This window comes from Erythranthe guttata, chromosome 14, assembly GCF_056151865.1.
Source record: "Erythranthe guttata isolate IM_541 chromosome 14, IM_541, whole genome shotgun sequence".
NCBI classification, from domain to species: Eukaryota; Viridiplantae; Streptophyta; class Magnoliopsida; order Lamiales; family Phrymaceae; genus Erythranthe; species Erythranthe guttata.
The window spans coordinates 13,638,950-13,899,761 of record NC_142546.1 but is presented as its reverse complement, the minus strand read 5'-3'; the positions used below and the strand labels follow the sequence as shown (position 1 = coordinate 13,899,761).

Below are 260,812 nucleotides of genomic sequence, written 5' to 3'. Positions count from 1 at the left end.
AATGCCTCGTGGACTAATTTATTCACCTCGTCTTTAGTCATCCAATACTCATTCAGCCGGTACACCACCTTTATTTTGAGGCCGGATTCGGTGTTATGATATTCTAGTGCCCCGAATCTCTCGGAGTCCATGATTTGATCCTCACCGTCCGTTTTCTTGACGACGAAGTTAGTTCTGATCTCGAAGAGATAGGTTTTGCTTTGGGTGAACATTTCGAATTCGTACAACGAAAGCAAGTCATCTTCGATCGAGAAACGATAATAATATTCGTATCCTACTCTACCTGTAGCCATTTTTATTTTATTTTTTTCTCATAAACTCTATACAGTAGAATTATTTTAATTTATAGCATAAAAAATAGATATATATTTGAATAAGCTAATAAATATACATTTAATTTTATAGATATTAATATCTTTAGTAGTAATCAATTAATTCGTCATAAAACTTAAAACAAAAATATCACAAAATCTATAGAATTAAAGGTGAATATACTTTGTCACGTGTATATATATATATATATATATCACCTGCGCGTCACGCGCTGGTCGTCAACCTTTTTTTTTAGTTTTATTTCCAAATCAGTTTTATTTACTACCTTCAAAATCATCAAAATAAAGCCACATATATCAAAAAATAGCAGCAAAATTAGATTAAACATCCATAACGAATAAGTAGAATGAAATAAAACTACATTGAGTGTGTATTTTGCAGCTCCCGTACAATTCTGAGATTTCTATCTGTAATTAGATTCCCAATCTCCAATTTTCAAATCTCAAACAAGAAACAACGGCAACAAACACTATACTCTAGAAAATCAAAACCATAAATAAAGAGTAAATCTTAGAAATAGAAGAACGTACGCATCTCCTCCGGTGTGGAGACTCCACTCGAAGCCCTAGTCGCCAAACCTCCGCCCGCGCCGCCTTCTACCATCGCCCCATAGTCGGACCACCACCAAACACTCCGATCAGATCATGTAGAGAGGGGAAAAAAAAGAGAAAGAGATGAGAGTGGGAAGAGATGAAAAGAGAAAAAAAAAAAAAACGGTGTAAAACATAATTAGGATTTTGAAAGAGTGAGTATATTGGACAATTAAGCACTATGACAAACTACATTTAGCATTGATAGACCTGCATTTATCATTATTATATATTTTTTAATATAAAAATATAAATGTTTTATTTATTATTAGTTTTTATATATATCCTCTTTCGTATATTTTTATATTTTTATATATTTTATATTTTTTTTAATTTTTAATTTTTTTAATTTCTTAATTTTTTAATTTTTAATTTTTTTAATTTTTAATTTTTTTTCAAATTTTTGATAAATTTACTGTATCGAAATTGACTATACATGACAATAGTATATTATAGTCATGTGTAGTTATATGTAGTCATATACTGTCTTTTAACCCAAAATTATGGTAAACCATTGATTATATATATATATATATATATATATATATATATATATATATATATATATATATATATATATATATATATATATATATATATATATATATATATATATATATATATATATATATATATACTTACAGCAACAAATAAATTCACAGTTTGAATCTTGTATTATAAATCAATTAATACCCAACAAAAAAAAAACACAATCATCAAGATCACTATACATCAGAAAAACCGCATAACTTTATATAAGTATATATTACTATATTGAACTATACATGACTATAGTCAACTATAGTTATATGTCGTTATTTATACGACTAAATTTGACTGAAATCCCACTTTTCAACACGAGTACAACTTATTTTGAACGACGAACACAAAGTCCACTCCGCAAAAACTTACTACATAGTAATTCAAACACCAAGACCTACGAAAAGAAAAATAGTTAAACAAACAATGATTTTTTCTTCAAATTTGAATCTACATACACTATCACTGTTGGGGCTAAATACCTAACACGCAAGTGCACGTATCGCAAACAAGTAGTAAAAGTGGACTCGTAAGAGTCGGATGTCGATCCCACAGGGAATACTCAAATTATCTAATCCTAAGTACCAAATTCTAACAATTATGATTTTTATCCAGCCTACGCAAAGTTGTCAGATTTAATCAACTAAATAATTAAACTAATTATGAAAGCAAATAAACATGAGAAAATATCAATAAAAACGGACCTAGGATTTTATCTTCCCCTATGCAAGAATTGCTCACCCAAAACCCCTCAATTATGAAATATATGATTCATGATTATTAACCCGAGACACTAATTTACTCATAACCCGCTGTCGTGTGTATTACGAGTCTATTATTCATAAACAGTTCACTATATGTCTATGCAAACAAATTATGAATAAAGCATTAACTAACAAGTCTCGTAAATGGCTACCTAAGGTGATATCTGTATGCCTACGACACCACATGCAATTGACACACTCATCCGGTGAAAACTACTCGAAGGTTCTTATACTTACCGTCTAATTATCAAAATAGCTCTGTCGAGTCAATCCCAATAATCACAGATAAATCACATAAATTGATCAAGTTCATGCACTAACAATCATAACAAGTATAAAAAATAATCATAAAATCATAATTGCGTAATCTCAAGAAAACGGGTTCACCATCCCCACATAGCGTTCCAACAATATCCTACATTAAAAGCTTAGCTACTCGTAATTCTTATGATAAACAAAATAGAATAAATAAAATAAATAAGAAAAACTATGCTTGAGTCTTCGTTGATCTTCGTTCTTCGCGTTTTGGGTGTAAAATTTCGTGCTTATGGTGTAGAGACTTGTTGCTTTTATAGGCTTTTCTTGATAAGGAAGTAGTGGAAACCTAATAGGAATCAACTTCCGCCACTTTCCCCCATCAGGATTTGTTTGTCTATTTGTGCCATGTTGGAGTCCGAATTTTGGAATGTTATGTAAATAAGAATTGTAGCCCTTGAAATTATCTTTCCAATGCCGTCACAATCACATAATTCGGAGATCGTATGAGAGAGATATGCTCGAAATGGTGGACACTGTCAAAGTTGTGGCGAGATTCCTTTTTCGAATTTGATTTGTTTCATTATTTGCAACTTTTTCCTTTCTTTTTGATATTTTTTCCTTCATGGACACCTAATTCTCGGTTTTCACCTATAAAACACAAAATCAATCAATTAAAGCACAAATATAATTAAATCTAAACAAAAGATCCACGTAAAGTAAACGTATTGAGTGTAATATCTACACTCAACAATCACCTACTGACATACATACACATCACGAGCATATACTCCTCACATAACTCATACATGACTACATGTTAGTACATAGCTTATACATAACTATATATTACTTCACGTGACTATATATGACTACATGTATATGACCACATGTGACTATATATGACTACATGTATATGACCACATGTGATTATATATGACTACATGTATAGGACCACATTTGACTATATATATAACTATGTGACCACAAGTGAATATATATATATATATATATATATATATATATATATATATATATATATATATATATATATATAATATAATATATATATATATGCGCACTTCACTCAAAGCTCCATAATTTATTCAAGAACATTCAAGACTGTATAATACGAGGATTTAAGAGCAAACAATGTCGAGAAAACGAGCAAATTGCAGCATGTTTATTGTTAAACGAAAAACCAAAATTCTACGAGGCAGCATATACATTATTATACTCAAATTATATGAACACGATTTAAAATTAAAAAAAGAAAACAAAAAAAAAAACAAAAAAAAAAAAAACAAAAAAACAAAAAGAATGCATATATATTGATTTAGGGAATGACAAAACATTTTGTACAGTATGAAATCTGCAAACTCCAGAAACAATTTGCATATCTACCCTCAAACTAAAAATTATTCAAACATTTAGTCCCTGTACACACATCAATGAAATAAAACAAAACAGAAACCCTCAATAATCCCTCACAATTCGTACACACACACTGACACACACTCATACGCACGCACCTTCACTCGCCTCTGTACTATTCCTTCCCCCAAGTAATTGGTAATTAAAATCACCCCCACACAGAGTGCTACAAAGTGTATGTGTGAGAGAGAGAGAGAGTCTGAAGAAAGAGATGAAGCTAGATTACTACTATATCAATTTCAATTAATGACTCACAAATTAAAATAATTCAAAGCTTCAGGTATCAACTTTTGTGATGTGTAAACACGCAGGCAACAGACAATTATCCATAGCTTGAGATTCGAAATTCAAAGACAGAGAAAACAAAAGCAGCTAAAACAATTAACAAAAATTTCACACAGATTACACAAAATAATACAAACAAAACACAAAAAAATCATGAAGGGGGTTAGCTTTTCGACGGCGTTGCGGCTGCGTAGCGGATGGTGGAGAATTTGGCTTGCGCTTTTTCTTTCTCTTCATTGTCGGAGCAGATATGGCGCGAGAGAGTAAGGCTCCGTTCGACAGGCTTAAGCTCTGAATCAATAAGAGTTATATCTTAATGCTGAATGCTGAACAATTAAGTTTATTTGACAACTAAATATCAATAATTACTGAATAATATTATTTTCTTATTGTAAACGTGTGTAATGGTGAAATTATATGTATTAATTAAATTTGAGCAGTATATATAAATAAATTTAAAATCTAGAATTTGGAATATTTCATATAGAAAAAATATATTATGACAAATAATAAAATTGTAGATAAGAATTAAAAGTCCATATTATATATATACAAGTACTATCATATCAAATATAATGGTGATAGGAGGAACAACAAATATAATAATATTAATAACTAAAATACACTGTCTGCTCATTTAATTGCTTCATATGATATTATTTTTTGTTAAAATAATAATTTATTATTGGCTTGCACAATTGATGTTGGAGAGATATGAGATAGCTGTTGAGGGCTTTTTTTTTTTCTTTTCCCAAAATTCATTCAGATTCACATCTTATCGAATAAGCGGATGATTATTGGCTGAGCCAATAAGTGGCAAAATATTCAGTTCAGAGATTTAACCCAAACACATTGAATGAGATCATGCTTACCGATCGGAAATTGTTCATTCAGAGGCCATTCAGTGGTCATCAAACAGGATGAAGAGAGAGGGAGAAACGGCGGTGATTGAAACGTGTGTAAAGAGAAAGATTAGGGCATATATTAGATTTAAAACTAAAAGGGTAAAACGGGTACTTCAAGTTGTCCAGGGGTCTCACTAATTAAGATCAAAATTTGGGTTTTTAACTAGGGCTGAAAAATTTATTGAACCTCCTCGTATATATTTTCAAAACTAGGGGTTATCACTCATTTCCCCATAAATAAATAACAAAAGTGAAATAAAATAAATAGGAAAAAATAAAAAAATAAAATGTCTTTTTAAGGCTTCGATAAAGACTGCCTTACCCTTACTTGTCATAAAAATTACTTTTACCCGAATAGTAAAAAGAATTGACAATCAGTATTTCTTTTCCTTATCTTTTTCTTCTTGTTCAATATAAATGGAACCATGATCAGGAAGTCAATTTAAATTAAGAATGTTACTCTAGCTATTGAGAAATCAAATTTAGTATGGAATTTTAACAATTATTTTATAAGTGACCAAGTATCTGACTAATTAACTAATTAATTTGTATTTTTAAAATATTATATTGTGGAGTTCATAAAACTCAATCTAATCTTTTCGAGTAATACAACCTATGTAGCACGAACATGGAACATCGATACGGAGAAACGGAAAACAGGGAAATTTAGTTATCAAACATGTTTGTAATATTTCATAAATTGCAAAATGGCCCATAAGGTGTCCGAAAAACATATATACATGACAAAAGATAGAAACATATATTATATATATATATATACATGTGACGAAATAGCTAGAAATTAAAATATACACAATACCAACTTTTGAAAATAAAATTTATTCCGAAAGTCCCATGGCAGAAGTCTGCTTTCGAGTTATTGGCTTGAAAATAGGGCCGTCGTATAGTTGACAATCGAGCGCAGCAATTTTCTCTCTAGTCCAACCGTAGACGATAGTACCCCTATTCTGAATGAGTTCATAAACCGCCTCTGCGAAATTCTGATACTCCCTTACGTCCACGTCATCATCATCAATCAACCTTTTGAGCGCTTTCCGAAGAATCTCTCCCTCTTTCATCCGACCGGATACAAGAGCTGCGCAATTCCTCTCCGTCTGAATTATACCGCGAAAGTGCTCAAGATTACGCGGGGAATTGCGCTCTTTTATTGTGGATTTCATTATAGGTGACAAGACCCTATTGAAATCGTTACAAACACACGATGCTCTCCCTTTTCCTTCGAGTGACACCTTTTTGAATATCCTCAATTTCAACTTGTCGGGTATTGGCCATGTTGGATTCGCCATTGTGTGTGTGTGTGTGTGTTATTTGATCGATTTTCAATTAGCATAGCTTCTTTTATAACTATTGTTTGAACTTTACGTGTAACGATCGAGTTTGAAATTTGGACATTGCCCTGAATTGATATTTTTGTAAGTGTTGATTTGGGTAGTTATTTCCACACTTCACCAAAGTGCATGCAATAGTTTTCTTTATATAACACATTTTTCATTTTTTTCGGGTAAAATCGAGGAAGGTACGTCGTGCTCGCGAAGTCTATATATATATATATATATATATATATATATATATATATATATATATATATATATATATATATATATATATATATATATATATATATATATATATATATATATATATATATTTGAACTTTCGTAAGCATAAGCCAAGGCTGAAAAACAAGTTTAATTTTCTACAAAACTATACTATATATACCTAAACTTGAATTGAATTTGGACAATACCATATTTATACAGTACAACTAGCTAGGTACATTGCATTTTTATGTTATGTATATAATATTAGTGCAATTTAAGTTTCTATTAGTATAGATATTTTGACTTATGTCGGAAAGCAATTTAAGCATAAGTTTGAATTTATACATAGAACTTGAAATTGTAGAGTAACTGTTGTCCGGTGTCCCTTTTCTTTGGTTCCTTCGATCCTACACCCGGTGATAAATACTGGGTGGATCTTCTGCTGCCACGTGTTCCTTTTTTTTATTTTTCTAAAACCCCTAAAGGTAAACCCTAGCGGGAAATTTATTATAAAATACAAAAAAGAGACACGTGGCAGCAGAAGACCCACCCGGTGTTTATCACTGGGTGTAGGGTCGAACAAATCCTTTTCTTTTGTTCTCTTTTCTCTTAATGTTCTTAGAATATGGTTAGTAGCCACTGTAATTGATATAGATAAAAAATAAAGAGAGATACTTTCAACATCCGACTTTAGCTCAGTTGGTAGAGCGGAGGACTGTAGTATGATACTGAAATCCTTAGGTCGCTGGTTCGAATCCGGCAAGTCGGATTTCTTTTTTTTTTTTAAATTTTATTTTTTATTTCGTGATGGGCCTAAGTCCAAAACTGAAGGCCCAAGTCTTAACTAACCCAAAGAAATGCCTAAGTTTGGAAAATGTCCAATTCATATTTTTATTGTTGTTAGAGGTGGAAATCGAAATTAGTACTTGTAGAAGTGGAAAACTTATTCCAATTCCATTAAAAAAGATAATCGAAATCAAGATTTCAGAAATTCGAATGAAAAACTTGTTCTAAAATCGGAAAATTCAGAATCTAATATGTATTCCTATTCCATTCAAAAGAAGAAAAAAAAACCCCGTAAACCGGAACTTCCGAATTCGGAATAAAACTAGTGTTCTAGTCCGAAAACGGAAATTCTTTTCTAATTTCAACCTCCCAAAATCAAATTAATCATGACTAAATATACATTCATATTTGTTAGCATCTCACTTGAGCTTTGACGGATTTTGGCCGGCATCAAGATTCGGTGCCTTAACGAGTAACGAGCGGTATCCGTAAACCAATTTCGAAGATAAATTTAGGTCAAAATAAAATATTCTTGACCACATCACTGCACAAATATTACATACAAAAAGAGCACCTATACATCTGTAAACACAAAAGAATAACCTTCCTATTTACATACATATATATATATATATACACACACACACATATATATGTATGGACTATTTTACAAAGTTTCTTGATTGTGAGGTGAATGAATGTATATACAGAGCAAAGAATCATATGCATAAATAATATTCATGTTCGACGAGTCAACTCTGAGTTGGAAAAGGGCTTTCGTATTTCATTTCCTGCAATTCCGGAAATCGAAATATCAAACCTTAATTGCACGAAATTAACATTTAAACAAAAAAAAAAAAAACCAAGCAAAACCTGATCGCAGATGGGGCAAGTGTCGCTTCTTTCCATCCACTCGAGTATGCACGAAAGGTGAAAGTGATGGTTACACTTGGTTGTGATCTTAGGATTCTCCGAATCATACTCTAAATATTGAAAAACCAAATAATTTAAATAAACCGATTTTTATTTTTATTTTTTATTTTTAAATCACTAATATATGAAATTCGTTCACCTTCGAGACAAGTGGGACAAACATCCTCTTCATCTGTTACTGAAACAGTTAACGAATTCGATTTCATAAGTTCGAATAGCTGCACCTTCTTCGGGCTATCCAATTTAGTGGATGGTGCATGCTCTTCTGAAACCGGTGGGTACTAAAGAACACGAATTAATATTAAAATAAATTGCGCAAAAAAAAAAACTTCGACTTACTCAATAATAAATATTATATAATTACATAAACAATTGAAGAAAAAAAAGAGAAACTACTAACATAATAGTACACTGGTGTTTGGGGAAGCGGCAGATTTTCGGAAGAAGAACAACAACCTCCCATTTTCGCCAAGTCTTAATTTTACGAAGTCACGTTTCTGCATTCCGAAATAAAACTAGTGTTGGAAAATCACAAGCATTGAAAAAAATTTATGCAAAATCAAACAAGGAAAAAATCGAGAACTTGTATAGAAAAGAAGCTGCACTTACACAAAAAGACTACACGTCAAAGCTATTGAGTAGATAATTAATCTGAGATAATTGTAAAAAAAAATAGGGTAAATTACGACCACTCTGAAGTAAGGTCAAATTATGAAAATAATCCCTCATGTTTGGATAATTACAGCCACCCCTCAACTATAAATCTTCTTACAAGTCCATCCATACGGTGTCCAATTTAGTGGAATCTTCTAGATTATGCGAATTTTTCTCAAGTTTGTACCCGTTTTACTCCATTCGAACACCACATTTTGAAACAAGATGATCATATAAGATGTGTTTTTGGGTTTGTAAATATCAGATTGTGTTGCATCACAAACAGCATTTTTGCACAAGAAATATTCCACGGAATCTAGAAGATTCTGTTGAATTTGACTATTGCAGAAGGGGGCTAGAATTTCACTACTCAGACATAAAAAGAAAAAAAAACATTGCAGAAGAAACTTAGGCTGAATTACATAACTCTGCAAGTATTAACCAAGCACAAAACGACAAAAGATAAACAAAGAAAGCACAAACAGAAATATAATTAATATAATTCAAAATTTGCTTAACCACAATCTTGCAACAGAGTACAGAAATCAAAAAGTTGAATTAAGAAGAACAGAAGCATATATACATAAATAAATATGTGCAAATTAATAAGAAAACTTTTTTACCTGAGATTCCAAGCTTAACTAGGGCATATGATATGAGTGGAAGAAGTTAGAAGGGCTGATTCTTGAAATTTGTGCAAGTAAAGGGGCTTCTGGGCAAAAAAAAATCAGAGGTTCCTGAGTGGAAAAGAGGGCCTTGAGATTCTGTAGAAAGTCAAGAATGAGAAGAATCAGATTGGCACGCAAAGAACGATGAACTTCAAAATAGTATTTAATTATAATTAATAAATGAAAATATCTATATAATTAAAATTAATAAAAGAAAATATTTGTATAATTATGATTAATAAAAGAAAATATTTATATTAAAAAATTAAATAATTGAATAATGGCTTCGCCCGGGCTCGAACCGGAGACCTTCAGTGTGTTAGACTGACGTGATAACCAACTACACCACGAAACCTTTGTGATAGTCTGATACGTTGTTTATTTATAGATTTTACATCTATTCGCAGATTGGTCCAACTCGTAGTTCACTTCTGTTTAATTTTAATTTGACAGATTGTATTATTATTATTTTTTTTTCCGCCCCGAAAATAAAATCTTACTATAGTACTAACATTTTACATATTGTATGATGGACAATTTTAGTGTTAATAATTATATTTTGAAAGAAATTCTAAATTATTTTGACATTTATTTTTGTTACGCCTATATATATGAAATCACATCGACATTGCAATGGAACTCGAAACGTGGTCTCTACGACCGTTACGGAAAATCCGTTTATGATAATAAACTTGACAAGGTACTTTATGGAAAAAAAAAACACTAAACACGTTCACAAAAAGCCATAAATCTGCTTATTTTATATACATAGCCAATTGATCAAGTGAAAATGCACAAATTAAACAACTTCAAAGTACATAATTTATTTATTTTACTTCTTTTGCATCAATGTAATCAAATCACCAAGTGAAGCTAATGGATTCATAATGCAGATTATCTGCCAGCTCAGCTGAGCATATAGCTGCCACGTCACGCCTCATCGTCTTCGGTCCGCTTACAAGTACTCCAACGCTCCTTTCTTCGATCCCCGAAAGAATTCCTACACCAAAATCCCAATTCAAAATTTCTTCATATCACAAATTAAATAACAAAAATAAAAAAAAAAATTTAAATTACTCACTCTTGAGATCAGGCCTTTGACCATATTGCACATTGACTGATTTAATAACCGATCGAATGGGAAGGCTTTCGAGTTCCACATCATCCGATATTTTAGCCGTCGAATATTCCTCCGCATTATCTTGAATTTGCTTGCTATCTTCATCGGCATTATTCTTTTTCTTGTTCCACAGAAACGCGCCGCTAGCTGCAACAACTATCGAGAAGCACACGAGGAACATGTTCATCGAAGCTTTCTTTGTGTACGAGTACCCCACTTTGCCTTTCTTATCGATCGGATAAACGACGTATTGCGTAAAAATTCCCAATAGCAAAAGGAAAATAACGAAAGACGAAGAAATTATTGCACCGAGCCATAGCCAACTGTTGGGGCCTAACGTGGGAGATATAGGTAAATCGGACGCGTTTGGCTTGAAAAATACGGTTCGAGTGGAACTTGATTTTTCTTTCGGTTGCCCTCTTTCTCTTGTCACGTAAGCCTCGATTTGTAGGTCAAAGTTATCGGGGTGGTTATTGTTATTATTTGAGGTGGAATTTGGGAGGATTAGGTCTAATATGGAGAGGTGCGTCGAGTTCTTGAATACACTAATGAGTGCGATTTTCGGGGTTTTGGATTTTAGGGTTGAGCTTACGAATATAAGTTCTTTGATTATCGAAATAAATGGGGTGATCCCACTTCCTCCACTAATCATCACCACCAAATCATGCCTAAAAAAAACGAAAAATAAAATAAAAAAGTGTCGCACCGTATGAAATATATTCGAAACTATAGTGTATATATGTTGAATATTATTTGATTTAAACGAACCTGAGAAAATTTGTTGAGGTGGGTCCGTATGGACCTTCGACCGATACTTGAAGATGATCGACGGATGGTGAGATGACGAGTTGGCGGAGATTCTTAGTCCAAATGCCTTCGCATTTGATTATAACACTTAGAATCTCGGGTTCTATGTTGTTGTTTGAAGTTATAGTGAAAGGATGCCACTGCAGCTTCGAAATGGCGGGAACATTTACGAAGATGGTGCTCGTTGGATTGTAATCTAGACCTGCCATATATGTAATGAAATTTTGTTATTAGTTCAAGTTACTATATATGGAGATTTTAGTTTCCTTTTGTGTAGTTAGTGTGTGTGTGTGTGTGTTTCGTTGGACGGATTGAATCGGGATTAGGTTATTCAAAATTTTAAAAATATGATCTATATTTTTTTTCGAAAGTAAAGAATTGATAAAGATTTTGATTGCAAAGTTGTAGAAATGTAAAATTCCATTTTAATTTCGGAAGGTTCGGGTTTTGGAAATTCTGAAATTTTCGAATTTTCGAAAATCATAATTTTTCGGTAGTATTTGAAATTATTTTTGGACATTGAAATTGAATATTAATAAATAAATAAATATAGTATTCATAATATAAAAGTATAATATAACATACATATTTTATAATATTAATATCATAAATATAATTTTTAGATCATAATTTACAGAATTAGTTTTAAAAACCGATTCATTGATTTTAAATAATAATTTTCAGAGTTACTTTTAAAAATCAAAACCCATCGAGCAAAAAAAAAGTTAGAAACTTAAATATAATTCTAATTTCAAAAATTAGAATTATAATTTGGAAATCTACGTACAAAAATCATTGTAATTCAAAAATTCCGTTCCGATTTCCACTCCTAATAACATATTATCAATGCAATTTTATCAATGTGTATATTAATTTGATTTGACAATAATGTGATACACAAAGATGTATATACGCACGTACCTCGAGTCTTGGAGAAGTTGAGCTGAATAGTGTCACACGGTAGAACTCGAGCAGAAAGTAAACGAACTCTCTGACGAGATTGCAAGAACCTCAAATATCGATCGATAACGAAGAGATAAAAACCGGGGAGCATAATGCACGCAAAACCAATGCCGACGTGCCATATGAAGAAGACGATGAAGAAAATGTAGAGATAGTGAGTATAGAGAAATAGCTCAAACATATTCCTTCTTATTGTAGGGTACGTTGTAACCCACATAGCCAATCCACATAGCAACGAGATTTCTCCGGCTATGTTCGATACATAATGGTCATACCATTTCAACGTCTGCGTTAAATCCGTAAAATTAAATAAGTAAATAATAATAATATAAATTTCGATATACATAGAACTAAAATAGTGTTCGATAAATTAGTTAAATTTGTAAATTATGTGTAATTAACTGATATTTAATTTTATTTTCCTAATAACTCGTGCGCCCGGTTGCCCGATTGGGTCGACCCGACCCGACCTATCGAAGAATTATTTTTGGTTAAATAATGATAAAGGTTATAGCCCATTTATAGAACGGCCCAAAGGAAATCGATACGGGTCAGGAGCCCAACAAGTTCCGTTTTTATCCAACTATTGGGGTGCAAATTGCTATAATCTATTTGAGCAAGGACTAAAAAGTAAATATAGTCACTAGTGTTGAAAGACAATAATGAAAGAAGATGACGCTAGGATTACGTCACCATGACATAAACTTTGTTTGAACAAATTACATTTTTTTTAATCAGAAAATCATTTTAAAGTTAATTTTACACATTTATATAATTCTTAGGGTAGCGTTTGGAACGATAATTCAAGAAAATCCCGAACCGGAAAATCCAATTTTTTCCATTCCAAGGATCAGAAAGCGACGGGTTTCCAAATTTCAATCTCATATACCGAGACTAACACAGTCATACATATTTTACATACATCTACACATAACATATAATTATACGTAAATTTACGATAATATGCAACCGATTGAGTACAAGACTTGTTTTCGGACTAAAGTCACACTCCACATAAGTATACAATTGTAGCATCGAAATAATTGTGGTTCACATATACAAAATATTTGAAAATATGTTGTTTATCAAACCAAATTGATTATTGACCACGTTCTTTATGGTCCCAATTAAAGTATGATGGGAAAAGGACTAATTGGCAATAACAAAAAGTTTTTGTCGAAATTGACAATCCCAAATAGCAAACAAAGGAGAAGACAATATTGGCAGGACTTTTGTGGGGTTCTCCACTAACTTGTAAAATATCATTAAAATTGTGAAATTTTTCAATGTCACATTTCACTTCCTAAACTAGTGGGGATTTAAAGAATATCGGTTGAATTTCAACTATAGATCTAATTAAATAATCAGCCAACAAATACACATACTTCATATGCATGTTGTACATCTGCAGTTCAAATCTACATAGTATAAATAAATTATAAACCTAATGGAGTGTCACATAAATTGTTTATAAACTAATATCACACAACTATATACATATAATTTATAATAATTTAAGAAAATCCATTAAAAATATGGATGGAATCAAAAAAATTAAAAATTGTCTTTTTCGATTTCTTTCCATTTTATTTTTTTCAGAACGGAATTGAAATTATTATTTCGCTTAAAATAATATTAAACTTTATTCGAAAGTGCTAGTTCCGACGCGCGGAACTACACCTCATACTCCATTTAAATCATTGAAACCAAAGCACAATGAACCAAAAGAATGATGGGACATAGGCACAAAGAACATGATGTATAGTGTTATTCATAATTGACTTAACTACTTGTCCTTCCCAAATAAATCAATAATATATACTTAGGTTAATTATGACATATGGTCCAATAATTAAAAAAAAAAAAAAACATATGAATTATAATTACCTGAGATAATCTGCTGGTTATGGTCCAATAAACCAGGTAGAGAAATCCATGAACAGTAAATAGTGCCATGGAAATATTACCAAGCCAAATATGGTATTTGATGCTTTTCTCTGAAGTTAACCCTATCATGGGTAAAATTGATGAACCTCTTGTTACTGGATAGAACAGAAATGTTAAGCACAAATTCCCTGTTACCCCTGCCACTAGTGCCACTCTATCCAACTTGCTTTGCCACCTGTACATGTTGAGAGAGAGAGAGAGAGAGAGCAAATAACAAAAAAATGGGGTAATTTTTTTTTTTCGCAACGAAGGAGCTGTAGTCTACTATCTCTACAAGAAATGATTTTTCGAGTGACAATAATTAGCCAAAAAATATTATCATTAATTCAAGATAAAAAATTGATTATAGTGACAATAAAAGGGATTAAGTGACAACAAACTGAGCTATTAATGATAGCATAGAACATATTGTCATTTGTTAGTGACATTTTTTTTAATTGTCGCAATTAAAGAGTATCACTAGTCATATTTTCATATGCATATAGGTGCAGGTGCAGTGTATAAACTTCAGCTCGTTGCAAATTAGATCGAGTTAGATCGAGCCATGACATATTTAATTTCAAGATAGTATCTAGTGGATTTTCTTGAAAATAAAAAAAAAAACAAAAAAAAAAAAAGAGAGAGAAGATATGTGTGTGTGTGTGTGTGTATAATGCTTACACTTTGTCATGTTTTGTGGAAGAGAGAAATGGGACTTGCTTCAACCAATGGCGCATGTAATCTGCAAAGTACCAAAGACAGAGAGCAATGAACAAGGTGAGTAGAGTTAGCTCCGTTACGGTGACGATTCCCAGCCCCTTAACAATCATCGGCTTCTTCAAGAACCTCGGATTTCTGTCGATTTTGCTGATGTCATAAAAACATGCATTGATTATTTAAAATATTATAGAAAATATGACAAATTGCACTTCACCCCCTATAAATTTCTCATTTTCGCACTTTCCCCCCCCCCCCCCAAAATAAAAAAAAATGGATATTATACCCTTCAAAATTTTATTTTGGTTGCACTTTGCCCCTGAACGCAATTTTTTGAGGGCATTGTGCAACAAAAAAAACATTTTAAAGGGGCAACATGCAAAAAATAGTGTTTTAAGGGACAACGTGCAACAAAAGTAACATTTAAAGGGACAATGTACAATAAAAATGTTCAATTGCGATGAATAATTCATGGGAGTTTTGCTATCGGGGCAATGTGCAACATGAATAATATTTTGAAGGGGGATTCACTTTAAAAAAAATTGAAGGTGTAAAGTGCGAAAATTAGAATTTTACAGGAGGTGATGTGCAATTTGCCCTAAAAAATAAATGGTGGGATTTATATAAGGACAAAATGCACTTCACCCCCTACGAATTTTCCCCTTTTTGCACTTTCCCCCCAAAAAAATCAAAAACTGGATAATTCCCCTTCAAAATATTATTTTGGTTGCACTTTGACCCATAAGCCAATTTTTGGAGGGCATTGTGCAACAAAAGTAACATTTTAAAGGGGCAACGGACAAAAAAATAGTGTTTTTAAGGGGCAACGTCTAACAAAAATAGCATTTAAAAGGACAAAATGACAATGTACAACAAAAATACTCAATTGCGATGAATAACCCATCGGAGTTTTGCAATCGGGGCAATGTACAACATAAATAATATTTTGAAGGCGGACATTCAAAATATTACAGGAGGTGATGTGCAATTAATAATATTTTGAGGGGGTAAAGTGTGAAAATTAGAATTTTACAGGGGTGATGTGCAATTAATATAATAGCAAGAAAAAATTAATTAAAAAATAAACCTTGGTGCTGTCACTCTTGCAGCTTTCATCTTCCCTAAATGCAGATATATACATCCAAGAACAGCAATGAACAATATGGGGAATGTGAAATTCAGCATTATTGGACCTGAAAATAATTAGTGCATAATTAATTAATATTTTATCACAAAAACAAAATAAATAAATTATTAATTAAAAAAAAGGGAATCTTGCCTTGAAATTCGAAGAAAGTTGAATTAGTGGCAGTGATGATATGGAGCAGCCATTTATTGTAATAAGTATCAGTAGGCATAATAATCCACATCATTATATTACCAAGAAAAACAATTAGTGCTAGCAGCAGAATTGCTCCTCTAATTGCAGATGAAGAAAAAGAAGCCATTGTTTCTCACTCTTGATCTCTCTCTCTCTCTACTTCTGCTATATATTTTTTTGAGTTTATTTTCTTTCTTATGTGAAATGGAAGGAAATTTATATAGAGTGAGCTCACAAGGTGATGTGTGTGTGTGTGTGTGTGTGATGGGCAAGTGGATATACATATATATTATATCCAACACATATTTACTTTCATTGCTTTCTTTATTGTTTTAGATTAAATTAGAGGGTAATTATATATTAAAATAAAAAAGGAATTTGATGCTAATCTTAATAAATAAGTAACAGTTGATCAGCTCTTCAAATAGCTTATCAAATCTTAAAATAACTGTTCAAATGTGAGAGTTTATCATCTATTTATTTGAATAAAAAGTCATGTTTAAATGAGCCAAAATGTTCAATTTGGTATACTAACTTTTCCATTGTCATTACATTCTCTTGGGAGTTGGTATAGATCCCCACTTAATGAACATGTGTCTCCAACATGCCACTGGCGTAACAAGGAAGCGGCAGGTGGGGGGCAGCCGCCCCTCCAAGATAAAAAAAAAATATCATTTTTTTTTAATTACTTTTTTGGCATAATATTTTTTAAATATGTGGTTTTGCCCCTCCAAAAACAAAATTGTTCTAATCTCTTGTGTAAATTTAGATATTTTGTTCTATTTGTTATGACAATATAAAATAACACAACTATTTTTTTTTTAATTTTTAATTAAAAATTATAAATATATACTAAATTTTAGCAACTTTTTGTGTATAACTCTATAAAAAATCCGGGGGCATTGCTCCGAATCCCCGAGAAATTTAACCTACCTATTGGTATTGCATCATGCTGATGTCTGCATGATTCACCATCCAAGCCTCCACTTTTCTTTTATTTAATTCCTTGTTATATATATATATATATATATATATATATATATATATATATATATATATATATATATATATATATATATATATATATATACTGTTACTTGGTGGGTGGAGCCCTGGAGGGAAATGGAAATAGTGGAATGAAGTTGATCATATATACATACACACACTTTTGTGAATATATAATTAATCATATGCTACCACTATGTAGCACTAACGTGGGTACAAAAATGATGATACGGGAAAACGGGAAATACGGGTACGGGGATACGGCATATCTCAAAAATGGGAATAAGGTTTTTTTGTATGGCCCGTTTTCTTTGTTCACCCTAGGCCTCAAGATACCCCGGCCCGGCCCGGCCCGGCCATGTATAGCATCTATAAGACCGTTAAACGAAATGCTTGAAAGTTGAAACTCATAATTTCACAACAAGGAAAACTCAGTGATTTATAATATTATTCATGTTTTATTTTTTATTTATTTTTATATTTTACAAAAGGAAGAGAGGTGTATTTCGTTTCTTTTACATTTGTAGATCCAACGCTGAAACAAACAAACAATACAAACACAAGTAAAGAAAAAGAAAAACAAAAACAAAAACAAACTCAACAGAACAAAGCCACTGAGTCCACATACATATATGTATATATATGTATGTATGTGTGTATAGATATACATATGAAATGATGACATCACCAACTGAAGCTGATTGACTCAAAATGCAGATTAGCGGCCAAGCCAGATGAACATATATTAGCAACTTCATGCCTCAACTTCTTCGGCCCGCAAACGAGAACCCCAACGCTCGACTCCTTTCGATCGAATAGAAACCCTACATTTCGAAAAAAAGAATTTAAGAATTTATTCGAAAACTAATAATACTAACAACAATATACTAGAATAACTCACTTTTAAGGTCCGGCCTTTCTCCGTAATGCAAGTTGATAGACTTTGAAATCGACTCGTGAGGTAAGCTCTCGAGTTCTCGATCCGCGTTATAGTACCAAGAATTCGGCGAGGCCGCGGGGGTGGCCCCCTCCATATTCTGAATTTGCGTGGTTTCTTTCGATTTCTCACTCTTGTTCCAAAGAAACGCGGAGGTCGATGTTATTCCTATGCAGATGCATAGGAATAGCATGTGTAGCACCGCTCTCGATGAAGAAGAATATTTCTTGTTCGTATTGTGATCGATCGGGAATATATAGTACCGCGTCAAGATTCCAATGAGAATTAGGTAGATGACGAAAGAGGACGAGATTATTGCACATAGCCAGAGCCAGCTGTTCGGGCCGAGAATCGGAGCCAATGGGGCGTCGGACGGGTTGGGTTTGAACCAAATGGTTCGGGTGGTTTTCTTTTCTTGGGTTGCGGGTTGTTTTTCTCGGGTTATGTAGGCCTCGATTTGTAGGTCTAGACGGGACAGCTCGGATGGAGTACCGGAGATTGGGAGGATCAGGTCTAGCATTGTTAGGTCGGTGGAGTTCTTGAATGCGGTGATGAGTAGAATATTGGGTGTGCTCGATTTCGTTGTTTCGCTCGTGTGGACGAGCTCGCGGATTATCGAGATGAAAGGCGTTACGCCACTACCTCCGCTCACCATTACCAAAAGGTCGTGCCTATATAGAAACAAAACATCATGTTAATTTTCGTTGATTCTGGTCCGAAATTTTTCGATTTTGGAACAATATTTTTCATTCTGAAAATCCGATTCCCCTTTTTTTTTTACGATTTTTTTTATCGAAATTGGAATATATTGGAGATTCCAATTTCCGATCCAATTTAATTTTCAAAAGTAATTTTGAAAACTCCGATTTTTTTGAATATGAATATTACACTTATATGAATATTGTTATGCATTTTGATATTTGAAGTGACTAAAAAGTTGGAATTTTCCGAATTCAGCCTTTTCATTACAGTTTTCGAAATCCCGATGTTTTTTTTAACAAAATTAAAATTAGTTTTTCACTTCGAAAAAAAATTAATTTTCTTCCGAAAATGTTGATTTCGATTCGATCTGTCCGATTTCACCCTTAAAACCGGCTAAGTGTACAATCGGGTAAAGTTTGTGTTTGAAATTAATGTGTATCTTGTACCTTAGAAAATCAGTGGAAGCGGGTCCGTAAGGCCCTTCGATGGAAACATCAAGGCGATCGACGGGGGAAGGCGAGGCGAGCAACTCCTGGAGCTTGTTAGTCCATTTTCCTTCTCCTTTAATAATCACACTTATTTTATCGGATTCCAAATTACTATTCGAGCTAATTGTGAACGGATGCCATTGCATCTTTGAAATGCTCGGTACATTCAAGAACATGATGCTTGTCGGAGTGTAACTCAACCCTAACAAAAACATAATACAGTAGAATCTCGATTAATTAATACTCGATAAATTGATAACCTCGCTTATATAAAAGTTTTTTCTAGTCACGACTCGGTAAAAACCTTCTAATTTATTAGTTCGATAATTTAATATTTCACTAAATTAATAGAATTTTGCTAGTTCTAACTGTATTAATTTATAGAGATTAATTAACTGTATATATGTTATATTTATATATATATACTACATATGTTATATGCTATATATATTACCTTTGGTCTTGGAGAAGTTGAGCTCAACGGTTTGACAAGGAAGAACCCTAGCGGACAATAAACGAACGCTTCGTCTCGACTGTAAGAATCTGAGGAACCTGTCGATGACAAAGAGGAAGAAACCGGGGAGCATGATGCTGGAGTAGCTAATCCCGACATGGAGCACGAAGAAGAAGACGAACACAATGTAGAGATGGTGAGTGTAGAAAAACAGCTCGAACATTTTTCTCCTTATTCTCGGAAATGTCGTCGCCCATAGGATTAAACCCGCTAGTAGCGATATTTCTCCGGCCACGTTCGATACTCCGGTGTTCTCCCATTTCAGCATCTAAATTTTTAGACATAGAGAAATTCGAATCAATTTTTCTTTTTAGATGTGTGGATTTTTATTTTATTTTATAAACGGAATTTCTGAATTCTGCCTAATTAATTTGGGTTTGAAACGATTTTTCTTCATTTCGGTTCCAATTTATTTTACAATTTCAATTTCCGCAAATATTTCTGATTTTTTTTAGCCAAAAAAATATATTTAGAATGTTGATATTATTATCTGATTATTTAAATATAATTTAAATGAAGTATATACAAAATTTATGAATAAAGTATTAAAAGAGGCATATGATATGTAAAAAATATATACTTTTAACATTTAATAACGTTGTGTTAGATAAATTAAATTTTACCAAAAAATAACATTTATAAAATTTGTTGACTTGATTATTGACTTATTGTGACATGCACACGATTAATAAAAATATAATCAAATAAAAAATTAGTAGAATCTCCAAAACACGAGGCCACTTTGGTAGTTGACTATATAAAGTGAACGTTTTTCAGCCGTACACGCGTCAAGCAAAGAAAAGTTGATGGCACCATTAAAAGTGCTCTTTCCTTTTTTTCCCCCCCAAACAGAAAAAAGCGTGCCACGTAATTGCTTGCATGAAGGAACAGCGACTTTACTAACAAACCCAAAACCGCACGACTTTCTGGTATTTTTCTTATATAATGTATGATCTATGATGACCCAAATAAATACGATATATTTTATTCTTTGAATATATTTATTTATAAAAATATAACTTAAAAATGTATAGTAACATTGTTTTTTTTTTTTGGTAAATTTAATAACTTAATAATTTTAATTATTATTTTACTAATCTAACATGAGGTGTGGCCAAGAATTGTAATAAAATTAGGGTAAATTACACTTACACCCCTGAGGTATGTTAAAATAACTTTAAGGTTATTGTAGTATTGGTAATTACAATCACCCTCCTAAAACATTGTTAGAAGCTCTAACGGAATAATGCACTGGATAACTTATTCAGTTAGTGTTCTAAAAGACTTTAGTTTCAGGCAGTGGTGGAGACAACATAGAGTTAGGGGGTCACATGACTCTCTTAACATTTCTTAAATCCTTATTATTTTATATAAAATTTATAAATTTTCTTTTATGGCAGCATTAACAGCCACGCGGGAAACAAATACAGTGCATATTGGTCCGCATAACATGAAATATTAGCTCCGGTAATTGTTTTGGGGGTGTGGATGTAATTACCAATACGATATGAGCCTTAAAGTAATATTAGTATACCTCAGGGGTGTGGGTGTAATTTTATCCTAAAATATGAAAATAAAATAAAATTACCTCTGATAATTCATGAGTGGAAGCCCAAAAGATGATGTAACAAATGCCATGTGAAGTGAAAAGGGCCATCACCATATGGCCCAGCCAAATGTGGTATTTAACACTCCCCTCAGAAGTCAGCCCGAAAAGCGGAAGCACTGACGAGCCACGTGTCACCGGGAAGAAAAGAAACGACAACGCTATGTTCCCGACAAGTCCTAGCCGGAGCGCCGCCGTGTCCAGCTTCGCTTCCCACACTTGTTCTCCACTTTTCGCGGCCGATTTCGGCGTGATTTTGGGGAAACTAATTCGCAAATAAGTGGCGAGGTTCCAAATAAGAAGTGCAACGAACATTAGGAAAAACGCAAGCTCGATTCGAGATACGATCCCTAGCCCTTTCGTGACGATTGGCCTTTTCCATGTAGCCGTACGATTATCACCATTTCCTCTGCTTATTTAAAAAAATTAAAATTAATTAATTAAATTAAATTATTAAAAATAGCTAAGCATAGTCTAATTTTATAGTGATTAATGAGATTGGGCACCGTTTGGTAATTAGGCTATCTTTAGATTTTTGTCCTAAATGGAGATACACACAACCCAAGGTTGCAATGAATAGAATTGGGAAAGTGAATACCAAATAAGTTGCACCTGCAAAACCAAACCAAACATAGGAGTAAATATATGAGTAAATGCTCTATTAAATTATAATTAATTTAATGAATTTTTGAGTCAACATGGTTTTTAATGTTTTATATTCTAATTATTTAGTGTCTATTTAAACTTTTTTTTGTTTTTTATTTAAATTAAAAAATATGTATTTATATTATGGAACTTAAGAAAAAAAAACATATATATATATATATATATATATATATATATATATATATATATATATATATATATATATATATATATATATATATATATATATATATAACATGACTAAAATGTCATTTTTATTTCTTTTGTTTGTTAGAATTAATGTTTGAGATAACGGTAAAATTCATTTTGCACCCCTGTACTATGTGAAAGGTATCATTTACCCCCCTAATGTATAGAAAACATCAAACACCCCCCTATTTTTAACGGTCAATGGTCAAATTTTTAACGGTGTTAAATTTTGAGTGCCCTGTTTTTATGTTTGATATAATTCCTAATTTTTTCTAGGCATATTTTTTGTTGATTATTGACGATTTCTAGCGTTCGTTCAAATTAGGGTTTTTTGTCGATTTTAGAATTTTATTTTATTTTTGGTTTTCTTTTTCGAGGATTTTTCCATTATAATATGAAAATGTTAAAAAAAATGATTGAATAAAGTGAAAAAAATAGGGCTGCAAAAGATGAAAAATCCGGTAAACATTTGTCAAAACGAAGCATCCTATATATAGAAATTTTTTGGGGTATTTTCGTTAATAAAAAAAAAAAAACCAACATTTCTTTGCAATAGTCGGTCAAAGGTTTTGACTAACGGAATTAGAAAAAAACTAACGGCAGGGGGGTGTTTGATGTTTTCTATACTTCAGGGGGGTAAATGATACATTTCGCATAGTACAGGGGTGCAAAATGAATTTTACCCTTGAGATAATGGTAATAATGAATAAAGAACTATTTATGCATCACCGAAATTATAAATTAAGTAACGAAAAAATATAATTTTTTTGTGAGGAAGAAAAAAATATAAATTATTTTCGAAATGACAGTATAAATTTAAAATGGATCGGAGGGAGTATATTTTATGTATCTACAAATTTAAACTATATGATTTTCATCGTATAATATGTAAGAAAATTTCATCTTCTTTTTTTTTTTTTTTTTTTTTTTTTATCTTATTTATGTAGTGAATGCTTTTCAGAAGATATTAATTTTTCAAGGGAGAAAAAGAGGTGTAAATAAATATAAATATTTAGTAATTACATTTTTTTTGTCGTATATTTAAAAATAAAATTTGAGTGCATATATATATATATATATATATATATATATATATATATATATATATATATATATATATATATATATATATATATATATATATATTATATATATATATATTATATATATATACCTTGGGTGGTTCCGAAAAAAGTGGAGGCTGTTTTTGCCCGGAGCACCGGCAACCAAGTCACTTTGTACGGATTTGTAGGCATCATCACCCACAAGAGAAGGTATCCGGCGAAGACCGCCAGCACGACCGCCATTATCGCCGCTCGGATTGTGTTTTTGCCGCCGCCAGCTGAAGGTGGTGAATTTTTTTGTGGATCCATACTTGTATACTCTCTCTCTCTCTCTCTCTCTCTCTCTCTCTCTCTCTCTCTCTCTTGTGTGGGAGAGAATATTGAAAATGTTTCTTAATTTTGTGAGAGAATGTTAAGGAATGTGATGTGTATATATAGTAGGGAAAATTGTGACATGCTTAATTTGTACACTAGCAAGAAACATGACTTGGAATTTATTTAATTATTTAGGATGACCAAAATAAATATTAAAAAAAGGAGAAAAAAAGAAATTAAAAGTTGACCTTTTCTCTAAGGTCAATTGTTTTGCCACATGAACTGAATAATCCCTTATTAGTTGCATGGTTCATGCAAATTAACCAATTTGTACGTCACGTAGAGGCTTAAATAGCACTTCTTGTTTCACTATTTTAGTAATTAATATAAATTTGTAAATTAAATTTACAAAATAATATGATATAAAGCATGATAGGTTCCTATTTTCAAATATTTGGGGAATACTATTTACTAGCATTAAGTTTGACTTTTTAAGGGTAATATTACTATTAGTAATAAATAAAAAATAAAAATTAAAGGATTTGTGCAGCCTTGTGTTTCTTTTAATCCAGGAATTGTTGTGTGCGTGTTCTATGTGTGTCTCCACGTGGTTGCCATACTTACAATATGCAGTATCATCGTATTCATATTTTTCTTTAAAAAAAAAAAGGAATTTAATGAAGGAAGATAGAAAGATAATAAATCACAAAAAGACAAAACAAAAAATATATTTCATTAATTTGATTTGTAGTGATTGTATAATCGAGTCGAGCTTAATGTATATATGATTGTTCGAGTTTGTTTGAGATGTTATCTTTGAACTTTTACAATTGTGTTTGAGTTTGGTTTGATAAGCAATTGAGTCGAGTTCGAATGAACTTTCATCGAACCAAACACGAATTGAATCTAGTTCGAGTAGTTTGTTTTTTTGCAAATATTTTATCATTTTGTAATTCGAGCCGAGATTCATAACTTATCGAAATAAAATATGTGTGTGTTGAAATATAAAATGTTATGTTAACAAAGCTAGCTAGTATGAGAATTTAATTTCATAAATAATAGGAGAATAGTTGATAAAGAAAACAATGATACTTTGCCTTACATATAAGAGTAAATTACAACCACCTCTCTGAAGTAAAGTATAATTACGAAAAAAATTCCGTCGTTTTGAGGAAATACATCCAGCATCCTGTAGTTTGTAAATTTCTTACATCCATCCTCTATAAAAGGGTATTAATGTAAGAAATCTATAAAATTGCAAGGAGATGAATGCAATTATAGAATGAGAGATTTTTTTGTAAATAGACCTTACCTTAGGGTGGTGATTGTAATTTAACCTACAAATAAATGAAAATATAAAATAGTTGAGGAATTGAGACAACACCACCACCACAAAAAGATAAATGACATGATTGGAGGAGAGTTCAAATAGTCAATTTTAGGCATATTGTACTCATGACCAAGTTTGACTCCCAAAGGTTTGTCCCATTGCCATACAAATTGAAATTAATGTACCATTTTTTGAGCACTCTATGTGGCAAAAACACAATTGGAATGTAATGTTGAAATATCAAAGTAGCATGCGTTTAGACGCATAATAAAAAATAATAAATGCAGTTTGAATATTATTTGGTGTAGATTTTATTTTTTTGTGTGTAGATGGCAATTTCAAAATAGATTTAATATATAATGTGAAGTTTTACTTGAGGTTGTTACTTAGTTTTAATAAGTTTTAACAATATAGACTTATATCTTAAGGTCTCATTTGATTGTCAAGATAAGTCATGATTAACTAAATAGTTGGACTTAATTTGATGTTTGATATCCCAATAAATTGTCGGGTTGACCCGCCAAGATTATATAATCATATCTTTTAATGGATTTTTTTTATTGGACGTTGCAAGCTCCAATAAAATAATTGAGTTTCATTAAATAATTTAATCTTATCTTAACTAATCTTATCTTGCCAATTAAACGGGCCACAAGGCCACTAAAAGAATCTAAAGTAATAGTTTTTTTTTTATAAGAAATCTAAAGTAACAGTTAAAGATTTGATATTTACATCCAAATATAACCTTGGTCTTATGTAGTTATTATTTGGGTAAATAGTTTACCCCCATCGAAGTTGGCTTATACTATGCTACACCGGGTAGATTTTTACTATTCATATACGCACAAACGCACACATACCCACATTGGTGTGTGTAGATCAACGGTAAAAAATAACCCGGTGTAACCTTCACCGGGTTTAGCATAGAAATAACCTTCGAAGTTTGAACTTTGTGCACATTACTTCTTTGTATTTTCAATATAGCACATGACCCTCTTGTATTTTAATATAAGCACATAACCTCTTTGTACTATCAAAAATTTTATCTTCCTAATGTGCATGATTATTTACCAAAGTGAAATATCATAGGGGATTTATGGGCTTATACTAAAAGTACAAGGGAGTCGTGTGCAAAAATTTCAAACTATAAGGAAAGTCATGTACTTATATTGAAAGTACAAGGGATCATATGCACAAAACTGAAACCACAGCGGAGTTAAGTGCTATTCACCCTTATTTGTTTTATTGATAAAAGAAAATTGCAGTTAATGTTCTAAATTTCAAATCAAATCAAAAAAAAAAATGTTATAAATTTGCTAAGCATGATTTTAGCCCAATTTAAAACGTGGGTTGTCAAATGGGCCAATAGCCCAAAACTATTCGGGCTATGCATTATTAGACTCAGTGGGCCCAATTTAGAAATCCGAGTTTGGTTATTCTTTTTTCGGGTAAATTTCCCTTACCCCTTTACTTTTACTAGACATTAAATTTATCCCCCTCTACTCTAGATTGCATCGATTTGCCCCTTATACTTGAAAAATTGTCTCATTGTGGTCCTCGCCGTTAGTTTTCAGGCCTTTGACCTTAGAACCGTTTGACCTAAGTCTAAAAATTACAAAAAAAACACTCATCCCAGTTTAAATAATTATTAAAAAAATAAAAAAATAATTGTGGCTGGTGTTGTGGACTATGTTTTCTCGTTGTCTTGAATTTTTTTATTTTTTTATTTTTATTTTTTTTTGTTTTTTTAATAATTATTTAAACTGGAGATGTGGTTTTTTGTAATTTCAGAGCTCTTAGATCAAACTGTTTTAAAATTAAATGTCTGACAACTAGCAGCGAGAGCCACATTAAGATAATTTTTCAAGTATATGGGCAAAATCGATGCAATCGAAAGTAGAATGAGATAAAGTTAAACCGAACCAAAGTACAAGGGGAGAAAGTGGAATTTATCTATTTTTTTATTATTATTCTTTTTATTGCGACTGACTTGATACGATTTACCCGACCCGTAAAAGCTATCCAATTTCACCCAAGTATAAATACTTTATTTAAACACTTGCCCTTCTGATATCCATTTTACTGAAGAACCCCTTCTCCCCCACCCCCCTCCATTTTTCTCAGTCATGGCGTTTCCGTACATGGAGGCAGTCGTTGGTATGTATATTACTCCGTATTTTTATGCTCTTCGTATACATCACTGCATAATTATTGTAGAACCGTATGCGTAATTAATATTTGTGTTTTTGTTCTTCCCGATTTTCTATTAATTGTGAACTGAATGAGTTGGTGGTTTCTGTATGTGTATCGCGATTCATTTGTTTGCGATTTAGCGATTGAACTTTGAATCCCTCGGAGTCGTATTTTTCGAGTTTCATTCGGTTGTTTGGTTTTCGGTGGTGGTTGTATACGGGACTGCGTGTTAGGGTTTCGTGCTTTCAATTTGAATGCCAGAGGATTTATTCATTGAATTGTTGTTTGTTGTATGCCTTTTCATCTGTGTATCTATGTATTTTGATGTTTCGCATGTGTGTATATGACTGTTGATGTACATGACATCTATGCATCGACATTTTTTTTGCGAGTGAATGAGTTGTTGGATTTTTTAATGTGATATATTATTCGAGATTTAGTGATTTCCCTTCTTATCGGAGTGTTTAAGTTTTTTAGTTCTTTTAGGTTTGTTGGGTGTGAACTCGAAATGGATGGTGGGGATTTTGTATGTATTGTATGCAATTGATATTAGCATCACTCGGTTCTATGACCTTTTGTTCAATCGATTAAATTTCCTGTAGTATAAAAAAATTGTCGATAGTAATTGGTATAAGTGTGCAAATACGAGACAGATTACGGCAGTGAGTTTGCCCATCACATTCAATACGATGTGGCGGTACTGTGGTCTGAGTTACATATATTAACTGAATGTTTGAATTGGTTTTGCTTCAAGAAAATGATGTTAATTTGTGATTTTTTGGGAAACTGTCCCACTTTTTTTATATTTCAGTAAATTCCTCCTAAATGACAGTGTAGCTGCCTTTGTAAATAGCAAATACACTGTCATATTTTGTCTCTTGGCTGCCCTTTTTATCGTTTCTAATTTGGCGTCCATATGATCCAGGTGTTATGATACTAGTGTATATTTTCGAGTGTTATCTTGATAAGCGGCAGCACGCTGCCCTGAAGTTGCCAACTCTTCCAAAACCATTGGTAGGAGTAATCAGTCAAGAAAAATTTGAAAAATCGCGTGCTTATAGTCTTGACAAAAGGTATGAGCAGTTATTCATTTTTCATGTGAAAACTTATGATACCGTTGCACATCTTTTTTCAACTAATCAGTTGTGCCTTGTTTGTTCGTCTTCTATTTCTTTCAGCAATTTCCATTTTGTGCACGAACTTGTAACCGTACTTATGGACTCTGTCATTTTGTACTTTGGGATATTGCCATGGTTTTGGAAGGTGAGTCCTTATATATGAATATTGAATCCTTGTTTATTTCTCTGCTACCTGCAGTTAGCTTATTTTTTTCTTTCTATTTTTGCAGAGATCTGGAGAATTTTTGGGTTCTGCTGGCTTTAATGCAGAAAATGAGATATTACACACACTTGCATTTTTAGCTGGCGTTATGTTTTGGTCACAGGTGCATATAGTTCCATGTAGTTTCATCGTATGATTAATAGACGATCATTGGAAAGAGTTGGTTTCAGTTTATTGATCTCCATAATCTTTCATTACATGTTCTATAACTTGTGTTTTCTCCACCTTAACATTTGTGGCAGTTGCATTATCTAGCATTTGTCTAACTATTTTATTTGAAACCCCTATGCAGATAACTGATTTGCCATTTTCCTTGTATTCCACTTTCGTCATTGAGGCTCGGCATGGATTCAACAAGGTATTTTATTTACTTTGAGTATTGATCAATTCTGCGCACACATCATATCAATTAGGTATTTCACTTTTCGTCAGACGTGTCTGTAATATTGTCTTTATTCATCTTACACTGTTGTTCATGAACTTTTCTTTCTTTCTACAGCAAACGGTATGGTTGTTCTTTAGGGACATGATCAAAGGAATTGCCTTAACTATAGTGATTGGTCCACCTATTTTAGCTGCTATAATCATTATAGTTCAGGTACTTTTATCTAAAGCATATACATGATAATTGTAAGGATTATAACAATAACTTATTGCTACATGTAATGTCTTGAATTTTTTTAGTCTGTGGCTGTTTCTATCTCTGTTTCTCTCCTCAGAACATTCCAGAAAGATAACCATGTAATGAACTGTATCTATCAACATTGATTAAGTATTTGAATGCAGAAAGGAGGTCCATACTTGGCCATATATCTCTGGGCGTTTATGCTTATCATCTCTCTTGTGATGATGACTATTTATCCAGTTCTGATTGCCCCACTTTTCAACAAATTCACTCCTGTAAGTAGTGGTTATGCTTCTAAGATAATATTATGTCATATTATTGCTCTCTCAATGTTCATACGCCAAATAGAATGTAAGTTGCTACTTTGACCCTTTCGTTTTTTCAAAATTTTGATAATTAAACAGCTTCCGGAGGGTGATCTTAGGTCCAAAATTGAGAATCTTGCTTCCTCTCTTAAATTTCCTTTAAAGAAGTTGTTTGTTGTTGATGGATCAACAAGATCGAGCCATAGCAATGTGAGTAGCTTTTGTTTTTTACTTCTTCTACTTGCTTTCTTTTCTGATATCAACTATATACATTTTGAAGTAAATTCTCCTCCAATCTTTACATAGCAATGATTGGGTAAAAACAAAAAATGGACCCGCCGGATGTTAATAGTTTGCTCGTAAATTGTTGAAATGTTGTGTCGTTTAGGTAGGAGTAGAAGTGGAATCTATGGTTATATTTTTAATGAAGGAACACTGAGGTTTTGTCATTTAATGGCTGGAGAGTGGACACAATAGTTGTTTAAATCACAGTTTGAGAGAAAATTGGAAAGCTATGCAAAACCGAGATTCGAGGTTGGGCTTGGAAGTTACGGATAGTGAGCTGAGATAATGCATTAGCCTTACTTTGAAGCGGGCAAAAGATCTTATGTTTTTAATCACTTGACGCATACCCTTTTGCACCCCACTCTCTTCATTGTGTACATTCACAAGGACTTATCTTATGTCAAAAATTTCTGCAGGCATACATGTATGGATTTTTTAAGAACAAAAGAATTGTCCTCTACGACACATTAATACAACAGGTATGGAAGTTTTATTTCAAGAAAAAGTTGTTTTTTGTTTCAATAAAATTTATATGTGCTTGATGTAAGTTCCATTAGAGATTAAGAGTTTATATGGTGACAATTTAGGGCTGTTTTAGAAATACGTTTACTAGCATGTTATATAGACTAGTATGTTAAGTCGTGAATTTTATCTTTGCCATTTTTTTGGGTTTATAGTGGGGCCATATTTGCAGTGATTCGTGTTATACTTGATTGTGCTGTTAACAAGAAAGGATGTGGTTATCACTAGTAGCATTGGTAAAAAAAGAAAGGTGTGTGTGATGTTCGAAAACATAGTTATCAATACCCTGCAGATCATGTTAATATAGTGAAGCAGATGTGATTTGTTTTAGTATATCTCTTGGAGTAGATGTACGAGTTCATCTCTTCTTCAAGGTCCTTTTTGGCAATCTTTTCTTGTGATGAAGCAGGTCAATGAGACCAGATTCGTGAAATGCTCATAGAGTTACTCCATTATTTAATGCAAGCTAGAATTCTGCATGGATATTTTATTTAAGTCTTTCTGTTTGTGGGTGTCAAGTGTCCTTTTTGCCTAAGTAAAACTCTTTTTTTTTTTTTTTTTTTTTTTCTATTTCTCTAATAAGCTATTTAAAAAATTCAATGTAGTGCAAAAACGAGGAAGAGGTCGTTGCTGTTATTGCCCATGAACTGGGTCACTGGAAGCTTAACCATACTATGTACTCCTTCATTGCTGTTCAGGTATATCCGCAGTTCTACATTAAGTGAATATTTAATGTGTTATACATGCCCAATCAGAACGATTATTCCTTGATAGTCATTTTTTGTCCATCGTTCTCTTGGATTAGGTTTTATTTTCTGATGTTTGAACGCCACATTTCTTTTCTGATGTTTGAACGCCACATGTTTGAACGCCACAAATGAACGCCACATTTTTTTTCTGATTTATTTTCTTCGAGACTTGATTATAAGAATTATCTTTAATGTTCCTTATGCTGCTATACAAGTTATTTGTTAAATTTGTACGGTACTTCGATTAAGTCATAAGTACAGCTCTCAAAGTTTAGCGAGTTTATGTAAAACTAATCATCTGGTGGTTTAATTGGCAATGCAGATTCTGACACTGTTGCAGTTTGGAGGGTACACTCTTGTTAGGAATTCTAAGGACCTATTCCAGAGTTTTGGATTTGATACACAGCCAGTCCTTATCGGACTTATCTTATTTCAGGTAATAAACTGAAAGCTTGTGGTTTGCCTTTGCACTTGTGACATCAAACTGTGGTAATAGATTTGTGAATAAATCAAGCAAGTGATTTGTTTTACCTATTCGATATGCATGTTAATTCTTTATTGGTATTGCAGCATACTGTGATGCCTCTCCAGCATCTAGTGAGCTTTTCCCTTAATCTTGCAAGCCGGGCATTTGAATTCCAGGTAGGCTTCTTATTTTTCGGTGTACAATCATCTAGTGTGAAACTCAAGTTTTTTGTAACGAACTAAACCCTTTTGTTTTTTCGATTCTGATATATTGTTTATTTCTCAAAGGCTGACGCTTTTGCCAAGAAGCTTGGATACGCTACACCTCTTAGAGCTGGTCTTATCAAACTGCAGGTAATTTACTTTGGTTTTCCTCGTGCATTTTTGTGAATTATTTCCGTATCTATCGCATTCATTTTGAATAATATTGAACAATCGTGGTCTCGAATCGTTTAGCTCATATATTAAAATTCTTGGTTTTTAACAGGAAGAGAATCTCTCAGCTATGAACACTGACCCGTGGTATTCTGCGTACCACTATTCGCATCCTCCCCTAGTCGAAAGACTAGCTGCTATTGACGAAGCTGATAAAAAAACTGACTAAGCAGAAAATATGAGTATAAAGCAATTGAACAGTTAGTTTTGATATACTTAAGCTCTGGGTGTTGGCTGCTTTATTTAATCATGAAATAATTATAATCGTGTTTACTTGCATGTAACAAAGTTGAGTTAGTAAGAGGAAACAGCAGAAATTCCAGGTTCGAACTTCCATCCTCTGTAGACTTGTAGCATATTCACCTCGTTTTTTTTCCGCTGTCGGAGTAGTTAGTATCTATGTTTATCATCATTTGACTGAAATATCTGTTTCTTGTTCATTTGTTTTTTGCTAGTGGTTAATATTTCTCATCAGTTTATTACATGCGACACGCAGATGTTGTAGGTCGTTCGATTTTTTCGTTTTCCTAAAGGAATTTGAGAAGTCAATAGTTAATAAAAATTGAAAAAAATAAAAAATAAAATAAGGATCATTAGAAACTATCTAGTGCTAGAGTTTGTCATGTTAGATGTTATAAATTTATGTATTGTAGGTAGGGTTGAGCAATTAAATTGTGCATTGATATTATTTTCATCATCTAATAGCTTTTAGACATCATTTTCTTACGTATTAAATGTTTTGCAAATACATTGTGTGCAAGTGTTAGCTTTCTTGAATCCATTTGTTTTATTTTGATGTATAAAAGTTCTTTCAAAGTTGCCACTTTCTTTTAGTCCACTATGCATTAATTAACCTTCTATACACCTATCACTATTGATAGGGATATTATCTAAGGTTATTTATTTATAATTTATACCATCAAAGAATATCTTCTGGTGTTTGAGATATTTCAGCTTTCTTCTGATACCATGACTATAATATATAAATTAGTGGGACAATCCCGTAAGGAATGGTCTAGTGGTTGTAATAAGTGAGTTTATGTCAATTGATCAAAGTTCGAACCCTAGAGTCAAGGGTTGTTAGACTGAGCTTGTCATATATGGTTAGCTTAGTGTGGTTTACGGCTCTCGTATGATTTGTCAACTATTATACGAGAGTATGAATTTACCCAGATTGCAACTATACAGTTGGTTGTATGTTGCTTGATTATAAAAACAAAAAAATCAGTGGGACAAATTGCAAATAGTTGGCCACGTTGTATCCTCAGTGTTGGATTAGATATAAGATATTGTGATTTTAATTCAATTGTTAGAATAACAAAAGCACATAATTTGGTAGTGCATGGAAAGTGCCTATTTATTTAATAGATAATGTTAAGTGGGCATTAGATTCTTGAGTAAGTGTTATTTGACCGTCATTAGTTCTAATCATGCTATGTATGTGCTCCACAACGTTGCAATTCAGTTTACATTCTGATGATTTAAACAAAATAATTTTTATATAGAGTGGATTTGAAATTAAGTAAAATTATTAAAAAAAATGGTTCAAATGAGAGAGTGATTTGAAATCCAATTTAAAATCATTTCATCCAATTGAGTTTGATGCATGTATTGTTATGTATTTATTATCCTTAAAGTATATAATTAAGCAACAAAGTAACAATGATTAGAATGTAAAAATGATTACTCTAATCAAGTTAGGACAAAAAGAAGAGAAAAAAGAAAGTTATAACTTATACTAAGGTACCTATTGCCTTTAATAATGATAATCATCAATCCCTTTCTAAGTATAACCTAGTTGAGGAACCAACCTAAAGCAAATGATCATTGCTTAAAAGTTGAATTTTCTTTTCAATTTCCAGGTAATAATATCCTCTATATTTTATTTTTATTTGCAATTTCAAAAAGAAAAATAAATAAATAAATATAATAATATACATAAACCGTATTTTTCACGCATTCGAATCTCCATCGTGAACTTCTTTAGATTGTGAGAATTAATATGAAACAAATTTCTTTTACGACAACAGTTAATTTGAAATGGATTGAGTAATCCCGAATATGTAGGTTTACACCGTGGATGGATTTATGAATGTCTATATAATCTCCATCAAACTTGTCGGGTTAGTGAGTGAGGGTCCTGATGGCGAATTGATTTCGCTTTTTTTTTTTTCTTTTTCGGGATGTTTATATAATAGAATTTGAATATCAAATAAATTAAATAATAAAAAGTGATATAACAAGGGTAGCTCAAACCGTGTGTAGATCATCATCCGACCGTTGAGAGTGGGACCAAAAACATGTACCAATTTAAAATTTATTGCAGACCATAGATTTCATCTGAACTTTGTTGGCTGAAAAATTAAATGAGGTTGTCTCACTCTCACAATGAAAAACAAGAGAAAAGCTTTAAAGATAGTTTGGTTCAGCATTTTGTTTTTGTTTTTAAGCTAAAATCAGCTTAATTATGCTGTATGCACTAATTAAGACCATTACCCATTACTGTTTAGTTCTTTCTATTTTTTTTGGCAAATTACGGCCACCCATGAGGGGTGATCAAATTACCAAAATCTTCTTTTTGTTTGGGTAATTACAATCATCCATCGTTTTAAATATTTTTACAGAAAATTTGTGTCATTCGGTTATAAATCGTATATTCAGTTCGGTAAACGGTATGAAATGTTGGCGCACCAAAATTTTGGTTCGATTTTACCGATTTAACATTCCTAAATTTACTTCTGGAGGGGTATTTTCGTAAGATAATACATAATTGAGGAGGGTGACTGTAATTATCTAAACATGCAGGGATTTTTCATAATTTAACCATAACCCAGAAGTGACCATAATTTAGGTATTTTTTATTTTCTCAAAGTAATTCTAACTTTTGCTTTTAAATAAACTTTTGGAAACGCGGCCTAATTTGTTCACTATGAAGAGGTTAAAATATGATTTGGTAAAGGAGATAATAATCAGAAAGCAGGGTTTAACATCGGGATTCACGTAACTAAAAACACCGGATTTTGAGAATATTTTTTTAATTTTTAAAATATATTAAAACGAGAAAAAGTAAAAGCAAAATATATTAATTAGCCAACTGGAGAAACTCTCTTTTCTTCTATACTCTGTTAAATTACACTCAATTCACTACAGATTCTCTCTCTCTCACACACACACACACACACTCGCCGGATAACTCATTTTCCGGCAGATTTTCCGTTCTGTTCATTTCTCTATTCTCTCGGCCGCTAAAGCTTACTCCGACCGATTATTATACACGACCGTGTGTATGAACACTCTGTTGTGCTTAATTTCATTTTCTGGTAACCCAGCAAATCCAGATTTGTGTGGTTCCATTTCGATTTCAATTTGCATGTTCGGTTTCTCAATTCCACCACCATTCACACAGTAAAACACGCACACACACACACACACACGCACACACAGTGGTTGATTTTCAATTTTGGATTGAAGATGTCAGTGTACGATGCGGCGTTTGTGGACACCGAGCTGTCGAAGAAGACCTCGATCTTCGGTCTCCATCTATGGGTGGTGATCGGTATAGTCCTCGGAGTCGTGATTGTGCTCATCCTCTTCTTCTTATCTCTCTGCGTCACCGCCTCCCGCCGCCGCAGCAGCAGCGGCAAGGGCAAGGGCAAACGCCGCCGTCAATCGTCGCTTTCCGGCGGTGCCGAGATTACCCCCGCCGTCTCCAAGGAAATCCAGGAGATCGTCCACGACAACACCTCCGCCGCCGCTCACCGCCCCATTGCACCGCAGGTTAGTACTACAACAAGATCTATTTGTCCTTTCCAACTGAGCTAATTTGTACCAAATTACTGTATTTAAAACCTCATTATGGTATAATTCCTAATTATCAGTCGATTATTTCACTATCTGACTGATCAATTTAAAATTCAACTGCAATTCGTTTGTTTTCAATTCAATTGAAATATTATGAAAAATGCAGGGTGTTAATTGTTCCTTCATATTTCTATTATTTGGATTGGTTACAACTTAATAAAATTGCTTAGAAAAAAATTACCATCTCCCCTTTTTTAGGGAGTACCTGAGATACAGATAGATATGGGCAAAGTGGAGCACAGAGTGGTGTTTTCCGATAGAGGAGCATCGAGCGGTGAGAGCAGAGCAACCAGTGGTGCTGACACTGCTTCGTTTGGAGGCAGTGGATCATTGCCTGAGGTGTCACATTTGGGATGGGGAAGATGGTATACATTGAGAGAGCTCGAAGCAGCCTCTAATGGATTGTCGGACGAGAATGTGATCGGTGAAGGTGGATATGGTATTGTGTATTACGGCGAGTTGGCTGATAATACCCGAATTGCCATCAAGAATTTGTTGAATAATAGGTAAGGGAAAATTCCTCTGTATTCGCTTTCGGATTTTTGAAAAAGATTTAAGGCTCATTTTGGATAAAGGAAAATGGTAAAACACCCAATTGTGGGAGTAGTTAAAGAAAATGATTTTCATGATTTTCCACATAATCAATTTCATCACCATTTCCCTTAGTAACCAAATATACTAGAGAAGTATAGATCATTTTTGAATTCTTTGTTTTTATTTTCTTTTGCATTTTTCATTTCCCTAATTTTAAAATCATCAACCAAACAGGGCCTAATTTTTCCAAAAGGTTTTATGTCGATGTTTTGTTATTTTTCAAGTAGTGTTGTATTTCCAGCCCCTTGAGATTTGTGTTTTTTTTTGTTTAATAATTATTTTGTCACCGCGAATACAAAATGACTCCCCCATTGTTTACGAGCATGTTTCTCGTACTGTTGTATTCCTAGTTTTCTATGGTTAAACGATGGAAAGATTTCTAAGCTCAACTGTGTAAGTGTATGTATCTATTCATAGCTAAGCGAATGCTTGATACTGATTATGCTTAATCATGATTAATTACCAGGGGTCAAGCTGAAAAAGAGTTCAAGGTGGAGGTGGAAGCAATTGGACGTGTTCGACACAAGAATCTTGTTAGGTTACTCGGATACTGCGTCGAAGGAGCTTACAGGTAGTGGTAACGATTTCATTTTTCGCTACATGGCTGTCAAAATACTTATATGCTTCTAAAGTTTCTTAATTGTATTTTTTTCATTCTCGTAATACATAGGATGCTCGTCTATGAATATGTGGACAACGGAAATTTGGACCAGTGGCTTCACGGAGATGTAGGAGAAGTCAGCCCTTTGACATGGGAGATTCGTATGAATATTATTATAGGAACTGCCAAGGGGTAATGGTGGTGACTGGTGACTCAAAAATTACTTCAATATTTCTCTACATAAATAATATTTTTTATAATATTCACTTCTTTTTAACTCTTCTTTGTTGCAGTTTGGCTTATCTACACGAGGGCCTAGAACCAAAGGTTGTTCACCGTGACATCAAGACCAGCAACATATTGCTCGATCGTCAGTGGCATCCTAAGTTGTCTGATTTTGGACTTGCTAAGCTTTTAAATTCGGATAATTCTTATGTCACCACTCGAGTGATGGGGACATTTGGGTTAGTTATTTTTTTTTTCCTCTTCCTAAAACATAATTCTTTTTTTATTAAAATATAATTCTTTCGTTCTTCGGCTAGATACGTTGCACCGGAATATGCTTGCACGGGTATGCTGAATGAGAAGAGCGATATTTATAGCTTTGGAATATTGATTATGGAGATTATTACAGGAAGATCTCCTGTCGATTACAGTCGGCCAAAGGGAGAGGTAAGTCTTAACTTTTAATCAATGATATTGCAATTGTTGTTGATCCCGAAATATTCAAAATATAAAGATTTTTTGCAGGTTAATTTAGTTGATTGGCTAAAGACGATGGTCGGAAATAGAAAATCGGAGGAAGTAATTGATCCTAAAATAACGGAAAAGCCCGCTTCAAAAGCACTAAAACGTCTTATCTTAGTAGCCCTTCGATGTGTTGATCCCGATGCCCAAAAGAGGCCCAAAATGGGGCATGTGATCCACATGCTCGAATCAGAGGACTTGCTATCTCGCGATGTATGCTCCCACAAATTGTTTTTCTTCTAAAATTCAAAAAATTAATCAATACATTTCTTTAATTATTAATTTCCCGTTACTAATTAAAAGGGTGCTCAAATTTTCAGGAACGAAGAGTGGGTCGAGAATCTTCGAGTTCACATACAGAGATGGCTAATAAACAAAGCAGTGAAGGTATATCTGATCTTTCTAATGGAGTGGATAGAAATAGGAACAACAATATGCCAACAACTAGATTGAGATAGTATTATCATTATTTGAATTTTTTTTAATAAATGATTCTTTTAATATGCTTTATTAATTATTTAATTATACCATTTCATTATCAACTTTTAGTTATATTTTATTTATTTATCACCATTGTTTTTTGTTTAGCAGCTGCCTTAAAGCATTATAATTCGTAAAGCGAGTCGTCTTTCTTTGCCTCCATACTATATTAGAAATTGCAGCGAAATACACGTTTCTTTGAATTTCAAGAAAGAATCGACGTCACACAATACACACGTTTATCGTACTCTAAAATCGTAGTTTTTCATTCTTGTCCAACTCTAGTTGGGCTGTTTGCAATATCTAAATTGGGATAAATTAATTAGGTAGCATCATATTCTGTTAAGAAATTTTGCATCACAAAACATGTTGTGACACAATGTTTTTTTTCTTTCTTTTTTTGTTTAATTAGCTAATTTGGTTAAGAAAGTATAATGTTTATTTGCATGTATCTAGTAATGTTGCATTCACATGTAATGTTTGTATTATGTTGGGGGCATGGTAGTAATTTCACAATCACTGCCAGGGAAATATTATTTTTTCGTATAGAGCACAACAAAATTAAATTCATAATTGGCGTGGTGGGAATGAAAATGAGCTGGCAAATTGATGTTTTTAGGCAAAGGTCCTATTTGCTTAATAGCTGGTGATGTATGTGTGTAAAATCAGCATTGTCTGAGATAGGGATGTAAATGAATCGAGCCGGAGAATGTAAATGAATCTAGTTTCATGTGTTACTATTCAAACGAGTCGAAATTTGAGTTTGATTATTATATTGGTCAAATTGAGTTTGAAAGAGTCGAAAACAAATCGAATCAAACTCGAGTATTTTTTTTTTATGCTTGTTAGAAAAACATATTTAAATTTCATCATTATGCTTAACTAACAACCTCAAATACTGCTGATCTTGTGATTGAGTGGTACATTGTTTTCATTTTTCTAGTGGAAGAAAATCTCCATTATCCATTATATTATATTTCTAGTGGTCGGTCTTTGGTTCAACCTCAATTCTAATAAGAAAATGTTATCTTAAATTTAAAAATAAAGGGTATATTACAACCTCCCTCCTAAGATATGGTTAAATTACGAAAAATCCTCTCTTGTTTAGATAATTGTATTTACCCCTCAAATTTGAATCTTCTTACACCTCCACACGTATAGTGTCAAATTCAACATAATCATCTAGATTTCGTGGAATGTGCTCTAGTTTGTACTCGTTTTGTGTAAAAATACAGTTTCTGATGCACCACAATTTGATATATACAAGCCAAAAAACACATATTATGATCATATTGTTTCAAAATGTGGAGCTCGAATGAGATAAAACGGGTACAAAAATGATAATATTTCATATAATCAAGAAGATTCCATCAAATTTTAAACCGCAAGTATGGACGTGTAAAAAAATTTATAATTAAGGAGGTTATTGTAATTACCAAAACATGAGGGAGATTTTCTTAATTTTACCACACCTCAGGAATGGTTGTAATTTACCAAAAAATAAATAAAAGAAAATAAAAGTCTAAAGGCTCCCTTTTTTTTTTCTTCCTAAGGGCATCCCCAATGGAGGCTCTATACTCCATTGGGCTCTAAATTATAGAACTTCTACAAAAAAATGCAACACCAACAGGAGTTCTAGTGGGTATGCAAATTTGGAGACTTTCACCAAATTCCTAAATGTTTTCCTAAATATGTGATTTCATTTGGAGACTCTCTATTTGCTAGGTCCCACGACTTTTTATTTCTTTTTCGTTTTTCCTTCTTAGTTTTTAAGGGGTGCTTATTTTATATTTATATAATTCGAAAAAAGATGTATTTATTATTTTCATTATATTTGAACATATATTTGTGTTAATAATTTGTCATTTCATTTGTTAGAATTATTTTTCTATAGAAATGTAGATAAAATAATTAATGGCAGGGATCAATTGTTGTATATATCTTTTTTCATTATATTTGGACATATATCATATCTTTTCAGATTTTTTTATTTATTTGATCAAAGTGTGTATTAAAAGTAATTATGATTGATGGAATATAAATTAATTATCTAAAACCTCACATATGAATAATATTTAGACCTTAATCACATTATTATATAAAAAAATCGTAAAATAAATTTAGAGACTCAAAACTATAGAGCCCTTCACTGTGGAACTTTTTTTTTTAGAGACTCGAAAATTTTACCGGGTCTTCATATGGGTCTCCAAAACAAAATTTGGAGACCCGATTTGCTTACTCCATTGGAGATGCCCTAAGAAAAAATTAAAAAGTTGAAAGCCATTATAAAAAGTCCACTATTGCCTTTTCTTTCTTTTATTGACAAAAGAATAGACTACTCGACTAATCTGTATAAATTTTGCACTCTGTACAATAATTCACAAATTCCACATGATATGTAAAATCTAATATGATAATAGAGTTTGTATTCAAATAAAAAGAAATTGCACTATCTTACTCCACCATACTGGTAAAGTCATCATTTGCAAGCATGCTCGAACTGACTTTTATTAACTAAAAATATTGGTTAGGTTAATCAAAACCTGCAACTCATCCCATCAAGATTTTAATTTGTAAATTGCATGCTAATATCAATAAAATATGCGGGCTTGGGCTTAAGCAAAACATTTACAAACTTAAAATTTCAATTTTTGAAAAATTTTCATCTTTTGTATATACTTTATTTAAAAAAAAAATATCAAGTCTACTATAAGGTCTAATTTAAAAATATAATATAGTAATAATTTATCTCAATACGTCTTTGACGTTATTTGGTTAGTCAAATTAACCATGATTAATTTTATTTAGTGAATAGTTATCTTACACGTATTGTAGTTGGATTTTCTTTGAGCAAGTTGATCGAATCTATTACATAATATCACCATAGGTCCGTTTTGCCGACTTGATCACCTGCTCGCACCCCTACCGTCTTAAAATACACCCCCAAAACCTCACATCCACACACTTCCCGCCACGTGTCCCACCCCACTAACATTAATTTAATCTCATAAATTCCCACAGCTTTCCTCATTCTCCAATAACACCCCCAAAAAAACCACTACAACACTAGAACAATTTCCTCGAATTTTCGCCACTTCTATACGCGTCTCTGAGTACTGTTTCAGGTACGGCTGTTTCTCTCTCTATATATATTTATAATATACATACACGTTTCTGTGTATCTACATACTTTTCTTCGCCCTAATATATTATACTTTTAGGTGTTAGAATTTAGTTGTTTTGCTTTGAATTTTCCAGTCCAATTTTGAAGATCTACGGAAATTTTTGCCCGTTTGCCGTTTAATCGGTGAAGATCTGATTTTTTTTTCGGTGAGTTATCTGACGGATTAAAAAAATTTCTCCGTTTTTTTTAACGGTAACTTTTTTGCTTGATTGACATAGATGATTCTGTAATTTTTCTTTGAGCATAATATGATTAGAGATGGAAACTAGCTTAGATTTTGAATTTCGGATTTTAATTGTGATAATTAGGAGCTAATTTGTGCGTTGACCGTTTTGATCTGTGTAGATGTAAGTAGATCTGATAATTGGTTTAAGATCTGTGTATCATCTTTGAGTTTCTCAATCCAACCGACATAAATTTTATGATTTTTTTATTTTATTTTATTATTATTATAGATCTGAGTAGATTTTTTGTAATTATGCTAAATTTTATTGATTACTTTCTTATGGGTTTCTGGATTAAAATATTTTAATTGATGCTTGTGTGCTAGAATTTGGGTATTATTTACGTATAATGGGGAATTATATATAATAAAAATCATGTTAATTGGTGATTTTATGGTCCTTAAATTGAGAATTATAGGAGTTGTCTGATCTGTTTTTATGCTTTCAATTGTTAGTTTGTCTAGTTCTTTGTTATTTTTTTTCTTCTTAAAAGGTAGTTTTTTTGGTTAACTTATTGATCGCCTCCGACTTACAGTTATTTAGAGGGGCACAAATTCTCATGAGATACACTTTTAGGATATTCCAAAGTGCATCAGAACAAAATTGTGAAAATAACCTATGAATTTGTGCTCTTACATCTGTACCGGTTTTAATTTTTTTAAATTGAATTTTTTTTGTACTAAAATTGCTTGATAGCATTATTTATACGAAGTCCAAACATACTTATGGAGCGGCTTCGCTAGCTATCGTTATCTAATGTCCTATACGTTTTTTCTTGCGGCAGTTTTAAGTGTATAAAATGAGCCGTTCACAGGATCCACACAAGACTTTTCTCCCCTTCGGAAACCCCTTCCGCATGATGAAGCCAAAGGGATCGAACCTATCACCAAAGCTGCTCGATTTATTGAATACTTTTGAAGAAACATTGTCCGCAAGGCTTAATAAGCTTAAGCCAGCAAACAAGAAAGATGTCCTAAGCTTCTCTTGGGTGAAAACCGCAATAGAAGCACTGTGTGGAATTCACGCAGACATAAAAGTTCTCATTACAGCCCTCGAACTCCCTGTCTGTGACTGGGATGACAAGTGGATCGATGTATACTTGGACAACAGTGTTAAGTTGCTCGATATCTGCATCGCCTTCACCTCCGAAATTTCCCGCCTCAAACAAGGCTGCCTTTTCCTTCAATGCGCCTTGCATAGCTTAACCGGTGCTTCCTCAAATAAGTTTGTGAGCGCCCGTTCCTCATTGGATGGATGGAGGAAACACGTTGGTTCGAAAAACCCTAAACTCGAAAACTGCTTCTCTGTAATGGAAAGCCTTGCTCGAACGCTCGACCTTCCGAAAATCAAGAACTCCTCAAAGGGGAAAGTTCTGATGCGAGCTATGTATGGAGTTAAAGCGGTGACTCTTTTTGTTTGCAGTGCGTTTGCAGCTGCACTCTCTGGCTCGGCAAATAGTCTTTCAGACGTACAAGTCTCCGAAACATACTTGTGGGGTGAGACTTTTGCCGATCTCCAAACTTTTGTAAATACCGAAATTAGAAATTCGAAAAACGGGAGTTTCGCGGTTCTGAAGGAGATCGAAGATGTTGTGACAGGTGTCGAGAAGTTGTACCCTGTTGTGCGAGACGGTGTAGGGGTGGGACCCGTTGGAGATGAAGAGTTGAAGAAGTGCACACTGGATCTGGAAAAATCGACCGAGAAATTTGCCGAGGGTTTGAATTTGCTCGGAAAGGAGGTGGATGGTTTCTTTCAAGTAGTTTTAACGGGGAGAGATGCTTTGCTTTGTAATCTTAGGGTTGGTGGTGATGTGTTCGATCAAATGCGAACTAATCATCGTTTAGATGGGCAGGCGGTTAGGTGAATATGTATACGTATACGTATATACGCAATATGAATGGTAAGGGATGTACTGCTTTGATATGGTTGAATGTATATTGAATGTTGTTGAGATAGTTTTATTAGAGCTTGTGAGTTGTGGGATTTATGTGTAATGGAATTAATATAAATGTTTGAACTTGTGCTTAATTATATTTTTATATAAAAATTATGGCTTGTATTACAGTGGCTGCAAAATTGTTTTTGCTAAGCTGGAAGGCAGCTGGCTTTGTCTGAATATTCGTTTCAACAAGAGGAAAAAGAAAATCATGTCGGGCCAGAGAATGAGGGCCCCGGGCCGTGGAATTTTGTCTATTGACCTAATAAATAAGACCCTTTTTCTTTCCCCAATTTTTAATTTTTAATATAATAAATAAAATGTATTACTAAATAAAGTTTAATAACAATAATATAATAAAAATATTTGAAAACTAAGATAACTGAATTTCAATCAATTTTTTATTTTATTAATTTATATACAATAACATTAATAATAATTTAAAAAATGAGTTTGAGCTTGAGCTCGAGCTCAATAAACAAAAGTTTGATGAAATAAGCTCTAGATGGAGCTCTTCAATCTGGTCAAATTCGACTCAGCTCGAATCATTTATACCCCTACCCATACACATAAGTATATACGATTTTGAGTTGTATTAATTAGCTCCAACTACTATGAAGGGTAGGAACAACTAGGAATAAAAAAATGAAAATGAAAATTAAAATAAAATAATAAAATAATGAAAAATAGCAAAAACATATGGACGCACAGTCAACCAGTACTCAATGTATATGGTTGTTGAAGATAAAAACCCGATCACGGTAATCTCAACTCATTCCAGTTCAAAAGTTGACAACCAAATTTCACCTTTCTCTCTCTGGAAACCTCTCACATTTTGCTGTCACAAGCACCCACGCACACGAGCGAATCCAAACAATTTTGATTACAAACCCTAATATTCGAATTTTACTCTCTTCTGAGGAGGATTTGGATATGGAGTCGAGCAGTGGTCCAGGCGATCACGGCGGGAATAGTTTCAGAGGGGTGCCGACTCACGGCGGAAGATATGTGCAGTACAATATGTTCGGGAATCTGTTTGAGGTTTCGAAGAAATATATTCCTCTCAGGCCTGTTGGCCGTGGTGCTTACGGCATTGTTTGGTAATTATTAATTATTTTTTCTCTCGAAGCTCTTTTGCTGTTGTTGTTGTTGTTCTTCATTTTTTCATAGTTGTGATTTTAGATGACTTCGTGTTGACTTGCTTGTAGTTGACTTGGGTATGTTGATGGTTTGAAGGTGAGGGTTTTTGTTGGTTATGTTTAGAATTTTTTTTTTTTTTAATGTCAGATCTGTATTTAGATTGAAGTTAGCAATCTTTGATGATTCGGGCAGAGTAGTGCAATTGGGATTGAAGTTCATTACCTTTTATGATGTTTTTGGTTGTTCCTCGTGTTTTTGTTGAATAACCATATGATGTGTATAGATTTAAAGTGAAATGGATTTTGTTCGACAAATTTTGTGAATTTCGTTTCCGGGGAATTAATAAGCCGTTTTTTTCTGACTTTAGTTTTGGTAATATATTGGTGAATTCTAGCTCCAGATCTATATAATCTATGTAGAAGTAAGTGCTTGATTCCAAACGAGGTGCAGAGAGCAAATCTTTGCTTTATATAAATCGTAGGCGTTTCGCTGTTTTTTTCCTTTTCATTTATATACTCCAGCATTGCGCTAAGTGTACGATGGAACTTTGTGGCGTCATAAAGATATATAATTAACTTACAAAATTTCTCTCTCTCAAAACAATAATGACTAATGTACGGCAGTTTTTTCCAAAAAAAGAAAAGAAAAAAAGAGGAAACGTGTTACGGAAGTGAATTCCGATGCTATACTGGATTGATAGATTTTGATTTATGATAGTTGAACCAGCCACAGTTCTTTCTGCTGTGTCTAAAATTAATTTGGCAGATTGTGTAGCTTCGTGTTGAATATTTTATATTTTATTTTCAGTGCTGCTGTGAACTCTGAAACACGTGAAGAAGTTGCTATCAAGAAAATCGGCAATGCATTTGATAACAAAATTGACGCAAAGAGGACACTAAGGGAAGTCAAACTTTTGCTTCACTTGAGTCATGATAACGTAAGCCTTTCAGGACCTATATATGCAAAATTTCGTTCTTAGTCTTCATTCTAACGCTTTATCAGCATTCAGTTTTTCATCTTTAATTACCGTATTTAATTAGAATCTTGAAGATTCTAATTTCTTAAAGGGTTTACTGCTGACAGTCTTTTCTTGGATTACATTCTGTCTTCGTTCGATTTTTCTGTTTAGCTCTGACTTCTTTACTTAATCTGGGACCATAATTCTTCGTTTTTTGTACCATAATATGTATTCTTCTGTCTTTTGCTTACCTCAACAGGTGATTGCAATTAAAGACATAATACGGCCCCCGCAGAAAGAGAACTTCAACGATGTCTACATTGTTTCCGAACTAATGGACACGGATCTTCATCATATTATCCGCTCCAACCAACCATTGGCTGACGACCATTCTCGGGTTTGCCCTCATTTTCTTACATCTTAAAGAATATTTTTTTAATCATTTATTCTGTGCTATATTGATTAACAAAATCTAATACGTTAAACACAGTGAGCAAATTTTCAGCTGCACGAATTTGACTTCAATGTACTGCCTTAGTCTAATTTGATTCTCATTCAATTTTTTTTGCAGTACTTTCTTTACCAAATTCTGCGAGGACTGAAATACGTTCATTCTGCAAATGTATTGCACCGTGATCTAAAACCGAGCAATTTGCTCCTCAATGCTAATTGTGATTTAAAAATTGGAGATTTTGGGCTTGCTAGGACAACATCGGAAACTGATTTCATGACCGAGTACGTTGTTACTCGTTGGTATCGAGCCCCAGAATTGCTCCTAAATTGTTCTGAATACACTGCCGCAATTGATATATGGTCCGTTGGTTGCATACTCGGTGAAATCATGACAAGACAACCTCTATTTCCTGGCAAAGATTACGTTCATCAGTTAAGGCTTATTACTGAGGTATATGATTTTTTTTTCGTAAATAAAGTAGTCAGAATAAATATATATCATTCTTTTCTAACTGTCTGATTGCATTTTCTTGATATGATATTGATTCCTGTCATTAGCAACAAGATTTGTATTACTTGCGTACCATGTTTTAGAACAACTTTGGAATATTTGCATGGTTTTTGGTTATTATGAATACGTGAGGATATTTTTTGTAATTATGAATACTGGAAGGGTTTTTGGTAATTTACACTATATTTTATACATCCGAGGAAACATGACGTGAACTTTGCCTGCTCATGGATCTTATGCTCAACTCTACAAATTCTTGCACTTGCATTTGCATTTGCATTTGTGCAATTACAAATATTCTTGCATATATTCTTTAATTAAGTGTTTTTTTTTTAAAATACTGAACATGTTGTGTTTCTTATTTTTTGAAGCTTATAGGATCACCAGACGATGCTAGTCTCGGGTTTCTAAGGAGTGATAATGCACGAAGATATGTTAGGCAGCTCCCTCAATATCCGAAGCAGCAATTTTCTGCTCGATTTCCCAACATTGCTCCTGGAGCTATCGATTTATTAGAGAAAATGCTTGTATTTGACCCAACCAAACGTATTACAGGTATCCAAATATTAAAAATGATGCCGCAAAAGATCAATCATAGAAATATAATCATTATATATCCAACGAGTGATATTTTTCGTCGCTTTATTTCATTTTTCCAGTGAAATAATCAAGTAAAAAAGAAAGACTATATTACATATACTTTCTCTTGTATTTATTTTGTAGATTATTCAAATTCTCGACATTTAATTGATCTTTAATTTCTTGACCATTTTTTGCAGTTCACGAGGCTCTGTGCCATCCATACTTGGCACCACTTCACGATATTAACGAGGAGCCAGTTTGCCCTAGGCCTTTTTCTTTCGATTTTGAGCAGCCATCTTTTACTGAAGAAAATATCAAGGAACTCATTTGGAGGGAATCCGTAAATTTCAATCCGGATCCAACTAATTGACGGATTTTTCTGTCCAAAAGGTAAATTAATAATAATTGTAATGGTGATGATGCATATTGGAATATCGAACGGTTCTAGCATTTTATTTTGGTTGTGAGCTCAAATAACATAATATACCGAGACCTTCGTTTCTTTAATCCTATGTTGTATGTTTTGTATGTCAAATACACACACATTACTAGTTTCGTTTGATAGATTTCATTCGATGGCTTGAGTCGAATTGAATCCTTCCTATTTATAGATTAGTTCTTCAATCAGGCCTTCGTTCGGGATTGAATTGGATAGGATTACACTGTCCATGATAATGTAATATGTGATTATCTTATGTTTAAGGTTTGATTATGCAAAACATTTAGTCCTTGTTTGGTTAGGGAAATTAGCTATGACTAACTAAATAATTGGACTTTGTTTGATGTTTGGTATCTCCGATAACTTATCAGATAGACCTGCAAATATTATGTTATTATGGTTTATCTTCCTTTTTTTGTTGGACGTCTTGGGGTCGGATAAACTAATTAGGTTTTCATTATATTATTTAATTTTATCCAGGCAACCAAACGAGACCTTAATACATATTGATTATCTTATCTATCAAGTCCTGTCTTTGTGTCCAAAGTAGGCTTGAAAGGGTAGCAAATATAGTCCCACATCGAAGTCAAACAGGAAAAACTCTGAATTCATAATAAAAGTAGTAATAAAATCCTAAGCAAAATATTAAAACAAGTTCATTTCAAAAGAACATTTCTGCAACTCCACACTATCAATTGCCAAACTGTCCGAAGGAAAATCACACATCCCAAATTTCTCATCCACTTGAGTAGGCGGCAGCAGCGCACACGGCGGCGGCACCACCGCTCCGGTGACCCCCTCCACATCCGAACAAGTCCACTGGTACTTCTTCGGCTTCTTCGACAGCCCTATAGTCGCATTATAGATACAAATTCCGGTGAAGGGGTCGCCGGAGATTCCCTCCAATCTGGCGGCCATGGTCACATTCTCCGCCACAATATCCCGGTAATTAATCCCCTTTATCTCCGGCAAGGCGTTCGGGTCGAAGTGGGTATCCGCGTGGGACCCATAATTTCCGGTTATCCAAAAAACCCACTTCATTGTGTGTAGTTTCATGTTTTTTACGAAAATGTCCTTCACGTAGCCCCCTCTGCCGACACCTGTCTTGATTCTGACGGCAGATTCTGTCTGGATGGCGGTGATGTCATCGGCTCTGACGTCTTGGATGCCGCCCGACATCTCGCTGCCCAATGCTATGGCGGCACTGTAGGGCGAAATGCACGTCAGCCGTCGGATTATGAGATGCTTAGTTGGCATACCGTAGTTAATACCGTATTCGTCCCAACCGCTTTTTACTGCTATGCAATCGTCGCCGGAAACTATGTACGTGTCTTCGATTCTCGTGTTTGTGCAAGAATCTGTCTCATTTATAAAGAATGTAAATGAAGTTAAAATCTTTTTCTATTTTTGTTTAATTTATTATTTTATTGAATGTTTGAAGAAGAAAAACCTGGATTGATGCCATCTGTGTTTGGGGATGTGATTGGAGCTAGGATTGTAATCCCTTGTATGATTATGTTGCTGCGAAATATGAAAATTTCATCACTATTACTAAATCAAAATGGAGCATGTGAAAATTGAGAATAGCGGTGGAAGTCGACTAGATCGGATTGACATTAGGATTTTCGAAATTGAAAAACTAATTCCAATTCCGTTATAAAAAAACTGGAAATTCAGAAATTGGAATGAAAAAAATTGTTTCGAATTCCGAGTTTAAGTTATTTTAGAAAATATTTCGTGACTTGAAATCAGATCGCGAAATCAGAATCTAATATGTATTTCAATTCTGTAAAAAAAAAAACGAAAATCGGGACATTCGGAATTCAGTAAAAAAAATGTTGTTCCAAAATCGAAAATATTCGAATCAGAATCGGCGGAATTCGGCGGAATTCGCAAACTCAACTCCAAATTTCCACCCCTAACCGAGACTAATAAACACACACACACACACACACACACACAAAGAAACACAGAAAAATACCTGGTGTAAACAGGGTGGATATTCCAGGAAGGAGAATTGAGAAATGTAAGATTAGAAATCTGGATATTATCAGAGTGCATGATTTCAAGAAGATAAGGCCTTGTGTATTTTAGCTTCTTCTTTTTAAACTGCTGCCACCATACTAAACCCTGTCCATCTACTGTTCCATTCTCACCTGCAAATTACTAATATTAATAATCATTTTAATTACACTAATTAACAATAATATCATCACTAATTAATTACCTGTGATGACGACATCAGTAAGATTGGTACCAAAAATAAGACTGATGTATCTTCCACCAGCTGCATCTCTTCCATGCCCATATGATGGTAATGGATCTATTACTGCCCACGTGTTTATTTCCTGTTTTTTATTTAATCAATTAATTATCCTCCCAGGTTATTATGTCTTTGGATTTATAAAAGGGTAAATCACCCTGAGGTAATGATCAAATTACAAAAAAAATCATTTATGTTTGGGTAATTACAATTGTTGGCACCAAATTTCCGTTAGTGAAGATTGAAGAAATCCGCCATATGTGGAAATTAAAGATTGGCAAAGATTTGTTTTCCATGTTTATTTTGGAATTAATTAGAGTCCTATTTTTGTAATATTGTTATTAGGACTTAGATTTATTTCCATGTATTGTATTCTAGTTAGGTATCTTTTGTATTTATCTAGAATAGAAGTAGAAATCGACTAGGATTCTATTACCTAGTTAATCGATTTCTTAGGGCTCAAGTTAGGTTAAGGGTGGTGGATTTCGTGCCTATATAAGGCCCTCAACCTCATATGAGTCCGACGGAGCTTTACAAAGAAAAATCCCAGCATAAAGGCTTTGAAGGGTGCAGCCCGTGCTGCAACCCTGTCTGCACGGCAGGTGTGGCAACAGAACAGGTTTCTTCTACCAGGCCATAAAGAAGATCGGCGTTTCGGGAGAAGTGCTTAAAAGATCTCGGGAGAGGTCGATCCGCCGTTTGAAGGAAGTTCAACATTGGAGGAAGTCCAAGAGTGCGGAGGAGGAATTGCTTTGATTATCAACAAGTTCGAGTCGTGTGCAAGAACGGCGTATCACATAAAGAGGGAGTCTTTAGTGTTTTATTAAGTCCTATTAATGTACACATAAATCTGAACTAGTTTTGCAAGTCCTCGTGGATGTAGGGTACGTTTGTATCCGAACCACATTAAATTCTTGTGTTTTTTATTCTGCTTTTAGTAGGTTAATTACTGTGATAACACAAGAATACTGTTGCCACTCCTAATGGCGTAACACGTAGTCTGTCTCAACAGATGAGTGGACTTTGATAGGCATTTAAAATCAACAACAATAACCCCTTAATTATGATTTTTTTACATATTCACCCTTATAGTGTTAAATTTAACAGAATTTTCTAGATTTCGTGACATGTTCTCTAGTTTGTACTTGTTTTGTGCAAAAAAAAAAAAAAACAGCTTCTGATACACCACAATCTGATATTACAAGTGAAGAGATACATTTTACGATCATCTTGTTTCAAAATATGGAGCTCGAATGGGGTAAAACATGTACAAACTAAATAACATTCCACATAATCTAAAAGATTTTACTAAATTTGACAACTCAAGGATGGACGTGTAAGAAGATTCTTAGTTGAGGGGTGATTGTAATTACCCAAGCATGAGGGTTTTTATCGTAATTTAACCTTAGTTCATGGGTTACCCTTTATAAAATTATGTAAACCTTTTGATCCCGGACAAAAATCCAATCTGCACTCAATAAATGACATTCTTACCCTCACTAAAATAATCTCTCTTTTTTTTTTTCATATACTAGTAAAGCAACTTTTACCATAAAAAAGAAAATCAAATATTTAATCAATATCACTGTGTGTGTGTTTTTTTTCTTTTGGTAAATACCTGAGAAGCAAGAATGACTGCATCTTGATGCAGATAAAGAGTGAAATGACTAGTGAGATTAAAACTTCCGGTGAGCCATTTTCCGGCGGGAACAAAGAGCTGAGCACCACCGTCGGATTGAAACTGGCTGAGATGATCAACGGCTGATCTAAAAGCCTGTGTATTTAGTGTAACTCCATCACCCACACCACCAAAATCAAGTATGGATGCACTGTGAGCTCTGCAACTAATGGCTGAGTACTCCAATGAGCCTGCAATCTTTCCCTTTCTACCCTCTGTTCCTTCCATTATTACACTCGCCACCATAACCACCACCAACACAAACACCTTCATTTGCTTCTTCATCTATCAAGGAAAACAAAATTCAGAATAATGTTTTAAAAAGAATAATATATAACCAAGAAATGCATGAGAAAAAAGAGCCACCTTTGATAATTTGATGTTTGTATTAAGAGACAACCTCATTTATAGAAGGCTATGTGGTACTATTCTCTCTCTCTCTCTCTCTCTCTCTCTCTATATATATATATATATATATATATATATATATATATATATATATATATATATGTTGTGTGTGTAATTAAATAAATAAATTTCCATGTCTAAAAATTAAAAGATATTTTATTGTACTTTATAATGAATGAGAATTTATGTAGAGATAAAAAAAGTATTTTAATTTTTTGGACATAAATATTGCTTGAATTCTTGTAAAACTTTACAAAAAGAAAGAAAACGAAATAATAATAAAATATTGAGGCGTGAAGGATGAGTACACCGATTCATTTGATACTACACCCGATGAAATACACCGGATAATTATTAATCGTTGATCTGCACACAATCATACACCCACGTACACAATCACACACCCATGTGTATGTGTTTTTAGTGGAAAGTTATTTCACCACATCAACAATTAATAATTACCCGGTGTATTTCATCGACCGAAGTGAGTGTACTGTAAGGCTTGTGAGCATAGTATTTTGGTTTATTTCGGTTGGAAAGTAGTTAGTGGGCCCCACACTAAGGGCCGCATTGGTAGTGGCGCCTCAATATTCTTCCACCGCCCGTGAGCCTCGTCTCACCGCACTACTCTCTACCCACCCACCCACCCACTTCACGGGGCTTCTATTGCCTGTGCCCCACCACACACTCTCACCTTGTACACCCTCACCAACAATCAAACACTTATCTTTACTTTTCCTTTTTTTTTTCCTTCAACGTGATAAGAATATTTATATTCTTTAAAAAGGATTATGTGTTAACTAAGTGTGTTTCAATATTTTATTGATGCACATATATACCCACACTAACAAATACAAAATAATTGAATTACTATTATTAAAATAAAAAAATATCTTCAAAATTAGTTAGGATAATATTATGCATGAAAATCACTTAAAAGTAAAGATTATGATAATATTAACCTTCAATCACTTTTATTAAGGATATATTAATTAAAAAAATACTAAATATTTTATTTTTCTTCCCTCAATAATCAATATTATCTATCTCCACGATTTCAAGAATCGATTTCCAAAGCATAGACTAAAAAGCCCACACCAGAAAATAGAAATGGGCTTAGTAGTACCGATGGCCCATAACATGAATCTATTATATATCCAATCGTACAAATCTCTAGTGAAGCAATTTACCATTTATTTTTATTTTTAGGGTTTATTAGGGATAACCCCTTGTTCATATTTTCTAATGAGGTAGATCCAATTTTTTTTCCCCTTTTTGAGAGAGACCCAATTTTGCCAACTTGACAAAATATATTATATAATTTTCCTTTAATACCCCTGTTTTATTTTTAAACGGCATTTATTTCCTTTACTACGTGATTTGAGATTTGCTGATACGTTGCCTAAAATCACGGAATAAAATTACGTGAGATCATTGGCCGTTATATCAAATCGTGTAAAATATTTTTCGAAGGTTTTCTTCAGCGTTCCAGCGGTTTTTTATCGTCTTTGAAGATTTATGCACCGTCGTTGAAATAGGATCGAGATTGAGCGTTCGTTGTTGGACGTTGTTAACCGGGTATGAATGCGTTATTCGTTTTTATTTTTCGCTCAATGTCTAGGATTGTCGATTACAGTGGTTAGAAATTTTTAAGAGTTGTGTTGATACTTGATTCTATTAAGTAGAACGTTTTTTAACACAATTATCCCGTCATATATACATCGTTATTTTTGGCGGATGATGTTTGTTTGGAAGAGGATTGACAGAGTTAGATGATGATGGTTCACGCATATCAAACCAGAGTTGTTTTATATGAACATCGTAGTTGGTTTACGCATTAATTGAAATAACTGTCCGCTGTTGTGGAGTTCATGAGTCTAATCCTGGTCGATAGTTGGTTTATTTGTGTATAACAGCGGATTTTAGGACGCTGGGTAGTACATTAAAATATATTTCGTAGTATTTTTTGGGATATCGTATGAATTTTGCATTTTAAGTTTATTTTTGATCATATTAATATAGTTTTTAGTATTCTGCATTTTTAATGTCGTATCATGATTCAAGGTTTTTATCGATGGCGAATTTTGTACGGATCTTGTTGAGATTTTGCATTTTAAGTTTATTTTTGATGATATTAATGTATTGTCATTCAAATGTATTTGCAGTCTATTTAATCATTTTTTAGTATTCTGCATTTTTAATTTTGTTTCATGATTTTAGGTTTTTTCGATGGCGAATTTCGTACGGATTTTGTTGAGGTTTGGTGGGTTGGTTGCTATAAAGAGGTGTTTACGATGTAATGGCTCGGTAACTTCGGTTAAGTTTTAAACCGTTGTAATACAGTAGTATACTATTATGAATACCGTATGATACTACCATTATCATTTTATTATACTATTATGAGATTATTAATGTACTAGAGTTTTTTAACTCGACATATTGGTTTGATTGTGTTATGATGTGTTTTATGTATTTTATCAAAACCCTAGATTGAAATTATGAGATTATTAATGTACTATTTTATTGGTTATGTTGGAATACTTTACGTTGGTATTGTTCTCAATGTTCTTGTCATTTCAGTGGTATATTGTTTGTAACACAATTCATATCACTACTATAACCGTAATATACTATCATAGCAGATCAATGTACTATATTGAAATTATTAATATACTATGTGTTTGAATAATACGGGATCCATAGTCGATTAACGAGATCCATAGTCGAATTAGATCAATAAGATAGTCTATTACATGATATAAGGAAAATTACCCTAATTGATTAGTATTTCAAACAAACATATTATTCAGTTTCCATATATATTATTATTTTTTCATATATATTATTATTTACCTTAATCGTTTTCATATAATAAGGAAAATTACCCTAATTGATTAGTATTTCAAACAAACATATTATTCAGTTTCCATATATATTATTATTTTTCCAATAGTCAATTAACTAAACTCATAGTCGAATAAGATACATGGGATAGTCTATTAAAAGATATGAGATAGTCTATTAATTTTAAAACACAAATTCGCCGCCGTCACTTCTCAAATCTAGGGTTTTGATGATTCTTCGGCCCATAGTCGATTAACGAGATCCATAGTAAAATTATACCAGTGGGATAGTCTATTAAATGATATGGGATAGTATATTAATACAGATGTAATTCGACTATGCATCTCGTTAATCAACTATGGGCCGAAGAATTATCAAAACCCTAGATTTGAGTAATCCTAGATTTGAGTAACCCTAGATTGGAGCAGTGACGGCGACGGCGACGGCGGCGGCCAACGACGATATCACTTCTGGTGGATGTCCTGCTCATCAATTGTTGCAATATCACTGATTTAGTGCTCGAATTCGGTATGCGATTATAACAGATCTGCAATTACACAAACGTGATAGTCGATTTAGCCAAAACATATCAACAAATCGATGGATGATAGCGATTCAGCGAGTGGCGACGACGTACCTACGACAGCTTGCTCGGAGTGCACGAAAATCGTCGTTTCACGGCAGTGCAGACGTCTTCCCCTTTCAATCGGCCGTACCGGGAAGTTGTTCTGGGAGGTTTTGCAGTTTATTCGATAGTGGGTTTGGGATGATAGTGATTTAACGGGAAAATAGGAAGGGATTTGATTTTATTTCAAAAGGTAAAGTAACGGGTTTTGTGGGATTTAATTGAGGGTAATTATGTAATGAGGAAAAGTTTGGGCTGTTATCAAAATGGCAAATATAAATTTGGGTCTACCCCTATTATTTGAATGTTTAAGGGGGTTATATCTAATAGACCCTTATTTTTAGAGTAAACTGCAAAAACTACCCCTGTGTAATCTCGAAATAGCAAAAACCCCCCTGTGATAAATAAACTAGCAAAAACCTCCCCCGTGAAATTATTTAAATAGCAAAAACCCCCCTATGGAACTATTTGAGGGTTGACTTGATATAAAAAGACACAAATACCCCTGGAGTCTTGCAATTAATAAATTCTTATATTTTATAAATATTTTAATTATTTTATTTAAAAAATAATCAATTTAGTTGTTTACTATTTTTTTTTTAATTTCTAAACAAACAAATTAAAAATAATAAATATACATAAAATATGTATATATATAAATACATTTTGAGGGACAATTTTGTCATTTCAAGTCTAAAAAATCAGCTAGGGGGGATTTTGCCTTTGACTAAATTTCACAGGGGGTTTTTGCTAGTTTATTTATCACAGGGGGGTTTTCGCTATTTCAAGATAACACAGGGGTAGTATTTGCAGTTTACTCTTATTTTTATCTATTAGCAGAAAACAGTACCTAATTTACCCAAAATAATTACCAAATTTGTAATTCTATAATTATTTATCTCTATTAATGTAATGTTGCTACACATTTAAGTTCAACTAGAAGCAGCATTGTAGTCCCGCATCAATTGACCCAGATTCGAATCCCCTTCCAAAGGTCTAGTTTGTCAGATATGGTTTACCTAGTGTAGTTTACGTCTCTCGTATGGTTTGCAAGCTATTATACGAGAGTAAACAACATTATGTACATATCGTTTTGTTCAAAAGAAATTTATACAGATAAACGTAGCATTTTCTCAACCTTCATATTCAAACTTTGTCATGTTTGAGAGACATATTTCTTGTCCCTAAGCAACTTTACTAGGCCTGAAAATTTGCTTAAGAAGAGCCATTTTCGGAACATTCCAATGTTCCACATGCCTGAAATATCCCATAAAACATGCAATCAAATTTCAAGAAAAATAAACGTAGATAGATAGAGAGAGAGAGAGAGAGAGAGAGAGAGAGAGAGAGAGAGAGAGAGAGAGAGAGAGAGAGAGAGAGAGAGAGAGAGAGAGAGAGAGAGAGAGAGAGAGAGTAGCTAATCAATCAATGGTGATTAACAACATATATATATATATATATATATATATATATATATATATATATATATATATATATATATACATATACATATACCTGCATACTTTTCCGGTGTTTGCATCAAAGTAATACTCTGTATAACCAGTAGCTGCAATCAATATAACAAATAATCAGATAACCTAATAAACGAAATCATACGATTATCGTCAAGTCCGTATATATGTATATATATGTGTGTGTGTATATATATATATACCCGATAGAATTGGCTTCCACGGAAACGACATAACACAGCTGAAACGCCAGTGTCCAATTCCCTTATCCTGTTCCCGATCAATAAATCAACAATGTTGATTTATAACAAATCCCACCAAATTCGATATATTTACATATAGTTCTTGAAATAGAATACGCGTTTATCGCAAACAACTTGATTAATTTAAAACTCGAAAAAGGGAATCAATCGATTTGTTATAAAAGTGCGAGCTATTGTTATTATTATTAAGGCAAAATCTCACCTCAAAATCCTCCCATTTCATAAGTTTCATATTTGACCTTTCGAGCAGATATCCGAAATTGGTACAGTTTCTCTTGAATCGGCTTAGCCCTTTGAACGAACCAGCTGGATCGGCAAATTCACAGTCCTCTTCATAAGCATCAACTGCCAAATTTCCTACAGATTTACAAAACACGTACTCATATATAAGATTTCAATTTTTTTCCCCTCAAATTGCACCAAAATAAAAAACTTTAAAACTAGTTCCAATTCCAATTCCAATTCCAATTTCAATTCCAGTTCCAATTTCAGTTGTTTCCCATAATTGCAGCAAAATAAAAAAACTTAAGAACTAGTACCAATTCCAATTCCAATTCCAATTCCAATTGCTCCTTCAAACATTATTTCAGTAGCAATTATCTCACACATGAAACAATACCAATTTTTACCTGTAACAAAATAGGATCTCTGGAAATCCTCTTTAATAGTCTCCACAACAGCGGCGCGGTCAATTTTTCCAGACACGTCGACGGAAAGATCAACAGAAGCTCCGGCGTCCCCAATTTTGGCCGGAGAACGGAGGAAAGAAGCAGCTACGCCGAGGAATTCGGAGCCGTACCACGCGATTTTGAGCAGCACATTTTCAGATTCCGAAACGTCGTCGTTCACGGGTGAATTACTGGTTTGGTTCTTCGCACGGCACCGGAATTTGTGAACTGAGTGGATTCCATTTGGACGGCGACTGAGGAAACAAAGGTTGGGTTCTACGAAACTAGAAGAGAGAATATAGGCCATGGAAACGAGTTCCCGATTTTTTTTGAAGAATAATTATTTTATACTATTATCTATATTTGAACCTTTAAAAATATAAAAATAAATATTTTTTTTTGCATTTCGATTAGTTATTATTATGACACGTTTATTTACAATTTTGACTGAATATTATAATTATAAAAAAAAAAATAGGGAAACAATAAACAATGTTTAGATGGGGTATTTCTTGACAATTTATAAGTAGAACTCTTCTGTATTATATATTTAAGTGTTCAATAATGTTTAAAAAATAATTGGTGTGCATGAAAATTAGTGAAATAATTTTCAGAGGTATATTTAATGGTTTGAATAATCATCCTCAGTATTAAAAAAACATTAAAAAAATTATGAATAATTGATTAATTGTCTATTATTGCAGAAATTGTAAAACCAAAAAAAAAAAAAAAAAAACGAAATTACAATAAAATTAAGACAAGTTTCAGAATGTATTTGATCACAAATATATAAACACAGTAGTCAGTGAACAACCTCTCTAAAAATTTCACATTTAATTTTAAGTGTTATTTACATAGATGTGACACACAAGTATTGGTTTCGGTTTCGGTTTCGGTTTCGGTTTCGGTTTCGGTTTCACTCAAACACGTACTATATACGTTACAAGCCACAAAACTTCGCCACACTATCATTTTCAACGCCAGCGTTATACGACGATAGCAATTTCCTCTGTCAAACAATTGAGGAGATAAAAAGAAAAATTAACGATCTTCATTTTTCAAATCGAACAACATTTATTCATAAAAAAATTAAACAAATAAATAAACGAACACACTTTGATTTTGATAACTTACATGATCCTCGAATTCTGGGCTGGCCAAATTGACACACAGATTCTTCATCAACAATAACACCTGCACAAATAGATAAAATACTCACTTAATCAACCGAGTAATTAGGGATATTCTTTTAATTACTACTAATAAACAGAGTTACATATATACATTATATACATATAAGCATTAATTGAGTTTAAAAGAAATTCGACGACTCACAGTCTCGATATCTATAGGGTCCATCTTTTTCAATCTTTTCAAATGATCATCACTTGCTTCAGGGTCAAATACACTGCCGATGAATCCGTAAACTTGCGCAAAATCAGGCACAACTGCTTCAGCAGAAACAATTAATTCAATTAAACCGAAACTAATTATCCGAAGAAAAATAATAAATGAAAACTGAAACAAAACAAAACAAAACAAAACCTTTTGTTGTTCTGCATTTTTGAACTTCGCAGAGCGTCTCGTTATCTTTCCATACACGAGGGGTGCTTTCATTGCTACTGCTGCTATAGTTACTTGCTAATCCAATATCAGCTGAAGAAAAAAAACGACACCTCGTAAATTAAAATTAACAATGATTAAATGCATAGGAATAAAAAAATCGATGAAAGTCGAACCTTTTTTCGGGGCGTTTTGTGGATAAGGATGGGATGGTTTCCTCTTCGGGCGAGGAGGTGGTACATGCTCGGTTGTTCCATTCTTTTGGACTTTGAGAAAATATTTCTGAGCATGGCTTCGAATCTGCGAAACTTACTCTCTTTCGATTATCGATTTCTTGTTTGATTACTTTTCAATTCACGAAATATTTACTTTACAATTTAATAAATTTTAGTAATTCAACTGGCTAGGTATAGTACCTGGATAACTGTTTTTGATCCGACAAATTCTTCAATTTTTTTCCAATCACGATCAAATCTGGATAAATTAATATCTTAGATCAGGATTTCAATTTCAATTATCAAATCAAATTTCGATTCAGAACAATTAAAAGCATTTCCACTGCCATATGAAACTCAACAGTGAGCAAAGGACTAATAATTAATAAATTAAGAAAAAAAGGAAAAAGAAGAAATAGAGAGAGAAATAGTTACAGGTGAAGAGCTTCGAGAAATTTGTCATGCTCTTGATGACTCCAGCTCTCTCTGGACTTGGTAATCGTGTACGGTTTTCGTATCTTCTTATTCGGATCATCATCTAAACCCGAACCCGGAATTTTCATCGAAATGTGAAAAACCTTGATCCGGTGGTGGATTCGGATCAAAAATTGAATTTCAGGAGTTGAGCTTGGGTTTCTAGAAGCTTCTGAGGAGGGGTTTTCGTGTGGTTTTGGGGGAGTACGTTGAATTTTGAGAATGAGAGGTCAAAGTTTATATACAAAGGGAAAATAACCGACTTTTATATTGTGGGTGGGAGTGGGCGGGAGAGGATGAGATCTTAACCGAACACGTGGCGCGAGATCTGTGGTGGATGGTTTGGTGAGGTGTCAGTTTTTTTAGATTATGAGTGGTTGGAAGAGTTTTCTGCTTTGGGGGGGAGAATTGTTTGTTCTAATTCGTCAAGAGGAGTTTCTCTGGTTTTCCTTTATTTTTGTGTGTTAATAATGTGTGCAATTTTGAGCCAAGATTGAAGGGGAGTTATTATTCTAAGATGTTGATGCTTATCCAAGTATAGTAAAATATCCATAAATTAATAAGGGGTCATTGCAAATAAGTCCATCAATTGGTAGTTATTCAGAAAGAGATCCAAATAAAAAATTCTTTTATTAATAAGTTCACACATGGTCTAGATTTTTGTAAATGATTAAAATAACCCCTCATACTTTAATATGCTCTAATTTCATCCTTAACTTTATTTAACCTCAATTTGATCCCAAATTTCACAAATTATTCAATTTTGACCCAAAACTTTTTTTTTTTTAAAATATTTTTTTTTTCAAAAACTTTTTTTTTCTCGCCGGATTCCGGCGGTCAACACCGGTCTCCAGCGTTGACTTTTCATTTTTTTTTCTTCCGGATTTTTTCGCCGATCTCCGGCGTTGACTTTTTTTTTCTTTCTTTTCTTTCGTTCGGTAACTTTTTCTTTCATTCAAACAATAATATTGATGTGATTGTAATATTAACTATCTTACTGTTAAACACAGTAAAATTAACTAAACTACAGTTTAACACAATAATATTGCTATATTAATCTCTAGCACAGTAATATTAACACAACAAAACTCATTATTATTGTGTAATAGAGTAATATTACTATGTTGACCGTTCAACAAATGTAAACATAATAAAAAACCAAAAGAATTAAGGGGCTCTTTGACATAACCCCCCATTAGTTTTTTTAATGGGGATAGACCCAAAATATTTTAGACCATTTGAGAAAAGCCCATGTTCCAATTTCAGCTATTATGTTTTCCAGCTTCCTCGCCCGCCACCTCATCACTGGGTCACACGCTCCGCGAATTTATTTTTTTTCTGTTTTTTTAATCGACTATGGAGCATAGTCGATTAGTCTTAAATCGACTGTGCTTCATAGTCTATTAAGGAAATTCTTTATTTAAAAAAAAAAATTCTTTAATTTATTTTTTTATATCAGGTTTATTAATTGACTATGATGAAGCATAGTCGATCAAAAGTCTGCTACTAAAAATAACAAATCAAAACTGCAAAAAAATGCAAAATCAACTATATTTTACAAAAAAACAAAAATATAAGAACATTATAATTGATTTATACAATTGGAATCAATAAACAAAAAAAACCAAAAAAAAAAAAAAAGAAGATTGGAGTCGATCAACCTTAATCGATACCAGCGCATAGTCGATTAAGAATCTGCTAATAAAAATAACAAATCACAACTGCGAAAAAAATGCAAAATCACCTATATATTACAAAAACAAAAAATATACAAACATTATAATTGATTTATACAATTGGAATCAATATTCAAAAAATCCAAAAAAACTAAAAAAAAAAAAAAAATTGGAGTCGATCAACCTTAATTAATCGACTACCAGAACATAGTCGATTAGCTTAATCGACTTGTACATAGTCGATTAAGGTTCAGCCTGCGCGAAATTCTCTACACGCACCGTTATCCGCCCAATCCAACAAAAAACCCTAAATCTGCCTCCCCATCGTCACCACACCGCTGGCACAATACACTATTCAACCAATCCCTAACAAGAATAAACTAAATAACCGGAGCTAAAGAATACACCAAGTCAACGCCGCCGCCGCCGCCGGGGAGATTTCTGGGGCTGGAATTTAGGACAGAGTAACTGGTGAGGAGGCGGAGGATTCTGTTGAGCATGACGTGTGCATCGGGATTGGCGGCGGCGGGAAGCTGGGCGGCGAGTTCCCGAGCGGAGACGGCGGCGCCGGAATTCTTGATGAGCTCGAAAAGGTCGAGCTCCACGGCGGTTTTGAGTGCTGCTGGGAACACCGCCGCCATGGCCAGTTGGGTGGCGAATACAAAGGCATCTTCCTCTGACCGATAATCCATGGCGGAGGTAATTGCCAAGAGAAGAGAGCAGAGAGAAGACGAGAAGAGGGAAGACGAGAAAAGAAGAAGAGAGAACGGCATAAGAGAGAAGACGATAAAAAAAAAAAAAAAAAAAAAAAAAAAAAAAAAAAAGAGAACGGCAATGGATTAGGGGTAATAAGGGTGGTTTGGGAATTATTAAATAATATTTGGGTAGGATATTAGGTAATGAGTTTTCTCTAATTATTTTTGGGAGGGGGGGTTTTCTTAACTCATTTACCTAGATGAGGGGGTCTTGCTAATTATCCCAAGAATTAATATTACTGTGAGTGTCAGTAATATTACTATAACAACAGTAATATTACCGTCAACCACAGTAATATTACAATAATAGACAGTAATATTATTACGTTACTCCGTGAATAACTCAAACAAACAAAAAATCCAAACAAAATAATAATATGGATGTGGTTGACAGCAATATTACTATAACAACAGTAATATTACCGTCAACCACAGTAATATTATTGTGTTTACAGTAATATTACAATAATAGACAGTAATATTATGACGTTACTTCGTGAATAACTCAAACAAAACAAAAAACCCAAAAAAATAATAATATTGATGTTGTTGACAGTAATATTATTGTGTTTACAGTTGTTTTACTGTGAACGACAGTAATATAATTATGTTGACTTGTCAACAAATCAAACAAAATAAAAAAAAAAACAACAAAAAATAAAAAATAATAATATTACATTAATTTACTGTCAACGACAGCAAAATTACATAAAATGTATTGTCAACGGCAGTACAATTATGTTAATTAACTATGATTGACAGTATAATTACGTTAATTTACTGTCAGTGACAGCACAATTACGGTCAACGTTTAACGGCGGACGTAAAAAAAAAAAAACAAAAAACAAAAAAAACTTAAAATAACACTAAAAAAAGTCACCGCCGGATACCGGCGAAAAAATCCGGAAGAAAAGAAAAGAAAAAAGAAAAAAAAAAGCAAAAAAAAAAAAAGTGAACGCGTGAAACCGGCGAAAAAATCCGAAAGAAAAAAAAAACAAAAACAAAAAAAATTTTGAAAAGTCAACGCCGGAATCCGGCGGCAAAAAAAATTTTGAAATTTTTTTTTTTTTGAAAAAAAAAATTTGGGTCAAAATTGAATATTGTGAAATTTGGGGTCAAATTGAGATTAAATTAAATGATGAAATTGGAGCATATAAAAGTATGCTCCAAGAAAAAGTCAAAATTGAATTTTTGTGGTCAAAATTGGATTTTTGTGGACAAAATTGATTAAATTGGGATTACAATTAAGAATTGAGTATAAATGATTGAAGGTAATATTGGCATATACATGAATGTTTCTTTTATTTATAATAAATATTAAAGGTGATACGGGCCATTTTGACCGAAGTAAGTAAATATGAACTGAGAGGAATAATATACCACAATGGGAAAAGATACCGGGCTATGAACTGGAGGAACGACCTAAACTTCGGGATACCATTACTCGCAACAGATGTTGAGGTAGACCGAAGTCAACCTTCGGATGAAGAAAACTAAATAAACCCTAAGCAGGCCCAAGAAACATGACTTGAGAAGGGAGAAACCCTAAAAGGGGAACCTTGGAGGCCAAGCAAAGAACATCTATAAATAGGGGGACACCCCAAGAAACAGGGAGACATCTTTTTGCATACTTTCATATAATAACAAGAAACAATACCTTAAACACCTAACTGACTTGATCGTCGGAGTTTTCCCGCCGGGACCACTCCCCAGCGTTGCAGGTGGGAACTCTCTGGCGTCTTGTGAAGGAAGAAGAACCTCACGGACCAAATCAAAAGGGGTGGGCTTATTGGTGAAAGAGATATAACCCCTAAACCTAAAATAATAAACATGCTTGGTTGGGAACTTATGCACAAAAACCCCAATTAATAATCTCATAATCTCATCTAAATAATAATTTTTTTCTGGCCGACTCAATAAAACATACTAAATTATTAGTTTAATAATTTATTATTTCACTACGCTCGTATGAATTAATAACATCGTCTAAATGGTAATTTCTTTCAGTCCCAACTCCCAATGCAATAAAAAACATACTAAATGATTAGATTAATAATTTAATGTTTCCCTAAATTGATAGAAATTTATTAGTTCCAACATTATTAAATTATAAAGGTTTAACTATAATTCAACAAGTCCAAATTTTTACTTTCGACGAATTCCCATTCAAAAGGAATCCAATTTTGAAACATATTTTTTCTTTAAAAATTATTAATTTCCATTTTTTTAAAGAACAAAATATGAATTAGTTAATCTTAATTTCCGATTCTAGTCGAAGAATATGGATATATTTGACCGAAATAAGCAAGCGAAAATTACATTAATCTTTCAACTACAACTATATTATCCCAGAGAGATTAGCAATCAAATAAAAACAGGAATACACCATCACGATTTCCAGCGTGAAAAATCGAAATTTCTTACAAACAATGGCTCTCTTGGTCGAGTCGACATCTCAAAACCTCAATGTAAACAAATTGTCATGTCATAATTTCCAGGCTGCAATTATAGCCATATTAATCGAGCCAGCGAGTAACACCATCTTCACCTAGAGCTGCAACAATTTCGATGCGTACATCCAACACAGCCTACATACGGTAAAAAGATAGAGACACACGTATGAGTTTATACGAGAGACAAAAGGAGAGATGACAAGGTAAAAAGATCACTGATCTTATATTACTTCACGTATAATATAACGATTAACGGCTTCTTAACAACTTCATGCAATTACTAGACCAGATCTATCATTTGCAGAGTTTAATGTTGTTGACTCGGAATATATATTTTTTTCAATTTTGACCTTTGTCATTATGGGTCAACCAGAGAAAACCGAGTGGTATATACAGTAATAATCGATGCGTGAACTTACCAGAGGATTTCTACAATTCACGAGCCTGCACTCGTCCAAAGAACCTTCAAATGTCCAGCTCTCCCAAACATCAAAACTATGACTAGCGAATACAAATTCCATCCTCCTATTTATCTGCAAAGTCGAAACTCAAAGCTCAAAACACCATAAATTTTATACAATTAACTAAGGCTTTGATTGGTTCATGGATTACGACCTGAGTAAAATGAAACTGCAAAAGCCAAATGAAAACAAAAAAATTGAAAATCTCTAGTAAGTTTGGTATCCAAGGAAAATGGTGATTAGAATTGATTTTGTTGAAAATTATACCCTTTACCCGGGATGAAATGTTTCCCCAAATCATTTTACCTAGTATTTTACTTCCTGCATGAAATTTATAATACCCCGTTTCATCTCTTTACTTAGCATTTTCCTTCATCCAAACAGAGCCTAAACTGTTTTGCCAATACATCTCTATAGCAGTGACAACTACGAATTACATTAGCAGTAACAGTAGCTACCTTTCTAATTCTTTATCTGTCTTTAACTTCTTTCACAATTAAAAACCCGTAAACAGAAATAAAAGAAATTATCACAACTCGATTGAGCCATACCTGCAATAACTTTCCTCCAGCGGTAAATGATCTAAAACCAATTGTATCCTGCAAAATAGCAATTCAAGAAATCAATTATCCAACTCGAATATAATCCAGTTACCATAGTTTCCATTGGATTTATTCATTTATATATTTACTTTGGGGAAGGGCCAACAAAAATAGTAGAAATGGTAATAAATTAGTCAACTACACACCTTGCTTCTAAATACAACCAGGAACTGAGCTGCAGGGTCTCTTTTTGTTATATCCGACAATGAGTCAAGAAACCAACCACCACCTTGAGCTCTTTGCCTCGAGACATGAAGCCCTGAACGATCTCTCGCATGTAAAGCAACAATATATCCATCTTTCAGCACTTCACCTAATCTTTTATTAATTTCTATGCTCGATTTCAATCGCAGCTCTGGAGATAACTCTGCTTTCGAATCATCAGGTGAAGCAAAACGTGAACTAGAACTCAACACTTGATCTGTGCCGCTCATATTAGCATCGTCTTCTCTGTACGAAGTACTCTCCTTTTCGAAAGTCAAAGCATCATCAGCTTTATTCTGGGATTTTTGGCGGCCGTGCCTCTTTTTAGCCTTCTTACTCGATCTGCTTCTCTTTATTTCCGATCTACTCGAGGTACCTTGAGACAAAACGGAACCTTGATTTTGCGAGGGAGGCTCTTTCGACTTGTTTGAGACCTTTTTCTGGGAGCTTTCGGTCACTTGCTGAATATCTTCAGTCAGTCCATCATCAACTGAACTTTGGAAAGATGCTTGATTCTCTAGTGTGCGAGTCTGCTCGTTCTCATATTCCACCTCTGTTTCTTCTTCTTCCTCGTCAGATACAGCATTCTTTGGGACGACGTTGTCAACGAAGAATTGCTGTAGTATGGAAATAGCCTTTTCCCTTATCTCCATCCATACTTCTTCACTGTAGTCTGCACTTCGGGGAAGTATCAGAACATTGGGCATCTCCCTAAGCTGAAACCACGTCAGAGTGCTGTCATATCAGTACAAGTAAGGAGGAATCACAGCACTATAGTTTTCAGAAATGTCAAGATCTCTTAACTCCTTTGTAACAATTACAGCATAATATAAGTTGACAAAGGAATTGATAAGTTCTACTTTAGAAACATATTAAGCAAATAACATAGAAACTCTCCAACTAATATGGTCCCATGTATATCGATGAATGTTCTATGAGCACGTATTGTATACATTATTACTTTGTCGCCAGAATTTTAAATTATAGTATCACACATGTGCTTATGGATAAAAGCGAGACAACTGACTTACGTATCTCCCTGGTAATAGGCTTTGGTACTTCTGTGTTATGCAAGAACAGCTAAAATAACGTGTCACAGTCTCTTCCTAGAGGAACGAATTCTCTATTACTTTCAAAAGGGAGCAAAGTCACACAAGAACAGGGACTATATAAACCTTCAAAATAAAAGGGATCTACGTCCTAATAGCAACCCGTCAAGCAAAAAGTCGAACAGTTTCATGACACAACTTCATCACAAAAGAAAGAGCAAACATCTGAGAACTACATTTCTACAATGCATTCATACCCTAAGACTATTCATCATACCCATGCTTCCATCCATTGTGGCCCTTCAGCGCCATCCAAGGCACAGCCTGCAAGCGTGCCTTCAATTAAAAGTTGTTTCACTGCACAATCATCCAGCAGCTGGCTGCTCCCAGTATTTACAAGGAATGCCCCTGCAGAGAAATACCAACTCATGAGAGAGATGTTTCTAAACCAAGCAGTTGAAATCTTGACAAAAAAAACTATCAATAATTTACCAGGCTTTATATGCTGCAAACAATCTGCATTAATAATTTGAATCGTGTCGTTAGTGAGAGTACAGTGCAGCGATATGAGGTCACTTGCGGCAAGCAAGTCATTAAGTGTATCCATTTTTCTGGCTGCAGATGGAAATCTTAAGGAAGATCTACTTACTATACCATTTCCCTACACACAAATGTAAGGAACAAAAACTTAATTACAAGGAAGAAAACCAAAAAATATAAAGTTTGATCTTTTTAGCATACCTCTTGCACATCAAAATACAGGACACTCATCTTAAACGCCAAGCTCCTGCTAGCCAACGACATCGCAGAGGCAGATCTACCAATAATCCCCAAAACCAATCCACGGCACCGGCGCATCCCGCGGCAGAGCGGCTGCACCGAGCCGAGCCACCCCGAAGCCGAGAGCGCGTGCCTCGAGAGCAGATGCGTGCGCCTGAGTAGCCCCAAAATAAGCGCCATCACTGTGTCCGCCACCTCCTCGGCTCGGCTGACGTCGACGTGGATCAGCCGGCTCAGCCCGAGATCGGCCGCGAGAGCCGAGTCGACGGCGCGGTCGGAGGAGCCGAGGCACAGAATCATCTGCCAGGGGCGGAGCCGGCGCTGCGCGGCGCGTGGGAGGAACGAGAGCGAGTGGAGGAGGACCGCCGCCGCCGACTCGATCCGCGAGTCCGCCAGCCGGCTGAGCGGCACGTGCTCCACCTGCGCCACGCCGGAGAGGCATTCCTGCTCCAGCACCGTGTCTTCGATGCAATTGAGCGTCACGACTAGTGGCAGGGCGTGCGATTGAAGAGCGGCGCTGCTACGTTGAGGCATTGCCGCCGGAGATCTCTCCCTCCCTATCAATTCAGTCCAAAATCTTCGGTGCAATTTTCACGCAGCGACACACAATCAAGCGTGTGATTTTCGTGATTATATGCGGCGAAGAAGAAGCATATTTGGCTATTTGCTTTGTTTATAAAATGAGATCTCCAGTTCCAGTAGATTTGGAAGGGGGAGGAGTGAGAAAGAAGACCCTACTTCATTGTATGTGTGTGTGTCTTTTCACCTTTACTGTGTGTGGATTTGGTGTTTTTTGGTCTGATTAAAGTAATTTCAGCGGCGCTTCTTGAATTTATACCTTTTACTTTAATTATTATTTTCAATATTTTGAAAGCATACCTTTTTGCTTTAATTATTATTAAGGATTTTTTATATTACAAAAAAAACATATAAATACTAACACATGAAATGAACTAGATTACCAAAAAAAAAAAAAAAGCAAAATTATTTTTTAGTGAGCTTTAAATTTTTGCCTCAAGCAAGCTCGGCTCGAGCACGCCCTGCTTAAAATGAATGTGATAATCTTTATTCTTAAAGTTCATTTACTAGCAACAAAGTTTTAGAGAGAGAAGCACATTCACATGAGTATTTATATAATGAACGACAAATAGAAGAAGAGAAGTAGAAAAATGAAGGTTCATTTGAGCAACGAATTAAGAGTAACGCACGCAAAATAAAAGCAATAATAGTCGATGATGGTATAAATGAAAATAGTCGACAACATGAATACAGGGAATTACAGCAGCAAGTACGCATTTTTCCACTTTGAGCATCCAATAGAATATTTTTTTTCAAAATTTTTATTTTAGTAAAAAATTTACTTCACTAGTAGTTGTCATGCAAGTAATGCTGAAGGAACTCTCCGTAATCAAAGGATCGAGAAGTAACAGTTTCTCATTCATTTGCGTTCGCATCTTCAGATGGTGCAGTACTTCCGTCTACACAGACAAAAAGATTCAGTAAATTAGACATACAGAAATGAATTAATAAAATACAACTGCTGATGAAATTTCTCGAAAACATATGGAATTTTGACAAATCATGCATGCATACCTTCACCTTCTGATGGTGCATATTGAGATTTGCGGTACCGCGTTTGCTGTTGTGTTGGCTAATACAAACAATTATCCCATAGGAAAACATGTCAGCACAAAGGCTAAAAGAAAATTAAAAACAAATAAATCTAGTGCCGATTCAATTTCTGAAGAAACATGAAATAACACTCAGCATAAATGATCAAAATAACGGGTTAAATTTACCCCCTTTTCGGTACTGAAAATACTGTACATATTGATGACTTCACCTTTTTAATCACAGACACATGCAAAAAAAACAATTTAATATATATCTATATATGAATATATGATTGTGAAAGAAGGACGGTGACATAATTAAATCCAACACAAGCTCAGGAAAGATTCAGATTCCCAAAATCTTCATCCAGATACAGGTTTTATTGCATTGCCTTCAAAGTATTTTTCCAAAGAAATAAGTCGTTGCGGAAATAAACGAGACCTTAATGAATACAGTAAGTATCTTGAATGGTGCTATTAAGATATCCATGCATAAAATCTGGCTTAAATTTTGCCATCGGAGTTTCCTTTTTTAAGATAAATACTTAAATACGAAAAATAACACAGTGCATCAGAAGTAATAACAACAAAAACTAACTAAATAGGACTGAAAAGCCATAATAGATTCATCAAGTACCAATAAATATGAATGATTCATGTAATTAACCGAACCAAAAAAGGAAACAAGAAGTATAAGTACCTGTAACTTTGGCCGAAGAGCCTCAAGTGGTCCTTTGGGCTTCTCTACGCCTTGCTGTCGTAAAAAAAACACCAATAATTATTAAGTAAAATTTACAATCGACAGCTATACCAATAACACGAGCTTCAAAGAATGCGAGAAATGGAGCAAATACCAAAACGGTGTACCTTTCCCAAAGCCCAATCAGCGGAGTCAAAATAGGCACGTTCGTGATCCTGTCATCAAATGGAACCGTGTTATTTAAAAAAAAAAAAAAAAAGGTGACACGTGAGAAAAGTATGATATAGATGTTATTAATGCCTTAGAAATCAGTGGTGGTTTCTTGGGAATTATTCCTCCATATTTCTTCTTTACGACTTCCTCCTGCAAAGAACATGTAAAGAATCCAATCAGATAACGGAAACACTGAAAAAATTCAAAAAGTTAATAAAAAAAATAACACGGTCTGAACGACAACTTCATGCTGTCTTGATGGCAATGACTTTTCAGCGTCTTCCATAACAACTTCCGTTTGTTCTTTAACTTCCTCCGTACCTGACATATTTTTACCACAAGTACTGTATACAGAAAACATGAACTAGAATGAGTCGATAGTTCCATCGATCGATCCATGACACTATTTTTAAAAACTTTCGATATAAAAAGAAATAACACTCTTCACATTTTAACTACTTTACACACACACACACACACCCTAGCACCAAGCAGTTACAGGGTTTCCAATAGTCAAGTATCCTCCGATTTCCTTAAGCTACCGAATTTCTAATAACTCAATTCTTATTATCACATGATTTACAGTACTTTATTATCATTCAGCACGAGAGCAGAATCAGTCGTTTTTTATGCACATAAACCTCTCGACATTCTCAATCAAGCTTCCTTTAACATCTTCGAGCAAAGTTCATTTGCAGAAACCAAAATAGTCTTCAAAGACTCAAAATATCTACTATACCCCAATTTGAACTCCAGATTGAAGATAAATCATAAAACGAAGTGTCGGAATTTCAGTTTCGATTAAACACCAAGCCAATAAGAAACTAATTAACGTTCAGCGATCAAACATTTTCCTATTTCTTCAGGAGTGCAATACCATTCATGCATTAACACATAATCAAATTAAAAGCGCAATACAAAAAATTGACCAATAAACCCTCGACTGCGTGATCCAACAAAAATTGTCTCCGGCTAAATTCATAAATCACGGATTCACTACCATTGATTTTATTAAATCTTCGCCTACTTAGATCCTCAGAGATCTCAATATCAATTACCGAATTCAATTTTCGCGGGTATACGAATCGCATTAACATACAAACATGCAAACAATTATCAGAAAACTAAAAGAGAGAAATAAAAAAAAAAATGGAATGATTAGAATTGGTGAAGATCGAACGCCGCGCAACAATTGAAACTCAAACAGGTAAAAATGAAACGAAATTGGGAGAATGGAATTTACCTTGGATGAAATTAAGCCGAGCTTTTTTCAGCTTTTCAACGCAAGAGATCGATTTGTGTGACTGTGTTTGAAAGAATGACTGTTTGTGAGCAGTGGAAGAACAATATATGAATAGAATGGGGAAGGGTCTGAAATTACATTCGTGTCCTTGAAATCCACAAAAACAACCTTTTAAACTAGTTTACCATTATCACACAGAACTAGGGGTGAAAATGTAAAACGAAATTTTCCATCAGCGGATTCTGAAAATAATTTCATGAGATTCCAATTTTCAACTGTGGAACAATTTTTTCTTTTCATTTCAAATTTCAATTTGTTTTTACCGAATCGGAATTAGTTTTCCACTTTCGAATCGATCCATCCGATTTCAACATTACACGTAGCAATACCTTATTTTTCGAGAGAAACTTGCGTTGGAAATTAAAATTAACTGTCACTACTTCGATAAACTTTGCGTTGGAAATTAAAATTAACTGTCACTACTTCGATAAACAAAGTTAGGGGTGGAAATCAAACAGATCAGATCGAAATTAATAGTTTATGAAAAAAAAATCGGAAGTAAAAAACTAATTCCAATTCCACTAAAAGAATATCGAAAATCAATTCTTAACAGGTATATCGAAAATCGGAAGGCTCAAACGAACACAAACCAAAATAAAGTTACGAGCAACGCTGCAAAAAAAATCGACTCAAGTATGCACTAATATTACTAAACAAAACAAAAATTCTCCCATCTCAAACATCATCAGAACGTGGATGTCGTTATACAACTCTACAACAATGTATATTAAACGTTAAAAAAAAAAACGGGAGGAACCGCAAAGTAAACAACCTTGCTCCACAAAAATGATCCGATCAAAAGACTCAATAAGAGAAAAATATATACCTACAAAACACTAAGAGATACAGCCATCCACACAGAAACCCGGCATCCCTTTTGGCACACCAGGCCTAAATATTTAACACGTAACACTGTTATATCAACACTTGCAATAACACACGGTTATATCGAAGCAGCAATTTACCAGAAACCCAATTTCTGCGTACTATGTGTTTCCTCACTTCCTCAGCTGCATTTACGATATCTCTAGGTCAGCAAATCCGAAAAGGAAGTAAGCATACTTCCACCTCAAACAAGAAACCGATCACTATTTTTCATTTTCTTTTTGGTTTTCCGCACTTAAGACGTATAAAAAGATTTTTAGAAAAATCTCCTCCTGAAATTCCTAGTTGTAGCTTGGTATGATCGCATAAGTAGGCCCACGCCAATTCCAACGCCGAGGCACATTCCAAGCCCAATTCCGACACCGACTCTTACACCGGAATTGAACCACGACAGCTGTCCATCTTCACCGGGGTACATTTCTTCGGAGTAGTAATTGTGTCCGATTTCTCCTTTTGGTTCATAGTCATCCATCTCAGCTGCCATAAGCTGCAGAAACAGTATATTGAAGGTTAGCTTAACTCTGTTATTCTTAATGAATGAGGAATGGCAAAGTAGATGCATCAATCGAATGACGAGATTTCTTGTAATAACTTCCATCCTGTCACCTAATGGCACAACATAATCAGGCAGAAAGTTCAAATATTTTCCATAATCTTGGTGTAATTTTATGAAAAAATTCCATCTAACCCCTGATAATTTCTTTCGTGAAAATTTTGAAATCCGCCTATCTAAAGTTAACCTCTTAGCTTCAATTAGTCAGATATTAGAACAACTGTAATAAGTTCTATCATCATTACAATTGTCTCTTTCAGGAGCACGCTTTATGTCCAAAATTACTGTACTCGTTTTCTTTTTTTTGAGATGTTCAAACATAAAACCATTTTTTCCCTAAACTAGCCCTTCGATTATAGAAATAATGCTAGACCACTAACTCCCGATTACTAGTGAAAAGATACCGAAAATTTCAAAACTCATACTGTAAAGAGAGATATAGAAAAGCCTAAATGCCACTGGAAGTGAACTTCTTAGTGATCGAAATTATCTCGCTGTCTTTTGGTGGAACATGATATGTCATAGTACAAAGGAGAAAACGCGCACTAGAAAGAATATTCTCGTCGTTATATACTTACAGAGGCAAGTCATAGTTGAACCCTACACCACAATCGTTCAGGCGAAATATAATACTTAATAACTTAATTCAAGCTTTCGCATAGAAGAAATCGTCGAAATCCATATTTTAACAACTTTCTTTGACCTATGTTGAATTTCATTGTTGCAACTAGAACGAGCCCTTCTTTTTCGGGTTCGAATGATGTGGTTACACTTCTGCTACCAACTATGATGTTTTGTACAGAATCAATCCATTCACATGATAAATGTTTACACTGTAATTTATGATAAAAAATCGAATACCTAAATTCTACGGGCATCCCATATTATCTACATGTAGAAAATTCAAAATATTAACCTACTTTTCTCTTCAAAATCGAACTCACTCGTTTCTTTACTTGTGTTCATGTGAAAGTAGCTGCTGTTTATATTTTCCAATAATCCTATAAAGTAGTTATCATTAATCATATATATTGAATCATCTATCCGAAAGTCCGATAATTGTATACTAGCACATTCGTCTATAATTCAAATCAGCAATAAATAATAATCAATGCAATAAATTGAACCGAAGCCGAAAATTTACCTGCAATTTCCTCTGCCTCACCATCCCATTAGACAAACTCCTCTGCTCCTTCCCCGTTTCTTCGTCCTCCGGAATAGCATCGAGCATCATCCCTTGCCTAACCTTCCTCCTAGGGCTAATCAAAACAGTCTTCATCAAAATTACGGGCGTGCCATTGCAGCACCCGGCTATATAAACCTCGATGGTCGGAGAGCAAATCCCTTTCTTCGTCTGGAGGAGCGAAGACTTGCCGTTTGCTATCGAATTCGCCACGTAGCACTCCATACCCCACCCGGTTTTCGAATCGTTATCCGACATGGAGGTGTCGCTGCTCCACGCGGATGCAGCGTCCGCTCTCTGCAGCGAGCCGCACAGGATCAAATCCAAATCGTCCTTCTCCTCGCACACCTCGAATTCCGCGGGGCCCGAGAGCTTCACGCTGTCCGTGCTGACGTACGTCGCCTCGGATGAATCCTTATCCACGCGATCGCGGCGGAGGGTGACGGAAACGGTTTCCGACGAGGGGACGCGGGAGCCGTTGATCTCCAAAGAAACGCCGACCTCGCGGCGGAGGTGGCGGAGCTTGAGCTGGTCGGGGAGGTTGTCCACCGCGCAGGGGGCGATGCGGACGTAGAAGAGACGAATCTCCAAGCAGCCGCCCATGAAAAGCGGCGGTCTGTAAATAGCCAATTGTAATTCATCTTCGTTCCTCCTGCCCATTGTCGAACCCTAAAATTTTCAGACCGCTGATCCAACGAATTGCACGAAAATTATATTTTTTTTTAATTGGGGGAATTTGTGAAATTTGGAAATATATGATGAATGGAGCTATTGTATTAGGGCTGTTTTCATGGTCTCTTTTTTTTTTTTTTTTGTGGGTAAAAAAGTTCAGAAGAGATATGAATTGAAGATGACGGGGAGAAAGAAGAAGGACAAATAGAGCGTGTTAGACACGCGCGTGGGGCGCGAGTGAGGAGAGGAAAAGAATGGGACAGTCAAAAGCACCCTACCCACCCACGTGGGTCGGACAAGGTGGGGCTGTGGTTTCTCGTGCCCCCCGTCCACCAAGAATAACCACTACCGCTGCCGTAGGTACAAGAATACTTGAATCTCAAATATCCGGTTTTCGGGTCGGGTCGGGTCGGGATTTACTATTTCATTATTTTAATTTGACTTTTGAGTCGTAGTAGTATTTTCTTCCACAAAATCCCATTTATTCTCCAATTGCAAAGTCATCCGGAAAGACTCGATTTTCTTGGTCGTCCTCGATATTCTTCGAAATTGCAGGTGAACTACTACTAAAGTCACAAACAAATGTTAGAGTGAGGGAATTCGGTCTTGTTGAAAATTGTGTGACAATCGACTAAGCTTATGAACTAAAAAAACGAATTTAAGAATGTATTGGAGCAGGAATATATTACGCGTACTTTAATTGTTACAATTAAGTGGTGTCTCCATGAGATTGACGATGGAGTCTTTGTTAATTTGTCGAGCATCATTGAGCTTTTAGTTCATAATTAATTATGTGTTGTGTGTTTGGAAATGGACCAATAGCCACATCTTGAATTTTGCACGTGTATAATAATCTTAAAATTTAATTCCAAGTATATTACATTCTGTACCTTAGAAATGACTTACAATATTGAACCTAACGAGAATTAAATTTGTGTGGCATTTAAAAAAAAAAATCACAGTGGGCTTTTTTTTTTGCTAAAAATCACATTTACAAATTATTGTTCATATAATATCCAGATTGGGCCGGTCCATATATATCCAGATTGGGTTGAAATCTAACTCGGAATTAAAGGTAAAGAGTAGACTCAGCTACATTTTATAAATTGGCCCAACTAACAATTCCAAATCTAAGTCCAATATCACTATCAGTATCTCTATCTCTATCTCTATCTGTGTATGACTCATCAATTTTATTTAAGTAGCTTACAGTCTTCTCATGAGATAAGGTCAAATTATGAGAAAAAAAATCACTTATGTTTGGGTAATTACAACTACTCTTTTAATTATGATTTTTCTTGCACGTTCACCCTTGCGGTATCAAATTCAACAGAATCTTCTAGATTTCGTGGAATGTTCTCTAATTTGTGGGTGAACAGCATAAAACCCCCATGTGTTAAGGAAAACCTGCGCCAAACCCCCTTTTTTTTCCTTGCGTAAAACCCCCTTGTATTTCATTTTGCTTTGCACGAAATCCCCTTTTGCGTTAAAAGTTAACACCGTTGACCATAGAGGGGATTTTATGCAAGTTTTTTATAACATATGGGGATTTGGTGCATGGTTTTGCAACACAAGAGGGTTCTACGCAAAATTAATTTATTCATTTAAATATCAAATTATTTTCTTAAATTAAGTCGAATACATATATTAATTTAAAATATGAAAACCAAAAAAATTAATATTCGAGATGGAAGATGGAACGAATTCTCAAATTATTTATGTTATTTTCACATATAATTAATCTATAATAAATTATAAAAATAGATGATAATTCTAATAAAATAATTATATATTTTAAAAAAATCAAAATTCTTAAATACATTAATAAATTATATCAATATAAAAATTGATTTTTTTAATACTCACTGCTGGGCTAAATACCTAACACGCAAGTGCACGTATCGCAAACAAGTAGTAAAAGTGGACTCGTGAGAGTCGGATGTCGATCCCACAGGGAATACTCAAATTATCTAATCCTAAGTACCAAATTCTAACAATTATGATTTTTATCCAGCCTACGCAAGGTTGTGAAATTTAATCAATTAAACAATTAAACTAATTAAGAAAGTAAATAATCACGAGAAAATATCAATATAAAAACGGATCTAGGATTTTATCTTCCCCTATGCGATAATTCATCACCCAATTAAACCTCTATCATGTTACGATTCCCGATTATTAACCCAAGACACTAAATTACTCATAACCCGTTGTCGCGTGTATTATGAGTCTATTATTCATAAACGATTCACTATATGTCTATGCAAACCAATTATGAATAAAACATTAAATAACAAGTCTCGTAAACGGCTACCTAAGGTATTATCTGTATGTCTACGATAACACATGCAATTGACACACTCATCCGGTGAAAACTACTCGAAGGCTCTCCTATCCTTGTTCTAATTATTAAAACGATCTGTCAATCAATTCTAACAATAACATATAGCAACATAAATTAGCTACGTTCATGCGCTAAAGAAGATCAAATAGAAGAAATAATCGCGGAATTCAAACTTGTATAATATTAGAAAAATAGGTTCGAATCACCACATAAGGTTCCAACAAAATCCTAGATTAAAAACTTAGCTACTCATGTTCTATACGAAAAGCATAATAAAAATACGAAAAAATCATAAAAGTTGAAAATAAAAGTAAAGGGAGAACTATGATGAAGATTCGTCAAGTCTTTGTCTTCGTTGCTCCGTTCTCTTGCTCTTAGATTGCGTATAAGAAGATGAGATCCCAAATTGTGTGCTTGGCTTGGCCTTATATAGGGTGTAAAAATATAGGAAGGCGGTTTCCTTGTGTAATTAAACTTCCTTCACTGCGCCTCCTCGTGATCTCGGACAGCCGCGCCAGATTTAGTTCTAGAACTCGGACGGCCGTCCGGGCTTCAAATCTTCGAAATTTTGATTTTCTTACTTTTGGCCCACTTTTTCTCTGAAATTGCAATTTTTACCCATAATTTTCCAATTCTTCAATTTGTACCTTAAATTACAAATAATCACCATTTTAAGCACCAATTATCGTTAAAACACACCAAAAGCTCCAATTAAAAGGTGTTATTAAGTGTAAAAATATACACTTAACACTCACAACACCTATTAAATTTATATTTTTCATGTTGTAACTGAATAAATGTGTTCGACTTAATTTAAGAATATAATGTGAAAATTTTATACGAATAAATTAATTTTCTGTAAAATCCCCTTGTATTGTATAAATTATGCACTAAACCCCCCATATGTTATAAAAAACTTGCATGAAAGCCCCTCTAGGTGTTAAGTTTTAACGGAAAAGGGAATTCCGTGCAAAGTAAAATTAAACACAAGGGGGTTTTACGCTAGAAAAAAAAACACAGGAGGTTTTTGGCGCATGTTTTCTTTAACATATGAGGGTCTTATGTTGTTTACCCTCTAGTTTGTACTCGTTTATGTAAAAATGCAGTTTCTGATGCACCACAATCTGATATTTCATATTTATAAGTCACGAGACACATCTTATGATCATCTTGTTTCAAAATATGGAGTTCGAGTGGAATAAAACGGATACAAACTGTAGATTATTTCATATAATATAGAAGATGTCACTAAATTTAACACTAAAGGGCGGACGCGTAAGAAGATTCATAATTAATAGGGTGACTGTAATTATATATATTTTTTTCGTAATTTACCTTTGTATTATAATAATCTTATCATTTTACTTTAATAGGTTTTCCTTATGTTATTTATTATCTTCTTTTCTTTGAAAAGAAAAAAGAAAAATATTCATTAAATCTACCAGCCACACAATAAATTTAATAATTTCAAACTATTGCCAGGGTGGCAGCACACATGCAGGAATCCGACTTGGCACTGCTTATGTGCGACACGTGGATACACAACAATACAAATCATCACGCTCGCACAGAAGCGAGTGGTGTTCGAAACAGTGGCCCCTGGCCTCACTATATATGCCCACGCACATACATAGTAGTTTTCAGTGGTGGTGGCTGTCACATTTCTCGAAGAAGAAACGTGCACTGATTCTCATATTTCTATCCTCTCTCTCTCTCTCTCACTATATTTGCACACACACATATACGTTTAGAGAGAGAGAGTGTGTTGTGGTGGACTCGGCAGCAAAATTTTGCTTCCTTTTTTCTGTTGTCTGTATACAACAAATCTTTTCTTCTTTTTTTTTTTCAAATCAACCCATTATTTTTATTTAATTCTTAGCTTCTCTCTCTCTCCCTCTCTCTTTTTCTCTCTCTCTATTTTCTGTCCTCTCACTTCTCTTTTTAAATCCCACATTTTTTTATTTGAGACAGAGCTATTTTATTTAAGCAGAACATAAACCCAAAGAAAAATGAAGGTTTATTTCTTGATTCTTGATTCTTGATTCTTAGCTTCTCTCTTTCTCTATGTGTGTGTGCGTGTTTTTTTTTTTTTTTTTTGGAGAATTTAAAGAATGTATTTTTAAGGTTGTTTTGTTGAGGAAGCCAGAGAAAAATTATTTCTATTGATTCCTCAGACAAAATCTATGGGTTGGGTTTTATCACGAAGTAAATGGCGTTATTTTTTTATTTTTTTTATTTTTTTTTTCCCTAAAAATTAAATTGATAGTGTAAATCTTTGTTTTTTTCTTTTAAATAAATAAATGTTTGATATTTGTAATTTTGATTCAATAATTGTGTGTTGTTTGCAGAAGTTTGTGTTGAAATTGGATTTGCATGAAGAAAGAGACAAGAGGAGAGCGTTGAAGACAGTGTCTACTCTTTCAGGTTTCTGTCACCAAATCTTGATTTTGTTCTTCCACAAATCATATGATTTTTTTGTCTTAATCTTTGATTTCTGAAATTAAATCATTTGATTTTGTGATTCTCATTTTAATTGTTAATTGTTATAGCATATTTTCGTGATAAATATCGTGGCACGAGCTGAAAATCGACTGTATGTTTGCAAAAACAGAGTAGTGCCCTGTTTTTTTTTTTTGAATGATTATAATCACAATGTAATACTTAGGTAAGATTGGAACTAATGTTTCCGATAGATGAATCGAAAAGTTCTTGAATTTTTCTGCACTAATAATTACATTGTGATTATAGTAAGGCTACTTTATGCGCAAAGAAAGAAGTAACGCTTGCTTTTCCTCTTTTCCGTGATTAGTGTTTATAAGATTACTCGGATCGAACATCTCATTCAATATCGGTTATTAGTTATTACATTTGACTATGTAATCTTTGCATGCAAATGAGGAAGAAAAAGGATGATAGTGCGTAATCTTGCTCCGATCCCGTAATTTTCGAGTATTATAAATGTGTAATGTGCGATTCATATTGTTTTTCCTAAAGATGGATGTCGGTTCATTTATAAGTTTTTTTCTTTTTTCTTTTTTAATTCATTCTTGAAACGGCCAACCGTACTACAAGTGCAATGTGAGCATGACAATATAGAATCTAAACATATCGGGTTTTTTACTCGTTAATTGCCATTTGTGTAAATTTCTTGAGTTGAGTTATAACTTATTTGCGTGTGTAGGAATCGATGAAATTGCAATCGACATGAAATCAAAGAAACTAACGGTGATCGGGACAGTTGATCCGGTTACAGTTGTGAGCAAACTGCGGAAAAAGAATTGGGCGACGGGTATAATCTCGGTGGGGCCCGCCAAAGAACCGGAGAAGAAAGATGAGCCAAAGAAAGAAGAAGCCAAGAAAGACGAGCCGAAGAAGGAAGATGCTAAAGACGAACCGAAGAAAGAAGACGAGAAGAAGAAAGAAGATCAACCCAAGAAAGACGAATTCGTGGTCGGAACCGCAATGCCGTATCGGCAGCAGTACTATCCACCAATGAACACCTACTACTATGTGCACCACAGCATGGAAGAGAACCCTAATGCATGTGTTATTTGCTAAGTTATATATAATATATATATATTACATTTCTGCAATAATCTATATTTGGGCTATTAATTTTCAATTTTATTTTATTTTTATTAATAAACTTGGTTTAATTTTTGTATTGGATAGATGCAGATACAAGGCAAAAACCTCAGGATTTTGTCATGTGTATATATATATTTATATATAACTTGATAAATCATGTCTTTATTGATTATTAATATTATTATTTAATTTTTTTAAGTAAAAGATATTTAATATAATCATTATGCAATAATACGAATTGATTAGATATGATAGAGGAGCAGTTTCAACAGTTGAGAGCTTAGCTGGAAAGTTGCATTAGTAATTGGGGTGACGACTAATTTTAATTTATGATGTGACAAAAATTGAATTTGGTGGCCAATTTTTTGTTGACATTAGTATATAATATATATAGAGATGAAAATCTCTCTATATCGGTTGAATTTGTCTGGTCACTGTTTGATTTGACCTACACGCCGCAAAAAAAAAAAAAATCATCAAATTATTAGTAGGGTTTCTATTTCTATATCACCTTTTTATAGCAGAAATCTAGGGGTGAAAATCAGTCGGGTCGGATCCGATCAGATCGAAATTAATTTTTTAACTTTAAGTCACGTAAATACGTAAAGTGTAATTTACGGAAAATGACTGGAATTTTCGAAAAAAATATTCAAAAATTATAATTGGAATCGGAGTCGAATAGGCATTTCAATTTTGTTAAAAAAATACCCGGAAAAATTGAGAATCTGAACATTCGGAATTCATAGTGAAAAATATTAGGGTTAACTGCAAAAAATCCCCTAAACTTTGGACGTTTTTGCGTTTTACCCCCTGAACGGAAAAAAGTTGCACAGGCATACCTGAACTTACTAATTTGTAGCACCGGAGTAGAAATTGTCCATTTTTAGCAAAAAGAGACCGGAATCTACAACACGTGAGAAGCACATGATTTGAGCCGGGATAAATTGGTCTTTTCTTTATACACCTATTTTCTTCCTTTTTTAATAAATATAATAAATTTAGAAAAAGAAAAAAAAAAGAAAAAGAAAAAGAAATATTAAAAAATCCCCTCCCGTATAATATTATACCAACAGAAGAAGAAAAAGACAAAGAAATATGAAAAAATCCTTCCTCAGCCCACGGCCGTCCGCCGCCCGCCGCCTGTAATTCGCCGGTTGCCTGCTTCGTGACCTCTTGCTAACTCTGCTTCGCAGCCCTCCGCCGCCTGTGCTTCACGGCCCACCGGAAGTAGAGGACATAAACCTCTCATCCATATCGCCGTCGATTGGCGGTGATGTCTAGCCTCACATAATCCGGCGGTGATTCTTTCCAAATTCACTAATTGGATGTGAGGGGATTTGTACTCTTAAATCTGCCCGGCAGCAAATTTGGTGGTGGTGGTTGTTTTAGAAAAGAAATTGGCCGCGGTGGCGTCGCGAGGGGTTGTTGGGTATAGGCGGAGAAATTGGAAATTTGGACGAGGTGTTGGTGGAGGAATTGGTGGTGGAGTTGGAGATGACAGTGGAGGAATTGAAGGTGGAGTCGGTGGAGGCTTAGGCGTTAGAATAGGTGGCGATGTTGGTGGCAGATTTGGTGGTGGTGCGGCGGCGGAGCAGATGTGGTGGTGGTGATGCGGCGCCGGAGAGAGGAAGAAGACGGAGCAGTAATTTGATATGATAATTTCAGGTGGTGGTGCGGCGGTGGAGAGAGAAGGTGTTGGTGGTGTGAAAATCTTCCAGCCCCTGTTTTGCAGCAGGAGGGAGACGAAGAAGATGGGTGAGGGTGGCCTTTTTTTTTTCTTTTTCCTTTTTTCTTTTTCTTTTTTCTTTTTTTTTTTCTTTTATCTGAAAATCTTGTGAAACTACGAAATTGCCCTTTCATTTTCATGTGTGAGTTGCACGTGTGCAATTCACGAATAAATTTTGCTATAAATGGATTTTTTAATCGCCGGTGCAACAATTTAACAAGTTCAGGTATGCTCGTGCAACTTTTTTCCGTTCAGGGGATAAAGCGCAAAAACGTCCAAAGTTTAGGGGATTTTTTGCAGTTAACCCAAAATATTATTCCAAAATCGAATTTTGTTGGGGTTGGAATCAATGGAATTTAAAAATTATGTCCCAATTCACACCCTACTACTATTAAGTATTAACCATGGCATGTAGGTGGACTGCAAAAAATGGTCGGTTAGTAGGCCATACAAAATAAAATAGAAACTTGGTTCAGAAATTTTGGGCAGTCGTTATTATTCCAATCAATTTGATTATAGAAAAAACATTTATTTTGGGTCCATTTTAATAAAGTGAAAGTGACATTAGATTCAGTCACAATTTAGTTTTAGTCCATCCAAATAGAGAGATGACAAGGCTAGTGTGTCATGCAGTTCATTTTTCTATCTCAATAACTATTCTAGAATGTTCTCTTGAATTTCATATAACAATGCGTCATAGTTATTAGTTAAGAAACTAATATATGATGTAAATATAAGAAAAATAAAATATTAAACTATAACCGTGGTCTAATATATTCTAACGTCTCGTTTGGTTGCCAACATAAGATTCTTAATGAAAATTCAATTATTTTATCGGACCTTGTGATGTCCAAAGCCCTGCTATTTATTTAATCGTGGTTAATCTCTCCAACCAAACGAGACATAATTATATTCTAGAACTGATTTAAATATATTTAATAATTTCAAAAAATTGAGCAAGAAATTACAAATAGGCTTAAACAAGTATTGAGTCTGATAATAATCTAGGCCCATTTAAATGGGCCTTTACTGGGTTAGGAAAACGTACAAGTTTTATTGAGCTTATTGGGCCAGGAAAATATTATTTTTTATATAGTACAGCGTCTGACACGTATACAACATAACACGTGTAAATTATTATTTTTAAATACTGTATTATTGGAGAGTAATTACTAATTAGTAGTGGGTGGCACTATGTATATATTTTTTTTTGCAAGAGGCGTCGAGATTGTGGCCGGCGGGTCCTATTAACAATGTATTGCTGCCTTCATTTTGTGTCGTGTTATTTAATCGTGACTATTTTATGCTGTACGGGACGAAATACATTGGGTAGATCTTCATCATTCATACGTGACCATCATGTTAGGAGAAAATAAAAAAAAGAAGAAGAAGAAGAAGAAGAAAGATAGAAGGGGAAGAAAAGACTTGATAAAGATTTTAAAGTAAAAACTCGAACCATCATGTTAAGAGTAAAAGTGGAGACTTTTGAACTCTTAAACAAACAGAGTTAGTATTAAGTCCTTTGAGGTGAAGTAATAATTCCAAAATCTAAATCTTAGCGAAAAACACCTCTAGTCAAGAAAGAGAGTTAAAAATTCCGTCAAGTTCAACTCTTAGTGACTAATTGTGAGATGAAAGGAGAATAGTAGCCATTTTTACCCATATTTTCTACCTTGTACCAAAAGCCCAACATTTGAAAGCCAAAAATGCCCAATGATCCCAATAGCTCAATTATTTGATACTAGCCGAGTAAAGAAATTTGGTGAGTCTTTGGAGTTGAATATTATTATGTAAGTATAAATTTTCTCCATTTTTAATTTACAAATATGGGATACTTGAAGCGATAGCATGGTTTGTGGTTTTTGGCAAGGGTGAGTGAATACGTATCTTTGAATCACGAGCTTATAAAATTTTAATAATTGTCATGATAATTGCAAGTTCTGAAAACGTAAAGTTGATCATTAATCTATGTGATGAGAGGCATTTGTTGAAAGTGTTGCTTTGAAAGTTGCTAGTTTTTTGCTTGAGGACAAGCAAAAGTTCAAGTTTGGGGGTGTGTTGAGTGTATATTTTACACTCAATGCATACTTTCTTACGAGAATTTTTGTATACTTTTATTGATTTAATGGTGCTTAATGAATTGTTTATTGTATTTTAGGTACAACTTAACGATTTGGGAGTTCCAAGGATGAAACGAGCCAAAAAAGGTCAAAAACGGGCAAAAACGGAAGAAAGTAAAAATATGCTGAAAATTGGCCCGCGCGGTCGTGCCAAATTTAGCCTATTTTTGGCACGGCCGCGCCAACTGCAGAATGAGGGCAGAAGGTTTCGGCGATTCTCGTGCGGCCGTGTGAAAATTACACTGATTTTCGCGCGGCCGCGCCAAAATACGCTGGAGACAATTTTGGACTTTTAATCACACAAGGAAACCTAAATTCTTCTACCAAGTTAGGGCATCTATTTAAGGGCAAACCAAGCACGAATTAGAGGATTTTTTTTTACACAATTTTAGAGCAAGAGGAGCGAGAGAACGGAGAATCGAAGACGGAGAATTGACAAATCTTCATCACAATTCTTCTTTTATCTATCTTTTCTTAATCTATGTCTTTTTATATTTTTATTATGTTTTTCGTAGAGAACATGAGTAGCTAATTTTTTAATCTAGGATTTTGTTGGAACCCTATGTGGGGATGGTGAACCCGTTTTCTTGACATTATGCAATTATGATTTTATGATTATTTCCTATACTTGTTATGATTGTTAGTGCATGAACTTGATCAATTTATGTGCTTTATCTGTGATTATTGGGATTGACTCGACAAAGCTATTTTGATAATTAGACGGTAAGTATAAGAACCTTCGAGTAGTTTTCACCGGATGGGTGTGTCAATTGCATGTGGTGTCATAGATATACAAATATCACCTTAGGTAACCATTTACGAGACTTGTCACTACGCCAAAACACATTTCAGGCGACGTTTTTTTGCGACAAAAAAACCCCATTTGCGACGGAAAATGTAATTTTGCGATGTTTATTTTGCGACGAAATTTACCGGGAAAAAAGTCACAAAAGTGCCCGTCGCAAATATGTGCGACGTTTTTTCTTTAAAGTCGCAACCATTTGCGACGATTTAATATAACCGTCGCAATATTGTAATTTTTTCGTCTGCTGATTTATTGTGACGAATTTTTGAATACGTCTTTCGTCGCAATATTTTTGCGACTATATTTTCCGAAACGATTTCGTCGCAACTATTTTTAGCTTTGCGTCCTTTTTTTAATAAAGTCGCACAGTTTTGTTACGACATTGCGACGAATATATAGCTATTGTCGCAATTTTTTTTTCTGCGATTGCGACTAATTTCCAAAAAAACGTCGCAAATATATAAATATTTTTATTTAATATTTTACTGATTTTTATTTTAATTGTTATTTTGACCCATAATAATAAACAATTCCAATATAATTACATACACAAAAACATTAAACAACCTGCTTAAATTAAATAATCCAAAACATTCTTCGAAAACATAAAATCGTCGAAACATTCCAAAACACAAGATAATCCAAATAAAAACTTAAATCATCCAAACATGAAATAAAAGTACCCAAAACACTAGTTGTCGTCGCCCGGTGGATTATGGGGATGGAACTCGACACCTTGAGCCCTAAAATATTCGACCATGGCTTTCATAGTACTCTGCATTTGATTCATCTCGTCCTTTAAAGTCTGATTGTCTTCTTTCAAAGCCGCTATTTCTTCATCTCTAGCAACAGAAGATAAGTTGGACCTCGTCCCTTTCTTTTAACTTGAGCAACCAAGTCCTAGTCTTTTAGTTTTTCCTAGAACTCGTTCGCAAGCTATCGTGTTAGCGGTGCTTTCATCACTCCCATCATTCATACATTCTTGATAGACTCTGTCCAAATCCGCCTGAGTAATATAAAAAAGTGTATTAACACTAATTACTTGATACGAACTATAAAATAAAATAATAATTCAAATAAAAATATACCAACTAATTTGCTCAACCCAAACATTTTCAAGTAAACAAAAACACAATAATTCATATATAAAGATCGACTTCATTAAGCAACCAACATATTCTCAACTAGAAAATAAAATAACAATTCAACAAAAATAAGCATCAACTTCATTAGAGAACCCAATATACACAATTGTTCAATTCACGTAAAGATCCACCAACTACATTACACAATTCATCGATACCTAAGTACGAAATAAATCCATAGTCCATCAAGTACAATACAACCCAAACATTTTCAAAATAGCAAATAAAGCATCAATACAACTAAAATATTAACTTACCGCAATGGCACGTAGTTCGGGCTTTCCTCTCGGATCTACTTGTCGCTCACCATCACCTCCACCAATCTCACTACCACTACCATCAACAGGTAAAGGCTCCGATTCCTTTAATGGATCGATGCTCATGTAGCCTTATTTTGTCATCAATGGCCGCCTTATCGAAAGCAAAGTAGAGAAATTCTAAACAACCATTTTGAAATGCGTCTAATCGATGATCATCTAGCAAAACCCAACTCCTATCCTTCGGCATTTTTATTTAGAAAATATTCGCAATTGAGGAACATAGAAGGTAACGAGAGAGTTAAATTTATATATTCGTCTCTCTCGGAATAATTTAATTTCGGAGTATATATATAGTAGGGAAAAAATATTTTGAAAATAATACTGTGATCTCTTTTAAGTGTAAGTTTGGTATCTTATGGGACCCATTTTTTAAACTACGATTTCGAAAGAAAGAGATCTTAGATCAGATGTGATGTTTAGGGGAATAATGTGTACATAATTTAACAAAGCGCATATATATAAAATAATTTAACAAAGATTTTATATACATAAAATAATTTAACTTACCCTCTACAAATTGGTGCAGTGGCTTGTTCAAATCCTTGGGATTTATGAAGTCTGTGATCCCAATTGCTTTACATATTAAAACAAAATTTTATAATTTATTGATTATTAATTACTCCAATTGGATGAATATACTATAGTACAATAAATTAAATGGCGAGTTTATTTATTTATTAATTTAATTTGATACCTTTAATAATTTTATCGGGATTAATGTCAACTCCAATAATTCTTGATGCTCCTCTCGTTCTTGCCCCTTCAGCCACCTTCACATTAATTCAATGAAATTGCAGCTGTCAACATTATTTCGATTTTTTTTTTTAAAGAAATAATTTTTCTTTTGTTTTCTATTAATAATAATTCATGAATCATTGATAATAAAATATATAAAAATATATAAAATATAATTATGCAGAATAAATAAAAAACTTACGGTAAGTCCCACGGCTCCGACGGCGGGAGCGGGAGCGGCAGCGGCGGTGTGAAACAGGGAGGAGGAGCGGGAGAAGAAGGCTTCGGTGGTGGCCGGCCTTAGTAACCGGTGATGTCGTCGGCACGATGGGGGTGGATTTCTGTGGAGAATATTGAAGCGGCGGCGGCGGCGGTGTGGAAGACGGAAGAGGAGCTGAGATAGAGGGATTTTGGCGGTGGCTATCACAAGGCCTTATGCCGTCAGCCGCGACACCGACGGCGACGGCGACGGCGGACTGATTTGCTTCGGCGGAGGAGGGGTGTGGGAGCAGCTGTGATTTGGGAAGAGACGGACTTGGGCAAACGTGTTCTGAAATTAGGGTGGGGAAAAGGGTTTTAATTTGGTTTCGCGACGTTTATACTTATTAGTCGCAGGACCGAAAATTTTCGTGCGACGTTTTCCTATATTTTAGTCGCCACAACAGACTTATGGAAATAAAATAGCGACTTTACTTAATTAAACGTCGCAACAGAAAAATTGTGAAAAAAAAAAACTAATTATATTGCGACGTTTCAATCCATTGCATTATTTACGTCGCAAAACAAATCTAGAAATTTTTAATTGGAAAACCATTGCGACGTAATAATATATAAACGTCGCAAATTTCCCAATCACCTTGCGTCGTTTCAACATTATCGTCGCAAATATTATTAATTAAAAAAAAATAAAAAAAGTTTTTTCTTTTGCGACGAATATTTATACTAACGTCGCAAAATTGCGACGTATATAACCGATTCGTCGCCTTTTCTTCAGGGAACTTTTCGTTTAAAAGTTTGCGACGATTTCTGTGACGTAATTTAGAAACGTCGCAATATTTACTCATTTTTTAGAATTTGAATTTAAATTATGCATTATTGCGACGATATGTTAAGAAAACGTCGCAATTTGAGCGACGTTTACAAAATCGTCGCACATAAAACGTCGCCTGAAATGAAATTTGGCCTAGTGTGTTAGTTAATGCTTTATTCATAATTTGTTTGCATAGACATATAGTGAACCGTTTATGAATAATAGACTCATAATACACGCGACAGGGGGTTATGAGTAAATTAGTGTCTCGGGTTAATAATCATGAATCATATATTTCATAATTGAGGGGTTTTGGGTGAGCAATTCCTGCATAGGGGGAAGATAAAATCCTAGGTCTGTTTTTATTGATATTTTCTCGTGTTTATTTGCTTTCATAATTAGTTTAATTATTTAGTTGATTAAATTTGACAACTTTGCGTAGGCTGGACAAAAATCATAATTGTTAGAATTTGGTACTAAGGACTAGATAATTTGAGTATTCCCTGTGGGGTTTACATCTGCCCCCAAAATATTTCTTTCGCCAAGGGTTATCGACTCCCTGGGGGTTTATAGTGCCCCCAAAATATTTCGTTCGCCATGGGTCATCGACTCTCTGGGGGGCTACTTTCGCCCCCTCGAACGGTTCAGATAACCGAAGAGGACCTTCAGCGTATGATCGCCGAACCTTCAACAAGATCAACTTCTACTTGGTCCTCTAATGGTTCAGGTAACCGATAAGGACCTTCAGCGTACGACCGCGAAAGTTTCAACTCGTGTTGCCACTGAAGCAATGACACAGCCGTGCGCATCCACCTCAGACCATAGGTCTCGAGCGCCTCATCCTAAAGTGAGGGGCTATCCCATCCCAAGGTTGGCATCACCCTTACCTTTCAACCCCAAGTGGGTGCACATCCCATCTCAAGAAACGAGTATAATCTCCCTACTCAAAAAATAGAACATCCCCAAAGGGGTGAACATCAATCACCTTAAAATAAAAATCAAAAGAAAGAAAGAAGAAACGTGCATGTGGCTTACACGCGCCAGCCACGCTCGTCAATCATAAAAAAAAAAAAAAAAAAAAAAAAAGGGGTCAAATCGCGCGCACTAGACCCAAGAACAAGAAGAAGAAAAAAGAGAGTAAAATAAGAAGAATTAGAAGAAGAAAGAAAGAAGGAAGAAAAAGAAGAAGAAAACAGAAAAGAAAAAAAAAAAAAAAAAGGCGTGCGTGCACAGCACTCGCGCGTGCGTCATGCGAAAAAAAAAAAGAGGCTCGCGTGCACAGCACGCGCGCGTCAGCGGAGAAGGAAAAAAAAAAAGGCGCGCGTGCATAGCACGCGCGCGCATCAGCAGAGAAAAAAAATTATTAAAGCGTGCGCAAGCACGCGCGCCTTCCCAAGGCGCCCTTGGACCGCACGCTCCCATCAAATCGAGCGCAACTTTGACTACTTTCCACCAAATTGCGCGTAGATTTTGACTCGCTTCACCAAATCGCACGAGAACTTCAACGCGCTTCACCAAATTGCGCGAGCTCTCCAACGCGCCTCGCCAATTCGCGCGCGCTCTCAAACGGATAAATAAAAAATATTATTTCTCCACACCACGCCAACAGTTATCGGTACACCACGACACCGATATACTCTTGACACGATCCGGCATCATTTTCGACTTGGCTCCCACATCGAATCGAGAGTAGGGAGCTTGCAAGACTCCCACGAGGAGCAAACTCGCTCGGTCGTACAAATCCGTTGCGAGACAACTCCCATGAGGAGCCAACTCCATCGGTATTACGAACACGCAGCGAGACAACTCCCACGAGGAGCCAACTCGCTCGGAACTACAACCCGTAGCGAGACAACTCCCACGAGGAGATAACTCGCTAGGACATATAACCCGTTGCGAGGCAACTCCCACGATGAGCCAACTCCCTCGGGTCTATGAAACCACAGCGAGATAACTCCCACGAGGAGAGCACTCGCTTCGTCCTATAACCTGTTGCAGGACAACTCCCACGAGGAGCCAACTCCCTCGGGTCTCAAAACCACTGCGAGATAACTCCCACGAGGAGACCCACTCGCTCCGTCCTACAACCCGTTGCGAGACAACTCCCACGAGGAGACCACTCGCTTGGTACTACCAACCCGCAGCGAGACAACTCCCACGAGGAGACAACTCGCTCGATACTACCAACCCGCAGCGAGACAACTCCCACGAGGAGCCAAATCGCTCGGCACTACGAAGCAGTTGCAAGGAAACTCCCACGAGAAGACACCACGCTCGGTAATAAGACTTGATGTGAGACAACTCCAACAAGGAGACTACTCGCTCAGAGCGACCTGAATCCGCATACTCCCCAGTCGCGTGTCCAATGCTCCTATAACTTCGCTGCTAGACAACTCCCATGAGGAGACAACTCCCCCGAAATTCACTATATAATCGCAAGCTCAAGTTAGCACGATTACAACCCTAGAAACACTTAGATATATTATGGGAATCTATATAGCCTGGCCAGCTTGATTACTCAAAATTATCTACTTGTTTTCGATGGGTCCTTCATTAAAACGTGGCCGGTCCAAACATACTTACAACCCACGAGGTCTAACAAGTGGCACGATCCCCATACAAAAATCTTGAGAGCCTAATCCCCTCCTTAAGTACATCACGCACAAGGCTATATGTAAACACATACAAGCAACGCGTCAAAACATTGACAATATCGATAAATAATAACTCCCACGAGGAGAATACCAGCTCCGTGCTACTACATTATCGCGAGACAACTCCTACGAGGAGATAACTCGATCAACTCCTACTTAGGACTAGATAATTTGAGTATTCCATGTGGGATCGACATCCGACTCTCACGAGTCCACTTTTACTACTTGTTTGGGATACGTGCACTTGCGTGTTAGGTATTTAGCCCAACACCGATAATTTCTGTTTTTTCAAAAATAATTTACCGTATATGCGGTTTTAAGTCGGGACAGTACATATCAGTTCGGTTTTTTTGATTCGCGGTTCGGTTTTTCGGTTTCTCGATTTTTTGATCACCCCTACTATTTCGAGAATACTTGTAATTCCTCATCTATCTCTCATTATCCAAATACTTTGAAATTAATTAGAAACATAAGTTGTGACAACTTATATGAGTGCTTAAAGCATCTTATGTGACGTAATACCTTATCTTATATCTTATATATAAAAGAAAGAAACGTTGGGCAACCCTAAAAAACCCTAATGGTTTTTCTGTAATTATTTATTTTTAACATTTTTTCTCTACTAATTTTTAACTATAATTTTAAACAATTATCAAACTTACTACCCGTGAATAATCTTACCTTATTGTTACTTATGTAATTATTTATTTTTAATATTTTTTATGTATTAATTTTTTTAACTATATCTTTCAACAATTACTGATCACCTAATTTTCATAAATATATCTAAAATCTTACGAGATAAAGCTAGAAATTCAATATGAATAATACTACTGATATGCCTATTTGGGCCAACCCAATAAGCCTACAATCTCTTTACCTACTGGGCCACGAGCCCAATATTGAAGACCACTACTACCGAGGCCCAATCACCTTCAAGTAAGGTTTGAGTCCGACAATCTCCACTAAGCTATAAATAATCATTGGAACTCATTCCTTATGGTACGTCCTATTATCTGAGCAATACTATTAAATGTATTCTCTGGACTATTTGTACTATCAACACGTCTGACTTGAGCGTCGGAGGGGTTTCCGCCGGATCAACCCCCGGCCTAGTTCACGTGTTCTATGATCGCAGGTATCTCAGTGTCATCAAGCTCGTGAGCAAGTGATTCACTCTGCTCTTCCAGCTCATCCTACTTCAACTACTTGAGGTGATCTAACTTTAGCATCATCATTTTGGCGCCGTCTCTGGGAAGGCAAACAAGATCACGTAACGCGCAAGATGGCCTTGAGACTTCTGCTCAGGGGGGTGTGACACTGCTAACAACCTCCCACCTCGTGGAGGCTCTGGCTTGTCACATCCTCCTCCCCATGCTCGGGATCCACTACGAGGCCTTCATCGGATGTCCCACTAGATCCTCAACAGGATTCACTTCTTCCCGCCCCTCGATCGGTTCAGACAACCGAGGAGGCCCTTCAACGCTAGTAAGGGTTAACGACTCCCTGAGGGCTTACCTCTGCCCCCAAAATATTTTGCTCGCCAACGGTTATCGACTCCCTGGGGGTATACAGTGCCTCCAAAACATTTCGCTCGCCAAGGGTTATCGACTCCATGGGGGCTTACATCTTCCCCCAAAATATTTCGTTCGCCAAGGGTTATCGACTCCCTGAGGGCTTACATCTGCCCCCAAAATATTTCGTTCGCCAAGGGTTATCGACTCCCTGGGGGTTTATAGTGCCCCCAAAATATTTCGTTCGCTGGTATCTCAAGGTCATCAAGCTCGTGAGCCAGTGATCCACTCTGCTCTTCGAGCTCATCCTACTTCAACTACTTGAGGTGATCTAACTTTAGCATCATCAACTACATTATTAAATTTTATTATATTAGTGTACTATATTTTTCTTATTATGTATTAAATTGATTATTTTTTTCACTATTTAAATAATATCCCGTGCATCGCACGGGGGAAAATGTTAATATTGTTTAAGATAAGTTTAGCTAAACGATATGTTAATATATGTGAGTAGTTATTCTTTGGTGCAATTGGATTTATGAAATAAAATATAGGCTTGGCATTTTATCACCACGATTTTTAGCACAAATAATGACATTAAAATAGTTGCATTATATCATTTTCTTTAGGTCTTAAATATTTATTTCATTCTCTTCATTGTTATCTATTTGTTTTTCCTTTAATTAATTTAATTTAATTTTGATTATATTTCGTTGACAAGATCAGATAATCCAAAAATCAGACGTACAATTCTGAGCCGTAGATTTTCTGTTTATGTTGCTGCAAATCTGTACATTGACGTAAAAAAGCAGGTTTTATGACCACGGTACACACGTGTGACTTTTACCGAAGTGGGACCCGCTTGATCTGCAAACATCATGCCACGTCACGATGACCTCATGAAGCTTTCCACATCTCCAGCCGTCCAAGTGTGAAATGCTTCGCTCATAGCCGTCCATCGAAGCTATAGAGTCAACGACGTTGACAAGTGGTGCATCATACGCGCCGCTCAATGCGTGTTAAGAATAAATTCACTTTACTTTAGTTTGCATATAATAGTTTATAATAGGGTAAATTACACCCACACCCCTGAGGTATGCTTAAATAACTTTAAGGTCCATGTGGTATCGATAATTATACTCACCCCCTTGAAACGTAGTTATAAATTCTAATGAGATAATGCATTGGATACGTTATTACGATAGTGTTCTAACGGACTATTGGTTTCAGGAAGTGGTGGAGATAACATAGAGTTATGGGGAGTTATGGGGTGACATAGCTCCCCCAATATTTTTTAAATCACCCATAACTCTTTGTTGTCTCCACCACTTCCTGAAACCAATAGTCCGTTAGAACACTATCGTATAACGTATCCAATGCATTATCTCATTAGAGTTTATAACTACGTTTCAAGGGGGTGAGTGTAATTATCGATACCACGTGGACCTTAAAGTTATTTAAGCATACCTCAGGGGTATGAGTGTAATTTACCCTTTAAAATATTATGTGTTTATTATCTATGTTTCATTACTATTTAATTGAATTTCTCCATAAATATTGACCAAACTATGGAAAATAAAGTTAATTATGTTTTATACATTAAAAGATATTAATAGAACTATAGAAGGGTGAATAATCACAATTAGCGAACTTTCCGATTTTTTTTTTAAGTGAAAAAACTCTATTTCGAACAACTTCTACAATTGGAATGATAATTTTTATTCCTAAATCGAAACTTTTGGCAATGGGGATTCAAAAATTTAAAATTCTTTTATCTACAAAATAAAATACACAACAATAGCGGTACTGCAAGCATAGTTTTTGGAAGACAAAAAGATCGAAACTTTTGAAATTATATTCTTAATCTCAAATTCGATCGAAATCTAATATGAATTTCAATTCCATCCGACCATAATTAAATATCAGAAATTGCAAATTTGTGAATTCGGAAATCAAAATCGGCGGAATTATGTATTTGTCGGTCAAATGAGTACATAATAATATAAGGGCAAATTACAATCATCCCTGATGTATGGTCAAATTACGAAAACCCCCATCTTGTTTGGGTAATTACAACTACTCATCAACTATAAATCTTCTTACACGTCCACCCTTGCAGTTCAAATTTAGTGGAATTTTCGAGATTATATGGAACTCCAATTCGAACTCCACATTTTGAAGCAAGATGATCATAATACGTATTTTTTGGCTTGTATATATCAGATTGTGGTGCATCAAAAACTCTATTTTTACACAAAACGATTACAATATAGCATATTCCATGTAATCTAGATGATTATGTTGAATTCGATACCATATAAATTTAGGTGTAAAGAAAAAATATAATTAATATAGTAGATATAATTATCCAAAAAGATAAATTTTTCATAAATTGACTGTACCTCAATATGCTGCTTGTAGTTTACCCATAGTATAATATGAACGGGAAAAAATAAAGAAAAATACTAATGCAGCCGCAAGAGAGTCGAGTGCATCACACGCATTAATTTCGAGAGTAGCACCACCCCACGTGGCTTGCCTCGAATTCTCCTTGTCGGCAAGTGGGCACCCAGCTTTTTGACCCCCCCACCCCCTTCATAAAAACGCGTGAACATTTTATAAACCCCCTTTGACATTTTCTAAAGTCAACCACCAAAATCACCAAAATCCCACCCCAACTCTCTCTCTCTAAATTCCTAGTGAGAGAAAACAATACTCCCACCACCATCCACTTTCTCTCTCTACAAAAGTCAGCGCCTTCTTTTTGTCTCTTCACAGCAAAGAACAGAAAAAGAAAAAAAAGAACAGAGGAAATGGAGGATGACTGGGATCTCCACGCGGTGGTCAGAAGCTGCACCTCCTCCACCACCACCACCACCACCGCCGCCGCCGCCGCCGCCGAACAAACACCTCGCACCCAACTTTTCAGCACCACCTCCGACCAAGATTGCAGTAGCTTACAAGATCTGCTGTTCGAGCCGAGAAGAGAGAATAATTCCTCAGAAGAGCTGCACGATCTCTGCAAACCCTTCTTCCCAAAAAAGACAATTAATTCAGAAAAAACATTATTTATTCCACCACAAAGATTATTACCGGTTTCACCACTCTCTGTTCTTGGTGGTTTGCAAGATCTATCTTTTGAGCAAGCTGTAGTTAAACAGCCACCTCCCAAAACACAGATTCATCACAAAAATCAGCTCTTTTCTGTTGTTAATGGCTCCAAACCTAGTTCTTCTCATCACCCCAATCCAAGGTCCAAGAAAAGGTGTGTGTGTGTGTGTGAAAAATTGATTCTTTTTTTTTTTTTTTTTTAATTTAATTACTGAAATTGACTTAAAAGGAAATAATGGGTTTGTGTTTAGATATGGATCTAATTTCTAATATTTAATAATGATTTTTTTTATTAACTTTATAATTATATCTATAGGTGTGTGTATGTGTGTGAAAATTGATTTTTAGTATTTTTTTTTTAAATGATTATTGAAATTGATTGAAAACAAAATAATGGGTTTGTGTTAATATATGGATCTAAATTCTAATTATTTAATAATAATAATTTTTTTTAATTAATTTTATGATTAAATATTTGCAGGAAGAACCCATTGAAGAAGGTTTGTCATGTATCTGCAGAGGGTTTATCTTCAGACATGTGGTCTTGGAGAAAATATGGCCAAAAACCAATCAAGGGCTCTCCTTATCCTAGGTTTGTTTCTTCTTCTTTTATTTAATTTCAAATAATTAATTCATTAATGATGTTAATTGGGGGGCTTGAAATTAATAAAATCAAACTACTGAATACTCGATTCAAGATTGTTCGTTAATAGCTCGTTTGAGCTTCGTTTATTCATATATATGTAATGAACAAGTTTAGAACATATATTTTCGTTTGATGAGTTAGAAAGATCGACATGAAACTGGAGTAGCTTGAAGTTAAGCTACTCAAGTTTAATTCGTGTTCGGCTTGACTCGACTCGATTTTTACATTACTTGATTTATTTAAGTGAGGTACATAAATAGGAATAAAGGGTTTATTTATTTTTATTTTGTTCAACATAATTCGTGCTCGGCTCGACTTGATTTGTTTACATTTTTAAGTACTAATAATGATTCTTGAATAAAGGGTGTATTTATTTATTCAACATAATTAATGATTAATTTATATTTGTGGAATTAAACAGGGGTTATTACAAATGCAGCACGTTAACAGGATGTATGGCAAGAAAGCAAGTGGAGCGTAATAAATCCGACCCGGGAATGTTCGTAATCACCTACACGGCGGAGCACAACCACCCGGTGCCTACCCACCGGAACTCGCTCGCCGGGAGCAGCCGCAACAAGCCCGCCGAGGCTCCCAACTCCGACGAACCCAAGAAAGCCTCTTCCTTGCCGGAAATGTTGGAGGGCGGCAGCCAGCCGGAGGAGGATTTTGCCGCCGGAGCGGATCTCGACGACGAAGACGACGACCTCAGCCCGTCGAATATGGCGTTGGACGACAGTTTCTTCGCGGGGTTGGATGATTTAGATGGGGAGGAAGGTGGGGAGTGCTTTAGTACTACCGATCGATTTCCGGCGAGTTTGCAGTTCCCTTGGCTTGCGAATAATGGAACCGCCGGTGGCGGCGCTGCCGCCGCCGCTGGAGGGGGTTGTTGACTTGGGTGGGGAATGATGCTTTTCGTGTGGCTCACTTCTCTTGCCATTTTGTAGTACAGAGACAACTTTTTTGTTCGGTTGAGAGTTGTAAAGAATCTTGAACTTTTTTTTTGTGAGTAACCTATACATTTAATTAAATCTCTAATCATAAAAGATCCTTGTAGAGGTAAAAGAAAAAAAGCATAGATGCGATTGGATTTGTTTATTTATTTATTAATTAATTAATTGGATGTGTGTTAATTAATGATCATAGTTAAATTTTTTTTTATTAGTTAATCTTTTATGTCACATTTTGATTAATGATTATGAATTATGATTCATTGCTTGGTAACTTTAACATTCCTATTTCTATGGGGTGCAACTTGTTGGTATGTCAGATTTGGGCCTGGTTATTTAGACGAGGTGTATTTGAACCTTACTAATCGCATTTTCACATATGTGTGTGAGATTATGTGTATATTGTTAAGTGTATATTTTTACACTTTATCGTATCTTTTTATTTGAGCTTTTGGTGTGTTTTAATGATAATTGGTGCTTAAAAAGTTGATTTATTGTATTTCAGGTATAAATTGAAGAATTGGAAAAGTATGGGGTCAAAACTGAAATTTTGGAGAAAATATGGGCCAAAAGTGAAAAAAAAACAGAATTCTGGAAAATCAAGGACCGCACGGCCGTGCGGATTTTAGGCATAAATCTCACACGGCCGTCCGGATGGGCGAAATAGCGCAGTGAAGGAATTTTAATTGCACAAGGAAACTGCCTTCTTCCCCAAGTTCTCCACCCTATATAAGACCAAGCCAAGCACACAATTAGGGATATCTTTTTACGCAATTTCAAGAGCAACAAAGCAATAACGAAGACGAAGAATTCGAAGACTCCAAGCAAAGATTTATCGTCTATGATTTATTCTATTTGCGTTTTTGATTTAATTATGAGTAGCTAAACTACTTATTTCTAGGATTTTATTTGGAACCCTATGTGGGATTTATGAACCCTTTTCTATGATTTTATGCAAGTTTTAATTCCGGATTATTTCTTCTACTTGTTTTATTAAGTGCATGAACTTGATCACCTTATGTGCTTTTATGTTATTGTTAATCGCATGAATCGGAAGATCGGGTTAATAATTAGAACTGTGGTAGAAGAGCCTTTGTGGTATTAACATAGGAATATAGTTAATCTCTTAGGTAACCATTATTGAGATTTGTGCTTAATGCTGTGTTCTAGAATTAATTGCATAGGAATATAGTAATTGAATCTAGAGTATTAGAATCGTAATACACGCGGAAGCGGGTTATGATTAAATTAGCATCTCAGGTTAATAATCCGCGTTAATTGCTTGCATAATTGAAGGAATTGGGGGAGTAATAATCACATAGGGGGAAGAATAAAATCCTAGGCTTGTCTACTTTGATTAAATCTTCGTTTTTAATTGCTTTCTTGTTTTTGCTTGTTTTTAATTTAGTTTAATTTAGTTTATTCTCTCAAAACTCGACTGTGTAGGGTGGGCTTGATAATAATTGGTAGAATTTAGCGTCTAGGATTAAGTAATTAAATATTCCCTGTGGGTTCGATATCCGGACTTAATTGTCCACTATATTACTTGTACGATACGTGCACTTGCGTGTAGGTTTTCGCCCAACATATATCTAAGTTTATTAAATTTATGCAGTGTAAATTACCAGGTGTAGTGTCTAATTTTTTGTCATATTTATGCTGTATCAAATTAAATTTCACGATAGATTAATAACTGATCGTCTCTTGTTTTTAGGAAAGATTTAAGGGTCCATTTGGATGGAGGGATTTGGGGAGGGATTTGATTTGGGGAATGGATTTGAAATGACTTCAATTTTGGAGTCATTTGAAATCCATCACTATTGCTCCAAAATCAACTAAAAAGGAGGGGTGGAGATTTGAAATCCATCTCCAAATCCCTCAATCCAAACAAGTCCGAGGGATTTGTTATTATGGATTTGAAATCTCTCCCCCAAATCCCTCCATCCAAATGCACCCTAATATCCTTCTACACATTAAGAATTGTGTGTGTTTCTATGTAAATATTTGTGAAGTTGTGCTCTCGAGCCCGAGCTCGAATTTAGACGAGTCCAATCTTAAAGTTCCAACTCTTTTAACTTGAAGTATTATTTTTGTTACTACTTATATTTATAATTAGAACGATTAAATTTAATTCGTAGATTTGATTAAACAACTACTCACAAAGCACACATACACATGGGTGCGTGTGATTATGTGTAGATCTACGGTTCAAATTCACCAAATATAAATAACCAGGTCTAACATCTGACTTCCGTAAATGGGCATGTAAATAATTAAGAATGACTCGAGCTAGATTAATCAATACTCGAGTTTCAGCATGTGTACATTGAGCCGGCCGGTTCACAAAGTCCAAATGAGCCCATTAATAAAATAGAGGATGTGGCTTTAACTTCTTGTTAGTAGGCCTTCTGATCCCTTAGTGAAGCCCAATCAGAAACTAAATTGATAAAATAATAATAATAATTAAAATTGAACAACGTAATCGACCGTTCATTAGATGGATTAGCTGATTGGTGACACGTGTCGGTGCCACTTGAGTCTGAGTGTGAGGGCATCCAATTGTATACATTTTTGTCAAAAAAACTCAATAATTTGATGAACGCCTTGAAGACGGTTCTATTAAAAACAGTGTAAATTACACCTACATCCCTAATGGTACTAAAACAATCTTAAGGTCCCTATAATATCGATAATTACAATCACCCCTTTGAAACATTGTTAGAAACTCTAACAACATAATGCATTTGATAAGTTATTCTATTAAGATTCTAAATGACTATTAAGTTCAAGCAGTAATGGAGACGACATAAAACTAGGGATGGCATAGTTCTCATAACATTTCTTAAATCTTTATTATTTTATATAAAATTTATAAATTTTCATCTATGGTAGCATTAACGACCCCGCATAAAACAAATATAGTGCATATCATCCCGGTAATTGTTTCAGGGGTGTGACTTGAATTACCAATACCACATGAACCTTAAAGTTATTTTAACATACCTCAGCGACGTAGGTGTAATTTACCCTTAAATTTAATAAATAAATATATTAAATTGTGGGTTGGGGATACAGAAATTGTGGACTTGTGCCAACCATAATTATGACCTTAATTTCGTTCAGACATAAATTTCAACCTAAGTAACCTATCATTTTTGCAGGAAATATAAATAAACGAAAATGAAAGAAAAAAGTATAAGTCAATATTAATTAATTAATTTTGAGTTTATTGCATTTACTACCCCTGTGAAAATCGTAACTGCGCGATTCCCCCCTATCATAATAAAATTAGCAAAAACCCCCCTGTGCTAATTTTTAGGTTGCATACTTGACCCATTTAACTTTTGACCATTGACTAGGTGTGAAAAGACAAAATACCCTGCGAGGGTTTTGCAAAAACAAAAGACCCAGTCCTTCAACGAGTAATTTTTACAACTTGGGGACCAAATTGAATTTATGAAAACTTAAAGTGGTTAAATTGCAATTTCCAAAACTTAATTAAAGAAAAAAAAAAAGTCCATCTTTCACAGGACCGGCCTCCACCACCACCTCCCAGATCTTCTCCGCCGCCATATGTGCTCAACAGCCCAGCACCCGCCGCCCGAGTCATCTTCGCCGCCATCTTTGCCTAATAGCCCACCACCCATCGCCCAACCCATCTCCGCCGCCATATTTGCTCAGCAATCCACCACCAACCGCCCAACCCATCTACGCCACCATCTTTGCTCAGCAACCCACCACGGCACCACCCACCATCTCCGCCGCCATTATTTTTCAGCAGCCCACCGCAACAGCGTACACCATCTCTGTCGCCATTTTTTCTCAACAGGAAGCATATCCACCGCCATTGCTATAAAATTGCAGAAACACTAATTTCTTTTTGAAGGTGGAGAAAATTGAAACCAATGATTTTGTTGATGTGCGAAGCTTTGCCTATTTATTTTTGGAAATCTCCATTAATGAACATGATGAGAAGATTTATTCCAAAGAAAAAAGGACAAGAAGTCGAAGAAGACGAAGAAGAGAGGACAGGGGAGAGAAGGTGTAGGCTTTTGGGGGTAATTATGTCACTTCACATGCAAAAATGAAGAAAAAATCGCACAATCCGCGAGTGCGATACACGCTATGCTCCGAGGGGGGTTTTCGCCTTTGACTAATTAGTACAGGGGGGTATTTGCTAATTTTTTTATGATAGGGGGGAATCGCGCAGTTACGATTTTCACAGGGGTAGTAAATGCAATAAACTCAATTAATTTTAGCATACACAAATCAAATAAAGTAGGCCAAATTTTCCACAAACCCCACCACTATAATTAATTTAATTCCACACTTTTAAGAATTTCTCATCATTAATTCACGATATTTAAGTATTTAACCACTATATATACAAACAAATCAAAAGGAAAACTGAACCTGCTAATTAAAAAACTAAATATTCCTCGATCAACAATGGTGGAGACGTCGGAGCAAGTCCGCCCACTCGCCCCCGCCTACGACCGCCACACCAGCAGCGACGACGAATCCGCCGCCGTCACCGGAATCCGCCGCAGGCGGTGCCTGAAATGCTGCGGCTGCGCCGCCGCGGTCATCCTCATCCAAGCCGTAGTCGTCGTCATCCTAATCTTCACAGTGTTCAAAGTCAAAGAGCCAGTCATCCGCATGAACAAGGTCACCGTACTCAACCTCGATTTGGTCAACGGCACTACCACCACACCACGGCCAGGGTCAAACATGACATTAAACGCCGACGTTTCGGTGAAGAACCCGAACCACGCGTCGTTCAGGTACATGAACACCACGACCACGCTGTACTACCGCGGGGCAGTGATTGGCGAGGCGCGTGGGCCGCCGGGGAGCGCGAGGGCGCGTCGGACGATGAGGATGAACGTGACTGTGGAAGTGATAACGGATCGGGTTCTGTCGAACCCGGATTTGGGTACGGATATAAATACGGGTCTGCTGACGATGACTACTTATACGGTGGTCGGTGGGAGGGTTAAGATGCTGATGATCAAAAAGCATCTGACGGTCAGGATGAATTGTAGCATGACGATTAATATTACCAGCCAAGCGATTCAGGAACAGAAGTGTAAGCGAAAGGTCAAGCTTTAATTTAGATTTTTTTTAATAGAATATTTAAAAATACATATTTAATTTATGTAATTTTTGGTGTATACTTATTAAAATTTATATTCGCCTTGTTGTGTTTTGGATTTTTAATTTTTTTTTTTTTTTGGTTTGCGTGGTTGTAATTATTGATTAGTTTATTAATCCATTATCCATGACCATGTTATTTATTCAATAAAGTATGCTTAATTACTTTATACTGCTACTAATTACTTTTCTTTTTGTAATTAATAACGTTGTTTATGATAATAATTTCGATGTCTACATGAGCCATCAAATTTACATTCATATTAATACCATATGTTTGTGTGTATTGTGCATGTGCATGAGCATGTACGTAATATTTTAGCTTGAAATAAATTTATATATGAGCGTGTTCAAACTTTGAAAACTAATTAAAGAATGTGAAGTAAGAAAAATCTGAAATCTAGCATAGTATTCAAACATTCAAATAATTTCAAGTTGTGTAGTGTAAGCTTGTAAGAGATGGTCTAGGTGTTGGAGCTAGATAATTTTGTGTTAAATGACTCGATTTTGAATTCCCTTGTTAACGGTTGTTATGTCGAATTTGTCACACTTGGTTAACCTAATGTGGCTTGACTCGTATAATGTACAAACTATTATACGAGAGTATAAATTTATCCAGTACACCTATATGTTAAAAAAAATATATATTTAGTTATTTACTTTACCACTCGTCTTTGACTACAAATTAGTATAGTCAACATTTGTGTCCGGGGCTTCACCAGATGAAAAAAAAAATAAAAAAAAAAATCTCACATTTCCAATTAAACAAAAATAATAAGAATAATAATAAGTAGAGTAATACTTATGTTGTCTACAATAATCAATTTAGCGACTTTGGTTATTGACTTCAACTTTTGAATACGTGTTTCTCTTTCTAGAAAACGCCAATTCTCATGTGATGTTGTGGCATGTGGGTGGATTAGTTAAGGAAATTGCTATTGCGGTTTGAAAATTGCTAATTGCGGTTTATAATAAAACCTAAAAAAAAATACTTTATCTCTCTAAAACCCAAAAACTTCTCAAAAAAAATCCAAACCCTCCAAAACGCGTAAAAGCCCAACTTGGGCGCCCATTCATTCAGTGCACGCCCAAGTTGGGCGTGCAAGCTGCATTTGGGCGCCCGAGTTGGGCGTCCAGTGCAAATTTTTTTTTTCTTTGTACACGCCTTGGGCGCCCATCTTGGGCGTTCGAACATTTTTTGCGAAAAAAAAGCCCTACAAATCGATTTGTAGGGCTTTTTAACATGAAATTGGTTCCGTAATCGACCTACCCAATGCATATTACACATAAAAGAGTCGAAATTACATCAAAAAATCGAAGCCCAACCCTTCTTCAAGCTTGATTTCGAATTTTCAATTTTTGTTTTTTTGCTATTTACAGTTTTGGGGGGTTTTTGGATATTTTTAAAAGTTTTGGAGGGTTTTTGGATATTTTTAAAAGTTTTGGGGGGTTTTATTATAAACCGCAAATAGCAATTTTGTGACCGTAAATAGCATTTCATTTAGTTAATTAATTAATCACTCGAAAAATTAGGTTCATTGATGTTTGTGATCGGAGTTTGGAGAAGGGTACAAATATTGGAGCGATATATGGGAATATGCATTATAACACGTTGCATTAGACGATTTCGGTGTATGATTTGAAGGAGGAAGCGACACGTGAGATTATGATGCCTTGGGGCCGATTGGCCGATATTCCTTATCGGACGACAAGTGAAAGGATGCCTTTGTGTCAATGTGTGTTTATGCTTAATGTTCATGATGACATCTTTGAGGAGATTTAGCGACTAGGGGGTGATTGTAGACCCGGTTTTCAACGTTTGTAACTGGGTCGAAGAATCGGTTATGGATGATCCCAATTAAAATTCGATCGAGTCTCCAGTTTATAGGCGGCGGATCGGTGCATGCCCGAGAGCCTTGTTTAATTTCTCCTAGACTGGGCGCTTGCCGGGTAGTTTTTGTTGCTACCTAAATGTAGTTTTTGTTGCTACCTAAATGAAGTGTGTGTGTTTTTTTTGTCATTAAGTTCTTGATGAACTAGGGTTTTTGTTTATTGTGGCCTATATATATGGTCAATGTATTTATATTTAATCTAATCAAAGAAAAAAGAAAAAGAAAAAAAGAATTGAAGAAGAAGAAGAAGTGATTATTAGGTCAATTAGTAGGGGAGGGCTCAATTCATAGATAATTGGAAACAGTGTTATAGAAGTGTGAACTTTCCCTTTGACAAATCAAAAGAAAACAAACAAGACCGCGCGCAATAACCTCTTGTCCTTTTGGCAGACACATTTTCAAATTATGTGCTTCATTTGGTTGTACGTAACCTCTCTTTTTTCCACACTTACAAAATCTTTGAAATGATTTAATTATTGGTGGAGTTTTTCTGTTAGGTGGAAATAGCTACTTTGACTTCAGTCTTCCTATGGTGTGAATGTTATTATCTTCATTTCATTTTTCCTTGTTTGACTCAAATTGGTCATTACTTAGTGGTATAATATTTATTTAAGAAAAAAGAAAAATGTTTTGTTGGGCAGGCGAGTAATTAACTGTTTCAAACTAAGACCTAGTTTGGTTATGCTTACAAGCTGTTAAAAAAAGTTTATATGTTAAAGAACTTACGTTTTTCTAAAGTGTTTCGTAATTGTTTTGAAAAAAAATCTTAAAACTTAAAAAATAAGAAGTTCTAGAGCATTTAAGATATTTTTTCCAAAATACATTTATCTTGTTTTTTATTTAAGATTCTGTAAAGAGTAAACATAGGTTATAAACTCATTTTTATATAACATTTTAAAAATTAATTCGAAAAATAAGACGGAACAATTTACCAAATATTGAAACAACTTATCAGCTGTTTGAAATAAACTCAGTTAAATGAGCTCTAAGTTGCAACTTGTGACATAAAGCTTATTTTTACATGTCTTTGTAGAATTTCTAGGTTAGTGTATATATCCAATTCAATCCCACATTTTGAATCCGATGGTTTAAACATTTATCGTTAATTCAGGCCCAAATTCGATTCAATCGCTTAATTACTCGTAGTTACTTTTCTAATTGGAGTTAATATGTTTAGAAAAAAGAAATAAAAAATCTTATTTATTTCTGACATGGAAAAACGTAAAATGTGAGTAGATTTGTAAATTTATTTTACTAGGTAACTTTTTTTTTTTTTTTTTTTTTTTTTTTTTTTTTTTAATAAAAAAACACAAATAACGATTCTAATATAAAAATAAATTAATAAGAAAAGTTTGAAATTTGCAAATCCCAAAAAGTACGTAACAAAAATCTAAGCCCAAATGTATAGAAGTTGCATCACCCCATGTTGGCCATTAAATGAGTTTGCTCTGTTTCCAAACTAAAAGTATTAAATGCTGCTGCTCAACACACCCCCCCACCCCCACCCCCACCCCCCATTCAGATGGCATTTTCCACCCCCATCGCCACTCTCTTTTCTCAATGTCCACCAATCCTCCGCCGCCGCCGCCCTTGATCTCCTCCGCTAAATCCGCCTCTTTCTCCAGAAACCTCCGATCCATCGGATTCGGCTACTCCTTCGCGATCGCTCTCGGATTCCTTGTACTCTTCTCCTCCATCGTCCTCGCCTTCTACATCTGCTGCCGATCCTCCGCCGCCGCCCGCCGCCGCCGCCACGACCTGCAGATTCAAAATCAGAACCGCCGCAATCGCTCCGGCGAGCACAGCATCTACCTCCCCAGCACAATCTTCGTCGACGAGAGCGAGCCTCAGAACGGCGTCGTCGGACTTGACCAGGCGGTTATCAACTCGTACCCGAAGCTCGTCTTCGCGAAGAGGAGCGGAAATTGGGGGAACGACGCCATTTGCTCGATTTGCCTGTGCGAGTACCGCGAATCGGAGGTGCTGAGGATGCTGCCGGACTGCAAGCACTGTTTCCACGCGATGTGCGTTGACGCGTGGCTGAAGCTCAACGCGTCTTGCCCTGTCTGCCGGAACTCGCCGCTGCCTACGCCGATGTCGACGCCGCTGCAGGAGGTGGTGCCGCTTTCTCAGTACGCCGATGGGCGACGGCGGTGATGAGTTTTGGTAACTGTTGGATTAATCTGAGGATGGATTGTAATTTTTCTGTTTTTGAGGGGTGGAAATGTAAACAAGTTTTTTGGGGTTAGCTGGCAATTTTGGCAACAATAATCGGAATCGGAATGTGAGTTACCTTTTAAGTTCTTCTAAAGAGCAATTAAGTCGTGATTATAAGATTAATCGCATTGTGCATTGCTACTAATTTAAGGCCTCGTATGGTATGGTTGGGGAGATAAAACATGATTAACTAAGTAATCGGACTTTGTTTGATGTTTACTATCCTATAATTTATCGTGTCGATCCACAAATATTATTTTATCATATCTTATTTCACCTTTTAGCTACGGTTAATATTGAATCTTCTAAGGTCCAATAATATAATTGAGTTTTATTAGATAATAAAATTTTATATTAGCTAATTTTATCCTAGCAATCAAACGAACCCTAAATGTATAGTAGTTTAAAGAATCCTTCTAAAATTAAAATTGGAGTTTTAATGATATTTTGTACATTATTCTACTGTAACATTAATAATAAAAACTTATTTGACATTAATTCATTTTTTTTGCATTTTACTTATAACTTGTCCGTTCCGATCGCGATGTTCTGGCAAACCATGGTCACAACTTAAAAAATAAGTAACATGTAGAGAATTTTGTAAACCTGTAAATCGATTCGGTTACGTTTAATTTTTGGTTCGGTTTTCCAATTTTCGGTTCGTATTTTTTATTCTTTTTAAATTTATAACCCTCCCTAATCAACAAGGCCTGTTGGGCGTGGTGAGAATTTTCTTAAGAAGCCCAAATCAACATAGTATTTATAAATTTGGGCTTTTAAATTAAACAAAGCCCATTGGTCCAAGGATACCCTCGCATCTTCCCCTATTTAATACCTGGCATTGTTCATTAGGTTTACACCAAAATCGCCTCTCTCTCTCATCTCACTTAATTCCTTCATTGTTCACAGATTCATCAATTTTTATTTAAATACTGCAAATTTGCGATGAAGATGAAAAATTCGAAATTGATTACAGTATTCATTGCTGTAGCGTGAAAATCATCTTTTGGTTCGTATTCACTGAGCAATTTTTTTATTTATTTTTTTAATTTATTTTTTAATGATAATCGAAGGACCTATAGACGAGAGGCTAATTTATCGATGCCGATTCAGTCAAGTTTACCTTCGAACATCAATTTTTATTTTTTTAGGTTCTGAATTTTGATCTCCGATCCGGTGAGTTTCTCTCTTTTCCGGCGAGGTTCTTCAAATTTTCTGACATTTTTTTTTATAATAAATAATATTTTTTTTAAGAATTATTGAAAAAATAAATAATTAATTGTTGGATTTAAAAAAAAAAGCGAAGGTTCCCAGCGGAGAGGAAGATACTCTTAGACGAGACCTCTCTAACACTTGAAAAGTATATTCCTTCGCATATTTAATTATGGCCGATTCAAACAACGCTTCAGACTTTTCCTCTTTTGTTGCGTTTAGAACCCTTTTGGCCATATTCCTCCCGATCTATTATTTTCTTTTTTTTATTTATTATTTTATTTATTTGAGATTTTTAGTTTTTCCACAATTTACCAGAAAATAACTTTTTTGTTTAAATATTTTAATTAGGATTTAAATTGCAAAAAAAAAAACATTTGATTTGGATCATAATAAAATGTACTCATTTATTGATATTATTTCACTCTAATTTTTGGCCTTACTTAAATCAATTTCACTCTAATTTTTGGCCGTACTTAAATCAATTTCAATCCAAAAATTAGAAGGAAATATTTAAATATTGAATTTGAAACTACTTGGATGTCAATATTTGTATTTGAGGTTTTTTGTTGTAATTATTCAATAAAATGTAATTTTTGGGGTTATTTTGACCTAGATGTATTGTTATTTCTGTCTAATTAATGATATTGAACGTGAAGTAAATTGTTCAAATTCTAACTAATTTTAAGATAATATATAATTACAACTATTTAATATAAAAATTAAAAATATATTATATTAATGGCTGTAATTCCATGACACTAATTATGGAAGAAATTTACTTTGATTAATACCATTTATAATAAATTGAATGTACTACTACAAATTAGATTATAATTTGATTTCGTAAAAGATTATCAGCCCATCCGGAGGAAGAAAACAACTCATATATCGCTTGTAGAACTGCTTTACCCGCTATAGAAAGTTGTTTTCTCCCATCTTTTGATACCAAACCGGATCTCGTAGATAGGCAAAACTAATTTTTTTGGAACAAAGGCATACTTTGCTTGTCCAAAATGTCTTTCAACACGCAAATATGCCTCAGTAGCTTTGCCGAGAATGAGGGTATCATCGGCAAAGCATAAACTAAACACCGTCGGAGGCACCGATGCATTGAAAATCGTTCCGTGCCATTGGTGCTTAAATCATTGCAATGAGTGCCTCAACACAATGTATTAATAAATACGGTGAGAGAGGGTTCCCATGTCGAAGGCCTCTCGAGGGTAAAACTTGGCCAAACTGCATACCATTAAATAAGAAAGAGAATGAGACTGTAGAGACACACAACATAATAAGCTCAATGAAACCGGACGGAATGCCAAAATAAGAAAGAATCTAATTCAAAAATAGCAAGAAAGAATCTTATTCAAAAATAGCCATTTTATCTGATCGTATGTGTTGCTAATGTCCAATTTAAGAGCCATGTAATTTGTTTTAACATTAGAGTTCAGCTTAATAAAATGATTGATCTCGAAAACTAGAAGAGTATTATCAGAAATTAAACGGTTAGGAACAAAGGCAAACTGAGTAGGAGAGATCAAATCATTTAACACCAATTTCAAACGATTGGCTAACACTTTAGACCCGAATTTATAAATAACATTGCAAGAGCTAATCGGTCTATAGTCTGTATTTTTTTCCGGATTCTTCAACTTTGGATTAAAAACAATAAAGGTGAAATTTAGATCAGAATGGAGTTTACGATAATTCAAAAAATCCAGCACACATGAAAGAACATCGGACCCTAGCAAATTCCAATATTTAGTAAAGAAAACAACATGATCCATCGGGGCCCGGCGATTTAAGAGGAGCCATTTGAGAAATAGCTCGGGTTACCTCATCCGAAGTGAAAGGTGTGGAAAGAAGTTGACTAGCTTCTCCGGTGATTCTGGTCTCAATACTTGCCAACACCTCATTCTATCTCTTCTCCGCTCGGATTCGTAGACTTGAAAACATGCTCGAAATACTCACTAATAATTTTCTCAATATCTTCAGGTTTTTCATGCCAAATACCCTCCGCATTTTAAATACGGTCCACCCTGTTCATACGGTTACGGATAGTTGCCTTGGAATGAAAGAATTTCGTATTTCTATCTCCTTCCTGAATCCACTGCACACGACTACGTTGGCGCCAATACAAATTTTCATCCTCGTACGCCCGTTCGAGCTGAACCCTTAGCACTCGTATGTCCTCTTTGCTACCTTTTGTTAGGTTGGCCATATTGAGATTTTGAATCCGTTTGTGGAGAGTCTCAATCTTCGGTTGTTTGCCAGTCAACTTCACTGGATAAGAGCAAGCCGACAATCATTATTTTTTCCTGATCAATGCCTCCATGGGATGTGCATCAATATTTTTTGTCCATTGTTGTTCAATAATCTGCTCGCAATCATCTCGTCGGAGCCATGTGGCTTCGAATCTAAAATGTCTCTTCCTCCTCGAATTACAGGTAGAAGCTGGAATGCTGAAAATTAATTTGATAGGAACATGGTCTGACCCCGCGTAGCTCAGGTGTTGAACACGGGCATTAGTGAACCTTGTAAGCCATTCGTTACTCGCACAAACCCTATTCAATCTGCACTGCACTATGTATGGAGCAGTCCTATTGTTTGACCAGGTGAACGGTGTGCCTTCGTACCCCAAATCAATCAAACCACACTCGTCTAAAGCCTTTAGAAACATCTCAATACGTGATGGTTGTCTTTGAGGTCCCCCGTCTTCTGTCAGAAACGAGGGCGACATTTCTACTCATAGAGAAATTGAAACACCGATGAAATCTCAACGGTTTATGCGTTGAGAAAGTGGGACAATCATGAGGTTTAACATTATTTTGGCAAAAAGATTTAGCGATCGATCTTATCAGTTACTCTAATAACCATATTGGTGCGGAGGTTAGTGAAGTTAACCACAATAGCAAATGGAGAGTAACGGGGTTTTATGGATTTCCATAGCATAGTCAACGACAACTGTCTTGGAATATGCTTCGCAACTTACGTCGACACCACCGGGACGTGCCGTGGCTGATAGGGGGTGATTTGAATGAGATACTCAGTAATGTTGGATGGTTAATCAAGCTAAGTGATAAACACAAAATAAATATATGAAATTAGGAGGATACATACCCACGTAGATATGCCAAATATCGGATGTTAGAAGCATCCACGTGATGGTGTACTATTATATAAATTGTTACCATATATACTATCAATTATGTTAATGTTCACCCTCCACTATTAATTTGCATCACTTTACTACAATATCTTCATAGAACAATATTTAAATTAGTATATAAACTTAAGAACAATGAATTAGGTTTCTTTGTTTTGTTGTATAACGACACTGTATAATATTATTGTTGTTGAAAATTGTACAATAAAGTCAGGATGGCCGAGTGGTCTAAGGCGCCAGACTCAAGTTCTGGTCTTCGAGAGAGGGCGTGGGTTCAAATCCCACTTCTGACAAATTGTTTTTTTATTTTTTTTAATTTATTTTATTATTACTAGTATTAATTTTTTTTTAAATTTGCTTCTCAATTAATATTACAACCAATATTCATATTAAACATTTTCCTCGTATCATTTTACACTACCTAAATTTTGAAACTGAAATCTTTTTTGCCTCATCCCTATTTGATTTTTCACCATGAACAACACAACAAAACACCATGTGACACCCCATTTGGACACACCCAAAAAAAACAAAAAAAATCGGCATCATTCAATTGTGGACTAAATCGCAATATATATGCATCGAACGCAAACTCTAATTGAGCACGAACATGCGATGAACTTGGTCTTGTCCATCTTTCAAACGCACAAAAGCTCATTTTCCAACATATTTTGTTCTCTATATATATTGATGTCTATGGTCCCCTACTCCGAGCCAAGAAACGTTCTTTGTGAAGTAGTTATCTTGTACTTCGATCTTTATATCATAATATTAGCTTATATTTCTTGTTTTTTACTATACATTTACTTAAATATTGGCCTATTTTTTTCGTTTATATGGCGTATTAGACCACAAGTAAGCAAATGTGGATGATGTTTTGTCGCGAAAACGATAGAGCAACATTTAGCAACGACTGTCTCGGAGGGGTTGGTCCCCCCCCCACCCCCCGCCCCGCCGGCCCCCCCAAATTGTCTTGCTACATTCTAAAAGGATATGATATGCAACGAAAGACAAATAAATAGCACATAGAAACAAAAAAACAAAGTTGTGGTGTTTCCTACGGAACCTTTTGGTCTTATATCGTTTCTAACCAAATTTCACATTTGTAAGAACGTTCGAAAAGTTTGTCTCACTCATGTTTAATCTATTGTCCACACCTCTTAAGGACTCAAATATAAAATATAGGCAAGAACGAGCTGAAAACATCGAAGTACGTAAACGACGAAGAAGATAATGTTTAGTCAGAATCCTGCTAGATTAATATATGCTTTCGTGGAAGCAGCTTCACAAAATCGAATTGAATAACATTTGCCACAAAATAAAGTTAATATTTTTATTATTGCATTATCAATATAGAAGAAGATGTCAAGAGTGTCTTGTTATGTGGTACATTTCTTCAATCAAATTAATAGCTGAATTTAATACAATTATTTTTCCTGTGTTACTATATATTCTTCTTTCTTCTGTTCACCCTCTCAATTAATTTCCTGAAAAAAGAAAATTACATAAATAAAGATTAATCAAGATCTGAAAATTTAAAGAATTAAATAATGTAATTGAAGTAAAAAATAGTAAAAACTATATAGAAATTAATTAATCCCATAACATACCTATGGATTTTTTGCAGTAGAGAATAGCTTCCGTAATCGAATTCTCAGCATCATTATAACAATCATTATTAATACGAGACGGGCTAATATTTGGCGAACTCCTCCAACTTTTCACCTTTTCGATTCCGTCATAAAAATCGAAACTAGGTTTCGGTGAAACCTCCAGTGAATAAATATTGCTCCACTTTTCAAGCTCGAAAACTTTTCGATCAAGATCATCCACTCTACTATTTCCATTTCTGCACAACGGCTTAGTAACAAATTCATAGCACTTCTCCAAGATTCTCTTCGACGATTTTCTCCATTTTCCGAGCGAGTAATTACACCTTTTTTTCTCGGCAAGTTGAGGAATAGGAGATGGAGGAACAGAAATCGAAGTTTTTATAAACCCCTCTTCGAGTTTCGACCTTTCGATAGTATAAACCGGCATGATTTGACCGTGAGAGAAGATTTCATCGGCATGAACAAGACTATCGTCGTCCGATGTTATTACGGGAACATCGAAATCGAAATTGTTTTCTTTCTTATTGAGGAAATCATCATATGAAGTTGGTTGTTTGTCAATTAACCAACTGTATGAAAAACTTTCTGTGGCTAATTGTTTTGAGTTTTCCATTGTGATGAATAATAGAGAGAAAAGAAAAAAACTAAGTGTAGTTTGAGAAGATAAATGTGATGTACTATATATACACACACACACACGTACACTAAACTTAGGTTGAAATAATATATTTTTTCACTTTGACTATACAATATATATATACATATATGTATGTATATATGGTTGATGGATGCCCATGACAAGCTGAATTTTAATAGAAAGGTCAACGGAAGAAATTTGGACAAAATGTCAAAAACACATGTAATGTTGCATTTTATTCTAACAAAAATGGGGTGAGTTAGATACAAATATATATATATATATATATATATATGAGTGATTGAACAAGTAAACACGATGAACTCACTTAACATTGTATTTAAGATTAGCTTACATACTTATTTGTTATTTAAAAAAGAAGTATTATTTTTGTCAACACCTTACGCGCGCGTATTTTACACACATCCGTATGTATATTATACATATATGTAATTCAATAAATAATAGAAATGTAATAAGGGCATATATAGAGGTACTAGTTAGTACTTGCAATAAGAATAAGCCAAGAACCATGCTGCAGCATGCAGATAGTAAATTTTCGGACAAGTATATATATATATATATATATATATATAGCACAAGTTGTCAAGTACATGCTTCCATGTTCAAAGACTGCAGCTGATTATTAATCTTGAAACAAACACATATAAGTTAGGATATTATTACAAATACAGTTGTATTATACTTTGGTGCAAAATCCCTTCAAATTTTAAAATTTTCTTTCATATATTGGTTTTAGTTAAAACTTCAAATCTCACAAGAAATTTATGTTGGGTGCATCCAATTCAAATATGAAGGTGCAAATCGCCAATTAGTATTAATTACGGGGTGCAAAACACAATTTACCCAATCTAAATAACTTCAAACTAAACACAATCAATTATCCAATTAATAGTTATCTATATTGCCGGAAAATCGTTTGACAAAGTCAGGATGGCCGAGTGGTCTAAGGCGCCAGACTCAAGTTCTGGTCTTCGAGAGAGGGCGTGGGTTCAAATCCCACTTCTGACAAAATTGATTTTATTTTTTATTTTTTTTAATTAATTTGCTTCTAATTCTATCTTACTAAAAGTCTTTTGTCCTAATTACCCTTTCAATTTTTTCACATGGACAACAAGCACCATGCCATGCACGTGACACCAGCATTTTGGACAAACCATGAAAATAAGAACAAAAAATGGTCCCAAAATGAGTGTATATATATACATACATGCATGATGCATATCTCATCAAAATACCAGTTGCTCTGTTTTACTTCCTTACTACTATCGGCATCATTCGAATTTGGAATTAATCGCAATATATACGTAAATGCATTGAACGTAAACTTGGACACAAACATGTGAACTTAAACCAAACAGCGACGGTAAACACGAGTTGTTGTCCTTCTTGCAACTATATACAAAAGCTCAAAATCAGCATTTTCCGACATTTTTTGTTCTATATATACCGATGTCTCTGGTCCCCTAATCCTCGCTAAGAAACGTCTTTGTGAAGCTGTTGTTGGACTACTTAGAGATTATATTGTTCTTCTTTACGGTCAGCGCGAATATAACGACTATCTAACATTAGCTTAATTGTTCGGTATTTTACTATTTACTTCTTTTTAGTTTTGTAATTTTTTATTTTTTTTAATTGGGTAATTAGTGCAAATTCAGTATTTCACAGGGATGCCGTTTTCAATTAACTCTTATTTGATATTAATTATAGAAAATATAATAACATATCATTAACCTAAAATAAAACAACACTCAAAACCCTTATTCATCAACAATTCGAAGAACAATAAAAACACACTTTCGAGATTTCGTACGAAGAAAGAAAAAAAACGACAATATACGAGAGCATGCCCCTTGAGTGCCTAGCCTCTTGAGATGGAGTTTGATGAAATCCTCGGGTGGAAACGGTGTTTTTTTGTAGGTCAAAGAACAAAAGCACACACTTTGATTTTATCCGGAGCAACAAAAACGACTATGATCGCAACGTGCCCCTTGTCTAGGCGAAACGAGACTCTCAACGTACACTTGTTTCGTATAAAAAGGAGACCTGATTCTTGCAGGTTGATCAAGTTCCACTTGTGGAACCCGAGTACGTAAACTACTCTCATAGGAAAAAGAAGAATATAATCGATCTGAAGGAGAAATCCCGACCTTCGTCCAAGATTCTTCTACCCCATACTCTCTCATCACCCAAAGCTCACTTTCGTAACTAACACCGTCGGTACTGCTAAGACGCTTAAGCAGACAAGAAAGGCATCCATTTGTTTCCCCGAGTTTAAATTCTGTAAGAGACGACGACCCCCGCATATGTTCTGGTATCGGCACCTCTCCCACACTCTCGTGCACTAAATCATACGAAAAAATCGAAACATGCGGTGGGAGTGGGACCTGCCTGCTCACTGCAGCCCAATGCACATTACTGTTGGAAAGGGTTCCTATCGTGTTGTAAAGATAGTGGTAATTATTCCTCAACTCATGCGAAGATTTATAACTGCAATGGCCATCGTCGTTGTACGGCCTGATGAGGTGTATTCGAGCGTCCCCCCAATTTTGAGTCCCTAGAAGGATCTTGTACTCGTCGTTGTGTCGTCCGAACCAGAAGCATCTGATATAACCGCGGGGTTTCGTTATCGGGATGCATGCATGCGAGCGAAGAGGTGGATTCCATATGTGAATGATTCCGTGCTCGTCGTTGAGCAAACACACTAAGCCGTCGTACGAACTGCCCGCGAACACCATGTTGGTGAAATTAGTGGTCGACTCCAGGTCATAGTTAGCGGCATCGGGTGGAGGGAATAAACGAGGGCACGCAACGAAGAAGGAGGATTTATTGAGAAGGATGGGTCTGTAAATTGAATTTTCGAGATGGAGTTTGATGAATTCTCGTCTGGAAATAAGGTGGTGCCACTCTTTGCAAACGCATTTGAATCTTAAAAGATCTTTCACACGGAGTCTCGACAGGGTTTCTGATAGTTCAACTGCGCCGCCACCTCCTTTCGTGCTTTCTTCTTCTTGTTCACTACAAAAAAAGATGTTTTAAATAACAAAACAAAGGTAACGATTGGATTATTCGTCACAAGAAATGATTTCTTGTAACGAAAGCCGGATATTGTCACGCAAAACTCAATTTCTGGTAACGAAACGAAAGATTTGTTACGAAAAGAGAATTTTCGTTACAAAAGGTTCAGTTTTCGGTAACAAGAGAAAAACGTAGTTACATAAAATAAATAATCGTTACCAAAAGAATTCTTTTTCGTGACAAAAAAATAACATTCATTACTAATAAGGGGATTTCATCGTTCTCACAAATACGATAGCAAGGGGAAAACCCAAACCCAGCCCAAAATTGCTCCCAGCCCTGACACCTTCCATTGATTTTTTTCGTTTCTTTGCAATTATTTTTCCAAATTTTGAGATCTCTGTCGATTATTTGATTCCCCGTCTCTGTAATTTTCGCAATTAGGTTTCGATTCTGTTCAAGCCAACCTCCGGCGAATCGTCTCAATTAGGTTTCGATTATGTTCAAACCAAGCCCCGACGAATTGTCTCCGGCCGCGAACAGCTCAAAATCGCCTTCGATCCGCTCCATTACCAGATTAGAACTGGTTTGCTCAAGGTATAATTCCAATCGGCGCGTTGTTTGATTTCTCCGCCTCTTTTCAATTATTTTAAAATTATTTCTCTTCCCTTTTCAATTATTTTAAAATTTCTGAAGTTCTCGTTGTTTGATTCTCCGTCTCTATAGTTCTTATAATAAGACTCCTGATTAATTTCTTGGTGGTCACAGTTCAGTGGAAATCAGTGAGCATACACGACAATTGGACCTCAAATATCTAAAATTTATGTTTCCAGGTTAGGTTTACAGGTTTATTTTATGGTTTAATAATATGTATATATGTGCATTCATAGAGATATTCAAATTCGGGATTTATTGTTGAAGGACTTGTCTGGAAAATAAAAAAAAATGTTGAAGTTCTCGTTGTTTGATTCGTGTTTCATTTTGGAATTCTGTTATTTATAATCCGGGAACTTGGCGGGGCAACGGCATGTTAAAATTTGTGTGAATTGGTTCGTTCTTTAATGGTATCTTCCGTTGTACCTTAAATGTGTTTGTGTTTTTCTCTTTACAGTTATTTATGGGATAAATAGAATTGGTTCGTTCTTTGTATTACAGTACTACATTATGTTTTCCATCATAAGGGCAATCTGGGTTTTGTATGTTTTACTTGGCATTTTACTCTTATTAGTATAAAGTTTTACTCTCATGTAGGCTTTCATATGCCGTCCATTATACGTGCAAGAGTAACGAAAATGAATCTTTGCATAATTCTTTATTTATATTCCTTTCCCTGGAGCCTATTTTATCTATTGCATGGATTCTGTATTAGTTGATTGTAAAGTTTTGCACGAGTTTGAGCTTTCGTTCGTCTTTTTGTTTGCATTTATATTTCAAATCAATTGCTAATAGAAAAGGAAGTTCTTCTATTATGCTATTACAACATTGTCTCTCAATTGATTAGCCTTTAAGCATTTCTCTGCCATTGCACAACTTGTAACACTAATTGTGTGGTTACTGCAGATTGAGATTATATACAACTTCGGGCTGAGGACAATGACTAAGTAGGGTCATCATCACTGAAAAATAACAAGAGGTCAGTAACTTGGAATTTTACAACTCTTTTCATTGTTTTCGTCTTTGCAAGGACTCAAAAAGGATATAATATTAAACTTGAATTCCAACGGAATAGTCTTGGAAATTTAAATGGATCAACATTGTTATGTGTTTGTTGGGTGATTATGCTTCTTGAGATATAGAATAATGTGCAAATCTTGTTCATCTGCGGTTACTTATTATTTCTATTAGCATTCATTACAGAACATATATATAAAACGGAGTTGATGTGAAGAAATACAAGGTGTACGAGAAGAGACGAAGGAGTTGATTATAATGTAAGTAAATATTGACATTCAATTATATGATCTCATGATAATATACATATTTTCCTAAATTTTATTTTGTTCTATGTATAGCGTTTATTCTTAAAATTGTTCATGTGTCTTGATGATTTAACAACATTAAACCATCTTGTATTTACAGTTTATTGGAGTAAATACGATAGACAGTGCGGTATGAAGTTTTAGAACTTAGCTTGAATTTTGATCATATTAGCCATACACTTTGAAATATATTGCTACATGTCATCTTATTTTACTTTTGAAACTTATATATTTTCTATTGAAAGATGTATTTTTTTTTTTTGCTAGTTGGGATATATTTTTTTTAATTGTATATATGATTTTTGAGGCAATTTATACAACTTTTTTTCAGGTTTACAAGCCATTATCGAAAACTATATGAAAATATAAATATAATAATAATAATAATAATAATAATAATAATAATAATAATAATAATAATAATAATAATAATAATAATAATTATAATAATAATAATAATAATAATAATAATAATAATAATAATAATTATTATTACTTATTGTCATAGTATTTGTGACAAAATTATGATTTATATAAGGCTAAAATAATATAATAATTATGGGCATTTGCGAGGACTGGTTTGTCATAATAAGTATTTGTGACAAATTTTATTACTAAAAATATATATCAAATAATATTCAAAATTTGACTATTGGTAACAAATGTTGTTTTTGTAATGACATAAAATAGTATTGGTAAGGATCATGTTGTTACCATAGATTACGATATTGTAACGAACCAACTTTAGTTACCAATGTATTGGTAACGATTACAAAAAACTTGTCACCAAAACTTTTAGCGTCGAGCTTTAGAGGACAATACAAAGGTAACAAATTCGTCGTTACTAAAAGTTTTAGTGACAAAAAAAGCACCTATTGTGACGAATATTTTCCTCACCAGAAGTGCATTTTAGTTACCAATGTATTGGTAACGATTACAAAAAACTTGTCACCAAAACTTTTAGCGTCGAGCTTTAGAGGACAATACAAAGGTAACAAATTCGTCGTTACTAAAAGTTTTAGTGACAAAAAAAGCACCTATTGTGACGAATATTTTCCTCACCAGAAGTGCATTTTCTTGTAGTGTGTTCTTCTCGAATTTTATTTTAACAGTATACATAAATCACTTTAAGAAAAAATAGAATTAGTGATACCATAACTGTGACACTGTTAAAAGTTGTCACTAAATACATATATTAAGTAACAATATTTATGTATCTGTCACTAATAATTCAATTTGTGGTTACTAATCCTTTTAGGTGAATATCGATCGACATACATCATACACAATTACAAACTTTTGATACATAAGTATATATATTACAGGAAAAAAAGATGTCGAAATCCAACGGATCAAAATCAAATTATTACACAGCAAACATCATCTTTTAACTTATTAGACCGCCTTGGCCGATCATGATCAAGCCATACTATAAAATTACAAAAAAAAAAAATTCTAATACAGAATTTATAAGTTTTTGTTCATATAGCACAAAAATAAATAAATAATAATAATCTAGTTTATTCAATTAGAAGTTAGAAGAACATAAGAAGAAATACGAACCAAAGTAAAAGATTCAGTAAATACTGCTTTCAGTAAGGACGACGAAGATCAGAGAGAGAGAGACAGAGAGAGAGAGAGATATTTTGTAAATAAACAGAGATAATTAAACTAACCCTAGAGAGACGTAGTGTCTAGTACGTGTTTACATAGTACGATACTTTGGTAAAAGACTTAATTAGGTCTCAAATTACGAATTACGGTAATAATTTTTTAATTAGAGGAAAATAAAATATAAAGGAGAGAGGAAAAGAAAAACAAGTCATTATGGGAGGGACTTTCTCCACGTACCCTCGGTGTGGTATTAGGGTTTGCATGGGATGCAAGTGGCTTATTTACTCCACGAGACTCGGGTTAGAGCATCTCCAACAACATGATGTATGTCTATAATTTACATCTTTTACATATTTTAAACCAAAAGTGACATCTCCAACAACAAAATGGGAAAAGGCAAAAGTTTTTACATTTTATCTTTGCATATCTAAATTTGAGAAACCAAAACCACAATTTGACAAATTGTGTAAGAATAAACAATAATAAAAATTCCATCAGTGCTAGTTTTTATATATTAAATACAATAATTATTTTGCTATTATTCACATATATGTTTCCATGTATGATTTTTATTTATAAAATAAAGAGTGTTTAGTTTTTTTTTTTTTTTTAATATATGTATATATAACATTAAATTATCCTTTGCAATATATTTTTATTCACATATATGTTTCCATGTATGTTTTTAATTTTTTTTTTAATATATGTATATACATATATCTATATGTATGTATGTGAAATTAAAATTATAATTGTTAAATAATTCAAAACTATTTTTTTTGTAAAATAATAAAATATGATAATTGTGTAAAATATAAATAATGTTGTTGGAGTGTGATGTTAAAAGTGGTGTTGCATGACACTGTTCGTCTCTTAAATTATAGATATAGACAACCGATTTTTAAACAACTGTTGGAGATGGCCTTATAATTATCAGATCACGACGAAGGATTAGTGATCTAGGGTTCGAATCCTACCCGCTTCTACTTTTCAATTTGAAAAGAATTTGGATATTGCTCTAATAAAAATTATAATTAAAAAAAAAAGAAAATCAATAAATTCAATGTAACACGTATAATGGTCAAATTAGGAAAATACTACACTCGGTGAAGACTACTGGGTAAATTTGCTCTATAAATATATGGTCCTGACTATATGCAATACTAATTTCAATAGTGCAAGAATAAATTAAATTTTTTCAATGTATAAATACTATAATACCCTTGCTTGTTAAAAAAAAAAGAAAAAATCAAATGTGCAAAACCAAAAAGTCAAAACCACAAAAAATCCTATCACAAAATTACAAGACCAACTCTCATCTTCTCCATCTTCCAAAATCCACAAAACTTTTCTCCTTCCTCCTCCATAAACCCACAAAACCTAAACATTCAAAATCATCAAAACTCAACAAATCTTATAAAGATGGCAAATATGGAGGCAAAAGACATCAAAATAGAAGATTTTACGGTGGAAGAACCTAAGAATGAATGCATTTATGTGTTTTTTAGCTAGGATATCGTTTTCCAAAAAAAATAGCGCACATACGCATTCGACATGTACATTTTGATAGGTAAAAATCGATACTGAGATGTCAATTTTGTAGTAGCAAATTCGACATTTCACAATGTCGACTTTTCTGCTGTAAACTCGACATCTCGGTGTCGGTTTTTACCTAACAAATTTGACATATTGTTGAACAAAATTCGGTTTTTACCACTTCAAATTTATTTATTTTTCATTTTTTTAGGTTGAACAAAATGAAGAATTAGTATTTTTAAAGCGTTGTTGGGCGGGTTTAGGTCGCTCATAATTGTGAGCGACGAGGCTGGCGGCGGTGATCGGTCATGAGGAGCTTGAAGTGCGGAGCTTGGGCGGCGTTGTTGTGGCTGTGGTGGCGGGAAGGGGTTCACAGGGGGTGGGTTTTCTTTTTTTGTTTTCTTTTAATTTTTTTTTGTATTACTTGTTATTTGGTCTTGCATGAGCAAACAAAAGTCAATTTTCATTTATGGGTATATTTGTCATTTTATTTTAATAAAAAAAATATTTTGGAATCTTTCTTTAATTTGGTTTTGCACAAGTGAAATCCGTATTGCATATATCCGCAGCCTAAATATATATACATACATACTCATTAAGTACACTTATACATGAGTATGTTTTATTATATGTAGATCAATAGTTTATAATCACTCGATATATTTCACTTGGTGTAACATCTACAAAACCTTATTTACATATGTGGGTTGGACAAATTCTTAAGCGGAAGTTAGTGTCACATACAAATGTGTGTTGTTTAATTTGATTTTATATTCCTAAAAAAATATTTTATAATTTCAATTTTACAAAAAAAAAAAATAAAAAAAAAATAGATAATATAAACCAACGTTAAATTAGGCTAAATTTCCTCGTTTGAGCAATTCTCTCTAAAAGTTGCTTATATATAATCTCTCTCTAGAAATCATCTAAAGATCACTCTTTCTATCCAGAGGCAATCTTTCGCCGTTGTGGTCGCCGAAGAGGTTTTCTAATTTATGTTTCATCTTTTTAATAATTTTTTTGTGTAACTATATATGTACGACGATGGGAATTAGATGCTACATGTGGTTATTTACACTGGTGAATTTGACTGTAGATTTAATTAAGTAACTACCCCTAACCACACATATACAAAATTTGACTGTAGAATTAATTAAGTAACTACCCCTAATCACACATATACATAGGTGTGTCAGGTGTGTGATTATGTATTTATGTGTAGATATACGGTTCGAATCTACCCAGCGTAAATAACCAGGTGTAGCATCTAATTTCCCGTATGATAATGATAACTTTTGATGGTGTCACAATTGAGATCTCACTAATATAATTAATGTCATCATCTTTTATTGTAGTGATGGAGCAATTAAATATAGATCTCTTGTCCGAAATCCTTTCGAGACTCCGTGTGAAACACTTGATCAAGCTCAAGTCCGTCTGCAAATCGTGGCAAAACCTTATTTCCGACGAATACTTCATCAAACTCCATCTCAAAAAGTCTCGATCCCGGTTCACCCCTCTTAAAAATGAATACTTCATTCCGTGTCCCCGTTTATTACCCCCTCCCGACGAACACGGTTTGTTCGCATGTTGCCCGAGCGAGTCCAAAATGGTACTATTGGGCAGTTCAATTGACGGCTTAGTGTGTCTATTCAATCGCAAATTTGGAATCATTCATATATGGAATCCATCTATCCGTTCGTCTGCATGCATCCCTATAAAGAAACCCGACGACAAAATCGAGTGGTTTTGGTTCGGTTTGCACGACAATGTGTACAAGATCCTTCTAGCAACTTCTCACCAAATCCACCTCATCAGGCCGTACGCCGAATATTACACCTATAAACCGACACGCGAGTTTGTGCAACACTCCCGTTAATGGTGGGATGGGAACCCTTTTCAACGGCAATGTGCATTGGCCCGTTCACGAAAATCGCGCGCGGGCCCCGTACCGTTATTTTACTATTTTGTCCTATGGTTTAATTCGCGAGACTTTGGGAGAGATTCCCGTACCTTCGATTATCCAAGAGCACATTATAGCTGTCGATCTTGGAGAAATAGACGGGTGCCTTTCTTGCCTAGTTTTGCGACTTACAAACACGAGAGGTGCTCGAAGGGAAAACGAATACGATATTTGGTCAGTGAAAGAGTATGGGGTCGCAAAATCTTGGGTTAAGCTCATGAATGTAAGTGAACGCACATATTCGTATCACCGATATTAAGTGCGAAAAGAGGAAGTAGAGGAAGATCGTGCGGGAATAAAGTCTCCATTGTATGGTAAACAGCAAAAAGAGGAAGTAGAGGAAGATCATGCGGGAATAAAGTCTCTTTTGTATGGTAAACAAGTGTATGTTGAGAGTCTCGTCTCGCCGAGACAAGGCGAATGCTGTTGTAGTCATTTTTGTTGTTGTAGGTAAACTCAAGTGTGTGTTTGTGTTCTTGGAGTTGCTGTTGACTAATTATTTATTTTTATTTTTATTTTTATTTTTATTTTCATATTAATTTGTTAATGACCACTTCATTGAATTCAGTAAACAGGGGAAAAAGAAAAACAAAAAATAAAGACAAATGCTATCTTAAAAGACAAAATAAACGAAAAATGAGTGATTGCCATGAGAAACAAATGTCTAAAATCAACAGGGATTTATGTGTGCCTAAACGGAAAGTAAATACTCAACGAGAAAACTCGGACAAATACTTAACCAACACAAGTCTAAATTTATTTCGTACAATTTCTGCGTAAATTGTAGCGGGACGGTATGAGGTAGGACTATGAACGTGGAGAATCTCTCTTATGCAAAACCAACATCCTCTTGAAGCCAATCTCTGTACCATCATTTTCTCCAAGATAGTGAGCACCTCTCTCAACAAGCAATTGGAGGTTGTACTCCACGGACTTGTTACCAATCCAATTCTCAGCTGCATAGTTGTCCGGGGCAATAGCAAAGGCCCTACCCGTGCCTAGACACGAGAGGACCGAGCATGCCATCAAACTATCGGCTGCCCCGATTGCAATCTAATTAAGCAAAAGAAAAAAAACTAATTTAGCTATTTGATAAATAAATAAATAATAATAGTAAAACTAATTTAGCTATTTGATAAATAAATAAATAATAATAGTAATTTACTTTGGATAGCATATTCACCAAAAAACTAATTTAGCTATTTGATAAATAAATAAATAAATAATAATAGTAAAACTAATTTAGCTATTTGATAAATAAATAAATAAATAATAATAGTAATTTACCTTGGATAGCATATTGACCGAGAGTGGCGCCATGAGCATCATGTCGGCCCACTTGATGAGCGTGTTGTACAACGGTTCTGCATTTTTATCGAAGCCTCTCCACTCATCATCCTCAGTGTAAATGTCAATCTTTAACCTCGCCATTTCCACCTTATTCAAGAAAATGTGAGCAGACTTCGTGCACAGGACTTTGATTTCGGCTAGCGTAAACACGGCCACGGGCCGGTTCGGGCCGGTTCACACTGGTTCACGGTTCACATTTTTTCGGAACCGGAACCGGCCCGTAGTATGGGCGGTTCAGCGGGCCGGGTCGGCCCGCCGGTTCGGGCCGGTTCCGGGTCGGCCCGGAAATTTTGAATTATTTTTTTTTTTTTGAAATATTTTATGAATAAGTAAATTAAAAGAAGTACTTTTAAATATAAAAATGAAAAGGAAATAAATGAAAAGACTTGAACTTAATTTTAAATTCAAAATTTTAAAGATTTCGAATTTAAAATGATTTTTTGAAATATTTTATGAATAAGTAAATTAAAAGAAGTACTTTTAAATAGAAAAAGGAAAAGGAAATAAAATGGGGGGGGGGGGGGGGGGGGGGGAATCAAAAAAAAAAATAACGGCCGGTTTACCCGGGCCGGTTCACTAGCCGTTATTTGCTTTTTTTTTGAATTTTTTTGAATTTTTTTTTTTTTTAAATCCGGGTGAACCGTCGGGCCGGCCCGGCGGTTCACGGTTCACCATTTCTCAGAACCGGGCCCGTCCCGGATAGGACGGGCCGGTTCACGGGTCCGGGCCGGTTTGGGCCGTCCACGGGCCGGTTCCGGGCCCAAAACCGGCCCGTGGCCGTGTCTAGGCTAGCGGACTGAGGAGATTGATAAGCTCGTGGGTATGAGCTGCCACTGAAGTGCCACAAACACCAAGCAAAAAATCACAAAAACCACAATTTGAATCTTGTTATTACAAGTCAACTTGAAAGGAGAATATAGAACATATTCGAATATGACTACAATCATATTCAACAATAGTCATATTCGAAAAATACATAAATACAAAAAATAATAAAAAATCATTAATATGTATATATATATATATATATATATATATATATATATATATATATATATATATATATATATATATATATATATCGACTCCACTAACTCAAGTATGATGATGGTCTCTCTCTCTCTCTCTAATATTTAAACACACACAGTCACAAGGAGAAAACCTTACATACCAAAAGCATCTTGAGTTGTTGAGAAGCTTCCAAGAATACGAACACAGAAAGTAGCAAAAAAAATTCGAATAGTCACATTCGAACCAGACTATAATCACGTTGATGTTGCTGCTTCAGATCTGGAGAGAGAAAAAAAGAAAAAAATCGAAAATAACGAAAGGAAGGTGGTGTGATGTGTAGGAGGCGACAACATGAGTTTTTTGGGAGGTTTGACACCGTAGCAAGTCTTGACGACACAACTCTAGACGGCGGCTGTGATCTCGGTGGTTGGGTGAGTGGATAATGGCGGTGATGTGAAAATGAGGGAGGAGGGCGGCGACGCTGGTGTAAATCTCAAATGCGAGCGGCAGCGGCAGATCTGCAAAGAAGAATACGAAAAAAAAAAGAAGAGAAAATAGAGATTACGAGAGAACATAGAGAGTTTCACGTGAGAGAGAGAACGGCAAAGAAAAAGGGAAAAAAATTGTTGTTAAGGGTAATTATGTCTTATCCTATCTTAATAAGGGGAGGGGGTCTCACTAATTAAGATTGAGATATGAGTGTGAGAAAAAGTCTGAAAAGTCAAATGGATTTTTTACATAATATTTTCCATTTTAGGGGGGGATTGCATAATTTAAAAAAATCCGGTATTGCATGGTCTATAAGATACTACACTCGGTGAAGAATATTGGGTAAATTTGCACCATAAATATATGGCCGCGACTATATGCAATACTAATTTTAATAGTACAAGAATAAATTTTTTTTTTCAATGTATAAATACTATAATACCCTTACTTGTTAAAAAAAATAGAAAAATCAAAATGTGCAAAACCAAAACTCAAAATCACAAAATCACAAGACCAACTCTCATCTTCTTCATTTTTCAAAACCCACAAAACCTTTCTCATTCCTCCATATACCCCCAAAACCTAAACATTCAAAATCATCAAAACTCAATAAATATAATAAAGATGGCAAATATGGAGGCAGAAGACATCAAAATAGAAAATTTTACGGTGGAACAACCCAAAAAGGTACGCATTTATATGTTTTTTTTAGCTAGAACATCGTTTTTCTAAAAAAAATCCCACACAGATGCGGTCGACATGTACATGTCGAATTTGATAGGTAAAAGTCGATTCTTAGATGTCGATTTTGTAATAGCAAATTCCACATTTCACAATGTCGACTTTTCTGCTATAAACTCGACATCTCAGTGTCGATTTTTACCTAACAAATTCGACATATTGTTGATGTCGAATTTTTTGGGTCTTTTTTTCGACGCTTAAGTATTGATTCTAGCTAGTTTTTCGACACCTTGATATCAATTTTTACCACTTTCAAATTTAATTTTTTTCCTCTTTTTTTTTGAAGGTTGAACAAAATGAGGAATTAGTATTTTGAAAGCATAGTTGGGCGGGTTTAGCTTGCTCATAATTGTGAGCAACGAGGCTGGCGGCGTTTGACGGTGAGGAGCTTGAGGCGCGGAGCTTGGGCGACGCTATGGGGTGGGTTTTCTCTTTTTTTAATTGTATGTTTTCTTTTAATATTTTTTTTTTCATTATTTGTTATTTGGTCTTGCATGAGCAAACAAAGCCAATTTAATTTTTGGGTATATTTGTCATTTTATCTTAATAAAATAAGATATTTTGGAATCTTTATTTAATTTGGTCTTGCACAAGTGAAATTCGTATTGCACATATCCGCAGCCTAAATATATACATATATTTATTCACTAAGTACACTTAAACATGAGCATGTGTTATTATATGTAGATCAATGGTTTATGATCACTCGATATATTTCTGTTGGTGTAGCATCTACAAAACCTTATTTACATTTGCGAGTTGGACAAATTCTTAAGCAGAAAGTTAGTGTTACATACAAATGCTTGTCCTTTAATTTGATTTTATATTCCTAAAAAAAATGATTTAATAATTTCAATTTTATAAAAGAAAAATTAAAAAAATAGATAATATAAACCAACGTTAAATTAGGCTAAATTTCCTCGTTTGAGCAATTCTCTCTCCAATTGGAACAATATCTTCATTGGAAAATTAGATTGGATATATAATCTCTCTCTCTAGAAGTCATCTAAAGATCACTAGGGTTAGTAATTACTCTCTCTCTCCAGAGGCAATCTCTCGCCGTTGTGGTCGCCGAAGAGGTTTTCTAATTTATTTTTCATTTTTTTAATAATCTTTTTATGTAATTATATATGTATGACGAGGGAAATTAGATACTACAACTGGTTATTTACATTGGGTGGATTTGAACAGTAGATTTAATTAAGTAACTACCCATTAACTACACATATACATCGATGTGTGTGATTATGTGTAGATATACGGATCGAATTATTTTTTTATTTTTTTGAGTAATTTAAGTCATTACAAGGGGAAGTAGGGGAGGGGGACTCGAACCCTAGACCTTTTACCCAATTGGTAAGGTTATGTACCAACTCTCCTAATGAGGGTTGGTGATATACGGATCGAATTTACCCAGCGTAAATAACCAGGTGTAGCATATAATTTCCCTTATGATGATAACTTTTTGATGGTGTCACAATTGGGATGTCACTAATATAATTACTGACCATCTTTTTATTGTAGTGATGGAGCAATTAAATATAGATCTCTTGTCCGAAATCCTTTCGAGACTCCGTGTGAAACACTTGATCAAGCTCAAGTCCGTCTGCAAATCGTGGCAAAACCTTATTTCCGACGAATACTTCATCAAACTCCATCTCAAAAAGTCTCGATCCCGGTTCACCCCTCTTAAAAATGAATACTTCATTCCGTGTCCCCGTTTATTACCCCCTCCCGACGAACACGGTTTGTTCGCCTGTTGTCCGAGCGAGTCCACAATGGTACTATTGGGCAGTTCAATTGACGGCTTAGTGTGTCTATTCAATCGCAAATTTGGAATCATTCATATATGGAATCCATCTATCCGTTCGTCTGCATGCATCCCTATAAAGAAACCCGATGACAAAATCGAGTGGTTTTGGTTCGGTTTGCACGACAATGTGTACAAGATCCTTCTAGCAACTTCTCACCAAATCCACCTCATCAGGCCGTACGCCGACTATTACACCTATAAACCGACACGCGAGTTTGTGCAACACTACACTCCCGTGAATGGTGGGATGGGTACCCTTTTCAACGGCAATGTGCATTGGCCCGTTCACGAAAATCGCGAGCGGGCCCCATACCGTTATTTTAGTATTTTGTCCTATGGTTTAATTCGCGAGACTTTGGGAGAGATTCCCGTACCTCCGATTATCCAAGAGCACATTATAGCCGTCGATCTTGGAGAAATAGACGGGTGCCTTTCTTGCCTAGTTTTGCGACTTACAAACACGAGAGGTGCTCCAAGGGAAAACGAATACGAGATTTGGTCAATGAAAGAGTATGGGGTGGCAAAATCTTGGGTTAAGCTCATGAATGTAAGTGAACGCACATATTCGTATCACCGATATTGCGTGCGAAAAGAGGAAGTAGAGGAAGATCAAGCGAGAATAAAGTCTCCTTTGTATGGTAAACAAGTGTATGTTGAGAGTCTCGTCTCGCCGAGACAAGGCGAATGGTGTCGTAGTCGTTTTTGTTGTTGTAGGTAAACTCAAGTGTGTGTTTGTGTTCTTGGAGTTGCTGTTGACTAATTATTTATTTTTATTTTTATTTTTAATTTTATTTTCATATCAATTTGTTAATGACTACTTCATTCAATTCAGTAAACAGGGGAAAAAGAAAAACAAAAAATAAAGACAAATGCTATCTTAAAAGACAAAATAAACGAAAAATGAGTGATTGCCATGAGAAACAAATGTCTAAAATCAACATGGATTTATGTGTGCTTAAAAGGAAAGTAAATACTCAACGAGAAAACCCGGACAAATACTCAACCAACACAAGTCTATATTTATTTCGTGCATAAACGGTTGTAATCGATCGGCTGCAAAACGATTTCTAGACTGGTTCTGCGTTAATTGTAGCGGGACGGCATGTTGTAATCGATCGGCTGCAAAACGATTTCTAGACTGGTTCTGCGGTTGTACTCCACAGACTTGTTACCAATCCAATTCTCAGCTTCATAGCCCTCCGGGGCAATAGCAAATGCCCTGCCCGTGCCTAGACACGAGAGCACCGAGCATGCCATCAAAGTATCGGCTGCCCCGATTGCAATCTAATTAAGCAAAAGAAAAAACTAATTTAGCTATTTGATAAATAAATAAATAAATAATAGTAAAACTAATTTAGCTATTTGATAAATAAATAAATAAATAAATAATAGTAATTTACCTTGGATAGCATATTCACCGAGAGTGGTGCCACAAGCATCATGTCGGCCCACTTGATGAGCGTGCTGTACAACGGTTCTGCATTTTTATCGGAGCCTCTCCACTCATCACCCTCGGTGTAAATGTCAATCTTTAACCTCGCCATTTCCACCTTATTCAAGAAAATGTGAGCAGACTTCGTGCACAGAACTTTGATTTCGGCTAGAGGACTGAGGAGATTGATAAGCTTGTGGGTATGAGCTGCCACTGAAGTGCCACAAACACCAAGCAAAATTTTCACCTTTTGTGGGACAGACATCACACCTGTATTGGGTTCATTATACAAGTCAGGGTAATAATCTTATCAAGAAATTTACCAATATATGTATGCTTAAGAAAACAAATCTATTTTGAACCAAATTAATACAACAATATCTTTCTAAGGCTAATTAATATATTGCTATATCCCTGAGTACAAATTAAATTAAACCATTTCAAAACTACTCTGTTATCACTTTTCAGTCACACAATAAATTTGCAGATATATTCAAAGGAATTGGGGGGAAGCATTAATGGCAAAGTCCTAACAGAGAGTTGTATTACTTATTACGAAGAACTCGAACAAAGGTTTCAATCATTATATTGTAACAACAATTTAGTTACACAATTTGCAAAGAAAAGACAACATAACTCTACACATATTATTTAGCTTTCAAATAGGAATACACCCTCCCCATTAGTTTTCGCTAATCCAACATGGCAAGGTCGTGTATCGATCGATCGATCGATCTATAACTAGAAAATAAATGCAAGTCCCAAAGTAGTGTTCGAATCGATTAAACCACACACTGAGATCAGGGGTATAATTAAGTAGGCAAATAACTTGGAATCGCAAAAAGTAGTGCTTGTAATTAGCATTAGACTGATTGCCAGTTACGAACCAACACAAGGCTGTCGTGTCGTACGAAAATTAATAAGCAAATCAAATGTTATTCATATAATCTTAGAGTGTCAAATCATGAAATCATGCAATAAATTTGAATTCGTAGCAAAAAAACAAGTGGCATAAATGAAATCATGCATACAGAAGACCATAAATGGAATCCGTTGGGATCGAATGATTTGAACTTACGACACCGAAATTAAAAAACCAATCACATGTTCTGTAACACAACAATATTCATATAAGCATAGAAATTCGAATTCACACAAGATCCATGCAAACCTAGCACAGCTCAATCTCATAGCTTGGATGATAAGATGATTTCAGATTAGTGTTAATATTTACCATTCTACCATCCACAGAGATTAAACAAATGTAATGAGTAAATTTTCAGAAAGCAAAGAATATATTGCAAGTCGAGAAATTTCCAGTGAAGTTTTTGCTCCCGTGCTATTGTGCGCCAAGTTTTTACTCTGGAGTTGCTCTAACTAAGTACTTATTTTCAAAAGGTAGGAATGTTTGTAAATTGAAATGAAAAACTAACTTTGATCACTTAATTTATATAAGTTTATTAAACAGTCAACTTTTAAGTTGACCTTTCTTCTAAACAAACTTTAATTTGTTTTTGTAATACCTCTCATATAATCGATTTGAATAAATATAATGATGCCACAAATGTGAATGCATCTCGAAAAAGTTAAATTGTTAACATATGCTTTTGAGATTATACTTTAAAATTTATTATAAAAGAGCAAAAAAGTAAAAGAATAAATTGGAGATTTACCAAGTGAGGGATTTTTTTTAAGAAAGTACGTATATGAAGGAATAGTTATAATTAAGCATATATGAGGGGTTTTTTGTAATTTGATCTTATATCAGGAGTTGATTGTAATTTGTCCTTAAAAGTTATGGCATGGAAAGAGATTAATATAAACTTGTGAGCCCACAAGCATCAAATAAAAGGCCCACTAATCTACTTCAGTTCAACTACCTTTCTTCCTCCCTTCTGCAATCCAAATTAAATACAACCAAACGACGTCGCTTTCATCATTTTCCTCTCTCTAACTTCCAACCCAATTTACAACTACAGCGCACTTACCCCGATTGCTTACGCACACACTCTTCATCGTACCCCACATTTTCCATATCTACACTGCTTAGCTTCAAATCCATGTTAATTTGAGCTGAATCTCACTAATTATTGCGCAGTAATTGTGTTTTTTCTGGGGGGAATTTGATTGTGCTTGAGTATTTTTTGCTTGTGAATCTCTTAGGGATTTGATGATTGAACTTCGGAGGAAGTTTCTGGAGTTTTGAGTTGAGTTTCATCGGTGTCTGTGTGTGTGTGTGTGTTAAATGGAGGTGGAGAAAGCTCGGACGGCAAATCGAAGTACGAGGTTTGACGAGGTGTCGATGGAGAGAAGTAAGAACTTCGTTACTGCATTACAGGTATACTTCGTTTGCTTTTGATTTTTTTGAATTTTTTTTTGTTTTGTTTATTGGTTGACATTTTAGGATCAGATCTAAGGATGGTTGTGCTGTGACTTGTGCATGATATTTAGCTTGTGTTGTTTACTGGTTGATTTCTGGTTGACTTATAGTTTGACTGAATGCTTGTTTGATCTATTTTTAGTGGATGAAAATTGAATTAGATTCTGCAATTGGCATCAACTTTAGTGATTTAGTTTTTTCGATCTTTGGTGATTTGATTATTTGCCGTGATGTGTATCCTATGAATTATTCTTCTTATTCTCTATGTGTGTGTGTGTGTGTGTGATGGAACTTGTGGGTTATGCTTGATCAAATTCGCCAGTTTAGACGATTCAGTTCAAATTTTCTTTAGTTGTCAATTTTTTTTCTGTCCAGGTTCATCATAACTTAGTTTCGTCGTCCAGTATCGCGTTATATATAAGATGCAAATAGTCGATTATGTGTATGCTGGCTACAGTAACAATTGTCAGTATCCGTTTTTTTATGGATCTGACTTTTCAATATACTTATTCTTATACATTGAGTTGGAACCGTTAGACAAAGACAGAATTCTAGTGATTTTATTACTGGTTATAGAGAATTCTCTGAGAAATTCAAACCGATGTATTTCTTCTCATACTTTGGTTGTTCTCAGTGAAAACATTCTTCCAATGTGGCTATCGACTTATCTATTGAAGAACAGATGAATATCACTAACTAATATCGATTAACATATTGCATGATGATTTGGTCAAATTATCGTGTTGACCTATCTATGCACTTGGAATTTGATTTATTCAAGGTTTTTTCTCGTACTTTGGCAATAAAATCAGTAATTGTTTTCATCTTGTTATATCTCCGTAGGAACTCAAAAACCTCAGGCCACAATTGTATTCTGCAGCAGAGTATTGTGAGAAGTCTTATCTTCACAGTGAGCAAAAACAAATGTGAGACTTCTGCCAACTCATCTAAATATTTTTGCGTAAATTCGTTTATGTCAAATCCTCCTATGATTTAGTTTGTCGTGTTACAATATTATGTGAGAATATATTTAATTAGTTGCATTTTTTTATATATCATTAGATGGTCTATAATAATGCAGAAACGTTCTAATGTTTATGATATTTAACCTGAGTTGCTATCATACATTGGATGTTCAATAATGAGAATTTCTTGAACTACAATCTTTACTTACAAAAAATTTATAGTTGACTTTATGTTTCTTTGATCCTGAGAATTTACGTATATGTTGTTTTATTTTGTTTAAGGGTATTGGACAATCTTAAGGATTATGCTGTACGGGCTCTAGTCAATGCAATCGACCACCTTGGTACTGTTGCATACAAGTTGAGTGATATTCTGGAGCAACAGACACTCGACATCTCGTCGGTCGAGCTGAAAGTTACATGTCTAAATCAGGTAGCTCTCAACTCTCATTTAGTTCGAACATACTTTTATCAGTATTACACATAATCGAGGCTGACATTTTCTTTTTTGGTGTGCAAGCAACTTCTGACGTGTCAAACATATACGGAAAAAGAAGGTCTAAGGCAGCAGCAATTATTAGCCATCATCCCAAAACATCACAAACATTATATTTTGCCAAGTAAGACTCTGTTTTTCCTGGTATGTATATTTAATAAAATTTGTAGTTAATTTCAGTGTCTCATTTAATTTTATTTTGGTTGACCTAATGCTAGATTCTGTGAATAAGAAGGTGCACTTTAGCCCACTTATACAGACGGATCCTAGGCAAACTATACAAGCAAGATCTCGTCTTTTTCCTTCAGGTGAGAAATTTTCTCCGCATTGGACGGTTGTTAATTTTATTAAGCTCTTATAAATTATAATTTGTTTATTTGATGGCTTTTTTATATAGGTGCTTCAGCTGCAAAAACTCTTTCTTGGCATTTGGCCTCCGAAACCAAGTCGACATTGAAAGGCTCTCCACGTGGTATTATAAGGTTCGTCGTCCTCAAAGTATTTTACGCCTTTATCTCTGCATCTATTGAATCAAGCACCGAAGAAATTTGATATTTGCCTACCATTTTCAGTACAGAGGATTCAAAAGCGACGTATGGGAAGCCTTCTGGTGCATTCAACTTGTTAGGTATGCAAATATGATCAGGGGTATAAATATTCACCTTATAGAAGTAACCCGTTTTTTGAAATCTCGATATTTTGTCAATAGATGTTGAAGAGAATACCCGGATGAAATCCGCTCCAGCTTCGAGTGTAGCTATGCAAACATTGGGTGTTGCACGAAGGGTAATTAATGCCTACGTTCGTCAAAAGTCATGCATTTGCTTTACTTTACTTTATCTTTCTGTCTTTTCATCGAGTAAGGGATAAAATGGTCTTTTCACCGTTCTTTTATAGCATTTTGACACTCAAGACGTTGTTTTCTTGCCTTTTTTTGTTTGAGATAATGTAATCACTTCGAGTAAAATTCGTCAACTGCAGGAAACTTCGGAGGGCTCTAAACCTATGACTCCATATAGGTCATTTGACAATCCTGGGCAGAGAGAAATTATCCGGCCGCCTGCCCGTAGTAAGAGCATGCTTTCAGCTTTCTTTGTCAAACAAAAGACGCAAAAATAGAGCATGCTTTCAGCTTTCTTTGTCAAACAAAAGACGCAAAAATTGAAGACAAACGCGTGAAATCCTAGGGCAAACTATCTTCGTCTTTTTTTTGCTTCGTCAAATATGTTTCGTCAAGTTAGAGGGAATTGTTCAACTGTTTGTCCCTTTCGATTATAGAACTCTTCCTTTTATCGAACATTCATTGGCAGTTAGTTGTATGTATCATATCTGTGCAACAATAAATTAGCAGTAAGTGTATAACAGTTGGCTAGAAAAGTTGTTTGAGGATTTTGGTTTGCAAAATATTGGTGATTGGTCATTTTCATTTTTACTTACATTAAATTTTATTTTATTTTTTGTTTCCCAATTTGAGGACAACATGTTCAAAAATAGATCGTTAAATTAATATTTTGCTAAATTAATAGAATTTGGTTGATTCTGTCATTCTGACTATATTAATTTATGGAGATTTAATCCTATAATTACTTTAGGACATCATTTATTAATATAAGTTTGTTTGTATAACTGTCATTAGCAATACACCCCTCCTATAGATAAAAAATAGTAATGTCCATACCTAATTCTTCCTTTGTGAAAACCCTCTAAAATATTTATTTCCAATCTTATCCTTATACTACCCATTATTTTTTTTTAATAATTATCCACTATTTACAAAATTCCTATTAATGAGGCAACTAAATTTCGCTAATTATGATTAATTACTAGGGTCCATTAGATATAACCCCCGTAGTCTTACAAATAATAGGGGTAAACCCAAACTCAAATTTGTCATTTAGATAAAAACCCATATTTTTCTAAATTCCATCAGTACCCTCAATCAAATCCCACAAATCCCGATACTTTGATGATTTCAATATAGTACATTAATCTGCTATGATAGTATATTAATGATTTCAATATAGTACATTAATCTGCTATGATAATATATTAATGATTTCAATATAGTACATTAATCTGCTATGATTTCAATATTGTGTTACAAACAAAATACCACTGAAAATGACAAGAACATTGAGAACAAAACCAACGTAAAAGTAATTTCAACATAACCAATAAAAACTTAAAAACATCATAACACAATCAAACCAAATATATCGAAATAAAAAACTCTAATACATTAATAATCTCATAATAGTGTAATAAAATGATAATGGTAGTATCATACGTTATTCATAATAGTATACTAATGTATTACAACGGTTTAATTATCAAAACCCTAGATTTGAGTAATCCTAGATTTGAGTAACCCTAGATTGGAGCAGTGACGGCGGTGGCGGCGGCGGCCAACGACGATATCACTCCTAAATTGATTGTTACGACCTTGGTCGATTTTGGCGGTCTTGGAGGTGGAGGCGGTCGGATGTGGTGGTGGTGGAGGACTAAGTGGTGGTGGAGGTGTTGCTTATGGCTATGGTGGCGGCGCAGGTGATGGTGGCGACTTTGGTGGTGACGGGAGAAGAGCCAGCGCCGATGATGGAGGAGGCGGTAACGGTTATTGGCGGCGACGCTGATGGAGGAGGCGACAACGGTGACGGAGGTAGCGGCGGTCGGAGGTGGAAGCGGCGAACCCGGCGGCGGCACTCTTTCGCCTAAAAAATAAAATGGAGATATAGAGTTTTGTAGAGATAATAGAGAATATATAGGGTATTTTGAGGTTATATTGGGAATTTTAAATCATAATTTTTGCCATGCAGGCACTTTTGGACTTATACCTAATAGTGAAAAATAGTTTGGACCCTTTCCTCTAGAAAACTGTAGTTAGGGGGTTCTCCCTAATAAATCCTAATTAGTATAATTTATCTTAATTATTCCTTTTTCTCTCTTTCCATAACAATAATTTAATTCCTAAAAATATGCTTCCACAATCCTAAAAAATTGCTACCAAATCAAAAGAAAAAAAATATATTTTCGGACTTTAAAATTTGCTTAAAATCTGCTTCCAAATCCTAAAAAATTTGCTACCAAATAAAAAGTAAAAACAAGGATTTTTTTATTTCTTATTTTTTATTATTTTCGAATTCTATTTAGCCATTATTTATTTATTTATTTAATATTTTTTTAATAAAAATATTTTTTTAATTTTATTTTTAATTTTTTTAAACAAAAAATTGAAATTCTTTTCTCGACATTTACAAAGCCAAATATGACTATAGTTAAAAAGTCATATATGACTATATTAACTGTATTCATATTTTTTTTATATTGCAGTTTTTCACTTTTTCAACTTAACAATTCCGATTATATAGTGTGGTATAGTCATGTTCACCAAATTATATAAAACAACGAAAATTCCTTATTGTTTACGAAAACAATCCAATCAACATCCACACAAAAAATCACAATTTGAATCTAGTTATTAGAAGTCAACTTGAAAACGAGAAGATAGAACATATTCGAATATGACTACCGTCATATTCAACAATAGTCATATACGAAAAATACATAAATATGACTATAGTCATATTCGAATATGTCTATAGTCATGTTACTGCTGCTGTTCAAATCTGAAAATACAACTTTCATATCTGAAAAAAAAAAGAGAAATCAAAAAATACATAAAAATAAAAATAAATCATTATATACATATATATATCACGTATGATGATGGGCTCTCGCTCTCTCTCATATTTATACACACACAGTCACACACAAAGAAAGAAAGAATAAACCTTAAATGCAAAAAGACATTTTGAGTTGCTGAGAACCTTCCAAGAACACAAACACAGAAAGTAGCAAAAAAAAATCGAATAGTCATATTCGAACCAGACTATAGTCACGTTGATGTTGCTACTTCAGATCTGGAGAGAAAAAGAAAAGAAAAAAATCGAAAATAACGTAAGGGAGGTGGTGTGATGTGTAGGAGGCGACAACATGAGTTTTTTGGGAGGTTTGACACCGAGCAAGTCTTGACGGCACAACCCTATACGGCGGCTGTGGTCTCGGTCGTTGGGTGAGTGGATAATGGCGGTGGTGTGAAAAGGAGGGAGGAAGGCAGCGGCGATGGTGTAAATCTCGAATGCGAGCGGCATCAGTTTATCGTTTACAGATCTGTAATGAAGAAGAAGAAAAAATAAAAAAAGCGAGAGAGAAAATAGAGATTACGAGAGAATGAGAGAGAGTTCACGTGAGAGAGAGAGAGAACGGCAAAGAAGAAGGTAAATAAAAAAACTGTTGTTAAGGGTAATTATGTCTTATCTTATCTTAATAAGGGGGTCTCACTAATTAAGATTGAGATAAAGATGTGGGAAAAAAGTCTAAAAAGTCAAATGGGTTTTTTACATAATATTTTCCATTTTAGGGGTATTGCATATTTCCCCTTAAAATATAGGGTCCATTTGATATACACCCCTCATATGGAAAATATATAGGGATAGGTCCACCCCTAAAAGTCTTCCTTTGAGATACACCCCTGGAGAGGCAAAAGTACTATTGTGCCCTTATTTGCAATTTTCGCCCAACTGCATTCAGCATTTTGACCAACTGCATTTATCATTTTGAACCTGCATTTAATATTTTTATACTGCATATATCATAATTTTTTATTTAATATTTTTTTTATTCCTGTACATATTTTGCAACTTTTTTTATTAGTAGTATATTTTTTTATAAAATATATATTTTTTTAATATTTCGATTTTTTTAATATTTCAATTTTTTAATATTTCAATTTTTTTAATATTTCAATTTTTTTAATATTTCGATTATTTCAATATTCGATTTTTTCAATTTTTAATTTTTTTTTAATTTTTTTAATTTTTTTAATTTTTAAATTTTTTTTTTATTAATTCAAATTTTAGGAAAATTTCTGAACTGAAAGTATACTACACATGACTAGAGTCCAATAGTCAGGTATAGTTATATATAGTCATGTATTGTCTTTTTACCCCAAAATTCATCTACACTAACAAATAAAATTCACAATTTAGATCTTGATATTATAAATCAACTAACAAACAAAAAAAAAAATACAATCACATGCATATATTCTTCAAACATGAACACATTAAAAAATCTATAGCATACATATAACTAACTATATGTTACTACAGGTGACTGTAGTTATATACAATTATCTATATTAATATATAGTGACATAAAGTCTAGACTACTGTAGCATGCATCCAACTTCATTAGGCACTTCATCGCATCTTATTCCCTGCATGTCATAAAAGCATAATAAAAGCAAAACCTGCGACAAAAAAATACGAGTTAAAGAGCAAAATGAACATGCGAGTTAGATTACATGAAAAATAAAAAAAAAACATTTTTTTTGGTTGATAAATTTACTTAACTGAAATCGAATACAAATGACTATAGTATACTACAAGTTCTATAGTCATGTATAGTAATATGTAGCCATGACTACATATATGACTACATATAACTGTAATATATGACTATATATGACTGTAATATATGACTATATATGACTATATATGACTACATATGACTGTAATATATGACTATATATGACTACATATGACTGTAATATATGACTATATATGACTACATATGACTGTACTATATGACTATATATGACTACATATGACTGTAATATATGACTATATATGACTACATATGACTGTAATATATGACTATATATGACTACATATGGCTGTAATATATGACTATATATGACTAAATATATGACTACATATGACTGTACTATATGACTATATATGACTACATATGACTGTAATATATGACTATAATATATGACTATATTCATATAGACTAAATATATGACTACATATGACTGTATATGACTAGATATAATTGTATATTCACCTGACTCAAATCACCCATTTAAGTAACCACTACTGAGTAAATTTCTATTACAGACAAACAAAGTTCTCACACTTTAGGCATTTCGGATCATTTTCAAATAAATACAAAAAATAAATTACATATGATTTATAATAAAAAAATTCAAATTAATCCAAAGAATTTGTTTTTAATATTAATTGTTCACAGATCTTCAAAAACATAGTAGATCTCGTTTTTTTTTTTTATAAATGCAGTAAACTTAGTGCACATATGTTTTTCAAACACCAAGATATGTGATAAAATAAATTTCAATTTAAACATTTACATTATAAATCAACTCATAATAACCAACAAAACACACAAGCATATGCAAATGTTACTACATATTACTATATATTGTTATAAATTTGAAATTTGTTGTCATAAAATGGAACACGATTTGTGAGCCAGCAGAACACCAAAGACTAAAGCAGCTGATACCAAAGACTAAAGCTGCATAGTCAACAATACCGTATTTATGACTACATCGGCAACAATAACAACCAAGTCCCACTTCTACCTCAATTTCAATCATTGAAGAAATATGAAAATTTTGTACAGCATAGTTATGCATTATTCATGACCTATAGTCCAAAAATAAATTCATGTTATTTAGAAGCAAATTAACGACAGCATACTCTAGCATAGTTTTCAATCAGTTCAATGCATTCGTGAGGAAATTATTCAAATCATTCGTGGACAATTTTGACTCTATTTTTTCTAGAGCTAAATCAAAGTAAAAGCCATTTATATTCATAAAAAGGGAAGGGGATATGACATAGGAGAGAAAATATCTAAACCTGCAACTGGATGGCTTCAGATCTTGGCGGCGGCAACGGACTCGACAATGGCTCTGAATCCGTGTACACTCTTAATCGTCTCTTAGTATCGCTTCATAGACCCTAGCCACGGTGATGGAAGATAGATCGGACAGATCTGGCGAGAGAGTTAGAGAGAGGGAGAGAGGGGCGGGAGAGGTTGTGGATCGAGCACCGCCGTGTACGCCGCGAAAGAGAAATGGTGGCGCCTGGAGGGTGAGGTTTTTGATCTCCTCGATGAATTCATTCACGTCGTAACAGAAGAGAGATGGGAGAAAATAGCAGATGAAGGGGAGACAGCGTGTTAAGTATTGAGCCCAAATAAAATGATCTGTTGTGATCTGGGCCAATAACTTATTTATTCACAGCCCAACTCGTGAATTCGGGCCCAACAGTACTTAAGCCCACTGATCCAGTCAACCTATGATCTGAACCGTCTATTCTAGGGCTTCAATCTGAGCCCTCCATTCTTCCCCTTTCCTCTTACCACACTCAACCCTAGCAGCATTCTACTGCTGCACCGTTCCCTCTCTCATCTCCTGTCCCCCCTCTCTCTACAGTACTTCGTCACCCCTTGTCGTTTTCCGGCAACACCGTCGCAGGTCTTGCCGGACAATGGGTGTCCTTGCCGTCGCAGCACAATTAATGCTGAGGACCGTTGAAACTGTGTGTATATATACTGTGGTGAGAGAGAGAGATAGGTATGATTCACCTTTTATTCAAACCTGTCCATTTCTGACCTTAATCCTCTGCTGTGAGGGTTTTGGTGTTGAGTTTGCAGAAAACCGGGTTTGTGCTGAGTGGAGAGGGTGAGTTATCACCGAGTTGACTGTGCATGTGTTGGTGAGTCAACTCGGAGTGAGGTTTTGGGGTCAGATCCAGGGTTCCGATCAGTGGCTGTACTTTGGTGCTTGTTTTCAGTTGGTGTTACCACCAGACCTTGGATAAATTGGATGAACACTGGAAAAGGGAACTGAGCCGTTCTTCTATCAATATACATTTTAATTCTCATTTCCAGTTGTTCTTGTGTTTCTACGGATCCATGGCTGTTTTGGAAAGAACTTGTACCTAATAGTGGTATCAGAGTCATGGCCCAGACCTAACCATGTGGTGGAAATTGCCGGGATCTGTGTGGAAATTCCCGAATCCTCGGTGCCGAACAAAAATGGTGAGCTTCCGGTGCGCAAATGGCAGGCGGCTCGACGAGCTTCAGGTGGAAGGCTCGGTGTTCCTTTGTTCGAGGCTCGGTGCGCTCTGTAACAAAGATGGTGTGAGCCCCAGGCGCAAATTGAGGGGAGGCTCGGTGGTCCTTTGTGGTCCGACCTATGTGGTACTTTGTTCGAGGGGAGGATTGTTGAGGTGCAAACAATGTCCCACATCGGTTAAATATGGGAAAGATCTATCCTTTATAAGGAGGGGATAGTAACTCCATTGGTATGAGGCCTTTTGGGGAAACTCAAGAGCAAAACCAGTTGGGCCCGGCCCAGTCTGGACAATATTATACCAATGTGGAGTTCGTGCTATCCCGACGGGGGCCCAACAGTGGTACCAAAGCATCAGTTGGACACTTGTTCTTTGCAGACTCGTGCTACGGATTACACTACTGTGACTCACTCACTCTGCTTCTGGGTAAAATCCTGGAAAACCTGTGGTTGACCTTGTGTGGTCAGAACTGACTTCCGCTGTTCTCCGTGATCTGGGCCAACTCAGGCTGCCTGCCGCTCCAAACTTCCCTTGTCCGGACCGCTTAGTGTCGCAGGAATCTGGGGAAGGGGGGCAGTCTGATACAGCTCAGCTTACAACCGGTTACCTGTGTGATTTCTGGGCCAACTCAGGCTATTCGCCACTCCAAACTTCCCTTGTCCGGACCGCTTAGTGTCGCAGGAATCTGGGGAAGGGGAGTAGCCTGAGATAGCTCAGTCTGCGACTGGTTACTTAGTTGCCTTCTGCAACACTTGGCTCCCTGTTGGGCCACCTGGGATCATCTCTTGTGTGTTTTTTATTTTCTGTTGCTGTCTGTGTGCAGCTTGTGTGTTTCATTTTCTGTTGCTGTCTGTGTGCAGCTTGTGTGTTTACAATTCCTGTTGCTGTCTGTGTGCAGCTTGTGTGCCTGTGTGCCTTTTTTTTAGTTTATATTGTTCTCTTTCTCTCTGTGTGAAAATGAATTCCTATCATGTTTCCTCCTTTGATGGCAAGGGTGATTTTGCTATATGGAAACAGAAAATGAAAGGTGTTTTAGTTCAACAGAAATGTTTTAAGGCCATAACTCAAACATATGATGATAAAACCACTAAGGAAATGAAAGATGATCTTGATGAACTTGCTTACTCCCTGATTATTCTGAACCTATCTGACTCTGTGATTAGAAAGATAGGTAAACTGATACTGCTAAGGAATTGTGGGATAAGTTAGAAGAGCTCTATACTGAAACCTCTTTACCCTCAAAAATGTTTTTACTGGAAAAGTTTTTTAGATTTAAACTTGACTTGCACAAAGATATAGATGAAAATCTTGATGTTTTTACAAAACTTGTGCAAGATATTAAGTTGACTAGGGACAAAAATATTGATGAATATACCCCCATTGTCCTTCTAAATGCTATTCCAGACTCTTACAGTGATGTCAAATCTGCAATCAAGTATGGCAGAGACAAAGTGACTCTAGACACTGTGATAAATGATTTAAAGAGTAAGGAACTTGATTTGAAAACCACCAAAAACAGCAAGTCTTTGGGTGATGTTAACTTTGTGAAAAACAAGCCTAAAAACAAGTTTTCAAATAAGGCTTCTTCCTCCAGTAACCAAAATTTTCAAAAATCTGATAAGGGTAAAGTAGGGAGTAAGAATAAGCTCAAACATAGGAAGTGTTACAACTGTGGTAAGTCTGGTCACTATGCAAATAGGTGTTCTGAACCTAAGAAAGACAATAAGTCTAATAATGAACAGGCTAATCAAGTTGCTGAGAACATGGGTGATGTGTTTATGATTACTGATGAGTATCTTGACTTTGTGAATTCTGTGTCTGCATCTTTGACTGATAATGACTGGTTAATGGATTCTGCCTGCTCTAATCACATGACACCCCATAGAAGCATGTTCACCTCCTATGTTGAATTAAAAAATGGCTCTGTGTCTATGGCTGATAGCAGTAAAAGACATGTGCTAGGTATAGGAACTGTTTGTCTGAAATTTCAATCTGGTTATGTGCTTAAATTGAAAAATGTGAGACATGTTCCTAAACTGAGTAGCAATTTGATGTCTTGTGCTGTCTTGGAGGATTCTGGGTATAAGGGTACTTGGGGTGATGGGGTCATGAACATTATGCATGATGGTTTGCTTTCCTTTAAGGCTGTTAGAATGCATAATATGTATGTTGCATCTGCATTATCTGTTTCACATGTTAATTCTGTCCAGCATGACATGACTGATCTTTGGCATAGAAGATTAGGCCACATCAGTAGTAAAGGACTAGGAATTTTGCATAAAAACAACTATCTGAGTGATGACATTGTTGTTGATATGCCCTTGTGTGATTCTTGTGTTATGGGTAAACAGTCTAAAATGAAATTCCCTAAATCCTCTGTCCCTAATACATCTAAGTGCACAGAGATCCTTGAATATGTTCATGCAGATGTTTGGGGTCCTGCACCTGTCTCCACACCTGGTGGAAACAAGTATTTCTTGTCTGTTGTTGATGATTTTTCAAGAAAAGTGTTTGTTTTCTTACTTGTGCAAAAGTCTGATGTTTTTGATAAGTTCAAATCTTGGAAAACCTTTATTGAAAATCAAACAAACAAGAAACTTAGGACTCTTAGAACTGATAATGGCACTGAATTTTGTAATCATGAATTTGATTCTTTGTGTGCTGAATTTGGCATTAGAAGACATAGAACTGTTGCATATACCCCTCAACAGAATGGCATAGCTGAAAGAATGAATAGAACATTATTGGATAGGGTTAGATCCATGTTGCATGCATCTGGTTTGCCTAAAGTGTTTTGGGGTGAAGCTTTCTTAACAGCTGCTTATGTGATTAACAGATCTCCATCTGTGCCTTTGTCTGGAAATTTGCCTGAATCTATGTGGACTGGGAAACCAGCTGATTTGTCTAATTTGAGAGTTTTTGGTTGTACTGCTTTTGTTCACCATAAATCTGATAAATTAGAACCTAGGTCCTTAAAATGTGTTTTTATTGGATATCCTGAAGGGGTAAAGGGATATAGATGTTGGCTAAAGAATGAAAATGGTTTTAAAACAATCATCAGTAGAAATGTTGTTTTCAATGAAAATGAATATCCTTGTTTGCATGTGCCTTCATTTATTGTTCCCCCCTCTGCTCCAATTGAGGTGGAGAAATCTCCTCTTGAGAGTGAGGAAATTGATATTGTTGATGATGATGATTCATCTTTTGTGCCTGAAAATGTGTTTGATCAAAATGTTGAGTCTGATTTGCCTGAAATTGATGATTTGCATGATTATCAGCTTGCTAGGGATAGACCTAGAAGAGAAATTAGGAAACCTCATCATCTTGATAATTTTCAGCTTGCATCTTTTGTGTTCAATGTGTTTGATGCTTTAGATGGGAATGAACCTAAGTGCTACAAAGATGCTTTAAAATCTCCAGATTCTGCTATGTGGTTATCTGCTATGAAAGAAGAAATTAACTCTCTGCATGTCAATCATACTTGGACTCTTGTCCCAAAACCTGCTAAGTGCTCTTTGATTGAATGCAAATGGTTGTTTAGAGTTAAGCATGAATCTGATTCTGTTAGATATAAAGCTAGGCTTGTAGCTAAAGGTTTTACACAAAGAGAGGGTATAGACTATACTGAAATCTTTGCTCCTGTTGTTAAATTCACCACTGTCAGAATTTTGCTTGCCTTAGTTGCTCATTTTGATTGGGAACTTAAGCAAATGGATGTTAAAACTGCTTTCTTGCATGGTGATCTTGATAAGAAAATTTTCATGTCTCAACCCGAAGGCTTTGTTGATTATGATAAACCTGATTATGTCTGTTTGTTGAAGAAGTCTCTGTATGGCCTTGAACAGTCTCCTAGGCAGTGGAACAAAAAATTTGACTCTTGCATGCTCTCTTTGAAATTTAAAAGAAGTGAATTTGATCCTTGCTTGTATTTCAAAGATGACTGTCAATCTCCTGTGTTCCTATTGATCTATGTTGATGATATGCTTATTGCTAGTCCCTGTTTAAAGGCTATTGATCATGTTAATAAATGCTTAAGTGAAAACTTTGACATGAAATTTCTGAGTGACTCTAAGAGAATTCTGGGAATGGACATAATCAGGAATAGGAAAGATTGTTCTTTGTTTCTGAACCAATCTGCCTATGTTGAAAAGATCTTAGATAAATTTGCCATGAAAAATGCCAAGTCTGTGTATGTGCCTCTAGCTGCTCATTTCTTGCTAAGTAAGGAACAGTCCCCAGAGACTGAACCTGAAATCTGTGATATGAAATCTGTTCCTTATGCAAATGCAATTGGTTCTATAATGTATTTAATGGTAAGTACTAGGCCTGACATTGCATATGTTGTTAGCTGTTTGAGTAGATATATGGCTAATCCTGGCATGCCTCATTGGGAGGCTGTGAAATGGTTAATGAGATATCTAAGAGGATCTGCTAGAACAGGGATTGAATTTTCTAGGTGTGAAAAAGGAATTGTCTTATGTGGTTATGTGGATTCTAATTATGCTAATAACAGAGATAATAGGAAGTCCACCACATCTTATGTGTTTACTTTGTGTGGCTCTTGTATTTGCTGGAAATCTCAACTTCAAAACATTGTAGCCCTTTCTACCACAGAGGCTGAATACATTGCAGCCACAGAGGCTATAAAAGAATCTCTCTGGTTGAAAGGGCTGCTCTCAGAAATTGGCTTCTTGAAAGGTAAAGTTGTTGTTTTCTCTGACAGCCAATCAGGTATACAATTGTGCAAGAACCCTGTCTTTCATGACAGAACCAAACACATTGAGATCAAATACCACTTCATCCGGAAAGTGGTGAAAAAAGGTGAGATAGACCTGGAGAAAATTCCTTCTGAATTCAACCCTGCTGACATGGGCACTAAGTGCCTGCCTGTGGAAAAATTGAGATCATGTTTGAGAATCTTGAACATTGTCTCAAAACCTGATTAAAACAGACATGTGTTTGTCTGCTTGCTTTGTGCAAGCCTGTTGATGCTTTCTGTGTGATTGCTTGCTTTATTTGTTTTGTCTTAACTTCTATGTGATGTTAAGTGTTGGTTTTATCTTGGTGATTACCTCCTTTGTGGAAAAAATACTGTGTGAACCTTCTACTACAATCTGTGTGATTAGTGTTTAAGATTCACAGTTACGGCAATGATGATCCCAGTCCATTAAGTGTGTTTCATACTAATCCTTTTATTGGTCTCAGGTGGAGAATTGTTAAGTATTGAGCCCAAATAAAATGATCTGTCGTGATCTGGGCCAATAACTTATTTATTCACAGCCCAACTCGTGAATTCGGGCCCAACAGTACTTAAGCCCACTGATCCAGTCAACCTATGATCTGAACCGTCTATTCTAGGGCTTCAATCTGAGCCCTCCATTCTTCCCCTTTCCTCTTACCACACTCAACCCTAGCAGCATTCTACTGCTGCACCGTTCCCTCTCTCCTCTCCTGTCCCCCCCTCTCTCTACAGTATTTCGTCACCCCTTGTCGTTTTCCGGCAACACCGTCGCAGGTCTTGCCGGACAATGGGTGTCCTTGCCGTCGCAGCACAATTAATGCTGAGGACCGTTGAAACTGTGTGTATATATATATACTGTGGTGAGAGAGAGAGATAGGTATGATTCACCTTTTATTCAAACCTGTCCATTTCTGACCTTAATCCTCTGCTGTGAGGGTTTTGGTGTTGAGTTTGCAGAAAACCGGGTTTGTGCTGAGTGGAGAGGGTGAGTTATCACCGAGTTGACTGTGCATGTGTTGGTGAGTCAACTCAGAGTGAGGTTTTGGGGTCAGATCCAGGGTTCCGATCAGTGGCTGTACTTTGGTGCTTGTTTTCAGTTGGTGTTACCACCAGACCTTGGATAAATTGGATGAACACTGGAAAAGGGAACTGAGTCGTTCTTCTATCAATATACATTTTAATTCTCATTTCCAGTTGTTCTTGTGTTTCTACGAATCCATGGCTGTTTTGGAAAGAACTTGTACCTAACACAGCGTGAGCTGCGCTTTGAGGGGGATGGGGAGAAGTTAGGGTTTCGGTGGAGAGAAGTTAGGGTATGTGGCCTTATTTCATAACAACGGCCCATTAGGGGTACAATAGTCACATCACTATGTCCAGGGGTCTACCTAATTAAGATCAAAATTTGGGTTTTTGGCTAGGACAGAAAAAAACATTGGACCTCCTCATATATATTTTCAAAAGTAGGGGGTTATCACTCATTTACCCTAAAATATATATATATTTGAGTATGATTTGATTAGCACTACTAATCTTTGATTAGCACTACTAATCGAGCATGAGTAACTTAATTTTTAGCATATGTTTATTAGTAATTTTTGTTAATTGAATATCGAGTGATTTTTTTTTTTAATTCCATAAACACAAAGAATCAAATTGGTGGGACTATATTTTCTATAATTCTTTTTTTTTTTTTTTATAATTGTAACATCTAAAGTATTTATTTATTAATGATGCTTTATTACTTGATGTTATACCCCGATTAAATCTCACCGTCCACGTGTCACTGAATAGTAATACGGTCGGAATTGGGCCTAAAAACAGCCGACTATATACCTGCACTCTCATATTAGGTCATAAGATAACTGAGCCCCAATAATTCTCAATTGAATAATTAGGTCTTGATTTCAATTGAAAATCTGAATTTTTTTCTAGGAATTGATTTCAGGATGGGAAAAGCGAAGAGAACCGCCAAATTCGCCGTCATGAAGAAACTCGTCTCCCATAAAGCCATTAAACAGTAAGCTCTGTTTGTTTTTTTCCCTCGTTCGATTCGTATCCATTCCTTGTATATACATGGGCTCGTGATTGGGGCAGATTTTAATTTCGTTGAATTCCGTTGCAGATACAAAGAGGAAGTCTTAAACCCTAATAAGAAAGATTTAACCAAGGAAAACCTCCCCAGAAATGTGTAAGTACTCCTGTTTTTTTTTTCCTTTGTATGCATTTGGGCTTTTGTAATGGGTTGTTCGTATGTTGCATTTCGATTTGTTACTGTTGAATTTTGTCCGGGCTGCTCTTTTTTTTTTAATCTTTTGAATGATGAAGGAATTTAATCACATTGTGTGTGTGTATGTGTGTGTGTTGAAGTTGATATGAGCTATTTGTTTGGTAATGCGGACCACAAATTCCAATGATGAAGGAATTTAATCACATGGTGTGTGTGTGTGTGTGTGTGTGTGTGTGTGTGTGTGTGTGTGTGTGTGTGTGTGTGTGTGTGTGTTGAAGTTGATAAGAGCTAATTTGTTTGGAAATGCAGACCACAAGTTTCATCTGCGCTTTTCTTCAAGCACAACACTGCTTTGGGGCCGCCATATCGAGTTTTGGTGGATACTAACTTTATTAATTTCTCCATCCAAAATAAAGTGAGTGCTCTAAATTTCTTTCGGTCGATTTTTGTTTTATGCTAAATTATTAGTCAATTAACATGTTTTATGTAACTTTTGAAACAATTAAGTTTGCATCTACTACGTGCCTAACAATTTCCTGTGTTTTTTTTTTGTCTTTTTAAACGTTCGAATCATGTGCAGTTGGATTTGGAGAAAGGGATGATGGACTGCTTATATGCAAAATGTAAGTTACGTTTTTTTCAAGAAAATTTCGAGTACCCCCTTTTAGTGCTTATGTTTTTTTCACCAGCTCATCATCTTTTAGAATTTTCGGTTATCAGAAAACCGGTTACTGCTGGGATAATCTTCACCATCTTCATAGAATTGTTCTTCCGAATTCAATTTTCTCATGTAGAAAAGTTACCCACCCTAATCACACACTAAGAATCTTAGGGTTGAAGATATAATCAAACTTATAATCTGATAATTCTGTTAATCTTCGTTTCGAATCTTTCCATACTTCTTTAATTATCATACTGCAATATTCCTTTTTTTTGCGTTATCAAGACTGTTTAAGTGTATTTTGACTTATAATTTGTTCGATTCTAGGCACCCCATGTATCACAGACTGTGTTATGGCTGAGCTTGAGAAGTTGGGTCAAAGATACCGAGTTGCTCTCAGGCATGTTCTTAGAACCTTTTGCTACGATAAATAGATAATATATATTCTACCTTGTATTTATTGATCAATTTGAATGGATAAAAGAAATTAACCCTGTAGCATTTTCTTGAAAGTTTCCAATACTCTTTCTTGTTGGTGAAACATGAATTCTTTTATGCTGGAAAATATTTTGTTTGAATTTAATTTTTTATTTCCGTCACAGTTACTAATCTGTTTCTGTTTCCTTTTATTACGTTTTTATCTAAACAGAATTGCCAAGGATCCTCGGTTCGAAAGACTTCCGTGTACTCACAAGGGTACATATGCTGATGACTGTCTTGTCGATAGGGTTACACAGGTAAGACTAAGTCAAATGATCGAGTCAAACTTTCCAAGTCAAATGATCGAGTCAAACTTTCTAGAAAGTGAATCAGAGAGTTATTTGCCCATTATGAATAGAATGTGTAATAAACTAATCTTATCTACTTCCATCGTGACTACATAAAACAGCACAAGTGCTACATTGTTGCAACTTGTGATCGAGATTTGAAGAGGAGGATTAGAAAGGTATGATAAATTTCCTATTTAAAAACTACGTACTGCCACTTCATTTCGTAAAGTCAAAATCTGACAATATTTACGGGGGGTTTGATATTCAGATACCCGGTGTACCAATTATGTATATCGCCCAGCATAGGTACTCCATCGAACGACTTCCTGAAGCTACGATTGGTGGAGGTAGGATTAAACATCTTATATCACAACTCTTTCCTCTATTTATTTATTTATTTATTTCCCTTTTTTCCAATTTAATTCCTTATTTGCATATGATGCAGCTCCAAGAATTTAATTACAAGAAGTTAGAAGTGGAAATTCGAGGTTATTGTCTTGAGCAAAAATCCGGTCCTTATTTCTAGTACAAGGAAACGACGAGGTGGCACTTGACGGGCGTACTATGCTTGTAGCAAATTTTGTATGAAATCTTAGCTTAAGAAAAATGTTAATTCACTTATTCTCGACTTTCAAAGAGTTGAATTTTTTATTAATGTCTTTACGGGCGTAAAATTACTTCCATTTGATACAATGCGGTTCATTTTTGTTCATGCCTCGTTTCGGAATAAGGATATGGCTCGATAGAAAATTACTATATAATTAATGTCTTTATAATAAAAATTCACTGCCAAAACAGCCACCAAACTACAGCCAGCTTTGCATGTAATAATAAATTCATTACCAGATCTCAAATAGCAGAGTTTCACATGATAGAACTGTTGTCTACCAGCTACCATTTACATGTAATTAATAATAATAATAATTAAAAAAATTTAAAAAAAAAAAAAAAAAAAAAAAAAAAAAGGAAGATAGAAAATGGTATACTCTACAGAACCCTGGAAAAATCGAAAAAAAAGAACGAATGCAAACTAGATACATCTCAAATACAAATCACAATCCTAAGCATCCATTCTCGAGTAAAAATTAAAAAATGGTACTCCCCGAAAGAAAAAATCAAGGTGATTAATTAGTATCGAAAAATTAGTGCTACCTCAGAAGCTTGGCTGCAAGATAAGTCGAGTTGGAATCCTCTACAACAGGCTTCACGTACCTACCCAAGGCCTTTTGGTGGGTTCGTTTCCTCATTCGTTGCATTTTATCTTTACTTTGTTGCCTCTTCTTTTCTTTTTCTCTATTTCTCATATTTCTCTCTTTTTCGAAAATGCCGTGCCAATATATCTCGCCAGTTAATGGCCATAGCCTCCGATTTTTGGAGTGGTCGGAGTCGAATTCTTCAGCCAAGTCTTCGTCCATGTTTTTAAGAGTGGCGAATTGGAACCACTTAATCCACATTTGACCTCTTCTGCTTCTTAGGTTATGCTGTTCTTGCATAACACCTGTCGTGGGGTCCACGTACACCACCCTTCTTCCGCTGTGGTACGCCCAAACGTTTACTAGTAACTCGAGTAAACGAGAGTAGCAATGCTTGTCCTGCTCCATCATGTTTTTATATATTTTCAAAAAAGAAAAGAAAATTTGCAGAGAGAGAGAGAGAGAGAGAGAGAGAAATAAGGGTACCTTGGATAAACTGAGGTGACAATGCCCGTTCTTTTGGTGATCGTAATAAAATTGTGTATCGAGTGCGTCAACGAACATTCTACGAACGAAGAAAAGATTTGCTCGTTTGAGAATTATATTTGCAAAAATAAAGCCTTAGTAGTGGGCATAAAAGTGGCAACTCGTAAAAAAAAAGGTGTTAGAAGATTAAAAACCTCGAAAACATAACAAACTCGACAAACGACTTAGTGGGTAAAACCCAAGAATTCGTAACGGACCAAGTGCCGCCTTCATCCGTAGGCATCGCCGGAAGAGAACTCAAGTTATGCTTTACACCATACATCTCTTTCAGCGTCTCCGAAAAAACAAACCTAAAAATCCACACAAAAATAAATATTCGTAATAATTCGGAATTGCAGTGAAGATTAAAAGAGATGAAGCTACTCGCCTTTCCGAAATTTGAGCAATAGCAAATTGAATTTATAAATGGGAAAATTACAGTTTCCATCCCTCAAGTTTGCACTGATTCCACATTTGGTCCCTCATGTTTCATTAATTAACACTTTTGGTCATTTCCGTCAATTTACCATTAGTCCGTCAGTGATGTACACACGCTTGATTCCGTTACTACTAACGGAAAATTGACAGAAACGACTAAAACTATTAAATTTTTGAAACATGAGGGACTAAATGTGAAATCGGTGCAAACTTGAGGGACAAAAACTATATTTTTCCCATTTATAAATCAATAATATTAATAGACAATTATTTTTTATATAAAAAATAAAAATTTGATCGAATCGAAAAGGGCAAAACTTACTGGCAATTCCCAGCATTAATAGCATCACAAAAAGACCAGAAATCCTTTTTCAACGGATTTCTCGGGTCCGTATCAAGGCGGGCCCAGAAGTATAAAGTGTCTCCATGCTTTCTTGCTTCGATGGCATCTAACAAAGATTGTTCAGCAATCTTCGACAAAGATTTCTGTTAACAAAAAATAAAATTGGATTTAATAATTCATGCAAAATTAAGAATGGAACGAGAGATAGTAAATATTATGGTTGAGAGAAAAATGTAGAGATAGAAGAAATTGTATATATACCGTTCTGGCTGTAGCTCTCCAAGATTGAAATCCGATCCAAGCGTTTTTATGTATTCGATCAATTCGATTAGCAATTGCAAAGAAGGCACCATATTCTCCTAATACGTCTCTGTAGTAGCCATTATTTAATAACGGGAGGCGAGAAGGTGCGTCCACGTCATCAGCTCCCGGTCTTCGACCTTTCGTCGACTACAAAATCCAGTTCATATATATTGCATCAAATTTAGAGAGAGAGAGAGAGAGAGAGAGAGAGAGAGAGAGAGAGAGAGAGAGAGAGAGAGAGAGAGAGAGAGAGAGAGAGAGAGAGAGAGAGAGAGAGAGAGAGAGAGAGAGAGAGAGAGAGAGAGAGAGAGAGAGAGAGAGAGAGAGAGAGAGAGATAATGAGAGAGAGAGAGATAATGAGAGAGAGAGAGATAATGAGAGAGAGAGAGAGAGAGAGTACTCACTAGCCCAAGCCCTCTGTATAGTGAAACATTGTGCAAAAACGGCCAAGTTCCCACTCCAAAGTACGGTTCGTAAATACATAGTGGTTGCCCTGTTCTCTCAAGTTCTCCTTCGTCTCTTTCGTGTAATGACCGATCTAACCTTCTCACACTTCGATACACTTCATCCCACGTTCCTCGTGGTTGATCGGTTCTCTCCTTCAACTGCCATCAGCCCCATATTATTTCATACTTCATCTCTTATAAAAAATAAAAAAATAAAAAAAGAATGAAAAAAACTTACTTCTTCATCCTCTTTTCGTTTTCTCAAATTAGCCATATCTAAATACTTTTGCTCTTCCCAAATAGTATACAAAAACGTATCATTTGATCCAATCGAAGCCACAGAGTTCTCTCCATTAGTGCGATTGAACTGCTTCTCAATCTTGTCTAAAAAATCCATGCTCGTTTTTCTCGGAGAATTGGTATCTTTTATAGCATCAAAAAGATGCCATCTCCATTCAGATTTAAGTTTCGTGGGAATGCTTTTGGCAGCCATGGGAATAGCAACTTCAGACGGGAGCGAGAGAATATTCTCCAATAGGAAAGCATATCCTTCGACACTTTCCGATACCATAAAGTTTTTAGCTCTAATTTTTCCGATCGAAGCTGCATTTCTTGCAATAAGTGAGAGTTTTCCGTTTGAGACCATTCGAAACATGATCTGAGTTAAAACCCTCATATCCTCCTTCGGGAAAAGATAGCCGTTGATCTTGTCACTAATCTAAGATTTTTGCGAATCCCGTTAGTTTGTACTCATTATAAGAGAATTTCATTAATATATATATATATATATATATATATATATATATATATATATATATATATATATATATATATATATATATATATATACGTGTGTGTGTGTGTGCGCGCTAAAGATACGTACATATTTTCGTATTCCTGGTAAATCTGGGGCGAGGATTGGTTTTCCGAGAGACATGGCTTTTAGCAAAATATCTGGAAAAGAATGCTCGTCGAGGAAGGAACCGTATATTACAAGATCGGCAGTATTTATTACAGTGTTTGTGTTTCTGTCGGCAGTGACACGCTTCACCGTTTCGTTTGGATATCCCAATTTCAGAGCAATTGTCTGTCGGCACAAAATCTCATACATAAGCATGCAAGAAATAATAATTTACAAAAAAAAAATATTAAAATTACTTAAAGATTGTATAAATTCGTCTCACCTCCAAAGTGGTACTATAGTTGCTGGTGGAATCGCCACCTGAGACGATGATTCTAAAACGGGAACTAGAATCTTCGAAGTGTGTAAGAATCGGATATAAAGCCTGTAATACAAAGGCGTGTTCGAGCCAAACACCTTTGTACGACAGTTGACTTCCCACAACTGCAATAACAAAATCGTCTTGTCCGAAATCCAGCTCAGAACGTAAATTATTATTATTCGGCAAAGCCAATTGTTTATCGGCTTTCCAAGCTTCTTCTGGAGATCCCGGTACGACAAAGTAGTTTCCAGGATCACATACCGAATATTCAATCTGAATTGTATATAAATTTGTTCGTTAGATGATAACCAGAAAATAAATGTATTTCCTTCAGGCCTCGTTTGGCTGGTGAGATGATACGTCGTGATTAATTAAAAAATTAATCAATGATGGCGAATTTTGATCAATCAAACGAGGCCTAAGAATAAATAATATTTTAAACCAAAAAAGTAAGACAGCAATTTACCGGCAGAATATAGTTTGGGAAGACGACAACAGTGGCTCGAGAGAAGAATCTTTTCCAGGTATCTACAAGCTCACTCTGCCCACTCGAAACGTATGTTCTCATTCGAGAGGCGAGTGTATGTTCGTGGATCGTCCAAACGAGAGGAATATTCTTAAAAGGTTCCTGCATTAGACTGTAACAAGTAAAACCTTTTATTTTATCGGAAAAAAATATTATATCATCAATAAATCGAGGGTATTTGATGGTTTACAAAACGAAATGATGTTTGCTTACCAAGACAACAAACCCACGGATTTAAGTGAATTTACGAGTATGCCATCATAGCTGCGGACAGAAACACAAAATTAGAATATATATTATGGAGTGTAGCTAAATCGGAATTTCGAGCTTCAGTGGTTGAATTGGATATATAATAAGGGAAAAACAAGCGATTCATTCGATTAAAAAGAAAACTAAGTAAACAAATTTATCCATCGGAAAAAACGAAGGGTGGTATTATACTTTAGCCAATCGACGCTGCAGTTGATGTTCTCGTCTGATGTGGCGATAACACTAATTGGAACTCCTATCTCTCTCCAGGTAGCCTGTGTGGGCCCATTTTCCGTTGAGAATACCTGCAAAATAACAGCATTTCAGACCAAATTTCACCGACGATTTTCCGATTTCTAGCAACAATTAAATACACTACAATGCTCGTAACTCATATTTCAGCATTTCGAAAGTGTCGATCTAATCAACTCAAAGATAATTAATTACCTTGAGTCGAACACACATATTTATCTCAGCAAAATTTCAATTTTAAAAAAAATTCAGAACAAATTGCACCGATGATTTTTCCAATTTCTAGCAACAATTAAATACACCACAATGCTCGTAACTCATATTTCAGCATTTCGAAAGTATCGATCTAATCAACTCAAAAACAATTAATTACCTTGAGCCAGCCGGTCACACATCGGTATCTCAGCAAAATTTCAATTTACAAAAAATATAAAAAATTAATTGCAAATAATTGATTGGTAAATCACCTCAATTTCGTATCCAATCTCGAGCAATGCAGTAGCTACAGTAACCATGAGTATTTGATGATGATCAACTACTAGATCTGCGAAAACCTACACCCACATTTCAAACACACACTTTTAACGCTACTACTCGAAACAAAAATCCAACTAAGAAATTCAGAACACACGTAAAACAAACACTAACCAAACTTCGAACAAAATAATCGAACCCAAAAACTCATAATTTAATTACTGAAATTCAAATAAACCAACACAAAAAAACTAACCAGGGCAATCTTTGGTTTCCTATACCCAAATCTCGCAACCATTTTCGACAAATCGCCATTCTTTCGAAACTTTTCCGAGATTCTCAAAGGCTCAAACTTTAAATCTTCACCAAAATCCAACTCTTTCAAGAACAACAGCTCATCAAAAACTGCTCCCCCATTTCCCCCAACTAAATCATTGATTTTATTATTACCAGATTTATTATTATTATTACCATCTTCCCCGGGCAAGAAGAAAACCTGGAAAAGGAAAACAAAGAAGAACAAAGTAGCAACACCACAAATCAACTGCAGATAGTCAACTCTCTTGAAAAAAACCAATCTTGTAAATCTTGATCTGCTCCTTTGCCCTGAAAATCCATTGTTGTTACTGTAATAATTGTTCCTCTTCGATGGAAACCCAGTTTCAAGTGAACCCATCTACACTCCCATCAATTAAAAGACAAATAAAAATGCAATCTTCTTTTTTTTTTTTGTAGCTTTTACATCACTGTATACTGTACACTCAAGAACGGTAGCTGTACCTGTACGTATATATCTTATACTTATATATACCCCCCCAAAAAAAATAAAAAAGACAGCTCTTTGGGGATGATGAAACGATTGGGATTTTTGTGTATATATATGTGTATGTATATATTAGTGGTATATATATATGGGTAAATCGGAAACTTGATGTGGGGCTTTTTGTTTTTCTCTTTTCTTTCTTCCGTTTGCATAAATCCTCTTCTGTATTATTAAAGAATTCAAGTAGATGCTTGTGAGTTTTTTTCTTTTTTCTTTTTTTTTTCTAGAGAGAGAGAGTGGGGGGAATAGATAGAGAGAGAGAGAGAGAGAGAGAGAGGAAGTAAGGGCATGCGGGTTGCTGACGTGGCACGGGTAGTCGTCACTTGTCAAACACAGTCACATGTGCTCTCCCATGGTGATGAAATGTGTGTGTGTGTATAGGATGAGAGAGAAAGAGAGAGAGAGAGAGACTTTGTTTTGACGTATAGAGAGAGAATCCCAGGTTTAAAGAGTGTTTGTCTGTATTAACTAGGTTAAAAGGTTTATTAATTATAATAATTTAGCTTATTTTTTAATAATCATTTCCAGTGTTCTAAAAATCGGCCGAGGCGGCCGATTAATCGGTCGCCTAGGCGGAGGCGGTCCAAAACCTTTACGAATTTAGTGTAAAGGTTTGAAAAATCGGTTTTTTGTCTGTGAGGTGGTTTGAGGCGGTTTGAGGAGGTCCGAGGCGGTCTGAGGCGGTCCGAGGCGGTGAAACCTTTAAGGCGGGTCAAACTTCGGTGGAAAAAATCGGTCAAAAATCGGTTTTTTTTTTTTTTTTTTATAAATCAAAATAAAAGTTGGAATTAAAAAAAAAAAAAAAAAAGGAGTTTATGCTTTATTTTGTTTATGTTAATTATTATTGTTAAAGAACTAATGATGTATGCCAAGAATGTATGTAAATTCAAAAAAAATTGCCTTTTTATTTATATTTTATAAGGATATTTATGTATTATGATCTTATTATTATTAAACTTTTATTATGTTATTAGAATATATACATGATGGAGATATAACTATGTTTAAATATGTTTTATCTATGTTTAAATATATTTTATCTATGTTTTGAGTATTTATAAATAATATCTACAAATATATTATATTAAATTTTAAAAACCGATTTATTTCCGATTTATCACCGATTAATCACCGCCGCATCGATTAATCGTGAGTCGGTGCCTGACCGAGTCGGACCCGATTACCGATTTTTACAACCTTGATCATTTCACTAATAATATGTACCTTTAAATATTTTGTATATTGTATATAAGAAAGAAAAACCCTAATTAAATCTAGTACCATCTTTTTAATTTTATTTTTATTAATTATTACCCTATTTTTTATATAATGAAATACCAATAAAGATCCACTAGAATCTTAATAGATAATGCTAGATGATTTGTTTTGCTGAAATATGAATATATTTGCTTGATAAATCAATATGTCTACATATAATTAAAAAAAAATGTTTCTCTTGTGACGGTAGCAAGTTGTCGAAACTCCGATTAATTGACTTGATTAATCTGAACTGATTTTATTGGATGAATTGTTGGAGCTTTGATTAATTTAATTTCAATTTAGTTGGCTTTGATTTTGTTGCTCATAATTGAAATTAAATATATATCAACTATATTTTTCGTACATAGCTTACCAGATTATGATTTTGTCCAGTGCATTTCTATTATCATATTTATTATAAATTTAAATTTCACAAATAAATATTTCAAGATTGGTTAAATATATTTTGTAGTACAAAATTTATTTATATATATTTAAATAACTATTTTATTCCCTGTTGGAATGCTAGTCCCGGGCAACACGTGGGAATAATTACTAATTTGTCGAAAATAAGAAAACTAATACATATTGTGAATTATAAATTGTTATAGCATTAAATTCATTATATATTATAAAATTGAACAATTAAATGGGGCAATTATTGACCTAGTGACCTTAAATGTTTATTGAGCATCTTTAAAACAAAAACACAATAGTTTTTTAATTGCAATTTTTGGATGAGGTTGTACTGTCAAGATTCAAGAAGATGAGGTTTGAATTGTCAACAACAATAAGTCAATAATTACTAAATGATTAAGTTGGTGTTTTCAAACACCACCACCTAAGTGTGACAAATAATGCAATGAAAAAACACCAATGTTGAAATAATATATAAAATTAATGTTGCAGTGTAAAACCCGGATGGCCGGAACTAGACAACTCGAGACATTGAATATAATCGGAGCCGGGTCAGCGGTGCCAAGACCTGAACCGCAATGAAAATCGGAATCGGAAAAAAGCAGTCGCAGTTTACGTGCATTGATGATAGTAAACCAAAAAGAAACGACTCATACTTTGTACTAGTTGAAATATAAAGATATATTTAACATATACTGTGATTTTAATATCAATAAGCGTTTGTAGTCCAACGGTTAGGATAATTGCCTTCCAAGCAATAGACCCGGGTTCGACTCCCGGCAGACGCATTTGCTTTTTTCCTGTAGTTCGTTTTTCTTTTTCCTTATTTTCTGTATGTGTTGGAGAAAGCAAAATTGGATATAAGTTATAAGCCAAAGAAACTGACAAAAGCTGTTAATGCACAACAGCAGATCTCTACATACTTTCCAGGAAAAAAAGAAGATTACAGTTGTCTAATATTAAACAACAAAAAATTACAAACCTCTCTCTCTTACATAAGTTGTGCTCGGATATTCGAAAAAAAAATCCTCAAGAAACTTGATAATTTCGTCGTGTTATTGAATGGACAACAAATTTACACTAAATTAATTCATTGAACAAAATTCCATGCCGAACTGATCTTATGAACCCACGTCTATGCATCACCATTTACATCATCAAAAAGCTTGTTAGTGAGGCTCCTCCAACTCGCACTATAATCTACCGAGTGGTGACTCAGAGGCATAATCATCGGCCAACCAGAGACCATAATCTTTAAATCGTTTAGTCTTCTTTTCAAAACCGATTATGTAATTGTTGTGGATTACAACATGCATTCCCTTTGTTTCTTGTACCCATGTCTTGTTCTTGAAGTATAATCCGCCAGTAGGGAATGCCTTTTGAGGTAGCAGGTATACATCTACCTGAAACGAGATCTCAGACATTATCAGTAAAATGCAGCATGACTAATTTCTTGATTATCGGTAAAAAGGCAGCATGAGTAATCTTGATGATTAATAAAATAACCCATTATCCCGGGAGAATATGATTCGCAACGTCGACTTACAAGCATTACTATAAGTTAGCTCATAACATACGTTTCATCTAGCAATAGCATCGAAAATCTCAACGTAAATGGTGCTGCATCTAGTTAGAAGTGTGTGACTGAAATTTCATCCGGTGTTTAAAATGTTTCGATCTGAGCGGAGTATTTCAGGGAACCCATTTTACGTGTTACATCATCAAGGGTTAGTTTGACCAAATACCCAGAAACGGGTTGGCTGGCTGACCAGTCAATCCTCTCCTAAATGCTTAAGGAATAATTAACGGCAGAACGAAGAGAGAAACAGCGTCAAATGTATTATATTGAAAACTACATAGTCCCAGCATATACTCAACATATAAAATCAAATGAAAGATTATGCAAAAACATACGTCTGATACATTCATGTAACTCATTCATTGAAAGGGGATGCAGCAGAGAGTATAATATATGTACCTGCCCAGCGGTTTTATTCAACGCCCAATTAAAGCCAGGCTGGTCATTAGCTTTCTTTGCTCTAGACCAAGGTTGGTCTTGTAGTTCTTCAATCCACTTTTTCATCAGCAATTTTGCTCCAGAAGTGGGGCGCAAATAAATAAAGCAGCTACAAATGTAAGTACGTCCCTTTTTCCCTGGAGGCGGCAATTCATGAGAATGATCTAGAGGTTTCACCTGGTAGTTTCAGTTAACCCAAAAAAAAACCCCATCAATAATTAAATGAACAAAAATTCTTAAAATACATTGCAATTAAGCTAGCCACGTGTTTCAAAATAACAGGTAATTTAACTAATTGAATTTATAGTTTCTTCTATAGTTCAGCTAGGAGATACGAAGCCTTTATTTGTTCAGAGAAGAGCATTTACAGATACTCCTATTTCTTCTATCTGATTCTTGATCTAGATACAGCAAAATAAATCAAATTACAGACTAGAGAGGCTTTTTTTTTAGTGTTTCTGAAGCCATCATTCAGATTCCTCTAAACATATATCTATGTGTAAGGGAATATTTGGATAATTTGATAGTGGATTTGCTGCATAAATCGCTAGTATTCACGCGTTTGTTTAACTTTGGATTGAAATATCAAGTTAAGAGGCCACAAACAAATGGTTGATTCATGATGAGAGAAATATTTGGATTAAGAAGCAATTAGCAAACTTACAAAGGCCATGTCATCCATGAAGTACACGTCATGCTCGCCTTTGAGATAAGGAAAGGGATCAGACAACCAAACCATATCGACATCGTTGTACATAACATTATAGCCGAGCTCCAAAATTTGGAGGAGATGACGTGGCCTTCTTGCTGTAAAATTGAAGAACCCCTGAAATATGGAATCCACCGAAGAAAACTAAATAACAATACAATACAAAGCTTACACACTCACTAACCATGAGTTTATCAAGAATGAACGATGTAAGATTTAGCAAGCAACTAACTATTTCACCACAAAAACTCTTGATAACATTTCTTTCTCACCAATCTACTAAAGAGTGATTTGAAACTAAACCGCCCAAAAAAACTGCAATGTGTATCAATCCTAAAACTGCAAGAACAGCATTATTCAAAAGAAGCATATTATCACTATCTCGTGCAACGTAATTCTGCCTCTATCTCCATCGAGAATCGAACTGAGTAAATTTATACAGATTTATTTTGTTAAACCTTCAAGCTAAGTAACTCCATACTCCACCTTCCCAATATTGATAAATCAATTAACTAAATCTTCACAATAGAATTTCATAAGAAATCAATTTCATAACTCAAATTCAGCAACACAATATTAGTTTCTGTGCAAAGTTTGTAAGATACATCACATATAAACAAATGTCTATTATCAAATCACACACACACACACACGGAGAGAAAAACTACCTGAGATCCAAACTTGTGAGCGGCGGCGGCCTCCAGCGCAGGGGGAACCAAAACGGCGTGGCCAGGCCACCGCTCGTTCACCTTATAAAGCGTGGCGTAATCCTCGGCAATCACCAAAACCTTTTCCTGCTGCTTTTGCCGAGAAATGCTAATCAGCCAGTTGTTCAGAAACGGCAAATAAGCCTCGCTGACAGCGCACACGATCAGCGTGTTGTTCCTCGCCACGTAAGCGGCCGCATCCGGTAGCGTGTACCCGCGCCACTTGGAATCGGAGCTCCTGGAACTTAACGAAAGGAGGGAGGAGCCGGGAGACTGTATGTAAGGGAAAAGTACCCCGGCGACGATTAGCAGGGAGAGGAGGAGGAGGACGAGGACGGCGGGGCTGCGGCTGAGGAGAGAGGAGGTAGGTTTTTGGTAATTTTGGCGGGATCGAGGGGATAAATCGTCGAGGTATGACGACGGAGTGTGGAGTGGCCTTTGGTGGAGAAATGCCGACATCTTTTTTTTTTTCTTTTTTGGAATTTCAGTTCACTGAAAAATTGAAATTCTCAATTGATGAATGATGAAGCTGTGTGTGTGTGTGTGTGTGAGAGAGAGAGAGAGGAGAGAGAGAGATCTCAGGTGAAAGAAGTGGCCGCCGGTGAGGAAGTGGATCGGGAAATAGAATTTGGTGGAAAATGGGCTAATTTAGATTTGAGTTTTTTTGGGTAAGCCCAATACTCTTTATTGCCCTTATTTGATTTTTATTTTATTTTTTTTAGATGTTATTTGATATATTTTTGCTTTTTACTTTTTATATTATATTCTTGGGTAAATTCCACTTTCTCCCTATTATATTTTGGATATGTATCATTTTACCTTTCTACTCTCGATTGCATCGATTTGGGCCCCCCACACTTGATTTTGTTTTTCTAAATATGACCATCGTCGTTAGTTTTCAAACCTTTGACTTTAAGACTTTTTGATTTAAGCCTGAAAATTATAAAAAAAAAACCACCCCTCGCAGTTTAAAAAAAATAAAAAATAAAAACTTTTAAATATTTTTGGCTGCCGTCGCGGACTATACTTTCTCGTTGTCTTGATTTTTTTCTTAAATAATTATTTAAACTGGGTGGGGTAGATTTTTTGTAATTTCAGAGTTTAGACGAAACGATGTTAAGGTCAAATGTCTAACATTTAACAATGAGGGCTACATTGAGACAATTTTTCAAGTATATGGGAAAAATCGATGCAATTAAGAGAAGAAGGGGTAGAGAAGTACCAAGACAAAGTAAAAGGGGGAAATTATATTCTTTGTTTATTATGAATTATGGATCTTTAAGTTGGCTTTTATCAATTTGGTGGAAAATAAGCCTTTTATTTTTTTATTTTTTCCATTTTGTCTTCAAAATTTTAAATCGAAGCACTTAATAAGGGGAAAATGATTTTGTAGCCCTCTTTAAGTTTAGGGCATATTACAAATAAGCCCATCAGTGGGAACTTATTTATAAAGAGATCCAGACAATATTCTCCTTTACCAATAAGTCCACACATGGTCCAGATTTATGTAAAGGACTAAAATAACCCCTCTTACTTTTATATGCTCCAATTTCATCCTTAACTTAATTTAACTTCAATTTGACCCCAAATTTCACAAATTATTCAATTTTGACCCAAAACTTTTTTTTTTCACAAATTTTTTTTTTTCAAAAACTTTTTTTTTCTGCCGGATTCCGGCGTTGACTTTTTTTTTTTTTTTTTTTTTTTTTCTTCCGGATTTTTTTTTCCGGATTCCGGCGGTCAACGCCGGTCTCCGGCGTTGACTTTTTTTTTTTTTTTTTATTTTTTTTTTTATTTTTTTATTTTTTTTCTTCCGGATTATTTTTCCGGATTCCGACGTTGACCGGCGGTAAACACCGGTCTCCGGCGTTGACTTTTTTTTTTTTTTTTTTTTTTTTTTTTTTATTTTTTTTTCTGTAACTTTTTTTTCCGTTTAAACAACAATATTGCTTTGAATGACAGTAATATTAACTATATTACTGTTAAACACAGTAAAAATAACTAAACTATAGTTTAACACAGTGATATTGCTATATTAATCTCTAGCACATTAATATTAACACAACAAAATTCATTATTATTGTATAATAAAGTAATATTACTATGTTGTCCGTTCAACAAATTTAAACAAAATAAAAAAAACCAAAAGAATTAATATTACTGTGAGTGACAGTAATATTACTATAGCAACAGTAATATTACAATAGTAGACAGTAATATTATTACGTTACTCCGTGAATAACTCAAACAAACAAAATATCCAAACAAAAGAATAATATTGATGTGGTTGACAGGAATATTACTATAACAAACAGTAATATTACCGTCAACCACAGTAATATTATTGTGTTTACAGTAATATTACAATAATAGACAGTAATATTAATACAAACACCACAAAAAAATAATAATATTGATGTTGTTGACAGTAATATTATTGTGTTTACAGTTATTTTACTGTCAACGACAGTAATATAATTACGTTGACTTGTCAACAAATCAAAAAAAAAAAAAAAATAATAATAATAAATAAAAAAATATAATATTGCATTAATTTACTGTCAACGGCAGCACAATTACATAAATGTAATGTCAACGGTAGTACAATTACGTTAATTAACTATCATTGACAGTATAATTACGTTAATTTACTGTCAGTGACAGCACAATTACGGTCAACGTTTAGCGGCGGACGTGGAAAAACAAAACAAACCAAACAAAACAAAAAACTTAAAAAAACACTAAAAAAAGAGACCGCCGGAAACCGGCGAAAAAATCCGGCGGAAAAAAAAATCCGGAAGAAAAAAAAAAAAAGAAAAAAAAAAAAAAAAGTCAACGCCGGAGACCGGCGTTGACCGCTGGTCAACGCTGGAAACCGGCGAAAAAATCCGGAAGAAAGAAAAAAAAAAAAAAAAAAAAATTAAAAAAGTCAACGCCGGAATCCGGCGGCAAAAAAAAAGTTTTTGAAAAAAAAAAAATTGGGTCAAAATTTAATAATTTGTGAAATTTGGGGTCAAATTGAGATTAAATTAAGTTAAGGATGAAATTGGAGCATATTAAATTATACTCCAAAAAAAAGTCAAAATTGAATTTTTGTGGTCAAAATTGAACTTTTATGGACAAAATTGATTAATTTGGATTACAATTAAGAATTGGGTATAAATGGTTGAGGGTAATATTGGGATATACATGAATGTTTCCTTTAGTTATAATAAATATTAAAGGGATGTGCTTATTGGTAAAAGAGATATGTCCCCTAAACCTAGAATAATAAACATGCTTGGTTGGGGACTTTTGCATAAAAATCCCTTAAGTTTATTAGTTAGGAGATTTAGTCCACCCTATTTTAAAATCAATATTTTAGTTCATTCTGTTACAAATTTTAGTTTAACAGGATCCAACTATCGTAGATCCATAATGGAGTTGGGCCCATTAAAGATGTTTTTTTTTTTTTTAATAATTCAAGTCATTACAAGGGAAAGTAGGGGAGGGGGACTCGAACCTTATACCTTTTACCATATTGGTAAAGTTAGGGGTACCAACTCTTCTAACGAGAGTTGGTGGCCCATAAAAAATGTTTACTGGTCCATTATTAAGGATCCACAAATTTAATCTACACCAGCAAACACCGGATCACTGTCCCCTCGCCACGTGGCAATAATTATTTTCCCAACTCTCTAGAAAACTCGAGAGGTGAAAAACGCGGGAAACATCTCGAATCGCCGGAAGAAATCTACATCATCGACATCGGCACCTGTATATAACCCATTCAAACCTCCCTTTTTATTTTTGAATTGCATAATCTCAGATTTCAAAACTAATAATCAGAAGAAGAAAAGGATATTATCAGAGTTTCGAATTATCTGTGAGTTTGGTGGATCGTACCTCTGCACCGGAAACTGAGTCAACCCGATCCGCCGATTGCCTTGGAAGCATCTTCTTACTCCACTTCTTCCATCTCGTTTTGCCAATCGTAAGTGATTTGTGCTGTATTATTTCATCTCGTGGTTTTGATTTCTAAATACTGAGCTGGAAATTATCCTCGTTTCTTTCTGCTGAGTTGTTAGTGCTAAATCACCCCATCAAACTGTTTGATGAAATTCCTGAATGAGTGGATTTTGATTTTGTAGTTGGTGTTACGCTTAGACATTTTGATTTCAACTGTTTTTTGCATGAGATTTCTGCTTAATTTCCTCCTTATTTCTCTGTACTAGAAAATCCAAGTCCTCTTCTTCTTTGGGGCAACAATTTGAGATGGATCCTGTGTATAAGAATATGCAGCAAAATCCATATCAGATTCAGAAGGATCAAATGAACCATGGCCCTTATTATTATCATCATCCAGGAACTGAAGCTGCACCACCACAAATGTATATGAATCCGCCTCGACCGCCAGTAAATTACGGATATTGCCCTTGGAGCAGCAACTATGGTTATCCCTCCCTGATTGGATGCCATGGCTGCTGTAACCATACTCACCCGCCACCACATTATGCCTGGGCAACTCCTTATGGTTCTCATCTTCCTCCTTTTCATGTTCCTGTAAATTATCCTTCTTTCCCGGTTCAGTACATGCCGAGTTATGGAGTGGAGCAGCCTCAATACGAACACGAAAATAATTTGCACACGGGTCATCATTGTTGCGGGTGCTCCAATCATCTGTTTCAACCGAAAGAGCTGAACAACGTGAGAATCGAAGAGGAAGAGCCTGTGAAGGAAAGGAGAAAAAATGACTCTCTGGTTCCTTTTCAGTTCAAGAACGGACCTCATCCTATTGCGTGGCTTCCATCTGGTTACAGTAACGACAACGAGCGGGGGAAAGTGAAAAACTCGGAAGATGGAAAAACTGTTGTACAGAAGCCAACTTCGTGGAATGGATGGTACCCTCTTGATTTGAATAATTTGGTATCTTCGAAGCACAGTGGAGATGGAGGAATAAACCGTCCACAAAATGATGGCAAGGGCAATTTCCCGTTTCCATTGTTTTGGTTGCCTAATTACAAGCCTGAGGAAAAAGAAATGGAAGGACATAAGGGGAACGATGCAATCTTGGCATCACAGAAGGATTTGGGTCCGGGTTCGGAGCAAAGCTTCCATGTGACGAGGGAAAAAGAAAGACCAGTGAACGAAGGGAAAGGGCACAAAGAAAAGGAGGGTTTCGAAAATCGGGAGAAAGAAACAGATGCCTCTGTGAAACCGAGCATCTGTAGTGGTGAGAAGAAGCTTGACAATGAAGAAAAGAAGCTTCCCAACAAGGGTGACAACCGTGATAAGGGAAAATCCGCTTCATCAAAATCATCCAAGCTACCTCCTGTCTGTCTAAGAGTTGATCCATTGCCGAGAAAAAAGGTTGGCAATGGAAGCTCAACTCGTCAAGGTGACAAAGAAAAACCGAGCAAGTTTCTTCATTCGTCGGACAACAAAGAGCGCAGTGAGTTTAAGGAAAAGAAGGGCACAAAAACCATTGAGGTTGTCGATGCGAATGCTCAGAAACAACAAAATGAGGTTGTAAATGTGCAAATTCCTATCGGGCAAGGCAATGTTTTGACTAACCAGAAAGAGGAGAAGCCGAAAGAGGAAAATGTTTCTCGGGGTCAATCGGAGGATGTTGGATCTGCCCTAGAGATGAATGAAGAATTGTTGAGAGATGAAGCAATAAAGAAGTCGAGAAAAACAGATCTGTCTGAGGAGGAAGCAGCCGTTGTTATTCAATCAGCGTATCGTGGCTTCGATACTCGCAAGTGGGAACCCGTAAAGAAGTTGAAACAAATAGCCAAATTGAAAGAGGAGATAGCTAATGTAAAGCATCTGATTCAAGAAATGGAGGAGTCGGCTTTTGATGTCGAAGGGAGTGGCAAACAAAGACACATTGTCGCAGAGATTATAATGAGCCTTCTGCTAAAACTCGACGCTATACAGGTATCTTATTATTTCTCTTATCTTATTGTGTGCCGTTGAATTTAACTTGTTTGGTTGTGCCTATGAATAATCTAACTTGTGTGCAAGAACACACATCTAATTGCAATTATTCCCCGTAAAGATCGATTGCTGATTCTGATTTTATTGTTCTTCACATTCAGGGATTGCATCCGAGTGCAAGGGAAATCAGGAAATCTTTGGTGAGAGAACTTGTCACTCTTCAAGAGAGGCTGGATTCAGTAACAAAGAACATAAAACCTGAAAACCCACTCGAAGAGGAGTCGGTTTCGAAACATGATGAAGATGATTTAAAGAAAGCCGAAGATGTTATACAAATCGAGAGTGGCAACGAAACCCCATCGGACTTAAAGGAGGTGCATCAGAACCATGAAAACACGGAAGCTTCAGAGGCGACTGAAAACTTAGAAAATGAAGCTGCAGAGAATTCGTTGACTAAAAATGGCGAGTCAGTATCAGAAGCGACAATGAAAAACGTTGACGAGTGGAGCAATGGAGTGCCCCAAAATGACGAATCCTCAATTCTCGAAGAGGAACTAGTGCTTGAGAAAGGCTCTAAACTCCCATTATTGCAGAATAGCGCCTCTATAAATGCAACCGATTTAGAGCAAACAGATTGCCACAAGCTTGAGAGCGATTCGGCTGAGCTTCCTCAAGGTGTACCTAATGACCCCTACGCTAGAGACAACATAAATTGCAGCGATGGCACTTCGGAACAGCAGACTGGCACTGCAGATGAAGAAACCGTCGAAATTACTCATGAGGTATCGGAATCGGATCTTCCACCTAGTGATGTTAAATTCGAATTGGAGGCTGCTGAAGCTAGTCCCACTCACATCAACGAGTCTTTCGCGTGTAACAAAATTGGTGGAGATGCTCAATTCTTTGACCCTGATCAACGCAGAGATCAAGAATTACAAGACGACATCATTGCCGAAGCGAAAGTAGAAGCTGAGAACGTCAATTTGGAGCGAGAAACGTGTCGCAGCAATGGCTCTGCAAATACTTGTGAGGGAGCAGCAGATCATATGACTTGTCAAGTCGAAAATGAAGGACCTTTGGAAGTTACTTCTGATGAAGCTAAAGATAGCTCCGTTTCTCGGGTTGATTCAGAATCAACCCCGCCTCGGGTTCCGGTTATCAGGGATGATATGTATGAGAGTAACAGAAAACTGATTGAAGAAAATCAAAGGTTGAGAGACATCATGGAGAAAATGATTAAATCAGGACAAGAACAGCTGACTGCCATTTCAGGTCTTTCTGGGAGAGTCAAAGATTTGGAGAGGAAACTGTCAAGAAAAAAGAAGCTAAAGTTGAAAAAAGTTAGAGCTAAGTAAATAGAAGCTATGGCTAATTGGCCATGTAACAGTTTACTGTGTGTATTGTGTGTGTGTTTTTTCTGTGTAATATAATAAGAAAGATAAATTTGTAGATTAATTTGATGCCAAGTTTTTTTTGTTTCCTTTGAATTTCATTTTTATTGAACTAATTTCAAGAAACAATAATATATAGTTATGTAGAGCAGTTAAATATCTCAGGTAATTCCACCACCTAGTTACAGGCTGTATCAGTCGTTTCACTCTCTCTCTCTCTCTTAATTCTTGATTTCTTGTTTTCAGGAATAAATAGATGAGTAGCAGAAGTAATATATATAATATATATACTTAACGGAGAGAGTGATTTTGGGGAAGAGAACTTAACGGCCACATGGGGACGCAGATTCTGGAGATCAACTTGATCTCCGCCCAGGGTTTGAAGCCGCCGTCTGCTAACTTGCGCCGAATCCAAACCTACGCCATCACCTGGATTGACCCTGCGACGAAGCTCCGTACCCATGTGGACTCAGTCGGCGGCGAGAACCCTACCTGGAACGACAAGTTCCTCTTCCGAGTGTCCGACGAATTCATCGCCGGTGACACCTCCGCCGTCGCCGTTGAGATCTTCGCCGTCGGTTACATCAAGGATATCCTCATCGGCACTGTGCGTTTCCTTCTCAGCACGTGTCTGAAGCGAGCGGCGGCGCCGATCGACTCCGCCGGCGAGGGTTCGATCGGAACCCCTTCCTGCACCGGCTTGCAGATCCGCCGCCCCTCCGGCAGATTCCAAGGCGTTCTCAACATCGCCGCCGCCGCGTACCGCTCCTCCGATTACGCCGTCCTGGAGAAAGTCTCGGCCGTGAGTTTCCGAGGCCTGATGGAGAAGAAGGAGAACGAGTCCCGGCGGCAGCGGAGGCTGAGCCGAGGCGGATCTAGGCGGAGCCAGCAGTCCTCCGGCGGAGAATCATGTGATTTTTCCGACGGCGCCGACTCGACCACGTCATCTTCCTCGACGGCTTCAACGGCGTTGAAGGAGTGGAACTGTGTCCGACAAATGGCGGGAAAGATGAAAGATGCCAAATCCAACGGCGCCGGTGGATTGCTTTGCGGGTTGAAGATGCAGAGGAAGATCCCCTTCTGTCCGTCGGATCAAAATCTCGACTTATGGGAAGACTCTTTCGATGAAGAGAAGGATTGATCAACGGCTGAGATCACTCCAAGCAGAGATCACTCAAATATCCACACTGTTTTCCATTTTCTTTTTTACCTAATAAAATTTTGAAGCAAAACTCTACAAGTAGTGTGGATTAAATTCTTTACAATTCTTTTTCTTTTCCAATAAATTGAATTCATTAGTGAGTGTGTCTTGTGAAAATGGTACATCTTTTATTTGATTCCGATTTTAATAAATTGATTTAAAAAAATTAGTATTTTTTTCCCGTGCGATGCACTGAATATTATTTGAAAAGTGAAAAAAATAATCAATTTAATATTTAATAAGAAAATATAGTATATAGTAAAATTTAATAATGTAGCATTATTCACATTATACATAACATTAGTTTTTTTAAATATTGCATATTAAGATTTATAATTCAATCGAATTTCTATCTTTATCTCTTAAGATTTGAGATGTATTGATGAAAAATAGAAAATTGATAATTGTTGAAAAAATATAGTAAAAAAATTAGTAGAAAAATATATTAAAAATAAATAATTACAGAAACACCATTATGATTTCTTAGGACTGCCGAGCATTTTTTTTTTATATAAGAAATATATATATATATTAATAATGCCAAATTGGGCTTATATCCATTTTCAAATTCATGGTCTAAAAGCCTATTAAAGACTCGTAAAAAAACTTCAATGAATGATATAGTTTAGGACATGTCTGGGCCAGCTACTCTAACGATCCGTTGAACCACTAAAATTTATATTCATCTATCTAATATTTGTCGGACCAATGGATAGGGGCCTCGAGGCGAGTGATTTCGTCTTTTGGTACAATGATATAGTTTAGTAGAATTTAAGACCATTAATTTTAAGTTTATAGGATAAAATTTAGGATAATTTAAGAACCTTCTAGTGTCGTATGTGCACTGAATAAACACTCATTGTATGCAACTGTTTGCAAATGCACGAGAAGTGTAAATCGCATCGAATCACGTGCTATGAACTCGACCTAGTAATTACTAACAAGATCGAGAACAAACTCGAATCGTTAAACGCATGTGTTCTTACTCTACTAACTAAATCAACCTTGTACGACCATAATAATTTTGCATTTGAACAAATTTGTGTGTGTCAGGAGGATGGTGAGGCAAAGACTCAAAGTATATACCAAAACTAAGTTATGAAGAAATGAAAAGATGGGGGTTACACTCAATGTTTTTAAAACCGGACCGGACCGGCCGGTCCGACCGGTTCAACCGGGAACCGGAAGCCAGTCCGGTCCGGTTAAGCATGAAAACTCGGATGCTCCAAAAAACCGGTCGGAAGGCGAACGACCCGGAAAACCGTCGGTTGAACCGGAATATCCCGAACCGGAAAAAACCCGGGTTTCGTCACTAACTGAAATTTTAAGCCAATTAATTTATAGATCTGACTGAGTTTAAAAAAAATGTATATAGATCTGATTAGCAAGATGATAGAGAAAGAAGAAAAAGAGAAAAGTCAGTCGAGTTTGCCGCTGAAATAGACGAAGGGCTGTTGCTCCGATCTGGATATAAGTTCTACAATGGTGGAAGAAAGAAGAAGACGAGATGGAGGAGGAAAAGAAAAAGAATTTGGCGTGGGGTAGGTGGCTGGGGCGCGTTGGAGTTTGTGATGTGTCTGTTTTGAGAGAGAGAGGACTTAATCATATATGAAAAAAAAAAACAGAATATAGGTATAAATAAAAACTATTTAAATATATTAATAAATTTAGTTAATTAAATTATTTCTTTTTTGTAGATGTTCAATAAATTAATTCAAAATTGCTTAATATTATTGTATTGAATTTTTATGACGAATAAATTTATTAAATTATATTTTTTTAAAGATGATAATATTATAATTATTCACAAATAATTCAAAATAAAAAATATTCAAAAACCCGGTTGGACCCCGGTTGAACCGGTTCGACCGTGACCCAGTTGACTAGCCGGTTCAATGTCCGGTCCGGTTTTCAAAACATTGGTTACACTTACAAAATAAACAAGCATACATTCCGCGTGGAAAGTAGGACGGGTGTAACTTGGAGTCTTGGATAATCATGGATTCAAATTTATTCGACGTTTTAAAAGATGCAAGACTATTTACATTTCGAAGGCATGAACTATCGTCGAAAACGAGTTTGTTGTTGTTATATTCAAAAAATTAGTCACACGAAGTTTAAATAACTGAATTTATTAAGGCCCCGTTTGGTTGGCAAGATAAGATTAGCCAAGATAAGATTAAATAATCTAATGAGACCCAATTATTTTATTGGAGCTTGAAACGTCCAACAAAAAAAACTCATTAGAAGGCAATATAAGCCAAGATAAGACAAGATAAGCCATGATTATATAATTTTGGCGGGTCGACCCGCCAATTTATTGGGAATACCAAACATCAAATTAAGTCCAACTATTTAATTAATCATGGCTTATCATGGCGACCAAACGGAACCCAAAAAAATAGTATATGTGAATACATTTTTTTAAGAAAATGAATTTATTAATTGAGAAACAATACAAATACATAATTGACGGGATGATTGTAATTATTCAAACATAAGAGATTTTTTCGTAATTTAAATTTACATGAGAGAGTGATAGTAATTTACATTATATCCAATTACACATTATTATATTATATATATTATTATAATTTACCTTATATTCCAATTTTTGTATTTATATTTTATCTCATCGGATCCCAATTAAAGAAGCTCCATCAAATTCCTTGAGTGCTCACCTAAACACGGCTTTTGAGATCCTACACCGGGTGAAATACACCGGGTAGATCTTTACCATTCATATACACACAAACACACACACACCCATATTGGTATGTGTAGATCAGCGGTAAAAAATCACCCGGTGTAACCTTCACCGGGTGTAGGATAGATAAAACCCCTAAACACACACACACTCACTGAAGTTTGTCTGCATCAAGAAAATCGAAAAAGCCCTAATAAATGCCCGCCCATCTCTTTCATTCCCAATCTTCGTGTCGTTTAGGCAACATCAATTGAACGTAAAAGGAAATAAAAAAAAAACATGGTTAAATCCGCACGAATCAATTTATCCCCATTTCTTATCCCTTTCGTGTTCGCCGTTGTGGTTTCGACCCATCCCCCCTCTGAATTTCAAGGAGTTTGATCAATCTGAGAAGACCCATTTGCCTTTTGCATCAATAGGTACTAATTTTTTAGTTTTTACTGTTTAATTTGATGAAATTCACTGTGTGCGTGTGTGTGCTGGGATCTGCTTCGATGTTCATTTATGGGTGTTTTGATGTTCCTTTCAATGGTGTTTTGTTGGTACAATGTTTCTATTTCACCTAACATTATTGAATTTAAACTGAAAATGAAATTAGGGTTGCATTTGCGTGTTAGATTTTAATAGTTTGAAGAATGGTTGCTTTCTGCAATTATGCAATCTAATTGTTGATGTATACATTTATGTATGGTGATAGATATATATGGTTATATATTTTATTTATTTAATTATTTATGTAGAGAAACCAGTGGATGCCATTATATATATATATATTATATATATATATATATATATATATATATATATATATATATATATATATATATATATATATGTATGTATATATATATATATATATATATATATATATATATATATATATGATCTATGCTTACAGGGAAGTCTTGCAATACGAAACGAAAAGACATTGCGTAAACACGTGGCTTACTTATTCTTCGATAACTCGATTCAGTATTCACCTCTTGTTCTTGTAGAAGTAAGATATAGTGGTAGTAGTGCTCTTTAAATCTCGATTTCTCGTGTCCAGTTTCTCTAGTTATCTCTTTGCTTTTTCTTGAAAATACTTTTTTTCTGTGCATAATTTTCTTTAACGTAGGGCGATATATAGTTTTGCCTTTGTCTTTTTTGAAGCTCTCGGGTTCTTTTAGTTAAGATTTACCTTGAGGGTATGATGGAATCTAATCATGATTCTGCAAAATGAGGCCCTTTTCGTTAATGCAAGAAATCGATGAAAATTGATCTCGTTTTATATGAATCTCTTTTGGTTATGTGACTTATTACTTGATTAGATTATGAGTGTCTTTCGGTTTTTTGCAGGTTTTGTCATAATGGAAGGAGAAAATTCATGGACAAGTCATTCGAACGAAACCTCAGTAAACAATACATTCAAATTCGATTCTTTCTCAGAGCTGCACGAAGACACCAATCAAGAAGCTGCTCCCATTTCGTTGGATTTAATTTTGCCCGACGATCTTTTGGAAAGAATATTATCCCATCTCCCCATAGCCAGCATCTTTCGAGCTGGCTGCGTGTGCAAAAGATGGCACGAAATAGTGACAACAAAGAGGTTTCTGACGAACACCTCTAAAGTACAATCAAGAAAGCCATGGTACTTCATGTTCACAAGCTCCGACGAACCAATCGGATATTCCTACGACCCGGTTTTCCGAAAATGGTACCCAATCGAGCTCCCGTTTATCGAGAACTCCAATTGGTCCATCGCTTCATCGGGCGGGCTAGTGTGCTTCACGGGTCGGGATATCGGATCCGAATTGTACATTTGCAACCCGATTACAAAACAGGTCAAGTGGATAAATGGGCCCGCCGGCCCGAAATTCTCCGATTATAGTGCATTGGCTGTCTCGGTCGATCGTGGGTCCCACAGATATCAAGTCTCAATCGTGAAGTCTATTGAAGTTTCCGGAAGCTTCTTCGAATGGGATGTTTCTATCCACCTCTACGATTCGGTGGAAATGACGTGGACGGTGGCTTTGACCGAGGGTTTGACCGGGTGGAGGGGCGGGGGCGAAAGCGTAATTTGCGGTGGGGTTTTGTACTTTTTGGTCTACTCGACAGGTGGTGGTGGTGGGCCGGGGCATAGGCTTGTCATGTATGATCTCAAAAGTGGTTCGGTAAACGGTGGTTCTTTGATGGGGGGTTTTGTGGGTGTGCCTTGTGCTTTGACTTGTGGACGTCTGATGAATTTGAAGGAGAAGCTTGTGATGGTTGGGGGAATAGGGAAAAACGATCGGACGGATATTATTAAAGGGATTGGAATTTGGGTTCTTGATGGTGGGAGAGAGTGGCGGGAAATTACGAGAATGCCACATAGGTTTTTTCAGGGTTTTGGGGAGTTTGACGATGTTTTCGCGAGTAGTGGGACCGACGAGCTCGTTTATATACAGAGCTATGGTGGGCCGGCCCTTCTTGTTTTCGATTTTGGTTTGAAGCAGTGGAAGTGGTCGCAGAAATGCCCTGTGGCTAAGAGGTTTCCGCTTCAACTTTTTACGGGTTTTTGCTTTGAACCGAGGCTGGAAATTGCTCCGTAGATTTTTATTTAAATTTAAAAGATTGATTTGCATCTTGTGATTCCTATTTATTTTGGTTTGGATTGTGATTTATGATGTTTGGGTTATAGATGATGCAATATATATTCAACAAGTCTGGTTATTTTGATCCTTTGTGTCTGCATAATGTTAGTTCGTCAATTAAGGCATTTATGGGAACATGATTGCTTTCATTAGTAGTAACCGAAAATTGACGAAAATGATTAAAAGTGTTGTTTTTTTTTTTTATTTTTATTTTTAATTTGTGGTTAAAAAAATTATATTTGTCAGTGAAGAGAAAATCAAATCTGGGTCCTGTAATTCTATACAACGTTTTCTTGCCGCGTCAATTCCAATCTATAAGCCCACGTGTTACGCCTAACTTCCAACAATCTTGTCAAATTCTCTTGGTTGAATTTTCATTTTCGTTTTTTTTAATAATAATTTTTTTATATGGGTAAATTACACAAAGAACCCCTAAACTTAGGCTAAATTATGAAAAATACCCCAATCTATTCGTAATTACTAAAATCTCTCCAATCTTTGAATGTAATCTTTCCTATTCTAGGAAGTATTCAACGAAAAATGCTCATATGATCCTGCATATGGCGACAGATTGAAGGTAGCCATGCACATGTAAAAAAATGCTTTGTATATGTTATGATGATTCATATTAGCAATCAAGGAAGTCTACTGATATTGCAATGTGATGTTAACGAAATAAGAGTTTTTGTATAAGGTATATCAATGCCACCTACACTTAAGAGGCTGCTCTTATAGATAAAATCAACATTTTTTGGAAATATTTTCTAAAAACAAAAAAATCAAATGAAAATTCACAATGTAAAATGGTCGGTATAAGACGGAAATAATCGGGGGGTTTGGTAACTACGTATAGATAGAATTATTGTTCGTAATTTAACCCTTTTATATTCTTACATAAAAATAGTTAAGGGTGTGGATATGTCAATGCACTAACTAGATGAGCCGCTAGACAATATTTTGACACTAGTGGTTTATTTTTTGTAATAAAAAAAAAAAAAAAAAGAATGGCTGCTTGAGAAATATAATAACAATCAATATAATAATATATGGACCACCCTAGCTTAGAAAATAGAAGACACCATTAGTGACCCTTTCGTCTTAATGACTAATTCACTAATTATACTTAGCCGTCTTCTAATTAACTTAGTCAATTTTCATGAAACTAAAATAGACTGACTAATTCGAGGTCAATGTTTATTTTTATTTTTCAAGAGAGTAATATTATAAATTTATATATGTATTTTCATAATTTTATTTTAATAAAAAATAATTAGAAAATCGCAGTATTTATTGGGCCAAAAATTACACATACTGTATTTCGATCTTTCCAATATTAGAAAGAAGAGTTTGAAATCCAGTACCAAAGGTCCAAAACCTCGCATCTCACCATTATTTCTCTTTTCTCTCTCTCTCTCTCTACGACTCGGAGGAGAGAGAGTGACGTAATTATGAGGGGTTCGGGTTTGGATCTATTCGACCCGACGACCGCCGTGATGGACTCCGACGATAACTCGTCGCCGGGCGGAAGCCGTGACCCGGATTTCGGCTTCGCTTTCAACGACAGCAACTTCTCCGACCGACTTCTGCGGATCGAGATTGTCGCTGATCCATCGGAGTCTCAACCGGATTCCGACGCTTGCCAAACCCTACCTGGCTGGGCTGCGCGCAAAACCAAACGACGTCGTGCCGATATTGCCAAGAAGGAAAATGGTAAGCCGGTCAACTTTTCAGTCAACGTAACTGATATTTTTGGGTGTTTTTTTTTTCCCCTTCTTTTGTTGTTTCTTCCCTTTGATGGAATTCGTTACCAGTGTTCAAGCTTGGTTTGATTTTTTTTTTTTATTTTTTTTTTAATATATTTTTTAAATTATTTTATCATTACCCTGTTAACTTGAACTATGTTCTAATTTGGTTTTCCTAGTTTATAACCAATCGTTTACATGATTTTTTTATTCATTTCTAACATGAAAGCTTATAAGATTGACTAAAGAACAATTTTTTTTTTGTTTTTAATCTAAGCTGTATTTTTTCGACTTGGTTCAATTTTCAGTCGTAGTAATTGCTAAAATCTAGCTTGATGATGTTGATGATTAGCAGTAATATTTCTGGAGCCAGTATATAAATTCAGTATATACTATATAATGTTGAAATCGAGCTACTTCGTGATCAGCAATAGTTAATCTCTAGGGATGACTGTGGTTAAAAATGCTTTTACTTTTCTGGAAACTGTCAATGCCATCCTCCACGATTTCGCACTACAACAAGAATATCGAAATATTGTTTCTTGTTTGATTTTTGAGAATTTACTGAACATGTTGTTCTTGGAAATAGATTTTTTTGATACACTTCCGAACATGGAATTGGGATGTCTCGAATCTGGTTGTTTTTGTACATCGATCATCTCAAATCATCAAGGGATTTTTTTAATACAAATTAGAAAAAAATGTTACGTTGAACAGTTATTTCTTGTAGGAGCGTTGTATATGAATGCTTATTAAATTGTTATTTTTCCATCTCTTCAGAATCAACTGTTATTATCCGCTGTCAGTTTCAGATTGCATGCTTGATTTCCTGACGCCCTTTGGCACATATATAATATTTGTCTTCTTCTCATTCTTATGTTGGCATGGGTTTTTGTGCTCATCTTAATCAGACATGTACCACTCGTTTGCAGCTTTGGATATCAACAATTGCCCTGAAGAGCAGATTCTAGATTGTGAATCAGATGCCGACGATGGATTGGGTGATGAGGACCACGATGAAGAAGAAATTCCAATGATTGAAGATTCCCCGTCAGGTATTCATAAGCAAGTTTCTCTTCATGTAATTAAGACATGAGTTTTGTGCAGCCAAATGTAATTAAGAAACTGTTCTGGTTGGCATGGTCTATGTCTTATTGCTTTGAATTCTTATGAAGAATGTCGGATAAGTAGTTGTGGCAATAATAGATACAAAACAAGCAAGCTATTCACAGATGAAATGTTCAAGAATTTTATTTGTGCTCTTGTAGGCGACGAAGCTGCAAACAGTGATGATTCAAGTTGGTCTGGAGACGGGTCACGAGTTCAAAGAGTTAAAACTCTACATATTAGCTCTCCCATCTTAGCAGCAAAAAGTCCATTTTTTTATAAGGTACTGTAGCTTTTTTCAATTGCTCAACATGTTTCCCTTTGTAAGATTTTCATGCTCACATTTCGTTTCCTTTCTTTCTTCTGCAGTTATTCTCAAATGGTATGATGGAATCAGAGCAGAGACATGTAACCCTGAGAATAAATGCCTCTGGTAGGTCATTAGTTGCATTCCGAACACTTTATTATATATATATGTGAGACTGCAAATGATTGAAGATGTGCCTTTTGCTATGGAACAGAGGAAGTTGCACTGATGGAGCTCCTGAATTTCATGTACAGCAATACGTTAAGCACGAATACAGCTGCGGGTATATTGGATGTACTTATGGCTGCAGACAAGTTCGAGGTAGCTTCGTGCATGAGACATTGCAGTCGTGTACTGAGGAACATGCCCATGACTCCAGAATCAGCATTACTATATCTCGATCTTCCTTCTAGTGTTTTAATGGCTGATGCTGTTCAACCACTCACCGATGCGGCAAAACAGTTCTTAGCTGCTCGCTATAAAGATATATCAAAGTACGTTCTCCTTACACCCCCCACCCCCCCCCATTAAGCCTTTACTCCTTGTTTGAGAATTAGGATATGATTTGATAGACAATATAATCAAAGTACGTTGTCAAATGCTTGGTTATGTTTCAAGCCCATGCTAAAATAAAGGAGTCCCGTATTTTAATTGAAGGCGCTATTTCGTCCAAACTCAACCCCTATTATTATTATTATACAATCCCTAGAAGGATTACCCAATACAAGGATTGTATAATCACAAACCCCAATCATAAGATAATCACATATGACATGATGATGATGGGCAATTTAATCTTAACCAATTCATTCAATATTTCAATCTTATCAATCCCATCAACATTCCCAAACATGACCCTATTTTTTTTTAATAAATACTCCCTCCGTTTCAAAATAAGTGTTACTTTTGCCATATTTTTCCCATTATTAAGTGTCACTTTAGAATTTCAAGGTAGGACAAATTTTTCTTGTCCTGCTTTACCCTAACAATAATGAGGTGATAAAGAGAAAATAACTATTTGTCAAATAAGATTTTTTTCCCTAAAATCATGACTATTTAATAACTTTGTTAAATAGTGTGCATCTCCCATCTCTCTTATTTTGAAACGGAGGAAGTATCTCAATCATATATCTCTTAGAATGTGTAGGTAAACAAGAGATACTTCCTTTTTTGCTAATCATCATCCGAATTTCTCCGACAGCTGTTTATATATTTTTCTTGCAATTAGCAGATATCAAGACGAGGTTATCAATTTGCCTCTGGCTGGAATCGAGGCAATCTTGTCGAGCGACGACCTCCAGGTGGCATCAGAAGACGCAGTGTACGACTTTGCAGTAAAATGGACAAGAACTCACTACCAAAGACTCGAAGACAGAAAAGACATCCTCTGCACACGTTTAGGCAGTCACATCCGTTTCCCTTACATGACTTCCCGAAAGCTAAGAAAGGTTCTCGCATGCCAAGACTTTGACCAAGACTTTTCAAAACAAGCAGTGTTAGAGGCCTTGTTCTTCAAGGCAGAGGCCCCACACCGTCAGAGAACTCAAGCAATCGATGACTCATCAACCTCCACGAGCCGTAGGTTTGTTGAACGGGCCTACAAGTACAGGCCCGTTAAGGTTATCGAGTTCGATCTGCCACGTCAGCAGTGCGTGGTGTACTTGGATCTCAAAAGGGAAGAGTGCTCGAATTTGTACCCATCTGGTAGGGTTTATTCTCAGGCTTTTCATTTGGGCGGACAAGGGTTCTTTTTGTCTGCGCATTGTAATATGGATCAACAAAGCTCGTTTCACTGCTTTGGGCTGTTTCTTGGGATGCAAGAAAAGGGTTCGGTTACGTTTGCTGTTGACTATGAGTTTGCTGCGAGGTCAAAGCCTTTGGAGGAGTACATAAGCAAGTATAAAGGTAACTATACTTTTACGGGTGGAAAAGCGGTGGGGTACCGGAATCTGTTTAATATTCCGTGGACTTCTTTTGTTGCCGAGGATAGTCTTTATTTCATCAATGGGGTGCTCCATCTTAGGGCGGAGCTTACTATCAAACGTGAAATTACGACTTAGTCCCTTGATTTCTTGAAACCCTCTTGTCTTTTTGTCGAGCTCGTTGTTTTGTTTTGTAGTTGAGAGATGATCAGTGTTGCAAGAGCTGGAGCATGGATTTTTTACTAACTACGAAAGCTGAATGTACCGTAACCCCAGGTGCCAATTCGACACTATACAGATTCTTGTGATGATGCTATGTTTGTATATAGGGTTGCTGCCTTAGTTTTTAGGAGTGTTCTTTTTCTTTTTCTTTTTCTTTTTTTTTTTCCCCTTTTTTTTCTTGCTTCCAAAGAAATAATTGAGATGTGGATTTATCCTCTTTTTGTTTGTGTGCGCGTGGGCAAAATCTCATTCATAAAATGTGTATTTTTTCTTGCTGTTATTTTGTTTGGATGCTGCAGCTTGGAAAAACAAGTTGGGAAGTGTTGTTTGGATTTTTAGAGTTTAGTTAAGATGATGTATTGTGCTAAAGAAATTATAATATCTAGGGGTGTTCATAAACCCGCCAGACCCGACCCACCCGCCCGACCCGAGCCGACCCGCCCGAAACCCGCAAGTTTTACATGTTAAATTATCACCCGCAGTTTGATGATAGGCATACCCGACTGTTATGGGTCGGGTAGCGGGTTTGAAAATTAAAACCCGTGACCCGCCCGCTCCTATTAATATAAATATAATATATATTTAATAATCTGTCAAAGTTGGGCATTCTAGTTATCACCCGCATATGTTCTTCCCAGTTTGGTCATCTGCAGCTTCAGTGAAGGTGAGAGTGGAGAGAGATTAAAAAAATCAAGTAGATGGAATTTTCTATTTGCTGAGTGGTTATTTTTCATTGCCAAAATTGCAGCAAGATGTTTTTTTTTTTATATTAAAAAGAAAAGAAGAATTGCAGCAAGGGGTTTTTCCAAAGGGCGGTCATTTTGGTTTGGAAAAAAAATTACAGCAAAGGTTTTTTTTAGAATAATGCAACAATATAATGAGAGTTTTTCAATGAGTAAATTCTATCGAATTTTGTCAAAGTTTTTATTAGTTTTTTTCTTTAACCAACCCGCCCGCAACCCGCCCGCAAACCCGCGCTACACCCGACCAACCCGAATGAGGCAGTTTGTGAGTTTGAAATAGCAGGTGCAGTTTGCTAGTTTTGTAACCCGCCAATGGCGGGTCGGGTTGATTTTTTGTAGAAACCCGCCCAAACCCGCCCGTGTTCACCCCTAATAATATCTTAGACTATATCTCTTAATTCCATTTAACTATAGCAAAATTTGTTTGGAGTTAAAGATTTCTGGTTTCGCTCCGCTCCGAAAATTTTCAATTTTTGAACAATGATATTCATTTCGAATTCCAAAATATTCCGCATTCAAGATTTTAATAAATTTCTTTTTGAACATAAATATATTTTTTTTTCAATTTGGATTTATTATAAATTTTTTCTCCAAATTTTACAAAATTGTTTGGAACAAACTTAAATTACTTTTTTCGCTTAAAAAAGAATAAGTGCAAATTTCACTCTCCCTTCTTGTATTGTGACTAAATGTTATTTTATTCTATTCTATTTTCGATTGTATCGATTTGTTCTATTGCACTTGAAAATTTGTCTCAACGCTATTGAATTGCATTAATAGCGAGCCAAAGTAGTAGGGGTAAAGTGGAATTCGCCCAAAAAATAATTAGAATTATATATGTGTTAAAGATGGGCGATCTGTCTGATTCACGACGGCCCATCGGGCCGAATAAGATGGTAAAAAAAGCCCGAAATGAAAATTCCCGTAAATTCAACGCTAAATACTGGAAAGAAAGATACGTGTAGCATTTCCTATCCTTCCTCCACAATTAGGAGACAAATAATATATCAATAAATTAGGAAGCATTCTCACGTCTCTCCCAGAAAAAAAAAAAAAAAAAAAAAAGCGGTTGCGGTCGGATCTAGGGTTTTGGTGCAGAGGTATGCCGAAGAACAAGGGTAAGGGAGGTAAGAATCGGAAGAGGGGTAAGAACGAAGCCGATGACGAGAAGCGTGAGCTTGTCTTCAAGGAGGACGGCCAGGAATATGCTCAGGTCACCCGTATGCTCGGTAACGGCAGATGCGAGGCCACCTGTATCGACGGCGTTAAGCGTTTGTGCCATATCCGTGGCAAGATGCACAAAAAAGTCTGGATCGCCGCCGGCGATATTATACTCGTCGGCCTCCGTGACTATCAAGTATGGATTTTTTTCTCTCATTTTTTTTTTCTTCTTCTGATTATTTGGTTTATTATGTTTAGATTGGGGATTTTTTTTGGTTGTTTTTCTTAATTTCAGCTCAATTAATTATCATGATTAATCATTTGAAATTTAATTGATAAAATCCAATTTGGATTGTGTGTGTGTTGTTGTTTGAACAGCTCCCAAAATCATGATAAGCAATGTGAATTTCTCAAATTTCATGAAATAATTCCAATTTGGATTGTGTGTGTGTGTGTGTGTGTGTGTTGTTTGAACAGCTCCCAAAATCATGATAAACAATTTGAATTTCTCAAATTTCATGAAATAATTCCAATTTGGATTGTGTGTGTGTTTGTGTTGTTTGAAACAGCTCCCCAAATCTCATGATAAACAATGTGAATTTCTCAAGTTTCATGAAACAATTCCAATTTGGATTATGTTTTCTATTCCGATTTTTATCCAATCGAAGCACATGAAATTTAAGTGGATTCGATAATAATCTAATTTTATACCTAAACATAGGATGACAAGGCTGATGTAATTTTGAAATACATGCCCGATGAAGCGAGGCTATTGAAGGCTTACGGTGAGCTGCCGGAGACAACTAGGCTTAACGAGGGTATAGGTGGAGTTGACGAAGAAGATGATGGCCCCGGTGACGATTACATTGAATTCGAAGACGAAGACATCGACAAACTCTAGACGAGAGAGTTTGTTTGCGAAACAATGGTACACTTTGTTTTAAGGTTTCCATTTGTTTTGTCTTGAAAAAAAAAGTATAATATCTATCACCTCTTTCGGTTCTTTATTAGGATACGAGAAGAAAAATAGAGAGGGGTTATCGTATTTGTAATGTTTTCGAGTAATATGATAAAAAGCTTTATTTGCGAGTTTTTTTCATGTATGGGTGTGACACTATATGCAAAGGTTGGAATAACAAATTAGGTTCTACATCCTTCGTTTCAATTTTTTTTTTTTAATTGTTGATTACTGGAAAGTTTCCTCATGATTGTGGCTGAATGAGTGGTCTTCATCTGTAATTTGGTTTATATCTGAGGATTTGGCTGATTATGCTTTGCATTTTGGGTAAATTTACAAAAGAACCCCTCATTTTCCAATAATTACATCCATACCCTTGAAATTTGTAAATGTCTTATGTTAACACCCTTTTGTAGGGGGTTGAGTGTCAGAAATTTAAAAATTGCATGGGGTTGGATGTAATTTCTCAAACAAAAGGGGCTTTTTTGTAATTACACTTTACCTCAAGGAGGTGGTTGTAATTTACCCTTGTATTATTCTCTTGATTAGTTAATTTTCTTGATATTTTGATCCATGTAATGAAAGTTGCATATGAATCAAAAGTCAAAGCTTAAACCAACTGCAAATTTCAGAACCAAAGTGTGTGATTAACAATTATATGAAATAAGTAAATATAACATGGATAATCATTTCTTAAATAAATATCTAGAAAATGGAAGTAAACATTATTATTATTATTATTATTCAAAATAGGGTAAAGTTCAGTTTACCTACCTGAACTATACCCAACGTATAAAATACCCCCCTGAACTTCAAAATGCATCAAAATAGCCCTCACTTTTGTTGGTCAACGTTAAAAAAATTAACGCCATTAGTTTTAGAATAACACCGTTAGTTTTTAAAGTGCTTTTACATTTTTACCCTTAATACTTCTTCATCTCCTTCCTCCCTTCTTCCTCCTTTTTCTTCTTTTCCTAATTTCTTCTCACAGACGTGACACCATGGAACCACATATCTCTCCCCAATTTCACTACTCAGACCAAAGCCCACCTCCATACTCGCACCCGCATCCCCAAACTCAGACTCCACAACCTCGTCTCTGCCAAGAAACGCGGCCCCTTCATCTCCATCAATCTCTTGTCTCCGTGGGCCCCACAGGCCGGTGTCAACACCCTCACCGCCGGCGAGTTCCGGTGGTAATAACCCACAGATCTTCAATTTTTAGAGAACAGCAAATATTCAATCTTTGATGGTCATTTTTGAAAAATTTGCGAATCATTTGGGTTAGATTTCTTTGATTACATTTTGTTTTGGAAAGATTCAATTTTTGATTCGTCATTTTCCTTATTTTGCTTTCCTATTTTAAGTATACGAATGATCTTTGTGGACTTGATGAAATATGTTACTTTCCCAGATTTGCTTTTCTTTTTTCAAGACTTCCTATAACTCGCTCGAATCATTTCTTCGAATACAAATTTCCTTTTCATTTTTCCGGTGGAAAGTTGTGCATCGGAAATATTGGCGGCGGAGCTGGCAATTTTGGTGGAGGGCGAGGGGGAAGATATTGTATGTTCATTCTTCAATCAGAACAATAGAGATACAGATATATGTGTACATATATATACATATATATATACATATATATATATATATATATACATATATATATATATATATATATACAGATGTATAGATAAAATCATAAAATAGACTAAGGGGTAAAAGTGTCAAAAGAAATGCAAAAATCATAAAAATAATTATGAATACAAAAGTCAACACGCCACGTCAGCAAGGGGAGACGGATTTCAAACGGATGGGCTATTTTGATGCATTTTGAAGTTTAGGGGGGTATTTTATACCTTGGGTATAGTTCAGGTAGGTAAAATGAACTTTACCCTTCAAAATATGACAAAATTTAAGAGTGAAAAACAAATACAAGATGAACCTATTCTATACTTCAAACACCAAGTAGCTCTTATAAATAGTACACATGTAAATTAAAGATTCATTAATCCGAAGTCGAGATGATGACGCGGCGACAGTGCGTTTACTCGGTACCAGCGATCTTCTTCTTTAGTGCTTCGATATCTGTCGCTAGCTCTTTTCTGCTCGACTGTAAGAAGATAGCAAGACTTTATCAGCCAAAGGCATTCGTGGTTTTGCAACTACCCGCAATTTTCTTGCATTATATATATGTTGAGTCATTACAGAATAATCGGAAAGATGTACCTTGAAAAGAAGGTAACGGTACACGAACCATCCAGTGTATCCAAGCCCGACCAACTCCAACACCTTCGGGAGCTGAACGTAATAATCGCGGAAACCAAGAGTCGTACGTTAGTTTAACAATGCATAACAAAATGAAATACTAATTTCACGCAACATGTAAACGATGCATATAGAATTCGAGGAACGTACCAAAGGGACTGAGTTGACTGCACCAACTACAACTGAAGCCAACCAAACTCCGACAACTGCACCACCTCCGTAAAGAAGTACCGTTGACTTGTTTTCAACTCCGTCCCACTATTACACCAAAATATGTGAGATTTTTATCAAGTGTTATAAATGCACAAAGCAATTTTCTGCACTAATTTGGGCATGATGAATAACTAACTACCTTTTCCTTTAGGTCTGTGAACAATTCATTTGGGTCGAAAGTTGACTCGTCCGATGAAGAAGCCTTGACCAGGACCCGAGTTGACCTCATTTGATCTGTTTCAATGCCGTAGCAACCAACATAAGCACACACAAACATCAAGCACAATTATATTATTTCGTAAGCCTCGTTTGGTTGCCAAGATAAGATTAAATAACCTAATCAGACCCAATTGTATTATTGGACCTTAGAAAGTTCCATAAGAAATATGCCTAAAAGCCAAAAGGCATTGCGGGTCGACCCGGCAAATTATTGGGGTACCAAACATCAAATAAAGTCTAACTATTTAGTTAATAATGGCTAATCTCCCCAACCAAACGAGGCCCAAGTGTTTAATTTTAATGTAATGTGAAGTACTTGAAAGACCATCCACGATAAACGTGCAAGAAAGCAATCGAACTCTTGTGAACTAGATTTCAGCAATATAAAAGAACATTTTTATTCTAGCTAGGGCTCGAAATTAAAAACGAGCAACTCGATACTTGAATCTTGATATCGGAATCGTTGCATTAAGAGCTCGTTTGAGGTTGTTTTAAGAACATAGCGAAGCAACATTGAACATATAACTTTTGTACGATAAGATATGAAACTCGAATAGAGCTCAAACTCGATTAGAAAAACAAAATGATGAAATACGTACGAAAAATCAAGCTCGATTCGTGTTCGGCTCTATTAAAGCTCGGTTCGATTGCTTATCAAAATAAGCTCAAACACAACATTTATTACAAAAACATTAATCAGGTAGGTACATTTATAATTAACCTAGAATCTACATATCTTCATCTCAATATGATAATATCTAACTAACTAATCTCACAAGTCAATTAAAAGCAATAAAAATCAAGATTTCAATTCAAATAGGAAAAACAAATGCTAATTATAAGATTGTTTGTACCTTTGAGTGGCTTGAATGGGGTGCGGCGGCGGTTAGGCAAAGGAGAGAAGACGGCGGCGTGACTGGTGGCGGCGGGTAGGCGGTGCATCAACACGGCGGTGGCCGCCATGGAAGTGGAAGCTGCCGCTGCCATTTTCTTGAGCTCTGTTTAACCCAACAAATTATCTTACTGAAATTGCTTTAGCCTGAGTTTTTCTTATCTCTTCTGAGAAAGAACTATTTTTTTGTTGCAAATTTCTTTTGGCACAACAAAATATCTTTTGCTATCCACAATATTTTTTTTTGGGATAAATGCCGGATGATTTTTCAGCTGCTGACACGTGGATATTTTGGGTTTTTTTAATTGGTGGATATTATCTTGAATATCTCTACTTGTTTTTACGCTTTTGCCCCTTGAGGTAAAACTAAATTACAAAAATCCCCTCATGTTTGGGTAATCACAACTACCCCTCATTTATGAATCTAGTGGAATCTTTTAGATTATGCAGAATATTCTCTAGTTTGTATCCGTTTTTACCCCATTCGAGCTCCATATTTTGAACCAGGATGATCAAAAGATACGTCTTTTGGCTTGTAAATATCAGATTGCGATGCATCAGAAATTTCATTTTTTGCACAAAACGAGTATAAAATAGAGAACATTCTACCAAATCTACAAGATGATGTTGAATTTGACACCATAAAAATTGACATGCAAGAATATTCATAATTGATGGATAATTAATTATAATAACCTAAACAAGATGGATTTTTACGTAATTTGACCTTACTGAAATACGACGTTTCATTCTAAAACAATATTTAATATACATAATCCCATTTAATAATAATAAAAAAAATGCCAATAGAATTGTTCTTCAAACACGACAAGTATGGTTCCAAATTAAATATAACATGAATTATATATATTCCCTACTTTATGGAAAAAAAAGTTGTAGTTTAAATTAAAATATGACGTCATGTATTTTTAAAAAAGAATTAAAAAAGGGTTAAATAGAGAAACACCCCTGTACTATGGAGTTTGTATCAAATATCCCCCTATACTACACATAAATACAAAAACCCCCCTTACATTACATTTTTTCAAAATATGACGAAAATACCACTACTCAAGCATATATATATATATATATATATATATATATATATATATATATATATATATATATATATATATATATATATATATATATATATATGGGTTTGTTTGAGCCATTTTCAGTCAATTTTACGTGCGAAGTTTTAGTATTTATATTTTTTCTCCAAAACATCTAATTGCTTATATTTTTTTAATTTTATGATAAAAAACTTTAATTTTTGTCATTTTGCAATCCTATAATTGTTGAGAATTTGAACTACTGGAAGAAAATAAAAGGTTTTATTGAGAAAGAAAAACTAAGTAATTTAATGTTTTTGAGAAAAAAATATAAATATCAAAATTTCCCAAGTAAAATTGACCGAAAATATTAAAAATATATTGGAAAATGACTCAAACAAACCATTTAATTTATAGGCTAAGCAGGGGTATTCTAGTCATATTTTGAAAAAAATGTAATGTGAGGGGAGTTTTTGTATTTATGTGTAGTACAGGGGGGTATTTGATACAAACTCCATAGTACAGGGGTGTTTTTGTATTTAACCCTTAAAAAAATTCAGACAGCACACAAATGACAGTCGTGTATTATCCACACCCCAACTAATCCACCTAACTAATTAATTAACAACATTCGATTAAACAAACTCTGCAAAACACCAAATCACAACTCAAAAGAGCCTTCCTTTTTTCCTATATAGAATATACTCTATACAAAATGACCAAAATAACCTTCAAATCTCTTCAAATTCTTGTCAAAAACAATCCCACGTTCGATCAAGATCACAAGATCAAGAGGGCGTTCTTCGGTAAGATCGTAATCACTATATATTCGTTCGTGCGTTTTTTCGATTTTTGATCGTACGTGTATCGGTTATGTGAAAGGTATGGCGGCGTAAAAGGGCAATCTTGATGGCCGGTTGCAGTGTCGTTATTCGTATAACGTTGATCGTTGCATGGTTATGGCAAATTGTTCGAGGATCCGAAAACTACGACGAAAGGGTTTCGTTAGATTCTTATTTTTACGACAATGCATTCGAGGAAATCCACAACCCTCGTACCGGCAAACTGTACGATGTTTCTCTCCCCGCAAATTTGTCGGGGGTACAAGTGTCTTTTGTCCGCCTTAGAGCCCGTAATCTGTGGAGAAGCGGTGCTAATCACAGCTTATTCGCGATCCCACCTTCGGTATTGCCTTTCCCGTTTGCGAAAAGAGTCGATTTAGTGTATCAAAACCTAGGAAATCGGTCTTCGAATTATTATAGTGTCCCGGATTATGAATTTGTAGCTCCTGTTGTCGGATTTCTAGCCTACGATTCAAATAAAAGCTCGATAAATTACGGACTTATTGAGCTTAAATTAATGAGGGATGATCCCATCATTGTCCACTTTCCGGATATTTTCGTTGAAGAAAACGGTATGAAATGTGTTCGATTCGACGCTAATGGCACGATCGAGTTGAGCAACGTGGAGGCGAAGAATTCGTGTTTCGTGAGAAGGCAAGGCCATTTTTCCGTGGTTGTTCCTTATCAAGAAAAGAAGGATAAAGTTGTAATTATTAACAAGTGGTGGATGATTGTGGGGATTGCATGTGGTGGAGTTGTGGGATTAATAATCTTGATTGTTGTGATTTTCGTTGCGTACAAGTGGATTAAACGGAAGAGAATCAAGAAAATGGAGAGGCAAACCGAAAGAAACGAGGGATTGGACACGATTTGGATCGGCCGGAGTAGAATGCCTTCTGCCACATGTGTTAGAACACAACCAGTTCTTGAAAATAGCTATCTTCCTTAAATTCTAATTTATTTTTTACACTTCTTGAAATTTTATTGTACTTTAAAAAAAAAATTATTCTACTTTTCTTGCCATTGATTCTAAGAAATATTGAAAAACTCTCTCATTGATTGATTTGTCAGTGAGAGGTGGAGACTATTATATACAATTATGAGGAGTATACAAAATATGGAAAAGATCCATTACAATGCTAATTTACAGCAAAGTCATAAACTAAAAAGATTGCACAAATCATGGTGAATTGATTTAGTCTTTACTGCCAACCTGATTTGATGCTAATTCATTAGCACGCCCCTTCAAGCTCATCGTGGAGGGACGAACGTTGAGCTTGGACCGAAGAATATTGAACCTGTTTGAGACTAATGGTTTAGTCAGCCCATTTGCTAGTTGGTCTTGCTAGAAATAAATCGGACTTCGAGGGTCTTCTGTTGAACTTTTTCACGAACGAAGTGATAATCTATTTCTACATGTTTTGTCCGAGCATGAAAAACTGGGTTGGCAGTAAGATATGTGGCTCCGATATTATCGCACCAAAGTAGCGGCTTTTGAGGTAAGGAAATTCCGAGTTCGCACATTAGAGATTGTAGCCAAAGTGACTCGGCTGTAGCATATGCAATTGCACGATATTCAGCTTCAGTGCTTGATCGAGCAACGGTTGGTTGTTTCTTTGAACTCCAAGACACCAGATTCTCCCCAAAAAAGATACAAAAACCAGAGGTGGACTTTCGATCGTCTGGAGAACCAGCCCAATCAGCATCAGAGAAGATCGAGAGTTGAGTCGAAGTGCTTGGCCGAATGAGAAGTCCGTAGTTGATGGTGAATTTTAGGTACCGCAAAATCCATTTAACGGCTGTCCAATGTTCTTCTGTGGGCTTGTGCATAAATTGACACACCTTGTTTACGGCAAATGAAATGTCAGGGCGTGTCAATGAAAGATACTATAAGCCGCCAACAACACTCCTATAGGTTGAAGGATCTTGACAAGGAGCACCGAAAAATAGTGATAATTTCTGTGAAGAAGACATCGGTGACGATACTGGCTTTGCTTCAATCATTTTTGTACGTTGAAGCAAGTTGTACACATATTGACTTTGTGACAAGAAAAGTCCAGCAACCACATGATGGGCTTCAATACCCAGAAAAAAACTTAAGCCCCCCAAGTCTTTACGGCAAATTCAAGACTTAAATTCGAAATAAGTTGCGAGATAGCATGTGCACTTGAGCCGGTAATTAAAATATCATCAACATAAACCAACACATATAATGTATTCAAACCTTTTCTGCTGATGAAGAGTGATGAATCAGAGATCGAATTCGTGAAGCCAATAGATAGTAGGTGTTCTTGCAGCCGATGATACCAGGCACGCGGTGCTTGTTTGAGCCCATACAATGCTTTGTGAAGCCGGCATATATGATTCGGAAAATTAGGATGCACATAGCCAAGGGGTTGTTACATGTATACTTCCTCAGATAAATACCCGTGGAGAAACGCATTCTGAATGTCAATTTGATGTATTGGCCAACGATTTGAGACAACATAGCTCAATACAAGACGAATGGTGGTAGGCTTAACCACGGGACTGAAAGTATCATCAAAAGCGATTCCTTGTTGTTGATGGTACCCTTTAGCAACTAACCGAGCCTTTCGCCGTTCTAAGGAATCATCAGACTTATATTTGGATTTAACAATCCATCTGGACCCGACTATATTCAAGCCTGGTTTGGCAGGAACTAATGACTAAGTTCCATTTGTCATTAGAGCTATATTTTCTGCATCCATGGCTGCTCTCCATTCACTATGTTTGCAAGCCTCTGAGTAGCATGATGGCGAATCAGGAACAATATTTGAAACCAGAAATGTTTGTGGCAGTGGGTATCGGACCGTGCCATCATTGTATGACTTGGGTTTCACAATATTATTTTTTGAACGAGTTCGCATGTGATGGACTTGAGGATCCGGGGGTTCTCCAACAACAGCAATTTCTAAAGACGGAGCGGGAAGAGGCACATCTGTTGGTGGGGCTGCTGAAGAAGATAATACGGGAGAGGGTGGAGGGCGTGGGAAAATTGGTGCTACTGTGTTTAGCGGATTAGATATGACATGTGGGTTATTTTGAGTCGGTGGTGTGGTGTTGTATTGTGGTAAAGGGAAAGGAAGGGCAACAGTTGGACAAGGGTTTAATTGTGGAGATACAGTAGGATGTTCCGACCTTGCAAAAGAAAATGATGTTTCATCGAAAATTACATGTCTAGATATAAATAATTTACAAGTGATTGTATCTAGACATTTGAAGCCACGATGCATGTTACTAAAGCCCATAAACACACATCTTTTTGAACGAAACTCAAGTTTATGACGATTAAATGGGCGAAGATAGGGGAAGCAGGCACAACCGGAAATTTTAAGATTTGAAAAATCAGGTGGATGTTTATAGAGTTTTTCGAAAGGTGAGATTTTAAGAGGAGCAGTAGGAAGACGATTGATCAGGTAAGTCGCCATTAAAAAGGCATCGTCCCAATAATCGTGTGGAGCACTAATGTGAGACAACAGGGATAGACCAGTTTCAACCACATGACGATGTTTTCTTTCAACTGATCCATTTTGTTGAGATGTATGAGGGCATGAAACTCGGTGTTCGATACCTATTTTTGCAAAATAGACGTGAAGAGAGCGATATTCTCCACCCCAATCGGTTTGGGCTGACTTTATTTTGCAATTAAATTTTCGTTCCACGAGTTTTTGAAATGAAGTGAAAACTTGGAAGACATTAGATTTACTCGGAATTGGGTATACCCATGTAAATTTGCTAAAATGATCCACAAAAGAAACATAGTATTTAATTCCATTTGTAGACATTATGGGAGATGGTCCCCATACATCAGAGAAGATTAACTCAAGAGGCGAAGTTGAAACATATAAAGAGTTAGAGAAAGGGAGACGATGACTTTTCCCTTGTTGGCATGCAGAACACACACCGACATTTTTATTTGATGAAACTGGTAGAAAAAACTTGGAAATAAGATGACGAACAGTTTGATAGGAAGGATGACCCATTGGGTAATGCCACACGGCAAGAGGAGCACGTTGGGATAAGTATGTTTGGTAAATTCTCTTGGTAAACATGGAAAGAGGAAAAGTGTAAAGCCCGTCTTTAGTTTTGCCGTGCAGAAGAACTTTCCCGGTTGCTTTGTCCTTCACAAGAAAAAAAGAGGAGTGAAACTCAAAATACACCTTATTATCACGGGTGAACTGACTCACATAAGTTTTTTTTTTTAATCTATGGTACATGTAACAACTGATTTAAAGAGAAAGACTGTAGTGGTGTAGAGAGAGTAGTACAACCAATATTTTTAATAGGCAAACTTGTCCCATCGCCGACATGGATATGATCATTTCCAGAGTAAGACTCAGAGTTCACCGACAAATTATTGAAATCATTGGTGAGGTGGTTGGTTGAGCTGGTATCTGGGTACCAGTTAGTGTCTGTACTTGATGATGGCGCAGTAAAGTATGCCGACATATTGGACGAGGCACCTTGATAGGCATGATCGAAGCGATAATAGCAGCGGATTGCGGTATGTCCATTCTTGCCGCATACTTGACATGTTGGTCTGGGATTGGAGGAGTGTTGTTGCACCTAGCCACCTCGTCCACGATTTCCACGAGAGCGATTGTCATTGCGTGTTGCAACATTCACTGAGCCAACAATTGTTTCAAGAGTTGACTGTTGTTGTTCACTTCGAATCTCAAAAGCAAGAAGATGGTTGAACATCTCTTCAAATGACATTTTATCAATTTGAGTCGAAATGGCAGTAACAATCGCATCATACGAGGAATCAACACCTCCAAGAAGATAAGCCGTAAATTCGTGGCTTTGGAGATGCTGGCCAATAGCAGCAAGATTGTCCGAATATGACTTCATTTGTTGGCAGTAATCTGTAATGGACATATTACCTTTCTTTGTGGAAGCCAAAAGTTGTCGAGTTTGAATGACTGGAGCAGAAGAATGAGAGGCGAACATTTTTTCTAGTGCAACTCATACTTCTCTAGCAGTAGAGAGACCTACCATTTGGGTCAAGATGCCTTCAGACAGTGAGGACACCAGGGTGCTTAGGACAATCTGATCTTGATCAAACCAAGTATCGTATTCAGGATTTGGAATGGTGAGAGGAGTACTGGTAGAAGTTGTAGCTGTAGGATTCAAAATAGTTGGCGAGGGCTTGGGTTTTGTGCCATCGACAAAGCTAAATAGTCGTTGGCCACGGAGGTATGGAACAATTTGTGTTTTCCATAGAAGATAGTTATCTTTGGTGAGTTTGATAGTAACGAGACTGTGAACGCTAACTGAATTAAGCAAGGTAGAAGAAGGTGAAGCCATGTCTTTGGATCGAAAAAAAAAGAGGACAGAGGTCACTATGTGGCTCTTGATACCATGTAAGAAATATTGAAAAACTCTCTCATTGATTGATTTGTCAGTGAGAGGTGGAGACTATTATGTACAATTATGAGGAGTATACAAAATATGGAAAAGATCCATTACAATGCTAATTTACAGCAAAGTCATAAACTAAAAAGATTGCACAAATCATGGTGAATTGATTTAGCCTTTACTGTCAATCTCATTTGATGCTAATTCCTTAACATTGATCAATCATTGTTTAACTGTAATATGTTGTGTTGGAACCACGGCTGCAATTTGACGATTGATCACGAAACTTTGTGGATGAGGCTTGGGCTCCATTTGTTCTCTAATTTTATAGGTAACAAGTTGCTGCAATAAAAACCACGATAATATGGAGATAGGCAAGGTGAGGCGCGGACTAGGTCGCTTTCTTAAGACGAATTTCACGATCCCTTCTCTAATGAGGTGCAAAAAGGTTCCGATCGTGTTGCCTATGGGATACAACAGCCCAGCCTATCTCTCCGCTGTAACTTCACCGAAATTGCACGTTCAAGTGAAGCAGAAGCTTACACCCGACACACAACAAGAGCTCAACATATATGTATATAATATATAGGATATATAATCTTTAAAAATACATTTTCTTTCTTCTTATCTCATCTTCATACCAATCCACAATACCCCATTTATATAATATATAATATGACCCCATAAAACCTCAATTTAATATAGAATTTATGGTGTTTTATGTAGGAGAATAATGACTTTGAAGGTTTCAAAATAGTGGTATAATGACCCTCATAAAAGTGGTCAAAGTCATTATTAGATTTTATAATAAAATATAATATTTTTATTAAAATAACCCAACAATCCCCCACTTATTTTAATAAAAATAAGAATATAAATATACTTGAGCTCTTGCGGAATATTATGCATAATGAAAGTGAGCAATGCCTTGAAACCTTCACTTAGTACAATATGTTTCCCGTACTAGAATCAAAGTGCACTTAGCCTTGAAACAGTGACCCTTGGGGTACGTAGAATCATATTGCACACATAATACTCAAAGTGTCCCGATCGAAGCTTCTAAAGCCAGCACGTTAACGGCCATGTGCTTTACCCCATTTCTCATGAGAGCTCTAGAGAACAACCTATAATTCCCATAGGAAGCGGCCCCACTTCCACACTCACAAGGTGAATTCTATCAAGGATGTTTACGTAACTCCAACACCCCACCCATAAGGGCTATAGAATTCATTAAGAGATCAAAGTCTCAACCTCACAATTCGTTACGAGCTTTATTAGTGCACACGCACCATATGGATGGATAATAAAAGTGTGCACTTTTATCACTATCAAGTTGCTTTCAGATTCGTTTTTCGTCGCCTAGTTCGTAGGATCTCTAGCCCCTAGGCGGTAGTATCCTCATCAACAACTTTACAAAATATATTAGGCTTTAATCCAATCCCTCTCGATGCATTTCAGATGATTTTTGAAATAATGTGAAATATAATTTCACAAATTTAGTGTCATAGACTTTATGGCTTATTAACCATTTCTCATATACTTTCACTTAAATTTCACGTGATTTTTCTCATATATTCACAATACTGTATTTTCTTTTAATGATTCCGGATCCCATTAAAAGATTATCGTATTTGCCAACTGCAGTTTTTCAATCACATCTATATATCAATGCATAAATCATTGATTTTTCACGATCCCATTAATCAAAGCACAAAGCATTTGATTTATCATACACTATGATTTTATATATCACATTCGTTATCAACCGGCCTCTCCATAGGCTAATGTCAAAACACTCAATCAAAATTGATATGAATTTTGACATTTAAATTATCGACATATAGCTATTCACACATGATAAATCTAATCAAATAAGAATATAATTCCTCTTATTTAGATTTTCAATAATCAAAAATATTGAAACTTTCAAAAAATGTTTCACTTCACAAATCACAAATTGATTTTCGCAAATCAATATCCACTTGTAGGCCTTTCTAAATAACATCTATGTCACGTACATGCAAAATTAGGCTTTTCATAATTACTTGAATATTCAAGATTGCAAATAATATTTTTAATCCACAACAATAATATTACTCAATTTTTCACATTATCACTATAAAAAATTTGCCATCATAAAATGAGCCATTAAACATAGACCACGTTAAATTCAATTGTAACATGCTCATATAGGTAGACACTAAAAACCCTCACTAATTTTCAATATTTAAATAATACATAAAATGTTTAATCATAAGATCATGCTCTCTAAGACCCCCACTACATCAAATTTTCAAACACATGCATCATGAATTAAATTCAAAATATAATATATCATGCTCATTTTCACAATTAGTGAAAACTATAATACCCCCACTATTTCTCAATTTAAATAAATTATTTATTTTCATAAAAATAGTTTATAATAATTCACCATAATATTCCACAACAGTAAGATAGTCTCAAACTTTTAATAATAAAATCAATACTTCATCAATATCAAAAAATCAATTTTAGCAATGCTCAAATTATGCTTCATTTTCTTAGGCAAATTATAACGTTGCAAGTAAAGTCAAATTCACATATTTAATAACAACAATGCACGAAACAGTCATATATGCCATCAGATCACAAATTTAATCGTACGTGTATCGGTTATATGAAAGGTATGGCGGCGTAAAAGGGCAATCTTGATGGCCGGTTGCCGTGTCGTTATTCGTATAACGTTGATCGTTGCATGGTTATGGCAAATTGTTCGAGGATCAGAAAAATACGACGAAAGGGGTTCGTTAGATTCTTATTTTTACGACAATGCATTCGAGGAAATCCACAATCCTCGTACCGGCAAACTGTACGATGTTTCTCTCCCCGCAAATTTGTCGGGGGTAAAAGTGTCTTTTGTCCGTCTTAGAGCCCGTAATCTGTGGAGAAGCGGTGCTAATCACAGCTTATCGTAATCCCACCTTCGGTATTGCCTTTCCCGTTTGCGAAAAGAGTCGATTTAGTGTATCAAAACCTAGGAAATCGGTCGTCGAATTATTATAGTGTCCCGGATTATAAATTTGTAGCTCCTGTTGTAGGATTTCTAGCCTACGATTCAAATAAAAGCTCGATAAATTACGGACTTATTGAGCTTAAATTAATGGGGGATGATCCCATTATCGTCTGCTTTCCGGATATTTTCGTTGAAGAAAACGGTATGAAATGTGTCCGATTCGACGCTAATGGCACGATCGAGTTGAGCGACGTGGAGGCGAAGAACTCATGTTTCGTGAGAAGGCAAGGCCATTTTTCCGTGGTTGTACCTTATTATCAAGAAGTGGTGGATGATTGTGGGGATTGCATGTGGTGGAGTTGTGGGATTAATAATCTTGATTGTTGTGATTTTCGTTGCGTACAAGTGGATTAAACGGAAGAGAATCAAGAAAATGGAGAGGCAAACCGAAAGAAACGAGGAATTGGACACGATTTGGATCGGCCGGAGCAGAATGCCTTCTGCTGCATGTGTTAGAACACAACCAGTTCTTGAAAATAGCTATCTTCCTTAACTTTTAATTTATTTTTTACACTTCTTGAAATTTTATTGTACTTACAAAAGAAATTATTATACTTTTCTTGCCATTGATCAATCATTGTTTAACTGTAATATGTTGTTTGGTATGTGTGTGTGTGTGTGAGAGAGAGAGAGAGAGAGAGAGAGAGAGAGAGAGAGAGAGAGAGAGAGAGAGAGAGAGAGAGAGAGAGAGAGAGAATCATAAAAAACAAGAACTTTATATTTAAGTTCATTTGATTTCATTGTTCAGCATATACATTATTAGTAAACATACAGCTGATTATTCTTGCTGATTAGCAGCATTATTATATATATATGAGATATTCAACCAATAGGTTGAATATCACAGAGCTGATTAAGAGAAAACTGTGGATCAAAGTAAGAACCACTAAGTATAGCAGATGCCTTAATTTTATTAGCATTCTCAGTCAGATGAATCCCATCCCAGCTCACGTATTTCTCCGGGTCGCCGCACGCAGAAGCAGTTACTTTCTGTCCGTTCATCTCCTTCGTGTTTCCGCAAAATACTTGCGGGTCGAAATTGTACGACCCACCTCCATATCCACAGCATGCAGTTATCCCATGTTCCAACCCTTAAAAAAAAAAAACGGAGCACGTTAATCGGCTTAAAGTGAATTATTACGAAATTTTTAGTAGTTTCGAAAAAAAAAAAAATTACCATGGGATGTGGGGTTTTGGTAGAGCTCGAGTTGAATGGCGTGATTGTCTACGTAAATGACGTTTGCGTCCTTGAGTTCTTCTTGTCTTGCTTGTTGGAGTGATTCTTTGAGGGCGGAATTGTAATCTCTCACTGCATTGTTGAAAGAGATCATGCATCCTGATTGGTCGATATCGGATTCGTCGTGCGAGACTTGTGTTAGTACTGCTGCGTAACACCCCATCGGAGCAAGATTAAGCACCAAAAACGAGCGCCCGCCTAATCGGTAGAGCTCCTGATAAATTTAGAGTGTTGATTATTTTTATTTTTTTTTAATTTTTATCTAATTTGTTTATATATATATATATATATATATATATATGTACCTTGATGGCATTGGTGATTTCTTGAACGATTTGTGGGCCGTACTGCTTAACTCCATCAGCGCCTAACGAGGCGATGTCATGGCTGATGTCATACTGCCCGATGTAGATTGTGTAGAGTGCTTTTCCGAATATATCCGGTTGTGGAAGATTTGTTTCTCCTATATATATCAACGAACAAATATTCAAATATTTCAAAAAAAAAAAAAAAACCCGGCATTTTTATATATATGTGGAGAAAAAAATTGGTGTAATTATTATTATTACCTTGTGACTTGGATTCATCAACTCTTGCCTTAAATTGCTTCATTTGGTTGATTTGAACAGCCAAATAAAAAGGGCTAACTCCCGTGTCGAATAAGGACGTGTTTGGCTGCAATACGGGAGAAGCCGATACAGCGAAGTTGACTCCGTGTTTGTAATCAGATCCAATTGATTGCAGGTAAGGGCTTAGAAATGGCAATCCCATTGCTTGAGCTGCATTTTATTAAAAAATCACAAAAATGAAAAAAAAAAAGTGACTCTTGAATTTTTATTTCTTAAAGAAAAAGAAAACATATAATTATAATTATAATTACCGAGAAAATCGATGTATAGCCTTCCATCGGTAGTTCGACCGGTTGGTTTGCTGAAATAGGTCATGCCGTTTGGAGAGGGCTGAGATGGAAAAGCCGAGTAAAATCCACCGGTATCGGAATTTGAGTCGCCGAAATTGAAGATGGCCTCGTAAGCACATTTTGCGTAGCTTGAAGGAGAAAACGTCAGCAATAAAACGATCGGAAAAATGAGGATTTGCGCCATTTTTTTTTGTTTGTTGAAGTAATCGAAAAGGTGGTGAGAAAGATCGAAACGACGAGGTGGTTTATATAAGGGTCGTTTTCACCAAGGAATTTAAAGACACGAAGACAAAAATTTAGGCGAGTAGATCACAACGTACGACCTAACCGTGTTTAAGGATGTCGATACAAATGTTTCGAACTAGAAAAGTGGTTGCTCTATTAATGAATTTTTCGCAACGAAAGAATGACATAATTCTTGCTACATTTTATTTAATGAGAAAATTAAATCAACAGTTGAATCTGCAACTACTATGACATAATAATATGGTTATGAACAAAGGGACAAGGAGTATAAGTGAAGAGATGAAGAAAAAGAAATAAAACTTTCAATCCAAATTAAATAATTATTATATCAGAAATCTTCGATTTTTTCTCGAGAATATTTTTCTGTAATGAAGCTTGTTAAGTCAGAACTTCGTAGTCGGATATGGGATTAAGTGTTGAATGATTTTTTTGTCTCGTGCATTGAAAATGTGAACAGAAACTGAAACGAAAACGAGAAATTTACGACTATTGTTTAATAAATATTTGTAGTTTCTACATTTCTTATTATTTGTAGTTTCCGTCACTTTTACGGTTTAATAAATATTTTCCGACACCGTCGAAAATTTTCCGGTATCGCGACGGCCTATCTTTTTTCCCGATATCCTTGTAACGCCAATCAATTATATCATCAAATGCCGGAGCATCGCACCAATGGCAGAAGTTGTTGTATTTCATCCATCGAACAAAGCAGTGTGTATGAAAAGCATGTCCGCACGCGGGGACCACCGATATCTGATCACCGATATTCGGGCCCCGCGTACATATCCTACAAACCGGCATACCCTAATCCTTGGTCAACATTCACAACTATAGCCTTCGATAACATTAAAATTTCACAACTCTAGTCCACCATTGCCGCAGAAAGTTCTTCGATCGATTCAAATTGGAAAAGAATTTGAAAACAAAATATTGAATCAAACCAATGTATTTAACATCCCCATTTGGTAATAAAATAAACGAAGACGGCCAAAATTCGAGTAGAGCAATCCTTCGAGTATGTGCAACGTCCACTATATGCACGATTTAATTGCCGGAACAAACGCAGTCTGTCGTTCTTGATTAATGCACCACGGCCGTCGGATTGTAGCCACTCTCTTAAATTAATTCCAAAACCGGAAAATTCGGGAGTTTTGGAACCGACACTATCTGTCGTTTTCTGCGTATGTTGTCCGAGGAAAAACTTGGAGAAACTAGAAGAATGGAGAGTTTTATACCGACTACTCGAATTTGATACCGACGGGTGTTTATCATTATTATTTTCGTCGTACACGAAATCTTCATCTCCGATTTTGTTCAAATCAAAATCATTTACAATCTTTAAAGTAGTTACGGTTGAATTCCCGTTACTAGTAGTGGTAGAAATATTACGATTAGTCGTCGATATTTCTGCATTTTTAGCTGCCTCGTTTGCCTCGTATGAATGCTCCAATGCAAATTACCTCAAACACAAGTCTGTTTTTTCTGTTTTCTGCAAGGATGGATCATGATTGAATGATTTATTTGATTTTCTAATACTATATATATTAACAACATTCATAAACCATAAACTTCAAAAAACAAATAAAAAATAATTCAAGTGTTTTAATTAGAATTAAAGATCAAATATTTATTTTTGTAAATAAATTAGAACTAACATGCAAAAGCAAAATCAAATTAAACAAAATACTTACTCAATACACGAATCCCATTCCTTGAGCAAACTGCAAATTAGATGATCGAAACAACCCAAATTAATTAACAATCATAAATGTAATTAGAACATAACAATGTCATTAAAGGATCTCCAATTCCAAATAACCAATGTCATTTTAAAGTATAAAAGTAGAGGAGTCACGTGACCACTCTCTTCCATAAGTTGGTGTACTCAACACAACTTTAAGAATCAAATTTTTTTATACCATTTTAGGAAAACCTAATTTGTTTCAAGTTTTTACCACTACATATGCAGCCCAACAACAACAGCATTATCTTCAATGTGAACGATATAAGTTTATGCATTTTTTCTCACATTACTAATACCGTTGATTACGAATATGGATGCTCGAACCATCGCTAGAGTGACGAGGTTCGAGCAGAGCAGACACGTGAGAAGAGATCTCCACCCATTTGCGCGGGTGATTATCGGACGATTGTCGATGATGAGACGAAAGCGTCAAAGGAAGAATAAGCAAAAGAAGATTCGTCGGATTCGTATTGCGGCGGAATATATTATTCAGCGGATGAATGATGGTGAAGTGTATTTTGAAGCTGCAATGAGGGTGATGGATACTGATGAATGGAATATATTTGAAAGATTCTTCAACCGTCTAAGCCAGAACAGGAGAATGTTTGTGTACACATGGACAAAAGTAGATTTTCAACGACTAATAGACGAGCCTTACGAGCCACCACAGTGAGTAAAAATTATAGGTTACGTATTTATTACACTATTTTAATTTTAATTTTAATTTAGGTAGGATACGGTGGAGATGGAGTAGCTGCAAGAGGAAGAGAAGCCACCACAGTAAGTAAAAAAACAATTTTAATTTTACTTTTCTAATTTATTACATTATTATTATTTTTATTTTTATTTTTATTTAGATACGATATGGTGGAGATGGAGCAGAACATGTATCTGCAAGAGGAAGGAAGATGTTGAGAAGTGGCGCCGTGATTTTTTTTCTTATTTTTTTAGTAATCAACTCCTAAAAGCGACTAATTTGAGCCGATTAATTGCCGGGTTTTTTTTTTCTTGAATTAAACTTGGAATTCTATTTTTATTATCTCAACTAGTATTTCACCCGTGCGTTGCTGCACGGTATTTTTATTGATCAGTGTTCTACGGTTGCGAAAGTGTTCTTTGGTTGCACGGGGTGCCATGAATTTTGGCACCGAGGGCGAATTGCCAGAATTGCCTAGACTTCCCGACTTCTAACTCTTCTTTTCTTGGGAACGAGATACCGGCAAAAATCAAGAAAATGGGTGAAATCTAGCTTAAACCAAAAAAAAACAAAAAAAATGCTAAAACGACAAAAACGACAAAAACAAAGAAAATAAGAAGATAAATAAACAATGGGTTGCCTCCCATTCAGCGCCTGTTTTACTGTCGACGGCTCGACACAATTTGGACGGATTATGTCCAATCCAAAGCCTTGTAGATTGCGCATCCATCCGTCAATCTTGATACATACTTTGCAATCATATCATGGACTAGATTGCAATCTTTTAATGACCATCCCAACCCATGGTACTTTTCGTTTGCTTTGGAAATCAGTCGGTAGGAGACTAGGATGGGTTGCTTGCCTACCGATCTCTCAAACTCGTATACAAGATACTCGAGCTTTGGAGAAAGCTCTACCTCAAATTTGAAACTCGTCTCCTCGCTCACACTCAAATCTGGAATAGCAATGTGGATAGGATTATGTTCGTTAAGTTCCTCTACCATCATCTTCATCCCACTCTCATCACACGCTAAAGTATCTACAGAACTGGGATGAATAATTCCCTCAAGGTGCTCAACCTCATCGTTTATACGAAAATCTGTAAATACCTCGTTGTCTTCATAAAGGATGGTCGGATGTGGTTTATGAATGTGACATCTCTTGAAATTTTCGAAAATATTTGCCAAAAAGTGGAGTTCTTCTTGTAGATAGCAGAAGTGCTCATTTGTTTGTGCAATTCCATTTTCTGGGTTCAACCTTCGATGTCTTTCAATATCCTCCAACTCATGTTGAATGTAATCAGCTCTGGATTGAATCTTGCAAAGAGAGAGATCATAAATCGAGGCCATCGATGTATATAAATCTGCAAAAACAAATGAAAAAAATCAAAAGAAAAAAAAAAGAAAAAATGTCTAAAGTAAAGTAAGGATAGTTGGTAACGATATTAGTAAATTCAAGATTAACTAATTCCCCGGCAACGGCGCCAAAAACTTGATACGCGTAAAACCTACGTATGAAAAACCGCAAGTGTACAGTATCGCGTTTTGTAGAATAGTGAATTCCAGATATCGGTCTACAGGGAATTAAGTTCCTAAATCTACCAAGTACCGTAATTATACTATCCTAAACTTTATCTAGACGAACGAAAAAGATGGGAGATGACATGAAGCCAAAAGGAAACAAAAATAATAAAAACAACGGTCCGCCAGTATACGCGAGGAATTCCGACGTGTGATGGATTCTAGGGTAAAATCCACCAGTGTACTATCGATAAAGATCTACAAATCCGAATCTATTGTCAATTCTATGTTCGCTAACCCAGACACTAAAGTACCCTAACCCCCGTCTCCAGTGTAGTTAGAGTCTACCCACAGGTCCGACGTCTCCGTTCAGAACCTGATATTAAGAGAGCATTTAGGTCAAGTCCTTAAGGGCTACCCGAGGTGCATCACGTCTCCGTTTCCACAACCCGAGCTATGCTTTCCTAAAATCAAACGAGAAATCCTCTCTCGAGTTCATTCCCATTTAGAATCAATTCAACTGTTGGCCAAACAATCGAAAGCATTTAATACAGGAAAACATAAACAGAATCAAAGAACGACAAATAGATCACAGATCTGGAAATCAAAATCAATATATACAAGGTTTCATTTCCCTAAAAGAAAATGCTCAGTTCATTACAAACATAGCATCAAAATGAAGAACACGAGAAATCATAAACTAAACGTAAAGAAAAGCTTATGAAAAACCCGAGTCGAAACCCTCGCCGAAGCTTCCCGCGAAGAACTGGCGAGAACCGAAGAAAAACCGAAGAAGAAGTCGAGAAGATAATCGAGATATAATCGAGATATTTAAAAATGAAAAAGAGACCTTCTATTTATAGTGAAAAATCAAAGAAAAATATCTAGTCTCGATTTCTGTGCCCAGATCGCGATCTGGGCTTCTTGGATCGCGATCTGGCAACCTCGAAAACTGCCCACCGCCTTCCCAGATCGCGATCCAGGAAGTGCGGATCGCGATCTGCCCCAACTTTTCGCTGCTACTGGAATTTGCCACCAGATCGCGATCCGGTGATTCTGGATCGCGATCTGGCCTCTGCATCAACTTCAAACACTTTTTTCACCATTTTTCAGCCCGAATTCGACAATTGTGCATTTCACAAAAGTTGTAGCCCTTGAAGTTAGCTTTCTAAATCCACTTGAATCAGCCCAATCGGAGGTCGTATGCAAAAGTTATGCTTGAAATACCAAACACTGCCACAATCCGCGAGAATGCACTTTTGCACGTGTTTGGTTTGGTTCTCGGCTTCGCTTCCAAAATCGTTTCGAATCGGCAAAAATAGCTTCTCTTTACCTAAAATATAAATAAAACAAAAACAACAAAATATATACAAATAAAGCCGAAAACTCGGACAAACGAGACCAAAACTCGAAGAATTGATAAGTGAAAATCATGCAAAATGAACACTTATCAACTACCAGTACTGATATCAATGTTGAACTAATATCAATACAAATACTGTTACCAATAGTGATACTAATTCGATTAGTACTAACACTAATACTAATACTAATATTAATAATAATACTAATACTAATACTAATACAAATACGAATACTAATATTAATACTAATACTAATAATAATACTAATACTAATACTAATACTAATACTAATACTAATACTAATACTAATACTAATACTAATACTAATACTAATACTAATACTAATACTAATACTAATACTAATACTAATACTAATACTAATACTAATACTAATACTAATACTAATACTAATACTAATACTAATACTAATACTAATACTAATACCAATACCGATACTAATACTGATAATAATACAAATATTAATATTAATATTGATACTGAAACTAATACTAATACTAAGAATAAGACTAATATTGATACTAATACTAATAATAATATTGATACTTACATTCATAATTATAGTGATATAGATACTAATACTAATATTAATACTAATAATGATATTAATACTAATATTGGTACTAATACTAATATTGATACTAATAATAATACTAAAACTAATACTAATACTGATATTAATACTAATGTTGATACTAATACTAATATTGATACTAATACTAATACTAATACCGATACTAATACTAATATTAATACTAATACTGATACTAATAATAATACTGATACTAATACTAACACTCATACTCATACTTATACCAATACTAATACTAATTAATACTAACACTAATACTAAGTAATACTAAGAATAATACTAACATTGATACTACTACTGATAATAATACTGATAATTATATTGATAATGATAGTTATATTCATACTTATTCTAATACTAAGAATAAAACTAATACTGGTACTAATACTAATAATAATACTGATACTTATAGTGATACTAATAGTGATATTGATACTAATGCTAATACTAATAGTATTATAGTACTACTAATATTAATATTAAGACTAATACTAATACTAATAACAATAATAATAATGATATTATACTAATACTTATACTCATATTGATACTTATAGTAATATTATATTAATACTAATATTAATACAAATACTGATATTGACACTAATAATGATACTCATAGCAATATTAATATTAATACTAATACTAATACTGATATTGATACTCATAGTAATACTAAAACTAATATTGATACTCATACTAATATTCATTCTAATATTGATACTCAAACTAATATTGGTACTCATACTCATACTCAGTGGCGAATCCAGGATTTTTGCCAAGGGTGTTCGAAATTAAATATAGTAAAAAATATAATGGTTGGCTAATAGTGTACGGGGATTCGGGGGTAGCTCCCCGGAATTTTCTTTTTTTTGAATACTATACACATTAAATAATAAAAAATCTTTAAAATTTTTAAATTTAAAGGGATTATTTTACCATTTTTGGACAAATTTAGGAAATATTTAGGCATAAAATTGGTGAAAATATTAAAGGAGTGGTAAACATATTAAAGTTGCAAGTGACAAAATGTACATTTCATTAGCAGATTTTGAATTTTCAAGAAGAAAAAAAAAATGGAAAACCCACATAGTTGTAAATTTAGAAAAAAAATTGAAATAATACATATATATACAATATTTAGAATTTTGGACTAATTTATATTATATTTAATATTAAAGAAATGGTAAACAAATAAAAATTGAAATAATATATATATATATATATATATATATATATATATATATATATATATATATATATATATATATACATACAATATTTAGAATTTTGGAATAATTTATATTATATTTAATATTAAAAAATGGTAAATAAATTAAATTTAGAAATAGGAAAATATATATTATATTAGGAGATTTTTTTTTAAATATTAAAAAATACCCACATATTCAACATTTTTTTAAAACAATATTGTATGTAATGGAAAAATAATGAATAAAAAAGAAAAAATAATAGATAGGATCGGACTCTCGGTCTCGAACCCTGTACCTCTACAAAATCCTATAGAGCACTTAACCAGTTCAGCTACAGCATTGCATTGGCCTGACTTTACATTTTTAGTTATATATTACTAAATATATAGGAAATATTTTTTTTTAAAAATCAAGGGTGTGCAGTAGCACACCCTTGGACCACACTGGATACGCCACTGCTCATACTGATATTCACAATCATACTGATACTCATACTAATATTGATACTAATATTGATATTGATATTATTATTAATACTAATACTGATACTGATAGTAGTATATCGATATTGATAATACTAATTAATATTGATACTAATATTGATATTGATACTAATACTGATAGTGATAGTGATACTACTATCGATATTGATACTAATATTGATACTGATACTGATACTGATACTGATATTGATACTGATACTGATACTGATACTGATATTGATACTGATACATATACTGATACTGATACTGATACTGATACTAATACTGATACTGATACGTATACGAATACTGAAAATGAAACTGATATTGATACTGATATAGATACTGATACCGATACCGATACCGATACCGATACCGATACCGATGCCGATGCCGATACCGATGCCGATGATGATACTAATGGCGATGATGATACTAATGCCGATACCTATACTAATGTCGATATTGATTTTGATATTGATACTGATATGTAGACTAATATTAATATTAATATTAATACTAATACTAAAACTAATATTAAAATTAATATTAATATTAATATTAATACTAATACTATTACTAATACTAATACTAACACTAATACTAATATTAATACTAATTCTAATACTAATATGTTAATGTTAATGTACATATTCTAATGCTAATAATAATTTTAATGTTAATGTTAATCTGGATACGCTTATGCTGATTATAATTGTAATACTAATATTATTCAAATTCTTATCCTATTCATAATCTTATTCATAACACTATCATGATTCTAAGCCTAATCATAATTCTAATCCTAAACCTATTTCTAACATTAATTATAATCCTAATAATTTTCCTACTGTTAAGTGTATATTTTTACACTTTATCGTACCTTTTTATTTGAGCTTTTGGTGTGTTTTAATGATAATTGGTGCTTAAAAAGTTGATTTATTGTATTTTAGGTACAAATTGAAGAATTGGAAAAGTATGGGGTCAAAACTGCAATTTTGGAGAAAATATGGGCCAAAAGTGAAAAAATCAAAATTCTGAAGAAACAAGGCTCGGACCCCGTCCCAGTTTTAGTGCAAATTATGGGACCCCCGTCCGAGACTCCGAAGTTGCGCAGTAAAGGGATTTTAATTGCACAAGGAAACTGCCTTCTTCCCCAAGTTCTTCACCCTATATAAGACCAAGCCAAGCACACAATTGGGGATCTTTTTTACGCAATTTGGTGAGCAACAAAGCAATAACGAAGACGAAGAATTCAAAGACTCTAAGCATAGATTTATCGTTTATGACTTATTTTATTTGTGTTTTTCCTTTAATCATGAGTAGCTAATTTTCTTATTTCTAGGATTTTATTTGGAACCCTATGTGGGATTTATGAACCCAATTCTATGATTTTATGCAAGTTTTAATTCCGGATTATTTCTTCTACTTGTTTTATTAAGTGCATGAACTTGATCAACTTATGTGCTTTTATGTTATTGTTAATCGCATGAATCGGAAGATCGGGTTAATAATTAGAACTGTGGTAGAAGAGCCTTTGTGGTATTAACATAGGAATATAATTAATCTCTTAGGTAGCCATTATTGAGATTTGTGCTTAATGTTGTGTTCTTGAATTAATTGCATAGGAATATAGTAACTGAATCTAGAGTATTAGAATCGTAATACACGCGGAAGCGGGTTATGATTATTTTAGCATCTCAGGTTAATAATCTGGGTTAATTGCTTGCATAATTGAAGGAATTGAGGGAGTAATAATCACATAGGGGGGAGAATAAAATTCTAGGCTTGTTTACTTTGATTAAATCTTCGTTTTAAATTGCTTTCTTGTTTTTGCTTGCTTTTTAATTTAGTTTAATTTCGTTAATTCTCTCTAAAGTCGACTGTGTAGGATGGGCTTGATAATAATTGGTAGAACTTAGCGTCTAGGATTAAGTAATTGAATATTCCCTGTGGGTTCGATATCCGGACTTAATTGTCCACTATATTACTTGTACGATACGTGCACTTGCGTGTAGGTTTTCGGCCAACACCTACTAAATAATACAAATGCTTATGCTAATGTTAATTCTAATTATAATTCTAATTTTAATTCTAACCATAATCCTAATCATAATGCTAATCATAATCATAATATTAATACATATCACTAATTGTAGTACTGATCAATAATCATAATCTTAATTATAATTCAAATATTAATATTAATCATAATCATAATCATAATCCTAATATTAGTTATAATACTATTTTAATCCGAATCATAATCCTAGTATTAATACTAATACTAATTCCATGAATATTAATTATAATCCTAATTCTAATGAAAATAGTAATCAAAATCATAATTCTGATTTTGCATCAATGTTTTTGCAATTATCTATTATTTTGTATAAAAAACAATTCTATTCAATCTCGCAATTTTTATATCAAATTCCTTATGTATGTGTGGTAACTGAAACATCAAAAAACACATATTAAATATATTAGAAATTAATATTTAATTATATTATCAAACTGACATTAAAATTATTAAAAATAACATAATGGTATAAGCAAACGTTAAGACGTGAAAAGAACGATAATCGTTGTTAATAGGATAAATTATGAAAATCCTCTTGAACTTTGGCTAAATTACGGAAAACACCCCCATAATACTAAAAAGTTGTGAAAATGTTATTTAAGAAGAATAAATATTTCGTGTGAAGTCCCCCTCAGGGTAATTTTTGTCTTTAAAAAATACCATAAACAAATACCGTGTGCAGGGTAGAATCTGCATTTTTCAGGGAATATTCCACGGAATAAAAAGAATTCCGTGAAAAATCATACCGTGAGGGGGTCGATGTACGACAGGAACAAACATTAGGAAAATTTTGATAATTACGAATATGATATTAAATTAGTAAAAAAGATAAACATATTCTTTGGTCATGTTCATGTAAAATGTCTAATATCAAATGATTTATTTGAATTTTTTTTTTTTTTATATATCAATCCAAGTTTGTGAATTAAAATACAAAATTTTCGTAACACCATCAATCATACAATTATAATAACTGAACATTTTAAATTGAATTTAGATAAATTCAAATTAAATTAATAAGTATTAAAATTAAATTAAAAAATAAAATTATTTAGAGCTTCCAAGAAAGTTGATATATTTAGAGCATTTTATAAATGGTATGAAATAAATATATAATAAAATAATTTAATATTTTTTTAATTTTGGAAAATGGTGACATGTTTTTTGATGATTTATTTTCAACAATCAATTTGCCACATGTGATGAAATTGAATACATGTCACCAATTGAAATTGACAAATGTCAATCAATTAGGTGTGGAATTCAACTTTTATATATTATATAGATTAATCTTTGCCGTTTTTCTTTTTTCTATTTTTAATTTGTGCCGGTTTTTTTACCAATCTCCCCTTTCGTAGTGCTATGGTCAATTGGTCATCCACCTGGGCGATGTAGATTGTGTAGAGTGCTCTTCCGAATATATGCGGTTGTGGAAGATTTGTTTCTCGTATCAACAATATTAAAAAAAAATGGACATTTTTTATATATATATTATATATGGATATAATTATTATTACCATGTGACTTGGATTCTTCGACTGTTGCCTTAAATTGCTTCATTTGGTTGATTTGAACAGCCAAATAAAAAGGGCGTGTCGAATAAGGACGTGTTTTGCTGCAATACAGGGGATGCTGCCTTCCATCGGTAGTTCGACCGGTTGGTTTGCTGAAATACGTCATGCCGTTTGGAGATGGAAAAGCGGGGTAAAATCCACCTGCATCGAAATTTGAGTCACCCAAGTTGAAGATGGCCTCATAAGCACATTGTGCGTAGCTTGAAGGAGAAAACATCAGCATTAATAAAACCATCGGAAAAACGAGGATTTGCGCCATTTTTTTTTTCTTTTCGTTTGTTTGTTGAAGTATCGTAGAGGTGGTGAGAAAGATTGAAACGACGAGGTGGTTTATATAAGGGCCATTTTCACCAAGGAATTTAAAGACATAATGACAAGAATTTAGGAGAGTAGATCACAACGTAAGACCTAACCGTGTTTAAGGATGTCTATACAAATGTTTCCAACTAGAATAGTGGTTATTCTATTAAATCAACAGTTGAATCTGCAACTACTATTTGTTTCTGCAATGAAGCTTGTTAAGTCAGAACTTCGTAGTCGGATATGGGATTAAGTGTTTGAATGATTTTTTTGGTCTCATACATTGTAAATGTGCAATGATCGAAATGGAAAGTGAACATAAACTGAAACGAAAACAATATATATATATATATTCCAACCAAACGAATTACAAGATAAATTATAAAAGCAATCCGGGAAGCTCAAACATCGAGAATTATAGCTTCAAACACCGATCAGAATCTCGACGAAAGACGAACTTAAAACGTAGAAAGCGCTCAACGGGGGAGGGGACTGAGTTGACGATTTCAGCTGCTTCCACCTCCGCCACGTGTCGCTGTCTTATTTATAAAAATTAAATAGCAACGACTAACTAAAAGAAACGTGAACACGCTTTAATTGCAGAGTCGTCGTCTTCTTCTTCTTCTTCTTCTTCTTCTTCTTCTTCTTCTTCTTATACTCTCCTCTGTTCTTCCATGAATTCAGGAAGCTCAAATTTGCATGTAACAAAAGGATGTACCAGAAAGAAAACATTGATACTGACCAAGTGATAGAATTATTTTCAGGAAATTTCAATTTGTAGTTTCTACATTTCTTATTATTTGTAGTTTCCGTCACTTTTACGGTTTAATAAATATTTTCCGACACCGTCGAAAATTTTCCGGTATTGCGACGGCCTATCTTTTTTCCCCATTTCCTTGTAACGCCAATCAATTATATTATCAAATGCCGGAGCATCGCACCAATGGCAGAAGTTGTTGTATTTCATCCATCGAACAAAGCAGTGGGTATGAAAAGCATGTCCGCACGCGGGGACCACCGATATCTGATCACCGATATTCGGGCCCCGCGTACATATCCTACAAACCGGCATCAACCCTAATCCTTGGTCAACATTCACAACCCTAGTCTTCGATAACATTAAAATATCACGAGGAATACGATCACGGTCATTCAACCTCAATTGGACCAACTTTTCGGCTCGGATCGCCCGGTCCATGGCTGCCCCCACTGTCTCGTCTTTCTGCTGGACCGTTCGGACCTCAAAGTTGACTAGCACTGGGATTATGCGTCGAGAGGCATCATGTTCCGGGTCGGCCATCGCCTGTCTGGCAAAATCAAGCAGCTCGAGCTCGAATGTTTGTGTTTCGTAACCGGTCATCCAATAATCGAGCATGCGGTGAGTTAACATAAGTCGCAATAGAGACGATTCACTATCTTTTCCTATTCCGCCATAGTCGCATTCTAATGTTTCCGAGTCCATGATTTGATCTTGACCGTCCGTTGTTTTGATGATGAAGTTAGTTTGGATCTCAAACATGAGAGTTTTCATTCCTCGATGGAGTTTGTATTTGTACCGTAAAACTATACCATTGTCGACCGAGATACGATAGTTGTATTCGTACCCCGCCACTCTTTCTGCTGCCATTTTTTTTTAAATAGATGTACCTACAAACACATGCGCAATCAACATTAAAGAAACAAATAACAAGTTACACAACATGCAGATGCAGGAATACAGTTATATTAAAATAAATAAATTATGGCCCGATCCGCAATTGAAAAATAATTATTAAATACATCCAAATACAATGAATCGAAATTTTCAAAATTATTTTAGATCGGAATTTGGAAATTCCGAAAATTTTATGTTGAGTTCCGATTCCGATCTGGTTTATTTTTTCAGAAATTGGACTACGAAACATTGTTCCCAAATCGAAAATTTCGTTCTGATTTTCACCCGTAGATCAGATCTGATGATATGCCAAATAATAAAAGTAGATCAAATACTAATCACACAACCAAATAATAATTAATCACAAGAGTAAGTGACTAGTAATGAGAGAACAAAAAACAAAATCTAAAAAACATACAATTGAGAGTACCTGAAGTGAAGACAGAATTGAACAACAAAATTAATATATTTTAGTCGTTGTGTTTTTATTCTTATAGTATATTTTTTCTATCTCGAACTCCACTCATGAGTTGACACGTGTTTTTATTTAATCATAGAATTGAATTGTTATGCTGCCAAGTCACGTTAAAATAGGAATATTAAGTTAATTAACTACTCTACTTATGTTTATTTATTTTTAATTTTTTTCTTTTTTTCGTTTTTTTTTATGTGTGTGTGTGAGAGAGAGAGAGAGAGAGTCGTTTGTTTAATTACATACTAAAATCGGTGAAATTAAGAAAGCGGCATTTCTAATCTGATTTAATTTTGAGAAAATAATTTTACTCCACCACCACCGTCACAATGATAAAACACCGGAACATTCACCCCCTCCGCCGCATCGCCGCCGTAAACCCCCAAAGTTTCCACTCAGCCACCACCACTACCACCACCGCCGCCGACCACGACGAGCAACTACTCTCTAACATAAAATCGAAATCCGAACTCGTAAAGTCATACACCGTGACACCGCCGATCAAACCCTGGCCCCAAAAGCTCACCACCAAGCGCCTCTGCTCCATCATCGCCCAGCAGCAAAACGTCGATCTCGCCCTCCAAATTTTCCACTACGCCGGCAATTACCACCCTAATTTCCGCAATAATTACGACACCTACCACTCCATCATCCACAAGCTCTCCCGCCGCCGCGCCTTCGAACCCATAAACTCCCTATTGAAGGAACTGCGCGAATCCCAAACCAAATGCGGCGAAGATCTCTTCATCACTCTTATCAGAAACTACGGCATTGCCAGCAAACCCAAAGAGGCGATCAGAATATTCCTCCAAATCAACGATTCCGGTGTTCAAAGGTCAGTTAGGTCATTCAACACTCTGCTCAACGCTCTAGTTCAGAACAAGAAATACGATTCCGTTCACATTATGTTCAAGAACAGCCGGAAAAGATTCGATATTGTGCCCAATGTTTTCACTTGCAATATACTGCTGAAAGCTCTGTGTAAAAAGGACGACGTCGAAGGTGCAGTCAAGGTGCTCGATGAAATGCCGAGCATGGCTATGGTTCCAAATGTGGTGAGCTACACTACGATTATGGGCGGGTATGTGGATAGAGGCGATATGGTGGGAGCTAAGAGAGCTTTCAACGAGCTTCTAGATCGAGGGTGGTTGCCCGATGCAACAACATACACTGTATTAATGGACGGGTTTTGTAAACTGGGAAAATTTATCGATGCAACAAAAGTGATGGATGAAATGGAGGAAAATGGGGTCGAGCCGAACGATGTTACATATAGTGTTATGATCGAGGCATTGTGTAAAGAAAATAAATCGGGTGAAGCTTTGAACATGATTAGTGATATGCTTGAGAAGAAATACGTACCGAGCTCTGGTTTATGTTGTAGGGTGATTGATGCGTTGTGTAGAGAAGGGAAAGTGGATAAAGCGTGCGATTTGTGGACGATATTGTTGATCAAGAATTGTACTCCAGATAATGCTATATTAAGCACGCTTATACATTGGTTGTGCAACGAAGGGAAGATTTGGGAAGCGAGAAAGTTGTTTGATGAGTTCGATAGGGGTTCGATTCCCAGTGTTTTGACGTATAATACACTCATTGCGGGTATGTGTGATAAAGGGGAGTTGTGTGAAGCGGGGAGGTTGTGGGATTGCATGGTGGAAAGGGGGTGCCCCCCGAATTCTTTCACTTATAACTTGCTTATAAAAGGGTTCTGCAAAAAGGGTTACGCGAAGGAAGGGATTAGGGTTTTGGAGGAGATGTTGGATAAAGGGTGCCCTCCGAATGAATCGACTTATTCTATCTTGATTAAAGGGCTTTGTGAATCTGGATGCGAATCGGATATATCGAATGTGCTTAATGTTGTTGCCTCTAGTAAAGTGGAAATTAAATCCGATTCTTGGAAAGTTTTAGTCGACAAATTTGTTGCTAATCGTGGTACCACGGGTGTCACTTTGGAAAGAATATTGTCGGCCAAATCTTCAATCGAGACGGCCAATTCTTCAATTGAGACGACGAGTGCTACTTAGAGGTCAATTAGCACTCGAATTAGCTAAGGTTTTGCTCTTATCTTTTCTCGTTTTAGTTTGATGTTGTGCAAGTTTTAAATAGCTGCAAGTGTTGGGCAGAAAATTGTATTCGTATTCATACGGAAGTTGTTCGTTCATCTCCACAATTAATCGAAAAATGAAAACTCTTGTCTTCAAACCAATTTCAATACCCTTATGCTTCCACTTGAATTCGCAGCAACAACCATTTGCGATTTTCGTCTCCAACACAAACTCGAAACGAATTGCCCATTTCCTTCACTGGTCTCGTTTCCCGATAATCCGAATTCGTGACTAGTAATCGGCATTGGCAACGATCGATAATAAAGCATAAACCTAAACAAATATTCAATTAATTAGCATATGATACATCCTTGTAATAATAGAAGAAGAAAAAAATCACTTCATTAGTTTCAGAACCACAAGCTATATATCCATCCAACACTGCCAGGCCAACAAAATTCTACATAGATAGATACAAAGTTAGAGAAACCAAAAAAATAAAAAAATAAATTAAATAGAGAAAAAATAAAATTAATTTATGGGCTTAGGTAAAAATTAATTTACCTTCTCATTAGTATGTCCACTAAAGGTCAAATTGCAAGCATTGGAGGATAATCCCTCTAAGCTTGTTTTCTTCAAATCCCACAACTTCAACGTATTATCCGTCAGTGCCGATACGATAGTTTCCGGATCCAAAAACCTAGCATAGCTAACGGCATTTTTGTGGCCCGCTAACGTGCACCATGGAATTCTCGTGTGACGCAAATCGTAGCCGTAGATTTTATAATCGGCGAATCCGAATGCCATTAAATGAGAGGAGTATTCAGAGAATTGTACGCAACATATATTGGCGGGGTTCCAAATCGTGTCGAGTGAGTTTCTCTGTACAATCAAAGTGAAGATATGCAGTAGTGAAGGCAACATAGTGCGTATTTTATAATTTTATTGTCAATATTCATTAATGACTAAAGATTAGGAATGGAAATCGAACAGATCGGACCGAAATTAGAAATTTCGGAAAAAAGAGAAGAAAACAAATTCGCATTTCATTCCAATGAAATCGGAATTTTGGAAATTGTAGGGAAAAAAACTTGTTCCAAAGTCGGAAATTATCGGATCGGATTCGGCGGAATTCACAATGTCCAATTTTTTAATATACATAATAAAGATACTGATATTACTATGTGTAACTTTCGGAAATATTTCGATAATTAAATCGGACAGAAAATCAGGATCAAATATGTATTCCAATTCCGTTTAGAAAACATCGGAAAAATCACAAATCGGAATAAAAATGAAAAAATGTTGTCTCACATCGATATTCGGATCAAAATCTGCGGAATGCAAAAATTTCGTTCCAATTTCCTCCGATACGAAAGATATAATATACCTCATTGATACTCCATATTCTAACAGAACAATCGTCTCCACCGCTAGCAAACTTTGTCGGATCGACGTGGGAAAAATCGACCGACCACGCTCTCTTCCGGTTTTCATCGTATCTGGCAAATAATTCTCCGGTGCTCGCATCCCACATCTGAAAACATGATGATCCATAATTTAATTAACTACAAAATAAAAATATAATTCAAGAATATAATCGAGCACGAAATTTTAAACATACCTGCACCAATCCATCATAATCGGTTGAAGCCAAATAGTTTTTGATGTACTTATTCCAACAAATACAACTAAGTTTCGATTTATTCGACATTTCAAGAACCGGATATTGAACGTCGATTTTTTCATCCAAAAGAGAATCGAGCTCGAATATCTTGATTTTCTTCGAAACCCCAGCAACCGCAATGAACTCTTCGTCGCGGTCAAAGCTCAACGAGCATATCACGTTACTCGACTCAAGAAACTCCTTATTTTTCAATGTTCCACACACTTCAAACTTGTTGTATCGAGCAAACTGAAACACGTTGTTATATTTTACAAAAGTGTTTTTAACTCTCTTACTTTCAAACTAAATTTTAGTTATTACTTAGTGGGCTAAGTGTTATTACTTAGTGGGCTAAGTGTTATGACTTAGTGGGTTAAGTTGTGATTAGTGGGTTTAATTGTGGGTTTTATTTTAACTTCCTAACTAACCCACTAACCCATTATCTTGAGTGCTCTTGTGGTTGGTTTTCTTGCAGATCATGGGCTGAGGAGTGGAAGCTTGGCAAGTCTATAAATACCAAACTCAAGACTCAAGAACTCTACAGATTTCGAGGAAACAAAATAGAGTGCTGAAGTTTTATCTCGAGAATTTTAGAGTGTTTCTAGGATCTGTTGTACGTACTCTTTATGAGTACATTATTTGAAATCTAGAATTTTTAATATTTTTCTTTTAGTATCTAGATTTGATTGTAAGAATGATCTTGAAAAAGATTCATTCATAAGGAAGAAGTTTTCGCACCTCTTCTGTTTGTATTCTTAGAATACTGATTTTAATATATTTTTCCGTCCTGTAAAGGGCAAGTTCACAAGTCTTTACTTGTGAACATTTTTTTAATTCTGAGCAGTGTCTTTTAATCCTTATATTTCCGCTGCATGTTGTCTCAAGTGTCATAACATTTCAGATAACATCTCTGTATAATACGAATTCGGGACCATAAATTCTTTCAATTGGCATCAAGAGCCAACAGTTGACGTATACTAAGTGTTTGTTCCTTTTTTTTCTTTACAGAAACGAATTCGTGATGGATACTCAGATGACTGCTTCTATGCGACCTCCTGTACTTGATGGCACGAACTACACCTACTGGAAAGTCAAGATGAGGGCGTACATCAAAGCCATTGATGAGAGAGCATGGAGATCTATTCTCACTGGATGGAAGCCACCATCTATCACAGATGTGGACGGAGATGTTTTTCCAACTCCAGAATTACGGTGGACACCAGACGATCTATCAAATGCTAACCAAAACTCAAAGGCGTTAAATGCAATTTTCAATTCAGTAGATTTAACAATGTTTAAATTAATCTCTGTATGCACTTCTGCAAAGGATGCTTGGGAAGTTCTTCAGCTACATTGTGAGGGATCAGATAGTGTCAGAAGAACCAAGCTCAGACTACTCTCTTCCAAATTTGAGAGACTGAGAATGGAGGAAACTGAAACAATTTCTCAGTACAATGAGAAGTTGATTGATTTGGCTAATGAATTTCAATCCTTAGGTGGTCCCTTGAGCAACGAGACACTAGTGAATAAGGTATTGAGAACTCTTCCAGAAAGGTTCAGCATGACGGTTACTGCTATTGAGGAGGCTAAAGATACATCATCTCTACGGCTGGATGAGTTAATTGGGAGTCTCAAGTCCAGAGAGATGAACTTCGAAGATCAAAGAAAGGAGAAAGGAAAGGCTATCTCAAATGCACTCCAGGCAGAATTAGAAAAGGAAGATGTTGCTCTGGAATATGATGATGATGCAGAAGAATGTCTCGACAATGTGGCATTTCAAATTCAGAAATTCAATAGGGCGTACAGACGAAGTGGAATTAAGCCCAGACAGTTATTTCCAGAAGGCTCTCCACAAAATCGACAAACTCAGCCCCGGAACCGATCTATTCCACAGAGAACATTTCCTCAAACATATTCTCAGAACACTTTAAAAAATTCTTCATTTATTCGTTCAAATTCTGAACCACCTAACTTGGATCATATTAAATGCAGGGCTTGTTCAGGGTTTGGACATTATGCTAATGAATGTGCAAATACCTTGAGAAGAAGAGGAATGAGTTTGATTTGTGCTGTCAGTGATGAGGAGAAAGAACAACCTGAACAGACAGAGGAACAACAATCCTCTAAACAAGCTCTTTCTGTCAGATATCTCACTGGAAATTTCTCTGAAACAGAATCCCAAGGAGTCTCTCTGGATGCTGCAACACTTTCTGAAACACTTTCAGTTTGTGAGTTAAATACTGATCATTATACATGTTTAAACTCTATTTCTGTGAATGCATCAGAATCCAGTAATGAAGCAGTCAGTGATGATGAAGAAATGTGTAAAAAGCTGATCAGAAACTTGGAGAAGAAGACTCAAGCTCTAGATGCAGCCAACAGGGAAAATTCTTCTCTTAAAGAAACAATCACACATTTGGAGGTTGGTATCACCAAAAAGGATCTTGAACTGGCAAAGGTGAAAGATGAACTCAAAGAAGCAACTCTAGCAATCAAGAGGATGAATACCGGCACAACTAAACTCGAAGAGATTGTGTCACTGGAAAAGTACAACAAAAAGGAAGGTCTAGGGTTCAAGAAACAAGTGAAGAAACACAAGCCAGTAAAGAAGAAAGAAATTGTCTTTGTCAAAGAGAAGGGTTCAAATGGGAAGGAATTCAGGAATCTCACAGTCACCACTTCAGAGTCCAGAACAAGAGGATACATTTGTCATTACTGCTTCTCACCAGGACATATTCGTCCATTTTGTGAAAAACTCAGTAGTGACAAAATGTTGTACAAAATAAGTCACAACACTCCAGGGAACACTTCAAAGAAAAAGGTAGAATGTACCAAAAAAGAGTGTAAAATATGGACTCCCAAAGGTAAACTTTTGTGCAAAGCAGTATACACCTCTTTAAATGCTAACATTTCAGGTTCATGGTATTTTGATAGTGGATGCTCTAGGCACATGACTGGAACAAAGGAATTTCTATCAAACTACCACACACTTAATGGAGGACGTGTAACCTATGGAGGAGGAGCTAAAGGCAAAGTGGTTGGACGTGGAACACTCAGTATTGAGGGACTCCCAAAACTTTCAAATGTCCTACATGTTGAAGGATTGGGGTCAAACCTCATCAGTATCAGTCAATTGTGTGATGATGATCTACGTGTAGAGTTTGATAAATACTGTTGTTCTGTGTTTGATAATCAAAATCATTGTGTATTGACAGGTTCCAGATCAATGGATAATTGCTATCAAACTGGTGACACCATATCTTGCAAGAGCTCAAGAGTAAGTGAAGTAGAGCTATGGCACCAGAAGCTAGGACACACAAACTTCAAAAATCTGAAGCTGCTCAACAAATACAATGCCATAAGAGGAGTACCAGACCTCAAGATCAAGGATATTCCTATATGTGGAATGTGCCAGAAGGGAAAGCAAACCAGAGTACCACACAAAGTGCTGCAACACGTTGGTACCACTATGTGTTTTGAACTTGTACATATGGACCTTATGGGTCCTATAGAGGTAGAAAGTCTAGGTGGTAAAAAATATGTCTTTGTATGTGTTGATGATTTTTCAAGGTATACTTGGGTGTATTTTTTAAGAGAAAAATCAGACACTTTTGAAGTGTTCAGAAATCTGTACAGGTTTGTGAAAACTCAATTTCAAGCTTCTGTTCGTAGAATTAGATCTGATCATGGAAAGGAATTTGAGAATGCTTTATTTCTTGCATTTTGTAATAAAAAGGGTATAAAGCATGAATTTTCTGCTCCAAAAACTCCTCAGCAAAATGGCATTGCTGAAAGAAAAAACCGAACCATCCAAGAAATGGCTAGGGTGATGATGAGTGCAAAAAATCTGTCTAAGAGGTTTACAGCTTGTCACATCTCAAATCGTGTGTATCTAAGATTAGGATCTATGATGACTTCATATGAAATTCTTTATGGTAAGAAACCTAATCTCTAATACATGCATGTGTTTGGATGTGTCTGCTATGTTCTAAATGATAGAGATCATCTAGCTAAATTTGATTCAAAAAGTGATTTGAGTTTGTTTATGGGATACTCTAACAACAGTCATGCTTATAGAGTATATAATCTAAGAACTCGAACCATTATTGAATCTGTAAATGTGGTATTTGATGATTTTGCTGATCTTCGCAGTAAAACAGCTGAAGATGAAGTTGATGATTTAATTGCTGAAAGAGAAACAACCGAAGAAGTCATTTCTACCACAGATGATCCAGATACAGACAGTCCAGGTCCGAGAGAAGAAGGTGCTGAGCCAAGTGTTGCCACATCGGACTCAGTACACCATCCAGAAACTGAATTGCAGCCAACCCTTGATGTCTGCAGAAAGGAACCCTCAAGTAGAATTCAGAAAAATCACCCATCTACTCAAGTAGTGGGAGATATCTTTGATGGAATGAGGACCAGAAGAAAAGAGAGAGTAAACTACAGAGATATGGTAAGATTTGCAAATTTATCTTCTGAATGTGCACTAACTGGAACCACTTGTTTTGTGTCCTCAGTAGAACCAAGAAATATTGCAGAAGCTCTGAAGGATGAATTCTGGGTAAATGCAATGCATGAAGAGTTGAATCATTTCATCAGAAATGATGTTTGGTACTTAGTTCCCAGACCAAATCATGTAAATGTGATAGGAACTAAGTGGATCTTCAAAAACAAAACTGATGAAAAAGGTACAGTGGTTAGAAATAAGGCTAGGTTAGTAGCACAAGGTTATACCCAAATTGAGGGTATAGACTTTGATGAGACTTTTGCTCCAGTAGCTAGAATTGAATCTATTAGATTACTTCTTGCTATAACTTGCTTTCTTAAAATCAAACTGTATCAGATGGATATCAAAAGTGCATTTCTGAATGGGGTTCTGAATGAGGAAGCATATGTAGAACAACCCAAGGGTTTTGAAGATTCTGCCAAGCCTAATCATGTTTTCAAGCTTAAGAAGGCACTGTATAGTCTTAAACAAGCTCCTAGAGCTTGGTATCAAAGACTCACTGACTTCTTACTTGACATACAATTCAATAGAGGAGAGGCAGATAGAACTCTATTTATTAGAAGAACAAATAATCATATCATTATTGTTCAGATATATGTTGATGATATTGTTTTTGGGTCTACTTGTGCTAATCTTTTACAGTCTTTTGTAGATTCTATGTCTCACACTTTTGAAATGAGCATGGTAGGGGAGTTGAATTACTTCTTAGGACTCCAAATCAAACAAACAGGTGAAGGAATGTTTGTAAATCAAAAGAAGTATGCTCTCAATCTGGTCAAAAGATTTGAGTTGGAGTCAGCCAAGCACATGAAAACTCCAATGGGTTCCAGTCAAAAGCTGTCCAAGGATGATGTTGCAGAAGATGTTGACAGCACTCTATACAGAAGCATGATTGGAAGCCTTCTGTATCTAACAGCAAGCAGGCCTGACATTATGTTTAGTGTTTGTGTGTGTGCCAGGTATCAAGCTAATCCCAAAGTCACTCATCTTAAAGCTGTGAAGAGGATTATTAGGTATGTTGCAGGTACAGTAGATTTAGGGATTCAGTTTTTCAAAGACACAAACACAAACTTGATAGGTTTTAGTGATTCTGATTGGGCTGGGGATATTAGTGACAGAAAAAGCACTTCAGGTGCATGTTTTTTTTTTTGGAATAATCTGGTTTCTTGGTTTAGTAGAAAGCAAAATTGTGTATCTCTATCAACAGCTGAATCAGAATATGTAGCTGCTGGAGGGTGTTGTGGTCAACTAATTTGGATGAAACAAATGTTGGGAGATTACGGGTTGACCAGTGATACCCTGACCATATATTGTGATAATTCAAGTGCTATTGACATTTCAAAAAATCCTGTTCAACACTCACGAACTAAACACATAGATATTAAACATCATTTTATTCGTGATATAGTTGAGAAAAATATAGTGTGCTTAAAGTACATTCCTACAGAAGATCAGCTGGCTGATATCTTTACAAAGGCATTAGATTATGAGAGGTTTTCTAAACTCAGAAAATCTCTCGGGATGTGTACTCAATAAACATGTCCTGAAAAATGTTGCAGCACCTCATCAAATATCTTAAGCTGCAACATAATTTATTGAAGCTTAGCTTCTTTAAATAATGACTTCACTGTGATGAATTATTTTTCTAAATAAGTAACTGGAAGTCTTTCACCTTGAAACGTGATCATGCTTCATGTAAACATTTAGGGAATAATTACACTCACATAAGTCAAACTCCTCTATTTTGATAGTCATATCTTAGTAACTGAGGAACCTTCAAACTGAACACTTGATCATGTTCCATGTGAATTGTTTGACTTGAAAATAAGAGTTTATATATATATATATATATAAAAAAAAATATATATATATATTTATATATATATATATATATATATATATATATATATATATATATATATATATATATATATATATAATACAATCTATGCATGTTAGCCAATTTTTTCTCATACTATTAATCATTAATAAATCGGTTTTTCTATTTTTGTGAATATTTCGTGAGTGATAAATATTATTCTTATTATTTATATTGAATTATCACTATTTATATGGGTCATGGGGTTCATGGGTTAGTCTTTTATTTTCCACTAAGTCCACTCCTTATTGTGCCATGTGTCACGTTTTGCTTTAAACTGCCAAAGGAAGTGTTATTCTCCTTAATCACACTTTCTCCAAGAAAAACGCACCCCACTTCTTCATCTTCTCCACTTCGATTTTTCTCAGCAAAAATTAGGGCTTATAAATTTCGTGCTTAATCTTTCAAAAATTCACACCTTCAAATCAAAAGCACAAAGAAGAAATTTTTATCTACTGTATCATGGCATCTCCACCTAGAAATCCCCTTCCAGCCGAAGATGATGTCCACAACGATGCTGCAGCACCTGAACCGGCATAACCAAATCTGGCCATCATTGTTCATCCGGTCAACCTTGATGCTCTTCCTATCAGCTACATTGAACCGGGAGACGAGCTGAATCCGATTGACCCAGACAATTTCGATTTCGTGGGTCCCTCTTCCACTGCCGGAAGATTTCCAACTCGCCGGTCCAAGCGCATGAACCCCTTCCCAGATCTGAATACGGCTGGACCACAACGCCGGAGGGGAGAAAGCTCTCCCAGAAGAGGAGGCAGAGGTGGAAGAAGAGGAGGCAGAGGTGGCCGCACTCCAGTTCGGCCAAATCCACGACGAGGCCTCCATTTGGTAGATGAAGAAACTGATGATGAAGCAGGGGATCCTACTTTTGCAGCAGCAGAGGCTCAAGCTCTATCCTCCAGCTCCTCCGAGTCATCATCCAACATTTCACCTCCCCTAGCATCAACTCAGGGGGAGACATCTCAGCCCAGCATGGCAACAGCAGCCTCTCAACATCCTGTTCCAGAAGGTGTTGCTGCACCTGTTTCTGAAGGTGTTGCGGCACCTGTTCCAGAAGATGCTGCTGCACCCACTGTTTCAGCAAATGTTCCTCAGAATGCTGCTGAGGGTGCTGCTCCTTATCAGGATGAAGAAATGCCTGATTTCTCTGGGATGTCTTCTGCAGAGCATGTTGACATTCCCATTGTTGATGCTCAGGAGTTCACTACTACTGAAGAAACTCCATCCATCCCTCATGCAGACCCTCTGGAAACCCTGGCAGAAGCAGCAGTTCAAGCAGATACATCTCCTCCTCAAGCTGAAGAACCAGAGAAGAGTGATGACAGCTGGGAGGTTCCTTTAGCTGCATTTCGCAAAAAATTGCCATCTTCAGATTCAGACAGTGAATCTTCTGAAGACTCTTCTCAGCAGGAAGAAGATGTTGTCCCACCTGCTGCATCACCTGAACCAGCATACATTCCAGATGAACTGGAAGATTCAGAAGATGAAGACACCTCAGAAGAAGAATAACCAGACTTGGATGGCAAGAATTTGTCAACCCTTTTTGAGGTAAACAATGCCTTCAGTCCTAATTTTTATTTTGAATCTGATTCCATTTTGAGTCCTCAAGTCATGAATTGTCAATTCATTGAGGAAAAGAAAATTTCCAAGGAAGAGTTTGATAGGCATAGAATCACAGCTTTTCTTCATCAAAGAAATATTCTTAGCCTAATTGAGATTGCCTGCTCCTATGATCCCATTGTTGTGAAGGAGTTTTATGCCAACTTGCAAACCTCCTTTTTAAAGAAAAACTCTCCAAACTTTGGCAAAGTTTTTGTTAGAAATTCAATCTTCTCTTTCTCTCCCAAAATTATCAACTCTCATTTACAAACTCCTACTGTGATAGATGAGGATAATTATGGTGATTTTAATGAGGTTTGTAAAGTTATCTCTGGAAACCGTTTAAGAAATTGGCCTGCACACCCCAGAAAATTTAAGGTTTCCCAACTCACTGCTTTTTACTCTGTCCTGTTTAGACTCACAGTGACTAATTGGATTCCATCCAAAAAATGTCTCTGTGGTAACTAAACCTCATGCAGTACTCATGTACAAATTGGGGATGGGATTACCAGTTGATTTTGGCAAACTCTTCTTCAATACTATAGGTCATCTTGCCCAGAAAATTTCACCCTCTACTCATCTTCCTTATCCTTCTCTCATCTATTCCATTTTACTCTCTCAAAACTTGGGCCAAGATGACTCTGAGTATCTTCACACTCCACAAGGCATGATCACTGTATCTCAAAACTTTCTAAGAGCTCCTCATGTCCAAGACCTTGCCTGGAATGGAGATAATTTTCTCTCAAGTGAATCAGGTCAAAATAATCTGGGTACTGAAGGTGTTGCTCCCAATGTTGACAACACTTCTAACCTTCTTGTGTCTGTTCCTAGAGATTTTTTGTTACAGCAGCTTACTCACTCTCTAGCTCAGATTACCTATCACCAGACCATGGTGGACATGCTCCAAAAGGCTCTTTCTGATCAAAAAGGGGGAGAAAAAGGTCATGAGGCTGCAGCTGGAACTTCTCACCCTTTGGATGCCAGAGGCAGAGGGCAAGGAGGAGTCAATGAAGGGGGAGCAAAGAATGAGGGTGAAGATCAAGAAGCAGAGGAGAGCAGTGGATCCAGTGCTGGTGATGGAGGAGCAGCAGCTGACACTGAAGAGACTTTGGAGATTCTACTTTAAATGTTTTCATGAACAATATTTTGATTTTGATCTGTTGTTTATTTTTCCCCTGAACCTTTAATTAGGACTGCACTTTGGTTATTTTTTGTTTAAGTTTGTTGGACTATCTTGCTGGATTTGTTTTGAATTGATCTTTCTATATTTTTGGTATTTTCAAATTCAGGGGGAGTTCTAGCAATATCTCAGGGGGAGTTCTAGCTAAAATTTAGTTTTGATCAGAAAGTTAAAAAGGGGGAGTTTGAAACACGTTGTTATATTTTACAAAAGTGTTTTTAACTCTCTTACTTTCAAACTAAATTTTAGTTATTATTTAGTGGGCTAAGTGTTATTACTTAGTGGGCTAAGTGTTATGACTTAGTGGGTTAAGTTGTGATTAGTGGGTTTAATTGTGGGTTTTATTTTAACTTCCTAACTAACCCACTAACCCATTATCTTGAGTGCTCTTGTGGTTGGTTTTCTTGCAGATCATGGGCTGAGGAGTGGAAGCTTGGCAAGTCTATAAATACCAAACTCAAGACTCAAGAACTCTACAAATTTCGAGGAAACAAAATAGAGTGCTGAAGTTTTATCTCGAGAATTTTAGAGTGTTTCTAGGATCTGTTGTACGTACTCTTTATGAGTACATTATTTGAAATCTAGAATTTTTAATATTTTTCTTTTAGTATCTAGATTTGATTGTAAGAATGATCTTGAAAAAGATTCATTCATAAGGAAGAAGTTTTCGCACCTCTTCTGTTTGTATTCTTAGAATACTGATTTTAATATATTTTTCCGTCCTGTAAAGGGCAAGTTCACAAGTCTTTACTTGTGAACATTTTTTTAATTCTGAGCAGTGTCTTTTAATCCTTATATTTCCGCTGCATGTTGTCTCAAGTGTCATAACATTTCAGATAACATCTCTGTATAATACGAATTCGGGACCATAAATTCTTTCACAAACTTACAAATACTATCGAAGAATGATCCGATGCGATCGGTTGACTTTTCTTCCGTGGTCAACAAATTTTCTTGACTTTCCACCCAAGACCACTTATCGCGTTTGCTTAGAACATCCTTGTCGGATCGATCGTTGCCCGAAATTTCGGCGAGTCGGGCATTTGATCTAACGGAGAAGTAAGCGTTTTCTAGGTGGCTGATGTTTCCCAACAACTTGTCTCGGAGCGTATTTGTTCTAGAACATTCCGAAGTTCTTCTAGAAGCACGTTTCCTCTCGACCACCTTAATATCCACATCTAGTAACTTCACATTTTCCAATAAAGTAGTTGTTTTTTCGTGCATTTTTTGTTTCAACGAATCAAGAAAATAAAGCAAGAGAGTCGATTCTTCGTCGTTGCTTAGATCACTTGTGCTCTCGGATCCATATATCAACTCACATTGCAAGATTTCCCTGTCGTAATCAATTAGTTGTACGTAAATCACAACTTTATAAAACATTAACTTATATATATATATATATATATATATATATATATATATATATATATATATATATATATATAAGTTTTCGAGTTTGAAAAATAAATATATATAAGTACCTCGTGGTGGGACGAGATGAAGGATAAGGGTGAAGCAGCCAAAAGCAAAATCCGGCTTCTTCGGGACTTTCGGAAAGAAAACGTGGAGGTACGATCCTGTGTTGCAGGTCCACCATTGACGCAGAAAGTTCTTCGATCGATTCAAATTGGTAAAGAATCTGAAAAAAAAATATTAAATCAGCCAAAAAAAAAAAAAAAAGAAAAATCTTGCACTTCTTAATTGAATTGAAGCAAAATAAAACTTAAGAAAGTTTTTCTAGAGCAAAAAAAGTGATTTTTTTTTTCTTACCTCAAATAGCAAAAGCCCCAAACAATAGATATTGAACGGAAGCAAGTCTCCGATTGTAAACCCCTCCGGAAAACCGTACCACTTTTTTTCCAGTTGAGAGACGTTCCGCCTCGATAATTTTTCTTGGGTTGTTTTTTGCATCTTCGCGCGAAATTGTCGAGAGAAGAAATTTCTTGGTGCAGATTCCTCTTTTTCGTATTTTCATGGCTCGAACTCGATAATGAATCGATCTCCACTATCGAACCAATGTATTTAACATCCCCATTTTGTAATAAAATAAACGAGGACGGACGTAATTCGAGTAAAGCGATCCTTTGAGTATGTGCAACGTCCACTATATGCACGATTTGCCGGAACAAAAGCAGTCTGTCGTTCTTGATTGCGCCACGGCCGTTGGATTGTAGCCATATTCTCTTAAGTTAATTCCAAAATCGGAAAATTCGGGAGTTTTGCAACCGACACTATCTGTCGTTTTCTGCGTCGTAGCTTGTCCGAGGAAAAACTTGGAGAAACTAGAAGAATGGAGAGTTTTATATCGACTACTCGAATTTGATTCCGACGAGTGTTTATCATTATTATTTTGAGTAAACTGCAAAAACTACCCCTGTGTAATCTCGAAATAGCAAAAACCCCCCTGTGATAAATAAACTAGCAAAAACCTCCCCTGTGAAATTATTTAAATAGCAAAAACCCCCCTATGGAACTATTTGAGGGTTGACTTGATATAAAAAGACACAAATACCCCTGGAGTCTTGCAATTAATAAATTCTTATATTTTATAAATATTTTAATTATTTTATTTAAAAAATAATCAATTTAGTTGTTTTATATTTTTTTTAATTTCTAAACAAACAAATTAAAAAGAATAAATATACATATAATATGTATATATATAAATACATTTTGAGGGACAATTTTGTCATTTCAAGTCTAAAAAATCAGCTAGGGGGGATTCTGCCTTTGACTAAATTTCACAGGGGGTTTTTTGCTAGTTTATTTATCACAAAGGGGGTTTTCGCTATTTTAAGATAACACAGGGGTAGTATTTGCAGTTTACTCTTATTATTTTTGTCGTACACGAAATCTTCATCTCCGATTTTGTTCAAATCAAAATCATTTACTATCTTCAAATTGGTAGCGCGGGTTGAATTACCGGGACAGTCACTAGTAGTAGTAGTACTAGTGGTTGAAATATTACGAATATTCGTCGTTACTTCTTCTTCGTTTTTAGCTGCTTCTTGTGAATGCTCCATTGTAAATTACCAGAAACACGAGGGCTCATGTGAATTGACTAACACAAAAGAGAAAAAAATTCGAACATTAAATTAGAATATTATTTTTGTAAATAAATATTGTTTTCCTCCAAAATATGTATTAAAATAATAATTAAAAGGGCCGGCGGATGATTGAGAAAAGGCCCACTGAAAACCACATCTTAGGGTTGTACGTTATAGCCAATAGGGGCCCAACATTCTGTTTACCCTTCTTTTGCTGACATGTCAACAATTTACGAATGGGATTCTTTTTCTTTTTTAAATATATTTTTTTTTATTATTACGTCAGTTTTGGTTTAAAGCTAATTAAATACTTATTAATCAACACACTGAAGAAGAATTTTGATTTAATAATTAAAGCAACTTTGCTGATAAAATAAAATATATTGTACAAAATCGATGAAGAGAGAAGGATGATGAAAAATAGTCATAAAATCGAAAAGAAGCAAAATTCACAATTGTTCGAGCTGTTGAATATCCTTTCACATTGCATAGTTTAAAAAACGCGAAGCTAAGCACAATCGTTTCCAAATATGGCATAGAAAAAACCGGGAGGTTTTGTGCGCGGACAATAAAAAGCCATACGAAAGCTGCTAGTTAACTTAACAAGCAAACCTGGATTTAAAAATTTAAAAAAAAAATCGAAAAACTATTATTGCATCATTCTTTGCTACTACTTTATTAAAACTGCATTTCACATGCTCCATCTGTCACATACAAAAACCGGAATTTATGGCGGTTTACGTTTCACATTCATTATGCATATATATGGGAAAAAAATTGGCTCGAACCATATGCATGGGGTATGTAGCAGACATAGCAATTATTCCAGCACAAACGTAGTAGATCAGAGGAGTCAGTTGAGCATCCTCTACAAGAACGTACAAATTGAAACAAACACATTACTCGATCATACATATGACCTTTCAGACTGTATAATTGAAAGAAAAGACTTGGACTTGCAATTCATCAGCTTGGAATATAAGTAAATAAACAGCATGGTTCCGATACAGGTTCAAATTATTTCATATGTAGCTAGACTAGCAACATTAATTCAATGTATGGATTATTTAATTCATGAACCACTGCAGCACTCTTATGCAGCATTAGTATTTAAAAAGAAAGAAAAAAAGAGAGACTCCACTCCATGAGCCTCATAATTAAAACATGATTTTGGGTCAATTAGCCAGAGACTCCACATTTCAGAAAAGAAAAAAATAGTTATAACGCCACTTACTTAACAAATAAAAAACTCAACAAATTACGAAAACAAAAGAAAAATGAATTGGTACAGAGTGATGTCTAGTGTTTATAACATGAACAATTTCTACTTTCTATTATGTGGTAGCATAGTTGAAAAACTAGTGTAAGTTTGTGTGGATAATAACAAAAAGACGTACCATTGCCAGTTTGTTGCCGGTACATGTATAATATACCCCTGTCACACCACAAATAACAAAGTCAGATACAAAATACAAACCAATTCAGCAGAATAGCTATCATTATTCAGATTATCTTCAAATATGTATGAAAATCAAGCCCGTAATCTGTGGAGAAGCGGTGCTAATCACAGCTTATCGTAATCCCACCTTCGGTATTGCCTTTCCCGTTTGCGAAAAGAGTCGATTTAGTGTATCAAAACCTAGGAAATCGGTCGTCGAATTATTATAGTGTCCCGGATTATAAATTTGTAGCTCCTGTTGTAGGATTTCTAGCCTACGATTCAAATAAAAGCTCGATAAATTACGGACTTATTGAGCTTAAATTAATGGGGGATGATCCCATTATCGTCTGCTTTCCGGATATTTTCGTTGAAGAAAACGGTATGAAATGTGTCCGATTCGACGCTAATGGCACGATCGAGTTGAGCGACGTGGAGGCGAAGAACTCATGTTTCGTGAGAAGGCAAGGCCATTTTTCCGTGGTTGTACCTTATTATCAAGAAGTGGTGGATGATTGTGGGGATTGCATGTGGTGGAGTTGTGGGATTAATAATCTTGATTGTTGTGATTTTCGTTGCGTACAAGTGGATTAAACGGAAGAGAATCAAGAAAATGGAGAGGCAAACCGAAAGAAACGAGGAATTGGACACGATTTGGATCGGCCGGAGCAGAATGCCTTCTGCTGCATGTGTTAGAACACAACCAGTTCTTGAAAATAGCTATCTTCCTTAACTTTTAATTTATTTTTTACACTTCTTGAAATTTTATTGTACTTACAAAAGAAATTATTATACTTTTCTTGCCATTGATCAATCATTGTTTAACTGTAATATGTTGTTTGGTATGTGTGTGTGTGTGTGAGAGAGAGAGAGAGAGAGAGAGAGAGAGAGAGAGAGAGAGAGAGAGAGAGAGAGAGAGAGAGAGAGAGAGAGAGAGAGAGAGAGAGAGAATCATAAAAAACAAGAACTTTATATTTAAGTTCATTTGATTTCATTGTTCAGCATATACATTATTAGTAAACATACAGCTGATTATTCTTGCTGATTAGCAGCATTATTATATATATATGAGATATTCAACCAATAGGTTGAATATCACAGAGCTGATTAAGAGAAAACTGTGGATCAAAGTAAGAACCACTAAGTATAGCAGATGCCTTAATTTTATTAGCATTCTCAGTCAGATGAATCCCATCCCAGCTCACGTATTTCTCCGGGTCGCCGCACGCAGAAGCAGTTACTTTCTGTCCGTTCATCTCCTTCGTGTTTCCGCAAAATACTTGCGGGTCGAAATTGTACGACCCACCTCCATATCCACAGCATGCAGTTATCCCATGTTCCAACCCTTAAAAAAAAAAAACGGAGCACGTTAATCGGCTTAAAGTGAATTATTACGAAATTTTTAGTAGTTTCGAAAAAAAAAAAATTACCATGGGATGTGGGGTTTTGGTAGAGCTCGAGTTGAATGGCGTGATTGTCTACGTAAATGACGTTTGCGTCCTTGAGTTCTTCTTGTCTTGCTTGTTGGAGTGATTCTTTGAGGGCGGAATTGTAATCTCTCACTGCATTGTTGAAAGAGATCATGCATCCTGATTGGTCGATATCGGATTCGTCGTGCGAGACTTGTGTTAGTACTGCTGCGTAACACCCCATCGGAGCAAGATTAAGCACCAAAAACGAGCGCCCGCCTAATCGGTAGAGCTCCTGATAAATTTAGAGTGTTGATTATTTTTATTTTTTTTTAATTTTTATCTAATTTGTTTATATATATATATATATATATATATATATATATATATGTACCTTGATGGCATTGGTGATTTCTTGAACGATTTGTGGGCCGTACTGCTTAACTCCATCAGCGCCTAACGAGGCGATGTCATGGCTGATGTCATACTGCCCGATGTAGATTGTGTAGAGTGCTTTTCCGAATATATCCGGTTGTGGAAGATTTGTTTCTCCTATATATATCAACGAACAAATATTCAAATATTTCAAAAAAAAAAAAAAAACCCGGCATTTTTATATATATGTGGAGAAAAAAATTGGTGTAATTATTATTATTACCTTGTGACTTGGATTCATCAACTCTTGCCTTAAATTGCTTCATTTGGTTGATTTGAACAGCCAAATAAAAAGGGCTAACTCCCGTGTCGAATAAGGACGTGTTTGGCTGCAATACGGGAGAAGCCGATACAGCGAAGTTGACTCCGTGTTTGTAATCAGATCCAATTGATTGCAGGTAAGGGCTTAGAAATGGCAATCCCATTGCTTGAGCTGCATTTTATTAAAAAATCACAAAAATGAAAAAAAAAAAGTGACTCTTGAATTTTTATTTCTTAAAGAAAAAGAAAACATATAATTATAATTATAATTACCGAGAAAATCGATGTATAGCCTTCCATCGGTAGTTCGACCGGTTGGTTTGCTGAAATAGGTCATGCCGTTTGGAGAGGGCTGAGATGGAAAAGCCGAGTAAAATCCACCGGTATCGGAATTTGAGTCGCCGAAATTGAAGATGGCCTCGTAAGCACATTTTGCGTAGCTTGAAGGAGAAAACGTCAGCAATAAAACGATCGGAAAAATGAGGATTTGCGCCATTTTTTTTTGTTTGTTGAAGTAATCGAAAAGGTGGTGAGAAAGATCGAAACGACGAGGTGGTTTATATAAGGGTCGTTTTCACCAAGGAATTTAAAGACACGAAGACAAAAATTTAGGCGAGTAGATCACAACGTACGACCTAACCGTGTTTAAGGATGTCGATACAAATGTTTCGAACTAGAAAAGTGGTTGCTCTATTAATGAATTTTTCGCAACGAAAGAATGACATAATTCTTGCTACATTTTATTTAATGAGAAAATTAAATCAACAGTTGAATCTGCAACTACTATGACATAATAATATGGTTATGAACAAAGGGACAAGGAGTATAAGTGAAGAGATGAAGAAAAAGAAATAAAACTTTCAATCCAAATTAAATAATTATTATATCAGAAATCTTCGATTTTTTCTCGAGAATATTTTTCTGTAATGAAGCTTGTTAAGTCAGAACTTCGTAGTCGGATATGGGATTAAGTGTTGAATGATTTTTTTGTCTCGTGCATTGAAAATGTGAACAGAAACTGAAACGAAAACGAGAAATTTACGACTATTGTTTAATAAATATTTGTAGTTTCTACATTTCTTATTATTTGTAGTTTCCGTCACTTTTACGGTTTAATAAATATTTTCCGACACCGTCGAAAATTTTCCGGTATCGCGACGGCCTATCTTTTTTCCCGATATCCTTGTAACGCCAATCAATTATATCATCAAATGCCGGAGCATCGCACCAATGGCAGAAGTTGTTGTATTTCATCCATCGAACAAAGCAGTGTGTATGAAAAGCATGTCCGCACGCGGGGACCACCGATATCTGATCACCGATATTCGGGCCCCGCGTACATATCCTACAAACCGGCATACCCTAATCCTTGGTCAACATTCACAACTATAGCCTTCGATAACATTAAAATTTCACAACTCTAGTCCACCATTGCCGCAGAAAGTTCTTCGATCGATTCAAATTGGAAAAGAATTTGAAAACAAAATATTGAATCAAACCAATGTATTTAACATCCCCATTTGGTAATAAAATAAACGAAGACGGCCAAAATTCGAGTAGAGCAATCCTTCGAGTATGTGCAACGTCCACTATATGCACGATTTAATTGCCGGAACAAACGCAGTCTGTCGTTCTTGATTAATGCACCACGGCCGTCGGATTGTAGCCACTCTCTTAAATTAATTCCAAAACCGGAAAATTCGGGAGTTTTGGAACCGACACTATCTGTCGTTTTCTGCGTATGTTGTCCGAGGAAAAACTTGGAGAAACTAGAAGAATGGAGAGTTTTATACCGACTACTCGAATTTGATACCGACGGGTGTTTATCATTATTATTTTCGTCGTACACGAAATCTTCATCTCCGATTTTGTTCAAATCAAAATCATTTACAATCTTTAAAGTGGTTACGGTTGAATTCCCGTTACTAGTAGTAGTAGAAATATTACGATTATTCGTCGATATTTCTGCATTTTTAGCTGCCTCGTTTGCCTCGTATGAATGCTCCATTGCAAATTACCTCAAACACAAGTCTGTTTTTTTCTGTTTTCTGCAAGGATGGATCATGATTGAATGATTTATTTGATTTTCTAACACTATATATATTAACAACATTCATAAACCATAAACTTCAAAAAACAAATAAAAAATAATTCAAGTGTTTTAATTAGAATTCAAGATCAAATATTTATTTTTGTAAATAAATTAGAACTAACATGCAAAAGCAAAATCAAATTAAACAAAATACTTGCTCAATACATGAATCCCATTTCCTTGAGCAAACTGCAAATTAGATGATTCAAACAGCCCAAATTAATTAACAATCATAAATGTAATTAGAACATAACAATGTCATTAAAGGATCTCCAATTCCAAATAACCAGTGTCATTTTAAAGTATAAAAGTAGAGGAGTCACGTGACCACTCTTCCATAACTTGGTGTACTCAACACAACTTTAAGAATCAAATTTTTTTTATACCATTTTAGGAAAACCTAATTTGTTTCAAGTTTTTACCACTACATATGCAGCCCAACAACAACACCATTATCTTCAATGTGAACAATATAAGCTTATGCATTTTTTCTCACATTACTAATACCGTTGATTACGAATATGGATGCTCGAACCATCGCTAGAGTGACGAGGTTCGAGCAGAGCAGACACGTGAGAAGAGATCTCTGGGGAGTCGTCCACCCATTTGCGCGGGTGATTATCGGACGATTGTCGACGATGAGACGAAAGCGTCAAAGGAAGAATAAGCAAAAGAAGATTCGTCGGATTCGTGTTGCGGCGGAATATATTATTCAGCGGATGAATGATGGTGAAGTGTATTTTGAAGCTGCAATGAGGGTGATGGATACTGATGAATGGAATATATTTGAAAGATTCTTCCTCCGTCTAAGCCGGAACAGGAGAACGTATCTGCACACATGGACAAGGGTAGATTTTCAACGACTAATAGACGACCCTTACGAGCCAGCACAGTGAGTAAAAATTCTAGGTTACGAATTTATTACACTATTTTAATTTTAATTTTAATTTTAATTTTAATTTTTATTTAGGCTTCCGGTGGAGATGGAGTAGCTGCAAGAGGAAGATGCCTAGAAGCCACCACAGTAAGTAAAAAAACAATTTTAATTTTACTTTTCTAATTTATTATATTATTATTATTTTTATTTTTATTTTTATTTTTATTTTTATTTAGATACGATATGGTGGAGATGGAGCAGAAGATGTATCTGCAAGAGGAAGGAAGATGTTGAGAAGTGGCGCCGTGATTTTTTTTCTTAAGTTTTTAGTTATCAACTCCTAAAAGCGAGCCGATTAATTGCCCCTTTTTTTTTTCTTGAATTAAACTTGGAATTCTATTTTTATTATCTCAATTAATCTTTGCCCTTTCGTGTGTGTGTGTGAGAGAGAGAGAGAGAATCGTGTTTTTTGATTACATACTAAAATCGGTTAAATTAATTTTGAGAAAAGCGGTTTTATAATCCGATTTAATTTTGAGAAAATAATTTTACTCCACCACCACCGTCACAATGATTAAACACCGGAACATTCACCCCCTCCGCCGCATCGCCGCCGTAAACCCCCAAAGTTTCCACTCAGCCACCACCACTACCACCACCGCCGCCGACCACGACGAGCAACTACTCTCTAACATAAAATCGAAATCCGAACTCGTAAAGTCATACACCGTGACACCGCCGATCAAACCCTGGCCCCAAAAGCTCACCACCAAGCGCCTCTGCTCCATCATCGCCCAGCAGCAAAACGTCGATCTCGCCCTCCAAATTTTCCACTACGCCGGCAATTACCACCCTAATTTCCGCAATAATTACGACACCTACCACTCCATCATCCACAAGCTCTCCCGCCGCCGCGCCTTCGAACCCATAAACTCCCTATTGAAGGAACTGCGCGAATCCCAAACCAAATGCGGCGAAGATCTCTTCATCACTCTTATCAGAAACTACGGCATTGCCAGCAAACCCAAAGAGGCGATCAGAATATTCCTCCAAATCAACGATTCCGGTGTTCAAAGGTCAGTTAGGTCATTCAACACTCTGCTCAACGCTCTAGTTCAGAACAAGAAATACGATTCCGTTCACATTATGTTCAAGAACAGCCGGAAAAGATTCGATATTGTGCCCAATGTTTTCACTTGCAATATACTGCTGAAAGCTCTGTGTAAAAAGGACGACGTCGAAGGTGCAGTCAAGGTGCTCGATGAAATGCCGAGCATGGCTATGGTTCCAAATGTGGTGAGCTACACTACGATTATGGGCGGGTATGTGGATAGAGGCGATATGGTGGGAGCAAAGAGAGCTTTCAACGAGCTTCTAGATCGAGGGTGGTTGCCCGATGCAACAACATACACTGTATTAATGGACGGGTTTTGTAAATTGGGAAAATTTATCGATGCAACGAAAGTGATGGATGAAATGGAGGAAAATGGGGTCGAGCCGAACGACGTTACATATAGTGTTATGATCGAGGCATTGTGTAAAGAAAATAAATCGGGTGAAGCTTTGAACATGATTAGTGATATGCTCGAGAAGAAATACGTACCTAGCTCTGGTTTATGTTGTCGGGTGATTGATGCGTTGTGTAGAGAAGGGAAAGTGGATAAAGCGTGCGATTTGTGGACGATATTGTTGATCAAGAATTGTACTCCAGATAATGCTATATTAAGCACGCTTATACATTGGTTGTGCAACGAAGGGAAGATTTGGGAAGCGAGAAAGTTGTTTGATGAGTTCGATAGGGGTTCGATTCCCAGTGTTTTGACGTATAATACACTCATTGCGGGTATGTGTGATAAAGGGGAGTTGTGTGAAGCGGGGAGGTTGTGGGATTGCATGGTGGAAAGGGGGTGCCCCCCGAATTCTTTCACTTATAACTTGCTTATAAAAGGGTTCTGCAAAAAGGGTTACGCGAAGGAAGGGATTAGGGTTTTGGAGGAGATGTTGGATAAAGGGTGCCCTCCGAATGAATCGACTTATTCTATCTTGATTAAAGGGCTTTGTGAATCTGGATGCGAATCGGATATATCGAATGTGCTTAATGTTGTTGCCTCTAGTAAGTGGAAATTAAATCCGATTCTTGGAAAGTTTTAGTCGACAAATTTGTTGCTAATCGTGGTAGCACGGGCGTCACTTTGGAAAGAATATTGTCGGCCGATTCTTCAATTGAGACGACGAGTGCTACTTAGAGGTCAATTAGCACTCGAATTAGCTAAGGTTTTGCTCTTATGTTTTCTCGTTTTAGTAAGTTAAATAGCTTCAAGGTTGATTCAAGTGTTGGGCAAAAAATCATATTCGTATTCATACGGAAGTTGTTCGTTCATCTCCTCAATTAATCGAAAAATGGAACTCGTCTTCAAACCAATTTTAATACCTTTATGCTTCCACTTGAATTCGCAGCAACAACCATTTGTGATTTTCGTCTCCAACACAAACTCGAAACGAACTGCCCATTTCCTTCACTGGTCTCGTTTCCCGATATGGGGTCCACGTATCCGAATTCGTGACTAGTAATCGGCATTGGCAACGATCGATAATAAGCATAAACCTAAACAAATATTCCAATTAATTAAATATATCTATATATATATACATCCATAGGATACATCATTGTAATTTGTAATAATAGAAGAAGAAGAAAATCACCTCATTAGTTTCAGAACCACAAGCTATATATCCATCCAACACTGCCAGGCCAACAAAATTCTACATAGATAGATACATGATAGATACAAAGTTAGAGAAACCCAAAAAAAAAATTAATAAAAAATAAAAAAATAGAGTAAAACTAAAATTAATTTATGGGTTTAAGTAAAAACTAATTTACCTTCTCATTAGTATGTCCACTAAAGGTCAAATTGCAAGCATTGGAGGATAATCCCTCTAAGCTTGTTTTCTTCAAATCCCACAACTTCAACGTATTATCCGTCGATGCGGATACGATAGTTTCCGGATCCAAAAACCTCACATAGCTAACGGCATTTTCGTGGCCCACTAACGTGCACCATGGAATTCTCGTGTGGCGCAAATCGTAGCCGTAGATTTTATAATCGGCGGATCCGAATGCCATTAAGTGAGAGGAGTATTCGGAGAATTGTACGCAACAAATATTGGCGGGGTTCCAAATCGTGTCGATTGAGTTTCTCTGTACAATCAAAGTGAAGATAAGCAGTAGTAGCGAAGGCAACATACTGTGTATTTTATAAAGATATTTGTAAATTTTTCGAGTAGTGTTTTATTGTCAATATTAACTAATGACTAAAGATTAAGAGTGGAAATCGAACAGATCGGACCGAAATTAGAAGTTTCGGAAAAAAAGAGAAAACCTAATTCGCTTTTCATTCCAATGAAATTGGGATTTTGGAAACTGTAGGGAAAAAGCTTATTCCAAAGTCGGAAATTATCGGATCGGAATCGGTGGAATTCACAATTTCCAATTTTTTTAAAATACATAATAAAGATACTGATATTATATGTGTAACTTTCGGAAATATTTTGAAAATTAAATCGGACGGAAAATCGGGATCAAATATGTATTCCAATTCCGTTTAGAAAACATCGGAAAAATCAGAAATCGGAATAAAAATTAAAAAATGTCGTCCCACATCGAAATATTCAGATCAAAATGTGCGGAATGCAAAAATTCCGTTCCAATTTCCTCCGATACGAAAGATATAATATACCTCATTGATACTCCATATTCTAACAGAACAATCGTCTCCACCGCTAGCAAACTTTGTCGGATCGACGTGGGAAAAATCGACCGACCACGCTCTCTTCCGGTGTTCGTCGTATCTGGCAAATACTTGTCCGGTGCTCGCATCCCACATCTGAAAATGATTTAATTAACTACAAAATAAAAGTATAATTCAAGAGTATAATCGATCACGAAATTCTAATCGTACCTGCACCAAGCCATCATAATCGGTCGAAGCCAAATTGTTTTTGATGTAGTTATTCCAACAAATACAACTAAGTTTCGATTTATTCGACATTTCAAGAACCGGATATTGAACGTCGATATTTGCATCCAAAAGAGAATCGAGCTCAAATATCTTGATTTTCTTCGAAACCCCAGCAACCCCAATGAACTCTTCGTCGCGGTCAAAGCTCAACGAGCATATGACGTTACTCGAGTCAAGAAACTCCCTATTTTTTAATGTTCCACACACTTCAAACTTGTTGTATCGAGCAAACTTACAAATACTATCAAAGAATGATCCGACGCGATCGGTTGACTTTTCTTCCATGGTCAACACATTTTCTTGACTTTCCACCCAAGACCACTTATCGCGCTTGCTTAGAACATCCTTGTCGGATCGATCGTTGCCCGAAATTTCGGCGAGTCGGGCATTTGATCTAGCGGAGAAGTAAGCGTTTTCTAGGTGGTTGATGTTTCCCAACAACTTGTCCCGGAGCGTATTTGTTCTAGAACATTCCGAAGTTCTTCTAGAAGCACGTTTCCTCTCGACCACCTTAATATCCATATCTAGTAACTTCATATTTTCCAATAAAATAGTTTTTTTTTCGTGCATTTTTTGGTTCAATGAATCAAGAAAATAAAGCAAGAGAGTCGATTCTTCGGCGTTACTTAGATCATTTGTGCTCTCGGATCCATATATCAACTCACATTCCAAGATTTCCCTGCCATAATCACGATTAGTTGTACGTAAATCACAAATTCATAAAACATTATTATATATATAAGTTTTCGAGTTTGAAAAATAAATATATATAAGTGCCTCGTGGTGGGACGAGATGAAGGATAAGGGTGAAGCAGCCAAAAGCAAAATCCGGCTTCTTCGGGACTTTCGGAAAGAAAACGTGGAGGTACGATCCTGTGTTGCAGGTCCACCATTGCCATAGAAAGTTCTTCGATCGATTCAAATTGGAAAATAATCTGAAAACAAAATATTGAATCAGCAAAAAAAAAAAAAAGAAAATTCTTGCACTTCTTAACTGTATTGAAGCAAAATAAAACTTAAAAAAGTTTTTCTAGAGAAAAAAAGTGATTTTTTTTTCTCACCTCAAATAGCAAAAGCCCCAAACAATAGATATTGAACGGAAGCAAGTCTCCGATACTAAACCCCTCCGGAAAACCGTACCACTTCTTTTCCAGTTGAGAGACGTTCCGCCTCGATAATTTTTCATCGTCTGTTTTTTGCATCTTCGCACGAAAATTGTCGATAGAAGAAATTTCTTGGTGCAGATTCCTCTTTTTCGTGTTTTCATGGCTCGAACTCGATAATGAATCAATCTCCACTATCGAACCAATGTATTTAACATCCCCATTTTGTAATAAAATAAACGAGGACGGCCGTAATTCGAGTAAAGCAATCCTTTGAGTATGTGCAACGTCCACTATATGCACGATTTGCCGGAACAAACGCAGTCTGTCGTTCTTGATCGCATCACGGCCGTTGGATTGTAGCCATTCTCTTAAATTAATTCCAAAATCGGAAAATTCGGGAGTTTTGCAACCGACACTATCTGTCGTTTTCTGCGTAGCTTGTCCGAGGAAAAACTTGGAGAAACTAGAAGAATAGAGAGTTTTGTACCAACTACTCGAATCTGATTCCGACGGATTTTTACTATTATTTTCCTCATACGCAAAATCTTCATCTCCGATTTTGTTCAAATCAAAATCATTTACCGTCTTTAAATTGGTAACTGTTGAATTCCCATTACTAGTAGTGGTAGAAATATTACGATTATTCGTCGTTAATTCTGCATTTTTAGCTGCCTCGTTTGCCTCGTGTGAATGCTCCATTGCAAATTACTACAAACACAATTTTTTTCTTCTTTTCTTTTCTTTTCTATATATATGAACCATAAACTTCAAAAAAAAAAAAAATGAATACAAGTGTTTTAATTAATTAGAGAATTCAAAATCAAATATTTATTTATGTAAATAAATTAGAACTAACATGCAGAAGCAAAATCAAATTAAAGAAAATACTTACTGGGGAAAAAAGAAAATGAAAAATCAGGATCCCATTTCCTTGAGCAAACTGCAAATTATATAAATGTAAGAAAAAAAACAAGAAATTAAATTATATCTGAATCCTATGTTTCCGTGCAGAAACAAATGCAGAAAGTTCTTACCAGAAGCCCATGTTTCTTACAGCAAATCCAATTACAGTTCTTTAGCGTTTACCCACACTTATCACATATACATATACACACACATATATACACACATATGTGTGTGTGCGTGCGCGCGTGTATGGTAACATAGTACAATCTAAGGTGGCAGCAGCACGCATTTTCTTTTTGGGAACTTGTGCAGTATTATTACTACTTATTGACAAACAACACTTAACATAATTATTACTCCCTCCGTTTCCTATTAAGAGTCGTTTTTGACTTTGAACAAAAATTAAGAAGCTCAATAAATATGTCTTGATTTTATGTAAAATAAATTAGAAAGGCTAAAATAACCTTGATTATTTAATAATGTGATAAGAGAGAATTAATACTTATAGTTGAATTAATAAGGTTAAAATAGGAAAAAATGCATTTAATGCAGTATTGGAAATCTAAAGTGACAGATAATATGGAACAAAAATATTTTTAAAAAGGAACAGTTATTGTGGAATTGAGGGAGTAATTAATTTTCAACATGTTTTTTGGTTTGAAGTTTGATTAAATAAGGTCCACTTAATTGCTTATCCAATCAAGTTCAAATATAAATATATGTATATACTGTGCAGTACGGATACGAAAACGGCGATACGAAGAAATTGGGAAACGAACAACATGTTCCAAAACTGATAAATGCGGGAACTTGAGAGAAGCGTGGAAACATTAAAAGTATATGGGTTTATTTATAAATATATAAGCTATATAAATTCATGTTAAATATTAATATTAAAAATAAATATTATTATAAACTATCAATTTACAATTGATATTTTATAATTAGAGAAATATTTTAGAATTGATAGTTTACAATTATAAACTGTTAAATTAAGTAAATAAGTATTTAAAAAAAATCTACTATTAAGATATTTCAAACTTTTTAAAAATTACAAGATGGCCCGTAACAACGGGTTTGTACGTATCCGAAATGTGAATTATGTTAGGAAATTGGATTTCCCTTTGTATAACAAATGGTTTCCTCAATAAGAAGAAAACTAGGTACGAAATATTGAAAGGGCAGAGCAGTACATCTGAACAAAGCGTGGGCAGTATGGCCCACATACACCAATTTGGGATGTCATAGAAATTGGTGACAACAGGAATTTTTTTTTTTTTTTTTTTTTTTTTTTATAGATATTTGGATTACAGATATGTACATAATCACACAATTCAATTTACGTATCCGAAATGTGAATTATGTATATACGTGTGCTTAGTAATTAGTAGTAACTTATTTAAATGTACAGTTCAAATCCACCCAATGTAAGTAACTAGGTGTAGCATTTAACTTTCCGTAGTTTTCTGCTAATTGTATGGCATTATAGTAAATACAGTAACCTGGGAGATATTTTTTTTTCTAAAATTAGCATTTTTTTGTTTGAAATTTTAATTTGTCAGCAGCAAATTAAATCTGGGATTCTGCTGCTGTAGCCAAACACCAGTTTGTTTGTTTCTCTTTTTTATTTATATTTTATTTTTTCAAGAGGCAAAGAAGCATAATATTATATAATATTTATTTGTACCTTAAAAAGATGTTTCTTAACGTAGAAGCATTATTTATAAATAATTGTAAAAATTATAATTATAATTATTTAAAGACATAATATTTTTCCTCCAAAATATATTAAAATAATAATTTAAAGGGCGGCCCACAGAAAACACGTGAAAATGGGCTAAAAACCACATCTTAGGGTTGTACTTTATAGCCAATAAGGGCCCAACATTCTGTTTACGGCCTCGGCCTCCCCACGCCGTAAGCGTGTGCCCCCCTTTGTCCTCGCACGTGCCACCCCACCCCCTTCTATGCTGACATGTCTACAACTTTCTTTCCTTATCCATGTTTAAGAATTATGATGGATTTATTTTTATTTTTTATTATTTTCTTTTTGTCAACTATTACATTAGTTTTGGTTTACAAGTTAATTAAATACCTATTAATCAAGACACTGAAGAACTTTTTATTTAATCATTTAAATGCATTAAAGCAACCTTGCTGATAAAATATATTGTACAAAAGAGGATGAAGATGAAGAAGGGTAATAGATATATATATATATATATATATATATATATATATATATATATATATATATATATATATATATATAGAGAGAGAGAGAGAGAGAGAGAGAGGGGGATGATGAAAAATAGTCATAAAATTGAAAAGAAGCAAAATTCCCAATTGTAATCGCAAAGCAACTCACTGAATCGAGACCGAATTTTCGAGCTGTTGAATATCCTTTCACATTACATAGTTTAAAAAACGCGAAGCTAAGCACAATTGTTTCCAAATATGGCATAGAAAAAGATTCATCCAAAAACCGGGGAGGTTTTGTCCGCTGACAATAAAAAGCCATACGAAAGCTAGTTAACTTAACAAGCAAACCTGGATTTAAAAATTAAAAAGAAAAAATATCGAAAAGCTATTATTGCATCATTCTTTGCTACTACTTTATTAAGACAGCATTTCTACTGGAGCAGCTAACGGTGAACGAACCCATAACGAAACATATAAATAGGTGAAGAAACATATGTATGAACACAGGTTAGAACAGAGTCTCCAACTCTATGCACAAGAGTGTTTTTAACATTAATTTGTTCTTCCTCTCCTCAGACAAAAAATACACACAACGAGCACACGTCACAGCTCTCGGTGCACATGCTTTCAGTCAGATATTCTAATCTCTACCCCGAGCAATTCCTTCACTTGTTCGTACGTCACAAAAGCAATAGCTATTGATGGCACAACCTGTGTAAGAAAGACAGTAATACATGCTTAGTATCGTGTTAATATTTACCGCTTAAAAAATCATGAATAATTTAATCCTTTGAATTTCAGCAACATGGATTGAGTAATCAATGCATAATTAAGGTGGCCGATTTCTAATAAAGCAAGTCAAATTTCGGATGCAACCAGTGGAGAGAGATTAAGTGTGGCTAGTAAACTACAATCGGATTCCTATTAAATTAGTCACAATCTCTGTCGCTTTAAAGAAATGAAGTCATGCCTCCAAAACATTTAATAATTTAAAAGCATTTAAATGTAGCGATTACTTCCTCATAAGATTAACTAACTACTCATGCTCCATCTGCCCCATACAAAAACTGGAATTTATGCCGGTTTAAGTTTCACATGCATTATGCATATGGGAAAAAAATTGCAGATAGCAAGATTATTAAACGAGACTAACCTTGACCGAATTGGGGACTATGCCCTTGTACAATGCTCTGAAGCCCTCATGCCTGACAGTTTTCCTGAAAGCATCGACCATGCCAGTATATTCAAGGGGGGCTTTGCTTCTTCCATCGCCAGTGATAATTGAAGAAGCATTATTCCAACCAACCATCTGCATTCTTCTACGAATTACATCAAGAGGGTAGGCGATAGTTTGCCCAACTGTTCCCGCTGCAGCACCACATCCGAGCCTTGTTACAACACCCAATTCATTATCTTCAACAATCCCATAGGGTTTAGATTTGATTAAATAATCCTTGAGAGATTCATACACAGCAAAGTTGAGACCTACATAAGGAACCTGCATAACGGATAGGAAGAAAATGAGTTACTAAGCAGAAGGCAAACTCAGTTGAAAGAGAAAATCGGGTATTCAAGTAGTTATCACAATTTTCGGGTAGCAACCATGTGGAAGCATATTTTGTTAATAGCACTTCCACTAGGAGGACAATTCTAACTCTGCGAAGCAAGAAAAGATTGGTAAGCGTTGATTTAATAGCGTTGTCTTGAAGTAGGTGAACAGCCGTACTCTTTTCTTCTTTAAATTAATTGAAGGGTTAAAAAGAATTGTCTTATTTCAAACTGACGAACACATAATACTTGATAGGGTTTACACATCTTTTATACTTAAACCAGACTTATATATACAATTACTCCAGAACTTACGACTCCAATAACAGAAGGAAGCCAGCCTTTGTATAGTGCACGAAAGCCCTCTTCGCGGAGCACAGTTGATAAGGCATGAAACATTCCTCTGTACTGATACGGAGACTTATCCGTCTGCAAATTAGGTAGGGAAAAACAGTTATTATACTTAAAGGGTAATGAGAGAGAAAAAAATGGTTATTATTCTTAAAAAGCACATCAGAGAATGCCCATCTTCTTCCAAAAGGTTCATTTTCAAGAGGCCCTAAAATACCTGTACAGTAAGTCTGCCTCGAACCATATCCATTGGGTATGTAGCAGACATAGCAATTATTCCAGCACAAGCTCCGGCCCCCAAACGTAGTAGAGGAGTCAGCTGAGCATCCTCTACAAGAACAAATTGAAACAAACACATTACTCGATCATACATATGACCTTTCAGACTGTATAATTGAAAGAACAGACTTGGACTTGCAATTCATCAGCTTGGAATATGTCACTGGAAATAAGTAAATAAACAGCATGGTTCCGATACAAGTTCAAATTATTTCATATGTAGCTAGACTAGCAACATTAATTCAATGTAATTCATGAACCACTGCACTCTTATGCAGCATTAGTATTTAAAAAGAAAAAAAGAGAGACTCCATGAGACTCATAACTTGCCCATTTTCTTTGTTAAAACATGATTTTGGGTCAATTAGCTCAGAGACTCCACATTTCAGAAAAGAAGATCTGGTTTCTAAGCAGTTTTTTAGGTCATTGTGATATTTACTGCCTTGGAGTTGAATTCCTGTTCTGAAATTGTTATAACGCCACTTAACAAATAAAAAAACCCAGAACCCACTCAACAAATTAAGAAAACAAAAGAAAAATAAATTGGTACAGAGTGATGTCTAGTGTTTATAACATGAACAATTTCTACTTTCTATTATGTGGTAGCATAGTTGAAAAACTAGTGAAAGTTTGTGTGGATAATAAACAAAAGACGTACCATTGCCAGTTTGTTGCCGGTACATGTATAATATACCCCTGTTACATCACAAATAACAAAGTCAGTGGGTGACAAGATAGAAAATACAAACTAACTCAGCAGAATAGCTATCAATATTCAGATTATCTTCAAATAAGCCCAGACCGTATGCCTCTCATTACAGAGACCGTCAAGATAAATAAAAATACATATGCCCAACTACAGAAAATTTAGGTGTTTCACAAGCCAGCAGGATAGCATAGAAATAATATTACTATTATAATGCTAACTGGACATGTGGATCATGTAAACACAATAAATATATTAACGAGGGTTCAGTTTTCATGTCTAGCCATAAAATCAAGCTGGAAACAGCAATCATCTGGTATGTTGCAGAACCGGCTTATTGCTTTGCAATCACAGAATAAAAACAATTTTCTTCCACAAATGCCAATCTTCCTAATGTTGCAACTTTGCTTCACTAAAATGGCATGTTTCTTGGTGCTGAAAAGAATGTGCAAGTTCTAGAATGATTGTAATTAAGAAAATGTGTGAATAAGAAACATAATGTCATATAAAAACCTAAACGATTGAATTGAAATGGGCATTTTTTGGAAACTAAAACTGTACGGCTACCAAATCATCACATTGCAGCATAGGAATTCCTACAGAAGCCTTATTATGGCATCTCTTGCATTGAAATGAGAAGAAAATTATCAAGAGCCCAATCCATAACATAGCAAAAGGCATTGCCTCAGCAAACTTAAAATTTCATTTTAGAGAAGAACCAACTCTCATAAAACATCGCTATGTGCTTCCTATACTATTGCTTATGTCACAAGCTAGAATCTGCAACATCTCTTAAATGTTTTTGATAACTTTTTCAGTAACTTGCTTCAATTTTTTTATTTGTATTCAGGATACAGCATAAAACACTTCCTCCAGGGAATATGCTTCACATTTTCTGGATAAATAACAGAGTGAACCGTATTGATCCATCATAAAAATTGAAGTTTATAAAGCAACTAACATTTTAACATGCCAAATACAAAGAAAAGAACTATAATCATAATTTAGCACAGGCTCACAAAATCTTAGGCATTTGGTAATAGATGAATCTGAAATGAATCTGAAACCATTTTATGAACATTCTATGATTTCATCGTACATACTTGGATGCTTGCTCGTAGCTGAAGAACTTTACTGCTGAATTTGGAACAATGCGAGCACAATTAGTGCCGTTGCCTTTGAACAACCCCCTTAAGCCCTCAGTTCTATATATGTACTTCAAGCCTTGAACAGTACCATTATATTTTATATTGTGAGGATTTTGAACCTGACATACGATGAGAAGCAAACAGAAATAAGGGAATAAGATACAACGAACAAGTAGTTTTCCACGATATTCTAAAGTGCCAATGCTTCTATCAGATTGGAAAACCTAAATGTGTCAAAAAGCAAAACCATATCGATGCATGAGTCGGGTATCAAAGTAAAATCCATGTCAAACCCACTTGTTAGTTTTGCGACATTGCTTTTACTTCTATTACTAGCATATAGATGGTGCATTAGAAAAAAAATGATGCTAAAAATAAACATAACTTACCTGAAGCAAAATTTTTAGACGCTCCAGAGGAGCTACGGCAGTTCGTGACCTGCAATAGACATTCAGCAAATCGATTATCAATGTCTATTGCATCAGTAAGCTAAAAGCTAGAATAACAAGCATCACTGGTTTTTACAAGCTCTTTTCAATTATCAATGGTTTACGAAATGCTAAACATTTTTTTCCTAATCATGCTTCCATCTCAAATACTCCTCCACTATAGGGGAAAATATATTACCCATATGCTCCTTCATCATTGAAGTTTCAGATGTACTTGTCTATAGAAAAGAGAAGAACAAAACCTAAAAAGAAACAAAAAATATTGGGACATGCGATTCACTGTGCTCAACTAAAAGTTTAAATATTTCGCCTTCTCTCTCCAAGTAAAAACCTTCATTTCCATACATGAAAGTAAAAGAAAAAAAAAAAAAAAAAGAGGGAATTTGGAATCACAGTCTCATTTTGCTCAAAATTCACTGCTAAGATAACCAAATTCCAACAAGAAAGATTCATTATCTTGCAGCAAACCTGTACGATTGAATAATGGAAAGATTCCCCAATCAAACAAACCAATCGAGAAATTGACCGGCTATATCCCGAAAAGATAAAAAGGAAAATCGAAATAAATTTGATCGTAACGGCAGCTTCACATGCACAAACATAAATATGGTAAACAAATTCAGTGCTTACACTCCTCCAGCAACACCACCGGCGACCAGAGATTTGCAAATACTGTAAACTTGATGTTTAGTAGGTTTGATTTCTTCCTTCGCAAGCTTCGCTTCCTCCGCGAAATTCACAATCTTCGACACCGCCGATTCACTCGTCTTCACATCCTCCGACGCCATCAAATCCCCCAAAAAAAATCCCCAAAAAATAAAATTCAAAAAAAAATGGTCTAAAAATTAATTTCAAAAACCCTAAGTCAGCGATCAACAATACGAAAACAATCCACGCGCCACTATCTCTTACTCCTCGGCACGGCGGTCGACGGCTGCGGAGAGAAAGGGGGAAATGCGGCACGCAGTGAGTGTGTGTGTGTTTGGGGTTTATAAATGACGGCTCGTGTATGCGCGAAAGAGTGTGAGCTTGTTTTGCTTCATTTTCACCTGCTTTTAATACTACTATATATTCATTTACAGAGTTTTGATTCTCTGCGATTCTCCCTTTTCTAGTGTACCTCACGCTTTACTTGGTTGTACTTTGGATAATCATTTATAAAACCCTTTTTTCCTTTTATTCTTTTATTATTATTACTTTTTCGGTAACTTCAATATTTGTAATTATTTTAATTTTTTTTAAATGAATTTAAATTTTATCTTAAAGAATTAATTAAAAAGTGCATATCAATTTCAATTAATTATTATTAATATATATATATATATATAAAGGAGAAGAAAAATTGATGGGTGATGGTGAAAGAAAAATGGCCCTTGGATTGCACAAAGGACAGTACAAAGGAATCTGAATCTAAATTGAGGGTATAATCGTCAGAAAATTAATAATTTTGTGTGGTGGTGAGGTAGTGTAGGTAGGTGGGCTTGGTCCAATGGTTGGGCCACTCTATATTATGGTTTTTTAATTGAGTAAATTACTATTGCCCCCTAAGGTAAGTTTATTTACAATAAAACCCCTCATTTTCGATAATCTCATCCATTTCCAGTAATTTATAGATTTATTGCATTAAAAACCTTTTATAGAATTATAGATTTATAGGCGATGTATGTAAGAAATTTACAAACTACAGGGGGTTAGATGTAATTTCAAAAATATAAGGGTTTTTTTATTAATAAACTTTACTTCAGGGATGTGGTTGTAATTTACCTTATTTTAATTTCTACAAGTACGCAAGCAAACCTATCATTGGAATTAGTCCCGTCAAGTTTGTGTTATTTTTTGTTTTGATTATATAACTAACATCACTTCTAATTGGTTAGATTTTATTCTTTTATGCCAATTTAAAAAATACTATGATTTTTATTTTGTTTAAATTCACTATCATCATTAAATACTTAAAAAGGGAATTGGTAACTACCTAAGTTTGAATTAATAAATTGGAGTATATTTTATAGAAATTGAGGTTATTGAGCTTTTTTTTGTTTGGTTATGATTCAAACTCAATATTAATTTTGTTACTAATATATATATATATATATTTCATTATATTATTTATTAAAATTCACTAGTAGGTTTATGAGTTTTTGAACAAATATAAATAAGGACGAGTTTAACCTCTCATAAGCTCAAGCTTCTGAATTCGGATTTTTGTTGAGCAATCGACTCGATTCATTTACACATGATTCGAATTCTAAAAAATTGATTAATATCCGTTACGAGATGTCTTTTTTAATTGACAGCGAAAGGTCAACTTAGGATATTTGAGAATGTATTTCGGTTAACTATAGGTTGAATATAATAAAGAAGTCATACATCATATAGTTTAGTACTAATTATTGATACTAAAGCTATTAAAACATGGTTATAGTATGAACTATGAGTCATCAAGCATGCAATGAACTATGAGTCATCAAGCATGCGAGTTGACTCTCTACACCTTCACAATTTTTGTAGTATATATCATGTTGAGAATACTTATAATTGTGATTCACAACTAGCATTATTATACATTAACTAAATGACAAAAATACAATTTTTCGTCCCTCAAGTTTATCTCAATTGCACATTCGATCCCCTTTGTTAAAAAAAAAAAACAGATTAGTCCTTCAAATGTATGAATAATTTAAAAACATGTGTTCATTTCTGCCAAATGACTGTTAGCCCATCAGTTAAAGAGAATGATTGGCACATGTTTGTTTCTCATAGTACTAACGAAAAATTGACGAGAAGTGTAATTTTCCCTTAAATTAAATAGACAAGTCACAATTAGTATGTCCTAAAATGATCGATTTAAAGTTGTTTATGGTCTGAATTGTCATATGTACAAAAAAAAAGGGATATTGGTTTTGGGACGAGATATCCAAATAGAGTTGTTGGTGGATCTTATTATATATATATATATATCTCTTCAAATGTCCAAACAAAGATCACATAATCCAATGGCTTTAATTTGGACAATGTGTCATCCGTATATTTTTACACTTTATCGTACCTTTTTATTTGAACTTTTGGTATGTTTTAACGATAATTGATGCTTAAAAAGTTGATTTATTGTATTTTAGGAATAAATTGAAGAATTGGAAAAGTATGGGGTCAAAACTACAATTTTGGGGAAAATATGGGCCAAAAGTGAAAAAGTAAAAAATATGAAGTTTTAAAGCCCGGACGGCCGTCCGAGTTTTAGTTTAAAATATGGGACGGCCGTCCGAGACCATGAGGCAGCGCAGTAAAGGGATTTTAATTTCACAAGGAAAATGCCGTATTCCCCAAGTTTTTCACCCTATATAAGACCAAGCCAAGCACACAATTGGAGATTCATCTTTTACGCAATTTCAAGAGCAACAAAGGAATAACGAAGACGAAGAATTCGAAGACTCCAAGCATAGATTTATCGTCTATGATTTATTTTATTTGCGTTTTTACTTTAATCATGAGTAGCTAATTGTCTTATTTCTAGGATTTTATTTGGAACCCTATGTGGGATTTATGAACCTTTTTCTATGATTTTATGCAAGTTTTAATTCCGGATTATTTCTTCTACTTGTTTTATTAAGTTCATGAAACTGGCCACTCTATGCGCTTTTATGTTATTGTTAATCGCATGAATCGGGAGATCGGGTTAATAATTAGAACTGTGGTAGAAGAGCCTCTGTGGTATTAACATAGGAATATGGTTAATCTCTTAAATAGCCATTATTGAGATTTGTGTTTAATGCTATGTACTAGAATTAATTGCGTAGAAATACAATAATTGAATCTAGGGTATTAGAATCGTAATACACGCGAAAGCGGGTTAGAATTAATTAGCATCTCATATTAATAATCCTGGCTAATTACTTGCATAATTGAAGGAATTGGGGAAGTAATAATCACATAGGGGGAAGAATAAAATCCTAAGCTTGCTTACCTTGATTAAATCTTCGTTTTAAATTGCCTTCTTGTTTTTGCTTGCCTTTTAATTTAGTTTAATTTAGTTAATTATCTCTAAGTCTATTGTGTAGGGTGGGCTTGATAATAATTGCTAGAATTTAGCGTCTAGGATTAAGTAATTAAATATTCCCTGTGGGTTCGATATCCAGATTTAATTGTCCACTATATTACTTGTACGATACGTGCACTTGCGTGTAGGTATTACAACCAACTAGTTTTTGGCGCCGTTGCCGGGAAATATTTTAATTATTATTTTATTCTAGCTCTAGATTCGAACAATTTTCACGATTCACCCATTTAATTTTTGTTTTATTTTATTTTTGTTTTATTTTATTTTTGTTTTAGGTACTGTGCATGCACTGGAGACTCGATCTTGCTAGATAACCGTTTGATCCCGAAATCGAACGTACTTTTCGAGCCGCTAGGAGACGTTAACGTGCAAGCCATATAATGACAGACGAAGAACGCAAAAACGCAGAGGGTCATTTACTCCATGCGAATGGAATTCGCATCCAAGACCCACCCCCTCAACTTCCATTACAGCCAGCAGCTAGGCCACGGGCACTTCAAGATTACATAATCCCAACTCTCGACGGATTCCGCCCGAGCATTCAATATCGACCTATTGAGGCGCACAATTTTGAGATCAAGCAAGGCCTATTGACGATGCTCCAAAATAACGGGCTATTTAGTGGATTGGCGGGTGAAGATTCCCATCTTCACATTGTCAATTTTCTAGATACCTGTAATTCCCATCGTCAAAACGACGTTTACCAAGAGGCGCTTCAATTAATTCTTTTCAACCACTCATTACAAGGAAGAGCTCGCCAGTGGTTGATGTCCCAAGCCCCCCACTTTATCTCGTCGTGGCCTCAACTCCTAAACCTTTTCATGAAAGTTTACAGCTCACCAGAAAAAAAACGAGAGAATATGACGGGAAATTCAAAATTTTGTCCAAGAACAAGGTGCGCAATTATACAAGGCATGGGAGAGATTTAAGACCCTTTTGAGGCAGTGTCCAACACATGGAGTCGAACAATGGCGGCAAATCCACATCTTCTACCATGGGATTAACGAAAATGCACGAACCGTCTTAGATGCATCAACTGGAGGTAATTTTATGAGTCAATCGATACCAGATTAATTTATTATGTTGGATCAAATTGCACAAAATCGGTTTGCCAAGTCAAGCGAGAGGACGGTTAGTGGAGCCAAGAAAGTTCCCCAAGTGTTGGAGTTAGATGCAATTACGGCCCTTCAAGCTCAAGTGACCCAAATTGCTCAACAAAATCAACTCCTTCTACAGCACATCAAAGCAAGTCCAAGCAATTGATTCTCCATGTTGTGAAATTTGTGGTGGAAATCACTGCACGCTCCAATGCCAACAAGATGTGGAATCCCTCAACTACGTCAATAACGCGCCTCGCCAATTCCAAAATCAAGGATGGAGATCACAAGGGAAATATGGAGGAAATCAACAAGGCCAAGGATATCAAAGACCTCAAGTCAATTCCAAAATCAAGCCCCTCCTCAACAAAGCTATCAAGGCAACAATCCACCGGCCCAAAAATCAAAAACATATGAGATATTGGCCAAATTTTTGACCGCTACCCAAGCCTCGCTGCGGAATTCGGAGAATCAATTTGCTCAATTTGTTGTGAATCAAGAGAACCGTCCGGCGGGAGCATTACCATCGAATACGGAAGATCCTCGAAAGCAAAAGTTCGAGACGTGCCAAGCTATCGATGTCAAGATCGAGAAAAGGGAAGAAATTCAAGTCAAGCCGCAAGTCACTGTAGCTGCATGGGTGGAACCAATCCCATATCCACAAAGATTGCTAACGAAAAAGATCGAGGTCGAGACATGCCAAACAGTCACCTTGAAGAACGGTAAGCAATTGGAGGAAGCCCCACGAAAAGAGAAGAGAAACACGGTAATCGAGAAGCTGAAAGTGAATGAGGAAAAAGAATCATCTCATGAAGAGCCACCATCAACAGTGCTTTCACAAGTCCCTCCAATTCTGTATCCTCAAAAGTTTATAAAGAAGAAGCTCAATGCCGAATACCAAAGATTTTTGGACATGTTGAAAGAAATTCGCATAAATATTCCTTTATCGAAGCACTTCAAAAGATGCAAAAGTGGGTAAAGTTCCTCAAGGACCTCGTGACAAAAGGTAAGAAATTGCAAGGGAACGAGATGATCCAACTCACAGAGCAAATTAGTGCAATTCTTACTCGGCCCCTTCCACCAAAACTCGGCGATCCAGGTAAGTTTACTATTCCTTGTACTATAGGAGGTAAAAATTTTAGATCGCTCATGATTTAGGCGCTAGCATTAATCTTATGCCTTATTCCACTTTTAAAAATCTTGGGTTAGGAGAAATTGAACCGACGGCTATAACTCTTCAATTAGCTGATAGATCTTTAGTTTACCCAAAAGGTATTTTAGAGAATGTGTTAGTGAAAGTTAATAAATTTATCTTCCCTGTTGACTTCGTTATTCTTGAGATAGATGAGGATAGGGAGATACCTCTTATCGTATGGAGACCGTTTTTAGCCACGTCAAAAACTCTTATTGATTGTGCTAGTGGTGATCTTACAATGACTGTGCATGATCAAACAATCAAATTCAATGTTTTTAGCGCTAATAAAAATCCATGCGATAATAATATTGTTTTTCTATTGAGCTTATGGATTTTACAACTCATGAAAAATTTGATGTTTTGCACTTGGACAATGGGAAAGCATCTTTGAGTGCATGAGATGATTGCGGAAAAGAAGAATCGGAAGCAGCAAGTTTACTTCATGGACTCAATTTCAATTCCTCCGAGAGAAAGTCATACGAGTTGGGGTCTTAACGACGATGAGAGTGCAATGAGGATGTTTCCACCCAAAGAATCGAGCAAGCCACGAGAGAAGGATGAGTCAAGATATTGTGGTCGTACGGATAAAATCAAAAAGTAATTGCACAAATTAAAGGACAATTGGTGTTATTGTGCAAATCCCGTCTTTGGTTATTTCCAAGGAAGCGCACATCAAAGTGGTCACAGTCATTTATTGTCCAAGAGATTCTTCATCGCGATGTAGTCAAAATAAAGGAGCGAGATTCAAATCGTACGTTCAACGTGCAGCGTAGCCGGCTCAAACCGTATTGGGAAGCGAGTGAAGATTGCCAAGTGACTTAGGTCACTTTTGCTTGAAAATAAAGAAGCAACGTCTTGAAGACTTTAAACTTAGCGTTTCTCGGGAGGCAACCCGAGCTTTATTATTTTTCGTAGTTTTCTTTAATTTTCGTTTCGTTTTTATTGTCATAGGCATGCATTCTAATTAATTTATTTGAAATTTAATTTTCAGGGTCGAAAACATGGTCGGGGGGTCCAGACGACCGTCCGAAATTGCAAGCAAAATCCCAGACGGCCGTCTGGGAAACAGAAGGCCACAATCTGCAGCACTGCCTGTGAGACGGTCGTCCCAAAAATACGTGTAAAACTGGGAGGGCCGTCCCATGACCAGTAAGGAGAAAAAAAATTCGGACGGCCGTCCGAAATGTAGCACAAAAACCGGGACGGGCGTCCGAATATTTTTGGGGCATATTAAATTAAAAAAATCAGATTTCTCCCCCCATTATTTCCTAAACCCTTCTCATTTCTTCTCTCAAACTCCACACACAAATTTTCGAATTTTGTCGAATTTCTCTTCCAAAATTCACAAATTTCATACATACTTGAATTCTTTTCTTTTGTTGGCATTGACAAGGAGGCTATAGAATCGACCCAAATTCTCCAAAATCTACTTATTTGAGAGAGCTAGGGAGGAGCAGCCCGATCACATCGACTCCGACTAAATCAGGTGTTTTCTATCCTTAAACTTTGTGCTAATTTTGTTGATGGCAACGAAAATTTTAAGTTTGGGGGTGAAAAACATGTTTTTGTGCTTATTTGTTTTAGTTTGCATGCATTAGGTTTTATTTGTTTTTATTGCTTTTATTGTTTTTTTTCCGGAATATAAAAAAAATTTGCTTGAGTCGATGCATCGATGAATTATGATGATGAGAGATGATCAATGTGTGATGATAAAATTGTTTGTTTTGTTGTGATAAGGATTAGATGTTTGTTTAGCTTCTGATTCAACGGAACTTAGAAACGAGTTATTGCTAGGAATCACACTTTGTGCATTACTTTGGTTGAATGTTTTGTATTTTAAATTTGGAATTAATTTGTGCTAGGTCATGCTATGTTCGGTTTTAAAACTCACCTTAGGAAATTTATGCTACGAAGTATTGATTAGTGAGTGATTTGGGATATGATTTGGGCCTTCTTTGAACCGTTTGAGCCTTTCAAGCCGACTTTTTGTAACACCCCGCATTTTCGGTAAAATAATATTATGTTATTTTACCACCTTTATGTGCATATTTGTGAAATTAGAATTTATAATAATTCTTGCATGATTAGTATTTACGTGAATTAGGTAATTATGCAATTATTATGTGAATTATGTGATTATGTGAATTATGTGGTTATGTGAATTATGTGATTATGTGAATTATGTGATTATGTGAAATTATGTGATTATGTGAAATATGTGCTTAGGGAAATATTTCGAAATAGTATGTCGAAATAAATTATTTTCATGAATTAGGATTTTTGCATATGAATTTAAATGAGCATTTCATCATATTTATGCATGCACAAAATTTTAGGAAAAAGAATTTTCTCATGCATTTTAGGATTTTTAATTTATTTAGAAAATTTGAAAATCCTCCCCATATTTTCTTGAAATTTCGGACACCACACACACACACATGATTTTTAAATTCTTGCATGTTAATTGGTAGAAAAGCATGCATTAGTGTGGTTGTACTTTGAGCATAGAAAGAAATACCTAAAAGCCTAGTTCCCTACTCTATAGACTAGGCATGCCTTTTCTTCACTCCTTCAAGTAAGACCAAAGGTCTTCTTCTCCTCCCTTCCCCTTCATCTTTCCGCAGCCACCACCACCACCATAACCACCACCTTCTCAAGCTTGAACCACCCTAGAACCACCACCACCTCATATTTTCGGAAATTGCAAAATCACCCCCACAAAAAAATGAATTTCCCTTTCTTCTCCATTGGCTTTGAAGTCTCCAAAAACTCTATAAATACCTCCCATGCCCAAGATCAAAATTCACTCTCAAACTCCACTCTTACAATACTTAAGTTCAAAGTCTCCTTCTATTTCAACAAGAGGAGAATTTTCGGCCAAGCTTAGGAGTAAGCTTCTCCTCCCTCTTCTTTCTTCTTCTTTCCCGAAAGAGCAAAGCTCTTCCTCCTCCTCTTCCTTTTTTGTTTTCTTCTTATTTTCTTAATGCTTAATCTAACTCTTAATCTCTTCTTGTATTAGAGAGAAAAGAGCTAACAAGCCCTTCCCCTAAAGAGTATAGTTGAGAATTCTTGAATTCTTGCTCAAACCTACAACACCACTAGTATTTTCGGTTTTTATGTGTTTTTATTGTTGATTCTTGCATATTATGTGATTATGTGTTTTAGATGATGTTTGCATGTTAGTATTTTGAAAAGATAGCTTTATTCTTGAAATTTTATGATTTTTTCAAAAATTGGGGAAAAATGTTTTAAATGGCTTATTTGGCTTAATTAGTACCTTGCATGTGTTGATCTAGTGTTTAATTGTTGATTTTTGAAAAGAAAATGAATTTTTGGCCTAGCCATGAAACTTTCGGATTTTTTGGGGAAAAATGTTTTAAATGGCTTATTTGGTTTAATTAGTGTCTTGCATGTGTTAATCTAGTGTTTGATTGTTGATTTTTGAAAAGAAAATGAATTCTTGACTTGACTAAGGAACTTTCGAATTTTTGAGATAAAATGCTTGAAATTGCTTATGTGGTTTATTTTGTGTTTTGCATGTGTTGATCTTGTGTTGATTGTTGTTTTAAGGTCTTGCATGTTAAGATTGGTGATTGATTGTTGATTTAAGGTCTTGCATATTAAGATCTAGTGATTAATGGTTGATCTAAAGTCTTGCATGTTAAGATCTAGTGCTTTCTATGAAAAATGGTTTAAGAACTAAGAGTTTGTGCTAATTTGATTTAAGATACTCTTGCATGTGAAGATCTAGTGTATTTGCTTGAATAAATGTAAAGATGGAAGTCTTGAACTTTATTCTTGTAAAATGCTAGATCTAGTAAACTTTGTTGTTAGAGTGTTTTTGCATGTTAAGATTTCGGTTATTTCTATGTTTTTATGGCTAAATGTTTTGTGAAGCTTTATGTGTATTTCCTATGTGCTCCTATGTGCTCTTGTTTGCTTATGTGAATCATTGGGTGTATGGATGAGAGAAGGGTAAGTAGAAAGGGTGCATGGGTGGGTGCATTAGTGTCATGAATTTTTAAA

The 260,812-nt window shown here is 35.3% G+C and overlaps 40 protein-coding genes, 5 long non-coding RNA genes, 7 other non-coding genes and 1 pseudogene across 61 annotated transcripts; 28 read left to right on the top strand and 25 right to left on the bottom strand.

The window, feature by feature from the left end:
• The first annotated feature begins 7,352 nt into the window (after nt 1–7,352).
• Nucleotides 7,353–7,437, top strand: TRNAY-GUA (transfer RNA tyrosine (anticodon GUA)). Its single transcript is given in 2 exon segments — nt 7,353–7,389; nt 7,402–7,437. It is a non-coding gene; the product is annotated as a tRNA-Tyr (tRNA).
• Nucleotides 7,438–7,943: 506 nt separating this feature from the next.
• LOC105960521 (putative E3 ubiquitin-protein ligase RHB1A) lies at nt 7,944–9,898 on the bottom strand. Of its 2 annotated transcripts, XM_088814035.1 has the most exons (6): nt 9,665–9,878; nt 8,997–9,038; nt 8,788–8,884; nt 8,527–8,668; nt 8,328–8,437; nt 7,944–8,245 (listed from the first exon to the last, which is right to left on the bottom strand). In XM_088814035.1, exons 3-6 carry the CDS (start codon nt 8,848–8,850, stop codon nt 8,207–8,209), a joined length of 354 nt encoding a protein of 117 aa, XP_088670161.1. In that variant the 5' UTR covers nt 8,851–8,884; nt 8,997–9,038; nt 9,665–9,878; the 3' UTR covers nt 7,944–8,206. The 2 variants fall into 2 exon arrangements, with proteins under 2 accessions (XP_088670161.1, XP_088670160.1); XM_088814034.1 differs by lacking the exon at nt 8,997–9,038 and having other exon boundaries at nt 9,665–9,898.
• Nucleotides 9,899–9,990: 92 nt separating this feature from the next.
• TRNAV-AAC (transfer RNA valine (anticodon AAC)) lies at nt 9,991–10,064 on the bottom strand. The gene has a single exon. It is a non-coding gene; the product is annotated as a tRNA-Val (tRNA).
• Nucleotides 10,065–10,386: 322 nt separating this feature from the next.
• LOC148765243 (ferric reduction oxidase 2-like) lies at nt 10,387–17,154 on the bottom strand. Of its 2 annotated transcripts, none has more exons than XM_088813038.1 (8): nt 16,522–17,154; nt 16,330–16,435; nt 15,207–15,380; nt 14,487–14,721; nt 12,558–12,885; nt 11,598–11,838; nt 10,791–11,497; nt 10,387–10,709 (listed from the first exon to the last, which is right to left on the bottom strand). In XM_088813038.1, the coding sequence occupies exons 1-8, from the start codon at nt 16,688–16,690 to the stop codon at nt 10,570–10,572; spliced, it is 2,100 nt and encodes a 699-aa protein (XP_088669164.1). In that variant the 5' UTR covers nt 16,691–17,154; the 3' UTR covers nt 10,387–10,569. The 2 variants fall into 2 exon arrangements, with proteins under 2 accessions (XP_088669164.1, XP_088669163.1); XM_088813037.1 differs by having other exon boundaries at nt 15,207–15,392; nt 16,522–17,104.
• An 827-nt stretch (nt 17,155–17,981) lies between these two features.
• On the bottom strand, nt 17,982–24,140 carry LOC105960559 (ferric reduction oxidase 2). Its single transcript, XM_088813036.1, has 7 exons — nt 23,845–24,140; nt 22,322–22,427; nt 21,798–22,224; nt 20,150–20,477; nt 19,654–19,897; nt 18,470–19,176; nt 17,982–18,392 (listed from the first exon to the last, which is right to left on the bottom strand). The coding sequence occupies exons 1-7, from the start codon at nt 24,041–24,043 to the stop codon at nt 18,253–18,255; spliced, it is 2,151 nt and encodes a 716-aa protein (XP_088669162.1). The 5' UTR covers nt 24,044–24,140; the 3' UTR covers nt 17,982–18,252.
• A 3,282-nt stretch (nt 24,141–27,422) lies between these two features.
• Nucleotides 27,423–32,722, top strand: ATSTE24 (Peptidase family M48 family protein). The gene is made up of 14 exons (XM_012984749.2): nt 27,423–27,536; nt 28,498–28,645; nt 28,751–28,835; nt 28,921–29,016; nt 29,206–29,271; nt 29,413–29,511; nt 29,700–29,813; nt 29,943–30,053; nt 30,545–30,607; nt 31,256–31,348; nt 31,722–31,835; nt 31,970–32,041; nt 32,153–32,218; nt 32,352–32,722. The coding sequence occupies exons 1-14, from the start codon at nt 27,506–27,508 to the stop codon at nt 32,466–32,468; spliced, it is 1,275 nt and encodes a 424-aa protein (XP_012840203.2). The 5' UTR covers nt 27,423–27,505; the 3' UTR covers nt 32,469–32,722.
• Nucleotides 32,723–35,334: 2,612 nt separating this feature from the next.
• Nucleotides 35,335–38,689, top strand: LOC105960561 (Protein kinase superfamily protein). 2 transcript variants are annotated; one of them, XM_088813034.1, is made up of 9 exons: nt 35,395–35,619; nt 35,771–36,076; nt 36,359–36,666; nt 37,221–37,325; nt 37,425–37,547; nt 37,649–37,819; nt 37,898–38,027; nt 38,106–38,315; nt 38,423–38,689. In XM_088813034.1, exons 2-9 carry the CDS (start codon nt 35,771–35,773, stop codon nt 38,558–38,560), a joined length of 1,491 nt encoding a protein of 496 aa, XP_088669160.1. In that variant the 5' UTR covers nt 35,395–35,619; the 3' UTR covers nt 38,561–38,689. The 2 variants fall into 2 exon arrangements, with proteins under 2 accessions (XP_012840204.1, XP_088669160.1); XM_012984750.2 differs by having other exon boundaries at nt 35,335–36,076.
• Nucleotides 38,690–41,446: 2,757 nt separating this feature from the next.
• Nucleotides 41,447–44,052, top strand: LOC105960562 (protein BPS1, chloroplastic). 2 transcript variants are annotated; one of them, XM_088813035.1, is made up of 3 exons: nt 41,447–41,707; nt 41,841–41,912; nt 42,775–44,052. In XM_088813035.1, exon 3 carries the CDS (start codon nt 42,790–42,792, stop codon nt 43,852–43,854), a length of 1,065 nt encoding a protein of 354 aa, XP_088669161.1. In that variant the 5' UTR covers nt 41,447–41,707; nt 41,841–41,912; nt 42,775–42,789; the 3' UTR covers nt 43,855–44,052. The 2 variants fall into 2 exon arrangements, with proteins under 2 accessions (XP_088669161.1, XP_012840206.2); XM_012984752.2 differs by lacking the exon at nt 41,841–41,912.
• A 475-nt stretch (nt 44,053–44,527) lies between these two features.
• On the top strand, nt 44,528–48,289 carry LOC105960563 (mitogen-activated protein kinase homolog MMK2). The gene is made up of 6 exons (XM_012984753.2): nt 44,528–45,026; nt 45,874–46,003; nt 46,284–46,421; nt 46,596–46,928; nt 47,360–47,543; nt 47,768–48,289. Exons 1-6 carry the CDS (start codon nt 44,860–44,862, stop codon nt 47,938–47,940), a joined length of 1,125 nt encoding a protein of 374 aa, XP_012840207.2. The 5' UTR covers nt 44,528–44,859; the 3' UTR covers nt 47,941–48,289.
• Nucleotides 48,290–48,500: 211 nt separating this feature from the next.
• LOC105960564 (putative polygalacturonase) lies at nt 48,501–52,409 on the bottom strand. Its single transcript, XM_012984754.2, has 6 exons — nt 52,317–52,409; nt 51,891–52,235; nt 50,237–50,357; nt 49,991–50,165; nt 49,460–49,530; nt 48,501–49,367 (listed from the first exon to the last, which is right to left on the bottom strand). The coding sequence occupies exons 1-6, from the start codon at nt 52,353–52,355 to the stop codon at nt 48,655–48,657; spliced, it is 1,464 nt and encodes a 487-aa protein (XP_012840208.2). The 5' UTR covers nt 52,356–52,409; the 3' UTR covers nt 48,501–48,654.
• Nucleotides 52,410–56,872: 4,463 nt separating this feature from the next.
• LOC105960522 (Nuclear transport factor 2 (NTF2) family protein) lies at nt 56,873–58,564 on the bottom strand. The gene is made up of 5 exons (XM_012984709.2): nt 58,192–58,564; nt 57,765–57,919; nt 57,503–57,569; nt 57,343–57,394; nt 56,873–57,084 (listed from the first exon to the last, which is right to left on the bottom strand). The coding sequence occupies exons 1-5, from the start codon at nt 58,535–58,537 to the stop codon at nt 57,012–57,014; spliced, it is 693 nt and encodes a 230-aa protein (XP_012840163.2). The 5' UTR covers nt 58,538–58,564; the 3' UTR covers nt 56,873–57,011.
• Nucleotides 58,565–58,883: 319 nt separating this feature from the next.
• On the bottom strand, nt 58,884–60,678 carry ASG4 (Homeodomain-like superfamily protein). The gene is made up of 7 exons (XM_088813033.1): nt 60,444–60,678; nt 60,210–60,267; nt 59,970–60,093; nt 59,776–59,886; nt 59,566–59,678; nt 59,365–59,424; nt 58,884–59,239 (listed from the first exon to the last, which is right to left on the bottom strand). The coding sequence occupies exons 1-7, from the start codon at nt 60,569–60,571 to the stop codon at nt 59,171–59,173; spliced, it is 663 nt and encodes a 220-aa protein (XP_088669159.1). The 5' UTR covers nt 60,572–60,678; the 3' UTR covers nt 58,884–59,170.
• Nucleotides 60,679–65,203: 4,525 nt separating this feature from the next.
• Nucleotides 65,204–69,362, bottom strand: AN (NAD(P)-binding Rossmann-fold superfamily protein). The gene is made up of 7 exons (XM_088814588.1): nt 68,424–69,362; nt 68,175–68,343; nt 67,960–68,090; nt 66,576–67,349; nt 66,379–66,426; nt 65,786–65,899; nt 65,204–65,501 (listed from the first exon to the last, which is right to left on the bottom strand). The coding sequence occupies exons 1-7, from the start codon at nt 68,994–68,996 to the stop codon at nt 65,430–65,432; spliced, it is 1,881 nt and encodes a 626-aa protein (XP_088670714.1). The 5' UTR covers nt 68,997–69,362; the 3' UTR covers nt 65,204–65,429.
• Nucleotides 69,363–69,676: 314 nt separating this feature from the next.
• LOC105960565 (uncharacterized) lies at nt 69,677–72,475 on the bottom strand. The gene is made up of 7 exons (XM_012984755.2): nt 72,232–72,475; nt 71,233–71,332; nt 71,076–71,138; nt 70,943–70,990; nt 70,776–70,829; nt 70,056–70,113; nt 69,677–69,940 (listed from the first exon to the last, which is right to left on the bottom strand). Exons 2-7 carry the CDS (start codon nt 71,314–71,316, stop codon nt 69,897–69,899), a joined length of 351 nt encoding a protein of 116 aa, XP_012840209.2. The 5' UTR covers nt 71,317–71,332; nt 72,232–72,475; the 3' UTR covers nt 69,677–69,896.
• A 570-nt stretch (nt 72,476–73,045) lies between these two features.
• On the bottom strand, nt 73,046–75,823 carry LOC148765242 (Erythronate-4-phosphate dehydrogenase family protein). Its single transcript, XM_088814590.1, has 2 exons — nt 74,874–75,823; nt 73,046–73,663 (listed from the first exon to the last, which is right to left on the bottom strand). The coding sequence occupies exons 1-2, from the start codon at nt 75,570–75,572 to the stop codon at nt 73,433–73,435; spliced, it is 930 nt and encodes a 309-aa protein (XP_088670716.1). The 5' UTR covers nt 75,573–75,823; the 3' UTR covers nt 73,046–73,432.
• A 3,747-nt stretch (nt 75,824–79,570) lies between these two features.
• On the top strand, nt 79,571–81,588 carry LOC105960523 (Heavy metal transport/detoxification superfamily protein). The gene is made up of 3 exons (XM_012984710.2): nt 79,571–79,943; nt 80,277–80,352; nt 81,110–81,588. Exons 1-3 carry the CDS (start codon nt 79,938–79,940, stop codon nt 81,484–81,486), a joined length of 459 nt encoding a protein of 152 aa, XP_012840164.1. The 5' UTR covers nt 79,571–79,937; the 3' UTR covers nt 81,487–81,588.
• A 795-nt stretch (nt 81,589–82,383) lies between these two features.
• LOC148765241 (uncharacterized) lies at nt 82,384–83,439 on the top strand. The gene is made up of 2 exons (XR_016029860.1): nt 82,384–82,998; nt 83,032–83,439. It is a non-coding gene; the product is annotated as an uncharacterized LOC148765241 (long non-coding RNA).
• A 3,359-nt stretch (nt 83,440–86,798) lies between these two features.
• On the bottom strand, nt 86,799–88,205 carry LOC148765240 (uncharacterized). Its single transcript, XR_016029914.1, has 3 exons — nt 88,140–88,205; nt 87,570–87,723; nt 86,799–87,173 (listed from the first exon to the last, which is right to left on the bottom strand). It is a non-coding gene; the product is annotated as an uncharacterized LOC148765240 (long non-coding RNA).
• An 8,000-nt stretch (nt 88,206–96,205) lies between these two features.
• Nucleotides 96,206–98,320, top strand: LOC105960524 (WRKY transcription factor 22). The gene is made up of 3 exons (XM_012984711.2): nt 96,206–96,833; nt 97,161–97,271; nt 97,747–98,320. Exons 1-3 carry the CDS (start codon nt 96,382–96,384, stop codon nt 98,216–98,218), a joined length of 1,035 nt encoding a protein of 344 aa, XP_012840165.2. The 5' UTR covers nt 96,206–96,381; the 3' UTR covers nt 98,219–98,320.
• A 4,383-nt stretch (nt 98,321–102,703) lies between these two features.
• LOC105960525 (Late embryogenesis abundant (LEA) hydroxyproline-rich glycoprotein family) lies at nt 102,704–103,558 on the top strand. The gene has a single exon (XM_012984712.2). The coding sequence runs from the start codon at nt 102,725–102,727 to the stop codon at nt 103,385–103,387; it is 663 nt and encodes a 220-aa protein (XP_012840166.2). The 5' UTR covers nt 102,704–102,724; the 3' UTR covers nt 103,388–103,558.
• Nucleotides 103,559–106,731: 3,173 nt separating this feature from the next.
• LOC105960527 (RING-H2 finger protein ATL67) lies at nt 106,732–107,661 on the top strand. The gene has a single exon (XM_012984713.2). It carries the CDS (start codon nt 106,759–106,761, stop codon nt 107,476–107,478), a length of 720 nt encoding a protein of 239 aa, XP_012840167.2. The 5' UTR covers nt 106,732–106,758; the 3' UTR covers nt 107,479–107,661.
• A 1,175-nt stretch (nt 107,662–108,836) lies between these two features.
• On the top strand, nt 108,837–108,993 carry LOC148765239 (small nucleolar RNA snoR145). The gene has a single exon (XR_016029982.1). It is a non-coding gene; the product is annotated as a small nucleolar RNA snoR145 (small nucleolar RNA).
• Nucleotides 108,994–110,773: 1,780 nt separating this feature from the next.
• On the bottom strand, nt 110,774–111,490 carry LOC148765238 (uncharacterized). Its single transcript, XM_088812719.1, has 2 exons — nt 111,196–111,490; nt 110,774–111,033 (listed from the first exon to the last, which is right to left on the bottom strand). The coding sequence occupies exons 1-2, from the start codon at nt 111,488–111,490 to the stop codon at nt 110,774–110,776; spliced, it is 555 nt and encodes a 184-aa protein (XP_088668845.1).
• A 635-nt stretch (nt 111,491–112,125) lies between these two features.
• Nucleotides 112,126–112,209, top strand: TRNAL-CAA (transfer RNA leucine (anticodon CAA)). The gene has a single exon. It is a non-coding gene; the product is annotated as a tRNA-Leu (tRNA).
• Nucleotides 112,210–113,223: 1,014 nt separating this feature from the next.
• Nucleotides 113,224–114,228, bottom strand: LOC148765236 (putative membrane-associated kinase regulator 6). Its single transcript, XM_088813548.1, has 2 exons — nt 113,527–114,228; nt 113,224–113,403 (listed from the first exon to the last, which is right to left on the bottom strand). Exons 1-2 carry the CDS (start codon nt 114,140–114,142, stop codon nt 113,396–113,398), a joined length of 624 nt encoding a protein of 207 aa, XP_088669674.1. The 5' UTR covers nt 114,143–114,228; the 3' UTR covers nt 113,224–113,395.
• Nucleotides 114,229–115,114: 886 nt separating this feature from the next.
• TRNAL-CAA (transfer RNA leucine (anticodon CAA)) lies at nt 115,115–115,198 on the top strand. Its single transcript has one exon. It is a non-coding gene; the product is annotated as a tRNA-Leu (tRNA).
• Nucleotides 115,199–116,136: 938 nt separating this feature from the next.
• On the bottom strand, nt 116,137–117,775 carry LOC105960513 (F-box/kelch-repeat protein At3g23880). Its single transcript, XM_088812718.1, has 2 exons — nt 117,747–117,775; nt 116,137–117,205 (listed from the first exon to the last, which is right to left on the bottom strand). The coding sequence occupies exons 1-2, from the start codon at nt 117,773–117,775 to the stop codon at nt 116,137–116,139; spliced, it is 1,098 nt and encodes a 365-aa protein (XP_088668844.1).
• A 504-nt stretch (nt 117,776–118,279) lies between these two features.
• LOC105966301 (uncharacterized) lies at nt 118,280–119,446 on the top strand. The gene is made up of 3 exons (XR_016029891.1): nt 118,280–118,838; nt 119,063–119,136; nt 119,285–119,446. It is a non-coding gene; the product is annotated as an uncharacterized LOC105966301 (long non-coding RNA).
• Nucleotides 119,447–125,104: 5,658 nt separating this feature from the next.
• Nucleotides 125,105–125,784, bottom strand: LOC148765234 (putative phosphopantothenoylcysteine decarboxylase). Its single transcript, XM_088812717.1, has 2 exons — nt 125,585–125,784; nt 125,105–125,350 (listed from the first exon to the last, which is right to left on the bottom strand). Exons 1-2 carry the CDS (start codon nt 125,726–125,728, stop codon nt 125,105–125,107), a joined length of 390 nt encoding a protein of 129 aa, XP_088668843.1. The 5' UTR covers nt 125,729–125,784.
• Nucleotides 125,785–128,876: 3,092 nt separating this feature from the next.
• On the top strand, nt 128,877–130,480 carry LOC105960528 (F-box/kelch-repeat protein At3g23880). Its single transcript, XM_088814028.1, has 2 exons — nt 128,877–128,967; nt 129,413–130,480. The coding sequence occupies exon 2, from the start codon at nt 129,415–129,417 to the stop codon at nt 130,417–130,419; it is 1,005 nt and encodes a 334-aa protein (XP_088670154.1). The 5' UTR covers nt 128,877–128,967; nt 129,413–129,414; the 3' UTR covers nt 130,420–130,480.
• Nucleotides 130,481–130,578: 98 nt separating this feature from the next.
• LOC148765233 (phosphopantothenoylcysteine decarboxylase-like) lies at nt 130,579–131,399 on the bottom strand. The gene is made up of 2 exons (XM_088813803.1): nt 131,102–131,399; nt 130,579–130,985 (listed from the first exon to the last, which is right to left on the bottom strand). Exons 1-2 carry the CDS (start codon nt 131,396–131,398, stop codon nt 130,785–130,787), a joined length of 498 nt encoding a protein of 165 aa, XP_088669929.1. The 5' UTR covers nt 131,399; the 3' UTR covers nt 130,579–130,784.
• Nucleotides 131,400–132,959: 1,560 nt separating this feature from the next.
• On the top strand, nt 132,960–136,398 carry ABIL1 (ABI-1-like 1). Of its 2 annotated transcripts, none has more exons than XM_088813622.1 (10): nt 132,960–133,471; nt 134,357–134,439; nt 134,761–134,911; nt 134,999–135,098; nt 135,193–135,282; nt 135,372–135,456; nt 135,547–135,602; nt 135,684–135,760; nt 135,956–136,049; nt 136,094–136,398. In XM_088813622.1, the coding sequence occupies exons 1-10, from the start codon at nt 133,379–133,381 to the stop codon at nt 136,159–136,161; spliced, it is 897 nt and encodes a 298-aa protein (XP_088669748.1). In that variant the 5' UTR covers nt 132,960–133,378; the 3' UTR covers nt 136,162–136,398. The 2 variants fall into 2 exon arrangements, with proteins under 2 accessions (XP_088669748.1, XP_088669749.1); XM_088813623.1 differs by having other exon boundaries at nt 133,043–133,471; nt 135,956–136,091; nt 136,137–136,398.
• Nucleotides 136,399–140,017: 3,619 nt separating this feature from the next.
• Nucleotides 140,018–142,019, bottom strand: LOC105956450 (uncharacterized). Its single transcript, XR_016029879.1, has 2 exons — nt 141,703–142,019; nt 140,018–140,285 (listed from the first exon to the last, which is right to left on the bottom strand). It is a non-coding gene; the product is annotated as an uncharacterized LOC105956450 (long non-coding RNA).
• Nucleotides 142,020–149,485: 7,466 nt separating this feature from the next.
• LOC105956363 (uncharacterized) lies at nt 149,486–152,034 on the top strand. The gene is made up of 9 exons (XM_012980215.2): nt 149,486–149,681; nt 149,787–149,852; nt 150,201–150,306; nt 150,472–150,514; nt 150,880–150,952; nt 151,202–151,289; nt 151,442–151,498; nt 151,591–151,669; nt 151,768–152,034. Exons 1-9 carry the CDS (start codon nt 149,611–149,613, stop codon nt 151,779–151,781), a joined length of 597 nt encoding a protein of 198 aa, XP_012835669.1. The 5' UTR covers nt 149,486–149,610; the 3' UTR covers nt 151,782–152,034.
• A 114-nt stretch (nt 152,035–152,148) lies between these two features.
• On the bottom strand, nt 152,149–158,536 carry LOC105956308 (glycosyl transferase family 1 protein). 2 transcript variants are annotated; one of them, XR_016029610.1, is made up of 14 exons: nt 157,551–158,490; nt 157,288–157,374; nt 156,761–156,873; nt 156,533–156,583; nt 156,260–156,431; nt 155,755–156,066; nt 155,454–155,657; nt 154,809–155,288; nt 154,529–154,729; nt 154,083–154,271; nt 153,801–153,964; nt 153,259–153,351; nt 153,002–153,080; nt 152,149–152,914 (listed from the first exon to the last, which is right to left on the bottom strand). XR_016029610.1 is itself a non-coding variant. In XM_088813494.1 (14 exons), exons 1-14 carry the CDS (start codon nt 157,968–157,970, stop codon nt 152,471–152,473), a joined length of 3,072 nt encoding a protein of 1,023 aa, XP_088669620.1. In that variant the 5' UTR covers nt 157,971–158,536; the 3' UTR covers nt 152,149–152,470. The 2 variants fall into 2 exon arrangements, 1 of the variants encoding a protein (XP_088669620.1); XM_088813494.1 differs by having other exon boundaries at nt 153,196–153,351; nt 157,551–158,536.
• A 1,974-nt stretch (nt 158,537–160,510) lies between these two features.
• TRNAG-UCC (transfer RNA glycine (anticodon UCC)) lies at nt 160,511–160,582 on the top strand. The gene has a single exon. It is a non-coding gene; the product is annotated as a tRNA-Gly (tRNA).
• A 106-nt stretch (nt 160,583–160,688) lies between these two features.
• MGP4 (Nucleotide-diphospho-sugar transferase family protein) lies at nt 160,689–163,903 on the bottom strand. Its single transcript, XM_012980214.2, has 4 exons — nt 163,189–163,903; nt 162,476–162,637; nt 161,773–161,988; nt 160,689–161,197 (listed from the first exon to the last, which is right to left on the bottom strand). Exons 1-4 carry the CDS (start codon nt 163,684–163,686, stop codon nt 160,988–160,990), a joined length of 1,086 nt encoding a protein of 361 aa, XP_012835668.2. The 5' UTR covers nt 163,687–163,903; the 3' UTR covers nt 160,689–160,987.
• A 3,544-nt stretch (nt 163,904–167,447) lies between these two features.
• On the top strand, nt 167,448–170,601 carry BAG6 (BCL-2-associated athanogene 6). Its single transcript, XM_012980211.2, has 2 exons — nt 167,448–169,146; nt 169,308–170,601. The coding sequence occupies exons 1-2, from the start codon at nt 167,482–167,484 to the stop codon at nt 170,499–170,501; spliced, it is 2,859 nt and encodes a 952-aa protein (XP_012835665.2). The 5' UTR covers nt 167,448–167,481; the 3' UTR covers nt 170,502–170,601.
• A 270-nt stretch (nt 170,602–170,871) lies between these two features.
• Nucleotides 170,872–171,835, top strand: LOC105956361 (Calcium-dependent lipid-binding (CaLB domain) family protein). Its single transcript, XM_012980213.2, has one exon. It carries the CDS (start codon nt 170,872–170,874, stop codon nt 171,676–171,678), a length of 807 nt encoding a protein of 268 aa, XP_012835667.2. The 3' UTR covers nt 171,679–171,835.
• A 2,718-nt stretch (nt 171,836–174,553) lies between these two features.
• Nucleotides 174,554–177,142, top strand: LOC105956359 (F-box/kelch-repeat protein At3g61590). Of its 3 annotated transcripts, none has more exons than XR_016029768.1 (2): nt 174,554–174,864; nt 175,784–177,142. It is a non-coding gene; the product is annotated as an F-box/kelch-repeat protein At3g61590 (transcript). The 3 variants fall into 3 exon arrangements; XR_016029770.1 differs by lacking the exon at nt 174,554–174,864 and adding an exon at nt 175,331–175,442; XR_016029769.1 differs by lacking the exon at nt 174,554–174,864 and adding an exon at nt 175,449–175,632.
• A 1,198-nt stretch (nt 177,143–178,340) lies between these two features.
• Nucleotides 178,341–182,730, top strand: LOC105956356 (BTB/POZ domain-containing protein POB1). Of its 2 annotated transcripts, none has more exons than XM_012980205.2 (6): nt 178,341–178,767; nt 179,732–179,854; nt 180,068–180,189; nt 180,276–180,339; nt 180,428–180,707; nt 181,445–182,730. In XM_012980205.2, exons 1-6 carry the CDS (start codon nt 178,506–178,508, stop codon nt 182,271–182,273), a joined length of 1,680 nt encoding a protein of 559 aa, XP_012835659.2. In that variant the 5' UTR covers nt 178,341–178,505; the 3' UTR covers nt 182,274–182,730. The 2 variants fall into 2 exon arrangements, with proteins under 2 accessions (XP_012835659.2, XP_012835658.2); XM_012980204.2 differs by having other exon boundaries at nt 178,376–178,767; nt 179,711–179,854.
• Nucleotides 182,731–183,963: 1,233 nt separating this feature from the next.
• Nucleotides 183,964–185,413, top strand: LOC105956358 (eukaryotic translation initiation factor 1A). Its single transcript, XM_012980209.2, has 2 exons — nt 183,964–184,457; nt 184,983–185,413. Exons 1-2 carry the CDS (start codon nt 184,203–184,205, stop codon nt 185,160–185,162), a joined length of 435 nt encoding a protein of 144 aa, XP_012835663.1. The 5' UTR covers nt 183,964–184,202; the 3' UTR covers nt 185,163–185,413.
• A 1,609-nt stretch (nt 185,414–187,022) lies between these two features.
• LOC105956357 (CURVATURE THYLAKOID 1A-like protein) lies at nt 187,023–189,062 on the bottom strand. Its single transcript, XM_012980206.2, has 5 exons — nt 188,774–189,062; nt 187,840–187,934; nt 187,638–187,745; nt 187,449–187,520; nt 187,023–187,332 (listed from the first exon to the last, which is right to left on the bottom strand). The coding sequence occupies exons 1-5, from the start codon at nt 188,904–188,906 to the stop codon at nt 187,267–187,269; spliced, it is 474 nt and encodes a 157-aa protein (XP_012835660.2). The 5' UTR covers nt 188,907–189,062; the 3' UTR covers nt 187,023–187,266.
• A 1,474-nt stretch (nt 189,063–190,536) lies between these two features.
• On the top strand, nt 190,537–191,736 carry LOC148765231 (uncharacterized). Its single transcript, XM_088813493.1, has 2 exons — nt 190,537–190,675; nt 190,752–191,736. Exon 2 carries the CDS (start codon nt 190,779–190,781, stop codon nt 191,658–191,660), a length of 882 nt encoding a protein of 293 aa, XP_088669619.1. The 5' UTR covers nt 190,537–190,675; nt 190,752–190,778; the 3' UTR covers nt 191,661–191,736.
• Nucleotides 191,737–198,713: 6,977 nt separating this feature from the next.
• LOC105956307 (uncharacterized) lies at nt 198,714–199,827 on the top strand. The gene is given in 3 exon segments (XM_012980150.2): nt 198,714–199,036; nt 199,039–199,396; nt 199,398–199,827. Coding segments are annotated over 3 exon segments (852 nt in total). The 5' UTR covers nt 198,714–198,783; the 3' UTR covers nt 199,639–199,827.
• Nucleotides 199,828–199,842: 15 nt separating this feature from the next.
• On the bottom strand, nt 199,843–201,701 carry LOC148765230 (GDSL esterase/lipase At4g01130-like). The gene is made up of 5 exons (XM_088813709.1): nt 201,263–201,701; nt 200,952–201,161; nt 200,688–200,845; nt 200,323–200,596; nt 199,843–200,236 (listed from the first exon to the last, which is right to left on the bottom strand). Exons 1-5 carry the CDS (start codon nt 201,483–201,485, stop codon nt 199,968–199,970), a joined length of 1,134 nt encoding a protein of 377 aa, XP_088669835.1. The 5' UTR covers nt 201,486–201,701; the 3' UTR covers nt 199,843–199,967.
• Nucleotides 201,702–215,465: 13,764 nt separating this feature from the next.
• On the top strand, nt 215,466–217,466 carry LOC105956352 (uncharacterized). The gene has a single exon (XM_012980201.2). It carries the CDS (start codon nt 215,591–215,593, stop codon nt 217,286–217,288), a length of 1,698 nt encoding a protein of 565 aa, XP_012835655.2. The 5' UTR covers nt 215,466–215,590; the 3' UTR covers nt 217,289–217,466.
• Nucleotides 217,467–217,676: 210 nt separating this feature from the next.
• Nucleotides 217,677–220,287, bottom strand: LOC148765229 (uncharacterized). The gene is made up of 3 exons (XR_016029713.1): nt 218,934–220,287; nt 217,874–218,846; nt 217,677–217,769 (listed from the first exon to the last, which is right to left on the bottom strand). It is a non-coding gene; the product is annotated as an uncharacterized LOC148765229 (long non-coding RNA).
• A 12,441-nt stretch (nt 220,288–232,728) lies between these two features.
• LOC148765228 (uncharacterized) lies at nt 232,729–233,568 on the top strand (annotated as a pseudogene).
• A 29-nt stretch (nt 233,569–233,597) lies between these two features.
• On the bottom strand, nt 233,598–235,463 carry LOC105956306 (GDSL esterase/lipase At4g01130). The gene is made up of 5 exons (XM_088813763.1): nt 235,025–235,463; nt 234,714–234,923; nt 234,450–234,607; nt 234,077–234,350; nt 233,598–233,991 (listed from the first exon to the last, which is right to left on the bottom strand). Exons 1-5 carry the CDS (start codon nt 235,245–235,247, stop codon nt 233,723–233,725), a joined length of 1,134 nt encoding a protein of 377 aa, XP_088669889.1. The 5' UTR covers nt 235,248–235,463; the 3' UTR covers nt 233,598–233,722.
• Nucleotides 235,464–237,235: 1,772 nt separating this feature from the next.
• On the top strand, nt 237,236–240,142 carry LOC148765227 (uncharacterized). The gene is made up of 3 exons (XM_088813627.1): nt 237,236–237,735; nt 237,814–237,867; nt 237,957–240,142. The coding sequence occupies exon 3, from the start codon at nt 238,291–238,293 to the stop codon at nt 239,869–239,871; it is 1,581 nt and encodes a 526-aa protein (XP_088669753.1). The 5' UTR covers nt 237,236–237,735; nt 237,814–237,867; nt 237,957–238,290; the 3' UTR covers nt 239,872–240,142.
• LOC105956304 (protein SUPPRESSOR OF PHYA-105 1) lies at nt 240,050–244,144 on the bottom strand. Its single transcript, XM_088813626.1, has 9 exons — nt 243,883–244,144; nt 243,741–243,788; nt 242,804–243,613; nt 242,520–242,677; nt 241,683–242,421; nt 241,461–241,607; nt 240,605–240,922; nt 240,424–240,483; nt 240,050–240,325 (listed from the first exon to the last, which is right to left on the bottom strand). Exons 3-9 carry the CDS (start codon nt 243,545–243,547, stop codon nt 240,134–240,136), a joined length of 2,358 nt encoding a protein of 785 aa, XP_088669752.1. The 5' UTR covers nt 243,548–243,613; nt 243,741–243,788; nt 243,883–244,144; the 3' UTR covers nt 240,050–240,133.
• A 2,165-nt stretch (nt 244,145–246,309) lies between these two features.
• Nucleotides 246,310–251,577, bottom strand: ADNT1 (adenine nucleotide transporter 1). Its single transcript, XM_012980200.2, has 8 exons — nt 251,068–251,577; nt 250,378–250,426; nt 249,944–250,107; nt 248,793–248,830; nt 248,073–248,185; nt 247,820–247,933; nt 247,110–247,454; nt 246,310–246,667 (listed from the first exon to the last, which is right to left on the bottom strand). Exons 1-8 carry the CDS (start codon nt 251,223–251,225, stop codon nt 246,584–246,586), a joined length of 1,065 nt encoding a protein of 354 aa, XP_012835654.1. The 5' UTR covers nt 251,226–251,577; the 3' UTR covers nt 246,310–246,583.
• Between the last annotated feature and the right edge of the window lie 9,235 nt (nt 251,578–260,812).

Excerpts from the sequence above, each read along its gene's own strand:
- ASG4 (XM_088813033.1), bottom strand. The coding sequence starts at position 60,571 with ATGAAAATTCCGGGTTCGGGTTTAGATGATGATCCGAATAAGAAGATA. Across the intron at positions 60,094-60,209 it reads GATCAAAAACAGTTATCCAG|ATTCGAAGCCATGCTCAGAA; the intron begins GTACTATACCTA and ends TAAGTTTCGCAG. Across the intron at positions 59,425-59,565 it reads ACCCTATAGATATCGAGACT|GTGTTATTGTTGATGAAGAA; the intron begins GTGAGTCGTCGA and ends CTATTTGTGCAG.
- LOC105956357 (XM_012980206.2), bottom strand. The coding sequence starts at position 188,906 with ATGGCAGCGGCAGCTTCCACTTCCATGGCGGCCACCGCCGTGTTGATG. Across the intron at positions 187,746-187,839 it reads TCACAGACCTAAAGGAAAAG|TGGGACGGAGTTGAAAACAA; the intron begins GTAGTTAGTTAT and ends TTGGTGTAATAG. Across the intron at positions 187,333-187,448 it reads ACCGTTACCTTCTTTTCAAG|TCGAGCAGAAAAGAGCTAGC; the intron begins GTACATCTTTCC and ends ATCTTCTTACAG.
- LOC105960565 (XM_012984755.2), bottom strand. The coding sequence starts at position 71,316 with ATGTCAGGTACGGAGGAAGTTAAAGAACAAACGGAAGTTGTTATGGAA. Across the intron at positions 71,139-71,232 it reads TGCCATCAAGACAGCATGAA|GAGGAAGTCGTAAAGAAGAA; the intron begins GTTGTCGTTCAG and ends TGTTCTTTGCAG. Across the intron at positions 69,941-70,055 it reads TGCACCATCAGAAGGTGAAG|ACGGAAGTACTGCACCATCT; the intron begins GTATGCATGCAT and ends TTGTCTGTGTAG.
- LOC105960562 (XM_012984752.2), top strand. The coding sequence starts at position 42,790 with ATGAGCCGTTCACAGGATCCACACAAGACTTTTCTCCCCTTCGGAAAC.
- LOC105960559 (XM_088813036.1), bottom strand. The coding sequence starts at position 24,043 with ATGGATCCACAAAAAAATTCACCACCTTCAGCTGGCGGCGGCAAAAAC. Across the intron at positions 22,225-22,321 it reads GATAGCCTAATTACCAAACG|AGGAAATGGTGATAATCGTA; the intron begins GTGCCCAATCTC and ends TTAAATAAGCAG. Across the intron at positions 19,177-19,653 it reads GCTTCCACTGATTTTCTAAG|GCACGACCTTTTGGTAATGG; the intron begins GTACAAGATACA and ends GTTTCTATATAG.
- LOC105960563 (XM_012984753.2), top strand. The coding sequence starts at position 44,860 with ATGGAGTCGAGCAGTGGTCCAGGCGATCACGGCGGGAATAGTTTCAGA. Across the intron at positions 45,027-45,873 it reads GGTGCTTACGGCATTGTTTG|TGCTGCTGTGAACTCTGAAA; the intron begins GTAATTATTAAT and ends TTTTATTTTCAG. Across the intron at positions 46,004-46,283 it reads TTCACTTGAGTCATGATAAC|GTGATTGCAATTAAAGACAT; the intron begins GTAAGCCTTTCA and ends TTACCTCAACAG.
- LOC105960522 (XM_012984709.2), bottom strand. The coding sequence starts at position 58,537 with ATGGCCTATATTCTCTCTTCTAGTTTCGTAGAACCCAACCTTTGTTTC. Across the intron at positions 57,570-57,764 it reads TGAAATGGGAGGATTTTGAG|GATAAGGGAATTGGACACTG; the intron begins GTGAGATTTTGC and ends GATCGGGAACAG. Across the intron at positions 57,395-57,502 it reads GTGGAAGCCAATTCTATCGG|CTACTGGTTATACAGAGTAT; the intron begins GTATATATATAT and ends TATTGATTGCAG.
- LOC105960527 (XM_012984713.2), top strand. The coding sequence starts at position 106,759 with ATGAGTTTGCTCTGTTTCCAAACTAAAAGTATTAAATGCTGCTGCTCA.
- AN (XM_088814588.1), bottom strand. The coding sequence starts at position 68,996 with ATGCCTCAACGTAGCAGCGCCGCTCTTCAATCGCACGCCCTGCCACTA. Across the intron at positions 67,350-67,959 it reads CACAATGGATGGAAGCATGG|CTTAGGGAGATGCCCAATGT; the intron begins GTATGATGAATA and ends ACGTGGTTTCAG. Across the intron at positions 66,427-66,575 it reads TGGTTGTATTTAGAAGCAAG|GATACAATTGGTTTTAGATC; the intron begins GTGTGTAGTTGA and ends GCTATTTTGCAG.
- LOC105956361 (XM_012980213.2), top strand. The coding sequence starts at position 170,872 with ATGGGGACGCAGATTCTGGAGATCAACTTGATCTCCGCCCAGGGTTTG.
- LOC105956352 (XM_012980201.2), top strand. The coding sequence starts at position 215,591 with ATGATAAAACACCGGAACATTCACCCCCTCCGCCGCATCGCCGCCGTA.
- LOC148765243 (XM_088813037.1), bottom strand. The coding sequence starts at position 16,690 with ATGGCTTCTTTTTCTTCATCTGCAATTAGAGGAGCAATTCTGCTGCTA. Across the intron at positions 14,722-15,206 it reads TCCACAAAACATGACAAAGT|GTGGCAAAGCAAGTTGGATA; the intron begins GTAAGCATTATA and ends CAACATGTACAG. Across the intron at positions 12,886-14,486 it reads TAACCAGCAGATTATCTCAG|ACGTTGAAATGGTATGACCA; the intron begins GTAATTATAATT and ends GATTTAACGCAG.
- LOC105956356 (XM_012980204.2), top strand. The coding sequence starts at position 178,506 with ATGAGGGGTTCGGGTTTGGATCTATTCGACCCGACGACCGCCGTGATG. Across the intron at positions 178,768-179,710 it reads TATTGCCAAGAAGGAAAATG|ACATGTACCACTCGTTTGCA; the intron begins GTAAGCCGGTCA and ends CATCTTAATCAG. Across the intron at positions 180,190-180,275 it reads AAAGTCCATTTTTTTATAAG|TTATTCTCAAATGGTATGAT; the intron begins GTACTGTAGCTT and ends TTTCTTCTGCAG.
- ATSTE24 (XM_012984749.2), top strand. The coding sequence starts at position 27,506 with ATGGCGTTTCCGTACATGGAGGCAGTCGTTG. Across the intron at positions 30,054-30,544 it reads CAAGATCGAGCCATAGCAAT|GCATACATGTATGGATTTTT; the intron begins GTGAGTAGCTTT and ends AAATTTCTGCAG. Across the intron at positions 32,042-32,152 it reads GCCGGGCATTTGAATTCCAG|GCTGACGCTTTTGCCAAGAA; the intron begins GTAGGCTTCTTA and ends TATTTCTCAAAG.
- LOC105956363 (XM_012980215.2), top strand. The coding sequence starts at position 149,611 with ATGGGAAAAGCGAAGAGAACCGCCAAATTCGCCGTCATGAAGAAACTC. Across the intron at positions 149,853-150,200 it reads GAAAACCTCCCCAGAAATGT|ACCACAAGTTTCATCTGCGC; the intron begins GTAAGTACTCCT and ends TTGGAAATGCAG. Across the intron at positions 151,499-151,590 it reads TGAAGAGGAGGATTAGAAAG|ATACCCGGTGTACCAATTAT; the intron begins GTATGATAAATT and ends TTTGATATTCAG.
- LOC148765233 (XM_088813803.1), bottom strand. The coding sequence starts at position 131,398 with ATGTCTGTCCCACAAAAGGTGAAAATTTTGCTTGGTGTTTGTGGCACT. Across the intron at positions 130,986-131,101 it reads CGGTGAATATGCTATCCAAG|ATTGCAATCGGGGCAGCCGA; the intron begins GTAAATTACTAT and ends TTGCTTAATTAG.
- LOC105956358 (XM_012980209.2), top strand. The coding sequence starts at position 184,203 with ATGCCGAAGAACAAGGGTAAGGGAGGTAAGAATCGGAAGAGGGGTAAG. Across the intron at positions 184,458-184,982 it reads TCGGCCTCCGTGACTATCAA|GATGACAAGGCTGATGTAAT; the intron begins GTATGGATTTTT and ends ACCTAAACATAG.
- BAG6 (XM_012980211.2), top strand. The coding sequence starts at position 167,482 with ATGGATCCTGTGTATAAGAATATGCAGCAAAATCCATATCAGATTCAG. Across the intron at positions 169,147-169,307 it reads TAAAACTCGACGCTATACAG|GGATTGCATCCGAGTGCAAG; the intron begins GTATCTTATTAT and ends CTTCACATTCAG.
- LOC148765234 (XM_088812717.1), bottom strand. The coding sequence starts at position 125,728 with ATGGCGAGGTTAAAGATTGACATTTACACTGAGGATGATGAGTGGAGA. Across the intron at positions 125,351-125,584 it reads CGGTCAATATGCTATCCAAG|ATTGCAATCGGGGCAGCCGA; the intron begins GTAAATTACTAT and ends TTGCTTAATTAG.
- LOC148765236 (XM_088813548.1), bottom strand. The coding sequence starts at position 114,142 with ATGGAAAACTCAAAACAATTAGCCACAGAAAGTTTTTCATACAGTTGG.
- LOC148765242 (XM_088814590.1), bottom strand. The coding sequence starts at position 75,572 with ATGGGCAGGAGGAACGAAGATGAATTACAATTGGCTATTTACAGACCG. Across the intron at positions 73,664-74,873 it reads TGAGGCAGAGGAAATTGCAG|CTTATGGCAGCTGAGATGGA; the intron begins GTAAATTTTCGG and ends CTGTTTCTGCAG.
- LOC105960528 (XM_088814028.1), top strand. The coding sequence starts at position 129,415 with ATGGAGCAATTAAATATAGATCTCTTGTCCGAAATCCTTTCGAGACTC.
- LOC105956304 (XM_088813626.1), bottom strand. The coding sequence starts at position 243,547 with ATGGAGCATTCACACGAGGCAAACGAGGCAGCTAAAAATGCAGAATTA. Across the intron at positions 242,678-242,803 it reads TGGGGCTTTTGCTATTTGAG|ATTATTTTCCAATTTGAATC; the intron begins GTGAGAAAAAAA and ends TTTTGTTTTCAG. Across the intron at positions 242,422-242,519 it reads TCATCTCGTCCCACCACGAG|GGAAATCTTGGAATGTGAGT; the intron begins GCACTTATATAT and ends TGATTATGGCAG.
- LOC148765230 (XM_088813709.1), bottom strand. The coding sequence starts at position 201,485 with ATGGCGCAAATCCTCATTTTTCCGATCGTTTTATTGCTGACGTTTTCT. Across the intron at positions 200,597-200,687 it reads AAATCACCAATGCCATCAAG|GAGCTCTACCGATTAGGCGG; the intron begins GTACATATATAT and ends TAAATTTATCAG. Across the intron at positions 200,237-200,322 it reads CCAAAACCCCACATCCCATG|GGTTGGAACATGGGATAACT; the intron begins GTAATTTTTTTT and ends TTTTTTTTTAAG.
- LOC105960524 (XM_012984711.2), top strand. The coding sequence starts at position 96,382 with ATGGAGGATGACTGGGATCTCCACGCGGTGGTCAGAAGCTGCACCTCC. Across the intron at positions 96,834-97,160 it reads AATCCAAGGTCCAAGAAAAG|GAAGAACCCATTGAAGAAGG; the intron begins GTGTGTGTGTGT and ends AAATATTTGCAG. Across the intron at positions 97,272-97,746 it reads AAGGGCTCTCCTTATCCTAG|GGGTTATTACAAATGCAGCA; the intron begins GTTTGTTTCTTC and ends GGAATTAAACAG.
- LOC105960523 (XM_012984710.2), top strand. Across the intron at positions 80,353-81,109 it reads GACAGTGTCTACTCTTTCAG|GAATCGATGAAATTGCAATC; the intron begins GTTTCTGTCACC and ends TTGCGTGTGTAG.
- LOC148765238 (XM_088812719.1), bottom strand. The coding sequence starts at position 111,490 with ATGTCGCCCTCGTTTCTGACAGAAGACGGGGGACCTCAAAGACAACCA. Across the intron at positions 111,034-111,195 it reads CAGCATTCCAGCTTCTACCT|TGAAGTTGACTGGCAAACAA; the intron begins GTAATTCGAGGA and ends GCTCTTATCCAG.
- ADNT1 (XM_012980200.2), bottom strand. The coding sequence starts at position 251,225 with ATGGCGTCGGAGGATGTGAAGACGAGTGAATCGGCGGTGTCGAAGATT. Across the intron at positions 248,831-249,943 it reads AGCTACGAGCAAGCATCCAA|GGGTATATTATACATGTACC; the intron begins GTATGTACGATG and ends GTGATGTAACAG. Across the intron at positions 247,934-248,072 it reads GAGGCAGACTTACTGTACAG|ACGGATAAGTCTCCGTATCA; the intron begins GTATTTTAGGGC and ends CCTAATTTGCAG.
- MGP4 (XM_012980214.2), bottom strand. The coding sequence starts at position 163,686 with ATGTCGGCATTTCTCCACCAAAGGCCACTCCACACTCCGTCGTCATAC. Across the intron at positions 162,638-163,188 it reads CTCACAAGTTTGGATCTCAG|GGGTTCTTCAATTTTACAGC; the intron begins GTAGTTTTTCTC and ends TCCATATTTCAG. Across the intron at positions 161,198-161,772 it reads TGAATAAAACCGCTGGGCAG|GTAGATGTATACCTGCTACC; the intron begins GTACATATATTA and ends ATCTCGTTTCAG.
- ABIL1 (XM_088813622.1), top strand. The coding sequence starts at position 133,379 with ATGGAGGTGGAGAAAGCTCGGACGGCAAATCGAAGTACGAGGTTTGAC. Across the intron at positions 135,283-135,371 it reads ATCTCGTCTTTTTCCTTCAG|GTGCTTCAGCTGCAAAAACT; the intron begins GTGAGAAATTTT and ends TTTTTTATATAG. Across the intron at positions 135,457-135,546 it reads TCTCCACGTGGTATTATAAG|TACAGAGGATTCAAAAGCGA; the intron begins GTTCGTCGTCCT and ends TACCATTTTCAG.
- LOC148765231 (XM_088813493.1), top strand. The coding sequence starts at position 190,779 with ATGGCCGGTTGCAGTGTCGTTATTCGTATAACGTTGATCGTTGCATGG.
- LOC105960561 (XM_012984750.2), top strand. The coding sequence starts at position 35,771 with ATGTCAGTGTACGATGCGGCGTTTGTGGACACCGAGCTGTCGAAGAAG. Across the intron at positions 36,667-37,220 it reads AAGAATTTGTTGAATAATAG|GGGTCAAGCTGAAAAAGAGT; the intron begins GTAAGGGAAAAT and ends ATTAATTACCAG. Across the intron at positions 37,820-37,897 it reads CGAGTGATGGGGACATTTGG|ATACGTTGCACCGGAATATG; the intron begins GTTAGTTATTTT and ends TTCTTCGGCTAG.
- LOC105960521 (XM_088814034.1), bottom strand. The coding sequence starts at position 8,850 with ATGGGAGGTTGTTGTTCTTCTTCCGAAAATCTGCCGCTTCCCCAAACA. Across the intron at positions 8,669-8,787 it reads AAACACCAGTGTACTATTAT|TACCCACCGGTTTCAGAAGA; the intron begins GTTAGTAGTTTC and ends CGTGTTCTTTAG. Across the intron at positions 8,246-8,327 it reads CTTGCCCCATCTGCGATCAG|GAAATGAAATACGAAAGCCC; the intron begins GTTTTGCTTGGT and ends CCGGAATTGCAG.
- LOC105960564 (XM_012984754.2), bottom strand. The coding sequence starts at position 52,355 with ATGAGGTTGTCTCTTAATACAAACATCAAATTATCAAAG. Across the intron at positions 52,236-52,316 it reads CAAACATCAAATTATCAAAG|ATGAAGAAGCAAATGAAGGT; the intron begins GTGGCTCTTTTT and ends TTTCCTTGATAG. Across the intron at positions 49,368-49,459 it reads CACAGATGGCATCAATCCAG|ATTCTTGCACAAACACGAGA; the intron begins GTTTTTCTTCTT and ends TAAATGAGACAG.
- LOC105960525 (XM_012984712.2), top strand. The coding sequence starts at position 102,725 with ATGGTGGAGACGTCGGAGCAAGTCCGCCCACTCGCCCCCGCCTACGAC.
- LOC148765227 (XM_088813627.1), top strand. The coding sequence starts at position 238,291 with ATGATTAAACACCGGAACATTCACCCCCTCCGCCGCATCGCCGCCGTA.
- LOC105956308 (XM_088813494.1), bottom strand. The coding sequence starts at position 157,970 with ATGGGTTCACTTGAAACTGGGTTTCCATCGAAGAGGAACAATTATTAC. Across the intron at positions 157,375-157,550 it reads GGAAACCAAAGATTGCCCTG|GTTTTCGCAGATCTAGTAGT; the intron begins GTTAGTTTTTTT and ends ATGTGGGTGTAG. Across the intron at positions 155,289-155,453 it reads TACCAGGAATACGAAAATAT|ATTAGTGACAAGATCAACGG; the intron begins GTACGTATCTTT and ends CAAAAATCTTAG.
- LOC105956306 (XM_088813763.1), bottom strand. The coding sequence starts at position 235,247 with ATGGCGCAAATCCTCATTTTTCCGATCGTTTTATTGCTGACGTTTTCT. Across the intron at positions 234,924-235,024 it reads GCTATACATCGATTTTCTCG|CTCAAGCAATGGGATTGCCA; the intron begins GTAATTATAATT and ends AATAAAATGCAG. Across the intron at positions 234,608-234,713 it reads TGATGAATCCAAGTCACAAG|GAGAAACAAATCTTCCACAA; the intron begins GTAATAATAATA and ends TGATATATATAG.
- LOC105960513 (XM_088812718.1), bottom strand. The coding sequence starts at position 117,775 with ATGGAGCGGATCGAAGGCGATTTTGAGCT. Across the intron at positions 117,206-117,746 it reads ATCGAAGGCGATTTTGAGCT|TGAACAAGAAGAAGAAAGCA; the intron begins GTTCGCGGCCGG and ends CTTTTTTTGTAG.